At 52.2% G+C, this 286,953-nt stretch overlaps 1 protein-coding gene and 2 long non-coding RNA genes across 23 annotated transcripts; 2 read left to right on the forward strand and 1 right to left on the reverse strand.

The window, feature by feature from the left end:
• Positions 1 to 14,988: 14,988 nt before the first annotated feature.
• Positions 14,989 to 199,081, reverse strand: Dab2ip (DAB2 interacting protein). Of its 21 annotated transcripts, none has more exons than XM_076568785.1 (17): positions 198,947 to 199,081; positions 104,157 to 104,260; positions 87,087 to 87,229; positions 39,783 to 39,936; positions 38,674 to 38,772; positions 37,370 to 37,924; positions 34,572 to 34,716; positions 34,335 to 34,479; positions 31,555 to 31,791; positions 29,833 to 30,034; positions 27,931 to 28,109; positions 25,334 to 26,156; positions 24,547 to 24,699; positions 22,705 to 22,898; positions 18,357 to 18,444; positions 17,796 to 17,866; positions 14,989 to 16,844 (listed from the first exon to the last, which is right to left on the reverse strand). In XM_076568785.1, the coding sequence occupies exons 1-17, from the start codon at positions 198,984 to 198,986 to the stop codon at positions 16,835 to 16,837; spliced, it is 3,342 nt and encodes a 1,113-aa protein (XP_076424900.1). In that variant the 5' UTR covers positions 198,987 to 199,081; the 3' UTR covers positions 14,989 to 16,834. The 21 variants fall into 21 exon arrangements, with proteins under 21 accessions (XP_076424900.1, XP_076424896.1, XP_015844235.1 ...); XM_076568781.1 differs by lacking the exon at positions 198,947 to 199,081 and adding an exon at positions 124,559 to 124,777 and having other exon boundaries at positions 37,370 to 37,939; XM_015988749.3 differs by lacking the exon at positions 198,947 to 199,081 and adding an exon at positions 124,559 to 124,776 and having other exon boundaries at positions 25,334 to 26,222; positions 37,370 to 37,939.
• LOC143272812 (uncharacterized) lies at positions 82,646 to 90,813 on the forward strand. Its single transcript, XR_013050388.1, has 3 exons — positions 82,646 to 86,480; positions 88,692 to 89,177; positions 89,334 to 90,813. It is a non-coding gene; the product is annotated as an uncharacterized LOC143272812 (long non-coding RNA).
• LOC107399758 (uncharacterized) lies at positions 173,466 to 178,503 on the forward strand. Its single transcript, XR_001576485.3, has 2 exons — positions 173,466 to 173,996; positions 178,172 to 178,503. It is a non-coding gene; the product is annotated as an uncharacterized LOC107399758 (long non-coding RNA).
• Positions 199,082 to 286,953: the final 87,872 nt, after the last annotated feature.

Here is a 286,953-nt window from a genome sequence, read left to right on the forward strand (position 1 = left end):
TTCCGCCTAGCCAGTTCCGGGTCAAAATAGCCATTTCTGGGCCAAGGCATCTCGAGTGACCAGGACCGCGTGGCTTTGCATGGTTGCGTAAGAGCACGCAACGCAACCATGTGATCTACGCGCATGCATGGAGTAGCCACATGACCTTTGTACGCATGCGCCACCCAGCCTTTATAAGCCGGTGCCATATTCCCAGCTTCCTCCTTCTCCTCCTCCTCCTCCTCCTCCTCCTCCTTCTTCTCCACAGGCCTGAGCACTCGTCTGTCTCTCTCATCTTAACAAAACTCTCATTAGTGGATTCTGTTATGTTTTGTGACATTTCCTCGCAGGGGAAGAACGCGCTAAATAACTAACACAGATAGCTCGTTCCTAACTGGAACGTGCCTGGCTGTGGAGGTGGGAAGGCCAGAGAGGGAAAGTAAGTCTGTCCTGACAAGCAGATTCATCTGGCTGCCACAGTCGCCAGCTATCATGGCGTTACCCCTGGTTTACAGCTGAGCAAATGGAGTCACAGACACTGTCGCCTACCACTGGCCGTGTGGCCCCCGGAGAGGCTTAGATTCCAGCAGGTGACAGTTGACAGAAGGAAGGAAACCACTGCTCTTGTTAGCGCAGGTCCGCGAGTTTCTTGACTCCAAGCGCTGAAGTGTAAGCACAGGGCATGAAGCCCCGAGCGTGGGCCTGAGCCTGCCCCTGGCCCTGCAAACCACAGGCGGCACCCGCACAGTGCAGGCCGCCAGCTGCCACTCTTGCTCATTTCTTGCTCTGCGTTCACACACTGCCTGTAAAGTGGAGCCAGAGCTGAGGGGAAGGATGAAAGTCCCGTGAAGACAGAGGCTTGGGGCCTACAAACTGCTCAGTGGGTTTAAGGCTCGCCACTGAAGCCTGCCGACCCGAGTTCTAGCCCTGGATGATAGTCAAGTGTCACTGGTTACCGGAGGAAGAGTCTCAGGCCACGGCAGAACCCAATGTTAGTTTCCAGAGCTTTATTAGGGAAAGGCAGGGGAAGAAAGAGGGGAACCAGGCCTGGTAGGGGAGGGAAGTGGGGGTGGGTGGGTGGGGAGCAGAGCAGAGGAAGAACACAGAGAGAGAAAACAGAGCGGGTGGGGGGGTGGGGGGGTGGGGGGGTGGGGGGGTGGGATCTGCGTCCGCGTCCACTGATGACATAAGACGCCAGACCCAGAGGAGTGAGAGCAGGATCCTAACACTGGACCCACATAGTGAAAGGGAAACTGATTCCTAGGTGTTGTCCTCTGCGCTGCACACATGAACACGTGTGTTCATATGCATACATATACACTGTGAGTAAGGAATTCCTTGGAAGAAGAGGCCATAAGTGCAGGAACAAAGGGTTTCCAGGTTACCCAGAAAATATTCACCCACATTCTATATTCTTTACTTGATAAAATATGTGTGTTGTGTATTTTACAATGCTCTCCTTAAAAATTATAGTTAAAAGTTTTGATTCGCTCCATATCTGGAAAACTCACTTCCATGGAAAGGCAAACCTCAAAACCCTGCTTAAAATGAGCCCTCGGTGCGTGGAAAACAAGAAACGAAACTGCCTGGGCTTTTGTTTTTGGTTGCTACAATTTTAAAAATGTAATAAATATATCTGCGTCCATGTATGCATATAACACCCATGTATATACATCTATAAACTGCATTTGTGGCCTCAAAAATATATAACCTAGTTTTCTATTGCTGTGATAAAACATAACTAAAAGCAACTCGGGGAGAAAGGGGTTATTTGGTTCATGCTTCCATCACTGAGGGAGGTCAGGGCAAGAACCCAGCAGGAATCTGGGGACAGGAGCTGAAGCGGAGGCCATGGAGGGGTGCTTGCTGCTGGCTCCCATGGCTGCTGGCTCCCATGGCTGCTGGCTCCCATGGCTTGCTCTGCCTGCTTTCTTGTAGAACCCGGGACCACCAGGCCAGGGATGGCCCCTCCCACATCTGTCATTAACCAAGAAAAAGCTCCACAGGCCGATCTCCTCCCACGTGACTCTAGCTTGTGTCAAGGTGACAAAACAAAACCCGGACAACCCAGCGCAAAGGCAGACGTGACAGGGATGGCCCCATCCTCCCCTCTACCATTGGTGGGGTTCTGCGTCTTTTAGGCAGTTCATGCACACTCAAGAACTCTTAGGTGTGTGCGCATATGTGTGTGCATATACACGTATGTGTGTTTATCTGTATATGTATGTGTGCACATGTGTGCCTCTGTACACATCAACTTGCACTCTGCTTTCTTTCTTTCTTTCTTTTTTTTTTTTGTTTTTTTTTTTGTTTTTTTTTTTTTTTTTTTCGAGACAGGGATTCTCTGTGTAGTTTTGGTGCCTGTCCTGGATCTCACTCTGTAGCTCCACCTGGCTCTGCCTCCCAAGTGCTGGGATAAAAGGCGCGCGCCACGACTGTGCGCCAGGGCTGTGGTGGTGCACGCTGGAAGGGTCTGTTGAAGGAGTGGAGGCAGGAGGAGCACTCTGCTTTTTTTTAACCTAGTGCTGTTTTTTGAGACAGACATGACTCTGTATCATACACGCAGGGAAGTGAGTCTTAGCTTTGTAGTGATGTGGTGTGATCCATTACACAATGTATTGTGATCACATACGCTGTCACTTTCTTCATTGACCTTTTTTTTTTTTTTTTTTTTGCTGTTTTGAAACAGGGTTTCTCTGTGTAGCCCTAGTTGTCCTGGAACTCCCTCTGTATCCAAGGCTGGCCACAAACTCACAGGGATCTGCCTGCCTCTGCCTCCAGAGTGCTGGGATTAAAGGCGTGTGCCACCACTGCCTAGGGCTTCATTTTTCCTTAATCAATACATCCACATTGCTGCCAGCTCTGCGACTATGAAGTGTCACAGGAACAGCTGTCACACACACATCCTGACTCTATGTACAAGGATCATGTGTCCAGGTCAAAGGGCACATGCATTTTAAAACTGCACCGGTGTGGTTCAGTTATCTTCAAAGGGGTTGGGCAGTTTTTCGGCACCTGTGTGAAGGGCCAGCCTGGCGTCACCCCAGCCCCATGCAGCTCTAAAGAACGTGCTCTCAGGATGCAGTCGTTGGCCCGTGGGTGGGTGGGAAACAGCATCGTCTCATTACAGATTTAATTTTCACTTGGAGACTTGGCTGTGCGTGGAAGGCTGTCAGCAGCACTTCGTGTCCTGTCATCCCCGCTCCTCCCTCGGCTTGTCTGTCCACCGTTCTCCCTCTTGGTTTGTAACGCCTTTGATGACCTGGCCTATGCTCCCAGGTCTGCAAACTCCATCTTCTATAGGAGCCATTTCCCAAGTTAGAGGACCCTCCCTGCCTCAGCCCATTCTTCAAGGCATCCCTTCTATTACTCCCGGGAAGATACGCAGTGACTTCTGCTTCCGTGACTCAGGTCCGTCCGTTTCTGAACCCTTCACATGGGCTAAGCTTGCTCCCGTCTGAGCCACACAGCCACCCCCACACGAAGTCACAGCACACAGAAGAACGGAAGAGCCGCCCCCTCCTGGAAGCCTTGGGCAGCCTTGCTGAGCACCCACAACCCTACCCACCCCACACCTCTGCCACTCTACCAACCCCCTTGCTGTTCATCCCTCCAGTGCTGGGTCCAAAGGCTTCCCTCAGCCCTCAGTGCCCTTCTCTGCCACGGGCTCTGCAAGACTGACCCCACTTTCTGGGGCAGATCCTCCTGTCCTGCCGCTCCTGAGCCTCGGGCAGTGCCGTCACTTACTCAGGGGGATTCTCTTTGTCTTCCACTCCCAGGGATGGTCTGCAACCCAAGACCCCACTCTACCCCAGCAAAAAGAGGTGCCAGGAAACGCATGGAGAGTGAGGGAAGGAAAGAAAGATGAGTGAGGGAGAGGAACAAACCTACCCTCCAGTACAGAACTCAGCGGACCCGGGGACAAAGGTGAAGGTCCGGGAGCCCCTCTAAGACTCAAGCTTGCCCAATTGCTCACAAGGCTATCCTTTCCTGTAAACATCCATTAACACTTGGAAAAATGCATATTTTAAAAACTGCAGCAGTTGGGTGGCGGTGGCGCACGCCTTTAATCCCAGCACTCAGGAGGCAGAGCCAGGCGTATCTCTGTGAGTTCAAGGCCAGCCTGGTCTACAGAGCAAGATCCAGGACAGGCACCAAAACTACACAGAGAAACCCTGTCTCAAAAAAACCAAAAAAAGAAAGAGAGAGAGGGAGGGAGGGAGGGAGGGAGGGAGGGAGGGAGGGAGGAAGGAAGGAAGGAAGGAAGGAAGGAAGGAAGGAAGGAAGGAAGGAAGGAAGGAAGGAAGAGAAATGCAGCAGATGTGTCCTTCCCAGGCAGCCTGGCCTGCCCTGCTAGGCTTCATGGAAGCCTCTGACTCTGAGAAGCTTCTGCGTCCCTTTTCCTAGCCCTAGGGCATTGTAGGGGGAGGCTAGTGGGTACAAAGGGTGTTGGGCCTCCCAGGGCCACACATAGATGATATAGATATGCATCCTATAGAAGAGACATAGGATGCAGGCAGACCCTAGAGCATTTCCTTCTTCCCACCCTGGACCCACCTCCTTGAGGGAAGAATGCCACTGAGTTCTCCTTGCGCGCCTGGCTGTCCCCATCCAGCTTTCAACCTCTCTTCTTTCCCCAGTAGCTCAGGGAACTCTTCCAGCTTCACTATGTTCTGTGGCTTCTCTGCCCTCTGAGGAACAGGACCAAATCTCCTCCCCCCCCCCCCCCCCGCCCGCCCCAGTCTCATCCCTAGCTGGGCTACGTCTCTGTCCAGGCTTCTGCGGCAATTCCCCACCCCTGACTCGCCACCCAGACCTCTGGCTGCCACCATTTGCTCTGCCTGTTGGCTTGGGGCTCAGCCCCCTACCTTCCTTCTCATAGAATAAACACCGAGGGTGTGCCATATCGGCCCAGCCAGGGTGGCTCCTGCGTGCCTGAGACCGCAGATCTAAGGGCACTCTGGCTGAAGGTCAGGCAGGCAGGAGTCAAGAGAGAGCTCCAGGAGAAAGACCAGGCTTCCCGGGCCCGGGGGGAGGTCCCCTCAGCACTGCATCACCAAGACTATCAGGTGTGATTTCAGACACACTCATAACTGGGGCTCAACAAAGTGAGCACAGGGCGGGACGGAGGATAGGGACCATTTCCACCAGGCCATCATCGGGGAGGAAAACAGACACATTTTCCAGAGTTTTGTTTGGAGGCACGTGCATGCGTGTGTGCGTGTGTGCGTGCGTGCGTGTGTACATGTGTGTGCGTGTGCGCGTGCATGTGTGTGTGTGTGTGTGTGTGTGTGTGTGTGTGTGTGTGTGTGTCAGGTTTTGTTGTCTTTTCTGCTATTACTGGGGATTGAACCTAGGACCTTAAGCATGCTAGCTAAGTACTCTACCAGTGAGCTGCATGCCTAGCCTTACTCTGAGTTTTTAGAGACCAAATGGACAGAGTCGCCAAGGCAGTAGCCTGACTCCCCTAGGAACCAACGCCCCATGAACGCAGAGCCTGCTCTGCCCTGTTGGAAGCTGCCGGCCGCACCCAGAACATGTCTCCAGGAGCACACAGGTGGGTGTGAATGCCGGGTGAGAGGGACCCACGGCAGAGTGGGTGGTTTAACAGCACACTTGTGCTGGGAACAGGGTAGACAGCAGGTGACCATGTGGCACAGTGACACCCCCACAGCAGGGCCAGGAGCAAGAGCAGAGGCTTCTGCCCGAACCCTGAGGCCTCAGGAAGTGCTTGTCTCCTCCCACCTGGCTCCCCACACACCCACCAGCAGGGATGTACACTGTCTCAGTAAATAGACCTATGCTAGTTTTCAGCCCTCCCTCGCATCTTCGGGAAGGCTGGGTCACGTGGTGTCCAGCAGCAGCCCATTAGTCCACAGGCTGAAGCATAACACATTGAATTCTACAGCCTGAGAGTCCCCAAGGCCGCCATGCTGCTCTGAAATCGGCGCTGATTTATTGGAATGCAATCACACAGTTACTTCCTGTAATGGACACATGGCCCCTCCTCTCATCAGGAAAGCTCTTCCAAACCTGCAAGGAAAACAGAAGTTCAAGGAGCTCGAACCGGGTCCCTACTGCAGCTCCAGAGGAAGAGAGGGTGACAAGGGAGATGGAAGGGCACCCTTGTCCCCCTGTCCCTGTCCTTGGGTCCCCTTGGCTTCTGCCCCACCCCACCCCACACACACTGATGCTGCTGTGGCAGAACCCATAGCTGGGCCGGCCAAAGCCTTGGCCGATGAAGCCCATGCTATGTGAACCTAGCTCTGCTAAGCCTCCTGCCCCACAGGTCCAGCCTCTGTCTTCAGCTCACACACATCTGTGGCATTTCCTCACACCGACACAGGACACCCACACACACAATGATCTGTATCCACAGATACCCACTCACATGCCAAAGTGTAGGCTACACCGACCCACTCGGATCCACTACACATCGATCACGGTTAGTCCTGTTTATCTCTTCATGTTCAGATACCAAAGTCCAAGGATGCTCAAGTCACTGATGGTGCATGTGTAGTCTGGGTACCACCTCCTGCATGCTTCAAACCCCTGCTACACTATTTACAGTGCCTAGTCACAAAATGTTTAGGGAATTAAAAAAATAAACAAATACATGTGGTCAATACAATTGCATTCCCCCAAACATGTCCAATGTTTGACAGCTGAATCTATAAATGCAGAGTCAGAGAATTTGGAGTACCAATTTGATATTCAGTACTCAAGTGCCTATGTTCTGTGTGTTTGTGCTCAAGTTCTCTCTCTCTCTCTCTCTCTCTCTCTCTCTCTCTCTCTCTCTCTCTCTCTTCCTCTCTCTCTTTCTTTCTCTCTCCCTCTACAAACACACACACACACACACACACACACACACACACACACACACACACACATCTATATACATGGTTCTATATGTACATTGAATTTTCAAGCAATAGGTCAATTTTTGTCATTAATTTCTAATTTTGTTGCCCTGTCCATTAAGAGATATATCCTTGGGGCTGGAGAAATGTTAGAGCATTTACGAGTGGTTGCTGCTGTTCCAGAGGATCAGAGTTCTGTTCCAGCACCCACATCAGGCAGCTCACATCCACTTCTAACTCCAGCTTCAAGGGATCTGCTGCCCTCTTCTGGCCTGGAAGGATACCTCACACACACACACACACACACACACACACACACACACACACACACACACACACACACTAATAATAATAAAAACACATCTTTAAAAATATGGCCCTTCCTTTACCGAATTCCCTATGAGACAAGCCTCACTTTAGGTGTAAATACACATAGAAAGCTGGAAAAACCTGGAACTCAACAAGCTGAGATGGACAACCTGACATGATGCTGCTACACAGTGAATCCCAGGCCCTAAGTGTGTCGAAACATCTCATGTTTTTCTCTTCTTAGGTTGACTTCCTTTTTGTTTCTATAACTCAATCAGGGACGAACAAAAACAAAAGCAACTTAACTGGTATTTTCATTTGCTTTTCTTGAATTATTAGTGTTGATGAGCAGTTGTTTGTTTACTTTGAAACAAGATACCCTATAGCCCAGGCTTTCTCCCAACTCTCTATGTAGCTGGGGATGGCCCTGACCTCCTTGACTCTCCCCCTTCTGTCTCCCGAGTGCCAGGGTCGCAGGTGAGAGCCGCACTCGAGGCTCGCACTCATTTGTTGACTCCTTGTGCTTCTTTTCCAACTCGGCATCTCGCTCTTTCCCCTGCGTTTCTCTGGGATAACTGGTGCCCTAGTTTTCCAGCCCTTCAGGTAGAGATGGATCCCTTTGCACGTGCATTTCCACCATCAACAAAGGTGAGTGGTGTTGCTAAGGAGGGCAGGGCATCTAGTGATGGAATGCCAGTCAAGGCCCAGAGAGGCTTCCACACTCCTGCGCACACCGCCTCTCCAGTACAAAACTCACCATGGCTCTGTGGGGGCCAAGGACCGAGAGGGGATGTCCCTGAGACATTTCATCTTTCGTGTGTGTGTGTGTGTGTGTGTGTGTGTGTGTGTGTGTGTGTACATTCAGATCCATTAAACTCTAAACAGAAGAGCCAATTCACAATTTCTAGCACATGCCTGTGCAAGGATGTATATTCCTGATCTTGGCCAGTTAATACCATTCCCCAACATTTCTGAGAGAAATGACAAATGCCAGAGCCAGGACAGAGACGGTACAAGGGAAGGAAGCTGGATGTCCTGTTAGACCAGACAGTGAGGACAAGTTCAGAAACTGGGGTGTGTCAGTAGGGTAGACACGACCTTGAAGGGCCCAGAGGCCACAGCCAGAACTGCTGGGTGACTTTGTCACAACAAAACCAAGGAATGAATTCCATCCCCTTAACAACGGGAATGCATCAGCTCCACACGGTAATGGGAGGCCTCTGCTGCCATCCGTCATGAGACACATCAGACAAGCACACAGTTCTGCTTCTACTTTCTTATTGATGCTGTTTAACAGGGGGCAAGGGGTGCAGTTGATTGTATCTCTCCTAAACGCCATCGTCACAAAAGACCAGGAAAACCTATGGAAAGTTCCAGACTAAAGGGTGCCAAAGAGCCATGACAACTGAACACAACCCCTGACCCTAGACTGAGGCACTGGGCGAACAGGGTTGGCTGAGAAAACTAGAAAGCGAACGTGAGAGCGGGTTCCCCTGATGACGGTGGCACCCAACTATGATGGGCAGAGACTGCCTGAAGCTAGGAAGGGCTAGGGGAAGGAGCCATGATATGCAACTTGACTTCAAGGAAGTGTGTGTGTGTGTGTGTGTGTGTGTGTGTGTGTGTGTGTGTGTGTAAGAGAGAGACAGAGAAAGGGAGAGGCAGAAAGACAGAGAAACTACAGTGATAAAGCAAATAGGGTTAAATGTTCATGGCCCTTGGAGTGCAAGGCCACGGGTGTTCCTTGTACTGTAGATTTAAACAACTCAGCTCTAAGTGTGAAATGCTTACCAAAGCAAAAGTTTAAAGAAAAACAAAATCAGAATTCAAGGCTTGAAATTTTAAACTATATGCAAGTATAATCATATATATAATTATATATGTAAATAAATATAAGTAACATATAAATATAAGGAAGATGATATTTGTCAAGGACGGTGTCCACAATCTACTGCCGAGTGGCAGAAGCAGACCTGTTAGTTGGATACTGAAAGCGGATCTTGCGAACATCGATTACTCAGGAGGACGTGAGGCAGGTGATCTTGAATGTGGCACTCGCCTGGCAACATTTCAATTGTTTTTGTTGTTGTTGTTGATTGGTTGTTGGTTTTTTTGGTATTGTTTGGTTTGGTTTTGTTTGAGACGGGGTATGGTCATGTTAACCTTAGTTGACCTGGGATACCCTATGTACACTATGTAGACCAGGCTAGCCTCAAACTTGCAGAGATCCTTTTGTCTCCATCTCGAAAGTGCTGGGATTACAGCCATGCCCAAACATGCTCTGCAAAATAAACCAACAAGAAAAAAACACCAACAAAATAGGGCTGGGGCTAGGGAGCAGGAGAGTGTTCAGCGGTTAGGACGGGGGCCACTCTCGCAGCACCCACAGCTGCTCAGGCAGCTCACAGCAGCTGTAACTCCAGCCCCAGAGGGCCCGGTGCCATGTTCTGAACTCTGCAAGAGCAACTCTGCTCATATGCACAAAACACAGACAAATACATACACACAGAGATACACATACAGACACACACAGACACACAGATACACACACAGACACACAGATACACACACAGACACACAGATATACACACAGACAAATACATACACACATAGATACACATACAGACACACAGACACACACACACACACACACACACACAGACACACAGATACACACACAGACACACATGCACAAAACACAGACACGCATACACACACAAACACATACATACACACATATAAACACACACATACACATGCAGACACCCATATACATGCACACATATACACATAATTTAAAATTTAATACAAACCCCAAACTATTGATTAGGGGCTAGAGAGGTGGCTCAGCAGTTAAGAGTATTGACTGCTCTTTCAGAGAACCTGGGTTTGATTTCCAGCACCTACATGGCAACTTACAGCCATGTGTAACTCCAGTTCTAGGGGAACTACACTGTCCTCTGACTTTTGTGGGCACCAGCCACACATGTGGTACACACATGTACATGCAGGCACTCACCCACACTCATATTTTACTTTTTAAAATAAAAATGAAAGCATCTTTTAAAAATTGATTAGTATGTAGTGCAATTCTATCCTTGTCTTTACAATACTAGCCTGTGCCAAGCGGAGCAGTGCATACCTGTAATTCTAGCACTTGGGAGGTACGGCAGAGGAGTCTCAAGTCTGAGGTCAGACTTGGCTGCATACATAGTGATACTTTACCTCAAATGATAAAATAGAAATTAGGTTGTATGGGCAAGAGCAAAGTCTATCTTGATAGCTATAAACAATAGGTATGTCTACACTGAGAGGGATTTTTAGGTAGTGGACTTTAAACATTGCCTCTTCCTGTTTAGTCATTATTATTTGACTTTTAAATTTTATTTATTTATTTTAGGTTTTTCAAGACAGGGTTTCTGTGTGTAGCCCTGGCTGTCCTGGAACTTGCTCTGTAGACCAGGCTGGCCTCAAACTCAGTGACTTGCCTGCCTCTGCTTCCCGAGTGCTGAGACTAAAGGCATGCACCACCACCACTCAGCTATTTTTTAGTTTTTAATTATGTGTAGAAGTACCTGCATGTGGGTATGTGCATGTGAGTGCAGTGCCCGTAGAGGCCGAAAGAGGGCACCAGAGTCCCTGGAGCTGGAGTCACAGGGTTCTGAGACACCTGGTGTGCATGCTGGAAACGGAATCAAGACCTCTGCAAGAGCAGTATGTGCTTTGACCACTCCAGCCCTCTCCTGCGGTTTTGTGTTCATTTGTTTTTCCAAGGCGGGGTTTCTGTGTAGCCCTGGCTGATCTGGAACTCACTCTGTAGACCAGCCTGGCCTCAAACTCACAGAGATCCACCTGCCTCAGGCTCCCGAGTGCTGGAATTAAAGGCGTGCACCACCACTGTCCAGCTTGTTTTTGTTTTTAAAGCTGGTTTTAGGAAAATATATGAGACTTCAACATCTTTGGTTATGAGTCTCCTGGACCCATCACTCGCTTGGCCTTGAATTTCTTTAGGTCATAAAATGATGGTAACACTGTGATCTTCCTACATATTGTGATAAACGGTATCTGCTGCAGTGCCCTGGAAACAGACTGATTTTGCATCTATCTGTACATTTTCTTCCTTGTAATTTCCAGTTGCCTGCATGCACAGCTCTTTGAATTCTCCTTTGAATTGGCTGTGACAACTGACTGGTTTCCTCATTAATTAGTGAATTTAAAAAATGCTAAACATATGTTCATCTTATATTTGTGTGTAAGTCTTGGTTGTCAAAAAAGGCTTTCACACGATTTGCTACTTTCTGTCATTAAAGATAAAAGCTGTAAATATTTTGTAAGGAATGTTTCTGAGACTGAGGCCTTCTCCCTCCAGTGTGGGGTCTCCTGACCCACACACTCCAGTGTGCATAAACTTTTACACAGCAATCAAGTGTGGATGGACACCCCCAAGTGTAACTCTGCAGGGACCCCACCCTAGCCCTCAGAGCCTCAGTGCCAACTCTGGCACAAAGGACCCATTGTTCTCAGAAAAGCCGGTGGCTTCTGACTGGACCTTCCGAAGGACTTTCTTCTGAATTTTTCAAAAACATTCAGAAATAACTGTGAACCAGGAGTCACGAAGCCAGCAGTCAATTGTAAACATATATGTGGAACACATGACCATCTTCATATGAATTCACTAAACAGTATAGCTCTAACAGGTAATAAGATCAGGACCTCAGTGAGCTGCGGACACAGACAGGTGATCCACCCTGGCCACAGGTCTGGTAAGGACTCAGTCCAGACGGTGTGCAACCTTCACTGAGCTGTCTGGATTTGAGGTGTCCAGTATACCATCAATAACACCTCCCTTTCCTCCTGATGGACCCTGGTGGCTGCTTGAAAAAGCAGCTTCTATCTTGTATATTTATTTTGTATTCAGCCACTTTCTTAAGCAAAGACCTTTTTTATGATGGGAAATTCTAAGAAAAATCCCATTTTGTCTTGTTTTCTTGCCTGTCTCCCCCAAGAAGCATAAGGAACCTTTTCTCTGTCATTTTGCATCAGCATGGAAGTTTCCCCCCACGCACCTCACTTCCTACCCCATTTAGGTGGCCACTTGTAACAGTCTTATCACGATACTGCCATGGTACTGCCCACTGGCTTTGAGACTTTTCAGTGTTGGGAAATGAACCAGGATGTTGTGCATGCAAGGCCAGCACTCTACCACTGAGCCCCAGGAATTAATTGGGTTTTCATCATAAATGCAAAAACATGTTAAGAGAGAGAGGGGAAAAAAAAAAAACTTAGCACGCTTTAATGCTAGCACTTATGAAGCAGGCAGATAGATCTCTGTGAGTTTGAGACCAGCCTGGTCTACAAAGCAGATACCAGGACTGTTACACAGAGAAACCCTGTCTCAAAAGGACAAACAAAAAAGAAAACCAACCCAACCAACTAAACAAAAAGTTTTAATTGTGTGTGTGTGTGTGTGTGTGTGTGTGTGTGTGTGTGTTCACGTGTGTGTGAGGTGCCTGCAGAACCCAGTAGAGGGTGTTGGATCCTCTGGAGCTGGAGTTACAGGTGTTTAAGAGCTGCCTGGTGAGGTGCTGAGAACCAAATTCCGGTCCTCTGGAAGAGCAGCCATCAACTGCGCACCTCCCAAGACTTCCGGACAGATGCTGTCATCCCTGTTCACAGTGACAAAACTAAGAATGAAGGACTGTCCCATAATGCTAAGGTCGTGTTACTGATCAATAGCCATTAAGACTAGAAGCCCACAAATTCTTCAAACTCAAGCGCTTACCTAGCCATTACCATCTCCCAGTCCAGATGTTTTTGTGAACATGGTTTAAAAGCTAACCCGGAATCCTCCTGGACGTATAATTTTGTTATCAGCGTTTACACTTAATACATTATTTACATCTTTCAATGTCGTTTATTATTCTTCTACAAATTTAATGGCTGCATAGCGTTTCATTATATGGGTATGTTTTATTTATTTTTAAATGTCTCCATATCAAAATGAGAAATAAAACTGGCTGTAAAAAATCAAACACACAAAGGAATGTAAAGTGGAACGTTCACGTTCCCCTTCCCCTCCCCAGAGTGAACTGCCACTAACAGTGGGATGTGTTTGCCTGTGGTGGAATTTATTGGCTTTGCTTTAGAAGAATGAGGGCACACTGATTGACTGCTTGCTTTTCACTCAGAATGGATCATGACCATCATTCTAAATCTGTACATCTCCATTAAAGCCCAAGAATCAAGAATTCACATTTAAAAGAAATCAAGCTTAGCACTTGGCTTGAATAAACGGTAGGAGAGTCAGAACATTTAGGGGATTGGAAAAGAAAGGCGTCAAGGTCAAGAATTCCATTTCAGACCTATCAAGTCTGATGCCAAGTGGGCGCACGGCCTCAGTGAAAGTCAAGTATGGAGGCTGTGAACTGGATATAAATATGAAGTCACCTACACGGAGGGATGGTGTCACAAGCCCCTGCTGCCTCCGGAAAGGACGTATGTCCATCTGTACATTCCAGTCCCGACTCTCTTCTGTTGTCTTCCAACACTGGGTCCAAGCGTCACGTGCCATGATTCCTGATTCAGTCGCTCATTACCTGACAGATGGCAAGCCTTCTTCAGCTGCCTCAGGGTCCTTGGAGCATGTACACAAGCACAGGCACCTTCTAGAACGGTGGCGCTGTGACTCAGTCTTTCCACTGGGGAAGCACCTCTCTGAAATGAGGGCAGGGCTACGGGCAGAGGGAAGAGGACAGGCTTACTTCCCCTCACCTGCTTTTCAGCCCTGTGGCTGATCTCCCGAGTCCAGAGTTCACAGGGCTCAATTTCTCCAGAGAATGAAGCCCAGTCCCGCCAGGAGACGGGGTGCAGTACTTTCATGGCTGGGGTGGGGGTGTGGGGCAGGACTCGTTCCTGCTTCCAGCTGTGTGCCCTGGCTGTGGACAGCCTAGCATATATGTCTGGGGGGCAGGGGGTCCCACCTAAGCCTCCAGGAAGGGTCTGGGGCAAAGAGCCCTCTCACCAGCTTCCAGGCGACAGTTAACCAGTTCTCTTATTGCCTTGGACCTCCTCCCACATTAATCTTATTAAAAACCCTGGAGGAGCATCTGTTTATTTACTTGGTTTTCATAGCATTTCTCATGGTAGCCTGGGCAGGTATTTTCTTTATACCTCAGTAGCCAGCTTTAGGTAATTTTCAAATTTTAATCCAACAAAAACAGGAGTGTTCTCACGAGAGTGAAAGCTTGATGTGTCCCTGCTTATTAGAAGTTCTTAAGACCCTCCAAATTTGTTTTAGGGATTTGGGGGTGTTTTTCTGAGGGTCTGTACTGGGCTTGTGTGTACCCCTATATAACTGGACTGCCCATGTGCTCCACCAAAAGATGGGGTCCCAAATGCTGACAGATGCCGGGCGAACACCCAGGGATGCAAGAACTCAGGCAGCAGGTACACCTGCGGCAGCTTCCGGCAGCTTCCTTTCCAGCTCGGGAGTTCCGAGCCTGAGGAGTCTGAGTCGGCCTTCCCAGGCACCCGGCGCCTGGGGACAGCCGGTCTTCACCCGCTGGTAACCTCCCTGCTGTCTCCTCTCCTCAGGCTGCAGTGGATCGGCAGGGCTTGACCCTGAGCCTCTGCAGCGGGAGCCTCGGCAGCTACTTGTGGCCCCCAGGCGCATGGGGGTCAGGGGGCCTTAAATGCTGCTCCACTCCCCAGCACAGGCTTTCAGCAGAGAAGGGGGGTGATCCTAGGTCACGCAGTTAGGGGTCATGGCTGGTAGCCCAAGATTCAGAGTTACCCACAGGAAACAACCCACAACACAGCCGAATAGAGAGCCGAGTCAGGCTTAAAATAGCTAAATAAATCTTTAATATTTCTAATTGCAAATGTACAGAAATTGCACAGCCACACGTTGTCTTTGAACACCAACAAGTTCTCTGTACATTATTACATGGTTAAAAGTCATGGCTGGCGGGAAGGGCTCCAGCCGACTCTGACGTTTGCATTTTCCTTTTCACATACTTACAAAAGAGGGGAGGTGGGCACAGTGGGGACGGGGTGGCCTTGTGGCTGAATATATAGAAAAGAGGGGCTGGTTCCCTGGACAGTCTGGCTCCCAGACGTACGGGTATGAGGGAGTGGTGTCCCTCAGACAGGTGCTGGGGTACATGGGGAGCTCTGGCCCTGGTCCCCACCCCCACTCCTGGGTAGTCAGAGGTCTTCGCTCCAAGGAAGTTTGGCAGTTTCCTTAATCCTGAACATATAAGTTGAACAAAAAGATCAGTTGCCTGTGTTGGCGGGGGAGGGGCAGGTCTCTCCAGCAGAGCCTGGGTGTCAGTGGCCAGGGTCTCCCAGAGCAGGGACCACCCTTCCCTCGGGGCTTCTGGCAACTCCAGCCCTTGCTGTAGGCAGAGCTCAGCCCCAAGGCTGTGGGCAGGAGGATGCTTTACTGGCCCCATTGGGGCATGTGCCCCATCAACCTCCCACCCCGACAGCATGCTGCAAAGCCAACAAATCAATGCCCCAGGCAGGAAAAGGACAGACACCTAGACTGCAAAGCTCAGGGTCACTGTCCTGCCCAGCACCGTTCTCTAGGCTACAGTATCAACCGTGAGAGCAGCATTCCGGCCAGCCCTCGCAGCACCAGGACTAAAGGACTATGTACATCCCTTGGGTGAAATAGTTCCATTACAGTCAAACACCAAGAACATTTACAAAAATTGTCGACTTGCAATTAAGATTAAAAATCTGTGGAGTCTGTACACTTTTACAGTTTTTGCACTAGGTAAATAAGGCTCTCGGCGTGAGAGCTAACACGCCCGCCAGAGAGGCCATTGCATCTGGCCCTGCGCCCTCCTGTCCAGGCCTGGGGACCTCCCTATATTGCTAAGTGGCGATCAGACAGAGGTCACTTTACAAGGCATGGGCGAGAGTATGGGGTAGGAGGAAAGCAGGGCTCCCTGGGCAGTGGAAGGGCAAGACCCAGGCCAGGCCCTGCTAAGGGGCCACCCTGGCTGAAATGCACAGGCGCAGGGGTGTGGACAGAAATGGGGCAGGAAGGGCAGTGGCAGGCCTGCAGCCCCGCCTCCCTCCTTCCTGAGGTCTGACCCTTGATAGCCAAGCCCTCTCTCCCAGCATCTGTCTGCAGCCTAACTGGGTTGTGCGTCACATCTACCCTTGCCTGTCCACGGAGTGAGGATGAGGTACAGTGGCTGGGCCATACCTCTAGGACTTCCACCCTTCCTAATGGGTCTCTAGGAGCACAAGTACAGCTTGCCCAGGCCCATTCTGCTGTGTGGGCAAAAGCCCTAGCTCCTGCCCTAGGTGACTCAGAATCAGGGCTTGGAATCTAGGGTGTGGGAACAGATGGGGGCCCAAGAGACCCAAGCTCCTGCCCATCTCTGTCCCACGAGGGGGGAGGGGCAGATACGCTACAGAGCAGCCTAGAGCTGGGGAAAGGCAGCCCCAGCTGTGGGCTGTGCCCCTCCCTGCCTGCAGTGCCTGGGTCCTTGGCTGGGGTGGGGGATGAGGAGAGGCGGACTGCACACACGGACGGGGCCTGGTGCAGGCTGCTGCTGTCTTGGAGAGGGAGCAAGTCTAACATCCTCCAGGGCCGCTATTTCCCATGCAGTGCGCACGCTCAATTTAAAAGGCCCCTGTGTTCCAGCAAGCGAGCAAGCGGGCTTTTGTTTCTAATGCATACTGTGAAAGGAAAAAAAATCACCGTTATCCACCTTCTCAGGGCCTGCAGGCACCAGATTCTTCTGTTACACCGTCAGAGAAAAGAGATCACCTTTGCAGGGGGAGACCCTGCCGGCCACTCACTCCCCACAGGCCACTGTGCGGGAGGCACTGGGACCCGGAGAGGGCAGCTGCCATGCACGGTGCCACCTGGCCACCTCTGCCCAGCTCTCTAGCTTCTGGGACTCCCAAGAGCATGAGCCAGGCCCACATGTGAAGTGCGGGCCGCTGTGGATCCTCCCACAGGTAGGTGGGGAAAAAGTGCACCGCTCACTGTCTGCTGGCATTGCAGCCAAGGAAGGGAAGGAGGTGGAGGGTGTCGAGACTGGGGCGCGCACAGGAGCAAGGTGACTCCACTTCTGTGCGGCCAGCAAGGTCCCTGATGCATGCAATGGCAGTGGCTCAGGGCACAGAGGAGCGGGGGCCACAGAACCCTACTGTGTCCACCAGCCGACCATGCCACCGGGTCCCAGGGGGCAAGGAGAGCCCCCAGGATTGGCCCCAGACCTTACCCTCCCTGGCAAAGGGTGAGGGGCACATGCACTCGGCTGGTCAAGGAGAAGGTGCCACACCAAATTCCACAACCATCAGACACATCTGGCAGGCCCCCTTCAGGCTGTCCCGCTTCCCTGCGTGCAGCCTCTGCGGCCTCCACCCAGAGCCGCTGTGCAGCTGGGCGGAGACGGCCTGTGCCGCAGACTCACTCCATCAGTCTTGTGCTCCCTCCACGGCAGGGAGTGTGCAGCGGGGGAGCCTCCTGACAGACCGACCGAGACCCTGCCCCGGCCACCACAGTCCCCCTCTCCTCAGGCAGGTTAACAATTGCTGCTGTTTCTGAACTCGCCGTTCTCAGTAATCTGCAATTTGGTGGGGTTGGTGGGGGAGACGCCGTTACGGGCTTGCATGCTGTACCTCTCTTTCAGCTGCGTGAGGGCGCTCATGAGACGGGCGTTGGCAGCATCCAGCGAGGCGATGCGCTTTTCCTGTGGGCAAGGAGGACATTAGCAGGGCAGAGGACCATGCGAGGCAGGAGAAACAGGAAGACTTGGTTGGAAGTCAAGGATGGGAAAGGCCTCTGGCTGTGGAGTATCGGGCTCTAATGGGGAAGGATCTGTGCCATCACAGACGGACGGACGGACGGACGGACGGAGACTGCCGTCATCTGCCTCTTAACTTACAGTTAGCACTGAGTCACGGGGGCTCCTAGGCAGGAGCCCATGCTTCCAGGCATTCGAGACACCCAGAGCCCCTAATTCCTAGGCTGTGCAGTCTACAGTCTAACCAAACCTGCCAGTTCTTGGGGCATTTGGAAGAAAGGGAGGGACAGCCTTGAGTGAAGGACTGACCTGGGGGCCAGAGCCCCTCTACTAGTCTGCTTTCACCTCCCCACTCCCAAGAAGCCCCGCCAGTCAGTATCCTCAGGGGCTTTGCAATCCCCCGGGTCCCCTCAAGCTCTCGAGCACTGTGGCCGACCTGGGCATCGATGATCTTCTGTTTGGAGTCTACAGCCGCTTGCATCTCGGCATGATCCTTCTTCAGCTCCTCCTCCACAGACATCAACCTGTGACAGAGACAGGGCTAGTCAGGTGCACCTGAAGGACGGAATGAGCAGTGGCCTCAACGCTCCGCAGCAGTGACGTGGCTGGGCTGCTCCGTTTTGACATCAACTCCCGCCTCCAGCTCTGGGACGGGCTATCCCTGTCCCAATGCACTTCCAGGATATAAAGATCGCATGTCACAGGCTCTGTGGCAGGGAACACAAAGAAGGCCCTGGAAGGCTCTAGACCAAGCTCCTCTGTCCCATTTACTGAGGAGGTGTGGGCCTTGTGAAGGCACAGGGTGGCACCCAGGTTAGGGAAGCTCCCCTTTTTCCCTTTAGGAGCTCAGACCACCAGGACCACCACACCAGGCCTGTAACTGCAGACGGTAGGGCTGCGATCGTGGGGCAGCTTACACCAGGGATGCTGGCAGTGCCCTGGGGTCAGGGTGATGAGGGAATTCAGCAGGGTGAGGGAGAGGATCTATAGGACAGAGATGAACCCAACTAATGCCCACCTAGTCTCTGGAGAATTCTAATCCCACCCTGTGAGCAGGTGAGCAAACAGTCGCAGGGCGGGGCTGTGAGAGGCGCACCCCTGGGAACAGGGTGAGATGAGCGACCTCGGGCAGCATGAACTCTGGGAAGGCACCCGATACACGAACGACGGCCAAACGAGGCCAAGTCTGAAGGTCCCACCCAAGCAAAGCTCCCCATCATTTTTGGATGCAGCTAACTGCGGACAGTACCCCACACATGTAATTACACAAACACACAACCCCTATTACTGATCTCTGTAAAATTCACAATGCCTGGCATCCCACTGAAGCTGCCAAGGACACAGAGATGTAAGAAAATAAAACCTATAACCCAGAGGGAAATCAGTGAGAAGAAATTCAGACGGCAGAACTGGTAGGTAATGCCATTAAAACAGCCACTATGTAGACATTCCACATGCCCAGAGAAGAGACTTAAACCACAACCAAGCTCTAGAGATGAGAACTCCATACCTGAAGCAGGAAGGACAGCAGGTGCTGAGGGAGCACTGGTACACCATTTCAGGGCACAGAAAGCATCTCCTGCAAGCCAGGCCTATGGCCCAGGCCTGTACTCCCAGATACCTGGGAGGGGGAGCGCAGCAAGTTCAAGACCTGCCTGGGCTGCAGCGCAAGTTCAAGGGCCCAGGAAATTTCCTTGAGCTTATCTTAAGGAAAAAGGCTGGAGTGTAACTCTGTGGCAGAGAAACGTCTAGCTTGAACAAGGCCCTGGGTTCAGTCCCCACCCAGTAATAGAAATGCATATAAAACAAAACTCAGGGAACAATGGAAAAAGAAAACTGTGGGGGCTGTATAGATGGTTCAGTGGTTATGAACACTTGTTGCTCTTGCAGAGGACCTGAATCAGTTCCCAGCACCCACATGGCAGCTCACAAGCACCTTAACTCCAGGTCATGAGATCCAACACCTTCATCTGACTTCCTTGGGCATCAGACATAGAAATCAGGCAAATCACCCATATGTATAAAATAAAGTAAAGGGGGTGGGTGGGGACTTAGCTCAGTGGTAGAGCTCTTGCCTAGCAAGCGCAAGGCCCTGGGTTCGGTCCTCAGCTCTGGGAGAGAGAGGAGGACAAGTATCTATGACAAGGGCCGGTGGCAGGAGTCACAGAGAAAGAAATAGGAAGCAGGGCCATACCCCACAGATCTAAAAACAACCACCCCAAGAAACACAAAGAAAACCATACTAGGCATGGTAGAGTCAAGACTGCAAAATCAAGTTGTTGACAACATTTAATGACAAAGCATTGGGAGGGTCAGGTGGCTCAAGGGCACTGCCACACAAGCTTAATGACTGAGCTAAATCTCCAGAACCCACAGTGAAGAGAAGCCTTCTGGATGCTGTCCTCTGACCCCCACCCACCCATACAGACACACCCACACCCCCATCCACTTACACCCACACCATACACACCTATACACACACCCAAACACACATACCTACACACCCACACCGTAAACACCTACACACACACACAACCCCCTACACACACCTATATAAACACACCCACACCATAAAGACCTACATACACAACCCCCTACACACACCTACATAAACACACCCACACTGTAAACACCTACATATACACAGTGGCAAAACTGGACACACACATACATGCCCCAATAGTAAATACATTTTTAAAATTTGTGGTGTTAAGGCTCTCCCTGAGGGCCTGTGCATGCCAGGCAAGCATTCTAACAATGAGCACAGCTCTAGCCCAAGAGCGAGAACTTACAAACAGCTAGAGAAAAAGCAGAAAAACATAGAAAAACAAAGACAGGACAATGTTCCCCTCCTATAAGCCTTCATATCACATAGCTCTGCAGTTAATCATGTGGGCTGCAAAGCCTGGCACACTTAGTATCTGCCCTTTGAGGAAAACTTGTCAACGAATATCCAAAGCATCAGGGAGATACAGAATGGAAACCAACCAGGGAGGTGCTATGGTTCAAAAGATACAGTCCAAGGAAGACAAGAAGAAAGAAAGAAATGCTAATGTTACAAACAGGAAACCAGCCAGCGGTAACAGGCTTAAAAATAATTACATTGATAATTACATTAAAAGTAAATGGCTTAAACACTCCAATTAAAAGGAAGAAACTGCTAGATAATAAAAAGAGCCAACAATAAGGAACCTATACAATAAACTCTGTGCACCAAGATTGGTGTTGAGGCTGGAAGTCTGTGTCCACACCCAAATGTGTACACTGAAACTTAACTCCCACCATGTCACAAGCTGCCCTCCGGAAGTGATTGGGTCGTGAGACATTTTTGCCCTCATGAGCAGGGTTAGTGCCCTTACCAAAGAAGCTGGAGGGAGCTTGCCTCTAAGGACACAGCACCAAGCATCGTCTATAAAGGAGAGCTACACTAAATCTGCTGACACCTTGATCTTGGACACGGCAACCTTCAGAACTGTGAGCAGGGCATTCCTCTTGTGTATAATCACCCAGTGGAGGTATTCTGTCATAGAAGTGTAAATGGACAGAACGATGATTTGAAAATATATAGGACAGAAAACGATATACCATGCTAACACCAGTCAAAGAAAGTTGTTACTGTGGCTACATTAGAAATATGATGGAAAAAGATTATAATTAGAAAGGTCAGTTTGGCCGGGCGGTGGTGGTAATGCACACCTTTAATCCCAGCACTTGGGAGGCAGAGGCAGGTGGATGTCTGGGAGTTCAAGGCCAGCCTGGTCTACAGAGCTAGGTCTAGGACAGCCAAGGCTACACAGAGAAACTGTCTCAACAAAACAAAACAAAACAAAAACAAAAACAAAATACCCAGTTGGTTTGTTAGTGGTACATAATAATTCTAAAAGAACACTCACCCAAGAGTAGAAAGTCAAAAACAAACAGAAAAAAACAAACAGAAGAATCATGATCAGACAGCTCAATACTGCTTTCTCAGAAACTGACTTAGAACACAAGCAAGGAGGCAGAGGACCAGCAAGGCCGTACCAGACCCAGCCGTCCTGGTAGCGTTTGCATTCACAGTCCCAGGGAAGGAGATGGCTAGGCACCAGGGAAGCCAGGGCAGAGAGGGCTGTGAAGTGGTTAGCAGGTGTGCAGCCACCTCGGTTCCGCTCTGCTCATCATCTGTGATGGACAGAAGCACAGGACAAACACTAGGAAGGCAGGCCAGGGGATCCAGGGCGGGGGTCACACTGGACAACAGAAGGCTACGGGCCGTTCCCTGCCCACCTTACCTGCTCAGTCCAGGGCCTCAGCAGATGATCAGGCTCTAAGCCCACACTCTTACACCTGCTGTCACTGGGAGGGAGGACACTCTAGGACTGGGACTCTGCAGTGTCTGCACTGCCTGTGTGCAGACACCAAAGCTGGCACCTGCACCCTGTCCCTGGGCAGAGACAGGGAGGAGAACTAGCTACCAGAACCAGTTAACCTCAGAAAGTCTTCAGACAAGCCAGGCACTAGAGACCCAGTAGACTCCAAGCTGGCACAGCCACCTCCTCTCTCTTCCCCACCCAAACTGCTCCCGACCCACAGGGGCTCCTGACCCACAGGGGCACCCGACACACTCCCAGATGTGCTGCCCCCCTCCCCCCGCACTGACTTCAATAGCTTCTTTGGAGTCTTGCTTAGCATCTCAAACCCAGCTTTCAAATTCCCCCTAGAGCTTGGCAGTATGACCCAGCTTCTTTGTCCTGTGCTCCCACCCGGCCCTCAGATGCCTCTGCGGACCAGTGGGAGGCCCTCACCTGCTGATGATGCCCTTCATCTGGATGTCCTTGTCCTCCTGCTGCCGCCGGAGCCGCTCCTCCCCCTCTTCCAGCCGTGCCTGGTACTCCAGAACCAACTTCTGCGTCGTCTCCTCCTGGCACTTGAACAGGGTCTCGTATTCCTCCAGCTTCTTGGTGGAGATCCGAAGCTTGTCTTGCAACACTGCCAGGTCCTGCCAGGAGGGCAGCAAGCCACGGGCCAGCACCCAGGACAGAGACACAGCCTCATCAGCCTGAGCACGGTGCAGGGTAGGGAGGGGTCTAGCAGGGAATAGCCAGCCCAGCAACTGTGGTGAGACTCCAGCCCGTGGCTGCCCAAGGTCTGTCCAACCTGTGCAGTCAGGAGCAGGTGAAGAGTCAACCCAAGTCGCAAAGGGTGAAGGTTTACTCTGAACTTTCTTTTTTAATTTTAGATTTTTTTAAATGCACGAGTGTTTTGCCTGTATGTAGGTATATGCACCACCTGTATGCCTGAGGGGTTTAGAAGAGGGTGTTAGATCTCCTGGAACTGGAATTCCAGATGGCTGTTAGCCACCACGTGGGTGCTGGGAACTGAGCTGCTCAGCTGTCTCTCCAGTCCTGTAACCTTTTACAGGAAGCCCTGAGACACAGGAAGGACCCCTGACAGCACCCTGAGAGGTAGGCAGCAACACAGGAGGGGCAGGGGGGCTCAGGCAGGTCCCATGAGAAGCAACTACTCAACAAATGAGACCCCAGCCTCCCGGCCTCTACCTGACCAGACCACCCCAGGAGTGGGACGGCAGTGCAGACAGGAGAGAACGGGAGAGGGAGGGAAGCAAGGTATACTGGGATCTCCAGATGTGACTCAGCCTCTGGGGAGAAGGCAGGAAGCAGGGAGCATGCAGGGAGGCTAGGCCTCCTTGCTCTCCTAACCATGGCTCTGGGAGCACCATGTCCCATGTCCCCAGGTTCCTTTCACATACTGGGGGAAAGCAGGTGGATGCAGTGAACCAAGGGGGTGGTGGCAGGTAGCAAATGCAGCATGAAGATGGACCCCCTTGAAGTAGGGGAGGAGGCACATTGCCACCCTGAACAAGGGGCCCCTGCGCATGAGGCTCAACAGGCTGTCTAGGACTCCAGGGCCGAGGGTACTCGATACCAAGAGAACGGCAAGGGAAGGATCTGCCTGTGGGGTCTTTCCCTGGCTCCTCCATCTCCCTGGAGTCCAGTATCCAGGGAAAGGTAAGGCCCACCCATGGATCCAGGGCAGCTGCCAGGATTACTAAAGACTTGGGAGGGCAGTCAAAGCACGCTATTGCCCCAGAAACACTAGATATACAGTGGGGTGAGATCTGGAACTTCTAGAACTTACTTTTTCCCTGGGTAAAAGGGCAGAGCCACTGGCAATGTAGCCTCAGCCCTTATCTTGGAAACTGCTATTCCCTCCTAAGCCCTAGGCAGGCCTAACCCAGGGGAAGGAGCCCGTGTGGCTCTCGTAGCCGGCAAGGGACTCCTGCCTCGGCTCCTCACTCCCGAAGCTCTCCAGAGTCTCCAGCAGCCCCTCTGGCATCTTGTTTTCAAGCCTCAGCTCCGTAAATGCCCAGCAGCAAGGGGCCTTCTTCAAGTTCTGACCCCTGTGTCCCAAGACTGTACCCAAGTCCTCTCCAGGTAGCTGATGTGCAGCCTGCAATGGGAACCTTGGGCCCGAGCTAAGTCCTTGCTGCTATCTTCCGAGTTCTATGACTCAGTCTCCACACGGGCAGGGACAGGAACAAGCAGTGCCACCCCACTAAGGCTCTCTGGAGACCCCCCTCCCCGCCCCGGTGGAGGTAGCCCGCCCCGCACGCAGCCCAGCTTTACCTTCTCGGCTTGGCTGAGCTCCTCCTTACTCCTTAGCCTATCCCTGGGGGGGGGATCTGGGCCCAGGCCCTCGTCTTCTAACAACTGCGCGTTCATGGTCAATAGCCAAGCGGCTGTGCGGTCCAGGGCATTGGGGCTCACGGGAGAAGGGCCCTACAATGAAACACAGCTGTGAGGGGCTGTGGGGAGGCAGAGGGCGGGCAGGACGGTCACTAGGGAGCCACAGGGGGAAGGGAGAGGACCTCAGCTGCCTGTTTCCTCAAGGACATCACCTTCTAGACAGCAGGCAGAGCCAGCAGAGCCCTGGTGGGCTCAGAGCACTGGATCCCGCTCCCGCCAGGGGCTGTGGCAGCCTGGCTGAGGGGTGGTCAACCTACTGCCACCAACCTGTCTTGCTGAAGCCCCTGGGTGGAAGGGACGGGCCACCCTCCTGACAGTTACAGCCAGGGGTAGCTTCAGCCTGTGGGTGCTACAGGAAGTGGGGCCAGAGCAGGACGGGTGGGCCTGGGGTCTGGGCGGGAGCCTGACTAAGCATGGAGAGAACAGAAACCCTCCTCATGTCCTGACGCAGCCTATCTCTGGGGAACCGGTCAAGGAGCCTGGCATTCCTTAAAGCCCTGTAGGTCCCGACTGCCAGAAAAAGGAGAGCATACGGTGGGCCAAGTGGATGCGGCGGGACCCAGCCCCTCAGCATGGGATGACAGCTGGGTGCAAGGGAGGTGAAATGACGGAGGAGGAGCGTGACATGGGTGTGCCCCCGACCGAAGACGCTGCCCGCAGTGCTGACCTGCTTGTGCACGGCGCGGGGCTTCAGCTCGGGGCTGTCTCCCTTGGAGGAGGAGGACTGCTGCCGCAGCCGGGGGCCAGGGCCGGCCCAGTCAGGCGACGCTGACGCCAGGGTTCCACTTGAGGGTCGCGGGTACTGTAGGGTGCTCAGCAAGGTAGGAGGTGTTCTGCCCCGGGGGGCGGGAGGTGGTGGTGGTGGCGGCGGCGGCGGCTGGTCAATCCTTCGCTGGGGACCAGCACTGTTTTGCCTTGGCACTGTGGGCTGCCCCCCCTTCTCAGTCAGTGACATCTGCCGCCGCGCCAGCTCACCAGGCCGCCGCGCCAGCTCCTCCGCAGTAGTGCCGAAACTTCCCAGCTTGGAAGCCGCAGCCAGCTCCTCGCTGTTGCTGTGAGAACTCAGGGAGCTGTGGCCCTCAGAGCCCGAGTCACCAAGGCCGCGGGGCGACAGCGGCAGGCCAGCCGCCATCTGGTATACAGGATTCTGGAAGGACAGTGGGGCCAACAACTGGGGCCGGCCTGGCGCACCCTCCGAGGTGCCCGGAGTGGTCGGTGTTGGCACTGCCCGCCGCACTGTGGCCAGCCCTGCCAGGCTCACCGGGGCTGCCCGGGCTGGCCACCCAGCTACCAGCTGAGTTGCAGGCACCTGCCCGTCAGCAGGTAGGGCGTCAGGGCCCACTGGGGAACCTGCCTCCCCATCCAGTGTGCGGGCGTCCTGGAGGTCTACCATGGACAGGCTCTTGCTGCCGTTGGCCATCTGTAGGTCAGGCTCATTGGCTTCTGAGTAGCTCGAGCTACGGGCAGGTGAGGGCTGGACCCCGGAGGACCTTGTGACAAAAAACAAGTCCTTGTTTTCGGGGGTTGGAGACGGTAACCGGGTGAAATCTATCAGACTGCAGGGAGACAAGCACACACAGGGAAAGAAGGGGAAGAGAACCATGAGTCCAGCCTCGTGTGTCCAAACCAACAGCATCACCACTTGTTGGGCCTGGCAGCTTGAGCCAGGGCTGTGGACACAGCTGGATGGCAGGAGGGTCACTGGTGAGGTGGCTGTTCTGACGGAACTTCTCTTCAGGGACCAGCCCTGCTGGTTTTAGGCCAGGCAGTTGGGCAGGATTCGCCCTGTAGGTGCATCTTGGGACGATGGCTGCCGGGGTCTGCAAGTGCCCCATAGTTGTGAACCTGAGCCCAAAGCTTGGAGGCTCTCTGCTATCCCTGGGTTCTGATTGTAAGCACCATTTTCAAAGTTATTGGGGCTCCTTCTGCCTCCTCTCCTGTTCCTAGTCAGCCTGTAACTCTAGTGGGGCCTGGTGAACCTACCCTGCCCCACCTCCTGATGCCACTCTCTTTGAGTGGCAGGCGGGGGCTGCCATTCCTGGCAAACCCAGGGTATCTGAAGAGCTGTCAAGGGCACGAGGCAAGCAGGCAGGTCTGAATCGGCGCTGCAGACTCCAGCCTCCCTCAGTCTACAAGGCCTTGACTGTTTCCTCACTCCAGCCCTGTCTGCAGCTTGACCTTGGACCTTGCCCAGACACCAAGCACAGCTGTAGGGATCAGGTGGGCCGTGGAAGAGTGTGCAAAGCAAGCAGGCTCTGAGTGGGTGAGCAGCAGCAGGGACGTGGGAACCTGGGGTGGCCACATCAGCAGGACTGTGTAACAGTCGTGGACCAAGCAGAGAAAACAAGCCTGGGCAGCATGTGCATGCCGAGGGCAGGTCTCCTTGGCACCAGTGTGTCGGGCTGCTGCCACCTGAACTCCAGTCCAGCCTGCAGACTTTTCCCCACTTGGCAGGTTAGGAGCAGAGCCTGAGGTCACACTCCTCCCCAAGCCACACCCACCAGGCCTGGCTCTCAGTCTCCACTTGCTTCAGAGCTGAGCTGCGACTACCCCAGAATGAGTCTCCTGCTCTGCACTCCAGCCTTCCTCATGAGCTGCTCCCATGCCTTGGCAGGCAGTGGGGCACACAGTCTGACCAATTCTACACACTTCTTAACAAAACACCCCCTTTCTCCTCTTTGAGGTTCGGAGTAACTGTATCCAGGGCTCAGTGCTCAGTGAAGCTGGGACTAGGAACCTCAAGGCCAATTTTCTAAAGCCCCAGAGATACAATAATGGATGTTTATTTATTTAGAGACATGGTCTCTACACAGTTCTGGCTGTCCCAGAACTCATTCTGTAGCCCAGGCTGGCCTCAAACTCATAGTGATCCACCTGCCTCTGCCTGCCGAGTGCTGGGATTAAAGGTGTGCACCACCACACCCAGCAAGGGGTATTTTTAATAAGCACAGGTCCTGTGGAAACATCTCAGGGAATCGGAGTCAATAGCCTTAAACATGGGCTTTCTTGGCTCCCTACTTGTGATCAACCTTGAACCCAAGACTGTTTCCCAGAAGCAGAAATGCATCTTTCCCACAAAGCATAAACACTCTACTAGTACCACCCACCTCCCCTGAGAAGCCTGACCCCCCCCCCCCCCCACTGGGTGGGTAGGCTAGTTGTAAGTGTTCATGTGGGCGTCATTTCTTTCTGCTGACATGCAGCTGGCCTGTGCCTAGTCTGCATGCACACCCCACCCCACCCAGCACACCTGGCAGCTCTTACCCAGAGAGGTCATTCTCAATCACCATCTTCTGCAGCCCAGCTGAGATGCTGCTGCTGCCAGAGCCTGGCGTGGAGGCCAGGTCACTGGTGCCAGGGAGCTGCCCACTGCCCGGAGTGCTCAGTGCTGTGTGGACATCCCTCAGGATCCGAGGCAGGGGTCCCAGTTTGGACACAATGCTCTGCGAAAAGGGGAAAAGGCAGCTGTCACCTACTGGATCCACAGAAATGCAGAGCCCTGCTCCCCACCAATCAGACCCAGCACATCTATCTGGGAAGGTGCTACAAATCTGCCTTGTTAGAGCTCCCCAATACTGGCTTGGCATTTTTCACTCTCTACCTCCCTACCCAAGAGGCATCTGTGGTAGCCTCTTTATCAGGAGGTGGACTTGACCCCCCTACATCTGAGCCTGGAGATAGACGCCAGACACAGAGGGTGCTGGCCTAAGACAGGACAGTGCCTGGGCCCTTTGGATCCTCCCTGTCGCAGCACAGATGTGGTGCAGAGGACCCTGGCTGGGCTGAAAGGAGTGGAAAGGCACACATGTAAGAACTGGCAATCCGCCGGGCGGTGGTGGCGCACGCCTTTAATCCCAGCACTCGGGAGGCAGAGCCAGGTGGATCTCTGTGAGTTCGAGGCCAACCTGGACTACCAAGTGAGCTCCAGGAAAGGCGCAAAGCTACACAGAGAAACCCTGTCTCGAAAAACCAAAAAAAAAAAAAAAAAAAAAAAAAAAAAAAAAAAAAAAAAAAAAAAGAACTGGCAATCCCTGCGGCAGAGTGAGTTCGGGAGGCAACAGGCCCATTTCACGTTCTTGTCACACTCTATCACTTCTGGACAACACTGCTCATTTTCTGTACTTCCTGCCCGGCTGTGAGGCCCACAGGACAGTGACTGGCACACTGCCTCAGGACTAGGAGGAGGGAGGAAGCCATGAGCAAAACTCCTTCCCCGCAATTTCAACAGCAAGGGTGCCGGTGAGAGCTGGGAGGGGCTGGAGCCATCAGTGCGGACTGGCGAGGTTAACAGTGTTCTCACTACAGGCTACTCTGCTGCACGAAAGGCCAGACAGAGCTGGTGCTGGACAATGCCGTGTAGGAAGACACCCACAGAGTGCACGAGGGTACAGTGGCCATGCACAGTTAAGTTCTCACTTGAAAACAATCTGCAGAACAGAGATCCCTATGTGCTCGTGCCGAGTGTAAAACCGTGTCTACAAGGAAGCATGGCAAAGCACACTGAGGAATCCCCTCTAGGGATGGGACAAGAGGCAGGGGACTTCCAGCCTGGCGTCAGCAACCATTACTTCTGTAAAGTGATCCCTAGAGTTCTGGAAAGCATGGTCAGTTAAAAAGTGGACCCTGGCAGGCTCACTGCTGGCTGCAGCCACTGGGGGGATCAGCGAAACTCCCAAGCTAGAGAAGGGCTGCTTGGGCCAAGTGACGGAAGCAATGTCAGGTACGCAGACATTCATCTTGTCTGCTGACAGTCGATGGCAATTCTAAAATGCCTTTTTCCCCCCTTCATTTCTTTTTTCCTGAATTAGGGACCAAACTCAGGGCCTTGTGCATGCTAGATCAGCGCACTACCACTGAGCAACAAGCCTTTGCTCTATAGGGGTTCCCAAATTCCAATCTAACACATGAAGGGACAGGATCCTTGGAGTGTCTTTTCCTGCTCAGTGGCTACAAAACTAAGAGCAAGGGCATTTTCAGTAAAGCAACCACGTCAGGCCCATTTCTCACACCCCCAGGTAAGGGGTGAGCATTCATATGTGGTACTGGCCACCAGAGCTGAGGAGTTAACGTGGCACTCATCCACAGAGATCCCTGCGACAGAGGATCTGCTGTCATGCAGTGACCATCCGACCCGGAGCCGCACCGTCTAGCCCAGGCAACAGGCACCTGCTCAAGCTGGCTGACGGCCTCCCAGAGCAGGGAGTGCAGGCTGGACAGCTCCCGGCCCAGGTCTATGTAGCCCTCGAAGCCCGCGGTGTTGGAGAGGGTCTCCGGGTTGGAGATCTCCAGCAGGAAGCGCTGCATGTTGGTCCACTCGTGCTCCAGGAACTGGTTCATGAACGACATGTACTCCTCCTTGCTGCCAAACCTGGGTGCAGAGGGCAGTCAAGGTGAGTGTCCCCTATGTGAGTCAGGCCCCACCTCCCTCCCTCCCTCCCTCCCTCCCCACCACGGCTGCTGCCATTCAAGACCAGGGCCCTCTTCCCAAGGCCAAGACCACTCTACCCTTTTCAGGAACTCAAGTCACTAGAATGCTCCATGTTCTCCCTACATACTGCCCCTTATGGGCCCCTGCCTCAAGAAAAGATTGAAAAGATTGAAAAGCCTGGTACATAGGTAATTCTCAGATCTACCCTGGGCCTAGGTCTCTACTGAGCTTTCAGAGTTGTCAGGGGTACCCGAAGTCCAGTGCTCTCCTCCCGAGTTCCCTATCTCAAGTGAAAACACCGTCATCCACCGGACAACAAGCCAGAGGCGTGGCAGTTATCAGCTCCTCCTCTTCTTCATCCCCAAACGACAAGGCCTGCTGACTTGATCTTCTAGTCCCCTAATGTTGTCCCTAGCACTGCCTCCTCTTCCCAGTGCCTGTCATTTCCGCCTCAAGCACGGGTCTAGTTTCCCTTGGCTTCCGTCTCTCCTTAGCACTCACTGCCCGCTCAGTGCAGATCCTTTCCAGAATCCACATAGTGCAGGCTATGCTGGGTGGTGCCTCCCTGCACATGTGGCCGTGGGTCCCTGCAGCCCTCCTGGATCGTTTCCTGTCTCTCCTGGCTCTGTCTTGATGCTCGAGATTGCTCTGGGGCCGGGCCCTGACCACCACAGCAGTCCCCATTCTTCTATCTACTGCACGCACGTCTCCCTAGCTGACGTGCCACGCTCTTGAGGCATGGGGCCAGGGCGGACTCATCTCTGTACAGTCAGGGCCCAGCACAGAGAGCCCTGGAAAAAGGTTCAGTCTCCAACTGGGAATCAGTAACAAGATCAGCCAGTCTGCGACACTCCTCCTTACACTCTCTAAAACGGCGGCCATGGGGGCTGGAGAGGGCTCTGCAGAGGACCCAGGCTCAATTCCCAGCACCCACATGTGGTTCATAATCATCCCTAATTCAGTTCCAGGGACCCGATGCCCTTTCTGACCTCTGCAGAACCAAGTATTTGGTATACAGCGGTATACAGACATACAGACAGGCAAAACGCTCACACATAAAATAAAAAAATAAATCTAATTAAAAAAAAATGCAGCCCCAAACACCAGAAGTGCTTTAGGCAATCATCCTGGTAGCATTAACCCAAGTGTCCAGCTACTCAGGATATCAGCCATTCATTGCAAAGTGGAACTTGGGCTTAAAAGAAACAGGCGAATCCTCATGGCATGTTATGATAATATGTTAATTCAAAAAAGCAGAAGGAGAAAATAACTTGTCTTCCCACCTTTGAAATCCAAGGAAGCATACCAAAATGGCATGTGCTTTCTTTGGGAGGATGGGCGTGGAGGAGGTTTATTCTGGAGTAAGGGGCGGTGGGGGGACTGAGAGGGTCGAAAGCAAGGCCTGCTGTACTCGCTCGCCTAGGTCAGGGACAGACATCCCATAGGACCATGGCACTCACTTGGCGAAGTTGGCCAGGTTCTGCGTGACTTTGGCGATGAGCGTGAGGGTCCGCGCGGTGCGGTCGTCGGGGTACTCCTGGAGCAGGTTGAAGAGCGAGGGAGACATGATAGCAGGGCAGAGGAAGCGCAGGAAGAGGGAGGCACTGATGAGCCGCTCACTGATGTCTGGCCGGCCACGGCTGCTACACTCCTGCCGCCAGGAGGCGAATACCTCTTTAAGCTCCCGTGGGAAGACACTGAGTAGGGACAGACAAAGGTGGGCCTGGGGGTCAGGCAGGGGCCCAGGGCCAGATCTGGTTCTGAGTCACATGGAACCCTGAGTTCCAATCCATCTCCACGCTGGCGTGGCAGGAGCTCAGGGCCATCTCCTAGGCAGATGTCGCTGGGCAGGGAGGCTGCTCACCAGGCAGAGGACAACTCCACAGAGGCTGGGCTCTCGGGGAAGGTCCAAGAGGGCCAAGTGCTGAGGCTGGCGGAACTGGCTCTGTGCCAGGCTCATCTTTCCCAGGGGAAACACATTTTCCCACCCCAGCAGCAGGCTTCTGATCTGAAGGCCTGAGGAAAGCCACAGGCCAGCGAGACTGCTTTTCCTTTGGCTCCCATTTCTGGCTACCAAGACTGATTCCCTCTGCCCGAATGATGTCATAGGGATCCAGGTTTCCCAGAGCTCATGATGACTGAGAGGGGGTACCCTCAGCTGGTGAGGGCACAGCCTGTCAAGGTCTAGAGAGGAGAGAAATAAACCTCCCCTGGGTAACAGTAAGAAGACACAAAAACAGGATTCTTGGCTCCACTGAGTAACCCGACCCGCCTGTCTTTAGGTGGCTTTCCTTCCTTTTCACCCGGGGACCCCCGCGCCCCTGGACCTAATCTACTGCTGGCTCTGTCCTGAGCCCAGAACTAGGTTCCCGACCAAGACCCCGGGTTTTCCTGGGTTTCGCTTTTGGGTCCTTTGAGAGGAGGCCTAGCCAGGCTCTCAGAGCCATTTTTAGACTTATCGGCCTGTCATGGTCTCCATCCGCATTGCCTTTCAAGCCTACAGTAGCCCCGTAGGGCACATGGCAACGAATGAGGCTGAACTGGCAAGGCTGCCTAGGGAAGCGGGCAGAGGCCTGGTGCTTGAGCCAGGGGGCGTCTACGGACAGACTTGTCCAGGAGAGAAGCCTCTGCTGGGTGCCAGGAGAAAGAAATGGAAACTCCTAGTCACACAATGTCTTCCCTGTGGGACGGAGGACAGAGGCTGAGAACCCAGCTCAGCAAGGAGACGGCAGTGTATTCTGAGGGTGCTCAAGGCTCTCCAGCTGTCTCCTTACTATAGTGATATTTTATTTGTACTGAAATGTGATTCGTATGGTAATAAATAAAGTTGCCCGGGGGTCAGAGCTATTAGCAAGCCATAGCGAAAGCTGGGCAGTGGTGGTGCACGCCTTTAATCCCAGCACTTGGTAGGCAGAGATAGGCAGATCTCTGTGTGTTCAAGGATACAGCCAGCATTGGAGACACACGCCTTTAATCTCAATACCAACCATAGAAGACCTGGAGCTCTGTACAGACAGGCAGTGACTAGGAGGTCATGTGGTTGGGTTTACAACCAATGAGAAGGCAGAACAGAAACACTATAAAAAGACAGACATGGGAAGTAGGTCTCTTTTGGAGAGGTACAGCGAAAGTGAAGGGTAAGGTTTTTAGCTCTTAGCTATTGCTCTGACCTCTTGGCCTTCATCTCTGTATTGGCTGTGTTTCTTACTGAGTAAGACGGTTACTTCTACACCTTACCCCATGAAAGCATCTTGGGCAGCACAGGCTGAGGGACCTGGGCAAATGAGTACCCACCTCAGGATTGGCCACCAACCCCTGCCCAAGGCCACTGCCCACCCAGCAGGCCTGCCTCTGCCTGGCCTTTGGGAATAGCAAACACCTCTGAGCTGGTGGGCCCGAGTGCTCCTGGCTGCAAGGCACAGAAGATTAAGTGACATGAATGGTGGTGGTGGTGGTGGTGGGGGGGGCGCAGGTCTAAAGCCTTAGGGAAGGATGTAGAGTCAACCGTGAAGGCGCAAGGGGAGCACCAAACAAATGGAGGAGGTATGGCTTCCGAGTGGCTTGGCCAGGGTGAACATCAGGCTGGCCTGAGGTGCTAGCTTCTCCAGTGTGAAAACAAACCCAACGCTGCTCAGGCTGGCAGCGAGGCCCAGAGAGTCCCACATACTCTAACCACAGCAAGGCTTAGCACCAGGCCAACCAGTCTTCTCCCATGCACCTCAGGAGTGAGCAGGTGCCCAGGAAACTGAAGTCTCCCAGGCATGGCATGAAGTTTTCCAGGGATGAATCCCAGCCCCAACCATGGCCCCAGTGTGAGTAGCCCACTCCTACCGAAAAGCCATCCCTTTATCTCTGTTCCCTGGCCTGAGCTGGAGGCCTAGCTGGTGCTTAGGCATTCACACATACCCCTGCTCAACGGGTTCAAGTGTGCTAACTCCAGGCACAGACAGGTGAGGAGCCTAGGGCGCAGCTGCCGGGACACCAGGGCTCTATCTCCACGTGCACCAGTGCACTGACTACATAGTGCTCACCATAGCTGCAGACAGACTGACATTTCCAGGTTCCTTCCAACAGACACACCTCTCTTACAGATATTCTAGAATGCTTTCCTATACTTAAGAACTCAAAACCTGGCAATCAGCGGAGTCAGATTTTGGCCCGGGGGGTGTGGGGGGAGAACCTGACAGAAAAGAGGACGGCCCGGATGAAAGGGTGGGAGGCCTCGGTAGGCCGCACTGACCAGTAGGAGTTGATGATCTTGCAGAAGGCCAGCTCACAGCACATCTTGAGGTTGCCCTGGTGCTCGGGGAGGTCAGCGGCCGAGCACTTGCTTGGATCCACTTCACAATTTTCATCCGACTCGTACAGAGCTTTGATGAACTCACCTGTGGTTGGGTGAGCACGGAGAAGGCAGTGAGGGTCTGATGAGCACTGCCCAGCCCCCGCTACCTGCTGGCCCAGTAATGTCCCCAACTACCTAGTGCGTCCTGCAGGTACTTCTGGCCCACAAGTTTGAGGTATTCCTCGATGGCCTTCGTGGCCAATGTGTTCTCCCGGAAGATGAGGTGCTCATTGTCCCCACAGCGGTCCACCTCTGACATCATCAGGTCTGTTAGAAAGTCCTAGGGAGACAGAAGGGGAGTAGAGTGGAACCTGAGCTGATGTGACAGCAGAACCATCACTGTCCTTGGCTGTGGACACCCCAGAGTGACTTTGGAGGCAGCCTGCTCATCGGGACACTGTGGGAAGACACAGCGGAGGGGCTCAGCCACGCCTTTCGCTCTGACTATGGCACCTGACTGGCTGGCTGTTCCTTGCCTCTCAAGCCCAAAGTCCACCTGAGACCTAGGGTAAGAAAAAGAGGCAGAGCAGGAGACTCAGTGGCAGCAATCAGGGAGGGGCCAGTGCAGAGCCGAAAGACACCCAGCACCAGCACGGGCGGAGGTGCGCACACCTTCAATCCCAGCGCTCGGAAGGCAGAGGCTGGTGGATCTGAGTTCAAGGCCAGCCTGGGCTACACAGTGAGTTCCAGGACAGCCAGGAATACACAGAGAAACCATCTCAGAAAAGCAAAAAAAAAAAAAAAAAAGACCTTGATTCATGAGGCCTGATTGGCCAAGAAAAGGAAGGGCTGAGAGACAGGCAGGTCTGAGGGGAAGCTACGGTTGGCCTCTCTGGAATCACATCCTAGAAACACAATGAGCAGAAGGGTAAGGAGCCATCACCCCTAAGCTCCACCACGGCTCCTATTCAAAGCCACCACCATCTTCCTGGCCTTGTGCAGCAGGCTAGACCTCAGCACTGGGATGAGACATGACTCCTAAGAGGTGGGCGGCTGGGAGAGGAAGAGCAAGGCACAGAGCAGAAAACAACTCGCCCAAGGCCACACGGCCATCTGTGGTCAGGTGCTGCCTCCAAGGCCCCGTCACCCTCCACGGTCACACAGAGTTCATTGCGGGGAGGGCTCCTAGGATGAGAACTTGAAAAGCTTAGACAAACAGGACTGAACAGAGGGTAGGAGGGGTCAGGACACAGGTCTGGGACCCTCAAAGTCCAGCTGCCACCTCAGGAAGGCAGACTGCCTACCCCCTCATTACACAAGCAGCCGTAACATGTTCCACCTGGCTCCAGAATGCTCTGCCAGTTCTAATCACCCCAGAGACGACAACCGGAGACATCAGTTACTTCCTGGCCCTCCAGCCTTGGGATGCCTCTTGGCTGCTTCAGACAGCATCGGCTTCCCAAGGCACAGCAACCTTGGGACTAGAACTAGAAGACAGCAGCAAGGAAGGACTAAGCCCCTCCCTCGCCCTCTAGGGTCTGTGATGGATGTAATTCTCAGTCCCCGGCCTCTCCTGCCCACTACCCACCCGCAAATCAAAGCAGTACCGCCTGGGCTGGAGGTGGCTCAGCAGTGAAGAGCACCGGTGCCCTTCAGGACCCAGCTCGGATTGCCAGCACCTACGTGGTAGCTCACAACCACCTGTGACTCCAGTCCCAGGGAGCCAAGGTTTTTCCTGACCTCTATGGGAAGCAGCATGTATGTGGTGCACAGATATAAATGCAGGCAAAGCACCGTACACATAGAATAAATAAAAATTTAAAAACCAAACAACAATAAAAAACATGCAGTACTTCAAGAGTTGGCCTAGCTGGCAGCCTACCCAGCCAGCCAGCCAGCCTGAAGGCAGCACATGGTGAGGAGGGTCCTGGCAACATGGTGGTCTCTCTCCCTTCCTGTCCTGCACAATACCAGTCAGTCCAGCAGGCAGTGGAAGATGCAGAGGACAAGGTGCTTCCAACCATAGCCTCCCCCTGCCAGGGCCTCTAGAAAGAGCTAAGAGTTGACCAAAGGCCTATGGAGTCTTAAACCACTGAGCTCTGCCCACTGACACCCAAGCCGGGTTCCCTTCTTGGCTCAGGGCTCGGGGTGTTGCCTCAGGGTGACCCTCATTCCTCCCTGGCCAGTTGCTTGAAGTCTACTACAATACAGACAGCCAGTACAGCTCAGGTGTTCTCCCACTTTCTGTGGGCGGCAAACCCCAGAACAGAACAAATGGTCATTGGAGAGACCTCACGGGGTAGGGGTGGAGGGCATGTGCTATTGGGCTAGGCAGGAAAGAGATGGTGTGTCTTCCAGAGACATTCTGTTCTCTAAACCAGGCGTGGCTGGAGCTGAGGTGTGTCCTTTCTGGGCCCCTGTCAGGAATAGCCGGCTTTGGAAGGTGGTGGCAGAGGCAGGAGCTGAGCCCCTCCAGATGTAAAGCAGAGCCTATCTGCATGGCTCTCTGATCCCTATTTCTGCAAGGCACCAGGGCCTTGGCTGGCTGTCTACACTCAGCATGCATGTGTGTGCCCCCATGCGCCTGTAGGTAAAAGCAATGCATGAAGGCGTGGGTAGAGGCCGGAGCTGTGAAGGGGGCATATCTGTTGTGTGTGTCTGTCAACTCATGCCGCTGGGTTTGTGATTTCGGGCTCAAGTGCTGGGAGTGCCCAGGCACACACCTGCTTGAGCACAGCAGGGGGGATCCACTCTGCAGTCCCGGCCACTCACTGTACCATGTCTTTGGGGCCCAGCCCTGCTACTGGTGGAGTACAAAGTTCTCCCTGACTCATGGCACAGTGCTCAATTTTAGGGAGCCCATCTGACTGCAATGGGAATCCCCAAGTCCTCCAAAATGAAGCAGATTACGTAACAGACCCAGAAGGGGCGGACAGCCCAGTGTCCTGAGTCAGTGTCGTGTGTAGTCTTCCTGCACACGGGGGCACACTCACCTTGACCTTTCCCGTGCTCTGCAGGATGTGCACCAGAGCCGACGCCATCTCCTCCTTGGTCTTGGCACTGAGGATGGGCTCGAGGGCTGCACACAGCCCCAGATAGTGGTTAGTGATGTGCTCGGCAAATTCTTTGTACATCTCCATGGGCAAGATGGTGATGGTCTGGTAGCGTGCCTTGATTCGGATCATGGGCCCAGGGCCTTTGCCACCCTTGGGATTGGGTGTCACCACTGGGTACCACTTCTCCACGAACTGCCGCCCAGCCACAGAGGCAGCAGGCAGGCTCACCAGGCCCAGGTAGCTGTTGCGTTCTTTCTTCTTCTTCTTGTCAGTCTCCCGGTACAGGTGGACAGTGACTGTGCGCAGGGGCGGCAGGTTGTGGAACTCAAAGTGCTCGCCCCAGAAGACATTGTCCGTCTTGAGCTTGCCCGTGGTACGGGCGTACAGTACATCATCCAGGCAGAGCTCACACAGATATTTCTTCTTGGCCGGCAGATCCTTGGCCTCAATCACCCAGAGCTTCAAGATGTGCTCCACACGCCGGCTGTTGTCCTGCAGAAGAGGGGTCTGGGGTGGTCAATTGTAGCTGTTACCTACCTACTTAGCCAGCCCAGAGTCCTCCGAGATCTGGGAGGGACTGAGCGGCGAGGTGCACTGGTAGTGCCGGGGAGATGTCACGGATACGGCGTCATCTAGTCTGCACTGTTGGTCACTAGCTAGTTTACCAACCTTAGGTACCTACTTTCACCTGGGCCCAGGCTTGTTCTAGAAAACTACTGAAACAGCGCTGCCTCAGAGTGAGACTGAGGAGTGGGCACAATGCCTAGCCCCGTACAGGGGCTTCTCAGTCTTTTGGTCCCTAAAGCAACTTAAGAGGTGACTGCTGCTAAGACCTCTTTCTTTAGTGATGTCATGGTAGTCAGGCTTCAATTTAGACCCAAGTCACCTGGGAAGACAGTCAGGGCCCCAACCAGAGAAAGAGTCCCGGACAGTAGAAGATAAGAGGATACACCAAGGGGCACCCACCTGGAGAAGGGTGTGGATGTCTAAGCTAGAACAGAACAGATGAGCCACACAGCTGGCTAGGAGGAAGTGGACTTCCCAATGGGGAAATGCAGCTGTGTGCCACGCTGCTCGGTGTGCAGTGTTGGAAGAAGCACCTATCAGCGGGCATAGCTCAGCAACGCCCATTACTGCCAGGCTCACTCGCTCCTGCCCTTACTCAGGAGTCATGCCTCTGCACCCTCAGTCTGGGTTTCACCTCATCTTTCAGGATCCAGCAAGAGCAGGTATCGGCCTACCTTGTTGGGGTGCACTGCTCGCCGCAGGTTCTCCATCCACTTGTCTCGTTCAGCCGCTGACCGGCAGGAAAAGCACTTGCTTCCCGACGAGGTGGTCACCTGTTGAGGCAAACAGGATGTTGGGGGAAGGGATCACAACCAGGCTGTACACTAGGGAAAGCCGGAGGCCACCAAGACTGCATAGCAGCCACAGGATGGGAGGCAAGGAGGAGCGGCCTGACATCTCTGAACCACACGTGGCACCCTGGACCCAGATAAGCCCCAGCAAGTCAAGAAAGTAGTCAAGCTTTTGACAGAGGCTTTTTGGCCCATTTCCTCATCCCTGCCCACCTCACTCCTGTCCAATAGGAAAGCAGCTTCCTCACTGTGCCCTCTCTCCCTTAAGAGGGAGACAGAACGGGGTACCCTGCTGGAGTCACCGCATAGTCTCCCTAAAAGCAGACCACAGGTCCCAGGAGAAAAGCAAGGGTAGGCTTAGTCCTAAACCAAACCCTTCTGGGGGTGGGGAGAGGTTTCCTTTTGCCCATCAGTAGGGACAATGACAATCACAGAAATGTAGCCGTGTGCTAGTCCAGAGGAAAGAGCTGAGCTTCTCGGAGGGCCAGGCCCGAGACCTTCACTGCTGGCATCAATTCTGTTCACCTCCTAGCTGTAAACTAGTATTTTCCCAAGGTGAGGGAAGAATTTGGCCTCACTGACCTGCTGCTCTCAGCATAACGCAGCCCCACTGAACAAGCCAGACCCACACCCAGGCACTAGAGGGTACGACCCTTCTGTAACAGCCTCTGCCGAGACCAACGGGACAGGCCCTACCCATCTCGGCCGATCCCAGATCTGGACACCTCAGTCCAGATCTAGTCTGACTTGGCCTGGAGTCTTAACCCCGACTAATACAGGGGCACAGAGGATCCACACTAGGCCCCACTGTCTTGTCAGTACGAGGCTCACTTCTCTACCAGAGGGGTCCCCCAAAGCATGATTATTGGTGATGAGGACTGGGTACAAACCTTCCTAGAAATAGAGGAATAAGACCATTCTAGACCGCTCCCAAGAACCTGTGCCCTGACAGGGCAAGAGCACACATGGAGGAGAGCTGTGGAGACACCCACCTCAAAGCAGTAGTCCTGACCTAGGATGCTGCTATGAACAGGTTTGATGATCACCTCCTCCTCCATGCTGAGGTCCAGCGCCTCCACTGCACTGCTGGGGCTGAGCAGGGACTCGTGTGAGCGAGACTCCTTCAGCCTTGGCATCAGATGGGACCTGGGGAGGGGAGCCATAGGAACGTCACATGTGGCTGATAATATCTGCATCCCTTGTCCACTTGTCTTGCCTCTGTCTCCACTGCTCCGCAGAAGACCCCCACCCCCGCACCCCTAGTCTTGTAACAGACAGGTTTGGAGGGCGGCCACAGCCCCTCCCCACCACACTGCAGCCTGGGTAAGGCACTCCTTTGTAGGAGAGCATGCTGCTGAGGATGCTGTGTCCACTTGGGTTTGGGGCAGGGTCTGGCCTGACTCTGCAGTGGCCCCACAAACCTGCAAGAAAGAGCGGTGACCCTGTAGTCTTCCGAGGCCTTTCCTATCTTCCCTGCCCTCTGTCCTGGTCATTTGTCAAGAATGTCACTGCCAGCAAAGCCCTTTCTCATGCACTGTTCCATCCTGCCATACCTCCCGGAGCCTCTGGGTAGCAGGAACTCAGTTTTCTACACAGCACCCAGAAACTCTGGCACTAGCTTGGGGTTCCTATACCATGGGTTTTGGTCATTGAGAAACCCAACTCAGGCCTTGACACAAGACACCAAGTAAAGACAGGCCCAGGCTGGTCCGACAGGCTCGGCACTGGGAATGCTGCACGCCTCTTAATGCAGCCCCAGATACAGAAGCCATCTCCATTTCTCCAGCCCTGCATGAAGAGCCACCCAGGCCACCCCAGGAGACCCACTCGACCTCTCTAACCCAGTACAAAGGTGATCTCTGAGAGCTCCAAGGGGGTGGCAGAACCAGAGGGAGCGAGGCAGGCTCAAACTGGCCAGGAACCCATCCATGCTCCTTCCTTCAGCATTCCCCTTGCCGTGTGGAGCGTGGCCTAGGCCCGCTGGCTGCACAGCAGCGGGTCCCCCTGGATCAGCCTGCCGTGCCCTACCCCCAGGACCAGAGGCTGCTGGTCTCCTGCAGCCCACTAGCACATGCCTGAGAGGCAACTGGGGCTCAGGAGGTCAAGATGGTCATTTGTTCCTGTCCTGGACCTAACAGGTCCATCTTGTCACCCTCTTGGGATGCCCATATCACAAAGGCGAACCATGTGATTCTAGCTGTTTAGACAGGCTTTTCTCTAAGCCTGAACCCTGGTTCACCCCACCCCACGGCAGCTCTAAGCTGAGCGCCTAACTCACAAACCACCTGTCTTCATAACTCCTAACTCAACGGAAGTTACCTCCTGCCTCAGGTGCCAGGGAAGTCACTTGGCCTAAGGAGAGCTAACCCCACCACCCCTTTGATCTGACAGCCAGGTCCTAAAACAGCAAGGCAGAACCAGGGTGCTTTCTGACCCAGCTGGGAGCCAGAATGGTGAGGAGCCCAGTCAGGAAAAGGGAGGAGCTGGAGAGCTGGGGTCACCCTCTGGTGGCTGGAAATAGAAGAGGCACAATTTATCACCCAGGGCCTGCTCAAATGAACCTAGAGCTGGAGGAGCCCAACAGGCCAGACCCCAAACAATCAGGGCTGGAACCAGTGGCTGTAAAACCTCTACCTCCCTCTCTTCTGCCCAGGCTGTCCCAGACATGTTCCAGCTGGCCCGAGCCTCCCTGGGAAGATTCCTGGGGAAAGAGCTAGAGGGAAGCTCTGAGTCCTTAAGGCATGTAGACTGGCCCGGCCAGCTGGTAGCTGCGGAGCAGTGCTGGATTGCCTGTCTCCCCAAAGACTGCTCCACGAGGGAGACATGGAGCAGAGGGTGCATCTCCAAGGTCTCCCTGGCTAGCTGCTCCAGGTAGCAGGGCCCTGGTTGGTGGTGGCAAGACTCGAAGGATTATGCATCTGTACTTCCTTCCCCCTGAGCTGGGAGTCAGCCTGCCACCCCTCTGCCCTCCAGGTTCCCTACACACACCAATCTCAGCCTTCCCCCATGCAGGCCTAGAGGGAGCTGGTCTGGTGCAACCCACTAGGGCATGCCTGTGGTGACAGTTGGTAAGAATAGAATTTAGTAGGGAAATGGTTGTTTGGTCATGTCCTAGATCCAGCAGGACCATTTCACAGCTTAAGAAGCACCTCTCTAGGAAGACAGGCCCGTCTTGTGTCTACAGCACCTCTAGACACTCTACCCAAGGACCACCTGCCCCATCGGTCCACGGCAGGTCTCTGCCCCACCATGCCTTCCAGTCAACACAAGTTGGTCACTTCTTCCTCACTTCCACCCTCTGACAGGGCAAAATGATCAAGAAGCCTGAGACAGGGAAGGAGATGAGCACCCCAGATTACCCTGGTTCCAAGGGGGCAGTGAGTGGGCACAGCTTCAGGAGAAAGGAGGTAAGCGACGCCCCGCCTGGGGCCGTTCTACCCCAGGTGAGAGGCGATCTTAAATAGGACCCCACTAGCACAGGCTGCACCCCCAGCCGGTTCAGCGGCACACAACCCTACCAAGAGCTTCATCTACTCATCTACTTGACAGAAGGGGAAGGTAGGCTCATGAAGTCCTTTGATCTGCCAGGGGCTTCTGGCTGGGAGATCTGCCCAGTCCTGCCCTCAGCTGCCACGTGCAGTCAGTTTCGAGGGCTGATGTGTACAAAGAGCCTCTGCCACCCCCCAGCCCCGCTGACCAAGGCTGGGCGAAGCAGGGGGAGCAGCCAAAGGCATGGCCATCTAGCTCCTTTCCTGACCTCTCAGTCCTTTTGGCAAAGTAACACTAAAGGAGGCAAAATGCCTCCCGCCAGGACCTCCACCTAGGGATCAACTCCACAGCCCAGATCTGAACATCTCCCAACAACCTTACAGGAATACTGTGTAACTCTACACTGTACTCAAAAAAGCTGGGTTATATGTCTGTAACAGGCCCAGGTTTCAAGTCACATGTCTACCCTCACCAGACAACAGCCAATATCCCTGAGAGAGGATTAACATTGGGCTACCAGCCACATTACATATATCACCTCATACAATCTTCAAAAGCCCCCTAGACAGTGTTGACCTCAGCCCACAAAACTGAGGCCCAGATTCCCATCCTTCAAGTATTGCTTGGGTCCATTTCCTTATCTGAGAAAGGAGGGATTCTTGCTCCAAGTGGGGAACAAGACTGGGCATACCCTGAGAAAGAGCTGTAAGAACAAGGATGAAGATGGGCGCTCATTTCCTAGCCTTTGAGCTGTGGTGGAGGATGAGGGTGTCCCCTGAAGACCATGAGATTCAGGTTCCATCCTTGGTTCCACACTCTGAGCTGCTGGCTGGAGTCCCTCTGCTCTGTGACCTGCTTGCTGGGCTGCCCCACCCCAGGGATTCCCTGTCTCCTCAGCAGGCCTCCAGCATTTGACTACTCTGCCTTGGTTCTACCAAATTCAACATCCAGCATCAAGCCCTTTCATCCAAGGTTTTTCCAGATCTCCTGAGTAAGCAGGGACATTAGCTGGTCACATCGTTGTCCCTTTGCCAGGCAGGGACACTACTCCTTGTGAGTAGGCTAGACTGTCTTAGCTCCAGTGTTCAGAGCCTCAAAGTTCTTGGGCCAAAGCCCCCAAAGATCCTAGCAGCCAAGTTCAACCACATCTGGTGGAGGTCAGGTCAGCGAGGACAAGGACAGACCTCGTGAGTCCAGACACTGTTGAAGGGGCCGTCCCCAGGAGTGACAAAGATGGTCCAGAAGTGGGTGACTAAGGCTGACTCCTGAGAGCTGTGCCCTGAAGCCACCCCCACACCAATCATCTTTATCAGAGGGGACCTACGAGGCTCCTTTTCTCTTCAGAAGTGTTTCAGTCCATCTCCCTGGTCCTTTGGAGACCTTTTCAAACACAGTAAGTTCTCGAGCGCCACAGTGGCTCCCCAGGAACCAGAGGGAGGTCCTTTCACCATACACTCCACGAATGGAGTCCACACTTTCTGGGAAGTAGTTCCCAGTTACTCACTGGCTAGCCGGACCTTAGGCTAGTACGACCTACACCGAATTCCTCAGCTAAGAGCTGGTCTGACCAGGGCCTGTCAGCCTGCAGGAAGAAGGGAATGACTCAGTGTCCATCCCCACTTCGAACACAGCAGCACTCCGGGGAAGCAGCCCTTCTACATAGTATGGCTCACCCCATTTCCTCCTCAGAGCCCCTGTGTGAATCAAGCCCGGAGGACCCAAGGTAGTGGCCAAATATTCATCAAAAATCACTTTGGCCAATGGCCAAGACACCTGCTACTACCCTTCCTTCATTTCTAACAGAATCGTATCACCCCAAAGCCCAGCCCTAGCTGTCCCTGGCCCTCCAAGCAAACGCGCTGCACCCCAGGCCACACTGCCTGCCTCCTCGAGTTCTCATGAGCCCCGTCGGGACTGAGGCACAGCACCCTCTGCAAGAGAAATGACTTGCCTCAGATGTGGTGATCTGCAAGTGACTGCAGGCGACCCCACGACAGCTCAGGAGCCCAAGGCTGATCTACTAATGCTGCCCCAGCCTCAGCCTGGCCTTTCCATCACCCCACAGAAGCCACCGGGCACTAGGGAGAGCAAGGGCTGACTGCCATTTGTGACCCCCTCATTCCAGGGCCCAGGAAATGTAGGCATGGGCACGGGGGGACCACTGCTGGAGGCAGAGCGGGTCCCAACAGCAGCTTATTGTGAGGCCCAGATGCAGGAACAAGGGGACATTGTCCAGCTCCTGGGGCACAGCCTTATCCGATAGCCTCCCTATCGGCCCACAAGCTGTTTTCCAATTCTGCTCTTTTTCTCTAAAAAGGTTAAAGACACAGAAGTTAGGCAAATTCCCCACTATTTCGATGAGGGAGGGACCCAAAACGAAAAACAAAACTTGAAATAGTTGAAAAGCTCACTTGACCGGGAGTGGGCTCGCAGCTAAGGGTGGGTGAGTTTACAGTGGGACTGTTGAGTAAGGGGCTCAAAGTCACCCCCAAACCTCAAAGGGACAGAGGAAGCTGCTGGGTGTGGCCAGGCCAGGGCCGGGACCAGGAGTTCAGTTCAGGCCGCTGTCTCCAAAGGGGACAGTGAAAGGACGGGAGCCGTGCAGGGACCTTCGGAGACACCCGACGGCTGGAGATGCCACTGAGGTTAAGAACACTGGCTCTGCCGGGCGCACGCCTTTTATCCCAGCACTCAGGAGGCAGAGGCAGGAGTGTTGCTTGAATTCAAGGTCTACAGAGTGAGTTCAAGGACAGCAGGGCTACACAGAGAAACCCTGTCTCAGAAGAAAAAAAAGAAGTGGTTAAGAACACTGGCTGCTCCTCCAGAGGATCTGGGCTCAATTCGCAGCACTGACATGTCAGCTCATAACCATCTGTCATTACAGTTTCAGGAGGATCCAGTTTCCTCTCCTGACCACTGCAGGTACCAGGCACACACGTGGTGTCCAGATATACATACACATAAACACCCAAACGCACAAAGTAGGGGGTACCTGCGCCACTGGGTAACAAGGTACACAGGTGGAGAGCGGGCCCTGCAGTAGACACACGTGAGGGAATACCTCAGCAAGGCCAGCGGGCAGCAAGACGGGGAGTCAGCACCAGTGCTGGCCGCCGCGGCACGCAGACCTACAGCGACAATCGCAGCTCTAAGTGCCTGGGTCAGCCAAGTCTCTAGACCTGTTTCCAGCTGCCGGGGGAGGCATGGGCACCATGCCCACGGGGGTCATAAAGTCAGAGACACTGCAAGAGGGTGTGCTCATGAGGCCAGTGCCAGCAACTGCCATCGGCCACTGTGACCATCCCGTCTCTCTATCCACCGCTTAACCATGCAGGTTCAAGAGACAATTCTAGGCTACCCTTTTGGCATTTCCCAAGCTGCTCTCTGTTCATATTCCCTAACCATTCAACGTCTTTACTCCTTCCTCCATCTGCAGGATAGGACCAATCATCTTAGTTGACCAAACACCTAGGATCCTCCATTTTTTTTAAAAGCTGTGAATTCCCTTTAGTTAATTTAAAGGGAAAGAAGGTATGTGTGGGATTCTACACCAGGCCTGGGACAGGTAAAAAATAGGAACCAAGTGCAGCGGGCGGGCCTGTCTACCTGTGCAGCGGGCGGGCCTCTCTCCTTGTGCAGCGGGCGGGCCTGTGTACCTGTGCAGTGGGCGGGCCTCTCTCCCTGTGCAGCGGGCGGGCCTGTGTACCTGTGCAGTGGGCGGGCCTCTCTCCCTGTGCAGCGGGCGGGCCTGTCTACCTGTGCAGCGGGCGGGCCTGTGTACCTGTGCAGTGGGCGGGCCTCTCTCCCTGTGCAGCGGGCGGGCCTGTCTACCTGTGCAGCGGGCGGGCCTGTCTACCTGTGCAGCGGGCGGGCCTCTCTACCTGTGCAGTGGGCGGGCCTGTCTACCTGTGCAGTGGGCGGGCCTCTCTCCCTGTGCAGCGGGCGGGCCTGTGTACCTGTGCAGCGGGCCTGTCTACCTGTGCAGCGGGCGGGCCTGTGTACCTGTGCAGCGGGCCTGTGTACCTGTGCAGCGGGCGGGCCTCTCTACCTGTGCAGCGGGCGGGCCTGTGTACCTGTGCAGCGGGCCTGTGTACCTGTGCAGCGGGCGGGCCTCTCTACCTGTGCAGTGGGCGGGCCTGTCTACCTGTGCAGCGGGCGGGCCTCTCTACCTGTGCAGCGGGCGGGCCTGTGTACCTGTGCAGCGGGCCTGTGTACCTGTGCAGCGGGCGGGCCTCTCTACCTGTGCAGTGGGCAGGCCTCTCTACCTGTGCAGCGGGCGGGCCTCTCTACCTGTGCAGCGGGCGGGCCCAGGCAGCAGTCCTGGAACTCTGTCACAATGTGGACTGCTTCTGGATACAGTCCTGGAGCATGTCAGGACAAGGGCACAACCTCCTGGGAGTCAAGTGCTGGACATAAGCTGGGCTGTGCCTTATTGGGAACATCTCTCCTCAGCCCTGTCAGGCCTGAGAACCAGCAGCTGAGGCCTGTACTCACTCCTGGCCCAGCTGGAATCCAGACTGGGTTAGGAGAAAACAGCCTGGTGGCCCCCAGGACCCTGGGAAGACAAACACCATCCTAAAAAGGGAGAGAGCTTGGCCAGTCAGCCTGGGAAGCTTCTCGGGAAGAAAGCCTGGAGGAATTCATTCCTCTCAGGCCTGGGTTCCCTCAGTCCAGGACTTGAAGTAGGTCCCAGCAGAGTCACTATGAACCTGGATGACACTTTCCTTCACATACATACTGAGCCCTGGCCTGTTGCCTTCCCACTACCCGTGGGATCCCCACACCACAGGACTGAGACTGTGAAAAGAATGCTACCAAAACAGGAGAACTCATAACCGGCTAGAGAGCAGCCTGCGGCCTGGCACCAGTGCTCTCCACAGGCTCCTGACTTTCGGCTGACCCACCTACCAGGTGTTCTTACCCTAGGACACACAGCACCTCACAGCCCTCTCCCAACGGCCACACGCAGGTGGTAGCCAAAGCAGACAGGGCTTCAAATGAGCCAAGGTCAGTGGTGACTGCCACACATCAAGCCTCAGAGAGAGGGCATGGCTTCACAAGATCAACAGCCGAGAAACCGGCGGCCTGGTCACCCTGTCAGCCTAGTGCCTCATCAAGGCTCTGTGCTCTTGTCTCACACAGGGTGAAGAACCTCCCACTCCAGCTCCACCCTAAGTGACCCTGGGCCAACCCCCTATTCCCTTTGAACCCTAGACACGTTCCTTCTCTTCCCTGGGCCGTTTCCTCACGTGCTGAGCTACCCGGAAGCCTTCCATAACTCGCAAAGATAAACTCAAGAGACGTCACTGCCTAGGGCTACGGCACACCAGCGACGTAGGACAGTGACCCTCGCTGCTGCCTGGGCCTCAGCCTCGGCTGCCTCACTCCTGCACAGAGGGAAGCTTTCCGGACACCAACAGACCCATGCTACCCTTCCCAGGACTAGGCACAGCCACCGCAGCCCGCAGCCCTCTGGGACCACATTCGCCTATCACAGCTTACTTCCCCGAGTGTGGAGGGGGCAAAAACCAAGACCTTTCAATCTAGGCCTCCGTCATCCTGCAGCCTGAATAATTTTGGGTTTTTAATCAATGGCTGTCAGACTTGTCAAATTACTTTGGGGACCACAAAGCAGTTTTTAAACATTCATAAACCCCAGCAGAACAGCAAAGTGCCCTGAATTTTAAAAGAGAACCTAAGAACACTCAGTGGACAGGATGAGATTTCAGTAATTCCAAAGAAAAGGCTGAGGCCCAATGGCCGCTACTACTGAAGCTCTCAGCCCTCCCTGGTTCCCACGAGAAAACTCCAGGCTTGGTCTGCCACTCCGAAAGATCAGGGAACGAGACCTTTCCAAGTTTTCACCCTGCCTCCATCTCCCCAGGGAAGTGTCTTCATCTGTATCCCCAGGCAGAGTCCAATATCCCTGCAAGACACTTAGGGCTCTGACTCCAACCCCCTCAGCAGCACCTCTGCTTGTCGCCTGGCTCCATCTTCTCCATGCACTCTCTGGAGAAGTTTCAAAGCCTTACTTAGCCAAGGTGTTCTCTCCCCTGTAAGTGAGCTCAATGGATCCCAGCCAAGGACACATCCGGGTGTCCCTTTGATCTGACACTTTGGTTTTTGCCCCATCCACACTCGGGGAAGTGTGGGGGCTCCTGAATGCCCCCCAACTACTTCCAAGAACATCCTCCATGGCCTTTGAAATAAGAATGCTCGTAGAGAATGATTGTGAAATAAAATAAATGATGAGCTAAGAAAGAAGCAAGTATTCCCATTCCACAGGGAGCAGCTTGCCTTGCCTAACTTAATCCCCAGTCCTCCGCCTCCAGGAAGCCTTCCCTCCCTTAGGATGGAATGTGTGGACACAGGCAGCATCTTCTGCCTCATCTTCTCCAAGACCCAGGTACCATGCCATGTGACTGGCTGTTTCCATTAGGATAACAGTTCACCTGAGGACTGCCTCCTACTCCAACTCCTTGGGCCACACTTCTGATAACTGGTTAAATGTACCCATCACATATAAATCAGTGTGGCACATGTAATCTTGGGAGGCAGAGGCAGGTGGACCAGGAGCCCAAGGCCAGCCCCCACTACACAGAAAGTTCAACAACAGAAACCTTCAAGCAAAACTCTGTGACCTGGGCCAAACTAATAAGTCAAGAGTTGGTATTTGAGCCCTACTACTGTGGAACAAGTCACCCAAGAGTGTGCTCTTGGTCTACAGCACTGTGGTCAGCTCTGGGAGCCTCTACGCCCTGCCTTACTCTAGGCCTTCTGGCCCCTTCTCCAGTACTTTTCTGATACTCCTGGCTTCTCCCTGGCCTGATGGTGTGTCCAAGATGCCTCTCATTTGGTTCAGATCCTTCCTCCCGTTCCTACAGCAAGGCTCCTAAAACGCTTCTCTGCCACATGATCCCAGACAACCTCACGGGCTCTGCTCTCCACCCAGAAGCAGGCTCAAAAAGGCAGGTCATCTTGGGCAGACATCTCAAAGGCTCCCATTCAAGAGGGACACATCTGGAAATAAGCATGTACACTGAGGCTCCACCCCTGGGGATGGCAGGCTTTGTGGCTACACAAGGTCCATGCCAGCACCCCCAGGAGGTGACAAAAGCAGTAGACACAAAGGGCCAGCTCTGTCGCCTGCCAAACAGGCTGTCCTGTAGCTACACTACACTGGCACCCACCCACTGGGCAGGGAATATAATAGTTGAATGCCCCCCTTATACCATCCTCAAGGCTGCAGACCCCCAGTGGGCAACAGAGCCACTGTGCCTCAAGCTGCAGCAGGAGCATCCAGGAGTATTCATGGGAAGCAAATCAGCAAGAGGACAGCTCCGGGCAAGCCAAGCTCCCACACTACACGCAAGACTAGGACCTCGGAGGTGGGGGGACAGCAAAGAAAAGCAGGGGTGCTCTCGAGTCCCCCCACAGCCATCTGCTGCTAGGCCACCCACCTAGCAAGTGCACCAAGGCACTGGCTTCACATTCCCTTTGGTTCTTCTGCACTTCACTACAGTTAAGGACACTGAGGCTTAGGGGTGGCCCCCACAGCCCCTCTTTCCCACACTAGCCAACTCTAGGATACACCAGCATGGTCTGTCATTGGCCATGTGGTCCAAGGCACCCCAGCAGTTCAGAACAATGCACTTAGAGTAGGTGGGTGCTGGCCCTGCTCAACCCTTCTAGTAACCACTATATGGGGCGGGGGGGCAGCCAACCTTTGCTCAAGGTGAGCAACTCCTGATAGGCAGGCTCATTTCCTGGCTGAGCCTGGCCCAATGGTCACTTGCCCAGCATGGTGGCACACACCTATAATCCCTGCACCCAGGAGGCTGAATTAAGTTTCAGGCCAGCCTAGGCTATAGGCTACACAGCAAGAGGCTTTTGCAAGGGGAAAAAAAAAAAAAAAAGCTCACCATCTCCATAGGTCTCCCCAGCTTGCACTGGAAACTAGCTCTGCCCAATGTCACAAGTCACAGGCACCAGGGCCTGTGAGGAGGCTTGGGCATATGGTTCCAAACCAAACTCTTCTCTGCCCGTTTGTTGAGGCCTCAGGTTTTCCCCAAACCTATAGAAACTGGGTGGTGAAATGTAGCAACTTTCAAGTAACTATAGGAACTATGGGTGGCGAGAACTGCACTGGGCCCTGCCTGTCACCAGGTGACCCTGTCTGGAAGGGCACCGGTATGGTAATGAGTGAGGCTCACACCAGACAAGAAGACTCCCAGGGAAGACCATCATATCAACGACATCTGGTTTCTGACAAGCTCTCCAGCTACACCCAGCACACGCAGGACCAAACACAGCCCAGGAGCCAAGGCAGAGGGAGGTGAGGACAGCAAGGCCGTTGAGGGGAGATGGGAAGGCCCAAGCCTGAGAGCGCATAGCTCCACCCTGCCCAGCTGGACAACCAGAGCAAAGGCCAGGCTCCTCGGAGATCAGACTGCTCCCGGCACTTCCTGGCATTCCCTGTTTACAGTACCACGGGCCTGCAGAAAGCAGCCCTGTCACACTGCCACCAGGTCCCCTGGCTTGGAACTAAAAGCAGCAGCAGCAGCAGCAGCAGCAGCAGCAGCAGCAGCAGCAGCAGCAGCAGCGCACTCTTGCTGGCTTCCCACCTGAGGCAGACCCATCCCAACTGCTTCCAAGTCCTCGGCCAGCAGTGACTGTCTGGGTAGAGCCACCATCACTGGAAACTGAGTCCCTCTCAGGCTGGGCACCTGTGACAATCACTCCGTCTAGCATGGGCAGCAGCCCCGGCCCACCCAGGCCTCCCCGGCTGCCTTTTGCCCAACCTCTACCAAGCCTACTCACCATGCTTTGAACACAGCTACCAGTTTTACCAAGTTGGGGACAGAGGCCAGGCCAGTTACCTAGCCACTTCACTGGCTAGTCCCCACCAGCCTCAGTCAGGCCAGCCCTGTGCCTGCTTCTAGACACAGCACTCCAGTCCTATCCACTGGGACCAATCATGGCTAGTTAAACAAAAGCCATGTTCCAACTCTCTGTAATTCTCTTAAAGGGCCAGCATCACAATCAGGTCTTCTGCGGGAACTTAAAGGTACAGATCCCCTTTTCTGTACAGGAAGTAGGAAAAGTGAAATAATAGCCCATGAGTCACCATCAGATTAGCAGTCTTAGGCTTCTAAGGGAGACTTCAGGCAAAATTTTTAAGAGTTAAATCTAAACTTCACTAGAAGGTCCCAAAGCATTTGAAACAGAAACAGTAAGACTAATTCTTGAGTACAGACTATAAACGGAAGGGAACACTGCCAACTCTGAAAAATCCCTCCTTCCAGACACAAGGCTCAGCACTCCTGGCACGGTCTGCTTTACTCCCTCGGCTCCCCAGACAGGCGGTACCGTCTTTCCACCTTCCAGATGAACAGAGGTCAAGAGAGGATCTCTCCAGGACTCAACCCCCAGGTCAGTGTTCGCCCCTGCTGCTGATCCCTCCCAAGTGACCAGCTTTCCCCTCCCAACCTTAGGTCTCACAAGATCCACATGCTTTGTGCCCATCTCTCCTAAATCATTTGTCTGCAGTGCCCAGCCACTGGGCTCCCAGGCTGATCCCCACAGCCCCGTGAGGCCTCTCTTCTGCTGCCACCTCTATTTTACATATGGCAAGAGTCAACCAGAGACAGACGCCGGAGGAGGAGTCACGGAAGGGAAGAGGATGGTCTGCAGGCTCTGAAGATGGACGGACACCCACACAGACCCCCAGTTTCCCCATCAACAGGTGGTGTGGATGGAGGCAACAGGTGACCCAATGTCCTTTTTAGCCCAAGACTCAGAAGACGGAGTCTGTCTGCAGGGATGGGAGGGGTAAGGGCCACAGAATGGGGGTCCCCCCTCAAGCTTGGGCAAGGGAAGAGGGGGACAGACGCCTGACTGCCTGGACCCTGGACCCTGAGAAAGCCGCCAAGGAGGGCGAGCCATTCTGGCTGAGAGTGGTCGGTTAATGGGGGCTGCAGGCTCCCTGATCAGGAAGCCTCAGGCCCAACACTTGAGGGCTAAGCCCCAAGGATGAGATGCTTCCCTGTTTCCACCGAGCCTGGAAATCAAGTCAGTCTGAGGATCTACAGCTGTCTGCACTCAAACCTGAGCCGTACCACTCACTACCCTGTCTCAAGCCTCCCTCAGTTTCCTCCTCTGTAAAATGGGCTATTTCAAAATAACATTCACTTCCCAGGATTGAGAGCAAGCCTGGCTCCACTGAGCACTTCGCAGAGGCTGGTCTCCAGTGTGGCTGAAGGAGTTGGCATGCTGGGAGGCACACATCAGGGACAAGCTTCCAGGGCAGTGAAGTGGGTATGCCATTTTTTCTCTGGGAAGGAATTTTCAGGGATCCCTAGGGAGATGATTGACTTTCCCTTAAGACAATGAAGCCTGAGAAAGGATGAGAACTAGCAAAACCCTTTGAAACAGCACGCAGCCTGCTTTGGTGTCCAGCCCCAGCTGAGGCACAATGAGGAGGTAGAGGGCAAGAAGGAAGGGGCCCTAAGCCTGGGGGTGTTGTTAGGAGGCACCCTAAGGCTTCATCTCCCACGGCAGAGCCTGTCTCACACCTTACCTTTGGGTCTCAGCCCCACCCCCCACTTCCAGGTGTCTCCCCAGCTTCTGAGATCAACTAGCTTGTGTACAGAAAGTGCTGCTTTTGCCACATGAGTCACCTACAGCTGCTGCACACAGAGCCTCCCCAACAGCCAGAGGTCCCACAACACAAACACTCTAAGACCCGCTAAATTGAGGCCTATAGTTCCTTGAACCTGACGCATCTGTTTTGTGTGTTGGGTAGCACTCGAGTATTAATAAGTCCAGGGCAGCAGGAAAGCCTCCAGTCCTGGCACAGTCCACGGCTGATTCCTGAGATGCAGCAGGAGACCCAGTGCTCAGCTGGCTGGCGGGGGCTTTGCAGACCTCAGCTACAATTGTGGCCATGTTTCCCAGCAACTGCAAGGCCTCACTTCCCAGAGCCTCAGTTTCCTGGCGTATACAATTAAGCACTACACCCCTACCTGAAGACAGCATAGGTAAAAACAACGGTTAACCAGATTCAGAAGAGGCATTCAACCAAGTAATGGGACCTCGAGGACTCACACACTAGTTATCCACAGGCCCAGAGCACACACCAGGGCTCTGCTGTCCACTAGACTGCAAGCTGTCCATTACCCTGCACAACAAATCAAAACATTCTGATGCTCCCCAGAGCCAGCAAGGTCTTGGGACAGAGGTAAAGGGGCTAAGTCTGTTAAGACCTCAAAATCTGCCTGGATATTCTGAGAAAGACCCCTGGAGAGGCCACAGACCCAGCAGGCCCAGATGTAGGGCCTGGGATGCAGAGAAAAGTATGGAAGTAAAGAATGGGGTGGGGGTGGGGTGGGAGCCGGGTCAGCAGGCACCCAGGGCAGCAATGAGGGGAGGGCCCAGAAAGCTGCTGACACTGGGGGATGTCAGAGCCACTGAGTAGGGCTAGGTCACCTGAAGCATCCTGGTGAGCCGGACAGCTTCTGTCCCTGCTTCCTCCTTCTAGTCAACACACCGGTTCTGATCACCAGAGGCCTTTGGGTTGCCACAGGCAACACCACCTGAGACCCAGGCCCTTATCCACACCAGGGCCCCCTCATCCTTCATAGGTCTCTTTGTCTTAACTCTCCTCCAGGCTCCACAGGGCTCTTCCTTGTGGTGACATCATCCACACCCCCAAGTGTGCTCACAACTCCAACTCTGTACCGCGTCCTCCCTAGGAGCTCCAGACTCCTATCTCAAGTGGGAGTCATATCCCCACCCCTCTCCATGCTCCAGAGAACGAACCTCAGGCCTAAAAGGCCTCCTTTCCCCAATTCGGTCTCTCCCACGGGAGCCCAAAGGGCCAGCAGCCCCCCCTGCACTAGACTCCCTCGCTCCACTAGAAGTCGAAGGACCCTTTAGGAAGGCAAAACTCTTAAAACCTTCCCGTGGGTGCTGGATTGACGGCTCAGTGGTTAAGAGCACTGGCTGCTCTTGCAGAGGACCCCGGTTCATTTCCCAGCATCCACATGGTGGCTCACAACCGTCTGGAACTCCCAATTCCAAGGGACCTGATGCCCTCTGACCTCAGTGGGCACCATGCACCTGGTGCATACATTAGGGCAAAACACTCACACACGTTACATAAAGTTAAAGAAAACAACAGCAGAGACCTCCTGATGACTCCTGGTGACTCTGCAGCAGGAACTCCAGGTGAACTCTGAACTCCTCCCCAAGTAGGAGGGGGTTCAAGTCTGTTCTACAAACCCTTCACTCTTTACTAGTATCTGCCTGTGCTGACCTTATCCCTGATGTTCTTGGGTCCCCACCTGCCTTGGGGACACACTACCTGAGATAAGAGTTCTTATTCTACCCCACTTTCAAAATAGATGGTTTCTGTCCTCTCTTGGACTCCATCTTCCTTCATGGACTCCTTCCTTACTCCACGTCAGGTCCTTCCCTGCCTCCACCACTCCTCAGCAAATACCTGGCTTGTTTCCTTCAGAGAGCACCTTGCTCATTCAGCCAACAGGTATTTACTAGGTGCAAACTATGCGCCGGGTCCTGTTTGAGACACTGGGATACAGGTGCTGAACAAAGCCAGTCCCAGCCTTGTAGGCGGGGGTCGCTTACTTATTTTTACCTATGTCTTACCATGAAGGGACGCTGTGTGTGGCCGGGCTAGGGCTGTTGCATGTGTCCTAAGAGTGTTTGATATGATGTCAACTCTATTTATGAACCAGCGCCTGCAAATCAAGGACCAGAGTAGCCAAGGAACCAAACTCAGAAAGACATGAAATCCAGAGCCCGCCCGTGCCCTTAGGTGAAAAGGAAGGGTTTCAGAGCTGCAAGGGCCTGGTGGTTCCGTCCTTGGGGACTGAAGGGTGCACATGAAGCAGTTCCATTTTACTGCTGGAGAACAAACAGAAAAAGCCTTTACCCTTCAATCTTGAGGTTCTGATGTACTCTGCTCAAGCAGGAAAAGAAGAGTGGCCCTTAGTGTCTGGATCTACACGAGGTCCAAAGTAACTCTGCTCCTAGGGTTGTAACCGCAGGAGGTCACCTCCCCAAACTGCAGCTTCTCTGGGCCCGGATCAAGAGCCAGGGCATGGGGCACCCAACTTGCAGGTGTCCCCAGCTTCACCTGCTGGTTTCCTGGTCCTTGTTCCCCAAGGAAAGGCCTGGCTCCTATGGCATGGGAGCAATCTACCCAGCAGCCCCAAGCCCACCCCTATTCTCCCTTCTCTGTGTTGAGAACAGAGATGCGGCGAGATCTGGTTAGGTCTGGTTAGGTCTGAGCTCACCACTGCAGTGTCGGTATGGGGCAGTCCTAGGAGGGACAGACACACCTCCAAGGAGATCAAGGCTCTCAGCCTCCAGCCCTGCCCCAGCCCCCACACCTGGCTGAGCGCACAGGAGAGGGAACAGGAACCAGTGCCCTCTTCCTGCTTCCCTGCACATCCAGGCACAGGCACAGACCTGGACAATGGTTGGAGTGTAGGCCCCTCTGCTGACCTGGGCACCTGAGGCCCCGAAGCCAGATGAGGCTTCCGTGGATGGCCGGACCTCCAGAGAGTAGCACCTCCAGTGCGGCCCAGGATCTTGCCAAGGTTGTCACTCAGGAGTCCAAGGCCACAGAGGCCCATTCCCAAGGGTTGTGCAGACCTAGGTGGCCAGGGTGGACATGTAAGAGGTGAACCCAAAGGGCTCCCCCTCACCACAGAGCACACACCAAGTCCATGTCCTCTACGCTGAAACTCCTCAAATGTCTTAAACACAGAGAAAACAACATCTAGAGATTTCCGGGTTCCCCAGAGAACAAGAGGAAAATTACAGCCTTCCAGACAGGTAACCAGGAGGCCTCCAGGTCCAAGAAGTCAGAAGGGCTCTTGAAAATAAACAGCTTCTCCCAGCCGGCGGCGGCGGCAGCAATCTCCCAGGGTCTCTGGTGGAAGCAGGACTAACAGGAGCAACTCCAGGAAGCCAAGAGCCTGGGCCCAGAGATCCTCCCAAGCACCTCCCCTGGAGTGCTGGCTCTGCCCTCTGGAATCCCGCCCCTGAACCTCCGCTAGCCAATGCCCAGCAGCCCCAGTTAGATGCATTCTTGTCTCAGATCAAAAGATCAGTCTTGGGAGGGCCCTTCCCACTCTCCACCCCCACATCCATTATCACCCAGCTCCGTTTTCTTCATAGCAGGGATCTGAGGTCATCCTGCTTTTTTCTGCTGTAGTCTCCCCTCCCTCAAGAACCTTACCGGTCCAGCCCAATAAGCCCAGAACACCTTGAGCTGTGGTGTCTGCCAAAAAGTAAGTATGTAAGAACTTGATAGGCGTTTGGAATCTCTGGACGTATTTTCCTAGCTGGTCTGAGACAGGCCAGCCAGAGCTACACTAAGGAGGAGTTAGAGCACCAGATTTGAGGGAATCCCTGAACCTCTCCACCCTCTCTCCACCCCAGCAGTCCAGACCTCCGTCGGCTTCCTTGCTCCCGGGCACTCTCCTGACCCCGCCCCTCCCACTCTCCCAGGCCTGCTACCTTCTGTTGCGTGGCTTGAGACATGTGGCTGCCCTCCAGTGTAGGCTGGAGCCGGAAGATGAAGGAGTGGGGATGAGGACAATCGGGAGGGAAGGGGGGCTAGGACCTCGGGCTCGCTCCTATGTGCCCTTGCAACCTCCCTCCAGCCCCTCCAACTAGGCTGAGCTCTACAAGCACTCTGTGGACTGACCTGGGCACTCCCTGCAGGAGAGAGGTGAGACAGAGACCCCCACTTGAGGGACCATCATCTAGCTCACACTCACACAGCCAGAAGAGCCGGGGCGAACACCCCTCCTTCTTGGCGGCACTACCACTTCCAATCAGACATTTAAAAAAAACAACACAGAGAGAGGTCTGGAGAAGGGCACGGGTTTGTGGACCAGTCACTGGGATAGAGATAGGGAAGGAAGCTCAGCTCGGCTCCTGCGGTGGGTATGACAGAAGCCTTCCAGCTGAGAAGGTCCTGGGTCCCAGACAGCAGTCTGGGACTTTGGGATGGTTTCTCTACTGCGCCAACAGGGCAAGGAGCTGGTTAGCTGTGAGTGGTGCCCAGACGTCTAGGAGCCCGAGCGGCACCATTTAGAGATCCATCCTCAGGTCACACCACATGCTGCAGCCCTCACCCGAACGCACTGCTGTAACACTGGACCGCTGTAGCTCTGGGACGGCACCCCGGTCAACCACACATTTCTGCTTGGCTCACCCTTTCCCACACCACAAAGGTAAGCCACAGCACCAGGCTCCACTTACGAAGCTTCGAGCACCAAGGGGTCAATGCCCCTTCCCCTAGAGCCACCAGGCAAGAAAGCTGATCTAGAGTTTCCTTGTCTTCAAGGGCTTCAAGTCCCCAAAGGAAACAGAGACAGAAAGTGGCTGGTAGGGGAGGCCCCCGTCCGAGGCCCTACTTCTGTTCATGGCAACTGGAGTCTGCCCTAGACTGTGTCTAGCACCTACTGTGTGCAGGATCTGCCGGCGCAAATGTAGGCTGGTGAACAGGATGTACTACTGGCCCAGGTGACTCCAATCTTACTTCATCTTGCTGGGCCAACACCACCTCATCTGGCCACATATGCACCTGCCCATCCCTCAGGGTCCATGGCCTGGCAGGCTCCTAGTCAGCCATGGTCTTCCTTTGGAGGCCAGGTTTACCCTTTCAGTTTCTAAGTCTTAGTAACATTTTCTAGCAGGAAGAGGAGACAACATATTTAGAGTATGGGACCAGCAAAGGCCCCCTGGCTCCACAATGGCCAAGCCAACAGGAAATAAGCAAACAGAGCCTGTCTTCTAAGCACCAGGTGCTGGCTCCAAGCCAGACCTACCCGGGTTTCATGATTATGCACGCAATAAAAAGCAGGACGCCACTCCCCACACTAAGTCAGATCCACAGAGTTACTTGCAGAAATGACCCAACTACGTCTGAAAGCAGATGTGTCTCATTCAAATACTCCTTCCAACTGGAAGCCCTCCTGGGTTTCTTCCAGGCAGGAAGCCATTCCCTACCAGTGAACCGGCGTTTTCATTCTTTCTGAGACAAGACATCAATCTGCAGCCCAAGTTGGCCTCAGATTCAATCCTCCTGCCCCAGCCTCTGTAGAAATCATAAACATGTGCCACCACGCTCAGCTTTTACCTACTTCTACTATCGTGTAGCAAGCAAGGCCTTAGAGCAGGACTTTTTGCTCTGTGTGACAGCAGTCACAGAAGGGGTCACAGCTGGCACAGCTGGCACAAGCAGAGGCTGGACTGTATCCTAACTTGGGCTCCTTCACTCATCAGCTGCCTGGTCTTGGAGAAGTGTATCTTCTACACCCTCCAGCGCCAGCTGGAGGTGCACACAGTCGAAAACCAACAGGTCTGAGGGCAAGCCCCCCTGAATAGGCCCTATCCAGCCTCAGCACACTCCCCTTCACAGCCAATGCTAGCAACCTGCAGACCCTTCCTCACGGCCACATCCCGTCTGCCTGTTCCACCTTTTAAAGCCCAGCTCGGCTTCTCCATTTAAGGGAAGTCTTCCACACCCCCATCTGCCATGGGCCTGCATGCTCCTTCTGGATCTGCAGGTCCTTCTTGGGGTCTGCTCATCTCTGGTTCAAGGCTAAGGACTCCACAATGCACGAAGAGCATACACACCCTATAGGCCAGTCTTCTCACCAGAACTCAAGGCCCCGGCTTCCTCTTTCCCATCTGAAGTTGTCATTACCAACCAGGCAAGGCTCTCTGTGGACTCTGGAAACCTCCCCTGAAAGAGCTTCCCTTCTGGGTGTGACAGGAGTGAGCCCCGACTGTAAAGACACTTGGAGGCCTTGTCTGCACATCCCTGGCCCATCTTTGCTGTCACCGAGGGTGCTACGGAGGGAGCGAGGAGAGGGACCCTCCACTGGCAGGGGGCCCGGGCGCCTGCAGCACACCTGCCCTGACTCTCCAATGGGCCACACAGCCAACAGCACTCCCCTGCCAGACTCTACCCCTAAACTGATCTTGTCAAGAACTGAACTCTTGACACCACCAGCAAAATACATAAACCCTCCCTCTACTTCTGCCATGCATTCGGTCACAGCAACAGCCAAAGTAATTACCATAGTCACACATTCCTCTCTCCTTTCCGGAGGCTGCTCTCTAAGGATAACACACACACACACACACACACACACACACACACACACACACACACACACACCAGGAGGTGCTGCTATAGCCCGGGGGACCACCTCAGGATGAATCTGCAAGTCATTCAGGGCAGCCCCAGTGAGGGGCGGCTGCAGAGGGAGGATCAGCCAGCTCTTCAAGGGCAAGGGCCTCTTAAGACCCTTGCTATCTACACTTGGCTGATGGCAGGAAGGGAGCCCGATGTCAGACTGAGGGCCAACTCCAGGAAGCAGCTTCAGCACACCCCAGCTGTTAATTGATGTGAGCACATCCATGCATGTATGGCTTTATCAGCACCAACAAAAAACACGTGTCCTGGTGCCTACTCTGTGCCAAGTCAAGAGTGAGGTATCTTATATACATTATCTCCTTAAACCTTCGGGGGATCTAAGCCTGGGCCCCCATACAACTTCTGCCCAAGGTGAAGCTGAAGCAGAGGGTAAGGGGTGCTCCCCGAGGTCACATAAAACAGTCACTGGTAGGAAGCTGGAGTTCATTGCTCCAGGGCCTACTGTCTCTACCTGTGGAACCCCCGCCCCCCACGTGAACTGTGTGGGTGCTTAAGGAAAGCTGTCAGTCCACAGCCCCGAATTCCCTTCGGAGAATTCTCCGCCTGCTCAGTAGCCCCATCTCCTCCAGATAAGCCCAGGAAGCTCCCAGCCTCTGGCCACCTCTGCCTTCCACCAGCCTGGATGCACCACCCTCATCGGCCAGGGCCAGGCCCCCAAGCAGGGCTTTTTGTGGCGATCACTGTGGCTGGCAGAGAAACCTGGAACCTTTTCCCCCACCGAGATGTTAACACATGTTGGCTCCCCAAATGTAATGTTTCCATTAAAGCGGTCCGTGGGAGTAAATTCCCACCCATGTGACACCTCCTCTGAAACAGTAAATTTACTTGAACAAGCAATGAGACATGGTCAGCATTTCCTTTCTCGGCTGTCAGACTGCCAAGTGCTGGGCAGCAATTCATGGTGTGCCAAGGATTGGATGTTATCAGGAGGCAAAGGACAGGGTGACCATAACCTAGCCCTAGGGCCTGTGCTAGCTCTACCCGGTGCTCAATGCTCCCCATCCTTAACTTGTCCAGAGATAGAGCCACTCACTGGGCTCTAACTAGTGCTCACTTGTACCCCCAAGTCAGCTGTTACCTAGTCCCCAAGTCCTGTCCCTGACCGTAAGGCACAAGTGTCACCTTGTGTCTACACTGGGCTACATGTCAATGTTCAAACATGCTTCTTGAAATTCAACCCCTACACTGTGCCCTTTCCCCCAACCCTGGGGCCATCAGTAACAATGCCATGGAGTGACCTGGGGGATCCTGCCACTCCCTCATGTCCAGTGGCTGCCATCAGAAGTCAATCAACCAGCCGGGTGGTAGTGACGCACGCCTTTAATCCCAGCACTCAAGAGGCAGAGCCAGACAGATCTCTGTGAGTTCAAGGCCAGCCTGGTCTCCAGAGTGAGATCCAGGACAGGCACCAAAACTACACAGAGAAACCCTGTCTTGAAAAAACAACAACAACCAGGAGGAGGAGGAGGAGGAGGAAGAGGAGGAAGAGGAGGAGGAGGAGGAGGAGGAGGAGGAGGAGGAGGAGGAGGAGGAGGAGGAGGAGAACAACAACAACAACTACTACTACTACTGGTCAGTCAGAGCTGAGGCCAGACTCACATACAAACCACTGCTGTCCTTGCTGCTGCATGTGGCCAGAGAGCTGGTCTACAGCAAGGTGGCGTTCACAGTCCCTCCCAGGACTCCCCATAGCCCTGTCCTCAGACAGCCTGGGCCCGGCCTTCCTCCCAGTGTGTTCTGAGTCTGTGCTACGGGCATCCTGCACAGTGCTGCTGTGAGCTGCCACTGACCACTTTACCAAGACACACATCAGAGAGGGATCCCCACCCCTAGTTCACAGTCCCATTAGACAGCCTGTCCAGGCTACCTAGTCAGGTCCCATGCATGGGCAAGACACCTGTCCCTGCCCTTAGGAAGCTGTCGGCTTAGTGGGGAGGGAAAGCAGACACGACAGGCTAAGGGCCACTTCACTGTCCAGTGTGGGGCCTGACACTCCATGGGAACACTGCAGCTCTGGGAGCCGAGAATGGGAATGGCCCAGATCACCCCTTTCTGAGCCCTACAACACCCTCCAAACTCTGCCTGGCACACAGGACACCTCTCATTGCAAGCCAGTTAGCCCAGGGCTGGCCACTCACATGCCACATCCTGTTTACACCAGGACAGCCTAGCCCTGTGAGGTAGGTGCCTTGAATAATGCCGTGCTTACAGGTACAGAGTGGGGCATTCTTATTTCCCCAATCCACAGAGCTTGTAGGGCCTGCTGTGCCTAACTCCCAGCAAGAACTAAGCCTTAGTTCCCCGCCTGCACTACTGTCCTGGAAACTCAGCAGCGCTGGCCTGGTGCTGAAGACCTGAAGCCTATGTCCTGGAGGTGGAGGTCATGTGGTTTGGGAGCCTGAAAGACACTGGTTCAGTGGTTTCACACATCACTCTTCTCTGCTAGAGCCAAGCCTGCTGAGGATGGCCAGACACAGAATTCTAACTGGGGAGCTTGGCGGCAGTGAGCCAGCAGCAGACTCGGTAGTGATGGCTTGCAGAGGAAACAGCTGAGCACAGCAAAGAGAGCACTGACCCAATTCAGCTCCATTCTGTCTTCAAGAAAATGATTGAGTTCAAAAGAAGAGGTTTCCCATGTCCCCAATGGCTTTGGAGGGATGCAAAGGGGAAGGGGGACCAAAAATGCCCCCTGGGCCCACTGTTGGTTATCTTTGAGTCATTAGGCCAGGCAAAGGCTTCTTACTTTCCGTGGTGGCCAGAGGGGTTGGACACCATTGAGAACCACACGGCTGGTTGGCGGGTGGTCCTGTTGGTCCCCTCATCTCTGCAGTGGGATCCTACAACCCCACCCCTTCCAGTGGCAGCAGAGATCTGGAAAGGCATGCAGGGTAAGAGGTCAGATGAACAGGAATGCAGGCCCAAAGCTGTCTGGACTCCCATGACATGTAAACTGGTAACCAACCGGGAAACTGGAACACCATTCCACCCCATTGTGTGAGACCCCGCCTGTCTGTGGGCTACAGCTGGCGTGAGCCACCGTGGGCCACCGTGGGCCACCTCTAGTTTAGTGACAAGTTAATTTAGGCTGGGACAGTGTTCTCCCCCTGCTTACTGTTTTAGTTTTTCTTTGGCTCCTGAGGGGCTGACTCTTTCCCTTCACCCCACCACCAGACTGCAGGAAAAAGGGGGTCTGCCTGGCCTGGTTTACTTTAGAAGGTATGGGGCCTACTTCCCTCCTTGGGCAAATGTTTTATTCCTTTTTAGCAAAATGGGGGCTTCTGAGAGGGCCAAGAAAGAGAACTGGCTTAGAGATGAAAGCATTACCAAGTGCCCCCAGGAGCATCCAGGGCAGGGGGAGCCCACCTGTGAGGCTCTTGACTGTACTGAGCCCAGGGAAGAAGTCACCTAGGCTCCTCAGCTTCAGTCTTATGCCCGGTACACAGGAGATTAGGATCTGTGGGACTCAGTGTTGAGCAGATTAAATGAGATGCTGCCGCCAAGCACTTGGGAGGATGTCTGGCACATAACAAGGGATCAAAAACCAATAGGTATTATTATTCCTGTTGTGTTATCTTTAGTGAGAAGCATGCCAGAGAATTCCGAGTGGGTGACTACAAACGTGTTAGCAGCCGAGGCCACCTATAATTAGCAGTCATTACATATGCAAATGTCTGCTCAGCAGCTAGAGCCAGTGTTGTTTGAAGTATGTTTAAATAACCCTTACCCCCCCCCCTGCCCACTGCCCACCCTCCTCGAATCTTGCTTACACTATTAATTTCATTAACAAACATTTACTTCGTAAGGGCAGATATCTGAATCACAGGCTTTAAGGACGGGGACGTGGCTAAGGGACAGGACACTTTAAAGCTTTGCACTGGTGCTACAAAGGTTTTAAAGCTTGAGCCTCCCCCCACCCTCACTGTAGTCATTTGGGGTCTGGTTCTGGGTCCTGCAGCTACTGAAGTCCAGGCTGTCACTCAGTATCTTCCACAGCCTAGATGGAGTCTTGGCTGGTACAATTCCCAGTCACTGCTCTGACAGAGTGCGCACAGTAGGCCCACAGGAAGTACTAGATGGCTAAACTTGCTACCGCTCCTCAGGTCAACAGGGCCAGAAAGCAGAGTGGTGGGAGGTAGCTTTCTTGTAAGTCCCAGAGCCAAGTCAGCAGGGCCACCGACTGTCTCCCAACCAGGCTCATTAGGAGACTATGAACGGTGCCAGGCCCAATCTTTCCATGGACGCTTTTCAATGGCTGTGTCGAGAATCATGGGAGATGAAGTCATCACTCCCAGAAATAGACAGATTAAGAAGATGTGAGGGTAGTGCAAACAGCAAGGATGGGCGGGCGGACAAATGGACGTGAGCGTGCACTCGTGTATACACACACACACACACACACACTCCCCCCACCCTCTATTTTCTCTCTCTCTATTTCTCACCCTGGGAAGCCTGGCCAGGCCTGAGCTCCTCTGGGAAACAGGAAATATGCCAGGAGCCAGAGCTAGCACAAGGAGCCTGAAGGTGGGTAGGCGATACAGCTACAGCTGTTTGGTATTTTCTTCCTTCCTTTCTTTCAGAATAGCTGGCCCCTAGGGGGCAATTTCAGGGACTGCTCTGCTGGGTTCTCAAGCCTGAGCATCTATAAAGTCCCTAACATTCAACCAATTGGCACACTCACACCCAGGTGGTTTCCTTATCACCTCCTCCTTGGCCTCATCTGTAGTTCCCCAGGTGAAACCCCACCTACCTCTCGCTCCTGGGCCGCTCACATTCCTATCTATCCAAGAGGCAGGAATGACCAGCTGGCGGTTAGGGGCAGGAGGGGCTTCTAGTGGCTAAGGAAGACCTTTAAAGCATGTCCTCTTGCAGCTATATGACCCTGGGCCAGGGCCAGTGACTCCACTTCTCTGAGATTAGTTTCTTGGTCTGTAAAATGCAGATAGCAATGCGTCTATCTCACGGGGTGAAATGAAATGAATTGTGTGTTCATTCGCTGACACTACACCAGCCCCTACTCTACCCTAGGTTCTGGAGACACATGAAGGAGCAGGAGATGAAGTCTACTCTCAAGGTCCTGACCAAATGTGGGTCAGGTACAAACACACACGGCAGAAGATGGGGGACTCAAATCTAGGTTCAAGCAGGCGGAGTCCAGGATTAACCCATGACTGAGACGAACAAGCAGGACCAAGAGGACACTGTTGGCGGCAGAACAGATATGGGGCTGCACTGCAGGGCAGGGACCAGGGACCACGGCGGCGGCGGCGGCGGCGGCGGCGGCGGCGGCGGGGGTGGGGGGGGGGGCATGTAATCCCAGCACCTGGAGACAGAAACAGGAGGATGGACAGCTTGCAGCCTCTTGGGATATATTAAAGAGACCTTATTTAAAAAATAAGCCACAACAACAAAAATAATCAAACAAAACCACCAATTGTTCCGGCACTGGCAAGACTAGATAGAGCAGAAGGGGAAATAGGGAGATCAGCCTAGGGTCAGCTACAGGCACAAGGTGACTCTTCTATAAATATTTCTTCTTATTGTCCCCATCACTCACTACCACCCACATCCTCATCACCCCTAATACACACACACACACACACACACACACACACACACACACACACACACACACACACACACACACACACACACCAGAGCTGTTGGGCTGATCCTCAAGAGAGCCCCAGGAATGGGCTGGCCTCACTCTTGCTTTTCAGATGACAAAGAACTTGATCTCTGTGGCCCAGGCCAGCACTCTACCCACACTGGCTGTCTGACCCAACCAGACATGACAGTAACCCTCCCTACCCAGAGCCAGCGCTCCATCTCCTACCCAGCTACACAAGTTTCAGAGCTCTGCCCAGACACTCCTGGGAACCCCAGCTTGTGACTCTCTTCCTCCATGGCCCACCTAAAAACCCAGGCCACACTCCTGCCTGGCCTGGCCTCCCTTTGGAGCACCGAAGAGCTAGATAAAAGCTGTGGTGAGGACAAGCTTCCCAGGAACAGCAGCAGGTACCTCTCCCACACCAACACAGGCAGGGACCACAGCTGATTTTCTGTCCCTGTCCCCAAGGTCTAGTACAGGTGAACAAAAACAGAAATAACTCATCCCAAGGATCCCTCAAGGGAGTTCTGTCTGCACCAGAAAATGAGACAGGTAACCTGCCTGTCTTGGAGTTTGTTGAAGCTTCAGGGAAGCCATGTTCCAGATCCCTGTCTCCACCCCTCTATGGACTCCAATCCTTCAGAAGCTGCGGGCTGTGGGTGAGGGCAGGCGTGCTCATGGGAAGGCACTGCCTGCCTTCCAACCAAGCGAGCTGAGGAGGAAGGCACTGGTCCAGGCACAGGGACAGTTCTCTATGAGCCCCCCAAATTTTCTGCAGAGGAAGATTCCTGGTGGTTTTGGTGGAGGGAGAGTTCTGAGGTAGCAGTGCTTGGAGCCTGTGCTCAGCGCTTCTGATTTTAGTTATCTCTGCACTGAAAAAAGACTTAAGCGAAGATAAAGAGAATGGGAGGGTAGCGATGGGGACTCTGATGAAGAGCTGGCTAATGTGGCTCCCATCACCCCTAAGTTCCTAAAGTCCCGAGTGCTGCTTGACCTCAGACCAGCACCCAGAACACAGAGAGGAGCCCCACCTCAGATACAGGCATTTGGGGGTGGCAGACTCTTCAAGGCCACACAGGGTGGGGGTGGGGTGGAGGTGCTCTCCATTGTCCTCCTGCTCTTGTAGACACTGAGGCTGGAAACCTTCGGGCGTCAGGCTGCTCCACAATCCATGATGAGGGTCAGCTGCCTCTGGCTCTGCCGCTTTACATACAATACGGGGATAATTAAGGTTTAAGCCTGAGGACAATGAAGGGACCAGACACCAGGTGATCTTCTATAAAGCCAGTCAGTGGGGAAAGAAGAAAAGGAAAGTTATGCCTGCAGGCCTGGACAGGCCTAGAGGTGACCAAGGTTCTGAGGAGCGGGAGCCTGCAATGGAAGGGTGGGAAGGACAGGGCACAAGGTCTCTGTGAAGGCCCTCCTCAGCAGCACAGGAAGGAACTGCCCTGTTGGCAGAAGAGCAAATGCTAACAGCAGCAAGGTCACATGCATGGACAGTGCCATCCCACCGCTGCCCAAGAGCAGGACGCAGGTGTCAATGGGTGTCTCTTCAGCCACTTTTCTTTCCTGGGCTCCGTCCGGCCTGGCCCAAAGGGCAAAGCTGGGGAAGCACCCATGGAGGAGGGGACACCCGTGGAGCAGGGGACACCCGTGGAGCAGGGGACACCCGTGGAGCAGGGGACACAGCTGGCCTTCTCAGGGCAGCTTGGGCTAGCCTCCAGCTGATGTGCCAGCCCAAGGCAGCATTGCACACCACTGGGACCAAGCCAGCCCACGGCCAGGCAGGCACTGTCCACTCAATAGATGGACGTGGGTCCCACTGTTTCTACCCTGTCCCTCTGCAGAAAGGCCTGGCCTAAATGCCTTCTAGCCACCTGGACTTTGGCCACCCTTACCATAAAGGACTCTAACCAGAGTGCAGGCTGTATTTGGTCAACACTCATGTTTTGTTTAGCCACACAGTGTATGACATTTTTAAGTCTTGAATCAATTGCCAGCATTTAAAGATGCGAAAATTTAAATGTCACAAAAAATAACTCTAGGGCTTTCTCTTCCAAACCCAAACTTCTGCCACCAAAGCCCAGCAGCTGTCCCTGACCCCAGAAGGACATAGCCCTACAGACTGTTACAGCTGTCGTCATAGCTGCGAAGTGTCTCAGCTAGGGTTCCTGAGTCACATGGGCAAGGCAGGGCCCACAACACATCAGACCTCTCCTAGGGTCACACCAGCTCCTGGCACACAACTGAGACTTGCCAACGTGTGTGGGTAGAGAAAAAAAGGGAAAAAAAGCAGATAAATCAGATAAATGCTGGGCCTTACCATGCCCAGGACTTCCTGACTGCCACAGCTTCTTTGAAAAGCCCTGCCCCCTGCGTGTACAGCTGACCGGCTCGGGCCCCGCCCACAGGCGGGTATCCTACCGCAGACCGTGGGGCACCTCTGGCATCACCGTATGCATGGGCTTTGTTTAAAGGTCAGGCCTTGTAGTATCCAGGCAAAGGAGGCCAGCGCTCCTGGCATCTCTGCACCTTCGGGCCAGCCCAGACAGATCCCCAGGACGTCTGTCAAACTGAAAAGGAGAAATCCAACAGCAAGAACTCACAAAGTCAAGGCTTCTTCTTCGGATGCTGCCTGCGGGAGGCCTGGCCCTCTCTGAAGCTGGTAACCAATTCTCCCTCTTTCTTTCCAGTAAATGAAACTCCACAGGGCTTCCAAGGTCAAAGCTGTATTGGCGGCAGGAAGGGTTCTCTTTGTTCTTCTACCTCAGACTTTCCCCAAACACAGACAATTGTCCCCAACAACCAGTTCCTACTGGGTGGAGACAAGGACCAGGCAGGTGCTTCCTGTGGCCCCCAGGAGTCCTGCTCCCCTGGATACGGTTCTCTGTGGGCCTGGCTTCCTGAAGCTCTACCTCAGCATGAAGTAGGGAAGAAAGGGCTCCCAATCCCCAGAGTGCACCCACAGCCCTGGGAGGGGGTCAAGGCTCAGGATGGGCTTGGTCCCTTGTTAGTGGCTAAGGATGTTACCTCAGGCTACTCTCCTCTCTGTTTCAGTCTCCTCCCTTGAAAAATAAGGAAATAAATACCCAACTGGAGAGATTCAACCTCCTAACGAGACCCAGAGGAGCTGTGGGGATCATAAAGTGCCATGCCAAAGTTAATTATTCCAGCACCTGGCATGGTGCATGACATGCAGTAGGTGCTCAATGAATGTTTATTCGGCTTGTGCTGTGCCAGGCTTCATACTGGGTGCCAGAAGTGGAGAGGAGGTCTAGGCTGTCTATGGGAGGTCTGCCCTTCAAGGGCTAGAGAGACAATGGTCATGTATGTCTTGCATGTAGAACTGCAAGGAGCCCCATGTGGGACCTAGAAAGGGGTCCTGGGCTCCTTGAGGTAGGAATAAGAGAACTGGGTCTTATAACCTCCACCTCTGTCCTGTAGCCTAATTCAAAAGTGGCCAGGAACCTGTAAACACCACAGTACTGTGCAGGCCACCCTTTCACGGACACTTACATGTGGTTAGAGAACAGACTACCTTATCCAGCCGAAAGGACATGGCAGCCAGTCCCGAACAGGCTGCGGCCACCAGCAGTTTTAATTTTGTGCGGCTGGCAGGCCACCCTGGCTTTTCTGTACTAGCCTCAAGACCTTGGACAAGTCAACAAGCTCCTCTACACCCTTTTCCCAGCACCTCTTAGACTTCTGATACCAAAAACAAAGCACCCGGCCAAAAGGGGGCCAGTCTGGGGCCCACCCTCCACCTCGGTCTCAGCCTTCTCCTCTCCTGCCTGCTGCTCCTGCCCTTTAGAGCTGGCTCCCACTCTCCCCTCCCACAGCCTGTCCAAGAAGAAAGGCCCCGTCCTCTGAAGCCTGTCCTCAGCGGGCTCCCTCTAACTCGGGGCCCTGCTCCTTGTTTTGCCACCTGAGGAAGCGACTCCTTTTGAATCTCAATTCCACCCGATTCCCCGAGAGCAGACCCAGCTGTTCCCCTAACCCTAGACAGCAGTAGGAAGAAGCAGGCCAGAGTGTCCGGCCCCTTGTCTACTTGGGGACATTCCTTCCTCACCTGGCCCTGACGCCCTCTGCAAGGGGCTAATCTCTACAGCCCTGTATGCAGATCGAGACAGAGTGCTCTTTGTTAGGAACGGGGAGGAGAGGAGCTAGACTCCCGGTGTCCCGAGGAAGCCCTTCTACTGTTGAGGGGTAGATCCAACAGGGACCCAAGCGAACAGCTCGAGAGGCTGGCAAGGGGCACCAGGGAAGCAAGCCCTAAGCAGGGGTTGGGGCTCGAAGGATGGGTAGAGCAGAAGGCATCTGGACGGGGGAATGGAAGGCAGGCACAGCATGACGGCGCCTTACCGGCTTCAAGCACCTGCTCCGCGCCAAGCACTTGGCTGTAAATTTCATCTATTCCTTGAGACTCCCAAGAGACGGGGACTGCCATTATCTTCCTCTTACAGGTAAGTAGGCAGAGCTAGGTTTGACAAAGACCCTGACCTGGGGCACCTGCATGAGTAAACAAGGGAGCCCAGAGCACAAGGGGATTGGGGGCAGCTAGCGCAAGAAGAGTCTGGAGGCTCCGAGGCTTGTTAAGCCCTTGAAGTCAGCTCTGCTGTCCCTGCAGACCCACCCTAGCATATACAGATGAAACCCCAGGGAGCACCTGGCGGGAGCAGGAGGATTGCCAGTCTAAGGACCTCGGTCCCCCAACCTTCTTTCACCATTTGCCTGAAGCCTGAAGGAGGCTGCTGCTGAGGAGCCGGAGAAGGCAGCCAGTCAGGAGGCATGCTCAGCGGCCACAGCACAGGCTGCTGAGGCGCTGTTGCCAGGGCAGCTGAAGAGTCTGCCTTCCCAGGCAGAGCGCTTTAGCACATGCTCTCTCTGGGCTGCCAGCACAATGGCCAGCAGCAGCTACCTCAGCCATGGGCTTCAAGCTTCTGCCCCAGAGAAACAGGGCTCACGGGCAAGACATCTACCATCTGGGATGGCTTGTCCTCTGCCAGGGTCAGGGGAAGTGGAGCTGAGGAGAGAATGAGGGGAAAAGAGGCCCCCCAACTGAGCTCCTACCAGGCCAGATCAGACTGGCCCTGGGATGGTTATGGTCCAGACTACTGCTAAGGGCTATCTATGCAGTCCAACCTGACACAGACTCAGGAATTCCAAGTGCTGTAAGAAACGTGAACTTGGACTGAATCCACCCAAGGGCAGAGTCACAAACCCCCTCAAAATCAGGAATCCATGTGCTGAGGTGGCAACCAGAGGTCTAGAGTAGTTTTCTCTAAAGCTGTCCTAGAAAAGACGCGGTGTTCCTGAGAGCACACCGAGAAGCCTCACACTGACCACACAGGCGCCACCAACCTGTCTGAACCTGCCCCAAGACCCAGGAAAGTCAGCAGACTAACGCTGCCCATGGCGCTCAGGTCCTGGGTTCTACTTGGACTAAGGTCACTTAAGGAGGCCCCTTGACCCTTGAGCCAGTAAGGAAGCTGCTGGTCCCTGCTATGAACACACTGAGGCATGCTAGGAATGAGCTGAGACTCAGTGCTTCTCAGCGGACAGGAGCACACGCAGGAGACAGTCTGCAGGACTGCTTGCTCTCTCTGTGTGTCCCCACAGCAGTCTGCCTGAGCCACTACAATACTTATCCTGGGACTCGCTGGGTGGAGAGGAGTCCAAGCTCCATGCTCACTGCAAATCTTCAGACTAGAAATTCAGCCACTTTGACTTAGGAGTAAGAGACTGCAGCTCAGGTGGGCACCCTGAGACCGGGCTCTGAGGACAGCCCACTATCCCCCTGGCCTTAAGCGGGTACCTACACATACTAGCACAGTGGGTGGGATACCTAGCTGGGAGAGAAATACAGAAGAAAGGATCTCAAATCCTCTCATGGTCCAAGGAGAAGCAACACATACGTGCGTGGTAGGGGAAGCTTAAGGAGGTGCCTTCCACTTCACACCTCCCTGGTTTCCAGCAGGCCCAAGCCTGTCTATGCAAAGTCCGAGGATGCCTATGAAGAGACCCAGGCTTGGTACCCAGAGTCAGGGCTGCTGTGTGATCCTAAAATATCTCACTGAAGAGCCCAAGCTGGCTGTACAGGTTGGTTGGCTCTGTCACTTGACACAAACAAGGGGGAACCTCACTGAAGAAGAGGCCTCCATGTCTGCTCTGTGGCAGCAGCACCCCTGGGCAGGTGTGGTCTTTGGCCATCTAAACACAAGCTGAGTGAACCAGGGAGCAAGCCAGTCAGCACCACTCTCCATGGCCTCTGCAGTCCGCGCTTCAGTGCTTGCCAGGACTTCCCTCACGATGGACTCTAAGTGGTAAAGCGGAATAACCCCCCTCCCAAAGCTGCTTTTGGTTTGCTCATGGTCTTGATCAGCACAGGGAGAGCAAGACCAGAAGGGAGCCCGGCAAGCCTCCTGCCGGAGGGAGGCTGGGGTACTGGGCAGGGCTGGCAGTCCCACAGCAAAATGCCTTGCTGTTTACTTGAAGAACTAAGCAAAAGTTTTTTTGGGAAATGGAATGAGTGTGGGACAAAGAGCACCGGCTGGCTCTTTAACCAACCAACATAAACACTTAGCCTCTAGCCATGGAGCGCTGCAGTTTACATTTGGCAAGGGGCAGGAACAGCCAATCAGAGCTGAGTTTGGGCTGAAACCTGGCTTCCAGCCAACAACAGTAGCAAACATGCCCAGCAAGTTCCTGACACTCTGAGGGTCCACAGCCCATCTGGACCTGTCCTTCAGCATCTTTAGGGACACCCTGAGGTCTGGCTCCGGGTGCAAGCAGGGCCTGCACACCCAGTCCCAGGTTACCCTGTACCTAGGAAGACGAGCATACAGCCCCATCTGCAACACCATCACTCTCTGTCCTCCAGAAACCTGGCTGGGGGAGGAAGAATGTAGGCCTACTACTTGGGATCTCTGGACTACCCAGAACTTGAGGGAGCTACACACTCCAGAGCAGACTACAGACTCGAGGACCTAGCCCTCGAAGGCTGGGTTTCTTTGCACAGCTCCTCTGGCACAAAGATGCTCAGCTACCTCCAGAAAGCAGGGCAGCATGGCCTCCGATGCCCTCCAGGCCTCTTTCTTAGTGCTCACAGTGAAGGTCAATTCTCCCCACCTGCTGCTGCCACTTCTGAAACCCTGGGGAGTCCAGAAACCTCCCAGTGTGCTCAGCTAAGCACACCTCCACCAACACCTCTGTAGACAGCAGAAGGCCCCAGTCATCACAGGTGAGCTGGGATACTAGTAAGGAAAAACCAACGGGCCTCACGGAGGGGAGACGGCTGTTATTTACAAAGCCGACTCCAGAGTCATTAATATACTCAGCATTTAGAACATCGCAAAACCATCAGGCTGCCATTAAGAGGAGAAAAAGTCTGGTTTGGGGTACTAAGGCCAACACTTTGCTGGCGTCCTATAGACCCCTAGTTCAACAGTCTCAGGCAGCTGCCAGTCCTTCTGTGGGAATGAAGTCCTTGACACTAGTCACAGGTGCCAGCTTCCAAGTGCCTTTGGACTTGGGGTTCTATAGGCCCAGGTTTGACCCAGTTATGACCTTAGGCAAGTACTTAGCTGTCTTCAGCCTTGCTTGGTCTCCACACTTGTAAGAATTATATTTCCTAGGACTGTCTGAGATTTAGGGTCACATATTCTTCCATCCCCCAGCAGCCAGACCATGGAATGTGCGTAAGCTCTTCTACCTGCCCAAAGCTCACTGCTCCTACCCTACTCCCACTGGATCAAATTCCACATCTGGACTCACTGCCATGGGCAGTGCAATTATAATTTGCCTGTGGGACAATTTTATCCCAGCCCTGAGGGGAGAGGCTCAGTACCCACCACTTCTTCCAGTTTGCCTGGTGCCTGACAAGTGGCAGGGTCTACCTGAACAGTGCCCCTTCCCTCCAGCCCAGGCCATCGAAGCTCCTTTGTAGTGCGGGCTAACTTGGCATTTACTAACTCCTGGTTCCAGTCCCAGTGGCACCCCACTAAACGGGCATCTTAGACCTGTCGGTACCTCCAGCACCTCACCACCCAATAGCTGTCTGTCTCCCCACTGCTTGGGACTTGCATGACTCTCCAGATTTCTCATAGTAACACCTTCTCAGAGTTTCGGAAGCAAACCAAAGTCATTTGCCAACTATTTTCTCCCATTAATCTCACAATGCATTTGCTATTTTCCTTCCATAATGACTCATTTAGCAACAACAGAGCAATTAGGCAGACCACAGAATATTGATTTTCTAAGTGGAAGAATGTCAGCACAAACGTCATTTCCTGCTTGTCTTGGGCCATCTCTTGCTACATGATGGGGTGAACTATGGGAACGCTGATGGGATCCCGGGGCCTCAGATAGAAGCTCCAATGTGTGATACTATGATAAAACGATCAGATGATAAAATGACCACACAATCAATCTCAGTAGAACTCAAGACCCCGGGGGACCTGTCTCATCACCCAAGACGATAGCGTCTGGCCCAGGCCCAGGTCCATGTGCCACAGAGCAGAACTGCATTCATCAGTGTGCCTGTTTTCAGTGCGGTGAGGATGGAAATTCCATCCCGTTTGAGATATATGAAACAGCTGGGTCCAAATCCTGAGTCATACCCATGTCCATCACACCTGAATCACAGCCCAGTACAATGCTCATGCCTATCAAGAGCGTGTCCACTTCAGGCTGCCCTTCCAACCTCTAGGCTCAGAAAGGACTGAAGGAAGACAAGCCAGCTAGACAATCTTCTTCTCCCTCCCTCCCACCACCACAACCCAAGACGAACACCTTATAGTTAGTTCTAGAACACTCCAAATCACTTTCCAAAACACAGGGCAAGAGGAGAAAAAGGCAGCCTATCAGGGGCAGCCCAATGAGCGGGGCATCTGGCAGTCTTGTGCCCACACTGACACAAGGTGCCAAAGCCAAACTCACAGTGGGAAAACTATTAAACAAGGATTCTGCTAATCTCTCACCCCACACACTCCAAGGAGGTGGAGAAGACAGCTGGAGAAGCAACAGGTCCCCACAGCCCCACCCTAGCCAACAGACTAACTTTGATCCAGGGAGCAAACGGTTCTTGGTAGCTGCAGGGCAACAGCCCGAGGCCCAGCTGATGAGTGTAAATTTAAAATGCAAACTCTGTGCCTTTTGGTGTGATTATTACTCTCTGAGCCTCTCTAGCTCATCTGTAAAATGGGATGATGATTCCTGTCCTGCCAAAATTCTATCTGGTATGAAAGCAAAGTGATAAATAATTTAGTAAGCCACATACTCTCATACCCATCCCACCCCACCCCACCAAACACACACACACAAGCGCGTGCACACTCAGCAGAGAAGTCGGGGCATTCAGCTCCAGCAGGACAGCATGGCCTGCCCCCATGAACAGGACACCCCATTCTAGGGATGTGCCGACAGACACTGTGCAGTCAGTGTGGGCAGGAGGTAACCCCAACTCCCTTTTGTAGTTTCAGATACATTAGCATTTCAAGTTGAGGAATCATGCATGAAGAAATCTACTTCCTCCAGCTCACTGAATGCTGCCCACCTACCTGTATGTACAATGGGATTCCCTCAGCCCTAACAGACTGTAACACCTGTAAAAAGTTCTGAGAAACACTTCCATAGGAGCTCTGGACAGAGCGGGAGATAGGGGAATGTATCCCAGCTTGGAGAAATAGGACTTTCCCAATTTCCAGCAGCATATCGAGGCAGATCTGTGCCTCATATCGAGGCAGATCTGTGCCTCAATTTCCATTTCTAGTATGAGAAGAAGCAAGAGACCACATACCAGAAAGAACATTCATCTCAACAAGAGGCAATTAAAGAAGGACTAGAAATCTCAAATGGAATTTCCTCCAGGCTACCAATAACCTTCTGAGGTCCAGAAACTGGGAGACTGGAATTCCGGAAGAGGATCCAGGCAGATATGCCTACCTTACCCTCTCCTGCTCCAAAATGCACTTCTAGCTACAGGTAAGCACCACGCCCTTGTGGCTTCCAAAAAACGGGGCAAGGTCCCAATAACAGCTGGACACACATTTGAGAAGACTGTATAGGAACAGAGAAATCAGAGAGAACACAGACACATAACCCATGTGTACTAGAGATCCCATTTATGGATCCCAGAAGGGACATGGCCAGCACAAGGGCCACATAGGTACAATAATAGCAACTCCCGCCAGGCGGTAGTGGCACACGCCTTTAATCCCAGCACTGGGGAAGCAGAAGGAGGCGGATCTCTGTGAGTTCGAGGCCAGCCTGGGCTACAGAGTGAGTTCCAGGACAGGCTCCAAAGCTACACCGAGAAACCCTGTCTCGGAAAAAAAATAAAATAAAAAAACAATAGCAACTCCCCCAAAACAACTCAGTGCCCCCACTTTTCTCTTAGATAGAGGGCTCCTTGAAAGGTCAAGGACTCCAGGAACCACTGGCTCCTCCGGAAGAGCTCCTGCAAACCCATTCATGGCAGACCCATCCATAATGGCACAGACTTTGCTCCCAGCAAGGACAGTGCTTTATTAATTATTCAGAGGACAGTACAATTATGCAAATCTGTGGACAGCCTCTGCCCAACTACTGCCTTCTGCAGAGAGCGCCTGAGGGGGATGGGGAGACCCAGAGCCAGGGCTGCTGTGTACAGGGGACCCACTCATCCTACTAAAGGGACAACAACTCCCAATATCCTGGCTAAGGTTAGTACTGGTAAAACCACTAATCCAGTGAGGGTGTGGACAAGACAGACAGACTGACGGACGGGGACACACACACACACACACACACACACACACACACACACACACACACACACACAGGAGAATTGGAAGCGACTCTGAAGATCAGCTCTGGGTACCTACCTCATAGTAACTTTTCCCCAAACATCATCACCCTCCCCCTGCAGCCAGCACGGCCACTGTGCAGGGCTCACCCCTGCAGGCCCTGAAAGCAGGGAATGCACCTAAAGTCCTGGCTTAAAAACACGCTTCTGAGGAGAGGGAACACCTCAAGCTAAGGTTTACCAAATGGTGCTCCGCAGAACATTCCTGCAGCCGTCCACAGCTGCTCCTGGGGCAGGCGTAGGGGCAGGAAACCCTGGAGTAAACAAAGCAGGCTGGAGTCTTTCCTACAGGACCTCTCAAAGGCTCTAACCTGGGGCAAGGAAGCAAACAGCCCCTGTGGAAGACAACATAAGCCCCACATCCAGAAACCTCTGAAACCACTTCTGAGGTCATCCTCCACCACCAGATGGCTTTAGGCTAGGAAATCCCTCATCCCTAACCCATTACCACCAGCAAAAACAGTGTTCTGTGGAACTTAGTCTGGGCGTGTGGCAGGCAGGAGAGCAGGACCGTCCCCCAGTCTGAAGAGACAGTAAATGTTCCCTGCTGCGCTGCCGCCAGCACAGGCTCTGAAATACTGTGGAGCAGGTTTTCGTGACCCTTCTCCTCAGCACCAAAGTTGCACATCGGGAACCCTGGGGCAAAGATGAGACCACCTCATGTACCCTGGATTGTGCCCACGGCCTACAGCCCACTAGTCAGCCCTCAGTACTACACCCCTCCACAGACCCAGGGGACCTGGGCAACAGGTTAACCACCCACCATCACCATGTTACCTTCCAAGGCAGTGACCAAAGTCACATCCACAATCTAATCTGGGGAGTGGGGAGCTGCGAAAGCCAACACCTTCCTGCCCTCTTCCCCATCACCCTAACACAGACCCAAACACAGCTGCTGCTCATCAGTACTAAGCCAAGAACTAGAAAGTTACTCAGCACGAGAGAGGAACCACAAACTGAAACTGCCCGAGACTTCACCACTACACCAGCCTCTTGCAGAGTTCCTGGTGGCCTAGAGACAGTCCCCAAAACTCTCCTGGCAGCCACCATGTTCTCATGCAGGAGACAGTGAAATACTCTGGAGAAACCCAAGTGTAATCCCAACTCTGCTAATCACTGGCAAGTGACTTCCCTTGGAAAACCTCAATTTATGTATCTGTAAACTAGGGAAAGGCAGCACTGCCCAGTGGTTAGAGCCTAGGCCCTAGAGATGGGGGCTGGGCTGCTGGGTTTGGAACCGAGCTCTGGCAACCAGAGTACACGAGGCTTGGCTTGTCATGAGCTGAGGAAGGGCCTGGCCTGGAAGATGGCTCACCACGTGACCAGACCACTAGAGGACCCTGACTCTGTATCCAAAGAAAGTCTGTCTCTAAGTCCACTCTGAGGCTAACCCTGGAGAAGAGACTCTACTGTCTGAGGCCAATTTCGTCACTCAGCAGACAGGAAGGGTAAAGCAGGAGTAGGCCATCAGCAATGGTGTGTGCTCACCACCCAATGCCTGCACATGCGCCTCAAATGTGGTAAGCAGTCATTACTAGTGTTAGCCGAACATGCAACATGAACATGTGAGACACATGAAAGACAGGTGACAGGGCTTCACAGCCAGGGCCACACTGGGACTCCGTTTTCCCCTCTGTAAAGTGGGGATGGTAACAGCACCTGTGAGCGTGAAACACGGAAAGGCACGACACAGCCCATTTTCAGTGGCCACTCAAAGGTGGTGGGTGGTGCCATCCCAGCACCGAGAGAGAAGCCAGCCATGGAGACAGCGAGATGAAAGACATCTGCATCCCACCCAGCTCCAACAGTCCAGGAAGTTCCAGGGCTTCACGACCTGAATGCAATGAACCAACCCAGCAAAGACGCACAAACCTGCAGTGTGCATTCCCTTTGGAATCCTGGGCCTGCTTTACTAACGCAGGGAATTTGAGGGGAACAGCAGGCGGCACTAGGCCTCAGACAGGTTCCAGGACACGACTCCTCAGTATGTGGTAGTGTGGCAACTATAGGGGATAGGGCCTGGAATGGGAAGCCAGGCGTTCAAATTCCAAGACCTTACCTCACAAGCCAGGCCCCTAACTCCTCTCCTTCCCCCACCACCCGGTAGGTGACCTGGGCCGATCTCTCTCCCTCAAGACAGGCCTCTCTAGGCTGTGCTGAGGGCTCTGTCCAGAGGGCAGGCCTCCCCTCCAGCCCTGAAACACTGGCTTGTCCTGCCCAGGGGTTTTGCCTTCATGGAACTGGGCCTGAATTATATGGCCTGAGCTTATCCATCCCGGTGAGTGAGGTCACTGCTCTGCATCTCAGCTTCACACCGAGAACCAGGGGTCAGAGTACGGAACGGGCCGTGGGGGCCGGTCTGGGCTCTATTCTGTACACCTGGGATGGAGACGAGTGCGACTCCAGCTTTGCTGTCCCTCTCCGAGCTCACTCACCTGCTGACCACGGTCTCAATGCCTGAGCTCATCCAAGCACCTCCAGGAAGCCCAGAGCACTGGCACAATGAGACGCTTTCCACGGTGGGAGCAGGACAGGCAATACCAGGCTGAGAAATCCCCACAGCTGAAGAGCAAGCGCCTTCTTGACCAAGGGGAGCATGCTGCCTCGTGGAGATACTTCAGTGAGTGCTGGTCTTTTTCTCTGACCCTGAACTTATTTCTAACGAGAGGGTTCCTGGTTTGGGATGTTCTTTGAAAAGGTATTACAACCAACCTTAAAGCAAATGGCAGGCCCAGATAAAGGTGGACTCTTAACTCTGGCCAGGGAATGAAGTACCTGAGCAGAGAGCTCTCCCAGGAGTGACAAGGGGCCACTCACACACTGAGCTTCTGTTTCTCCATCTGTGAAATGGGAACCCCGCCCCCACTGTGAGGATCAAGAACACAGCACAGGACATGCTTGGACAAGCTGCCCGCACACAGCTGCAACAGTCTTCGCCCCTCTACACAGGTTCTCAACTTTGGGCACCAGTTTTCAGACTTGGAGCAGACACAAGTTACCCAAGCAAAGAGTGTAATCCAGCAGGTCTAGAGTGGAGACCAAGAACCTGTATTTTACCAGGTGCCATCCCAGTACCTAAACATCTACCCTGAACATCTGTGACAAACTCCACCCAGCCACTTCTGCGACTGAGTCTCCTAGCTGAGTCTGGGGTAGGGACTGAAAAGGAGGCACACATGGGAACAGAACAGTGGGTGGGGCCAGGAACAATCCATTATAAATCTCCTCCCCAACCAGAAACAGTAATTGTTGAGGCTTGGCCATTCCTCACATGCTAACAATCTGCAGCTGTAATACAAGGCTCTGATTACGAACGTCAAAAAGACAGAGCATGAAATTAACTTCCCCTTAGTCAGTGGGCACAGGGAGACGCTACACTAACTCGCTGCCCTCAGCATGAGAACTCCCCACAATGTCGCATCTTATTAGGGTGTGTGCTACCCTGGTGCCCTCCTTCTCTGTGCCCAGTGCTCTTTTCCAGTCCAGCCAGGCTGATGTACAATCAAGCAGGACCCTGCTTGTTCAAGGAAGGTCAAAACAGTGGGCAGGAGGTTAGCAGAGAATGGGATTTGCCAGGGCAGCTGAGAGAAGGCTGAAGAGCCCCAGCAGGAGCTTCCCACCGGAAAAGGAGGTGGAAGGCCGCTGCACTGGCAGGCAGCAGACACAGGGAGATGTTCCAGGAGATGGGAAAGCTGGACTCAGAGCATGCCTATGACTCTTGCAGCCCCTGCTCCAGCCTGGCCAGAAACACCAACGTCCCCATGAGTGCCCGCAGAAGGTGGGTGACACAAGCCTGCCAGGTTACCTTTTGGAGGATGCCCCAAGCAGCAGGGCCGTAGGGCTGCCCACTACCCCATCTCTCTTAGGAAACTTAAGGACATGGAAAGTTCTTTACAGCACTAAACACGTCTGTGCAGCACACAGCACTGTTGTTGCTTCTGACCAGCCACTGCAGAAGCTGCCAGGAGTCAGAGGCATGCAGGCCTCCTGAGCAGGCAAAAGCATTCTTGACATGTTGCCAGGATTAGGCTTAACCTCCAGCTTTGGGGGTCCAGGAGTACCCAGGAAGGGTGTCAGGTTGGACACTCTCTTCCTCCCTCTCCTGGGATTATACCCACTACTTGCCTAGCATAGACAGGACCTGGAGCGCATAAGTGATGGCTTTCACAAGTACTTACATCCCAAGTTCCCCAAAAAAGTCTATGTGTGCATGCAGAATAGCACACGGGGTGAATAGCCATGTGTCTATGGCGCTCATTCTCTAATTCAGGAGGGAAGGAGAAAGCAGGCACAGCAGGCCTGGAGGGGGAGCTTCCATGTCGACTGCATTAGTCACCTCTGAGCCTTCTTAAGAAACACAGACTCATGATGAGAAGGGGCTGGCAGGGGGTGTGGCTTGCCGACAGTACTCAAAGACCAGATGACGGCACGAGAGTGAGTACAGTCTCACCTTACTCATGGACCTTTGCACGAGAGTGAGTACAGTCTCACCTTCCTCATGGACCTTTGCACGAGAGTGAGTACAGTCTCACCTTCCTCATGGACCTTTGCACGAGAGTGAGTACAGTCTCACCTTCCTCATGGACCAGACGCCACACAAGCACTGGAGGGGTCTGAGGGCAAGGAGCTGAGCCCTTGGTGGAGCGTGGCCATGGCAGTTATCTAGGCTCTGCTTGGGCTAAGGGACAGTACCCCTTGCATGGAGTGAGTAGGAAATGGGCCAGTTTCATGGAACAAAGAGCAGGCCTTAGGCATGTCACCTGGAGCTCTGAGGATAGGCAGCTTTGGTTCAATCCAGACCTGCTGCCCACATCCACTCACAAAGCTCCAACAGGATGGGATGCTTATTCACGGTCTTCCTTCCAGACAGACAGACTCATGGACAGCAGAAATGTACAACCATCAGAGCTTCTCTGGGAAGGGGCGCTTTGTCCTTCAGTCTCAGGACTGCCAAACACAGGCTGTTCCCCTGGAAGGCAACAGCCAGTCAGGGAGGTCCGTGGTTTGCCTTCTCGCCTTCTCAGTCTCTCTATGATCTCCAGTTTGCTTCTGTGGTCTTCAGAAATAGCCGTTAATTAGAGCTCAGTAATTAACTTTCTGGTTCAAATAATATTTTGCAAAGGAATTCCATTAAAGAGTCTATTTGCATATCCTCTGATATGGGACCTGGAAATAGGCAAGGCTACTTGGGGAGAGCAGTCCCACGGTACCCCGAGGCTGGCTGTCACTAGGACCTGGGTCTACTTAGCATGTGAGGTTGAGAGGGGAGTCCAAGGGCTGCTGCTGGGTAAGTTATCCCAGAAGTGAGGCAGCTTGTTCACAAACGCATGTCCACATGCCCAGACAGAACTGCGGATGGGGACAGGAATACACAAATGGACACAGACCCCACACATATATACAGAAAACACAGAACATGCACCTGGACAACTCAGAGTATACATAAACACAAAAGGCGACACACACATGAAGAAGATACACAATAATACAGCAGTCAGTACTTACTGAGTACTTAGTTTGAATCATTTGCCTATATTTGACCTACAGTAATTTTAAAACTTCATATGGTCTAATCCAACAGGATGCCAAACTGGTCTGTTGCAAATGTTTTATATACACACTTATTCAAAATACACAGACATATAGAAAAATACTTAACATGTCACGCACATACAACTTTCCAAGGACAGATGCACAATTGCAAAATATATAAAAAGCATGCAAATGTATGTGTGCTTGTCCAAAGGTAGGCTTACCTAGCCTCTGAAACTTCAGCTGGGCAGCTTGGGGCTGATCACTAGCTAATTTCCACCATTCCTTACAATTTTATCCAGCTCAGATATCTGTAAGGTCCACAAGGGAGCTGCAGATATAAAAGGCAGGCAATAAAAATGAGGAAGCAAAAATAAATCGGCTGCTCCATGCATCCAGGTTGCGTCTGTGGCCTCCCTCTCCTCTGGAGCTGAAGCTCTAGCTGGGCTTGCCCATGCTCGAGCCTCAAGTGAAGTGCTGAGTAGGGAGGCAGTCTGACTACAAAAGGCTTGGCTGTTATGTGGCCTCAGTTTCCCTGGACCTTTCAGCCCTTCTCTGCCTGCCTACCCTGTGAAGGACAGATGCCCTCTCCAAGTACCATGTGAATATAAGCTTCCTTGTAATGATTATTGTTCAAGAATTCAATCTGAGTCCCATCTGGAGGGAGGGAGAGGAGAGAGGGGAAGAGATGAGAGAGAGACGTAAGCCTTCCTCCACAGGAATTAGTGAATGTCTCCTTAGAGCTCATGTAACATGTAGGGCCCCACACACAGGCTTCCTGGTGCTGAGGAGGACAAGCCAGGGCAACCCCAAGTCTGCCAAGGGCTCTGTCGGGAAATTCAGAACACCAGAACACGAGAGGTGCGTCTGGAGGAACAGCGGCACCGCGGCCGCGTCACTCAGGCCAGCGGTCCGTACTCAACCACTAACAAGCAGAGTAATGCAAACAAAGAAATGCCATTTTTCTGTCTTTCCAAGAGGAAAGAGACCGTCTCAATGATGACAGACAGCTCATCTCTTAGAGATGTGAAGACAAATCAACAGGTCGTCATTCTCAAAACTCGCTGGCAGAGAATAAACCATTATAGGTTTTTGATAAGCTTTTTTTTTTGGTCAAAAACTTCAAACTTCATATTCTTTGACTTAGTAATTCTATTTCTAAGACATTGTCCTATGAGAAAATAAGAAATGTAGACAAAAAAAAAAATGAATGTGCAAAGATTTAAATTAATAAAGAAAAAGTAAAGCTAAATGCTAAATGATTTAAAATAAGGATGGCTCAGAAGGAGCTGGAACAATGGACATTTAAAATAGATTTGTAAACCACACAGGAAAGCGCTGCACTCCAGGTATGGACGGGAAGAGGGCCTTTTCCCAGGTCTCTCGCTCTGCTTTGTTCAAGGTTAACAACGACCTCCATCAGGACTCAATTCTCCTTACATCTGTGATCTCTCTAAAATTATGGAACGATACCACATGACTGGTTGTTGGTCCCAGCCTAGAGATGAGAAAGCTGAGGCCTACCACACAAAATGGCTTCCTCCTACTGATACTAATACTTCAAATCCTACAGTTAGGCTAAGTTCTTTCACATATTATGCTTCACTTAATCAAATTTTAGAAGCATTTAAGAAGTGTATGAGACCCAGTATTAAATGCTAAGGAAACAGCATGGAATAAGATCAAATACTTGTGATTAAATACTAAAATATCAATACCAGCATCTCCATCATAATTTACATTGTGCCCACTTTATAGATGTATAAGCTGAGGCTCTCAAAACCTAAGTGACTTGCTCGAGGAATGGCTTCAAAACCAAAGCTCACATTAGACCTAGCAACTGTCTGAACTGCATCTTGCAGTCACTATACTTCACAGACCAGTCCCAAGGGGAAGCGAGCAAGGGCCCAATGTCCCAATCCCTGTGCAGAGCTGGGCAGGAGACAGCACACAACGGTCCACTTCCTGTTCTTCACCCAGCTTCCTGTCTCTTCCTCTAAGGATTACTTCAGTCCTGGAGACAGAACTCCTATCTGTCTACTGGGGCCCAGGTTCTTGTAACAACTCCACCCCCAACTTCTCAGTCCTGGAGACAGAACCCATATCTGCCTACTCCCGGCCAGATGAGGGTCTCTGTAACAACCCCACCTCCAACTTCCAATTATCTCCCCTCCCTGGTTCTACACACCTGAGTAACTCTCAGACATGGAAACAGAGTTCCACACATTCCCTGGAAGGAAGAGTGCAGCCTAACTGCACACACCAACCTTGCCTAGCTGCACCTGACTGCCTGCATTTCCAAGCTGAGTGTCACACCAGGCCAACTGGTAAGAACAGGAGGGTACTGCCACTTCCAGAGTACACACAGAGTCAGAGGGGACACTCTCTCCCAGAATGTAGAGGGCCAGAGTCGCCTAGAAATGGTATCAGGAGAAATAAAGAGAAGGATGTCAGCTGACTGACCTCCTAGCTCGGTGTCTTGGTTCTGGGAAGGCTTATCCACCATATCCTTTAATGCCTTTACCAACATTAAAACCCCTGCAAATGAATCGGCAACACTTCCAGCCTGCACAAGGAAAGTGCTTCAGCCAGCGCCGGCTCACCTGGAGAGCGCTGGCCTGCACCTATTTCTGCTATCCAGGAGAAATGACTGCCTGCCCCGATGCTTACCGCCACAGCCTCCAAAGGAGAAAGCAAAGCAGTGTCTAAGAGGCCCAGAGATCCGAAACCAGTTGGGAACCTCCCCTGAAGCCATTTTCAGCAGAATAAGTACAAGGCTCAAACCTGTTCTGTAGCCCTTGAGCCTCCAAGTCCCCTCTGCTGGCCTGACCCCAGCCTCACACGAGAACAGCAGCAGCCCACACCTAGGGCAGACTTCCTCCTCAAGAATCCCAAAGATTCCAGCACAGAACCACCTGGTTTTCCAGTCTCTGGATGGAGAATTCCAGAACACAAAAAGGATCTCCCCAACACAGCGGTCTGCAGAGCACACAGACAGCACGCAACAACGCCTCTTTAGCAGCCTTACAAACCAGACGATTCACCCACACTTAGACTCAAGAGACTGACCCAGATAGCCCTGAACTGTTCATCTACATGGGAGGGCCTCTGGGATCAGGGCTCTCACACACCACCCTGGAAGCCTCTACTTCCCTTCCCGGGAGTCCCGGTCCCCCACCCACTCACTGCTTGGTGTCTCTGCATTTACCCCAGCCCCGGAGAAAGGCAGGGCAGTCAGTGGGGTGCCACAGAGAGGGGATGCAGTCTCTCCATTCCACCCCACTTGGGCAGCACAACACCCACAGAATGAAGAGGTACCTCTCCACTGACCCAGGTCTGACCATGAAATGAGAGGGTGGGAGTGGATTCACCACAGTTAGTTATTCACTGACCAAGATGACTCCAGGACTGCCCCAGAGAAACATCTGCCAATTCACCCAACACCAGCCAGCAGACCTATTCCTGAACAAAGCAACAAACTGAGACCCCAGCCCTGGCAAAGCCCATTTCAGCTTCTAGACTGAATAGGATTCCAAACCCAGTTCCTCTGACTGTTCCTGGGAAACCTGGGTTCCTTTCCGGTATCAGTCATGCCACTAGGCCAGATTTTGTTTATAGAAATTAAGAAGACAATTCCACGCCGCTGCCAGTGACATTCAGCTCCTCCTGCTGCGGTTCACATTTCCAGAAATGGACTTGTAGTTTCGCTCTCAAATCTGACTCTGCCTACCCTCTCCCGCTGCATAGAACAAGGCTAACCTGAGACCAGGCTGAACAGGATGTATCTCAGGTCATCTTAGCCGAGCCTGGACCTCTGGCTACGGTTGCCAGCCAAGCGCTTGCTGGCCTTTTGGTGCCGGCTTCCCAGGGTGGGAGGTAAACACCACATGCATGCTTCCTGCTCTCAAGAGGGCAGACACACTGAGACCCGCGCTGCCTGCTGTCTCTCCTGCTCCCGGACAACCACCACAACCAGGTACGTACACAAGCCCTCGCACGTGAGAACAGAGGGTCCGGACCCCTGCCAGGGAAAGCGCAGAGAAGGGCATGTTCTTGGGGGAGGCGGCCAGAGGTGGGGGCCGTAGGAGAGGTGGAGGCCTGGGTGTCCTGCCGCCCAGACAGACAATAATAACAAAGATGGGAATGGAGATTTTCAAAGACGCAGTGGCTGCACCCAGCACTGAGCTCTGACCTGGCTGCATCTTCCTGCCAGGGAACGCCTGGTCCCCTGGGGCACCATAGCCATCAGTGAAAGGCCGGGGGTCCTGCCTCGGGCTGGGCTTGGCAGCTGGGGCAGGAAGCCAGGTGCGGACAGTGGCGGGGATGCACTGGAGAGCCGCTCTGGGCTGAGGGGACAAGGAAGGTCTAGCGGTTCTAACTGGGATGTGGGAGGGGTACTCTGAGCAAGACACTAGCTGTCGCTAATCGCCACTCCACCTTGGGCAGGAGTTAGGATAACTTGGGCTCCTTTGCTTTCCAAGGAGGAAAGGAGAGACATTATCATTCTACCTGTGCCTTCCACACAAAAAGTGCCAACTCGCCAATGGTAAAACAGACACAGACCCAGGAAGGAAGATGCCAGTAGCCTAAGACATTGGGGCTGAATACTGAAAAGGCTTCTTAGAGCCTATGGCTCCTTCACCTCCACGACACGTTCTAACTGGCACAGGAATCCATCACTGTGCCTGTGCCTAAGTGGAAAGGTGCCTGTGGCTGACACGACTCGGGGAGGAGAATCCCGAGGCTGTGCCCGCCCAGTGCCCCCGCACGGACAGGATGGCTTGCCCTTGCGAGCTGAAGCCTGCACATTGCCAGTGACTCCAAAGCAGGCTCAACAACCTCCTCCTCCTCGCTCCTCTGCCCCACAAGCCACCTCCCCCTGGAATTTCCACACCTGCTCCCGGCTTACCCAGAAGGAAGCAGGGAATAGGAGACACCCCTGGGAGCGGGAGGTAAAGGAGGGGAGCAGCTGCCCAGACTGGAGGGGGGAAGGCCCATCTTCCCAGGTCTCAGGTTATGCCCATCAACCCAGCGCCTGGGCACTGCCCGCTCTGCTCGCCCCAGCCCCCAGCGGAGCACGTGCCCTACTTAGCGCAGATGTGCCCCCTAAGCAGCCCAGCCCCCTGCTCCTCCCCTCCAGATGTTCACCCTTTTCCGCGCCACAAGCGCTGCCTGGTCTGGGCAAGACCCAGGCGAAAACGCCTTTTGTATCGGACACCGAGGGACTCGGCAGGCCGGGGGATGGGTCCCGAGGGTGGAGGCGCCACTTCCGTCCCTACCTCCAGGCACCGCACGGCCCGGGAAACAATGCCCACCTCGGCCAGATGAAGCAGGACCCCTCAAGCCCGAGAGGGCACTTGCCGCCCGGCCTCACCCCGGACCTCCAGCAGCCGGTGGGGGCAGCAAAGGGTAGAGCCCCGGTCCCATGGCCCGACGGGGACCCCGTTCCCGGAGTTCCCGGAGGCCGGCGAGGCGTCCCTCCCTCGGGAGCATGCTCTGCCCGGCTCTGGCTTTGTCCCCGCGCCCTCGGGGCACAGCCGGGGCGACGGCGGGCTCACCTCTCATTGTCCGCGGTGGCGGCGGCGGCGGCGGCTGCGCTCCGGAACCCCGGCAGGATGTGGCGGAAGCTGTGGTTGCGGTCCAGCTTGGGCTGGCTCTTGGTGCGCTTGATGGAGCCCTTGAGGCGGCGGCTGAGGAAGCCCTGCGCGCGGGGCGACAAGAGGGGGAAGGGGAGGCGGGGTTAGCGCGGCGGCGGCGGGCCGGGACCCGCACCCTCGCGGCCCACGGCGGGCCGGGCTCGGCCCCAGCAGCTCGCGGCCCGCGCCGCCGCTCGCCCGCCCGCCCGCCGACCGAGCGCCGACGGCCCGGCCCGCGCAGCGCGGCCCAGCCCACCCCGCGCCGCCCGCCGGCCGGCCCAGCCCGCCACGTCGCCCCCGCCCCTAAGCCGCCGTTGCCATGGCGACGCTGAGCCGAGCGCCTCCGACCGCGGCCGAGGATGCCCGAGCCCCCCACCCCCACCCCCTGGTGCCGAGAGGGCGGGGACCTGGGGGTCTCGCGCCACCAGCTGCCCCTCATCTCCCAGCCCTCCTTCACAACCAGACCACACCCCCAGCCTCCCAGGGGGATCCCACACACCCCGCCCCGTCCGGGACTAGCAGGAGCGCAGCACAGATGAAGGAAGCTGGGAGAGCAGGCCCTCCAGCCGGCCGTGGCTTAGGAGCAGCACTCGGGCCATCTAGACCCCTAAGGTCGGCAGTCAGTGGCTGGATGTCAGGATGGAGGCTGAAACCCCTGGACCCCAGCAAGGCCAATCTCCATGGGTACATTATCCCCCAGTGCACCCCTTAGGGAGGAGCCCGAGGTGGTGAAGGGACGCTAGACTGAAACCACCTTCCCCAACTCGGGGTACCCCACCCCACCCCAGAGCTTCTGGACTAGTGAAGAAGCAGGAGAGGCGGCAGGCATCAGTCAGTATATGCAGGTTGGACCAGAGCTCCGTTGACAGATGATGATGAGATGTGGAGCTCAAGGGGCCACAGCTGAGTCTTACTGAGGGAGGGAGCTGGCTAGTTTTAGGTCAACTCGACACAGGCTAGAGTCATTTCAGAGGAGGGAACCTCAACTGAGAAAATGCCTCCATAAGATGTAGTTGTAGGGCATTTTTCTTATTTAGTGACTGATGTGGAAGGGCCCAGCCTACTGTGGGTGGTGCCGTCCTGGACTGATGGTCCTGGGTTCTGTAAGAAAGCAGGCTGAGTTAAGCCGTGGGGAACAGGCCAGTGAGCAGCACCCTCCATGGCCTCTGCGTCTGCTCCTGCCTCCAGGATCCTGCCCTGTTTGAGTTCCTGTCCTGACCTCCTTCGTGGATGGACTAAGATATGAAAGCATAAACCGAATGAACCCTTTCCTCCCCAAGTTCCTTTGGTCATGGTTTTTCATCATGGCATTAAAAACTGTAAGACATTGGGCTTGGAACCTGCAAGCCCCTTGAGGGAAAAGAGCTGAGAACTGGAACTCCCTGAGGAGGGCTGTCTGGAGGGGTGCTGGGCCCCACCCACCCAGCCTGGATTCTGGGTGATCTAAGGACAGACGTGAAGGGGTGTTAACTGCGTTGATGTCAGTGCTGTCACTGTGATCTGAACGTCACATTTCATCCATCACAGGAGAACCGGTGTGTCTGACAGCCCTCTGACTTCAGAGGGTCAGGTGGACATCTGCTGCAGCCCCCAGACATGACAGGCTCAAAAATGGGCTGAATAAATCCTCTCGTGTCACCAGCATACACAGAAAACACCAGAAAAACACTGTCTGCAGGTGAAGAAGCCTTGCTCAGAGATGAGGTGTCTTGCCCAAGGACACCCCGCTCCGGGGGCTAATGGCAGAATGTTCCCACAGGACACCCCTCTCTTGCTGTCCCTCACTTTGCCCTTTTCCCTCTTCATCTTCTTTCTCCTCAACCTCTCCTATTCATAGCAGCCCTCTTCTGTTGGCATCTGCCAGCATTCCATGTCCTCCTAGGTCGACTAAAATACCACCTCACCCAAAGCTTTCCTAGGTAGTGATGTCCAAATACACTGGACCCTGCAGCCTACCAGACCTGCCCAGGTGTTCCAATACACTGCAGCTCAGCAGCTACTCTTGGCTTACAGGTAAGCTGGAGGGAGACATGTCCTCCAGAGACAATCCACAGGCAAGGCATTGCACACCAGGAGGCTCCAAGTCCCTGGGGGACCCGCACCTCATGCAAACGGGCTCTCCCATCCTCAGCCCCGCCAGGCTGACCTGTGCGGCTTCTTCCCTCACAGGCACTAAGTTGAGGAGTCTCCCCAGCACACTTGGACTTGTTCTTGGTTTTCATTTTCTGCACTGATGAAGATTTCACAGTTGTTACACTCTTGGGGTTCAAAGAACCACAAAGCCCATCTTACAGTTTATGGAGCCCACTCTCTAATAATATTGTCAGTTTGGTCCCATGTCTGAGTTTAAAAAAATAAAAGCAGTCTCCCCTCTACGAGAGTGGGTTGGGCGCTTACAACTTTCCCACTTCTCACAAGGCTCAAATACCAGTTGTCGGCAATGCTACCAACTACCTCTCCAAGCCAGCAATGACCTGGGGACCAGTACTCCAGAGCCTGCTACACGAGACACTGGGAACACAGCAGCCACATAACGTGAGCACTGCCTGCACTTCCAAGAGGCCCAGGAGCTCAGATCACACAGGGCTCTTCAGGGACCCCTTGAGGACTCCTGTTAACCCCCACTCTTCCACAATCTGCTCTACAGACCCAGGTCTCAGTTCTGAAGCTCCACATATAACATATCCTCATCCTGGAAGGAGACCCATAGCTGACAAGCTGTTACTGAGGGTGATGAAGGTCCAAGAGGTGAAGGGGCTTCCCCAAGATCATGCAGCAAGGGTCATCAAAGGCCCCAAGCTGCATTCCTTCAGTCTGCCCAGATTCACAGGGCTGGAGGGTCAGTGGTTCAGCCCCTGCCCCGGATGAAAGGAGACAAGCCTTTTCCTTTATCCCTTCATGGGATCAGCTGGAGCCAGAACACATGAAGAGTGGCTGGTTGGTCTTCAAGCCAGAAGGTCATGCTAGGCCAAGTCCAAGGGCTGGGAGATAGCTCAGTGGTAGAGTGCTTGCTTGGCATGCATCAGGTGCAGTTTGGAGCCAGCACTGAGGAAAAAACGAAGACCCAAGCCAACCCTTAACTGACCTGATGGAGCACACCTTTCATCCGGGCACTCCAGAGGCAGAGGCAGGCAGAGATCTTTGTAAGTTCCGGGCAAGCCAGGCCTATGTAGTGAGACCTTGCCTCAAAAAACAAGCAAATGGTTCTTTCTTTCAGTAAAACAGAGAACAGAATGTCTGTCACCCACTTTGGGGATGTGTCGGGCATATTGACAGCCCGTGGCTAAGGACAGAGAGGTCCAGGTAGGCACATAAGCCTCACACTCAGATAGAGCAGGCCCCGGCTTGTCTCTGAGAGTTGGGGGGCAAGGCCTGTCACCTCACTGTGAAATGAGTTGGGGAGGATTAAACAGGACACATAAAGCTGACTAGAGTTTAGGTTTGGGGTGCAGAAAGGAATGTCCAACAAAAGCCAAGTTTATTCTCACAAGGAACCCACTCAAATACAAAGGTTTTATAAAAACCTGTCCTTTGTAATAGCATATGCCAGGGCTAGCTCATCTGTGAGGGCCAGGCATGCTTTCAATAATCACTCCATAATCACTCCTTTGCCTGTCCCCACAGTCATCCCCCCACAATCGCCCCACAGTCACCCCCCCAAAGTCTGCTTTGCCACATGTCCTTTAAGAGACTATCTCCCCCACACACACACAGGATCTGGCCTTGCCAATCAACCCCTAGAGCACTCGAACTTTGCATGGTGCATGGGTTCAAATCTCTTTGTTCATTTGTTTTTGGGGAAGAGTCTCAGCATACAGCTCAGGCTGGCCCCAAACTCATGATCTTCCTACCTCAGCCTCCTGAGTGCTAGGATTATAGGGGTAGCACCATCAATCACACTTGGCTTCCTAGGATCAAACCTTATTTTGGGGGCAAGAGGCTGGCCTCAAAACTCCTAATCCTTCTGTCTCCTTCCATGTACTGAGATTGCAGCATGCAACACCATGTCTGGTCTGGGTTCAAATGCTAATTCAGGTAAATCCTAATTCAGGTAACCTCCATAAAAATTACCAGCCCTTTCTGAACCTCACTATCCAATCTGTAAAACAGGCTAACGATGGACCTATTCTATGGGATTACAGGAAGGATTATGGTCAGATGCTACCAGCAAATCAGCAAGTATTTAAGCAACCACAGGAAGTAGCTTTGCTGTCACCGTTACTAAGGTTCTTTCTGTCCCAAGGTGTGGGTGACCGACAGAGGTGGGAGGAGTCTGCAGGCTGCCCAGCAGTGGGGATAGAAACGTGAATGAGGCTGCTTGCGAAATGACCCTGCAGCGCAGAGTGAGATCCAGTTTAGAAGTTTCGAACTCTTTTAACTAGTGCTGTCTTCTAAAGCAACCTCAGAGACTCCCCATGTGCACAGGGTGGGGCCATCGGGCTGCTCAGGTGAGGCCTCAGCTTTCATCCAGGGAGCTGAAGTGTAAAACGCAGCAGGCAGCCTGCAGTCCACGGGGACAGAGCCTGCTCCACCCCTGTGGGGCCCTGGCCTCCATTAACACAGATGGCAGCTGCGCCAGTGTACTGGGCTCAACTAAGGCCAGGACTTTCATGCAAGGCTGTGTTGCCAGCCCCTGCCTCTGCACCCTCTGTGGATGCCCCACCCAAAAGAACACAGCCACTCACAGCTGATCCCCACCCTATCACTGGCCAAGCCCAGGACAGACCGGAGTGGAGAACACAGGTGTCTTTGGCTGGAAGGACACATCATCAGACACACCACACACACACCCCCAGTTGCATCGCTTTCTCCTAACATCTGGCCCACCCCTGCTCTTCTCTGGGAGGCTCTCCAGCCGCGCTCAGACCCTTTCAGAATTCCAGACACATGATTTCTTCATTCACCCATTTCAATCAATTCCAAGTGATGACGATGATGATAAATGATGGGTTATCGAGCAAGCTCCAGTTTTACCAAGTTGCTGTGTCCATGAAAACTCAGAGCACATCTCTCAGCAGGGAGGGAGTCAGCACAGGAGGCTCAGGGCCTCTGCTAAGAGTCCTTGGGAGAAAACAGGCTTCAGTATCAGAATGTTAGGTTTTCAGAATGGGAAGTGGAGGCTAGGAGAGATTAAGACACATGCTCAGAGTGGCTAGGTTGTTATATGGCAGAGCTTGGACTCTACCCAGGAGAGTTCTAGAATGTGGGAGGAGCAGAGTGGGGACCTCCTTCCTCATATGTGAAACTGACAGCTCAGAGCATCCTCTGCACACAGGACTTCAGGTGAAGACCTGAAGGCTCAGGAGAGTCTTAACCTGTCCTCGAGTGCACTGTACTCTGGAGGGTGTACACACCACACCACCCTGGAAGCCCCTTGTCACCAAGGGCCTCCAACCTGCCATGTTTCTCCTACAGTGTGAAGTACTGAGCCCAGACCCAGTAGATAGCAAGTACTCAGTCAGGGCATGCTCCTTTCCTACCCTCAGCATCTAGCCAGTCATTCCTTCCACCCAGCCCAGCCGTCACCTCCTCCCCTTCCTGAAAACTGACCCTGGGCCACTGCAGATGTGTGAACAGTCTGGCATACCTCTGTCTCCCTTTATCTGTCCAACCCGCGGCTCTAAGACAGTGCTCACAACGCAGGCAGCTCAGAGCATCCTCTGCACACAGGACTTCAGGTGAAGACCTGAAGGCTCAGGAGAGTCTTAACCTGTCCTCACGTGCACTGTACTCTGGAGGGTGTACATACCACACCACCCTGGAAGCCCCTTGTCACCAAGGGCCTCCAACCTGCCATGTTTCTCCTAGCCAGTCATTCCTTCCACTCAGCCCAGCCGTCATCTCCTCCCCTTCCTGAAAACCAACCCTGGGCCACTGCAGATGTGTGAACAGTCTGGCATACCTCTGTCTCCCTTTATCTGTCCAACCCGCGGCTCTAAGACAGTGCTCACAACGCAGGCAGAATGCCATGGATCTATGCTGGGCAGTACCCAGCTCTACCCATGCCAGATTTAAAAGTCCAAACCCAAACAGGGAAGCTTCAGGAAGAGAGGCTGTTTTCACAGATGTCTCCTTCAATACCATTCTAGGGCTCTGTCCAAACGCCAAGAACACGTCTAAATAAGCAAAACAGGAAAGGCAGGGGAAGATCCCAGCCAGATATTGCCACCTCTTGGCCCCAGGAGAGGAGAGATAGATGCTGGGCACACAGCAGACTGGGGCAGGAGCTGCAGTAGCCAGAGACCGATTTCCTAGGTGGATGGGTGAAAGCCATGGGCCCCACACGGTACAAGCGAGACACCCGAGGCCCAGAGGGTAGCCAGACTTGTCTAGAATAACCAAGCACAACACCTAGGTGTCCTCCGTTCCTTATAGCTCCAGCACCATGCTTCCAGACTCTCCAGGTAGGTGTGTTCCTTTCTCCAGGCCTCCTCAGTCTCCCGTGGGAAACACAAGGAGCTGGGGTGAGTGAGCACTCTCCAGTGCTGGCACCTGTCAAGTCTATGAAGTTAAGATCAGTGACCAGCCGGGTGGCCTGGCTCTCCCAGACTCGGCACTTAGTCCCGAAGAATGCTCTGGCTCTGCATGTCCTTCAGACGTGCCATTCCTCCGTCCTCCTCCGCCATCAAAGGTGACTGAAGCCGGGAATGGCTCACTAATGAAATGACAGGGTGGTGACAGGTGGAAGAGAGGAGGAATTTTAAGCTGGGATCAAAAGCTGGTGCCTTTCTGATGGCCGCCCACTGGTGGGCATCTTATGCCCACAGATCACCCTCTGACCCATGCCAGTGCTCCCTTAAACATGAAGGACCTTCAAAGTCCACTTGTCAACGGAACACATGGTCCACACAAAGGGAGGACAGGACCTCAGGTCATGAGGTCCCGGAAAGAGGCTGGGACAGTCAAGAATACACTCTGGCCGGGCAGTGGTGGTGCACGCCTTTAATCCCAGCACTCGGGAGGCAGAGCCAGGTGGATCTCACTGAGTTCGAGGCCAGCCTGGGCTACAAAGCAAGTTCCAGGACAGACAGGGCTGTTACACAGAGAAATCCTGTCTTGAAAAACCAAAATAAACTAACTAACTAACTAACTAACTAACTAACTAACTAACTAACTAACTAACTCTTGTCTCAAAATACTGAGCAGCCAAGAATGTGGGCACACTTGTAATCTCAGCACCGAGGAGGCAAGAGGCAGGAGGATCGTGAGTTGGAGGCCAACCTGGGCTACAGAATGAGACCCTGTCTCAAACAAATATCCTGGCCAGAAAACTGCACATCAACACAGTCTCACATGGAGAACACACAAGGCTGAAACAGTACTCGAGCTCAAGGACAGGCATGCCAGCAATGCCCACAGCAAAGGCGAGCAGAACATACACGCCTCTTCACACCACCATACCCACAGAGGCACACACAAGACAGAGACGAGCTCATAGACACACATGCTCAGCTGTTAACAGGCGGCCACAAATGACACTGTCACAAATGCCGGTCACACCAGGGAAAGAAGAGAAAGTGACCCTGAAGACCAAGCTTAATCCCACCACCACCATTTCCTCCGGCCCGTGTAGGAGGCTTCATTTTGGGCGTGTTTCTGAGCATACCCTGTTTACTCATTACACACCCCAAAAGCTCATCTTTACAGACCCTCGATGTGTGGCTCTCAGCTTTGGAAAAAGCAAAAAACTCCTGCCCCAAACATGTCTTTCTGTCCTAAAATTTAACACACTCAGAAGTCCCCACCTGGCACAACCCAAGACCCGCCAGGACAAATCTGAGCTCTGCCTTCCATCTCCCTGAAGAAGCCGGACAGTGAAGACAATATGCGTCAGGAGCCATGCTGCCTAAGCCAGTGGCTGGACGCCCTCGGCCGCTTCCCTGCTGTGAAGGGGAAACAGCTACGGAAATACAGTGTTTGTGAGGACGAGGTGCGTGCAGTGTGGGAAGAGCCCTGGCCCCCATCCTCACCATCACCTCCACTTTCCCTGCCAGCAAAGACTCGGAAAGGGCCATCTGAAATGGAAGTCCCCTTCTCCTGGAGGACCCAGACCCTCCTTTAGACCCCTCCTCCCAGGCTAGCCTCCCCATGCCCTCAGTCTTGGTCAGGTTCCTCTGTGGACATTTCCAATACATATGAATGTGTTTAATACCTCCCAGCCATACTGGGCCGTAAAACCCCAGAGCAGGAGCCGCAAGCCTGGCAGGTATTCACTAAATATTTCCTGAGTGGATTTATATCTACGATGCAAAAAAAGACTTCTTCAAGAATCCCGCTTAGGAGTAATCCTGGTGGGCTTACCAGAGGAGGCAGCTTTTTAGAAACACTGACGATGGGCCAGCAGGTAGGTCTACCGAGAGATGCAGGGCAGGGCAGCCACAGAGGGCAATGAAGGCAGACTCTGTGCTCAGGACACAGTGAGTGTGACCACTTCTGGCGACCCCTGCCATGCTGCAGGTCCCCCTGGCCTCCAACTTCCACCACCACCCCAGCCTGGGCTCATGGCACATGAGAAACCCCAAGAGCCTGGAGAAGGCAGGAGAAGAGGGCGGAGGGACCCAGGAGGGAAGGCTACACGACCATGGCCCTCTAACACTTCCCCTAGGCCTGCGCAGACATCCACGGGCGGGAATCAGACGTGCATTCCTCAGGTCTCAACCACAGCTGTGACAGCGGGGAGCGGCAGGGAGTGACTGACCACCCTGTAAAGCCCCAGGCCGTGGACACTGCCTTTAGCACAAACTGGCTCAGAAGCCTGAAGGCCACCACGTTCTAGGCCAGCGGCTCTCAACTCTCCTAATGCTGAGACCCTTTAACAGTTCTTCGTGTCGTGGTGACCCCAGCCATAAAACTGTTTCGTTGCTGCTTCATAACTGTGATTTTGTTATGAATCAAAATGTAAATATCTGTGTTTTCCGATGATCTTAGGCAAGAGGTGTGGGGTGGGGGTGGGGAGACGGGATTGTTAGACTCCCAAAGGGGTCACAACCCACTGGTTGAGAACCATTGTTCTAGGCTGGCCTTAGGCGAGCACAGGAGGGCTTCGGAAGCCCATTCCACTAGGGCGCCTTCTCTGCATTTGGCCTCTCACCTTTGTCCCCGGCCTCAGGGCTGAGATCTCATGACCTGGTAGGTCCTAGTGAGTCACACCTTCCTCATCCTGTGTGAGCAAATGCTCTGGCGGAGGATGCCCAACAGAGTGGCCACGGGCCCATTCTCAGCCTCCCTGTCCACCACACAACAGGGGTTGATCCAACACAGGCACTCACGGAGCTTCCACCAGGCCCTGTCTGTACTAGAGCTTTTCATGACTCCTTTGGTCCTCACAACCCATTATGCAGATGAAAAATCAGAGGCTCAGAAAGGGCAAGAATTTTGCCCAGGGCCACACAGCAGGGAGCAGCAGGGCTGAGTTCAGTCTGGGTAGACCACTCCACAACCAGCCGTGAGGCCCTGAACAAGCACCTTTAACCATTCTGTAACTCAGCTTCCTCATTCCTACAATGAAAAGGTCGGTCTAGAGACTAGCTGATCTCTAAACCCTTTGTTTCTTGGGCATGTTCCCCCACCACAACAGGAATTCATCTGCCGTGACAACAAATGAAAGAGACCTTTTGGGAGCAGTGGCTACCCCAAAGGATGGATGCTAGGTCAGATGGTGCAGCCTCCCAGACACCCTACATTTCTGCCTAGCCCTGGAGCAAGGAGGGAAAAGTGCTAACCAATGGGAACCAGAGAACCCAGGGGGCCTCTGACTTGCACATCAAGAAAGCCAAACTGAGAGGGGCGGGGGTGGGGGGGGAGCACCCCCAAACTCTTGAGCAGCGGGATTGTTAAATGCCTTTTCACTAGAAAAACAGTCACAGCTGGGCCACTGTCCTTGGGTAATCCGGCAGGTGCAGGTTGCGCTGACCTGGGAGTCCTGGCCTCAGAGGAACTGTGAGCAGAGTCTATATCCAGGCAAGGGCTGATGTTCTGCTGGGTTCTGGGGAACTGGGTGACCAGTCAACCTTCCCTCTTGGAGCAAGGAGCCACAGCAGCCTCAGACAGAGGGGGACTCTCAGATTTGAGGAGGTGGCTGCTCCCCACTTCTCCCCCATCTAATTAATTTGCTCCCTGCTGCCCCCCACCCCTGGCCGTTCCACCAGCCCCTAGCAGGTGCCCACAGCAGGCACTATGGATTCCAAGGAATCAGAAGCCAGTCCTGTCCTTGAGAAGGTCACTGTCAGCTGGTGGAAGAGGCACGTGGTGGATCATTAGTGATGAGCGAGCGAGCGGAGGAAGAGAAGGCAGACATCCTGAAGCTGGGGAGACGTCTGCCCAGGAAGGCCTGCCCAGGGAGGAAAGGGGGGCAGGAGGCAACAAGAACTTCTCAAAGCAGGGGATGGAGGGTGGAAGACCAGCCTGCCCCAAGGTGGAGGCTGGCACAGGCCTGTGGGGCTCTGGATGGCCGGATGCCAGGCCGGAGAAATGGATCTACCCACCTTTACGAGGCACCAGGGGTGGGACACGACAGTCACGGTTCCTCTAAGATGTTCTTCAGGCAACCCCACAGGCAACTAACCATCAGCATGTGTAGACGTGTGTGGAAACAGATGCCAGTAGGAGCCACCTCTACAGAGAGCCTCCTGGCTCCAGAAACAATTCCTACCCAGAACTCACATGGAATTATGTGTGTAATCCAACCCCACTGGCACAGGATCACTTTGTATTCACAGCAGGAAATAGTGAGGAAATGGGGCTGGGGGTGTGGCTCAGCTGGTATAATGCTCGCCCAGCATACACAAAGTCTTGAGTTTGATCCCCAGCACCGTCTAAACCAGGCATAAGAATGTATGCCTGTCCTCTTAGCACCCAAGAGGTGGAAGAGGAAGATCAACAGTCCAAGGCCTGTCTTAAAAAAAGAGATGGGGTAGGGACTAGGGAGACGCCTTGATAGTACAGTGTATGCCACACAAGAATGAGGGCCTGAGTTCAATCCCAGACGTCAAGGAGGAAAAGAAAAAAGAGAAGAAAAGGGAAAAAAAAAAAGCCAGGCTCAGTGACACATGCTGGGAGAGCAGAGTGCCCAGGGCTCCCTGGCCAGTGAGTGGACACACCAGTGAACTCCAGGCTAACCAGAGACCTGTCTCAGAGAGCAGAGGTGAGGGGAGAGGAAGAGAAGCCGAGGAAAGCTCCCAGCGCCAACTTCTGGCCTCTACACACACATGTGCACACAAGCAGGGCACCCATATGCACATGTGCACCTCCGTGAGAACACACAAACAACACACACATGTGCACACAAGCAGGGCACCCATATGCACATGTTCACCTCCGTGAGAACACACAAACACAACACACACATGTGCACACAAGCAGGGCACCCATATGCACATGTGCACCTCCGTGAGAACACACAAACAACACACACATGTGCACACAAGCAGGGCACCCATATGCACATGTGCACCTCCGTGAGAACACACAAACAACACACAGAGAAAGAACGTGGGAAATGAAGGCATCTGAGCTGTGCCTCCATCCAGGCTCCTCAAAGGGCCTCAGGGCTAAAAGGTGGGGTACAAGACATAGACTCTCCCCTGGCTGGAGAAGTGTCTGTCCTACATAGACACCTGCTGGCCCATGTGCTGAGCAGGAGAAAGCGGGGGAGGGGAGCCTGGATTCAAATGTCAGCTCTGACTCTCCCTGACTCTGTGATCCCCAAACAACGCTCCGCCCCTCTGTGAGTCCGAGTCCTCATCCACAAGGACAATGATGACACTGGCCAGCACACATTGGCCACAGGAGGCCAGCAAGGTCCATGAGCCTTCCGCATGCAGGTGCACAGGACGGGCAGCTGGGGGGGGGGGGGGCTTTCCCAACACTCAGTGTAGTCATCTTGGAAAGTGAAGTGTGTGTGCCCTGGAGTTTAAGGAGGAAATGAACACTATCTGCAGAGGGCCCAGCAAGGTCTGCCCCAGGGGCCTGCCAAAAACAGGCTTCGTGATCCTGTACCAAATAGCCCATAGAGTCAGCCATGCTGAGCTTGAGACCCAGTCAGGGGACTTGATCTCGCTGGAATGCCCTTCTACTCCATCCCAAAGTAGTGGAGTCACTAAGGGGACCCAAGGAGCCTATAAACAGTTCAGAATGACAGGGTCCAAGTGTTTAGGAGACCCAGCCTGGTGACAGTGCCCTAACCCTTCCTGAAAGCTCACACACTAACCTCTTCCCCTGAGCCTCCCCTGATGCAAGCCTGTCATGGCCCCAAACCTTGGCCCCCCAATGACCCCAAAGGACAGCTGTCTGAACAATCCAGGCCAAACCAGCTCAGTCATCCATGCGTCCACTTGCTGCCCTCTGCTGCCCCCAACTGGTGGGAAAATGCCCTGCAGACTGGCCAGCTCTGGCCAGCTCTGGCCCCTTAGAACACTAGTCCTGCTTCCCCAAGTGTTCTCTGCTTCACCTCTCTCAACCTCCTGGTTCCAGTGGGCCTCAGAGCATCCCTCAGGAGGGATGCTGCTTTGGGACAGTGTTAAGTAGAGAAATAGGCCCTCTACCTGGGGCTCTGGGGAAGTGTGGAAAGGGTGTGGCCTGAAATAGCAAGCTGCAGGGGTGGACACTGGCTGAATGCCTACCTGCATGGTCCAGAGCCCTCACAGCTCCCTGTCTGCAGATGAGGGAAGAGGTCTGGGGATGAGCAGCTTGCCCACAGAGGGGAGCAGCGGCCAAGATCTGGTCCCTCCCCGTGGTCTGTTGGGAGCTATCAGCAGTATATCCCCAGAGCACACGTGAAGAGAGAAGAGCGTCTCATGGCACTCTGCCTACCTGCCAGTCACTGAACCCAGCCTCCCACCCCGGGCAAGAAGACGTGTAAGGAGCCTGTGACACAGCCCAGGAGTCAGCCGTTGACACCTTATAAATTACCAGAGAGGGCCTGGCTGAGAACAGACACACTCTAGAAGGTTCTAGAGCTGAAGAGAAGGGATGGGAGCTTTCCCTAGTCCTTCCCAGGACTGAGCAGGCAGACCCCCACAAGGACATCTAAGCTCAGGGGACCAAGGGTCAGGTGAGAATAGCAGATGTCCCTTCCCCCATCCTGCACCCCCCTCTGGCCTGGTCTCTGTCTCCTGATGAACACCTGGTTCTCAGCCTGAGCACAAACCCCGACAGTCTCATTCGCCTCATGGGCCTGGGCCGCCCGCTTGTTCAGACAGGAGGAGTTCCCCAACCTGAGCAGCTCCTTCTCTAACAAGAGCCCCCTGCAGAGGCACCCTCCGAATGTCTGTTCTGGGAAAAAAGATGGTGCATGCAAGGAGAAGTCACGCAGGAGCTGGGTGAGGACTGAGCAGCTGGAAACCTCACATGGGTACCTCAGAGGCCTCCACCCTTAGCCATCACCCCGGCAGCCCCTGCATCCTGCTGGAGACAGTACAAAGGCTTTAGGGCCCCCATTAGAGCCCCTCACTTTTCCTGACTGGCTGTTGTCTTCATGCTCCCCACTCCGAAGAGGACCACTGGTTTATTCTTGTCTGGTTAGACCTTCCTCTAACAGAACTATTATCTCTTTTCCCGAAAAACTACAAGTCCCTTAAAACCCAGTTTAAAGGTCCTCACTCTAAGAATTCTCCTATCTCCCCGAGTTCCCACAGCACCCCGGGCACACCTGTCACGGAATCAGAAGCACAGAGTTTATGTGCCACCAGCACCAGAAGTGAACCACGGGAAAGGACAGAAGAGCTGCTTCCGGAAGCACCGCGACCCACCCAGTTCATCTGCAGCTCCTGCAGCCCCCAGCCTTCCCCTCTCAGACACTTCTCCATCTCACAAAAAACAGCCGTGAGACCCAATTTCAGCCAAACCTTCAAACATCTCTACTCTCAACTTCCCGAGGAGGGATCAACTGGCCTCAGGTTTCCCAGAGCCACCTCCCACCGCACCCCTGCTCAGCTCCTCCAGGTCAACAGCCTAGGGCAGAGGAAGGGCGCAGCCCACATCTAGGGACGGCAGGGGCTAAGGGGCCTTCCCAGGAACCAGACTGTCAGCACTCCCCTGTCCCCCACCAACCTGATTCCCGGGAACACACAAGGGGACAGGGGCCCAGGAGGGGTTGGCCCAACACCTGCAGATCCAGAACCCTGCTTCCTGCATGTTCTTTCCTGCCTCTGTCTCCCACTTCCCAAAACCTGGGTCAGAAAAGACGCACCTGGGTGTGAAACCCAGACACCTACAAGGAGGAAGAGGAGGCCACCGTGGTCACCTGCTCTCAGCCCCTTCCAATCCGCTCTTCCCCCACAGAGCTGGGCACACCAATCTGAAGACGCACAGCGCTGACTGCCACCTGACAGCAGAAGCTGCACACGAGTTGGAAGGACACCCCCCCCCTCGCCGCCCCCGACTCGCCCATTACAAAGCTGGCATCAGGCCTTAAAGCCACATCAGAAGTGGCCAACCTCAAGAGCCACTTTGTTTCACAGCAAGAAAAAAAAACGGGACTCCCAAGTCCTGCAATGAAGAGGCTTCGATAGGCTAGCACCAAGCCGCCCATGCCCTGGGAAACAGGGCCAGCCTCTCACAGAGAAGGGCTGAGAGCCAGCCCTGGAAGGGAGCAGACACCCACTCAGCTGGGTGGGACCTCTGTCGGATCCAGTCCTCTCCCACAGGGCACTTTCTGTGAGAGATGGTGACATCCTGTCACCGGGGCTTGCAATGGCAGCAACAGTGGCATCTCATTACAGCCTGTGGTATCTCCCCTGCCTCCCCCAGGCAAAACCATGTTCCCCAGGCTCCCTCAGGGTCGCTGCAAACTGAGGATGCAAATGGGGGAGAGTAAGTGCTCAGGAATGGGGGTGAGGAAGCCCTCCCCCACGATACCCCAAACGCCATGCCTTCTGTCCTCTAGCCCAGCCCGCCCCAGCCCTGCACTAATCTGGAGCCCGAAAGAGAAACTCGGTTGGGACTGTAGATCTAACGGATGGACACGACTGGCCACAGCGTATCTCACCAGCTAAGCACCTGCCACAGGGCAGGGTTGTCATCCTCACTTTACTGGCAGAGGTTCTGAGGGGCTGGGTGGCTAACTAGGTCACATCACAGCTCAGAGAAGTGCTAGGATTTGAACCCAGATCTCCATACCCAAACACTTCAGTTCCCCCAGCTCCACTCACACCCCTGTCCTTCAAGGCTACACAGAGACAAAGGACCAAAGTGCCTAAGGACAAGAAAGTGGCATGGCCACCAGCACCATCAGCGTCTGCCTGTAACTCGGGGGCTGTGTGACAGACTCTGAACCTTGGGTTCCTCCTGTGTGAAATGGGAGCACGGAGTGACTCCTCACAGGGTGGCCAGGAGGCGGGTGGACAAACGGCTCATGAACTTCCCCCCCGCACCGTGCAGACCCCACCCGAGCGAGTGCAGCAGCCGGAGTGGGTTCTGAGAACTGGAATTCATAGACTGGCACTGACTCCCCCTCTCAGGTGGCTTCTGACCCAGGCAAGGGTGAAGACACAACAGAAAAACGCAGGTCTCAGTGGGCAATCACCAAGCCATGGACTACAGCAGCGTGGAGGTGTGATGGTGTGCACATGGAGTCACAAACAGACGACCTGGCAGGCCAGACGATGCCCATGACATTCCTGCTTCCAGTCCTGGGAAGTCAAAATCAAGTCCTGGGGCCGAGACACCTGGGTTTCACTCATCAGCCCAGGCTTGAGTCATTGCCTTACCCCACTGGGCCTCAGTTCCCTCCTCGGTAATGGAGAATCAGTATAGAGCTGCCTGGAGGGTTACCGGTCAGGGGTGCACACAGTGGGCACAGTGCCTGGGCACGGTATGCATGGTGCCGCCACACAGTAGACACCGCATCAGTAGCAGGACCACAGTGATACCAATCACTGTTCCAGGTCCCGAAAGGTTCACCCCGCCTGCTGTGGCTCTCATGTCTGGGGAGGGGGGCATCTAGTTCCTGCTCCAGTGGCGCCCCCAGAAACCATGTGTTACATCTAGGGGTGTGACCCTAGGCCCTCAACATGGACTCTTCCTCCCTGCCAGAGGATGACCTTAGCCGTGACTCTGAACCACCTCTTAGTAAAAGGAAGAAAAGAAAAGGACTGCATGGGAGTGCGAGACATTGTCACTGAGCTCCATTTCTGTGAAGTCATTTAGGATTTTTGGTGTGTATATACGCGTGAAAACCCATGTATCCATATGTGTGCATGCTGGTGCATGTACACAAGAGTATGCACTTGTGTAGAGGTCACAGAAAAATTCTTCAGAGTCTCATATACCTTTTTTGAGACAGTCACTGACCTGGAACTCGCCAGGTAGGCTAGGCTGCCCTGCCAGTGAGCCCAGGGACCTGCCTGTACCTGCCTTCCATCCCTCTGATGACACATTCCTGTGCACACACAGCACCTGGGACTTTTTTTAAACATGGGATCTAGGAATTGAACTCAGGATCCTATGTTTTCAAGGGAAGCACTGTATTGACTGATCTGTCTCTCCCACCATCATTTAGGTCTGCACAAAAGAAGAAAATACACAAGCTGGCTATCTAAACTGAACAGCTACAGTACACATGCTGTGTTTGGTCAATTTTAAGGCATTCTCAGCTGGAGAATAGAGAATTCTTTTCTTTCCTGTCAAGACAGAATCAAATTATGACACTCCCTGACTGTTCTAGGAAAGATACCAAAACACAGATGTATGTCTTAAGGGCGGACGGCAGTGTGTGCCCATGTCAAGGGCCCTAATCCAGTCCAGCCTGTTCTCCCAGCCCTGGTGGCCACCTAGGCTCTGTCCTCCACCTGCCCCCTCCCTCAAAGATTGGGACCCCATGTGGCCCCCAGAGAGCAGGGAGCCGCCAGGGGATTGGATACCTAGAGCAAGGGAGGCTGGAGGCTCTCCCAGTCCATGAGGCTCCAGGAAGGGGGGTGCGGGGTCGCAGAGTAGCCCCGCAGGGCCAGGTGGTGATGGTGGTGGCAGTGGCCGTGGTGACGCAGAGATAGTTACCGTGACCCGGAACGGGGTTGCAGCCGAGGGCTCCATGCTGGGGCTTTTCTCTGACAGGCTGCCGGGAAGGCTGCGCCGGGAGCCCGGCCTTTCTTGGGGTGACTCTGTGGAAGAAGGAGAGGGGTGGTTAAGATTCAAAAGTTCTCAGATGCCAAGGCTTCTGCCAACTCCCACATACTAAGACAGCACAAAAGACAGACTGTAGCCATTGTGGGAAAATGTAGTGGCATGCCCCCCCACCCCCATTAAAGACAGGACTAGTACATACCAGGCAATTAATTACACCCCTACAAGTATACCCAAGAGGACCAGAAAACAGATTTAAATACTTGTATGGAATATTGACACCAGCGGTATTCACAACAGGCACACGGCAGATACAGTGCATTGCCCATGCACAGATGATCAGATGAACACGGTGAAACACAGTTTACATGATGTGAATGAACCCCGAAAACATCGGGCCAAGTGACGTAAGCCAGAAACCAAAGGGCAAAGACTCTTCTAGTCCAACAATGGGGGGTACCTACAGTAGTCAAACTTATAGCCAGAAAGTAGGTCAAAGGTTAGCCAGGACTGTTGGAAGGGGTGGGGCTATGGCTGGATGGTGCAGGGTTTCTGTGTAGGAAGATAAAAAGGTTTTGCACATGGAAAGTTGTACAACTGCACATTTGTACACTTAGCAATGGTTAAAATGCAGCTGGGGAGATGCTCAGTTTGGTAAAGTGCTTGATGCACAAGCATGAGGGCCTGAGTTCGGATCCCCAGTGCCCACGCAATGTCAGGTGTGCTTGTGATCCTGGTGCTGAGGACAGTGACGGAAGCTTGCTGGCCAGGCAGTCCAGCTGTGAGCGAGCTCCAAGTTCAGGGAGAGCCCTGGCCTCCACAAAGTAAGGCGGGGAGTGAACAAGAGGACACCAACACACACACACACACACACACACACACACACACACACACACACACACACACACACACGACAGACAGACAGAGAGACAGGGAGATCCTGATCCTTCTGCCTTCATCTCCCAAGCGCTGGATTTCTACAATTTTTAAATGATTTATTTATTGTTGTCATGGGTGTGGGTGCTTTGCCTACATTATATGTGTGTGCACCACACGTATGCCTGGTACCCATGGAGGCCAGGAGAGGCAACGGATCCCCAGATGTTAAAGACAGTTAGTTGTGAGTTACCATGTGAGTACTGGTCCTCTGAAAGAGCAGCAGATGCTCTTCTTAATCACTGAGCCATCTCTCCAGCCCCTCACAATTGTTTTTGTTGTTGCTGTTTTGGTTTGGCTTTTGTTTATTTTTAATATTTGGAGACAGGGTTTCTCTGTAGAACAGCTCTGGCTGTCCTGGAACTTGCTCTGTAGACCAGGCTGGCCTTGAACTCAGAGATCCACCTGCCTTTGTTTCCCTAGTGCTGGGATTAAAGGTGTGCTGTGATGATGTTTTTTATGTGCTCTAACAAATAAAGCTTGCCTAAAGATCAGAGAGGAAAGCCAGGCATTAGTTAGCCATGGAGACCAGGCAGTGGTGGCACACACCTTTAATGGCACACACGCCTCTCTCCTCAGTTTTAAGCAGTCATGTAACCTGCCGAGAGGCCATACCCCAAGGCTGGTACTCCAAAGCTGTTGGCGGAATGAATACCCACAGCATGCACAGACCTATTCAAGACCCGAGCCAACCTAATCCAACTGCTTCTTGACTGGTCCCTCAGGCCATAGTTGCTGCCTGTTTGCCCCCTCTGGTGTGGCCCACCACAGAGGACTCCTCCAGCTTCATCCACCAGCCTGACTATCCAGACAGCCCCGAAGGAGGTCCTCGTGACACCTCTGCCTGTCCTCTCGGCTCCTGACTCTATCTCTTGCTGAGAAGGTCATTGCACTATAGGGGTGTGGGGGGGGATGGGGGGTGTGGGGGTGTGGGGGGGGTGTCGACTCCTGACACTCACACTGCATCCCCACATCTCCTGCACTCACACAGAGCCTGGTATGTGTGGCACTTAGGAAAACCTGTTGACTCAAAAGGAAGAAGAGGACAGTGTGAAGGTCTCCCTGGCACATGGGGACACAGGGACATGGGATAAGAGACCACCCTGGCAAATGTGTGCACACATTCACATTCACACAGAGCCTCCCACAAGTCTACCCCAGGGGCACAGCAAGGGGGATGTGTGCAGACACAGGATAGAGAAGACAGGAGCTCCTAGGAGCAGGTCCGCCAAAGGCAGGGCGTCTACAACACCCAAGCCACACCTCCTACCTTCTTCTCTCCTGACTGAAAAAGTGTTCCCAAAAGTATAAAAGGACAGCACTCAGCCTCTCGCTCAACTACAAGTCTCTAATTCTGAGCCCTGGCCAAGGAGCAAGCAGGCCATGCCCTGGGTCACCTCTGCCAGGGTGGCTCCTCCAGTCAGGTGGCAGCCATCTCCATGTTTCCTTGCTGTGTTTCTCTACCTAAAACTCACCCCCATCCCCCGCTAGTAAGTCAAGAGACGCCCACTCTTTCTGGAGGTTTCCCTAGGAAATCTCTTCCTACGCTCCCCATCTGCCTTTAAGAATCTAGGCCTGGCTCCTGCTCACTCTGTGACAGAACACACCTTCTCTACCCGGATGGGACATGTCACCGCCACTTGGCAGATGTCCTATGAGCTCTGTGATGGTGTATCCTACTCTCACCTGAGTCCTGTGGGAGGCACTGAAATGGGAGGCCAGGCAGCCAATGAAGGCCTCCTTTCAGCAGGGTGGAGTCTGAGCCTCGGGTCCCAGCAAATGAAGGGCAGGTACAAGTGAGTACCAGGGTGTATGGGCTGAGTCCACGGCTCCAGAAGTGCTGAGCCACTGGGCCCCGGGACAGACAAAGGACTGGACATACACATAGCCCTCAGAGCTCAGTTCAGAGTGCAAAGTTCAGCTAAGGCAGACTCCTGGGATCAACCACCTTTGCAGGGACAGAGAACAGGGTCATGAGAGGAGCTGACAATCCTGGAGTGGTCAAGCTCCAGCTAGCTGTCTTCTGCTATACTCGGTTCCCTAAAGGTGACATATACTTTACCCTGGTTCCTAAGGTGCCACTTGGTGGTACCACTGGGTGCTGCCCAAGACAAAAAGCTCTGCCATGCCTGCCATGAGGCAGAGATGCCAACCCCCAACACACTTCACCCATGCTGTCCCCTCATGATAGCCAACATGGCCTCCCGTGGGATGCAGTCAAGTGCTAAGGGGTTCCTCTGTTGGGGTTACCTCATCAGTTCAGACCCAGCTCATACCCACTCTCCCTTACTGTGTCTTGCAGACCTACTACTTCCCTGTCTCTCACACTCTCCATCACTGAGTCTTGCAGACCTACTAAGTATTTCCCTGTCTCTCTCAGTGGGAGAAAATGAGCATCTCTGTTCTGTTCCTACTACGTTGAGCCAGGCACCCGGCAGTGCTGGGTCCTGGTTTGACCATGTTCCTTCCTCCACCGACTCAGCTAACCCATCAGGGCACCCACTACAGCCATGGACTCAGCTGGCAAAGCCAGTCTCCTCCAGAGCTCTTAGGATCCCTATGGAAAAAGGTACTGAAGTCTCCAGGGTATCAGGGAAACGTTCAGAATGACTGGCCTCCAAAGATGTACGTGTTCACATGTGGGAAACACACAGAAGAGTGTAAGTGCATGTATACACACACATACAGGTACACATACACACACGCCTGGTAACAGCTTTACCTCCCTTTCCAGGACACCTGCCCACCTGGTAGGGCATGGATGCTGGGAAGGGCTGCCCCCTCACCCAGCCCTGAGACTGCTGCTCTCTCCAGGACCCACCCATCACCTTGCCTCTTGCCCTCAGGGTCTGATCCAGGAGCTTCTCAGAGACTGTTTGGTCCAACCTCTCATTTTACCCCAAGTGGTATCCCCGGGGAGCCTGCAGGCAGCCAGACACTGAGCTGAGCATACAGGAGACAGCAGGCTTCTGTGGCCGAGGCCCTGACCAGCATCCCCCGGCCTCTGGTGGTGAGCGCTGCCACTCAGCAATCTTCCTAAGCTCCTTTCTCCCTGGCACCCGCATGGAAAAATCGCAATAGCAAAGACAGACTCTTTCAGGTGCTGCACATGTACTGGGCTTTAAAATGAAAAAGGGTAGGGTCTTTCCACCTCCTTGGGGACCCAGCTTTTGACCAGCTTGTGTACAGTACTGCTTACAACACCGCCCCACTGAGAACATGTACTCTGGGCACTTCCAGATACAACCCCCGGTGACAGCTTGGACAGCCATGGTGTGCACCCATTTCCAGATAAGGAAACCAAGGTGCCAAGACACAAAGGTGACTACGAGTCCCTCAAACAATGCCCACCCCCAAAGATCTCACTTAGGACCTCAGGGAACCTGAGAAAACAGTATATAGGGAGAGGTCTCCATTTGGAGTCTGTGCTGTGTGACTCCAAACCAATGCCTTCCCGTCTCTGGGCTCTTGGTTAAACATCCATTCAGTGAATTGAGAGTAAAAGCAGAGAGTACTCTCCCAGTCCCCCCCCCCCCCCCCCCCCGCGCGCCCAGCAAATAACCATTATTTATACCAGAAAACAAGCAGGGAGCTGACAGCCCTGCCGTGCCCCCAACCTAACAGCCTCTGCCTCTGGGGATCTCAGCACAGAGCATTAGCTCCAGGGCCTCTGCCTCTGGCCTCAGACTTAGCACCAAGGCTGTTTCTCAGGCTTGGGACACAGGAGCCGGTGAGAGCATGATCCTAGACAGGGCAAGTGAGTCCACTAAGAACACACAGCTAAAGGAACATTTCTAAAAACTGTTCATGAGAAGGGAGACCCAGCCACCCTGGAGTCCCTCAGACCTTCCTGGAGGACAGCCCAGAAGTCCTTCATCTCAGACTTGATATGACCTCTACATAACCTCCCAGGCTACAGAACCGAGCCTCGGAATTGGCTGACCCTGAGTCCTTTTTTTCCACTGACAGGTAGAAAAAGTCCCCATTTAAGCAGTGAGCCCAGGCTATAAGCAGTGAGCCCAGGCTACCGACTACTCTTGGAAGCCACTGCCAGAGTCAGGCATCTTAACCTTCAAGTGTTTGCAAAAACTAAATAAAATAAAATCGGTTTCATTCAAATGCTGCTGGCTTGGTTGCCATGGATACCACCTAATCATGAAGGATGACTGTTAGTTGTTCCCATGGAAACACAGTGGCTGGAGGAACATCCTGTAATTTCAGCTGTCGGGTTGCACTGCCCAGATCTTAATGGTTGGAGGCAGGTGAGTGGCAACTATGAACATGGATGTTGGGAGACACAGCGCAGCAGAGGTGTAGAAAGGCTGGGTGCTGGGGAAGAGGACAGGGTCCTCACAGTGAGAAAACATCAATCAGAACTACCAGACACCACTTCACACTTTTCAGATAGGATTTGGCCCAGTCCAAAATTGAAAAGAAACTAATTACAAGAAATTAATAAGAAACCAGTCCTGAAATTAAAATGAGCAGTAACTCCCACTGCTGGTGGAGCCAGGATACTATTCATTCATCTCTGCTGGTGGCATGAAAAGGCTCTGGGAACAATCAGACAATAGACAGTTCACACACACACACACACACACACACACACACACACACACACCTGTCCCTCCTACAGACTCAGTCCAGACCACTAGCTGTGTAGTCTAGGCTGTCTGTGTGGTTTGTCCCATGTATAGGGTGGCTGCAGAGATGTTTGCAGCCTCAATGTCCAGCAGCAGAAAATGGATGAGTGCATCCTGGAGCAGTCACCCAGTGGAATACTATACAGCACACAAGAGGACACAGCTTAGGAGGACTCTCCATGGAGCACAAAGGCATGTCATAAAATCTAAATTTATGGAGATGAACACAAATAAAACAGCAACAGGGTGTTGTGTGAGAAGAACAGTTGCTAAAGGAGAGAGACCATGGCCCTCTTGTGTTTGTAAGACTCTTCACAGCAACCTTACAATAGCCCCAACTACACACAACCAAGCACCTTCAACAGGAGAGTGGTTGTGCAAACTACAACATCTAAAGAATAATGACCCCCAAAGAAACCTGCACCCAATTCCTGGAGCCTGTGAACAAGCCACACTGACAGGACAGACAGGGACTCTGCAGATGTGTGCCTGAGGGGAAAGATTTGGAGGCAGGAGGCTACCCTTGGGGCCAATCCCGCCTCAGGAGCCCTTAAATGTGGCAAGGGTGGTCGAGGTTGGAGACACAGCCATGGCAGTCCTCCGCTGCAGGCTTTGCTGCAGAGGAACATGGGTGCCACCGTCTCGAGACTGGAGTGCACCCAGCTGACAGCCAGCAAGGGATGGAGCCTCGCCTTGCTTCAACCCTCGCCAGGGAGCGACGTTCTGCACAAGGCGTGGTGACGACGTGGGGTTTGTTTCTGAGACAGGACCTTGCTGTGTGGTCTAGGCTGGCCTCGAACCCCTGCTCCCCGAGCCTCCACCTCTACAGCGCAGGGACACAGGTTAAGGTGAGCTTCTCTCCAGTCTCCAGAAGGGAAGCCTACTCACTACACTTTGGGTCTGGCAAGGCCAGTGCTGGAATCCCATCTACTGAACTGTAGGATGGCACTTGGGCTGTGTACACCGATAGATTTAATATGTGCAGCAGAAATAGAATATTAGGGCTGCAGGGGTCCTGGGGTTCCCTGGTAGAACACTTCCCAGCAGGTGCGGCCTGGGATTTCACCTGAGGGCAGGAAGGGAAGCAGGGAGCCAGGGCAAGCTGAAACTGGGAGAGGAACTGTATGCCCTGTAGGGTACTAGCCAGCTATGAAAAAGAACGCGCTACAGATCCGCCCGACGTGGTGGCTCTCAAGGGTACCCTGCTGATGATAAAAGCCAGCATCAACAACTTCCTCAGCACTGACACCGTTCCAGGGGGCAGAGCAATGGCTGGGGATGCAGCTCCATCGGGAGGCCACTGGCCTAGCATGCAGGAAGCCCTAGGTTCAACCCCCGGCACCCCATGAACTGGGCATGGAGACGCACACCTGTAATCCTAGCAATTGAAAAGCAGAGGCAGGAGGACCACACATTACTCTCCTGAACATAAGTAACCTCTCTTGGTGGCAACCTTAGTCAGGGTGACCCCAGGACAACAATAAAGTGACACCAAACAAGGCTGTTTCCTCTCTAAGCAGTGCACAAAGACAAGGTCACGGCCACCCACAAGACACCAAGCCTCCTCTCAGCAAAAACAAACAAACAAACAAACAAACTCCCCTCTTCTCAGAGCCCTTACTTCATCATCAGTAACAAGTTAGCAGCTTGTGAATCGCCTCTCCAAGAGACAAGAACACCAGGGTGGGGTGAGGCAGGATCTCAAGTTCAAGGCTCGCCTGAGCTACACAGGCTTGTTTCAAATAGCCAAAAAGGAAAGAAAGAAAAGAAAGAAGAAACGAAAAAGGATGCCATGCCTGACACAGCCTTGCCTTCCTCTACCTTGTGACAAGTCAATCAGTCACCAGCCCCACCCCCAGACCTGCCCAGGCCACCAGCCCAGGCCCTAAAGAAGGTTCTTCCTGACTCTTGTGTCCAGGTGTGCCTCATCACCTTGAGTCAGAACTGTAGCTTGGTTTCTAGAATGTTCCCGGTGGTCCCTCGCTGTAGAGCATGGCGATGCAAGCCGCCAAGGGGAAGTCCTTCACCCCGGGCTCGCTCATCTCTACTGTTTGAACAACTGCCTGCAACCTGTAATCACTTCAAAATAGAAGTTAAGGCCTGCAGTGGCCCCTTCAGGCTAAAGTGCATTTGCTGTCCACACGACTAAAGCAAAGACATTCTCCTTCCTGGGCATATGTGCGCACAGGGGCACAGAGGAACGGCACAGAGCTTCTCTTTGGAGAACTAGAGGACCTAAGAGTGGAGACAGGTGACGCCTTCCACTCAGTAAACTAAAACCCACGGGTGACAGGGTAGCTCAATACATCTATCATGCTGTTCTCTGATGGTATCTGTGAAAATACCGCAACCTGGCAGCCTCCTGCCTCAGACAATACTTTCTTCCAGTTGACCTTTGACCTCCCATCTACGGCCAGGTGTTACCTGGAGGTTACAAACCTTTCCCCTCCTCTGTACTGGCTCCCCAAAAGCCACATCTTGACCCCTGCAACCTGTGAAACTGTTTCTTCATGTGGCAAAAATGGACTCCAGATACGATTAAGGGCCTTGAATGAGAAGGAAGACCACAGGGCGAGCACACTGTAATAACAAAGACTTAAATTTTTATTTATTTTATTTCTCTGCTTATTGAGACAGGATCTTGCCATTTGGCTCAGGCTGACCTTGAACTTATTGGTCCTGCCATCTCAGTATTCCAAGATTACAGATATGTGTCACCATGCCCAGCCCCAAAAGAGACAGTAAGAGTGTGACCGTGAAGAGAAGGCAAAAAGACAACTCCTCAGGGAAGCACCAGTGGGGGGAGTGAGGTAATGAGCCAAGAACTGCAGGCAGCTTCTGGAAGATAAACAAGGAAGGAGGAAATACATCTGCCCTGGGCCACAAGGGTCACAGCCTCAAGACCCTTGGACTTGGGCCCACTGAAGCAGACTGCAGACTCCTGACCTCCAGATCTCAAAGATTATACACGTGTGTCTGTGCACCTCCTATATACAGTGCTCTCAAAGTCCAGAGGAAAGTTACAGATGGCTGTGAGCCACCACATGGGTGCTGGGAACCGAACCCAGGTCCTCTGGAAGATCAGCCAGTGCTCTTAGCCACTGAGCCATCTCTCCAGACCAGCACCTTGCATATTTTATCCTTAGAATAGAAACTAATTACATCAACAAAACTTTAGGGCACAAAGTCCTAATTAAAGCGTGCCAAAGGGAGGTGGCAACACTAAATTCACTTCCTTTCCACTTCAGTCATTAGAAACTATTTCCCCCCCACCCCATCACACCTCCGTACTTAATGTTCCTTAATACTTTGCACTTTTGTTTAAAAATCATGTCATCAAGTGAGATCATTACGACTGTGTGATACAGCACGCTTGCCTCTTGCAGCAAGCTAAGACAGGCATAAAGTTAAGTGTGCATTTATTAATTTTTAGAAGGTTTTACTTTTAATTATGTGTATGTGGGTGTCAGTGAGTACATGTGAGTTTGGGTGCCCACGCAAGTCAAAAGTGTCAGATCCCCTGGGGCAATTGTGGGTGCTGGGATTTGAACTCAGGTCCTCTACAAAAGCAGCAAGTACTCTTACAGGCTGAGGCATCTCTCTAGCCCCTACAGGTCTCTCTCTCTATATATATACATGTTCACATTTTCTTTACCTTTCTGTGCTGTGCAACCTGGAATTCTATTTTAATTATCTCTAAATTTCTTGTTTGTCTTGTTTGCTTTTGAGACGGGGCCTCATGAAGCCCAGGCTAGCCCCATTCTTGCCAAGGATATCCTTAAACTCCTGATCCTCCTGCTTCACCTCTCAAGAGCTAGGCACCGGCCACCACACCTGGCTCAAACTCCTGATTTAATGACGTCATCCTATCACAGAGCTGCATTCTAATTCCTTGCATAACTCTGAACCTAAGGAGCAACTGACTCATAGACTGTATATCAGATCCTCTAAGGGACAAGAGGTTAGGCTGGAAAAATAGTAAAGCAGCTTTGTTCAAGAACAGATCATCCTAAAATCTGTTCTTGGTACTGGATAGAAAGGGAATCAGTGGGAATGTGAAGCTCAAGCCGCCTGCTAGGATAGGCCATCTCTGTCTCGGAGGCAAGTGTCTGGTGCTTTATCAGCATCCATGAAACTCCACCAGGCTAACAAGTATAGTGAACTATTAGTCCTTCCCTGATGACCAATGCATGTGTATGTGTGCGCACGTGCACATGCACACACACAAATACTATTTTAATTACACACGTGAAAGATTAATAACGAAAATGCATTGCTGAAAGGTATTATCTTTAGTGTAAAGAAATGAATAGCCAATACCACGTTGCAAGACTCAATGATGTTCAGGTGACATTTGGCCCGAAGTGACCTACAGATTCAATGCAATCTGAGTCAAAATCCCAGGAAACTTTTCAGAGACTCTAACAAGCAGAATCTTAAGTTCAGACAACAAAGCAAAGGACTTAGAATGGCAAATCAGGCTTGAGAACACAGGAAAGGGCGAGGGGACTTCCGCTGCTAATGGGTTTCAAGACATACTTTAGCGTCTGGAAGTACAGCTAATGTAAACACGCCTGCAGAATTAGCATAGGGATAAGATGTATAGATCAATGGATCGGGATGGAGTCCAGAAATAGATCGTGTACATTTCATCAACTGGCCACTGAAGGAAGTGCCAAGGAAAGGCAAGCTTTCTCAACAAGCAGTGCTTGAACACTGGCTGTCTGTAATAAGGACAGACCCCAGGAAGTAGTGAGATACACCCAGAGATGCGAAGCCCGCACAGGGCCAGCTCTGACTTCAACAAAAAGAAACTGGGTTTGATCATGACCATGCAGCGAGGGGCAGAGGCAGGATATAAACCTAAGGGATCCGAGGGGAGACGAGGGAGGGGTTGTGTGGGGGTTGTGTGCGGTCCCTCCAGACTCAGAGAGTCCTCCCTGCCTGGGTCCCTCCCAAACTTCCCAGCCGTTCCAGTTCTAGCTGGGAGATATGAGTTTAGTCACGTTCGAATGACATCTGGTTCATGATACTGACCGGGTTTGGGGAAGGAAGGAGCCATGGGGACTGAACTGCCCCTCCCGGGCTCATGCTCTGAACACCTAGTCCCCAGTGTGTGGCACTATTTTGAAGACTTGAAGAGATGGGGTCAGGCTGGGGAAAGCAGGTCAGCTCGGGGTGGGTCTTTGAAGGTTAGCCGGCCCCTTTTAGTTCAAGCCCGTTTTCTCTGCTCCCTGGTCTTCTAGGGTGTGAACAGCTTCCACAGGTCCTACTAACGCAAGCCAATTACCATGTCTTCCTGGGTGTGTGTGTGTGTGTGTGTGTGTGTGTGTGTGTGTGTGTGTGCACATATGCATCTGACACACTGAAAGCCTTCTGAGACCATGAACCAAAATAAGGCTTTTTTCCCTTTATGCTGTTTCTATTGGATATTTTGGTCACAGCAACATAAAAGTAATTAATTTGAGGCCATTAACTGTGGTATGTCAGTGTCTCTCAAATAGACAGAAATGGAATTCAAGCTGTTTCCAAGTTCAAAATGTGGTTCAGAGTGAGTGGGTGCTGCCCACTGCTGTGGGATCTGCTAGGAGGAGACATGGGGAGGACTCTATGTGCAGGGCACCCACCACGGCCCTGAAGACCCTGACACCCAGCACCAGGACAGAGGTGGCAGCACAGTGGGAGAAGGCACATGGGCAGCTAGCTCCTGGAAACCGAGGAGACTCGGCCTCACGGCCCATCCAAGGGTCCTGTACAGTGTCCAGGACAGGGGAGGGGCTCATTTCATTCCGTGACCTCTGGCCGGCCCCACTCCAGACCCTACAAAAGTGCCACCAATGTAGACAGCACAGACACTGCTTTGCGGTCCTCCACTCAAGATAGTAAGCAACCTTGCCTTTGACACCACATGCTTCCTAGGCCTCATCCTGAAAGGCACCATGTTCCAAAGGGCTCCCCAGTCTAGACTCGGGGTGCCCTGGCTACTCTCCCAGATTAACTAGCTCAGAGATTTCTCACTCCCCGAGTCTTACTTCTCCTCTCAAGACCTCTGGACATTTCAGTCTGTAGGTTACCCTCGCCATTTTCTTCCCACAGGTTTTCCCAGTGTCTCTTCTTTGCAGCCTCGGGGCCCATTCCAGGCTTCCGGAGAAAGCAACATGTCATCCCTCTGCCTTACTGGAATTTGGGGAGCAAAGGGGTTCCCTGGAGAGGTGTGCTCCTCTCCGTTGTGTGGCGCTCCTCCATAGCCACTGTAAACCACGACGTTCCGTTAGGGTCCTGACGCATTTACAGCAGCAGCAGCATTAAGAGCACGGTGCAGGGCGTGCAGGGCGCACACACGCAGGCCACCGCCGCCGCGGAGAGCAGACAGATGCGGCTGTGTCTCGGGTCAGTCAGAAAACCTTTCCATAAAGTGCTAACAAATATTTTAGACGTGCAAGGAATCAGCGGCAGGCAAGTGGGTTTTTGAGAGTTCAAGGCCAGCCTGTTCTTCATAGCAGAATTCAGAGTCTAAATTCAGAATTTAGACTGTGCCTCAACAGAGGGAGGGAGGGAGGGAGGGAGGGAGGGAGGGAGGGAGGGAGGGAGGGAGGGAGGGAGGTGTGACCGTTACTGGTGTCTGTCTCCTGAGGACCATCAGTTACACAGGAGTCTGCTGAGAAGATTCCAAGGAGGGGCCAGCCCTTCTCCTGTAGCCATGGAGCATTCCAGACTGAAGAAAAGGTCCCTCTCTTTGCAGGGAGCATTGGGTTCTTTAAGAGTCAGGGTCCCAGAAGAGCTGAGAGCCCACTGTTGGACAGAGATGGGGCTCCCCGCATACATTAAACCCACCACTCTCAGGTCCAACTATGGCTCTGGATTCCAGATGGAATAGACAGCGCAGTGGTCTGTGGAAACCCACGGTCCTCCCGAGCCCATTCCCACCAAGCTTCTCCCACAGTGCCAGGTCTGATGCCCCTTCCTCAAACAACTGGGCTCCTGCGGCCTCTAGGACCGTTCTGCTGTCAGCACCCCTGCACCCCTGCACCCCTGCATCCCTGCCAGCATTGGCAGCCAGCAGCCACCCTTCCACTCCTCACTGCGCCCTGCCTCACCACCTCCCAGCCCTCTCACCCTGAGAGTGAGCCCGGGCTTTCCCAAGTGCCAGGCTCCCAACCTTAGGAATTCCAGGGACCAGTTCAAATCTCAGACATAAAAACTGTAGGGCTTAAAAGAGGCTGGGTGGCAGGCTCTGACTTCCGGCCCCGCCAAATCAAGTGCTGAAACCAGTGACCACCACCTCCTACTTCCTAAAAGCAAAGTTCGGAACACAGAGTCCAGGGGCTGGAGAGGTGCTTGGTGGTTTACAGCACTTGTTGCTCTTGCAGGAAACCCAAGTTCGATTCTCGCCACCGACATGGTGGCTCACAACCTTCTGCAACTCCAGTTCCAAGGGATCTGATGCCCTCTTCTGGCCTCCTCAGACACCAGGCATGCATGCAGTGCGAGAAACGGACGTGACGTGGTGGTGGCCTTGTTACAGTGGCCTTGCTGTGCACAGGCCAGAGCCCAGCGTTATCCTCATAGTGAGTGGTGTGCGGCCTCTCCTCTGCCCTCATCCTCTCTCCCATTCCACCTTCATAGCCAACAGCACCCTAGAAACTCCCCAGGAGTGAGTGACCTGCCAGCGTCTAAGGTCCCCCCCCCCGCCCCCCCCCCACACTTCCTTGAGGCCTGAGGTTGCCCCACTCCAGAGCCTGGTAGAGTCCTCACTCCCTCTCCACCAGTCCCCACCCCGGTGTGGAGTCTCTCAAGCCAGATGCCTAGCTGCCAGGGGCACATGTGATCACTGATGCCCACCCCCACCCTGCTCCTTGCAAGTCTAGCTGTGGCTCTCAAGCCACCTCCCCCATCACAGCCCTGGTGGGGTGGAGAGGTTTCCCATGCACTTGGCCAGTCCGAGCCTTGGTTTCCAGCTGCAGAGTCTGTTGGCCCCAGGACTGAACACAGAAGAATGCCTGTCACAGCGCACATGCTCAAGGAATAGAGGCTGTCCCCAGTATTATCACTGTGGCTCCCTGTGCTGCTGGGGGCGGGGAGCGCACTCTTGACTCACCATCCAAGGCCCTGCCAACCTTTCTAGCCAAACCATCTGCTGACCTGGTTACACAGCCCTCCCTCAACTCCTTCATCACCAAGGCAGCCCTGCCCACAGTGTGTACACAGTAGGTGGCTAACTGAGTCACTAGGGCTACTATATCACCAAGGCAGCCCTGCCCACAGTGTGTACACAGTAGGTGGCTGAGTGCCGCTTACCTGTGTAGCAGTCTCTGGTGGGAGGAGACACCGAGGAACCACAGATGATCCCAGTCCCCACAGACATCACACCGCACTTCTATATCAACACGACAGACTTAGGATTTAGACAAATGGGCACTAATGACAATACACACTCTCAAGTTTGTAACACATCCTACATGGCGTCGTAGCTATGTCAAGCTGCTTTAGAGCCCAAAGATAACCTGTCTGAAATGACACTTCTCATCCATCCTGGAACCTAACCTTGGTTGCACTCCTGACTCAAGCCCAGTGTCCCCAGAACCGAAGCACTAATAAATAGAAAATCATTTGCCTCTAATCCAGACTGTCAATTTATTTAATCTGTAAACCACCATCCCCATGCCAAGCAAGACTCTGGGAAGGAGCACTAACGGCCTGCCGGCATCCCAGGTCTCATGCTCTCCTCTCCTTCTCTCTGCTGCCTCCTCGGCACAGGGAAGGGGCACAGAGCTCGATCCCATCTGCCTGCCTGTACTCTGCTTTTCCATTTCACAGGAGTGTCAAGGCATCACCTCCAAGGGCCACAGAAAAAGAAACCACACAGCTCGGTGCTGACAGCCCTCGCCTGTCTGTCAGAACAGGGAATAAAAGCTAACAAGACCTCCAAAGGCAAAATCCCCAAACCTCCATTCGGTACCCAGCAGCTGTCAAAGAGAACACAGAAGACGGGGGACCCCCCCACACCCCATGAAAAACACAGCTGCTGCAGGTGTGAGCCCCACAGACAAAGCAGGTCCCAGGGTGTTACAGGCATCCTGAGTACCCTGCAACCTGCAGGGGTCGTCTAGACGGGGGAGGAGCCAGGTCGTCTGTTCTGAGCACCAAGCCTCCTTCCTCCATTATTATTATTTAGAGGGCTGTTGAGCTTCTCTTGCTTCCTTATTTATGCAATCAGGAAATCACTGCACAGACCTACTTCCAAACTCAAGGCCACGTGGGCCAATTCAGATGGATAATTAAATATTGAACAAACGTTGAAATGCCGCTACTGGATGAGAATAGCTAAAAATAACCAGCCACCACTCCTAGAGCCAGTACCTGACACTCGGGCATCAGGCGGCTCCTTCTCAACCCCCCTCCCCACGACTGCCAGACACATTCCCAGGAATGGCAAAGTGGGGTGGGGGCTGACTCCCTAAACACCTCCTGAACAGAAAACAAAACTCCAGCTCCCGGCAGGCTCTGAATGTTCCTGACCAGGAAATGCTCTCCCTTCCTGACATTTAAGCAAGTGGCCCTAGAGGAAGTTCCTGGAGAAGAGGCAGTCTCTGCTTTTCTCTTAAAAACAGTCAAAAGGCTTCGGGTCATTTCTAAAGCAAAACAAGCATGTGGCCCAGGATGTGAGCGAGTCTGCGGCGAGACACACAGGGGCTCCGTCCCCATGAGCTAATCTAGAAAAGGCAACAGACATACCAACGTGTCAATAAGATGCAAAGAGACTGAGAACCCAGTTCCAAACGCAGCTATCATCAGCCATGGCGGTGACCTTAGAGGCCTCGGCTTCATGAACCTCAGTTTCCCTATTGGGAATGCAGTTGCAAGAGACTGAGCAAAGTCTCCTGGCACCCGGTCGTGCTGTGGGCCTCGGTGGGTGCAGAACTGAAGCAGTGAGAAACTAGGTGCCCAGGAATCAAGCTCTGCCCTGACCCATGAGGTCAGCCAGTGCTCAGGGTCACACCAGCCAAGGAGAGGCAGGGCCTGCAGAGTGACTCTAGGCCGGCTTAACAGTGGCCCCAATGCTAGCTTCAGGCATTATTTCACCAGGCTCAGTCTCCCTACCTGGGATGGAAATAATAATGCCCTGCACCTTTATGAAGGGTTGGGAAGTTACAAGGTGGGAGATAAGCAAGGGAGGCCCTCGGCATGGCCCACATTCCGTCAGTGAAAGAGCCTATCTAATTATTAAAGGTGATGAAGACAGCCGGGACATCGAAGGCCACGGGGCTGACATTCCAGCAGATTAACTGGCGCCTCTGGCCTCCCTCAAGGACCTAAAGCTCTGTCTAGGGAGTGGGCCTCGGGCTGCCGGGCTGCCTGCCTGCGGCTGGGAACTCACCATCCAATGTGCGCTGAACCATCCCACTAAGAAACTTAGAGGGTAGACCAGGCTGACGTCCTGAGACATGTGATCTGCCAGTAAAGCGGCATGTTTGGCAGAATGTGAACGGCAACAGGGGAGAGCAGGCAAAGGTGAGGCAGGAGGCCGAGGTGGGGGCGGCCGAGGTGGGTGTAACCTGTGTGTGAAGAGAAGCCAACGGGAAGGAATGAGGAAGACTCCAGATTGAGCCAGTGGGCTCTGCATTCCAGGAGACATGCCAAAAGGCCCTGGGGCAACAGTCTGGACCTACGAGCTGGACAAGCCTGGGAACACTAGTGAGGTTGGGAGCTAGATGTATCTTGTGGCCCCCAAGTACTCAAATATGCTCCCCAGAGACCAATGACATGCTCTGTCTCTTCTTGGGGGAACCTCTGAAATCCAATTTGTCTTTCTCCCCGCTTCCTCTCTCTGTTCCTGTGGAGATACAGAGCCTATGTGGGGTTCGGCCCCAACTTCTCTTCACCCTCACATATCCTGGGGTCTGGTGGGCTCACTCCCCTTATGAGGTAATAATATGAGTCAAAATTGTTCCCATTTGCTTTGCTTCCATCTGCTGAGTGCCCGATCTGTTCCGGCAGTGAACTCGGAATGTTTAACCTTAACATCAGAACCTTAACATTTAATACGCATAGCAGTGCTGTGGATGTATACTGGTATCTTCATTTTACAGATGAAGAAACCAGAGGCCAGAGACTGAGAGCCTTGCCCAAGGCCACACCACTCAGATGCTGGAGCCCAGCTCTGCCCAACCCCAGATTCTGGTCTCTGCCTTACTAACCCGTGGCCCACGCAGCTGGAGGCCAGGCCTTGACTTTAAGAAGGCCGTCTCCTTTTCCTATCCCACTTACACGGTTAGCAGCATCCCTGGGAGTCTGCGGCTGCTTTCTCCCACAGTCCTCCAGCCCTCCTTGTGGGAGAGGATGGGTCCTTCCCTCACTATTGCTCCCACGAGAGGCCAATGTGACAGACACAGGCACAACCATGCTGCCATCTGGAGTGCTGGTGAGCCGGAATCACACACCCATGGGCAAAGGTGTGCACCCATCCAGACTCCAAGGGCAGATGACCCAGAGGCCATGCTCTGAGCTGGTAGTGGAGGAAGCCACACTCTAGAGGTCATCCCCAGCCCTTCATTTTGCAGAGTGTATTGGGGGTTCTTGGGAGCCCCCTCCTGGTACTCCACAGACTCTAGCAGTTCCTGCAGGGAAAGAGGCCCAGGTAGGATTGGGCCACAAGGCAGCAAGACAGGGAAACAGACAGACAGAGGGCTGGGGAAAACACAGCCATGCCAGAAGCAAGTGCTGCCCCAACCCCAGCCCCCAGCAGGACCTCGCATGGGACTGACTCAGACACAGAAGACCCCAGACCTCCCTGGCATTACTGTGAGCACCCAGAGAGGTGTCCAAGCTCATGGGGCAACAGAATAGGATCAGCTCCTCCTGACAGAAGGGTTGACTGAGAGCCTGGAATGGACCCGATGTCAGCAACCAAAAGCAGAGCTAGGAATAGAGCCCTCTCACTAACCGTGGCCCTGGCCCTAGAAAAGGCCTGTGTTCTACGGTACCCGATAAGCTGGTCTCTCCTGCCAATAGGGCCGGTGAGTCTAGGAGCAAGTACAACTCATCTCCACATGCCCTGGGCCCAGGCTAAAGCCGGCAGCTAGCAGGTTCTGGAAACGTACTGAATGATAGGCTAGGGCTTGTATCAAGGATGGGGAGTGCTGTATTTCTCTTAGGAAGTCGTTCTTAACCTGAGACCAGAAATGGAAGCAAAGCACCTTAACTGGTGACATCCTTCTGGAGACAAGGCTCCCCGAAACCAGAAGAAAGGCCCGGCCTTCAAGTGGCCAGGGTCACACAGCACAGTATGAAATGCCTAGATGAGGCCATCACACAAATCTCCTGCTTCCTCCCAACTGAAAGGCCCACCTGCCCGATCTTCAGATGCGGAACCTGAAGGCAAGGAGAGAAGAGCCTTGTTTAGACCCAGTGTGCAACCCTGGGACCCTGGAGACATCGGCTTTCCCTCACAGCTTTGTCAAGAACAGCACGCTGCTCTCGGCGGGCAGTGAGGCCCTCCGCAGAAGGTGGTGGCCTAGCCAACACCCGTGCCTGGCCATCTGTGGGTCCCTGCTACCAGCCCCCAGCACTTTCACGCACTTTTCTATTTCTGAACACAGAGCTATGCTCCTTTCCCTCCCTGCTAGGAGCTGAGGTCAGAAGTGAGGCTGGGGGAAGGTGGATCAAGGGGCTGCCACCACCCCTTTGGGTAATGCTACCATTAGAGGACCAACCCTAACCACGACACCAAGGTCAGAAGGGAGCAATTCAAGATCTTAGTGTGGCTTCCCAATAGGAAGCCCACAAAAGGGAGTGTGGCCAGAGCAGGAAGATGGGCAAGGAGCCCCTGGCCACCCTGCACCCCAACCTGCAACTCTGATCACACACACAACTGGTCACTACCGAAGGCTGTCCTCTGTCCCCCATGCAAGATGAACTCACTCTACCCCAAGGGCTTTTTCCTTTTCTTTCTCTGTGCACACTCACAGGCACTTTACACCTGGAAAAGGACCACGGTTCACACCTAACTATGGTCTGAGCTGCAGGCACAGGCTTCTAGCTTCCCAGACAGGACCCTGCTGCCACTGCCACTGTCCCTGAGATTCAGAGAGGCAGCTGACAGAAAGACGGTTTTTTTGAAGCAGGACTTGGACCTACGGCTGACTCAGTCACTCCTGGTAAAGCAAAGGAAATCCCACCCAGCTTAGACACAGTCTCAATGTCAACGCCTCTCTGAAGCCTTCCTGAATTTCTCCAACTAGAATTTCCATCAGGGCTGCTCTCTCCACCACCAGCAAGCAGAGAGTTCCTTCCAAGCTAGCACACAAAGCTGAGCCCAGCTGGGAGCCAAGGCTCAGACAACAGTTTGATCCATTCAACATTGATCATCCCTGGCCTCATTAACTGGACAGAAGGCAGAGTTCCCATCCTCTGAGAGCCTCCACAGTGGGTACAGAAGAGAGCATGGTCATGGGGGGCATTTGAGGGATAGGGCAGGAACAGGAGAGGCTCTGAGGGGAGCCGCATACAACTGGACACTCATCCCACACCCATTCTCACAGCCGGAACCTGTCGAAATGACGCCTTCTCCCACAGCTGAGCAAAAACGAAGGCTCAGGAAATGCGGTGATTTGGACCCATTCACAAAGCTTGAACCCAGGTCTCTGGCTTCCTGGGCCAGCCCTAGACTTGGGGCTGGAACTAGGCAGAGGCCACTTCAGCAGAAGCAAAGGGTGGGGGTATCACAAACTTTGGGACACCCTCAGACCAAGTCCCAGCACAAACCTGTGAGCAGAACAGCTTCAACGTGAACTCTGTGCACAGGAACTCAGTACTTCCTAAACACACCCTGCACACTGCTACTTGGCTCTCCTGTGGGAAAACTCTTCCCCATTCCTGGGGGGAAGTAAACTAGTGCAGACTGCCTGCCTGCTTCACCAGCCCTCACCCTAACAAGGGCCAACTCATACAGCAACACCTCTCCACACCTGCCAGATTCTGCCTATGGTGAAGGGGGGCCTGGGCCAGGGCCAGGCTTCCCATGCCCCAGATAACCTCATGATGCAAAGCAACCCAGCTTCTTCTGTATCGTGGACACCTTCAGTGGGTCTAAGCCTCGGAGGCATCCGGCCTTCCTAGAGCCCAGGGGAGAGCCTCTGTGTGGAAGACCCTGACCCTTACCACTTACTAGACCAGCACAAGGCAGCCTGAAAACTTTCAGCATTTTTGGCTGAAGATCTTATTACTGGAAGGAGGAAAGGCTGTGCGTGCCTCCCCGACTCCACCCCACGCCCATCTTGAAAGAGGTATCCGTCCAAGGGCCACTCAGAGGGGCCCCAGGTCCCTATAAACATGGCTCCCTCCAGGAAGTCTACCCAACTGTCCATCCTAACGGTGAGGGGACAATACCGGACTGAAGGAGGCCAAGCTTGAGTTCCAGACAGTGGAAACAAGCCAAGATCCACTTCGACTACTTTACGGCCTGGGCGCTGGGTAAACTGATGCACAGTGGGATGGGACACGGATCTGAGCGGTGCGGGGGCACTGGATATCAGGGCCCCTACTCCTTGCTCCTGGTACATGGGAGACACTAGAGACCCAGGCTCCCCAAGAAGAAGGACCAACAGAAGCTGGGGCAATGGGGATGGGACAGTCACGGTATCTCCAGATGAGGGGCCCTCACCCACAGACACAGGCGCATCACCGGCCCCCTGGTGCCCCAGGACATTCTCTGGTGATACGGTGGTAGCGAGGGACTGGGGTCGGGGTGTCGCCTACCCCTGGCGGGCCGGGTCCGGCTGCGGGAGCGGCTCCTCTGTCGCTGCAGCCGGGGCCGCCGCAGCAGCCGGTAGTAGTAGGACGGCCTCCCGGTGCTCTTCCTGGCGTTGCCACCCGCGGACATGCTGCCGCCCGCCGGGCACCGGGCCAGGCCTGGGCGCTCACACGGGCCCCATCGGCCGCTCCGGACCGCCCGGCGGGCGCCCTGCACTCTCCTGCGCTCCCGTGCAGCAGCCGCCGAGGCCAAGGCTGCCCTACAAAGTAGCTCCAACTCCTCCTCCGCCGCCTCCCCGCCCCGCCTTGAGCAGCCGGCCCCTCCGCAGGGGCCCGGGACCGGGAGGCCGGGCTGGCACCCGCCCGGAAAGTCAGTGCGGGTGAAATCCTGGCCTGGAGTCGTCGGGGCGACGCGGCCCGGGAGTGTCCCTGTCCTGCCCGAGGGACCCCAGGAGCATCATATCCCGACGCCCGCGCCTCAGACTCCACATTGCACCCAGGGCTCCCGGAGCACACTATGCCACAGCGGTGTGCATATCTGCACGCACCCTAAGGCTAGGCACGTGCAATTAGGGTCTGAGGGAGGGGGTCCCTGATTACTGGATGGAAACATGACCAGAAGTGAGCGGCCGCACACAGCTCTGCAGGCACCCCTCAGTCGGGTCGGAAGTCCTCCCTGACTCTGCCTAAGATACTTGGCTATTCTTTACATTTAGAAGGCAGTCTCGTCTGATAGAAAATACTGCTTTCATATCACTAGGATTACTTTGTGTAATTCAAGCACACATAAAGAATATAAGGCACACCTATGTAATCGAAGGGCTTTGCCAAGCCATTTTGCCCCATCCCCACACCAAACAAATCACCAGGGTGCCTGAATTTTTCCTCCCCTCCAACATTAGTAGCACTAGCGAGGCTGAAGGCAGGAAGATCCCTACCTCACAGTGGAGAGGAGAAACTGAGGCTTGCAAAGGGGATGAATCAGCTGCCTCGATCTACTCGCATAAGCCTTCTCCAAGTCCTTCTGCAGCTCCAGAAACTTCCGACGGCTCCCCAGAGCATAAGAGCTACAAACCCAAGCATCTCTTTGGTATTTGAAGCGCCAGAAATCGGGCACAAATCAAACCCCCTGCAGCCTCACCCATCCCTGCCTGGACCCTGTCCCCTGCCAGCTCGCAGCCCTTGCTCTGTTTGTGGCCAGTAATCTACCCGCTCCTTTCCCGTCCTCTTAGGTCTGCATCCTCTACAGGGAGTTCCTGACCCTCCTGGTCCTAGGTGACTTCCCTTTCTCTCTCTTAGTCCCCATAGCAACATTGTCATTTTAAGTTATTAAAACCACACCATCTACCAGACTTCCATCCCTTCAAGTACAGAAGGGGAAACTGAGGACCTAAAAGATGCGCACATGCCTGCATGTGTTGACTTGTGTGTGTGTGTGTGTGTGTGTGTGTGTGTGTGTGTGTGTGTGTGTGTGTAACTTGCCTCAATCACAGAGAAAGTGTAATGGCACATGGTCTTGGCCAGAGGCTGCTGCATGAACTCTCTAGGGAAGTGGAGTGGATTGGTCACAGGTGGTGCTTGGGGCAGTCTGGAGCTGGGTAGGGCAGCCTAGGCAGGAATCCAGGCCAGGTTTTTCTCCTCACAAGGGAAGCCCCCTTCCCGGCTCCTCAGTCAGGGAGGGAAGGCCTCCAGGTCGGGGGTGAGGGGGGTGCTGGATCACAGCTGGAAGCCAGGCGCCATCCTGGGACCTGGGATGGGGGAGGGGAGGGGAGGGCAGTTCTCCAAACCCAGCGGTAGAGAGTCCCCGGTCCAGTCCTGTCCCTCTTCCCAGAACACCAGCCAGCCCCACAGGACTGGAAGTGTTGTCATCTGGGAGACAGGGACCCGGATACCACTACAGTTACCTGCACCCTGTCACTGGACTCCAGGCCTGTTGTGGGCTGAGCTCACCTCCGGAGCACCTCCCACAAAGGTGGCTCAGCGCGTCCCCGCTACACCTCAGCATTTCTGGGGGTGACTGCTCTCCACCGCCAAGCTAGCCCAGTTAGAAGCTGGAGGTCCCCACCTGCAAAGTTTCAGGGTCAGAGCAGAGTTCACCTGACCCATTTTGCTTCCCTTTGGGCCTGCTTGGCTGGGTTCCCTGTGGACTAGGTGAACGCTAACGGGTGGAGAGCAGCCTCTGGCCTGGCCCCCAGCAGGCAGGCAGCAGGGATGTGTTTGGTGGCCTTGGGGCAGCAGGACTAAAGTTTAGGACCCCATCTGTACACAGCAGGATTCCAAAGGTCTGGCCTGGTTTCTACCTCAGGCTCTCAATTCCTCTGGGCATTAGTTTCCGGCCTACAATGGGACACAATTAAGCGCCTACAGGCTCCCAGAGAGTCAGCTGGTGCACAATGAGCTCCTGGCCTTGGCAAAGTAGTAGTCATTACCAACCAGCCCAGCCCAGCATTTCTACAGGCCCATGGTGGGTGCTGAGGAGGAATGGCGGTCCCCGCAGGAGCTCGGAGACAGGGAAAGGCCTGGCTCCCCGCCCCCCCTCCTGAGAGGCCCCCCCTCCTGCTCTCAATCGAGAACCTGGAGGCAAACAAAAGCAGCTTCCTGCACCCCAGCAGGGCATTTGGAACCAATCCTCCCCCAGAGCCTCTGCCCCCTCCGCCTGTGAGCAGGACCCCTGTGGCCTCCACTCCTGTGAAGGAGAGCAGCCCCAGGCAGAGCCCAGTTTTGGCAGGGGCACCTGGAAAATGCCCTCCTCCTCACTAGGGCTGTTTCCCAAACCGAGGACTCCAATCACCAACTACCAACAGGGAAGCCTCAGTGATTGCCTCAGACAGACAGGCTTCCCAGGCCCCGATCCAGGAGCTTGGGTGCCTACAGGAAACGTCTGGATTTGTACTGTCACCCTGGCCCACTTCCAGAGGGACACCTGAGTGAGGAGGTAACACACATCTCTCCATCGACTGGGTGGGGGTTCAAGACCGTAGTCTCCAATCCCCCAGCTGATGAAGCAGGCATTTCCTAGCATCATGTAAGGTGTTTGATCCAGTGGATGTGAATGGAGCCTAGAAATAGAAACAGGACTCCCCAAATCAGATCTCAGCTAGGCCCCATCACCGTCTTCACCGTCCCTCAGAAGACCCAGCAGACGGCTCAGGGCTTGAAGACCTCAGTTCGATCTCTGAAAGCCTGTGGAGGAAGGGAGGACCACCTCCAGCAAGCTGCTCTCCACTCCCCTCCAGCAGGCATGCGTGGGTCCATACACAATAAAGAAATGTAAAACGAGGGAGAAGAGGAGGGAGAAAAAGAATACCAAGCAAAAGTAAATGGGTGCCCCATCTCGTTCCTTTTGGACACCAGAGCTACCTACTCTGTCCTGAGAGAGTTTTGGGGCCTACCTCTCCCTATTGTCGGGGTTGAGGGACAGCCTTATCTACCTCATCAGACACCACCACTTAACTGCATTTTCAGGGGCTCCCTCTCACACACACATTCTTAGTGGTGCCAAGCTGCCCTGTACCTTTAATGGGGAGGGATCTTCTAGCTAAGGCAGGAGCATCCATTTCTTTCACTCCACACATTCGCCTCATCCCAGACACTCCAGCAGCTCCTCTACTCCTCCTCCTAGCCACTAACTCTTCTGACTCTAACAGTTCTTTCCCCTTGCCAGCCTCTCAGGTAGACCCAGAAGTCTGGGATACCCAGAACCCTTCTATCGCTAGGCACCATCAGCCTGTTATTATCCAGTTACAGAACCCTACCAGATACATCACCCAAGCTCAGTACCCTCTCTCACTCCAGAGCCTAAGAGGACTTAAGCCTATCATTTCTGACCTCCTCAGGAAAAAGCTGCTCCACCTAACCTCTTCACCTTTTAACACCCCTATACTTGCAGTTAAAAAGTCTAATGGAACCTACTGCCTGGTTCAAGACCTCCGGCTCATTAACTCTGCAGTGGTCCCCCTCCATCCTGTAGTGCCTAACCCTTATACTCTCCTGTCCACTATCCCTTCAGGAATCTCTCTCTTCTCAGTTCTAGATCTCAAAGACACCTTCTTTTCTATTCCTCTCAGTCCTCAGTCTCAAAATATCTTTGTTTTCACCTGGACTGACCCTGACACTCACCTGTCCACACAGCTGACCTGAACTGTTCTGCCACAGGGATTCAGAGACAGTCCACACCTATTTGGTCAGGCTCTGGCCTCTGACCTGCTTTCTCTGTCTCTCCCTGGCTCTAAACTAATACAATATGTAGATGATATTTTACTCTGTAGCCCGTCCTTACAGGTTAGCCAAACTAACACCTCTGCTCTCCTAAATTTCTTATCCAACCGGGGTTACAGGGTATCTCCTTCTAAAGTTCAGCTGTCCACTCCCCAGGTCATCTATTTGGGTCTAACTATTACTCCAACTCACAAGGCTATTACTGTAGACAGAAAGCGTCTAATCCAGTCCCTCACAGTCCCTTCTACTAAACAGGAGATTCTGTCTTTCCTAGGAATAGCTGGCTTCCTACGGTCTTGGGTTCCATCTTTTTTCTCTCCTTGCTCGCCCCTTATATGAGGCAGCTCAGGGCTCGCCACATGAGCCCCTCCTCCATCCTGTCACTAAACCTTTCCAAAAGCTCTAACAGGCTCTTCTTCAAGCCCCAGCATTTCATCTTCCAGACTTAACCCGTCCCTTCTCCCTCTATGTAGCAGAGAAGGAGGGATTTGCTCTGGGAACTCTAGGGCATCAGCTGGGACCCTCCTTTGCACCTGTAGCCTATCTGTCAAAGAAGCTAGACCTTACCAGTCAGGGCTGGTCACCTTGCATCTGTGCCTTAGCAGCTGCAGAGCTCCTTATTCGGGAATCAAAGAAGCTAAGCTTTGGGTCACCCGTTATTGTCTTTTCTCATCATAATCTGTCCCATCTCTTAGCTTATAAAGGCTTACAAACTTTACCTCCTTCCCGGGTTCTTTCTCTCCAGGTGGCATTACTAGAGGATGCCACACTTACTTTCCGGACTTGTCCACCTCTTAATATTTCAAGCCTCCTCCCTCAACCTAATGCTAACTATTCTCCTTCTCATTCCTGCCCTGAAACCTTAGAGGAATTGTTACCTCACCCTTCACACATACAGGAGGGCACATTGCCTGAGGCTACTTATACCTGGTACACAGATGGCAGCTCCTTTTTATATGAAGAGACCCGTAAGGCGGGCTATGCCATAGTGTCAGATACTGAGATAATAGAGGCACAGGCATTACCCGCACACACCACTAACCAACAGGCCGAGCTGATAGCTCTCACCCATGCCTTCCAATTGGCACAGGGACAATCTCTAAATGTTTACACAGACTCCAAATATGCTTTTCATATCCTCCTGTCCTATGCTGCTATTTGGAGGGAGCATGGCCTTCAGCGCCGCCAAATAACTAACACCAAGTCCGTCACAAAGCAGCCATCTCTCTGCCTCCAAAGGCATCTGCCCCATTGCTAAAATGGCCGCCACTAGGCTCTTAGAAAGATCTTCAATGCCAGAAAGCCAACAGCAAATTGCGCTCCACCCACAAGGAAGGAAGGGCTGAGCGGCTTCGGAGCTGGGCTAAAAGGCCAAGTACACTGTGCACCAGGCCAGGGCCAGGGCCCAAGAGGAACCAGCCCAGACAGTCCTGAATCTTACTAGGGCATTAAGTTTGAAGGCCCTCTGGGCTGGGTGGTGGTGGTGGTGGTGGCAGCACACCTTTAATCCCAGCACTAGGGACGCAGAGGCAGGCGGATCTCTGTGAGTTCAGGGACAGCCAGGTCGACAGAGTGAGTTCCAGGTCATCCAGGACCACACAAAGAAACGCTATCTTGAAAAGAAAAAATGTGAAGGCCGGAAGGGGTAGGGGAGCATGTGACCCAAATTGCCCTCAAAAAGCTTACCGATGCCAAGGGAATGAGGACAGTCACTCCGTGCTGCAGCTGAGCACATGGCAGAAGGACCTGGCTTTCACCCAGAGCACTGTGCAAGGAAGGAGACACTGCCACCAAGAACGAGGTGCTGGGGCTGGGAGGCTAAACACGACCACGGAGCACAGGCTCTGGTCCAGGGCCCGGGTTAGATTCCCAGCACCCACAAGATGGCGCATACAACCATCTATAACTCCAGTTCAAGGGATCTAAGGCCTCCTCAGGCACCAGGCCTGCTGTGGTGCAGACATTTATGCAGGCGCCACACCCATACAGGGAGAGGGAATCAGGAACTGCAGGGTCACAGCCTGACCTAGGGCCTGTGGGAAGATGGAGCTTGGGTTTCGTGCTAATTGTAGGAGCTGGCCCACCCTAGCATACATCCATGGCAGATCCTGCCCTCAGCATCCCACACACGCTCAATCATATCATTTCCCAGTGACCCTAGCAGACAGGTGGCTGTTTTTCCAAAACAATATTGGAGACAAGAGAGTAAGTTCCTTAAGATCACAGGGCTTCCAGTAGGACCTGAACCCAGGGGTCTGGATGTTGCAAAGGTCTTAATGGTGTGAGGACAGGGCAGCAACCTGGGACTTACCTTCAGAGCTAGCATTGTCCAGGGACAGGGGAAGACAGGGAAGGGGGAAGTTAGTTTCTAGCAGTGCCTACCCCAGGCCCACACAATGGTGTCTGGAGAGCTCAGACCTGTCAGGCTTCCTGTCTGGACCTGCGTAGGCAGCACTGACCGGAAGTCCCTACACAGGCAGTTCTGCACACATCTGCCTCCTCAGCCAGGCTCCACCTCTAATTCCTCTACACAGGCAGCTCTGCACACATCTGCCTCCTCAGCCAGGCTCCACCTCTAATTCCTCAGAGCCTGAGCACTCACAGTTAAGGTCACAGCCACCCCCTCAGGATGCTGTCTGTCTAAAAGGCAATGACAGCTTCCTGCATCCACTGTTTATCAGGAATGAAGCGGGACCAGGAGCAAGAACTGCACTGGAGATGAGAGGGGAGGGGAGCCTGGTTCCATCCCCAAAGTGGAAGGGCATAGATCAACCCCCAAAGGAGGTCCTGCTTGAGCATCCTAAGCCAGACAGGCATCCACTGCACCCCCCCAAACTTCCCTCCCAAAAGCCACCCACAAATTTAGTGACGTCCTTAAAAAAAAAAAAAAAAAAAAAAAATGGCTGATGCGGAGCAGGTAAGACCCCAGGCTAGAAGAACAGGGACCAGTCAGGTGTGGACTTTTGAGCTCACACAGACAGCTTACCTCAGGGACTATGAGCACCTTCCAAACAATCCACCCACACTGACAGGATGGGGTCCTGGGACAGGGCTGGGGCTAACCAGAGCACACTGACAGGCCTCTGTCACTATCTGTGAGCCTCTGGAAATGAGAGCTGAGCCCACGCACCTGAGGGTTATGGGTATCTAAAAACACTGTCCTGGCTCTAAGCCACACCCTAAGCTCCTGCTCCCCATCCTGCCTACTCTCTAGAGACCTGGAGAGGGAACACTCTCCTATTGCTGTCAACAGCCCACTGTAAGCCTATCCTGGGGTGCAGAGGACAGCTGGGGTGACGGGGGTGGGGCTCCCAAAGGAAGGCTCTTTCTAACCTGCAGACACTCAAATCCAGCACCCAACCAACCCCGGTCACCGAGGGGGGTGCCCACCCTCAGCCCTCCCACCCAGCAGTGGGCCTGTCTGAGTGGAGGAAATGACCCCTTCCACACTGGGGAGGACTCAGGCTGGCCTTCCCCAGGGGACCCCCGCAGCTACCCAGGCTGCTTCCTTCTCTGGCAGAACCAGGATGCCCAGTGTGATGCCCCCCAGGTGCCAGGCCCCCACTTCAGAAGCGGCCCGAGAGGCTGCGCTTCACTGTCTACCTGCAGCACACTGGCCCTCACTGTTCTCCAGCCCTGGAGGCCTGCGCTCCCTGTCAGCCCAGATGGCCAGGCCTGAAGCTACACTCTCCCGCTTCCTCCCCCTGCCCTGACCCAAAAAGCCTGCTCAGCTCCAGGTAGGCCCCAACCCAGCCCTCATGCCCTCTTCTCAGCCCCACAAAGGGCCGGGTCTCAGGTCTCCATGCAGGCTGGTCTACTACACCCACCAGGCCACCAGAGGAGGTGCCATATGGTCTCAGTGTGGGGTCAGAGCACCTCCTCCTTTCTCAGGCACGCCAGCCTGATCATCTACAAACCCTGGTAAGGCTGGCACCAGCCTAGGTTCCAAGGGGAGGGGCCTCACTGCCTCTCTGCAGAGCCCAGGGAAGAGGACAGCTGAACCAGCCCTGTAGCTGATGCCCAGGTAGCACAGGCAGGAGCTGCAAGGGTTAAGGGCTAGGCTTCCGAGTAAGGAGTCAGCTCTGAGGGTGGCACGTCACCTTTCTGGGCCTCCCAGGAGAGCCACAGAGAACAGAGGATTGCAGCCTCAGGTGGGTTCCTTGAGAGGAGATCCCAGGCCCAGAGCAGACCCAAGTTTGGGAGAGGTGGTAGCAACCCTGGAAATAAGTAGAGGAACCCACCTGATCCACAGTCAGCAGGGAGAGAACTGAGATGGAGAGAAATACTGGAGGACTGAGGGGAGGAGGGGGCACAGGCGCTGAGCTAGAAGGCTACATAGGAGGGACAGGAGAGAGAGCAGGGTGCACTCTGAGAGAGGAAAACCGTGTAAGGAAAGGGACAGATGTCGGAGACAGTGTGCAGAGCTGAGGCTGGAGCAAAGGGTGAGCTGGGCGCTTGGGGGCAGGCCTGGGTGTGCGAAGGAGGAGGAGGCTCCCCTGGGGCCGGCTTGAGGCTTAGTTCTGTCAGATGGCTGGGCTACTTTGAATAAATTATAGTCCTCTCTGGTCCTCTCACTGCAACTAGGAAAGGGCTGGCCCTTATACTGTGAGCCTGCGGGTGCAGGGCTGGGCTGGGATGCCCGTTCAGGAGTACACTCCAGGGTCCCAGCATCACTAAATCTAAATTTGGGGTGAGAGGAGAGAGGGTGATAGGTCCAAGAATTCCTTGTTTTCCCTTGGGTGGAGAAGGGCTGGACCTAGGTGTTGCAGATGCTGTACCTAAGAGCTCTATGCATGAGCAAGAACTCCAGCCCATTATTTACTTTTTTCCCCTAAAATTCCAGGCAGTCTGGCTATGCAGCACAAGGCAGCCTCAAACTCACAATCCTCCTGCCTCAGCTCACTGCATACTTAAGATCGTAGGCAAAGCATGCACCCAGCCATGACTTGTAAGCACTGGCCAGCCCAACACAGTCCACCCCAGGCCTTTGCGTGTGCTGCCTCTACCAACTCATTAACAAGATGAAGCATCTCTGGCCGCTGCACTCTGGCTCTGACACCACACATTCAGAGGCCTTCCCTGATGTCCTAGCCCAGGTCAGTTTGCTCCAGTCTCCCTGGGACATGCTTCTGCCCTGATTTATTTTCTTCAACTTTCCGGACCTCCCGAAACCCTCTTATCTGGGTGTTTCCTAATTGTTTCCCTCCAAACCTCAATAACGGTTGTGGCCTTGGTAATCCTACTCACAGCCAGGTCCCAGTGCAGACAGTGCTCAGTGTCTGGTGAACGTGGTAAGGGGAGGGAGCTGGGCTCAAAGATGCCAAAGGACAGTTGCAGCCCAGTGGCAAGTGACTTCGCCTCTCTTCTCAAGACCTGGGCTTTCTTCCAGGTGACTGTGGCTGGCCTGCTGGAGGGCTTATGTTCCCAATGCAGCATGGGGCTGTACAGGCCAGGGAACATTCCTGACTCTTTGCAAGACTGATTGAAAGTCAGCCCTTAGTGAGTGAGTGAATGAATGAATGAATGAATGAATGAATGCCTTTCCTTTACCATTGCCTTTGATCGAGTCTCTGGGTCACGGCTCCTGCCTCCTGGCTGGCCTGGGCACACTTTCAGGCTCTTGAACAATAAGCGGCTGTGCTCAGTCCCACAAGGGACGAAATGGGAGCCACTGAAGGTGCCGAAGCCAGGGCAAGCTTCGCGGGAGCCTGGGGACCCCGGCCCCAGAGCTGGCATCCTAAGGCCATGTAGGAGTTAAACGCAGCCTCTGCCTCCTTCACCCCTCAAGTCCCCTTGAGAGTGAGAACAATGAAGCCCTGCCCCCGCCCTGGGAACAGCATTTTGCCTGGAAATTCTACCAGGGGCAAGAGGAAGGGCTGGCCCTGCTGTTCCAGTGCCTGCTCCAACAGGAAGGAGCGCACAGTCTGGGGCCAAGGAAAACACGCTCAAGGTCACCCTGGAAACCAGCAAGTCCGTGGCCGAGCCTTGTGCATCCCCAGAGGAATCTCTTCTGGTGATTAGTGAAGAGAGAATGGTTCAGGGGCATGAGAGGAAGGAAAACCTGCCCAGCCTCTTCTGCCAAACCTCCTGGACAAGGAACTCACTGCCTTACAGGACCAGTCCCGGCCCTTCTCCCAGAGTGTGTTCCACACCTAGAAACTGAAAAATGTTTTGGGGGCCTCCCCACCCTCCAACCAGAACGCAGGCCTGGGAACCACCTAAGGTCCTCCCTCTTCCTAGCAAGAGGCTATTGTTGCAAGCTCCACAAGGGGCAGCCAGTGGTATGCTCCTACCCCACCTCAGGTCCCTCTTGACTACAATGCTGAGGCAGGGGCTAACCTCTGGCTGGCCCTAAGAGCCCAGAAGACATAGGCAAGAGCCCTGGCATGGACTCAGTCCCACTGAGTCTCTTCGCACCCCGCAACAGGGACATCCTGGGGCACAGAGGCCTCAGCCCCTAAACACCTTGGCCCCTCTTCCCTACAGTCCTTGCCCCGGGAAGATGGAAGGTAATGCCAGAACTTTCTGGACCTGCTCCCTCCGACCTTAGCTTAGCGAGCCCCCTCGTTGAGTCCATTTACATTGGTTTCTATGCATACACATCTCCCCTGTGCTCCCGACCTACAGCTCTTCCAAGGTCCAGATAGGCCAGAAACTTCTTAGCAGCCAGGACCATGGCCAGTACACCCCCTTACCAGGTGAGGCACCCTGATAAAATCTTCGTCTTGTACCTCAGTCCTGGGGCTTTAAGATGGCTTGGGGTAAGTGTTAGAAACAGCAGGTGCCCAGCTCACCTTAAAGTCTGGGTTAGCCAGCTTGGAGACGGGACTCCCTCTGTGGAATGAGGACTTCCTGAAGCTCGCAGAGACCCTGCCTCACCACCCAAGCACCAAGAGTACAGACATAAGGTCCCGTGCTGGGCTGGGCTAGACGCTCCAACAGCAGGAGATGGGCCCATGGATAATGCTGAAGGTCATGCCTGTTGCCCTCTTGGGCTCTGTGTGGAGCTCCCAACAGAAATGATTCTACAGCCTGTTCTCCACCTCAGCACCTGTGTGCCTCACAAGGCAAGGTTTCTAAACCTCACAGCAGAGCAGGGCCACGTGAGGCCTAGAACACAGTTTTCAGAGTCCCCCCTGATGCCCCAGGCTCCCCACAAGTGGTTTGGAGTGAGGGCCCAGCAGGTCACTCATGGAGGCTGGGAAGCTCCATGACTGGCCCCTTTGTCCTGGACTCTGGGTTCCCTGACTTGACCAGGTCCTGGGCTGATATCCCCTTACACTGATAGACACGGTGTCCCCTTACAAGCCTGGGGGGCAGCACTGCCAAGCTCTGCTGTGACCCTGGTCACCCTCCTCCTGTGCTGAACGCAGCTGGACAAGGGAGGTCAGACCTGCCAGAGGCTAAGGCCCAGAGGGGATGCCATGAGCAGGGTCACATGGTCCCACTTACGAACCCAATACAGTACTCAGTCTTTGCCAGGCAGTGTTCATGCACTGAGCCCTTACAAAGCCCTGGGGGTGGGCACGAGGACTCTCAGTCATAGGCACAGTGTTGGTGAGTGACAGAGACTTGGTCTCTACAACCTGCCCCCTGCTAGAGCTCCATGCTGTCCCAGTAACGTTTATTATTTGTTCCCAGGTGGCTAAGCTGCTGACTGACTACCAAGGGCAGAGACTGCGTGCAAATCCAGCATCTTTCAGCCACAAGGCTGAGGGCACCCAGAGCTGGTCCTAGCCAGTGGCCAATGGACATCACCAGTCTCCACTTCTCACCTCTCCCAGCTCTCTACACTTCCCTGGCCCAGTCCTCATCAGCCAGCGTCTCCTGAAGTCTCCTGTGACCCAGGACACAAGCAAGGCTCCTAGATTCGACTCCTGCAACCAACCCCCAGTGCCCGGCTGTGTCTACAGGCCTCTCTCCATCTTCACAGACATCACCCAGGGCCATGCAGCCACCGTGTCTAGCTCGGAGAGTCCCATAGCCCTCAGCTGTTCCCCTACATCCTCTCTTGCATCTAGAGTCTATTCTGCATTCAGCAAGCAGAATGGGCAAGTGCAGGATACTCGTGCCAGCCTCCCAGGCCTGCTGGGCCCCTTTTCTGACACACCTCTGTCAAGCGACCTGACTGACCCCCACTCACCCTTCTTTTCCACAAAGGCCACTCCTCCCTTTGCGAGCTCCCTACGCCATCCTCCCCCCAGGGCGCACTCCTTTCCTCAGTGCTTCGTGCACTGAGACTCACCCAACACCTGTCTCTGCTAGCACAGCGAGCTCTCCCTGAGGGTCAGGTTCCTGTCTGCCTGCTCCATCCTGGCAACCTCAGCTCCCAGTGTTGAGAGTCACATGGCCAATGTCAATTGGGCGGTGGGTGGGCCATCTCTTTCAAGTATACAGAAAAGCACTGGGTACATGTGTGCCCACATGTATGTGTACTTTGGAGGCCCTCAGACATCAGACCTCCATCCCTGGGCATCATGACCCTCCCAAGCTCTCAGCAAAGCCAGGCCAGAGGCCCTGCACCTCCACCACAGCTCAGAAATTATTCATCTCCCCCTCTCATTCCATGATTCATAACCCATCAATACACTTCCCCATTATCTTTCACAAGAGTGCCGCCTTTCTGCCATTTAATAATGCATCTGGCTCACTGCTTGTCTCCCAGGAGAAATCGAAAGCTTGGCTCCCATTCTACACAGGCCATGTGTCATTCAGGGGCACATTTCAGACCCGAACCTTGAACCTCACATTGAGCTCTGCGGGCAGGGCCCCACTGCTCTGGCCTCTCCCTTGCCTTCACCTACTGATAAGTCCTGGTGCCCATGGGTCTTTCAAGGCTTGTTCTGAGGCAGTGGAGTTACACTCTGGCCCTTCTTGCACCCAGCCCCACATAAGTCAAGGGAGTGTGCCAGGTTCAGATGCAACTTACAGTCACAGGGCTGTCTCCTTTCATCTTCACACAATCCTTCAGAAGCCAAAGGGGTTGTGACCGTTCCACAGACAGGGAAATGGGGCCTTGGTGAGAGGCAGCTTCCCTAAGGCTGTACTGCAAGGGGAAGGTGGCTTCCAGGAAATGGGGGTTGGGGCCTTACTGAAGGAGGGAAGAGAGGGTGGAAGTCGCAGGGAGCACAGGATTCCACACTGAGCTATGCAGGCAGAGAGAGCCCAGAGAATTAGGGGCTGGCAGCCTGAGAGATGCAAGCTCACCTCTTGTGTTCTGTGGGGTAAGTCCCCGTCCCCTGACTCACTGGCTGGACTCACAGTTCTGTTCCACAGACAGGCTTCCTCCCAGGACTGTCACATGACTGGATGAGGCAACATGTGGGAAGCCGCCTTGTAAACTGTCCAGGCCCAGGGCACATCTTTCTGCATGTCAGAACGTGGACTCAAGACATCATTATGCAAAGACCTGCAAGGAAGCCCTGACTGCTCCAGGTGACGTAAGGCCCAAAAGCTCAGACCCAGGCGCAAGATGAGACCCCTCCTCAGACCACAAGCAGCCTCCCACCTGACACCAGCCCCCCCTGCCAGCCACCAGGGCTGGTCCCCTCCCCCTCCTGCTCTGCAAAGTTTCTGCTTCTACTTTATAGTTTCCGTGGCAACCACCTTTCATTTTTATTGTTTTCGTCTCCTCTGTCACTTTGGCATCTTAGGATCCAGGGAGAAGGAGGGTGAGCGGGGCAGGAGGTCTGGCCAAGAGAAAGAGCACACAGCACGATGCAGGGCTGGGATGACCTCTGACCTGAGGGCAGTCCCTAAGAGGATTCTCAAAGCAGCTAACTGTCCTCACTTCACTCTCACATCTCTAGGGCTGTCAGGAGCCAGCACACAGTAGGTCCTCAGAAGGACCTTGGTCCCAAGCCTGAGGATTCCCGTCCTTTTTCAGTCAACACTAGCTGAAGTGAGTTTAGGGGGCTGAGGAACCTGGCGTATGTATTCTCTGTACTGTGTGGACTCTGGTGTTATTTTTAGTCCCTGAGTCAGGGCCATCCAGGAACAGCCCAGAGGCCTCCTTGACCCACACTCCCACAGTGGCTCTCTTTCTCCACCTGCTGACCTCTTGAGGCATTGATGTCAGCCTGCAGACAGTTCAAGAGCAAGGCCCAGCCTGTCTCCAGCCCTGCAGACAAGCCACCAGCCCTAACCCCCTCCCACTCACAGGCCCCTGAATACACTGATGCACACCCACACAGGTTTACACATGGATACACACACGTGCACCCTGGCATTCAAACTCAAATTCATACACATATATAGGCATCCAGGACCCCAGTATGTGTGCTCTCTGGAGAGGCAAGGCACTCTGGCACTCTAAGGCTCCCATGAGCAAGAGCAGAGAATAGCCCAGCCATGGGGTAAGCATGCTGACAGAAACAGTGCCCTCCTCGCCTGGCCAGAGCATGGGGATGTCCTTGGCCTTCTCAGGCTGTCACCGTCTATTCCTTCCTCTTGGGTCTCCCATGCCCCACATCCGCCAGAGCAGGGCCCCCCTTCTTCCCTGTGGAGCTGATGATGCATCCCACCCTCCCCGCCAGCCCAGCCCTGCACATCCCTCAATGGCTTACCTGCCCAGGGCCAGTGTCTCAGTGTGAGGTTCCTATGCCGAGGCTATCTCACCCCGCCCCAGGTCTACCATGTCAGGTGTTAGTGGGCCCAGAGAAGGGGTAAAACCCCAAACATGAGACCTAACAAAGTCAAGTCAGGCCCAGCCTGGCCAGTCACTGCCTCCACCCCACACTTCTGCCCCTACCTCCTCTTCTCATAGCTCAATGGTTCAGGATTCCCACAAATGCCATTGGGAAGCTGAGCTTTTAGCACCTACCCTGAGGTGTATGGGGGCAACTCCCAGGAACTGGTACTTGAAAACCCAAGCAAGTTCTTCTATGGTCTAGGAAGGGACACTGTGTGTGCACAAGGGGGTTCCAATACAGTCCCTGTCCCTAGAGAGCTGACAGTTTAATAACACATGTGGGCTCCTCCAGGGGCACGCAGGCAGGGGCTGAGGCCAAGGAAACGGAAGAGAAGAAGCAAGCATCGATGACCAACTGACATCCAGGGGTAATCCAGGGAGGCTTCCCAGAGGAGATAGTATCTGTGCCACCTGACTGGGATTCCCATAGGCAGTGGGTGTGGGGTATAAGGTGAGCCTAATGTGATTTCTTTTCTTTTTTCCTTTTTTTTTTTTTTTTTTTTTTGGACAGGGTTTCATGTAGCCCAAGCTAGCGTCAAAGTCACTATGTAGCTGAGGAGAACCTTGAACCTCTGACCTTCCGACCTCTCTCTCTTTTTTTTTCTTTCCAACCTCTAATTCTTGAGTCCTGTGATCACAGGTATACGACACTAAGCCTGATTTTATGCAGTGCTGTGGAGGGAACTTGGAGTCCCACACATGCTAGGCAATCACTCTAGCAACTGAACCACATCCCCAAGCTAGGACTGAGGCTGAGGTCAGCTGAAGCCTGCCGTTAACAACTCCCTTCCAGACTGTGTAGCATGAATCTTAAAGGGTCTTATTAATAAAAACAAACCTGGAGCCAGGTATTGGGGTCAATGCTGGAAGATCAGAGAAACAGAACAAGGCACAGCTTCCTCACCTCGCCAATTCCTCAGCTGATTCTGTTTCCTCAGACTGGAAGCCTCTGTATCCTCATTTGAATGGATCTCAGCTGAACTGTGCTGCTCAAAGCCTAAAAGCTTAACCAGCTCTAGTTCCTCGTCCTCACACCTTAAATACCTTTCTGCTTCTGCCATCACTTCCTGGGATTAAAGGCTCTTGTTAGCATGCTTGACTGTTTCCAGTGTGGCCTTGAACTCACAGAGATCCCAGTGGATCTCTGCCTCTGGAATGCTAGGATTAAAGGCGTGTGCTACCACTACATAACCTCTATGTTTAATATTACGGCTGTTCTGTTCTCTGACCCCAGATAAGTTTTTTGGGTCAATATTTTGGGGAACACAATATCACCACAAGACTGTAGAGAGGGTTTGGGCCTAAGCATGCTAGCCTGGTCTCATTCGCTGGGTCACTTAGGCACAGGGGTGCTAACTCTTCCTGAATGAGGCCCTTCCAGGCCAGGTCCTGAGGCCTCCTCTGTCACGGGCCCAGTGATGCCACAGTGGGGTAGAGCCTGACAGGTCTTGAATTCCTACAGGAAAGAGTGTCTTTGAGTTACCTGTACAACCTACTCCAATGTTTCACACCACCCTGCCATCAGCCAGGAAGTTCTTGCCCCTATCTAACCTACATCTCTCTTGCTGAAATGTACACCCACCTTGCTGTGGAGACAGGAATAACAAAGGACAGAAGCTGAAATGCCTCACTGGTCGGTTGGAGAGCGGAGAAGGGGGCGGGGTTCGGGAGTCAATGGGCAGAGACAACCCCTGGCACTGAGGAGAATGGACAAGGCCCTCTTTGTGTGCATGATTAATTTATAGGCCTGGGGAGGGCCTCAGGACTGTCCTGCACGGCCTCCGAGGCTTCCCTGACCCAATTTAGAAGCTGTGTTTATTGTGTTGTTCATGTCAGACCTTCCTGGCGAGGTCTCTATTCCCAACGTGCTCATGAATTTTCCGGGGGTTTAATCGTGCACAATCTGAGAACGATTTATTAAGAAGATTAAAACCCCCAAATATGCTTCTGCATGGTCTACGAAACGTGGCAAATTGATCGTCCGCCACGGGCCGACTTCCTCCGGCAGAAAGATTCCTCGGCAGAGCTGTGGGAACTCCACAGCCAGGGAGGAGGGAGAGGTGTGGGGTGTGGGCCCCCAGGCAGAGTCTAGGGCAACAGTGTGGGGAGGGCACATTAGCGACAGCAGGCTGAGAGCGCAGTCCACTTGGTATCGCGACTGCTCGCCTGGCATGCTCCAGACACTGGTCCCGTCCTCAGCACCAAATAAACCAAGAGTCATCTTCAGCCACACGAAGTTTGAGGCCAGCCCGGGCTTCATGAGACCCTCGCTCAAAAAACAAAACAAAAAAAGAGCTCCAGAACCCTAGAGTGTGAGCAGTGCCCAGAGCCAGGCCCTGGATTCAAAGATCTCACAGTCACTGTGCCCGAAGTGTTCCTGCTCCATGCAGCTTCCTGGGCCACTCACCCTGCTACCAGAGTGGAGCCTTTAATGTCCCGTTCTGAACCCTTCTTCCCCACCCCGACCCTCCAGGACTAGGTTCCCACCCCTCCTGGGATGTGGACCAGGGCAGGCCTCACTGGAGCAAAGCTGAGCAGACACAAGGAGACGTGAGGTCCCAGCCCAGTCCTGGGAGCCTTGGGGAAGAGGGCTCCTGGGGATCTGAGTTGACTTCAGACGTCAACTGCACAGGCCCCAGCCTCAGTGCCCATCTGAACTCTCAGGCCTGTCCTTGCCTCTCCCCTCTCCTGACCTGCCTCCCATTTAGGAAGCCACCAGGAACACGGGCTGCTTATCACAGACAATGAATGTAGCTGAGTTGTGGGGAACCTGCGCCTCCTCTGAGCCAGGCCCTGGGCTGAGCCCTGGTGCCTGTCTCCGCTCACATGCACAGCACTGCGTGCCACGTGCTCCTTCCACCCAGACTTGGCTACACCTCCCTTGCATAACTGATGTACACAGGCCAGGAAACAGAGAATGGCAGAGCTGGGGTTCAAATCCAGAGTCTACCCCAGCACCTAAGTCTGAGCCTCTGGACCTCCCACTTCAGCCCTTAGATGGGATGCCTCTGTCTCCATGACAACTCTTGGTGGGCTCAGATCCACTCTCCTAATTCCTCAGCCAGCCTCAGTCTCTCCTGTTGTTTTTCAACACCAACCAGCAGGTCTGACCTCCCAGAAGCCAGTCCCCAGATTGCCAGCCTGGGCCCACAGGGGCCACTCCCCTCTGTGCTGTCTCTGTGGTCTTCTCTGTTAAACATGCCTATTTCCCTGTGTTTCTTATTTCCAAATTCTCCGGATCCAGATCTAATGCCATCTCCACAAAGCCTTCCCAGGATAGCAAACCAAGTTACTGCAGGACAGGGGCTCTCCCTGGTCTCACCGTCCTCACTGCAGCCTCATGCTCCACCCCACCCCCACCCCATCAGCTCCTTAAAGACAAGGTTGTCACTGTTGGGGGCAGGGAGCAAGCTTACTTGCCCGCTGTGGTCTACCTGACAAATGAGACTGTTGGTCCCTGACAGTAAGGGTGACCAGAGCAGCCTGTGCCAGCCTGTGGATACACTTCCCTGGTCACAGTGAGAATCCTTGTCTTTATTCCTGCTGTGGACCACTTCAGCCCTGATAAAGCCTGCGGACTTCTTTATAGAGAAACCTATTTAAAATGCACAAGATAGGATCTCTGTGGGTTGGAGGTCAGCTGCACCTACAAAGTGAGTTCCAGGACAACCAGGACTGTTTCACAGAGAAAGAAACCCCGTCTAGAAAATCCAAAAAAAAAATAAAAAAATAAAAAAATAAATGCAAGATGAAATATGGGGACTGTGGGCTTGGTTCTGTGGGTATAAATATCAAGACCCCCAGAAGCCATGTCAAAGCAGGATGCAGCAATGTGAGCACCCCCTTCCGGGATCCCACCACCTCCACAAAGGGTTGGGAGAAGAAATGGAGAATGCCCAGAACTCTCCAGCCTCCGAGTCTGCAGCCAAGAGACCCTGAAATGTGCTTATCAAGTTAGTCAAGAAGGAAAGGTGAGAACCCATGCCCACAGGTATCCTCTGATCCCCACACAGGCTGGGGCACATAGGCACCCATACCACCCCCACATGAACAAACACAAAAAAGCACACACACACACACACACACACACACACAAATACATTCATGCTGGACTAGAAAGGAAAACAATGGCACTAAACCGTGCTTATCAAGTACTTTCTAGAACACTGTAGTGATGTGTGCCCTTTTTTATTTGTGACTGAAATCCCGAGGTCTAGAGCTAATAACGACTGTCATTTTGAGGTGTGGTAAGCAAAACCAGTATTATTTCAAGTTATCCACGACTACCCTATGACACAGAAGTGGTGATTTCCATAAAATCACTGTATGGAGAATGCTAGGGCGGCTTATCGCCTACAACGGTAATTGAAGGGATTGCCATGTATAATTGTAATTAGAGGTTGGGGGGATGAAGGCGGGGTAGGAATTCTTTTTCCTGCTCCAGGGCTTAGCGCTCTGGAGTTCATGTAGACTCCCTGGGACCCAGGACTCCGGGTGACAGCCCTGAGGTGGCATGTGGAGTGGGTGGACTGCCCTGGGCCAGATTGTGGCTGTGTGGACCGGAAGCGTCCGTCTCCACACTGCAGTCCGGCACCAGCCCCCAAGTCTGTGCTCATGGTATGGCTGCTCCAGCGGCTGCCAAAGCCCTCAGTGACTCTGCCTGGACATCCCCTGCCACTCCTCAGGGAACTTGCTTTATGTCCCGAAAGAACAAGGCTGACAGAGGATGAATTGCCAAGGAAGACTGGAGCGGGCTCCGGCTGTCTGCATGGCGCCCGCCCGCCCGGCCGTCCCCGTCCCCACTGCTGTCTGTTCTGTGGAGAGAGGAACGCACCATCAATCACCAGGGAGAAAGGGCGCCATGAAGACATGCCCAAGCGCCGCACAGAGAGCACGTCCCGTGCCCCCCCCCCCCAGGCTCTCCAGAGTCCTCTTTGATGACAGTAGGGTCACCTTCCAATGGGGGAGGCGGGGCTTGCCCATGTCTCTCAGGAGATGCTCTACAGGCAGCCTTCTCCAAGGAGGGGGCTACAGTCCCTTCCCCTTCACTGGACACACCTTGAGCCTGTTCTGAACCCTATGAGCTGCACTAGGGATGCATCCCTAGCTCCACCCACACCCCACAGCCCACTCAGTCATCACTTCAGGCCCAGGTAATCATGTTGCCTTCAGAACACCTCCACAAAAGCTGCCTAATGTAAATCTGTCTCAAGCAACCCTCCTCCAGGCCTAAGCGGGAGGCTACAATTGTCACATTTTTCAGATCCAGGAGGACTGGAGTCAGGGTCGAGGCCGTTTGTCTGACTTCAACCACAGGCAGCAGAGTGTCCAAAGAAAGCACCCGTCCCTCTACACAGCCCCACCAAGGGTCTCTCTCCTTGGAACCTAGAGACCTGGGTCTTCATCTCTCTGCTTCCCACCTGCCCCAGTCCTGCCTGCTCCAGAAAGGCCTCCCTGCCCTGCCCTTCATCCTCATAACTCGACCTCCCAAAGCTTCCTAACCCTCAGCAGAAGACGGGACAATCACCAGCTCTCTGTGAATCTTCACCTCATCATCTTACCCACGGCCAGATCCAGGCACCCTACAGGTGCTTTTTCAAGCCTAAAGGATGTCCCTGCTGGCAGGTGAATGGGTGGCTCCGCAGATGGATGCACTCCACCTCACATTGGGTCTGATCATCCTTGGGCAGGAGTATCTGTCTTGAACAGGTAGGGGTCCACCTGGACCAGACCACCCTGATGCCCAAGTGGGCCCAGGAATGGCATTGTAGATGCCGCCAGCACCAGGAACATCTCTAATCCAAAGTCTTAAGGCAGCTGGAGCTCCCCTGCCACGAAGGTCTCAAGAAGAGCACAGAAGGGACAAGCTAGAGGCCAGGAAGGTAGCTCAGTGGGTAAAGGCACCTGGTGCCAACCAGGCCTGACAACCTGAGTTTGAGCCCCAGAACCCCCATGACCCTTGGAACCTACATGGTAGAAGGAAAGAACCAACTCCTATAAGTTGTTCTCTGATCTCCACATGTGTGCCATGGCATGCACACATGTGTGTGCACACACAAAATAAAATTTAAAAAAAATTAATGGGTGGAGGTGTGCTGTGGATATCGCTCTGTATAAATAAAACCCTGATTGGCCAGTAACCAGACAGGAAGCATAGGTGGGACTAACAGAGAGGAGAGAAGAAAAGGAGAGGAAGGCAGAGGGGAGGAGACACCACCTGCCGTCCGGGAGCATCATGTAGAGGCAACAGGTAAAGCCACAAAACACGTGGCAACATATAGATGAACAGAAATGGGCTGAGTATAAGAGTAAGGGCTAGACAATGGTGGGCCTGAGCTAACGGCCGAGCAGTTTAAATAATGTAAGAGTCCGTGTGTTTGTTTTATAAGTGGGCTCCGGGACTGGCGAGGCTTGGCGGGAGCTGGAGAGAAATTCTCCAGCTACAGGGGTGGGCTCAAGTCCAAGCTGCAAGACCCACTGATTAATCAGGGCCATTCCCCATGACTTCCCCACATGACCACTCTCCCAGAAATGTGCTTCCTCCAGACAGTGGGACACTGGTACTGAGTCTGATGAGACCCAGAAAGAAGATCCCTGAAACACGAGGACGCTCAGGACCCCTCATCAACCTCAGGTAGAGGCCACAGACACAGGCAGTGAGAGTGAGTTTCATGTTCTCTCTGGAAGAGAGTTGGAGACCGGAAGAGATCTCCAAAATGTCTTCCTGAGTAAAAGGTGCAATTTGTATGAAGTTAAAATGATTATCCAATAGAACCTTTAAGAGTCATAGGTATCTTACGGCTTTGATGTATCTGTGAACTTAAGACTGCATGAAGAAAAGCACTCTCCAAGGCCCCTGCCATGGATGCATTCCACTTCCAGGCCCCACCACCCGAGTCCTCTCCAGGCCTGGATAAGCCGCGCTCGCTCGAGAGTGCAGCCCAACATCTCTTACCCAGAACCCACAGGAGGAGAATCGTTTCAGCCTCAATAGAAGCAAATAGGCAAAACATTAAAACCACAGACGAAGGTCAAGTAAAATCCATAAAATGTGTTTCTTGAAGAGGTGGACACTTGGTTCAGGCCTGTGACCCCAACCCTCACAAGGCTGGGGTAGGAGGATCATTATTAATTATTAGTTCAAGGTCTGGGCGACACAGTGAGACCCTGTCTCAAAAACATCAAAGGAGAGATAAGAAACAAGTCAATTAGAAGTTCATAAATCCTCATGCTATCCCTCAGGTAAATTCTCACAACCATGTGTGGATGTGTAAGGATGCCTGTGTGCTCCTGTGTGTGGTGGCAGGGGATAAGAGTGACTAGTATCCAGGTCACTAATATTAGGGTCACTCCTAAGGATGCATGGAGTCCATACACAGCAAGGCAAAATGCACACTGGATTTCAGGACATGTGCCATGATCGCCTGGCAGGACAGATCTCAGGATAGAATTAAACAAGAGACAGACTTGGTTTCCAGTTCACAATGTTTATTTTTTCCAGCTGTGAGGGTTAAGTGCGGGACTCTGTGCCTGTTAGACAGGAGTCCCACCAGTGCCTGCACCCCAGCCCAGCCTGCAATGTTCGCCTTGGTTTTAAATAAATAAGTCGTGGAATATGCTATTTTTATATACCAGAAACCAGACTATGTTGGGGATGCTGAGGGTGGGTGAGGCGATGCACGGGAAGGGGCAGCAAAGAACTCTCTTCATATTCTTTGCTCGTTTTTCTTGGGGACCTAAAACTGCTATAAAAAGTAAAATTTAAGCTACACAGAGAAACCCTGTCTCGGGGAAAAAAAAAAAAGTAAAATCTACTAAAAGAAAAACAACTGAAAATCTTTAGAAATTAAAAACACAAGACAACATCGTCCCCAAAATCAGCGCTGCTGGGTTGAGTCTCCAGGGGCGGGATTCTTTGGCAAGCCCCAAATTCCAGCCTGATTCAAGCTTGGAGAGGAACAGGAAATTGGAACCTTATCCCAAAGCTGGGTCTCCCTGGAAAGCTGTGTTTGGGGTATTTCCGGTTTTGTCCAACCAGAATGTCTCACACCTTCATATGAAGCTGTTCCAGTGTTGTTCAGAAGCCCTCTCTCCTGAAGCACAGCCTGTCTGAGGAGACTGTGTCCGGTTTATGGATCTCTGCAGCCTATGGAACCAGCCAGCGCCTGGCACAAGGTAGGAGCTCATTAAACATGTACAGAGCCAAGGGGTGCCCTTCAGTTCATAGTAGTATTTCTCAGAGCCCCTGAAGCCCTGTCTAGACATCTCGCTGGGGCCACTCATCTGGCCTTGAATTATAATTCCCCATGCCCATGTTCACAGCTCCCGAGCCTACACCCTGATAGGAGCTACCAGTCTCAGCCCACTTGGCTCAGAAACAGAGATAAACCAGGAAGGGAAGACCAGAACTATAAGCATCACACACACACACACACACACACACACACACACACACACACACACACACACATACACTCACACACGCACACGCACACGCACACGCACATACACTCACACGCACACGCACACGCACACAGCCACTACAGCCCCCAATGGCCGTCAGACTGGCCAGGCATCCCATTTAAGAGAAGCCGCCAGATTTGAACATCAAGGCCTTCTTAGCGCTGTCATGTAGATAAGTCATTCTCATTTAGGACTAACCGTCGGGGTCAGACAGTGGTGACAGGTGTAGTAATCCAGCACTTGGGAGGGTGTAGAGGATTTTGAGCTGGAGGCAAGCCTGGACCATACAACAAAAACCCTGCCTCGAAAATGAATAAAGACTGGAGAACTGACTCAGTGGTTAAGAGCACTGGCCGCCTTAGAAGACCTAAGTTCAATCCCCGCACCCCGTGGCAGCCCACAGCATCTGTCAAGTCCAGCTCCAGAGGAGCTGGCGCCCTCTTCCGGCCTCTGTGGGCACCGGGTGCACCCGTGCTGTGCGGACACACATGCAGGTAAAATGCCCATATACATAAAATTATTATTTTTTTTTTTTCTAGACAGGGTTTCTCTGTAGGCCTGGCTGTCCTGGATCTCACTCTGTAGAACTGCCTCTGCCTCCCGAGTGCTGAGATTAAAGGAGTGTGCCGCCACCGCCTGGCTTTTTTTTTTTCTCTTCTTTTAATAAATAAAAATAAACAGAGCTGGGTTTGTGGCTCAGTGATAGAAACACTTGCCCAGCATGGGTGAAGCCTTGGGTTCCATTCCCAAACGGATGAGCAGAGAACAAACACCCACTATATAGGCCCCATCACACGGGCTACAGGCCCCATCACACAGGTCTACAGGCCCCATCACACGGGTCTACAGGCCCCATCACACAGGTCTACAGGCCTCATCACACGGGTCTACAGGCCCCATCACACGGGTCTACAGGCCTCATCACACGGGTCTACAGGCCCCATCACACGGGTCTACAGGCCCCATCACACGGGTCTACAGGCCCCATCACACGGGTCTACAGGCCTCATCACACGGGTCTACAGGCCTCATCACACGGGTCTACAGGCCCCATCACACGGGTCTACAGGCCCCATCACACGGGTCTACAGGCCCCATCACACGGGTCTACAGGCCCCATCACACGGGTCTACAGGCCCCCTCACACGGGTCTACAGGCCCCCTCACACGGGTCTACAGGCCCCATCACACGGGTCTACAGGCCCCATCACACAGGTCTACAGGCCCCATCACACAGGTCTACAGGTCCCATCACACAGGTCTACAGGCCCCATCACACAGGTCTACAGGCCCCATCACACAGGTCTACAGGCCCCATCATACAGGTCTACAGGCCCCATCACACAGGTCTACAGGTCCCATCACACAGGTCTACAGGCCTCATCACACAGGTCTACAGGCCCCCTCACACGGGCTACAGGCCTCATCACACAGGTCTACAGGCCCCATCACACAGGTCTACAGGTCCCATCACACAGGTCTACAGGCCTCATCACACGGGCTACAGGCCTCATCACACAGGTCTACAGGCCCCATCACACGGTCTACAGGCCCCATCACACAGGTCTACAGGCCCCATCACACAGGTCTACAGGCCCCCTCACACAGGTCTACAGGCCCCCTCACACAGGTCTACAGGCCCCATCACACAGGTCTACAGGCCCCATCACACAGGTCTACAGGCCCCATCACACAGGTCTACAGGCCCCATCACACAGGTCTACAGGTCCCATCACACAGGTCTACAGGCCTCATCACACAGGTCTACAGGCCCCCTCACACGGGCTACAGGCCTCATCACACAGGTCTACAGGCCCCATCACACAGGTCTACAGGTCCCATCACACAGGTCTACAGGCCTCATCACACAGGTCTACAGGCCCCCTCACACGGGCTACAGGCCTCATCACACAGGTCTACAGGCCCCATCACACAGGTCTACAGGTCCCATCACACAGGTCTACAGGCCTCATCACACGGGCTACAGGCCTCATCACACAGGTCTACAGGCCCCATCACACAGGTCTACAGGCCCCATCACACAGGTCTACAGGCCCCATCACACAGGTCTACAGGCCTCATCACACAGGTCTACAGGCCCCATCACACAGGTCTACAGGCCCCATCACACAGGTCTACAGGCCTCATCACACAGGCTACAGGCCTCATCACACAGGCTACAGGCCTGATTTAGCCCAGACCCTGGCTGAGGTAGTCTATGGGATGATAGCTCAGAATCCTGAGCAGACACCATTTAATTGGGGTGTGTGAGGGGAGGGAGGTGCCTCTGGCTTGACAATCATGAGTTGGCCTTGGGCATGCCCAGCCATTACCATCTGCAAAATAGGGCTGAGAACTGCTAGCCACCCACCTAGCAAGGACCACACAAAGCTCAAGTTAAACAGACAGGATCCGGGCAGGAAAGCATTACCCTAACACCAATACCTTTTGTGAGACAGTCTCCTTGTGTAGGCCTGGCTGGTCTGGAACTTGCTATGTAGACCAAGCTGACCTTAAACTGGGATTAAAGGCATGTGTCACTTAAAACAGCCTTGACCTTGAACATTCCACCCTCCCAAGATAGACACCGGTGCCTGGGGCAGGGTGGTCAGACCCTCGGATGCTCCACACTCTCCTGGTTTGGAGACTCCAGGTCCTGTGTCCTGGGAACCCCCTCCCTCCTGGCCTGGTCCCCCTAGCCAAGGGGCTGGCCTTTCTGAAGGTGAACTCACCTGACAGATGTTTACTGAGACTCGTGGACAGGTAGGAAGTCAGGCAGAGAGGGGCCCTCAAGAGCTTTCCTCCCAGTGGGAATACATAAACAAGCCATGAGGAATCAGAACAGCTGAGGTGCACTGAAGGGTCCTGGGTGTGCCTGGAACTCTGAGCTACTCTGTGGCTGTGGTGGGGAGGCTGGTTCAATCTAGCCCGACTCTGCCTCTCTATTCCTTTCCTTAAGGAGAGGACAATGTTTTAAAGTAATAAATGGTTTTCTTACCATCCTGTGTTCACACAGATGAAACTCATTTTGGACTTCAATCAGGAAAAGTAACTAAACCTGAAGTATATTTGAGAGAGAAATGGCATGCATGAAATAGTGTGCTGGAGATATATATATATATATATATATATATATATATATATATATATATATATATATATATTTGCATGGGGATTTGGTTAGTGTTTTGTAAATAAAGAAAAAATCCCTAGGCAAATATAAATATAGACATTTTTATGTTTGTGTGTGTTTATGTGTGCAAGTTACAAGGGAAAATCAAAGTTTCATGTAGAGACTAAATGCAGAAGGGTCACTATCTTTTTATTTATTTTATTTGTTTTCTGTTTGTTTGTTTGTTTGTTTGTTTGTTTTTCAAACAGGGTCTCTGAAGCCTGGGCTTGCCTGTAACTCCCCATGTAGCTTAGGCTGGCCTGAAACTCCCCATGTAGCTTAGGCTGGCCTCCAACTAATGATTCTCCTGCTTTAGCCTCCCAAATATTAGGGTTACAGGAGTATACCTGTACCTGGTTGGTGTGATTCTTATTGACACATGGTCAGGGTGCCTCCCCAAAAAGACATTCAAGATGCCAACTGCTATCGGACATGATGTGGCAGACAGGGGTCCAGGAAAAGGGGTAAGGAAGGGAGACAAGGTTGAGGACCCCATCACCCTGCTTAATAAGAGTTAACTCCCAAGCCCTGCCGAAGCAGGGTTGTTCTCACCCCGAGAAAACCCCTAAAAATCAAAGCCGTGGAAGTCAGTGGCCCCGGGAAGCATTTTCCTTGTCCACTCCCCCTTCACAACCCATGGGACTGTCACCTCTTCTCCGGGGTCAAGTGACCATTTGGTGTCCCTCCTGGGGTTTGGGGTTGGGAAGCAGTGATGTTTAAAGCCCTAACAACTGGCATCTGTTAATTCCTACTTGTCTGCTTCTGTTTTGCTTTCATTCACATTGCTTCATATGCCCAGAAAATCTCACCTCCCAGCAGAGGGGTAAGCTGGGGTAGATGTTAATATTCTCACCGCCCCTTGGAGACCAACGTTAGTATGCTGACCTGCCCCTTGGTGCCACCCTGTGTCCTGAGTAAAAGCCTCGTTTTGGAGAAAGGCCCCTCTTCTTTTCCTCCCACGAGGTGTGCACCCTCGACTCCTCTCTCTTCTCTCCATCTCTCTATTATAATAAGCCATTTCCTCATGAATGCAGCGCCTGGGTTGTGCATCTGCCTGGCATGCCAGCATGTTTCCCTGCACACGGGATACCCTCAGGGTCCCCTGTGCAATATATTATAACATTGGAGCAGAGGTCCTCCTGGCGCATTTCTCCTGCCCGCCAGCGCCGGCAGTCTGAGACATACTAGGAGCCCTGGAACCTTCAACACTCACTTCATCCAACCCCGGCATAATCCGCAAGCCCCCCCGCCCCCCAGCCCTTCGGTAAGCCTCCCTTTTGGCCATTTTCCCACAATTGTGGATTCGCTCGTCTCTCAATTGTGGTGCCGGTACCACGTGTCTTTCTTTGGGCTTTAAGTCCTTCAGCCGCTGTCCGCAACAGCATATGGAGACGGCCTGTGCCCACTCAATTCCACGGCCCACAGCCTTTGTTACGACGGTCCACTGGCTGTCTTGTGCCTTTCGTTGGCCCTCACTGACCCTCCGGGACGCTGGAGGCCAGTCTGCTGGGCGTTATACCTCACGGTGGGAAATGAGCCTCGGTTTGGCTCCCCTGCTGCAGCTGCTCGCACCCTGCCGCAGCCCAGGGCTCCCTCTCTCCCGAGCAGCTGCACTGCTACTCTGTTTCCTGATCCCCTTTACAGCACAGCCTCTGAGTTCCAATGCATTAACCGGAAGTTTCCCAAAAAACTTTTCTCTGTCTTTCTTTCACAAAGTCTATTTCCTATGTGCGAATGGAAATGTATGATTAATATGGCCATCTATATTTCCTTCTGATTGACTTCTAAATACTTTGATTTATCTGTTCCTTATCTGCTCAGTTTATTTTGGGGAAAAAATGACATGAACATGTGGTCAGGTGCCATATTTGATGGGGCAATCATGCGATCAAGGCGCCATCTTAAATAAGGTCAAAACAGACAGGTCATATGACCTCACCACCATCTTGACTAAGGGCAGCAAAAGGTCACTTCCTAACTCAGTTGTGGACAGGGGCATCACACTCCTATGCTGGAATAATGTAGCAATAATAATGCTTAAGAGATTTTAAATCTTTTTTAAATGCCATGTACTTAATTTTTGATATTGCAAGAAGACATTTGAGATATCTTGAACCTTTCCTTGGGAGCAGTTTTTAGGTCTCTTGATAAATGATTCAGGATATAAATACCAGTTATACATACTTTTTAACACAAATCTGTAATTCTGCTAGGACTCAAGGGTATGAGTCCACTTCTGCTGTTTTGCAGATACCCATTGTCTGCTCTTCTATGATAAGGAGTTCAATACTGATTGATAATACTAAGTTATCTAAAACTTTTATCTCCTTTTATAAAGTAAAAATTCATATAAGCCTCAGAGGTCAAAAGAAACCATTGGATCCTCTTCACAGAGGTCAAAGGAGCTCCAGATAAATGAGTTTCCTCACACGTCTATTCCTGAGGATGGTATTTCTCTCCTTCCTGGTCTCCCTTTCCCAATCACTAAGATTATGGGCCAAGAGGTTCCAAATAAATTCATAAAATTGTAACTCTTGTTTATAAAATTTTAACTCTTTTTTTTTTTTTTTTTTTTTTTTTTTTTTTTTTTTTTTTTTTTTGGTTTTTTGAGACAGGATTTCTCTGTGTAGCTTTGCACCTTTCCTGGATCTTACTCTGTAAACCAGGCTGGCCTTGAACTCACAGAGATCTGCCTGGCTCTGCCTCCCAAGTGCTGGGATTAAAGGCATGCACCACCATTGCCCAGCAAAATTTTAACTCTTATCTCTCATCTGTGTCTGTTTCAGTGGGCTTCCATCTGGCTGACTGACCTATCCAGGCATTGGCTACTGATTTCAACCTGTGAGACATGGACCTGATGAAGGCCAACGTAGATCAGTCTAGCCAAACAATTATTCCCTTTCTCTATGGCTAGGTCAGATGACCACATGCCTGGGTCCTGACCACCTGTGCCCCATTTCAGCTTGAAGCAGCTTTGGAGAATATGTCATCCTGTGCTCCCTGTTCCCAGGACAGGCTGGAGGGCTAGGTTAAGGATGGAAGCCCTGGCATAGAATCCACTAAGAGGGTCTTTTTCCTTTTCTCAGAGTTGGGCTGCACCTGACTCACAAGCTCCCTTTCTCCTGTTCCCCCTGTTTCTTCTTTGCCCTCTCAGGAGACAGCTTAAGAAATACTTATTTCTATATAAGTCATTCAAGATTCTAGCCTGGCTGTACTCAGGGATCAGAACTACAGCTACAGGGCATTAGAAATGGTGGTGGATTCAGATATCACTGCCAACGGCTTAGAGAATGTCTCTCCTTGCTCAGGATCTATTTAGGCCTAAAAATGTAGGCCTCCCTGTCCTTGCTGACTTCACTGGGCTGTGACCAACTGGGAAACTTGTATATTCAGATTTAATTTATATACATGCTCTCAAAGTTATATATATGCTCTCAAAGTTACATATATACATTTAATAGATTTTGTTCCCCAAGTCCTCAAATACCTGCAGAGATCTGAGAATGTGGCATTTAATATAAAAGCTTTTTGACAGAGAGACAGGTCAGCTCCTTGCAGCATCCTGTATCCCCTCTAAGAAGACGGATGGCCACAAAAGAACTTCCACCCAGAAGCTCATGGCAAGGCTGGCCATGCAGCGAGAAGCTGACATGCTGCCCTGACTGTGAATACGAGAAACAACGGGGGTCGATTGTCCTCTCTGCCAAGACAGGTAAGATGACCTCCCCAAATTTCTACTCCACAGGAAAAAAATCTGTCAGATCTTCTGGGCTTGTCAGCTGAACAAGTGCTGCCTTTGGGACTTCTGTCCCTCAGCAACCACAGACAGACTTGGGATTGCTGCCTAGGTAGCTGGAAAGCTGTCTCACTTCTTCTTAAATTTATCCTTCTCAGCTCTGACAATGTCTGATGACTAGGGTATCAGTTTAACAGCCCCAAATCCTAAGATTATATATATATACTCTCAAATTACAGACAGGTATGCCTCATTCACAGACTTCATGGTACAGGATAGACTGATTTCAGATATAACTCCAGAGTTACAAAGTTTTAATTCTGATAAATACGGCTTTGATAAACTGATAGAACATTGACTACAAAGAGGTCTTAAGAGTCCTTAAATAGATTTTTAACCCTTTTGCTATGATAAAAATCTATTCCAGCTGTCTTACAAATACCTACAGGTTCCTGGGGAAAGTTCTGCTACTGTATCAAGAATCTGGTCTGATGAAAACCAGCAATCTCCAGAGCCCGTTTTGACCTCACCCATTTTTGAGCATATTTTGCAGTTTCACGCCTCCTGCCTGGGCCAAGGGGTTCCCCAGACATGCCAGCCCTGCACCAGCTGGCATCAGCTCCAAGGACGCCAACTGGGATGGATGCATGCCACCTCCAGAGAAATGGCAGATGTGGTGGCTCCTGCACTCCTAAAGAACATGTCATCCCTCAATTCACTGCTGGTACCTCCTCTCCACTCAGGCGGGCACCTGCCCAGCATCTGGAACCTGGCTTTCCAAGATGTCCCAGTAAAGGGCATGTTCGCTCTCATGTCTCACTCATTCACCAGGGCGCTCCTCTGTTCCATTCTTTCTGGCACTTGTCACTCTTCCCATGGCTAGCCCAGCTCATAAGGCCAATGGTAACAATCTATTTTTTCTCCTAGCAACCTCAAGGAACAGATATCTCCACACCTAAGAGAGTTCCACACCTGAGAGATCCACACCTGAGAGAGAGCTCCACACCTGAGAGAGAGATCCACACCTGAGAGAGAGCTCCACACCTGAGAGAGATCCACACCTGAGAGAGAGAAAGCTCCACACCTGAGAGAGCTCCACACCTGAGAGAGATCCACACCTGAGAGAGAGAGAGCTCCACACCTGAGAGAGAGATCCACACCTGAGAGAGAGCTCCACACCTGAGAGAGAGCTCCACACCTGAGAGAGAGAGATCCACACCTGAGAGAGATCCACACCTGAGAGAGAGCTCCACACCTGAGAGAGATCCACACCTGAGAGATCCACACCTGAGAGAGAGATCCACACCTGAGAGATCCACACCTGAGAGAGAGAGATCCACACCTGAGAGAGAGAGATCCACACCTGAGAGAGAGAGATCCACACCTGAGAGAGATCCACACCTGAGAGAGATCCACACCTGAGAGATCCACACCTGAGAGAGATCCACACCTGAGAGAGATCCACACCTGAGAGATCCACACCTGAGAGAGATCCACACCTGAGAGATCCACACCTGAGAGAGAGCTCCACACCTGAGAGAGAGGGAGATCCACACCTGAGAGAGAGAGAGAGAGCTCCACACCTGAGAGAGAGATCCACACCTGAGAGAGAGATCCACACCTGAGAGAGAGCCCCACAATGACAGCCAAGTGTGCTTCTTCACTCCCGCCTCCCACCATGCGTGACGCCTGGCTTCCCCCTCCTCACTTTGCCCCCTGTCAGCTTGAAGCAGTGTCGGGAATTCAGCATCCTTGTTCCCCCACTCGCCATCCATAACTCACCTTTCTATAATAATCAAAACAGAAGAACATTAGTATTCTGACCTGCCCCTTGGCACCACCCTGCATCCTGACATAAAAGCCTCATTGGGGACAAGGCCCCTCCCCTCCCTCCCTCTCTTCTGCTTTTCCTCCCACGAGGTGTGCACTCCTGGACCCCCCCCCCCTTCTCTCCCTCTTTCCTGTCTTCTCTTCATCTCTCTATTACAATAAACCATTTCTGCATGGTTGCAGCGCCTGGGTATAAATGTCCACCAGCCACCCCGCCGCCATGCCTGCATGGTGTGCGTCGCCTGCCAGCCTGCCGCTGCATCTGCCCCACATGCCAGCATGTTTCCCTGCACATTTGGGATACCCTGGGGTCCCCCATGCAAATTCATAACAGTGGAGGCCCCGACTGTAAGCAGAAGGGACACTGAGCACAGGGCCCAGACCATCTGACAATGCCCACACGGCTTTCCTTCCTCATGTGAGCCTGGAAATGCAGAGCTCAGCCTTGTGGAAGGTGGTAGGACCCAATAACCATTTGCTTCAAGCCGCCGCCGCCGCCGCCGCCGCCGCCGCCACCACCACCACCGCCATTGTGGAGGTACCTACCCTGTGCCTAGGAGGTGGCCCTCCTCATCAGGCCAGGCACAATGCAGGCTCAGCTTAATCAGTCAGACTATAAACCATACAGAGTCCATAAGGAAAGTTCTCACAGAAGGAAGCCGAAGGGTGAGTAAGAAATGTGAACAACCGTGCTCTTCTGGCTGTGGGCAGGAGCTGGATCGAGAGGACCTGTGCTTCCGCTGGCCCCGCTGGCTTTGGGAAGGCAGGAGGTAGATAGCTTTGCAGGCAAGAGAACTCTGAAAACAGGGGGGCACTGAGCCTCAGTGTCCAGGGACTGCAGGAAGGAGCTGAGGAACGGGGTCTCCTAGTGGAACCAGACCACCTAAACATTAGCTGAGTGGCAGAAACCACCACCAGTGAACACAGGTGCCCCCAAGATCTTTGAGCAGTCGAATGACCACCAAAACTTGCCAAGTTCCCTTGGAGCTATTGAGGGGGACGGGGAGCTAGCCACTTGAGAGGAGGCTAAGGCTGGGTCACTCCCCGGTGGGCAGTGAGGTCAGGACAGGGGTGCCGGAGATGGCGCCCAGTGGAAACTAGCTGTGTGCAGTGACAGGAAGGACGGGACAGGAAGATGGGAAACTCCCTGGCTGGGGCCGAGCAGTGAGCGACACTCCACCTGCAGGAGAGGAAGTGGTCTGCAGGGGGAAGCTACAGACTTCTGAGGGCGCTGTGAGGCGGCATCACTTCTTACCATCTGGACTTCAGAGGGTGGCTGGGTCAGTAGAAGGAATTTAGAAGCAAGAGTAGGAGAAGTCTGGATTCAGGGACTCTGGCACCCTGGGCATGAACAGACTTTCCAGGCCAGGGCTGGAAGAGAAGAAGAGGGCACCAGAGGAGGACCCTCGGTGTCAGGATATAGAGCCGAGAGGCATGTGAGAGCCGAGGGAGCCGTGGCTGGGGAAGCACGCAGTCATCTGTAGGTGGTCCCAGCCGGCAGGGGTTGCCTGACCGAGAATGACACCACAATGTTAGTTCCCGTGTCGCATGCTCCTTTGGAACCAAAGGCCTGATGCGTGTTAGCCAGCTACAGATGCCTCCAGGAAGCCAAGGGGCTGCTACTGCAGATGGGACGTCAACAGAGAACATCATACTCAGCTGAGCCCACCTGCCTTTAACCACCTTAGAAAGGGGCTGGGGGAGGAGGGCGGCCAGGGCTTGCAGCCTGGTCTGTGGGTAAAGGTCTCCTGTGTGCTGATGTATTGTGTAACCTAATAAAATCTGACTGAAGATCAGAGGCCAAAAACCAAGCCACCAGATTAAACACAGAGGTCAGGCAGTGGTGGCACACACCTTTAATCCTAGCACCGAGGAAGCAGAGATCTGTCTGGATCTCTGTGAGTTCAAAGTCACCTGGACTACATGAGACTGACTCAGTCTAGGAGAGGAACAGAGCCAGGCAGTGGTGGCCACACCTTTAACCCCGGTCCTTGGGAGTCACACACCTTTAACCCCAGCAAGAAAGGTATAAGGCGCGAGGAGACAGGAACTGGAGGCCTTTGGGGTGAGGAGTCATAGGGGTAAGAGGTGGCTTTGTCTCTCTGATCTTCAGGCATATTTTATGAGGGTACACAATGTATCACCACACTCCTAGGAGCCAGAGGTGACCAGGCCAAGACACAGCCAGGCCTCCAGCTGGGCAGGGTAAGAGGAAGGGGAGTCTGGCCTGGGACCCAGCCACTTCCTCTAGCCGCTGGACTAGGCAGAGTAGGAGCCTCCCATCTGAGCGGAAGGGTCTGGAAGGCTGGGGGAGGGGTATAGGGGGAGGGGGAAGGACCTTTAGTTTTTATTCAAAACAATGACCACCAAAAGGATTTGATGCCTACAGTTTCTGACTGTTGCTAAATTTAGCACACAGGGTGGGGGCAGGCACAGTGATACACAGCCCTGCCTACTCTGATTCCAAATCCTGGTCTCTGTTTAACTCCTATTTACACCCTGCACACAATGAGGGCCTACCTTCTAGGGGCCTTGTCATGGGAGAAAATCAAACTACTTCCAACCCACAGTGGTTTAGAAGTCAATAAGATAACCACTCATTATCCCATTATCACACCTAAGCCAGAAGGGGCTGAGTTTAAGTCAAAGGATCCAATCACTAATAAAGGGATTTCAAAGACCAAAGGTGATCTACCAGAGTTCATAAAGTCATGATCAGGACCATGCCACAGTCTACCCAAGTGTAAAGGTGGCTCAATTCTCAGCAAACCTTTCCTAAGAAGAAAAAAAATCCTAAACTCTGCCTCAGTTTCCAATATCTCCTCTCTCAAAAAGTTGGCCTTGCCTGGCAGTGGTGGCGCACACCTTTAATCCCAGTTCTCAGGAGGCAGAGGCAGGAGGATCTCTGTGAGTTTGAGTCCAGCCTGGTCTACAAAACAAGTTCCAGCACAGGACTCTGTTACACAGAGAAACCCTGTCTTGAAAAACAAAAACAAACAAACAAAAGCTTGGCCTTGTGTAATCCAGTAGGAAAGTCTGTAGATGTGAACCACAGCAGTCAGTACCCAGCAGATAGATAGCAGACTATGCCATCCCAGACAATGTCTCAAGCTTGTCACAGTCAGAGGGCTCAAAGGTATCCTCGGTGTCCTCAGAATGCCACCTCCTCTGAGAGTCTCCCTCCACCAGCCCCTTACAGACCACTTCTTTCTATCAGAAGACAGAGCCCACTGTATGGCCCTGAGGGAGTAAAGCTCACCATACAAACTGAGCTGGCCTTCAACCTGCAGTGATCCTCCTGCCTCTGCCTCCCAAGAGCTGGGATTACAGGTGTGCACTATCATGACCAGCAGGCTGTTTCCTGGATCTAGAGGATGGTACAGTCTGGCTTCTGGGCTTCCAAGCACCAGTGTTGAGGCACAAAGAATCTTGCAACATTATTTAGTTCTGACTCAAATGTTTCCAGGCCTTAAGAGCACTTCCCCACCCCACCCCTGCGCTGGAGGTGGAACTCAGGGCCTGTGGCATGCTGTCAGTAAACACGCTTCCCCACCGCGCGACATTCCCCAGCCTGCTTAAAAGCCCATGTACCACAGCACAGTTTCCCACAGCCCATGCCCCACCTCCTGCCGCTCTACACCAGCTAGGACTCCAGCAATGCCACCCTCCCCTGCTGAGCCGAGACACACCTGCGAATCATTCTATGCAAGAGAGGTTGTTTCCTTTAATTTATAGATACGGGGGAGCATTTCAGCTGACGGTGTCCACGGTGTCAATTCCCAATGTGGGGGGAGGGGTGTTTCTACATATACCCATTGAATCTAATCACTAATTTTAAAATTTACTTATTTTTAAGGTTGTTTGTTTTGTTTTTGTTTTTTATCTTATGAGTGTTTTGCCTACAGGTATGTGTGTGCGCTGTGTGCGCGCCTGGTGCCTTCAGACGTCAGAAGAGGGCATCCGATCCCCTGGAACTGGAGTCACTGACGGTTGTAAAGCAGTATGTGGGTGCTGGGCAATGAACCCGGGTCCTCTGCAAGAGCAGCAAGTGCTCCTAACCCCTGAGCCACGGCTCCAGCCCAGATCTAATCACCATTCGGAAACTGCTCTCTTGTTCTTGCCTATTTGCTCCCTTTATTTGGGGGCAGGAACATCACCTACCCTATGACACACACCCCCTCCGCTCCCGGGTCAGTGGAGAAATAAAGTTGGGAGAAGAGGGAAGCAAAGCGAGAGTGGCAGGCAGACAGACAGACAGACAGACAAGAGTCTGGCAAGCTGATCGGAGGGTGCTTTGGCCTCTGGTGGTAGAAGCCCTGGAGAACCCCCTGTAAGCACTGAGTTGGGCCCTTGAGTTGAGTGGTGTCTCAGGGCCACAAAGGCCCCCGAGTTCCCAGGAGTCTCTGTAATTTCAGGAATCCCTGTCCAGGAGCTGGATAGACACATATTCGGTGACCAGGCATGGTGCCAACTCCAGTGGAGAGCCAAATGGAGCCAGAGAAGCTGCCCCTCCCCAAGCATGCACTCAAGATTCCAGGAGACCTACATCAGGAAACCCAGAGGCCTCTCCTGCTCCTCAAAAATTACCCTGGGCCTCCATTTCCTTGTCTGTAAAGTAGGGGTGCCAGGCTGCACATAGTGGTTCATGCCTTTAGTCCCAGCACTCTGGGAATCCAAGGCCAAGCTGGTCTATAGAGTGAGTTAGTGCGTTCCAAACAGCCAGGGCTCTGCAGAGAGACCTTGTCACCAAAAAAAAAAAAAAAAAAAAAAAAGGCACCAACAGCCTGTGATGTCCAGGCCAAAGCCCATGAAGGGAGTCACAGTCTCCAAGCCACACAAGGGAAGATGCTCTCTGTGAGAGGAACAGAACCTCCTGGGCCTGGAGGGTCCTGTCCGTCAGTGAGGAAGGGGAGAGAAGGAAGAAAGAGCCACAGGACCCCCTTCATGGGACCATGAGGGCGGGGTGAAGAGGTCACACCCCAAGCTCTTCACAGTAGTGCGAAGGCGGGGCTATTCGCTAGGGACAGACTGTAGAGGAAGTCCACTCTCCAGCAGAGCTCCCCACTGAGGGCCAGGCTTCAAGCCCGGCCCATTCCCTGTGGTGCCAGGGGTAATGGTCTGTCCTCCCCTCCCAAGGAACTGCCATGCCTCCAGCCCTGAGTCCAAGGCAGCATGTGGGTCTGCCCAGAAACGGAGGTCAAGTTCCCTTCAAACAGTTGCTTTCCTCAGAGCTCTCCCAGGTCCTTCTGCCTCCTGGGGGACAGATGGAAAGGGCCGAGACTGAGGTCAGGCCAGAACCAATGCCCAGCAGGGCCCTCCCTGAAGAGCATGGGAGTTGTTGACAAGCTGCCTTTCCCATCCTTTCCCTGAGCTGACCTGACCCGGGTCCAGACCAGAGAGTGCGGTGCGGCCCACGGACCTTCAGGGTAAGAGGGGGAATTCCAGGTCTAAAACATGCATCATCCACAGTCTCCATTCTGGCCCTCTGTCAGCAGCTGCCAGCAATAACGCCTCGACCAAGAAAGGCCTTGGCCGGTAATCCCTGCCTCTGCGCCAGCATGCTCTCCTAAGACAATGTTCAGTAGCTCTGAATTACCCAAATCAATTACTCCAAGGAAGAACTCAGGCAGACAGGCACTAGAATAAAAATGGCAGGTAATTCCCACTGGCAGGTAATTGGTCCCTTGAGAATTTCAAATAATAAAAGCAGAATTGAAAAGAAAGCATTTTCCCCTAGAAAGGCAGGGAGAGAACGTGCATGGATAGACAGAGGACTCCCCCCTGCCCCAGGCGCCTCCTACAGGGGAACCCCCATAAGCCACGAGGACCCAAGAGGTTGGGGTGGGGTGAGGTAGGGCCCGTTCCAGATGTCTGGGCCTGAGGGGACACTTGAGTCTCATGTCTTGGGCTCCTGTTCGGTTATGGATCAAATACAGTTGTGTATTCCAGGTGACCTGACCTCTCATTCAGGACAGAAGCTCTTCAGAGTAGGATCCCGACTGCCACACCTTGCCCTTCCCGCCCCTGACTATGGTACCCCCAGAGAGGAGCACCCATGGCCTCAGGTAGTGATGGAGGAACCGGTCCCCTGTGTGTCTGCAGCCAGTGATTACACCCTCCGGGCCCTGTTTCCTTAACTGTAATGTGGGGAGATGCCGTCCAACTGTTTCATAAACAGAAGTGGCCACTTCAAGAGTTTCAGAGCTTGCCTGCTGGCATTCCAGGAGAAAGAGACCTCTAGTCGGGATTTGGAGATTTCTGGAATACACAAAAGTCAGCCACAGTAGGATTTCTCAGAGCTTTTAAATCACTAATGTAGATTGGCACTCTACAACGGACCATGACGAGCGTGGCCTTTTCCTTACCAGGCAACCATTCACAACACAGACCAGGCTGACGGTGGTGTCAGGCACTGGGTACAAGGACAGAACAGGGCATTAAAAGGGGGTTGGAAGGTCACAGGAAGCTTTCACAAAGGGCACATGTTCCCTAAGTTCCTAAAGAAAGAGGAAGGGATCTGTGGGCAGACACAGGTGGCCTGAAGAGAGGCCAGTACTGGGACAGCCTGGTCCCATCGGGACTCAACTGCTAAGGAGGAGCAAAGTTAAATGGGAGAAAATCGCGGGGTAAAGAAAATGGTGGAAACTTCTCAAAGTGCCTGGCTGAAAAATAATGTCTCTCTTAGCACTCGCCAGGCATTGTGGGAAACAGTGCTCAAGTTCTCCCCTGGCCTCTGCTCTTTCTCCAAGTGAGGTGAGTGCTACAATTCAACAGGGCAGAGACTCGAGGATTCCAGTACAATTCAGACCAGTGTGCTTAACCACTGCACTTCCCCACCTACAGCCAGGATGCAGAGTGAGGGCTGGTGCCACCAGCGCCCTCAGTGTGGAAAGGAGTCACTGCCCCCTTGCCATGTGAAGCCTCCTTGATTTTTTTATTTATATCCCCACTGAACAGCACTTTCCAGACATCTGCATAGGTCATTCATTTCAAGTGTTTAAAAGGATATCATCCATCCACGAGCGAGCTCAGGGTTCCCAAATGGGAAGCTGGTACTGAAAGAGATACGTGGCTGAACCATCTGCACCCTCAACAAGGGCTGACTTGGGCTTCCTGCATGACTGCGGTGAGTCACAGGGCCTGGGCACAGACCTGGGGAAGGGGGAACTACTGTCATCCCAAACATGACCCCAACAGTCACTTCCATCAGAAGGAAGAAGTCACCAGACCCTTCCTGTCCCCCTACTGGAAAGGAAGCAAAATTATGTGCTTTAATTCAATTAGGTAATTAACTAGACAATGTGAAGAGAAATTCCAGTGAGGATATAAATACTCTAAATCACTGCCGTGGGTGAAGCAGATGTCAACAACAAACAGGAACTCCAACTCCAAGAGGCGGGAGGGGGTGCTGAGGTGTGTCCCCTCCAAAGTGGTTTATAATTACCAGGGCCAGCCCTGATAAGCACCTTGCAAGCCTTACCTCACCTAAGTATCAAAACAACTCTGATGAAAGTGGGGTCATTGGATGGAAACTGAGGCGAAGGGACAGAACCGACCTGCCTGTGGGATTCCAAGTCCCCACCTTCCTCCTGCAGGCCTAAGATAAAATGGGCTCTCTGCCTGTCTGGGGTCCTCAAGGGTCCCTTTTGTCAGGCTAGGCCTGGAGCTCTCTACATCCCAGCAGTAAAGGCTGCTGGGTGGCTGAGTGCAGGCCAGCTGGGGAAAAGCAATCTGGACAAGCCTGCTTGCTGCAGTTTGGGGGCCAGTCCTGGATGGCTTAAGGCTACATCCTCCGGGAAGGCCCCGGCCTCCCTGCCCCACTGTCCACACCGACAGTATGGCCCACTAAAGGCCCCTCTCTCTAAGGGGGAGAAGGGGGGGAAGAGCCAACCTCAGACTACTTTAGGCCCGCCCACCTCTCCCCTACAGCCGGGGGCTTCCACCCCCATTTAGACCCCCACATACCCTGGCCTTCTCCACCTGGTGCTGTCACAGCAGCTGGAGACAAAGGTAGACACAGACCCAGAACTTCAAGCACCTTAAGAATCTTCGATACTCCCGTCTCTACTTGCCAAACTCACTCCCTTGAAACCCACATTCGGAAACCATTTTGCTTGGCTGACTTAACCCTACCCTCACCCACAACCCCATCCTTCCAACCAACCCATGTGACTTTACAAGAAAAATAAGATTATATGAAAAATAGAATCTTTCAAATCCAGGTGGTCCTACCCAGAACTTTGCTGGGGCAGAAAGTGCTGGAAAGAGGCATTGTCCAGAGTGCCCTCCAACCTCTAAGTAGTCTTCTTAAATAAAGTCCCTGGGGAAGAAGAGCAGTGACCGGCAGGGGCCCTGGTGTCTGTCACATGTTCACTGTGCCTGTGGACTGTGCTCTCTCCATGTCTACTTTGAACCTAACAATCACCCCCACAAACAGGCACTATTGACTTTTGAGAGCTTACAAAGACAAAGACCTACGTACGGCATCCCAGTCTCAAGGCCAGGAGCAAAGCCCAGATCACCATCCACTCCCACTCCCGGGTGGGGCTTGAGAATACTTCCCAGACTGCTGTGTGGGGACATGGCAGTGAGCTCTGTCCCTACCCCCACTCCAAGGGCCATCACAGATCCCGTTCCAAACCAACACCTTACCAATCAGTCCATGGAAAATGCAATACCATCCCAAGTGCTGGCTACAGAGATGGGTAAGGAACTGACACTAACTCCCCCCAAAGACAGCAAGCTACAGGGTTGGAAAAAGAGGAGACCTTCCTGCTTACCCTTCCCTGCCTATTAACCTCACTTCTACTTCCACATCCCCTCACGAGGCTGCCACACAGCTTCTGGATGAGCAATGCGCAGCTGTATGCTGTAAGCTGTGGCAATACAAAGACCTGTATTCAAATCATGCCCTGGCCCTTCTCCACCTGGTGACCTTGAACCAGCCCCAAAGATCCCAGAGCCTGTGTTGAGACTCAGTGAGCTGATGCTCAAGAAGCCCTACTGCCTGGCTTTAGGAAGTGCTCAGAAAGTGCAAGCTGCTGGTATTTGTATTACAGCCCTGAGAGAACATGTGCCTTGCCTGGGCTCACACAGCCAGCAGGAGGCACAGCGAGTGTTGACATCAGGTCAGACCTAATCCCTTTCTTGACATGGACCCTCTCTACAGGGAAGCCATGAGAAGGCACAGCCCAAATATTCACTATGCCCCAGTGGATTCCCCAGACCTACAGGTCACAGGCCAGGTACAAAGTCCCAACCAACAGGTTTGTTTTTACACACACACACACACACACACACACACACACACACACACACACACACACCAGCAATGGCTCACAGTGAAAGTTCCCAAACCTTGGCATCCTCCCCATCCAGAGGTGAGTGGTGAGCTCATGCCTGTGACTAAGCCACACAGACGCCAGGAGCCCTCTCTGGGAACCCAAAGACTTGGCTTCTAGCCCCAGGAGGAGTCACGGCTGCAAAACCAGGGTTCTTCCAGAGGTGGGGATCCCCTGCTCCTGTTGCTGAGATTAAGATGGCTTCGCCTTACAGCCAGGGGCCAGCAGGAGCCTGGAGGTCAGGGTTTGAACCCCAGTTCAGACATGAACACAGAGAAGTTTAGGGCAGCCTGACCTCTAACCATGGTTCTAAGGAGAAGTAGGACAGCTGATTTCTGGCGGTCAGGAGTTCACTAGACCCTGCGTGGTCACCGCCCTGTTCACCTGCAGCCACACTGAGTTGGGAACAAGCAGAGCTCGTGCGGGCCCTGAGAAGGGGAAGAAAGAGCAGTGTTGAGGGAGGGGACCGGGCAGGCAGCCTGGAGAAGCAGGCCTGGAAGTGAAGGAAAACAAGCCGGGCTGGGAGGCTGGAAGCTTGGAAACAGAGTGTAAGGTATTACAGCGCCCTGCAGAGGTTCCCGAGTCAGCCAGCAGAAAAGAACCCCACCCCTGCTCACTTCCCTTCTCCCACCTCAGGAATCGGACAGATGGACAACCTGGACCACCTCGTGTAAAAACCAGAGAGAGCTGAGAACTCATGTACAGGCTTTCCCCAAAGCTGGCTCTTCCCCGACAGCAGAAAACGGATCTCCTGATGCAAGGTGGGGTAGGAAGTGAGCAGACTTGAAAACGGTTTCACGGAAGTGCCCACGCTGAAGACCGCACTTCTAGCACAGGTCACCACAGTGCTCTGTGCTCCTCAAAGGCTCCTCCCTCCCGTAATATCATGTTCACAATCCCTTTGGGTCTGTTTGAGTGCTGAGGACTGAAGCCAGGGCCTTGTATAAGCTAGCCACTGAGAATGTCCCCACCCGCCCCCTTTTCCTTGTCTTGGTTTGGTGTGGTTTTTGAAACAGGCTCTCATCTCACTCAGGCTGGCCTAGAACTCAGATGTTGACCAGGCCTTCCTCAGGCTCCTGAGTTTTGAGATTACAGCCGTGAACTGCAGCCCTGGCCCACAATCGTCATCGGAGGCGCTCACGTGCTTTTCCGCTGCAGGCTCATCGCCACCTTCCCCTCCCTGATCTAGCCGGTCACAGCTTTCTGTCCCCCGTCCCCCCCCCCCCCCCGCTGCCCCCAGCCTTGGCCCCTGGAGCCCTGAGTCGTCACTGGCCTTCTTGCCACCTTGGGTATTTGGCCGAAAACTCTGCGAACACTCTCAAGTGAGCCCACCAGTCTGCAGTCTGCCGAGGACAGACTCGGATCCTGCCATTAACTTCTGGAAGCAGTGTATGTGGCCAGCAAGAAACCGGGTGCACCCCTCTGTGTACTCATGAAAGCCGGCAGCCCAGCCTCCACCCACTTCAACAGCAGCAGCAAAGCCACTCAAGGGAGATAATGGAGCCAGAGGGCTCTGCAGAGTCTCAAGTGTGACACGAACCCAAGGGATTACGAGGTCTATTTTTAACTCCCCACATCCTGACCGAAAAACAAATCCCTCACACACCCCGCCAATTCCTATCGGGGTGACAGGGCCTTTTAAGAATGCTCTCCTCCTGGAAGTAGCGCCAGCCAGTGTTGACGACTGATGGCGGTCCCTCTGCCGGGAAAGGCCCCGAGGTCTCTGCTCCAGCCGCTGCCAGCTTCCACTATGTCTGGCTGGGTCCTCACGGTTCCCAGCAAATAGCCATTTCCTCGTGGACTCAGTTGTCATGTATTTTCCATGACAGTCGTATTTCCATCACAGCAAATGCTGAGAAGGCTACATTCGCTCCTTTCCTTATTTCGTTATCCCGTGCCCCTCCTGGCCCTTCCCCAGTAAGTGGAGTCCTGCTCTGGGACCACGACGTGGGCCACCCCGAGGCACCTGTACTACCGGGATTGGCCTCTGTGGGGGCAAAGATAGGCAAACTGGTAAGGCAGCTTGAAAAGAACATTCACTAGCCAAGACGAGGGGCTTTGTGGCTTCAGGGGTTCCAGTTTGTACAAGAGAGTTATGGAACACTACCTATTCCTCCAGGATCCCCAAAACAGTGTTCAATGGGAGCCAGCCCTCACGACCTACAAGAAGATGGGAGCTTCCTCCCTGGGGACATGGGTCTCCTACTGTCACCAGCCCCATCTGTGTGAGTGCTAGTTACTGAGAATGGATCCGGGGCTTCATGCATGCCAGGCAAGCACTACCTCACAGCCACAATCCCAGCCCTCACCTCACTCTGCAGTGGCCAGTCTCTCAGGCCTCCCTCAGCTTGCATTCACTGTCCTGAGGAAAACAGCCTGGAAAATGGCCCAGCAGGGATGTCCCAAAGGACAGGCCCTGGCTGTGCTCCTGGAGCACCGCAAACAGTGTCCCCTGGTGAGGTAGTGTCCCCTGGTGAGGTGCACCGAGAACCAGGAGGGAAGCAAGAATATGGGAGGAGGGTGGGGTGGGGTGCAAGGGTCGCCTTTCTGCCTCAGGGAGCCAAGTGTCCCCTTTCCCAGAGCCTTGGTTTCGTTAGCAGAAAGTCTCCAGGAGGCTGAGGGAGGCCTGGGTTAAGCCGGTCTCCCTGGATGAACGGACTTCACAAGCCGGGAGGCGTAGACAAACGCTGTGTGTTTACCCTACATCTGCCGGTGGTTTTGTTTCCTCTTCTTGGCCTCCAGGGCTCCACAGCCCTCTTCCAACCAAGAGACAAACCCTTCCCAGGGTTGCTGTGCAATCCTAGAAAGTCATGTGACCCTCCAGTGTCCCTAGGACATCTGTGAGCCCAGAACAACCCCCCAAACCTCAGCAGACCCTTCATCATCCCCACATGTTCTCCTGAGTCTAAAGGTGGTCTGGACTGTTCTCATTTGAGACACGAGCTCAGCCTGCAGGAAGGTTGACAAGATGGCTCTCCTACACCTGTTTCTAGACCTGTCCACCTTAGATGCCATAAGGCCAGAAAAGAATTTTTTGAAAAGCAGTTTAAGACTGGGGTGAGAGGGGTGGGTAGTGGCTTAGTGCAGAGCACGTGTCTACCATATACAAAGTTCTAAACTCTATTTCCAGTACCACACACACGCACACAGAGGTAACAGATCTAGAACCAGCTTAGAAGACACAGCCATCTGTCCATGAATCCAAAGCATCTGTTTGTCCTTCAACAATGGTCAGCCCAGCCCAAGTGCAGACACAGAGGCTGCCTGGCTCTGCTAGAATGCAGGAAGCAAGGAAAACGTTCTGGGCCTGGAGCATCAGCAGGGCACTGCTAATCTGGGTGAGTGGTCACCAGGCATACATAGGAAGGCCCTTGCTGGGCTCCCTCATCCTGCGGGCACTCGAATGAGAAGTCCCGGGTCTGACAACCCCTGGAAGGTGAAGGCTTGCCTTGGGAGATGGACCTGTCTGCACATTAACAGGAGCTGCAAGCCAAGGGTAGGATGTGGCTCAGCTGGTAGTGTTTGCCTCACATGCATGAAGCCCTGGGTTTCATCCCCAGCACTTTTAAGCCAGGCATGATAGCACACGCCTGGAATCCCAGCACTTGGGAAGTGGAGGCCGGAGAATCAGGAGTTTAAGCCTCCGCTACACAGAGGGTCTACAGCCAGCCTGGGATACAGAAGCTAGCCAGTACCAAGCAGGAGCGGCTCACACTTAGGAGATAACCTGCTGGACAGTCAGACAGTGACAGAGAGGGAGTGACCTTCCAAAGCCTCAGGAACAGGCCGCGATGCTGGAAGCCTAAAGAGCAGAAGGAAATGAGCAGGAAGGAACATCAAAGCCATGCACCGTAGGCCCGGGTTAGGTCCTGATGCTGTGGTGCAGGCACTACAGCAAGATTCACGGAGAGCCGGGGAGCTGACGCTAACAAGGCTGCTCCAAGAAGCCTGGCTGCGGGGCACCCCAGGCACAAGGTACAGGCACGGTCCGAGGGGCCTGGCAGGGTGGCTTGCTCCTAGAAGAGGTCAGAGCACTGCGCAAGGGCACAAGCTGAGAGGCGAAAGCAGGGAAGGCGGAAGGGAGAGCAAGCGAGGTGGTAACTTGAGAGGGAGAGCGAGGTGCGGCACACTCACACCTGGGTCTCTTAGCCCACGCTACTCCAGTGTGAGGAGAATCCAGCTGGGCTGGTCCCAGAGCCCCAAGCTCCCTTTGGCTCCAACTCAGGAACCCCAGGACTTCCACCGTCACGGTCTTGCAGTGCTCTGTGTGCAAAAAAAGTCTGTTGCATTCTGACATCAGCAGCTTCATCTGGGCCCTGACCCCTTCGGTACTCGTCCTCGGAGATGCTAGGGGAGATCAGGGCTGGAAAAGAGTTCAGCCATTTAGCTGAACAGCCCCGGCCCCTCTTCCCCTCACATCTGAGGAGCCTAAAGATATGAAGGACCTCCCAGGACCACCTGCCTAAGAGCCCAGGCCCTCCATCATCTGGACAAGACCTCTGACATCAAGCCACCACTGAGTGAGCAGGAAAACCATGAAAAGGCATAGTGTAAAGAGAGCCTGTGTTTATCATCAAGGGACACGAGTTCAAGTCCTGGCACTACCACTTTCTACTTACTCTTCCCATATAAACACATTTGGGCTTTGGATGTTCACTTCCTTTTCCTGGACTCCAGGGACCTCATCCATAAGACGAGTATTAATAACCCTGAGCCTTCAGAGGGATCAAAGGGTTAAAAGGCAGAGCAGGGCACTGCCTGCCACAGAGCGGAGGGCGGAAACGTGCCGCTGGATAGCTCCGTGTGAGCATGCTCTTCCTTCCATAGCCAGCCCAGCCCTCAGAAGACACAAGCCCCAGAGATGTCCTCCAGGGAGGATTGATTTAACAAGGAACAGACCTACCCCATGCCCTCCTCAGAGGCTCAGGCAGAGCCTACTAGCTGGGAAGGTCCAAGGCACCCACCCTGGAATGAGGAGAAAGGGGGAGATCACACTCACTTCTCCAGTGTTCCCAGCTCTGTACCTTAACAACTGAACCCAGGGGTCTCAGCATGGTGTGCCAACCCTTCCAGAATGCTGAGGTCAAAGGTCTGCCCTAGTGCATGACACTTGGAAAGCTTCCCTGTACTCCTCTGCCCCTCTGGCCTGCCTCCTATCCCCCGATTTCCACCACCACCCACATCCTCGGAGTACCTAAGGGTGATGGTTCTTAAGCTACGCCGTGCAAAGGGCCTGGACAGTTGTGGAAGAGAAGGTCTCTAGGTCAGGAGGAAAGATGAGGGATTTGCATTTCAACAGGTACCCCGTGTGGGCACTCAAACAGGTCAAAGGTAACCATCAGAAGCACGGACTCTATGTTGCTGGGTTTGGGGTACAGCCCAGCCCCCATCACTGAGTGAATGACCCTCGGTGAGTCCCTTCCTCACGACAGACCCAGACTCAGCCTCGCACGGTTATCTTAAGAATGCAGTGACATTTGTGTTATGTCCCCAACACAGGGTGTGGTACATAATAAACAATAATAGTGCTCTAGCCACTGCCAAACTCAGCCCTCTGCCCTGAGTGCCTAAGGGAAGGCACCGAAAGCCAGGGCCAGGGGACCACGGTGGATACTTGAACCCCTGAAGGGTTGTGCGAACGTTCAGTGGGTAGAAGTAACAGGGACACAGATTTCCATTCTGAACAGCAAGAATGTTTCAGCTGACTGGAGATGCCCAGCCACAAAGCCAGCACCTCCAGAGTTCCCTGTCCCTGGAGGACCTGAGCAAAGGGGGTACCAGGTGTGGATGCAGCCCAGAGAAGGGGCACTGGAGGGCAGGGCCCGGAGTACCCCAGCGAAGGCTGGGGTCAGCTTCTGTACCCTGACCCCTCCCTCTTGCATGCTAGTTGGTCCTTCGCCGTCTCTCAGTGTTTACAGCGGTCACCTCCACTTTGAGAGGCCTAACTTTCTGACACATCCTCAGCAGAGAAGGGACGGTGGCACCATTTGCAATCTGGGACCACGGTCGCCTGCCCTTGCGTGTGCACATTTCTCAAAGGCCTGGGGTTCGCTTGTTCCTGAGATGAGGGAACCTGAAGCAAATGGGTCCTTCAGACACCAAGCTCTTCAAGTTCCAGGAGGCCAGCTTCTCTGACCCTGTGAGCCCACGAGATCTTTTTGACAGACGGACCCTTTAAGCACAGGGAGGTTAGGGAGTCTGCCCAAGGACACACAGTGAGCTGAGATTTGAACCACGTTCTCTAGATTCTAGAGCTGGGTATTGGGTCTGGTTAATTCTGGGCACACAGTCTTTAGGTCAAGAAAATAGAATGGAGTTAACACTGAGGAGGAATAATGTTTCTTATGACTCTCAGTGGTGACCCACTGACAGTTAAAACCAAGGCACACTTCCCTCCCGAGACTTCAGCTGCTGAAGGAGGTGGGATAAAGCCAGACACAAGCATCACACAAAGCTCTGAAGGACCAAACCCAGAAAAGCTTGCAATCCTCACCAGACTGAAACCTGGGGACGTGGTGGCTTGGGTCTCTCTCCCCATGCTATGTGCAGTTCAAGGTGTGTTCTGTTAGTGGAGGGTGGGGTTGGGAGCAGGCCAAGGAAAGAAAAAGACTCTGTGCCCACCGGCGTCCTTAGTAACAGCACCAGCTAGCAATGAACACAAACTCTCCAAACTTGGTGGGGCACATGGGAGGGACAGTGTGTGTGTGACGGGGTCTGAAGTTTGAAGGTCAGTGGAAGCTTCTGGAATTGGTAGACTGGAGAACCCTGTACCCCAACTCTTGTAGACCGCAGACCCCAACTGAAGGGCCTTCTTGTTGCCACCTGCGCTCTCCTTTCCAGAGGAAAGCATCAGCCCTGCGCCCCGCTGTGGTCAGGGATAGAGGCAGAAAACAGCAAAGTTTAAAGGGTCCAACAAGACTCAGAGGTCCCGCAGGAGAGCAGAAATGAGACGTAAATAAAGCGAAGCTGAGGCGCACTCCTCAGTCCTGTAGCCCTATAGAGGAATCAAGGGCCCAGGGTCCTCAAGGAGTCCCCGCTCGGATCCCTGCAGGTGTTACGGACCCCTCAACTTGACCCACGCTCTACAGCCTTTAATTACCTCTATGTGCTGGCCTGGCCGCTGGGCACTGCCATCCCAAGGGCAGCGGAGTCGGAGCAGCCCAGGGCCAGGGTCTCGTAGTCACCAAGACTCCGGGGCGCAGGGTTCTGGGCTGCCAGTTCGGCGGCCGGAAAGTTTCCGTGGGGCCGGCTGGGCCGAGCGGAGCGGGCCGGGCTGGAGCGAGGTCCGGCCGGCTCCGCGCCTCCCGCGGCGCCGCGGCTCTCTGCTCCCGGGCCACCCGGCCTGCCCTTCCCTGCCAATCGCAGGCCGGGCAGCCGCAGCTCCGCCCGCCCACGGGCCCCAGCGGGGGCGGACCGGGAGGGGCGGGGGCGCACCTGTTTGGTCAATCGACCCCACATCTCCACCACCCGCCGGGCCGGACTGGGCAGGGCCGCCGGCGCTCGCTCCCGCCCGGGCTTGGCCGGGGTCCAGGCTGGGCCACACGCCTCTCCTCCGGCCCTGCTCCCCGCGGTCCAGCTCACGCACGGCCTCAGCCCGCCCTTTTAGGTCCCTTCCCGCCTCCTTAGCTGTAGACCAGGGACAGAGAGATGACAAAGGTTCACTTTCCTTACTCCTCTGTCATCCTCTAACTACCTCCTCCTGCAAGCATCGTCCCCCGCGCGCTGACCCCCTAAACTTTCACATTCGTCCAGCACCAGTCTCCAACTTCGGGCTTGGAGTTCTCAGGTACCAGAACCCGAGAAAGGGACGGCGGTTATGTTATCTCTGGGAAGGCATTGCAGCACGCCCATCCACACGAAAACTCCGCAGCACCCCCAAAGCGGCGGGCTCCATGTCCCCGAACTTCCTTGGCCTACCATCGCCATCGCCCCATTTTCCGCGATAGAAACACTGAGACCAGAGGGGGCGAAACGCTTTTCCGATCTGATGACAGGTGAGTTGACAGAGTTTGCCTGGCTCCTGTCCCCGAAACCGGAGGACGCCTGGGTCCGCCCCGCCTGGCCCCGGGGGACCGCGAGTGGCCTGGAGGAGAGGAGGCGGAGGCCCGCGGTGGCGCGCGCCCGGCCTTACCTCGGCTGCAGAGCGTGTCCCCGCAGAGCGCGCCCGCGGGAGGCCCCAGCAGCGGCAGGGAGGCCCAGGCGAGCGCTCGGGAGGCCGAGCGCCCAGCGCCCATCCCGGCCGGACTCGGCCCTGCCACCCTCCGCGGCACCTGTGGCGCCAGCGCTGCGCACGCGGCCTGGGCCTCGGGGGGTCGAGCCCTGCCGGACCGGGGCTCCCCCGGGGCTCTTCGCGCCGTCCCGGCTCGGACTCCCACGGAGGTGGCGCGGACCCGGGCGGGAGCAGGCCGCCCTGGGCAGGGCTCTATTTTTAGCGGGAGCTGCTCTCCTAGTCGGACAGACAGAACCAGTTAATTCGGCCGTTGGGGAAGGGCCTGTCCGGGGAGCTCCCCGGAAAGGCAGCCGTGGCTCTGCTGAAAGCTGATCCTGCGCATTCCTGCCTCTCGAGGCGGGAGGGCGGGAGGACGCCTGTAATTCCAGGGGGAAGCCTGAGTCCTCTGAAGCTGTGCCTTGGGCCCAAGTGCACGCCCCGAGAGGGCTCTTGAAACTGACCTGGAACCTGGCCAGGCTCCTTTCATGCTCATATGCCTCAGATGATGGGGCATAGCATGTCTACCTTACTGAGAGTCCTCACTTCTTGTCGGGAAGATGTGGAGTCTGAGCCCCAACAAAGGACGCTGCCATCACTCTGAAGCTTCTTGGCCAATGTCAGGTACGGGGCAGTGATGTGCCCTGGATGGACTAGGCAGCTTTGAAAGCTGGAGGACACCTAAGCCTGACACTTTTCAATGGTGTGGCCTTGGCAAGCCATCTCACTTCTGGATCTATCTCTTCTTCTTGCAAAAGGGAGTTAGAGCCCCAAGACAATATTCGAGAAACCCCGTGTAAAAGCAAGACCACTACATACATGTTCTTCCAGGAAGATGCAAAGACTCAGACAGGGATTTGCGCTCAGGAAGCTCTGGGAGGAATCTAAAGAGGCACACGTGGTGTTAGCGTAAGGGTAAATAAATGGGCTGGATGATTAGAATAGAGGCTGTAAAAATAGACTCCCACATGTATGGAAACTTAATATTTGGCAGAAGTGGTGCTTAGGGGCGGTAGAGAGGGAGACCTCTATAAATGGTGCTGGAGCAATTGGATGTCCATACTAGAAAAAAATGGAGTTTCTCCCTCACACCATCCATAAGTTCAGGTGTACTAAAGAATTAATATAAAAATTAACTGGGCATGGTGGCTCACGTCTAAGCCCAGCACTTGGGAGGCTGAGGCAGGAGGACTGTAGTGAGTTTAAGGCCAGCCTGGGTTACACAGTTCCAGGCCATGAGCCTGAGCTAACAGTGAGACTCTGAGTCAAAACAAGCAGACAAACCTGTCAGAGGGCAGGATTTCTTGAAGGCCCACAGAACATCAAGGGAAAGGTGGATGCATTTAATTAAAATAAAATACCCGTGTTTATCAAAAGAAGATAAATGAAGTCAAATGCACATATACAGAGGCCTCCCACACACCAGTGTTCAGAAGAGCTGGTAGAGAGCTGGCCTGGCACTCAGGAAGCCTTGGTCTGATCCCCAGCACACATAAACCAGGCATGGTGGCAAAAACCTGTAATCCCAGCTAAATGGGACGTGGAGGCAGGAGGATCAGAAGTTCAAGGACATCCTTGATGGACTACAAAGAGAACTCAAAGCATGTATGACCAGACAATTGGCAGAAGAGAAGAACATGACCAATAAATAAATCCAAAGAGCGCCTTACTATAACCAGGGAAATACAAAATCAAGTCCCAGTAAAGTGTCACATTGCTCCTGTCAGGTTGGTCCCCAAAGTGGACAGAGGCATAGGGAGTGTGGAGAACACTCATGCCACTCTGGAAAACAGCTGGGAGGCACTGAAAAGCACCCAGCTATCCAGCCATCCTTTGGGGACACACCTAGTCAATGTCTTCTCTGCAGCAAGGCTGCCTATGGCCATATGGAGAAGAACATAGACGTACTGTGGCGTGATCTGAGAAATTCTCTACTGCAGGGAAGAGGACTAGCTAGAGGGAGTCTGCGAATCTCCCGGAAAGGGAGACAGCGAATTCAGAGGAACAAAGTGCATAATACCATTCATTTGGACTCTTTAAACACGAAAAACCAAATACCCATATATCTCACAGGTATGCACAGATGTAAAAGCAGAGAGCATGCAGTCTTGATAAATGCACCTTTCAGCCAAGTGTTTATCCCAGGGAGACAGAGGGTGATGCAGAAGCAGAGGGCATTAGGAAGAGGCTCCCCCATTTGGTAAGGTTTTATTTTTGACTGGAGTGGTGCATAAGTCTCTCTCTGTGTCTCTGTCTCTGCCTCTCTTGTGTGTGTGTGTGTGTGTGTGTGTGTGTGTGTGTGTGTGTGTGTGTGTGTGTGTATATGTGTGTGTGTGTGTGTGTGTGTGTGTGTGTGTGTGTGTGTGTGTGTGATGTTTTGGGGAATTGAACCCAGGGCCTTTCGAATGCTAGACAAGCACTGAGCTCTCCTCTAGCTCCCAAACTCTTTTTTTAAGACGCAAAGGAAGCCTGATGGGAATGCCTTTAAAAGCCAGTGTGCTCCAGAGGATGCCTTCCCCCTTTTATTTTTTATTTTATTTATTTTTTTTTGGTTTTTCGAGACAGGGTTTCTCTGTGTAGTTTTGCGCCTTTCCTGGAGCTCACTTGGTAGCCCAGGCTGGCCTTGAACTCACAGCGATTCGCCTGGCTCTGCCTCCCGAGTGCTGGGATTAAAGGCGTGCGCCACCACCGCCCGGCATCCTTCCCCCTTTTAATGACGTCATCATGTCTAGGTGCTGATGCAGGAACACTGCCTGACTTGTGGTGAAGCACTCAGAAAACCTAAAGAACACTAATAGCTTCCTAGTCCAACTCCCCTGCAGCCCAGCCTAGATGCAGCCTGCTGGACTCACCCACGTTGGCCCACCCTCAAGCTAGGCCTCCAGGCCCTCAGCTTCCCACTGCTTGTGTGCGTTTGCACAGGCAGTGTGTTCTCCTAGCACACTGCTCTGTCTCTGCTTCAGTGCTTGTATGCTACAATCCTGCCGTGGGAGACCCTGAGTGTGTGTGGGGAGGGTGCGGGTTCATATCTATTCTTGAGACATCTGTTCCTGTCCCTCACCGTCTGTATTATCACAAGATGGACAGTGACATATAGTTTGAGATTGTCTCCTGAAGCAGACTGGTTTTTTGTTTTGTTTTGTTTTTGACAAGATCTTGCTACTTGGGTCATTCTTATTTCAAAGTTGCAATCCTCCTGCCTCAGTCTCCTTAGTACAAAGATTATAGATGAATACCACCACACCTACTCACATCACCTTTCTGGGCCAACACTGCAGGCCCACTCTCTGCCCAGGGAATCAGTTAGAAAGATTTATGAATATAAGAGCTGAATGACTCCAAATACTCAGAAACCACGGGGAGCCATGCCAGACTCTCAGAAGGAAGACACCCCACCACCCGGTGGACTGCTTGGTCTTCAGGAATGTCCTGGAGAGTAGCATGAACTTTGAGGTCAGAGAGAGCTGCATTCACATCTAGGCTGAACCACTTACTAGCTGTGTGTTCTAAGGTACCATTTCACTCATCAGAGTCGCACTGTCAAGGTCTGCACAACCAGGGTGTGGCAAAGATCGTCACAGGGAGAGATCAGGATGAGTCTATGAGATCACAGGAGCCAAATGCGTGGCCCTGTTCTTAGGTCAAGCAATTATGTGAATATTGGCTAAGAGGAAGACGTTTGCAGAGGAGGGTGGAAGCAGAAGGCTGGGTAAGCAACAACAAGGGCGTGAACCAGTCCTGAACAGAAGGACCCGGAGGCGGGCTCGGGAGCCGAGTGTCAAGAGCATGCTCTAGCATCCTTGCTTCATTTCTCATGCCAGCATGCTCCTTCCCAGGTGCTGAGCTGCACAGCATGCCAACTCTGCAGACCCTCTTTATCTCCCCATGGCCACCCTGTTCTCCTCCAATCTGTTCTCACATGCATCCCAGGATCTCAATCTGGACCTGTCTTTTCCTTGCCAGCTTCCATCTGTAGGGGCGACAGAGCCTGCGGCACCTTCCCCGGGGGACATGTCTGAGATGATTTACCAGATGCATCATCTGCACTTGGATATGCAAAATCTACATATGTCCTCTTGTCAGCAGCTTCCGCCGAGGCAGCATGCAGGATTGGGACTTGCTTATGGTCCAGACTCTAGAAGATGAATCAGCCGGGTTACATGTTCTCCATGCAAACAAAAGCATAAAGTTGAGAGGGCTGGTTGGTTCCAGGAAAAGAACAGCCCTGTGCACTTCAAGCATTCTGATGAGAGATTTTCTAAACTAATAAACCAGTCTCTTTGATTTAAATCCCATCACCCAGGTGACATAAACATTAGTCACCGATGGTCCTTTGTCTCATGCAAATGGGCTGTGTGAGGTAGCAATCCCACCCAATTTATAGTCTGCCATCTTCTTTTTGGGGCAGGGTCTCGTGTAGCCCAGTCTAGCCTCAAACTTGCTGTACAACTAAGGATAACCCTGAGTTTATGATCCTCCTCCCTGCACCTCTTTCCGAGGCTGGGATTATAAGTGTGCACTGCCCTGCTTGCTTTTCTGTCTGTTTTGTGTGTGTGCGCGACATTGTGGGACATGCTGAGGATCAACCCAGGGCTTTGTGTATGTTACGCCAGCATTCTCCCAACAGAGCCACATCCCCAGCCCCTATCATCTTTCTTAATGGCGGTCTAGAAGACCATCCATGACCTCCCTTTTGGCAACACTGAAGGATGCTCCTGTGCCTTCATCTCCCCTAACCTCTGGCAGTATGTGGTTCTATGGACAATTCTGCTCCTTCTGTTTCACCACATTCTCCCAGTTTCTCTCCTAGTTTTTCTGGGTTGCTTCATCGCACTCCTGGGCCAGTTGGAAGATAAGACTCTCGGAATCTGATTGCCCTTAATGTTCTTCAAGTGTAGGAGCCCAGGGCTTTGCTTGCTGTCCTTCCTTACACCAGTGGCTCTCGTGTGCATCTCCAGCCCAGCAGGCACGGTGGTCCTTGGCCCAGGCTTCTCTGAGCATCAGGCTACTTCTCTGCCTCTGTGGCTTTCTCCCTGCGGATCCCACCCATTGGTACCTCTTGAAAGACTGGCAGATCACAGATCCAATCACATCCTTCCCACCTCTGCTGAAAAGCTTGCAGAGGCTTTGTGTCCTATTTGTGTGGCTGATAAAAACCTACCAGGGAGTTCACTGGTTCTGAGCAGAAGCACACACCTCGGGGCTAGCCAGGGAGCTGGAGGATCAAAGCCTCCGCCTGGTTCTGTGCCGCTGTCCTTGCCCTCTTCGCTGTCAGCCACTCCAGCTAATGCCAGCGTTCTCAAATACACAACACTCCTTCCTCAGACCCGGCCTCTTCTGTCCTTTCCCCTCCCAGGGGCCATTTAATGTCACTTCCCAAGAGCAGCCTCCCCTCGTGTTCACTAGACACTTGACCTCGGGGTTTTCCTTCACGGTGCTGATGGCAGTTGGTGACTGCACCTTCACTGTGTGGTCACCAGGTATTGGGGGTCCCTGAGTTCAGGGGCCACCCCTGGTGTTCATCATTGCATCACCTCTCCTCCTCAGCAAGGGCCCTAGCCAGTAGCATGTGCTCAGTAAATGTTTGCTGAAGGATGAATCCAGATCTGCTTGCATACCTCCACCGATAGGCTCTCATCATAGGACACTGTTAGTTACCAAACAGTTCTTCATTTCTCTCTATGGAGGCAGACAAACAAGCTTGAATCCCTTGACAGGTGATGTGTGTTCTCACATGTCATTCTCACAACTAGCTCTGAAGAAGTTCTAGATTGTACTCTATATTTCTTTTTGACACAGAAGGAAATGGAAGCTCAGAGAGTGTGTGCAAGTTGCACAAGATCACACAGCACAGAAATAGCTGAGCAATATTCAAAGCCATGCCTATGCTGTTCTAAATCTGAGTCTTTGTACCACTGTGCCACGTCGCCCTCTTTCTGCACACTGTGTTACAATATAAAATAACCAATAGCAGGCTCATCTGGAGGGAGCCAGACCCTTCCTTGATAGTGGAAATGAGATGCAAAAGCTGGGAGCTGTGGCTTGGCACCGACTGTTTGCCAAAGCACAAAGCCATGGGCTCCATGCCCAGCATCATATAAAGTGGGCATGGTAGTGCACACCTGTAATCCCAGCACTCGGGAGGTGGAGGCAGGAAAATCAGGAGATCACGGTCATCCTGAATCACAGGGAATGCCAGGAGAGCCTGGGATACATGAGCCTGTCTTGACAATAGACAACCACAAACCCAGGGACCGAAGCATCCTGGGATGCACACCCAGGCTCACAGGACTCCCAGAGCAAGAGCGACAGGCAGGATAGGAAGAGAAGCAGAGGGGAGGAGGGCCTTGAGAAATGCACACTGGTGTGAGCTGCTGGACACGGAGGAGGGATGGAGGCTGGGCCCGCTTGGAGAGCCGCAGCCTGTGGGACTGTAGCCAGGCTCCAGAGCTCTGGCTCTGCCTCTGCAGCTTCCCCCTGTTGTCTATGGACTCTGAGTTGATGGTATGGGACCCCTCTGGGCAGATTCTGAGCTGAGGCTTGGGGACAAAGGTGAACAGGCCAGTGAGCTGCTCCTAAGTGCTAGGGAAAGTAGCAGGCCATGGTGTCAGCAGAGCCCCTAGGGAACCTCCCCATGGCCCCTAAGTGAGTCCCTCCTGTTAGGTACTGAGCATAAGCTAGTGACTATCAAGACAGAGGAGGAGGCTGTGGGGCCTAGTGTTAGCCTGAGTAGGAGAATGGTGTCCAAGGAGGTGACCTCTTAAAGCAGGAAGAAGATACAACCAGGCAATGAAGAGACAGCTGTGCAAAGGCATGCTACAGCCTGGTGTTCTCAGGAACAACAGTTAGCACTGAGCAGGCAGCATGGGGGAGGCTGGCTTCCTAGGGCCCCGAAGGCCACACCCAGAAGCTTGGACTTTGAAGGGAGGGCATTGGTTGGGACGATCCTGGGCAAGGGACATGTGTAATCGGGAGGAGGAAGGCAGACTTAAAGAGAGAGACAAGAGACTATCCTGGGGATAGGCCAGGAAGGGAACAGGAAGTAAGGACAGACAGACAGCCCAGGAGGGTTCAGCCAGACATGAAATGTCTGATGCGGATGGCTACTGAAGGGAAAAGTTCATGGGAGGGTTTGTCCTAAGCCCTCTTCTGAGGCTGGGGAAATGGCCCGATGGTAAACTGCTTTGTGTGCAAGCTGAAGACTAAATTTGAGTCTGGACCCACAAAAAGGCCAAGTACAGCTAGTGCTGAAGCCCTGCTCCGAGGGGGTAGAGAGAAATGGATCCCTGGAACTCAACTCACTGGCCATTCAGTATTGCCAGTTGGTGAGTTTCAGGTTCAGTGATTGACCCTGCCTCAAGAAATACAGTGAGGCTGGAGAGATGGCTCGGTAGTTAAGAGCACTGACACTCTTCCAGAGGACCCGGGTTCAATCCCCAGCTCCCATACACATGGTGGCTCACAATGATCTGGAACTCCAGTCCCAGGGAATCTGACGCCCTCTTCTGGCCTCCTGGGATACTAGGCATGCACATGGTGCACAGACATACATGCAGACAAGACCCTCATACACATAAAGTAAACAGAAATTTAAGTAGAAATAAATAAAATAAAAAAGGAAGAAAAGATGATAGCAGAGGAGAGAGTGAGTTAACCTGAGACAGAAGCAGAAACTGGAGGCAATGTCAGAAAGAGATAGGCCGGGAATCAGAGGGGGCCATGGCCATGGCTTTTCTTCTACTCCAAGAAGAAAGTAGGGTTGGCTCCTTAGGAGAAGGGCAGGTAGTAAAACAACAACCTAAGAAAATAATTATTGCTGGGCAGTGTTGGTACTCACCATCAATCCCAGCACTTGGGAGGCAGAGGCAGGCAGACCTCTGTAAGTTCAAGGCCAGCATGTTCTACAGAGCTAGTTCCAGGACAGCCAAGGCTACACAATAAATAAGTAAACCAACTAATAAATAAATAATAACATAAAATGTGCATGGTACTTTCACTGGCCAGTTTTTATGTCAACTTACCACAAGCTGAAGTCATCTGAGAGGAGGGAACCTCAATTAAGAAAATACCTCTAGGGGCTGGAGAGATGGCTCAGCAGTTAAGAGCATTGGCTGTCCTTCCAGAGAATCTGGGTTCAATTCCCAGCACCTACTTGGCAGCTCACAACTGTCTGTAACTCCAGTTCCCTGGGATCTGACACTGTTATACCAATGCACATAAAATAAAGTTAAATGAATTATAAAAAAGAAAATGTCTCTATAAGATGGGCTGTAAGCAAGCCCGGAGCATTTCCCTAATTACTGGTTGATGGCGGAATGCTGCGGGCCATAGAAATATGAAGTAGGAATTCGGCTGACTATGGCAAAAGCTAATACCTGGAAGAAGCCAAGGGTCTTTCCAGAGGATAAAGCCAAGACTTAAGGAGTCTTGGTGATATTGGCTTTTGAATATGAGCCGCTTCCTGATGTGAATTTCTCGTGTGCTATTGTAGTTTTTCCATTCCTAGACCAGTGTGTTTGATCATTCATTGGGTTCTATTTCTCTATACTTTTGAGGTATTTGGATACTTCTCCCAACTGTGACACAGGCAAGACTTCCTTTTTCCAGGCTTTTGTTTCCTGTTGTTAGCATTAGACTCAGATATCTGCCTTCTGTAATTATCTCCATTAGCAAGTATCCAGGGCCAGGGCCTTCTCCAGACAAAAGCACTTTATCTGGGATACCTCTTAGCATCCAAGGACAAAATGCAGATAGACAAGCACTCCAGACAACCTGCTAGTCTCCCAAGTTAAGGTGAATATTCATACAGAGACAACAGGCAAGGCTAGGCAGATGTTAGGTACAAACCTTAGCTTCTTGAACAAATTAGACTTAAGCCTTTCTTCCATAGCCCAAGTGGTATCTCTAGGCTTTCCCTTTAACAATTAACTCAGAACAAAAGGGCTTACACATACCAGGTGCATCCAGCTATGACACAGGCTTCCCAGTTACCGAGAGACTTGCCCGGCCTGAGCAGAAAGTGGCGGAGCCAGAGAATTGCTGATTGTATGTGTATTTAAACTGGACAAGAGACAGAGACAGAGACAGAGAGGAGAGCAAAGATGGAAGGAACTTAGAACAGTGAGAGGACAGGGGAGGAGCTAAGGATGAGAACAGAATTAAAGCTCTGTAGAGAGATTTTGACTTAGAAGAATAAAGTGAATGGACTAAAGAGTTTCATATAGGTAATTAATCCACTGCTGGTAGTGTCTCTTCTGGAAGTCTAGGAGAAGACTATAGAAGAGCTAGACCCCAATAGTCTTCGTTAGGGGAGGGCCCAGTCCATGATGGGTGGGGCCCTCCCTGGGCTGGTGATCCTGGGTTCTATAAGAAAGCAAGCTGAGCAAGCCATGGGGAATAGGCCAGTAAGCAGCACCCCTCCATGGCCTCTGCATCAGCTCCTGCCTCCAGGATCCTGCCCTGTTTGAGTTCCCGTTCCAACTTCCTTCAGTGATGGACAGCGATGTGAAAGTGAGCCACATAAGCCCTTTCCTCTCTAGTTGCTTTGGCCACAGTGTTTTGTCACAGCAGTAGTAACCCTGACTAGGACAGTACTGCTTCCTCCTTGTAAGGTTCATCTAGAAAGCATGAGACTCACTCCTGAGTGTTGGTAGTCTCCCAGCCAGTGGCCAGAGCTCTGCCTAGAGCCTAGAGCACTACACCTGCATGCTTGAATTAGCTAAAAGGCCCTGAGCCTTTGCTGTGTGCTTGCTTCTCAGAGGGCCGAGACCCCACACTGTGTGCACGGATCTGAAGAGACGAGAATGCAGCCACTACTAGTCCAGCTGCTGTAACGGGGCTTCTCCCCCTCTTGACAAAGGGTCCCCTTGGAATCAGACATGGCAGCCAGCCTCTGCTGCTGGAAGTATCCACCGCTCACATTTCTGCTTCAAGCCCTCCCAATCCCAGACCAGAAAGGTGATTTTTTAAGACCCATTAGCATAATTGCCTGCCTGCAACGCTGTAGAGAAGCGATTAGATGAGCCTGCAAGTCTTGCAGTTTTGGGGAGTAAGTCACCTGAAGTTCAGCCGCCATCAGGATTCATGGCTGCCTTCTGTAATCGTGGGGAATTATGTGGTAATAGCAGAGGTACCGTGGTCTAATTTAGTTTTAATGCCAGGAGGTACCCTCCTAGAATCATCAGCTTCAGGGCAATTCTAACTTCCAGGTTGGTTACGCTTTCTGGAGAGAAGATTGGATTCAAGGAACCTAAATTCCCTCTTTATCACCCAGAGTCATCTAGGGGCAGAATGGATCCTACCTCCATGTGTTGAAAGAAAAATACTAAAAGCGGCAGGGCCACAGGAAGCCAGGGTGGACACTAAGTGGGAGCACTGCGTGGAGTTTGAGCCATCAGGTATTTTCTGGGAGAGTCCTGATCTCCCTCCCATTCATTTATTACCTTGTTTTCCAGCAGGCCCAGACGCTGCTGTTATTGGGGGAAAACTGATGATAAGCATGGATTTGAGCCAATCGTAGCTGTTTTAACACTTACTAACACGTTGCCTTCTGTGGAGGAGGCGCCTGCTGCCGCGGTACCTGGGTACAGATGGGGTCCCTGAGGCCAGGAGGATAAGGCATTTACTTCAGGTCACACACTGAGTAGGCTATTCAGCTGGGAGCAGAATAATAATCCTGAGGCAGGCATGGTGGCACAGGCAGAGGAAGACAGATCTCTGAGTTCAAGGCCAGCCTGCCTTGCATTGTGTTTCAGGCCAGTCAGGGCTTCAGAGAGAGACTCATCTCGTTAAAAAATAAAATAAAAGGCTCTTGAGGAAGCATTCAGTCCCTTTTTACAATTACTCAGAAGTGGGGTTACTACCTTTTGGGGGGAAGGAAGAAGATGTCTCAGAGGACGTGGATCTGGCCAAAGTGGATGTAGTGAGGAGATGGAAGAGTCAGGAATAGAACCAAGATTCTAACTCTAAACCCAGTGCAGCCTTGTCCACAGAAACTCGTCAAGCACGTGGATAGCTCGGGCCGAGGGTACATGGCGTTCAACGAGGCATGCCAAGCCACCCAGCTCTGTTCTTGGCTTCCAGCTTCTGAGCATGCCTGCTCCCCATCCCCCACTCCTCAGTCGGAAGCCAAGTGTCTCCTCTTGTCATCCCATGTTTGTTAGAGATGCTCACTTGTCCACGCCTGTGCTTCCGGCAGAGGGTGGCCTGGTTCCACAGGAAGGGTCACCATTCTCCCTGAGGACTGAGGCCACACCCAGGCCTCTCTAGGCTTTGCCTTCCCATCTCTACAAGAACAGAGGGGTAAGGCTCTTTTTATGGACTTCTGGCCTGGAACTCAACAGTCCTCTTGACCTTCCAGTACAGGGATTTCCATTTCCAGGTTTTAAAACCAGCTCTTTAAGCCAACAAGCTGCAGGACTCTTGTTTCACCTCATTTGTGGGGAGGAGGCGGAGGGAGGTTTGTTGTTGTGAGTTTGTCTCTTTCTGAGACAGTCTTTCTCAGTCATTGTTCTATTGCTGTAGAAAGACACCATGACCAAGGCGACGCTTATAAAGACAGCCTTTAGCTGGGGGCTTGCTTACAGTTTCAGAGGGTTAGTCCATGATCACCATGGTGCGGGCCAGGGCACTGGAGCAGGAGCTGAGAGCTACATCCTGATCTGCAGGCAGAGACAGAGGGGAGGCAGGAGCAGACAGACTGGGCCTGGTGTGGGCTTTTGAGACCCTCCCCCAAGGCCACACCTCCCCCAAGGCCACACCTCCACCAAGGCCACACCTTTTAATCCTTCTAATCCCTTCATACAGTTCCACTCCCTGGTGACTAAGCATTCAAATATATGAGCCTGTGGGGACCATGCTTATTCAAACCACCGCAGAGTATTATGCAACCCAAGCTGGCATCAGACTATGTAAACAAGGGAAACCTTGGACTCTTGGTCCTCCAGCCTCCACTTATCAAGTGCTGGGATTGTAGGCTCAAGCCACCATGCCCGGTTCAGAACTCCCATTTCAAATGAAAACAAAGAAACCAAAGGAAGGTGATCTGATGGAAGCTGGGTTAATGAAAGGGGCCACGCCAGCTCACAGCCCTGCGTGTCTCCTCAGACATGGAGTCTGTTGGGTCCTGGGGTTCCCCAAATCTAGGACCTGGGTCTAGTGAGGGCTGATGTTACATGCAGTCCTGTGTGGGCTGAGATGTGCCTACCTGGGTCCTACCCCATCTCTGAACACCTGTCTATCTATCCTTGTGGCCGCCTAAGGGTCAAATCCTAGAGGATCCTCAACAAAAGCAGCTGGACCCATGCTGCTGCCTCTGGGGTGTGAGCTGTCTGGCAATGTCTGTCCCCAAGCTTCAGGCTGAGGTGCAGTCTACCCTGAACACGCCCTGATGGCCAGAAGGAAAGACGGCTGTGCCCTGACTCTGGTGGCCCATTTTCTCTCTGTCATTTTAATCCTCCTTATCGTCTCTCGCCTTCCTCTAACCAGTGACCCTGGTTACCACTTTCTGTTGCAGGCCCAAGACTGCAGAAGAATGAAACAATCACCGCTTGCCTTCCAGCAGGCCTCCCCTCCTCCCAGACAGCTGCCTCCTGAAGTGACAGGCTCCATCCACACCCCTGCTACTGCCACGAGGCTGAAAGGGCTTCCTAGAGAATATGGGCACCAAAGGGACATGAGCACATGAGTAGGAGCTGGTGAGTTTGGGCAAGGCAGGTGAAGAGGCCCAGAACTGACAGCAGGGAATATGGAGGAGCTGTTTAAGGAGCTATCAGCCACTCAGTCTGGCCGAAGCCTGGCCTGGACCTGGTGACCCTTGCAGGTAGGGGAAGTTAGCTTCCCAGGGTTGTCAAGATCTAAAGATCAATCTTGAGGGCTATAGGGAGCCAATGAAGGTCTCAAGTCGGGAAGATGATGGACAAGACCTGGATTTGTACACGGGGGTGGGGGTGGGTGGGTGGGGTGAGCTTCCTAACCCCATCTATCCTTCCAGCCCCCCCCCCACACTCACAGACCAGACAGCATGTGCACATAGGGTTGGAGGTTTCATGCAGCCTCCTGTCCATCCCGCTCTACCTGGAATGTGCCCCCCCCCTGACCTCTCACCCCTCACCTTGGGGCAGGAGTTCAGCACCCTGCCTCCATTGGGTAGAGCTGTGGTTTGAGACTCAGGCTGTGAAGAGGACGGCTCCTACTGCCCTCTAGACCCTTATCTTGCTTCTGCTCCCCACAGCCTTTCCGTTCCTCAGCCCCACAGGCCCCTTGGCCCTGGCTAATGGTCCTTTCTCCAAATACAGGCTCTTTTGTTCACCAGGCAGCTAGCTTGGCCCTCAGCCCCAGCTTGATCTTAATGAGCCCAAGGTCAGCTGAAGGATGAGGCGGTCCCGTCAACAGGGAGAGGCTTAGACTGTTCCTGGCTACAGTGTGCTACCCCGTCCGTCCGTCCTTCCCTGCTCAACTGCCCTTCCGTAGCGCTTTCTGCTCCAGGACAGATGATGGTGCGCTAGCATGTGATTGCTCTCTCTCCTCTCTCTCCCCTTCTCCCTCCCTCTCCCTCTTCTTCTACCTGTCCTGTAATGCATGACCCTCTTTCTCTGCTCTGCAGCCTCCTGGGTGTTGGAAAACTGATTGGCACCATGATACCCAGTGACAGGGGTACTTAACTTGGCCATGTCTAGGGCCATCTTTGTCCCAGCTGAACTATACAAAGTAGAGTCTATAATCCACAGGACAGCACCACCCTACCCCAACAGTGACCATGAATAGCAGTTGAAGGCTGAAGTCTCCTGCTCCAGGCTGCAGGCCTTCCCCACCAGGGCCTCCTCCAGCCTCTTCCGCTGTTAGACTCAAGTTCCTTCCGGCCACCAAGGAGGGCCTCACTTCTGTCAGATGAGGCTAGGTCCTGTCTCTGGAGGCTCCAAATGCTGTTTAATATCTCTCCATGTGTTGGATTGTCAAAAGGGTCCGAATGGACCCTTTATAGTGCCAAGTACTTTTCACCAAGTCATCAGTCACTCATCTTTCACCCAACAAACACTCAAGGGGAAGCTTGAAAGTCAAGGCTCCAAGGTGTGTGCACAGCAGGACAAGACCATTGGTGTGACAGGACCGCCTTGGAACCCTGAGCAGACCGTGTGAGGGAGACAGGGCTGAGGAATGTGGGATCACAGTAGAAAGATCCTCTGTCTAGGGCAGGACCTGGGGCAGAAGGGGTCCCAGAGGAGGCTGCAGAAGCACAAGAAGGGGAGGCTGTAGGGAGGGAGGTGAGAAAGGGCTCAGGGAAGTCATCCTCCAAGTTGGGGACCAGGGTGCTTGGCTGAGGGAGGAGTCTGGAGAAAAGACAGGAGGTAGGGACATCGTGACGCCAACAACCACAGGTACCAACAGGGACTGCCCAGGTGGCCTGGGCTCCCTCCGGACTTCTCACCAGGGCCAGCACTTCCCTCTAGTCAACCACATGCCACCCTGGGGGTGACGGGGGCTGTCATCCCATCTCACAGGCAGCAAAGTCAGACTCAGGAAAGTCCCTCTACGTTCCCAGTGCCACCCACCTGAGAAGTGGCAGAGAGCTGGTGCAAGTTCCCTGAGACTACCGGGGCTTCCAGCCCAAGGGACCCAGAAGATGATGGGGACTCGGGAGCTACAGTCCAGGCTCAGGATTGGCATTAGTCAATGCCCTTTGAGGGACAGAGTGGTGTCAAGGACCCTGTGGGAAAGCAGAGACCAGAGCAGGGAGACTGAGGGGACTGGACAAGGGAGGCAGCTGGAAAGGATGGGGAGACTTCAGAGGGGAGACTGCCAGGGGGTCCCCAGGCAGAGGGTGCAAACCCATAAAGCAGGACTGGCCTCCACCAGGAATGGGCCTGGGAGCAGGAGTATGCCCCACTGTGCTACTGATGCTTCACATAGTAGGCCCTCAGCCAGGGGATGAGGCCTGTGTACTGCTGTGGGAGGTAGAGACAGACGAGAGACACAGAGAGGAAGAAAGAGATGCATATACCAAGGGACACAGAGATAGCAAGAGAGACAGAGACAGACCAAGAAGGCGCGCGTGCCTTCTGCAGCATCTGAAAGAAGAACCCACAAAGTCGACGGCTACCCACTGCCCTCCAGAGCTGGCAGAAGCAAGCCTTAGGATGGGTGGGATGGGTATCTCTCAGCAGGGCACATGCCAGTTCCTGCCATGGAGCTCACCCTGCCCCTCCCTCAAGGACAGGCCTCACTGGGAGGGAAAGAACCCTTCTGCCCCCTCCCCAGGTGCCAAAGCCCATAGAGCAGACTTAATGTGGCCCTGAGCCACCTGGGCTTCAGGGCCAGACCCAAAGCCTTCTCCCTCTGAAGACTGCCCCTCTCCCCTCTTCCCCTCTTCCCCTCTTCCCCTCTTCCCCTCTTCCCCTCTTCCCCTCTTCCCCTCTTCCCCTCTTCCCCTCTTCCCCTCTTCCCCTCCCTGCTCCCTGCCTCTCTCCCTTCTCTACTTCCTTCTGCCAGCACTAATGGGGTTAATGGAACCTTCCACTTCATATCCAGTATCCCGCCAATAGCGAAGGGCAACAAGAGACCCCCTCAGGGGGTGAGAACTGCACAGAACTGGGGTGCTCTGAAGACGCGCACCTCAGCCTTTCAGCAGCCACTGCACCTTGGGCTGGTCATTCTGGACACAGAATAAGCCAAAAGACCCTTCCACTCCTTCACAGGCTCACATAAGGGTTTCTGCAGCCACAGCGTCCCTTTGCTGGGACACCGTCCCTCTCCTACAGGCTCCCCACACACTCTCATCTGTCTGCACATGGAGGCGCTGGAGAAATGTAGGTCACTGGCAGGAAGTCTGGCTTGTGGTGATCCAGCCGGCCTGCACAGCCATCAGATTGGATGGGCATCTGCATCCCTCCGCTCCTGCCCTGCTCCCCTGGGTCAGTGCAACCCAGGCCACCCTGCTGCTCAAGGGAGGGCAAGGCAGGCCTCCTTGTCACTGGCCTCTTTTTGGTAAGATCTCCCTCGACTGGACAAGGTGGTATCTTCAAAAGATGAAGAGATATGCTATCTGCCTCGAAGCGTTTGCGGGCACAGCACATGGAATATCCCAGGATGAGAGAAAAGTCCTAACCATGGCTGGTCAGGCCGGCTTCCCAGGGGAAGGGTGTGAAACATGAGAACCCATCCCTCCATGCTGAAACTGGGGGCTTGTCTGGAAGAGTTATCAGATTGTTCCATAAAAAGCTACCACATGGCTCTGTGGACACAGACATCATCACCCCTTCCACTCAGAATCATCTGTGTCCCCCTTCTCAGTGTGAACCCCACGTCCCCTGCCAAGAGGTTGGGGCTCTTGCGCCTCTTTCTTACTCCACCCCCTCAGCCTTGAAGCTCTTAGTCTGGCTGGCCAGGCAGCTCACAGCCCAGATGTGGAACAAGGCAGAGTGGCAGGGGGCTCATCAGCATTAGGGGAGAGGCAGGAAGCCCAGGGCACCCAAACAGCATGGTCAGAAGCCTTCCTGGAGGAAGTGACCTGAGCGGTGCCCTTAGCATGGGTAGGACAGACCCGGGTCAAGGTGAGTGGGGAGAGCTGAGATACAAGACCACCCAGAACAAAGGCGAGCGGGACTCGTGCGGTTATTACGGTGGCAGTAGAGAGGAAGAATGTGGCACTGAGGCCAAGGCCAAGTGTCATCTAAGGGTCCACCTTGACATGGAGCCCAGTGACATGGAGGAGCCCAAAGAGGAGATGAGGTGTCCAAGGCTGAAGTGAGGTGGAGCTAAAGATGGCACAGGGCAGTGGTGGCGCACGTCTTTAATCCCAGCACACAGGAGGCAGAGGCAGGCGGATCTCTGTGTTTAAAGCCAGCCTGGTGTACAGAGTGAGTTCCAGGACAGCCAGGGCTACGCAGAGAAACCCTGTCTTGAAAACAACAACAAAGATGGAGAGGCAGGGTCTCCAGACCTTTATGAGGCAGGCTTCAGTGGACCTGTTTCTTCCTTCCCTGGCTTCTGTCTTCCCATCATGCAAAGGGTACCAGACAAGAAGATCATAGTTGATCTTTCTGTGGGTTTCTACATGCCTTGGACCATTTACTGCTTGCTTTAGACTCACAGGGCTTGCAAAGGTGACTTCTTGAGAGCCATCTCAAAGATCAGGGCACAGCTGTGGCCTCAGAAGGTCTAGGGTAAGCTGACCCACAGTTTATCCAGGACGCAGAAGCAACGGGGCTGGACAGTGGAAAAAGCCTGGGCACAGAGCCTAGGGAGGCCTGTTAAAGGAGGCTTGGTGGGAAGGACCTGCTCACCTCAGAACATCCAGGTCTGAAGCAGTGGTCATGCAACCTGGGTGGGAATCAGGACCTGTCTTTTGCAGGGCAGGGCTAAATGTGGGCAAGTGCTTCTGTTTTGTCCCCTGCAAAATGGGAATGGGGCCTGTGCCAGGAAGAGCGTCAGGGACAGGAGGGCTTAGGAGAACTGAGTCAGGCTCCAGACTAGTTAACAAGATCTGTCGTTCTGTACAAGCCTGGTGAGGCAGCCATTGGGAATGGACGAAGAGAAGAAACAAGTTCTCCTGCTCAGTATTCACAAGGGGAGGAGCCTGCCAGTCCCCGCCTCCCCCACGCCCCACCCACCCCGCCCTCACCTACCCTGCCCACCCTTGAGGAGCTCACCGACAGTAACAGCAGAGGGAGAGGTGGGAGGGGAAGAGGGGACTTCCAGAAGCCATGCGTTCCATGGATGTGACATGTCTCGGCCCTAAGACAGTGGTGCTCCACCCGAGGGTCGCGACCCCCTGGGGTTTGATAGACCCTTTCACAGAGGTCACCTAAGACCATCGGAAAACACAAGTATTTTCGTTACGATTCCTAATAGTGGCAAAATTAGTTATGAAGTAGCAACGAAAATAATTTTATGGTTGGGGTCACCACAACATGAGGAACTGTATCAAAGGGTCGCAGCACTGGGAAGGATGAGAACCACGGCTCTAAGCACACGTGAGTGGGAATACTCCCTCCCTCCTTGATCTCCCTCCCAGAGTGCCTTTCTCCAGGGGACACCAGCTGCTGCCCTCTGCAAGGGCTTTGTCCTGGCCCTGCCCTGGCCAGCTCAGCACAGCCCCCTCCTTCCCCGAGTCCTCAGCCTTCCTGCTCAGCTGACTGCATATGCCTGGGTGTATCAGCATCATACGCCTGGGTGTATCAGCATCATACGCCTGGGTGGGTGTATCAGCAACGCAAGGCCGTCTCTCTGCTGCTTTCTTCCTTATTGCTCTTTCTTCCTGATGGCACCTCAGTGGATAACAAGTGTAGGAGTAACAGAGGTGGCATCACTGTCTCCTGCCTTGCTGGAAGGCCAGAGCAAGGCTGGCCCAAGGCTTCCCGGGCAAGGGAGAGGATAAAGTGGACCAGAGCCTGGGAGATCCAGGGATGATGGGCACCTGAGGGCAGGCATCTGTATCAGCTTCCCTTCTGCTGCTGCGATGGAGTGCCTGGCAAAAGCAACCAGGGGCTTGTTTTAGCTGGCAATCCCCGTTACAGCCTATGGTTCTGGAGAGGTCTAGCAGGCTCACAATACTGGGTTACAGTCTATGTATGGTTCTGGAGAGGTCCAGCAGGCTCACAATACTGGGTTACAGTCTGTGGTTCTGGAGAGGTCCAGCAGGCTCACAATCCCTGTTATAGTCTATGGTTCTGGAGAGGTCAACTATCAGGAACTGGTTGTAGTTAGTCCCAGCTACCATCAAGAGCAAGATGTACGCATACTCATGTTTAATTTGCTTTCCCCCTTTTGAAGCCCAGGGAATGGTGCCACCCACTTTGAGGCTGGTTATGCCCTCATCAATTACATAATCAAGACAGTCTCCCCACAGACCAACTTGTCTAGACAATCCCTCCTTGAGACTCTCTTCCCCAGAAATTCTACAGGTTGACAAAACCAGCTCTCACAGTGTCTAGGAGTCCTGGGTTTGAGTTACAAGCACAGTCTGTAGCTGTGTATCTGGGGCCCTCAGAGCCTGATGATTTCCCTGAGTGCAGGCAGGGGTTCCACATTGCTCGATGCGAAGTCTAGGGCTCCGTCCATGAGTGTTCAGCACATAGCCTGGTGCTTAGGAGGTGCTAGGGAAGGGACCAGCTCTGCCTACCGTACCTCACTAGTAAAGAGCAGCCAGAGTGATAACGATAGGGCCGCCCCACACCCCCACACCCCTGCCCCCAAGCCTGCTTAGGGACAGAGCCTAGACATGGAAGAAGCTGGGGCCAGCCTGGTGGCTCAGGGGATAAAGGCACTTGCAGTTTAATCCTGACAACCTGAGTTTGATTTCTGGAACCCACATAAGGATAGAAGGAGAAAACTGATTTCACAGAAGTCGTCCTGTGTGCACCGTGGCGCGCGCGCGCACACACACACACACACACTGGAAGGAGCCCATTGTGCATTCCCTTCCCTGTTTCTGGTAGACCAGGCTGGTTGTTGCTTCACCACAGAGAGGAAACTGAGGAACTGAGGATTGAGGATTCCCAGGTCTTGGCCCAGGGCCTGCTGAGTTTCAGAATTGGGAGGAGGCCTTCGAGGCAGGGCAGGCTGGCTTACAGCCTCCTAGGCCTGAGCTCACAGATGCAGCCCCAGAGAAGGGCCTTATAGGCTCAGTTTCAGTTACCATCACTAGCTTTGTGTCTTTGGGCAAGTTGCTCAGCCTCTCTGAGCTGCAGTCTTTCAGTCTCTAGCATGAGGGTTGGTAGAAGGAGAAAAGAGGTGATGAATGGGAGGTGGGTTGCCCGGGCACATCCGTGATCATTACCATTAGCCTCACTTCTGGATAGCTGAGGCAAAGTCCTGGACGACATCTGTGGCCTCCCCAGCTCGGGGGAAGGGCCAGGGCATTATGACATCAGGCTTGTGACAGCTTTGAGCCCAAAATAGCTCTCTCTCTGGACTAGCCTCATCCTGTCACAGCTGCGCAGCCTTTTGCTGTCCCCCGTTGAGCTGACACCGGTTCTTGCCATGTCACATAGTCACGCTCAGTCCTGAGCTGGCTCAGCAAACAGTCCTCCGAAGGGGAGCTTTTCCACAGCAAATGGAAAAGCTCACGGGTGGCAGCTTGGGCCCAGGGACCGCTCTCAGAGAGTACTGCAAGAGAAAGGTCCCAGACTCCACACCCCAGCAGCCTGGGCTTGGCCGCCACTCTTACCATGCACTCTCAATCCCCTCAGTTCCCTCTTCTAGAAAACAGGCTAGCAGCATCTGCAGGCCGGTTATGAGGATTTAAGTGGACCATGTAGAGCAGAAACACTTCCTGGCGCCTGACCCAGAGCAAATACTCCAAAAATAGTGCCATTAGCTGATGCTGGTGGCGCAGGTCTGCAGGTCCAGTTGCCCAGGAAGCAGAGGCAGGAGGATTGCAAGTTTGAGTCCTGCCTGAGCTACTGAATGAGTTTAATGCTAGCCTAGATAACTAAATTATGGAGACACTGTTTCAAAATGAAAAACAAAAAGAAGTTGTGGCATGGTGGTGGTGGCGCCTTTAATCCCAGCACTAGGGAGGCAGAGGCAGGTGGATCTCTGCGAGTTCAAGGTTGGCCTGGTCTATAAAGCTTAGTTCCAAGATTATGTAGTAAGACCCTTTCTCAAAATAAAAAACGGGCGTGGCTATGGCTGTAGGTCAGTGGTAGATCCCTTGTCCGGCACGATTGAGGTCCTGGGCTCAATCTCCAGTACTGGGGGGAATATGTTGTGGTTGCTTCACTTGTAATGCTCAGAATACAGCAGAAGCATGGCTGCCTCCTTGCCACAGAGTCCCAATGCCCTGGGTGAATGCAATTGCTGATACTCAGGGGAAAAGGGTTCTAAGCCTCTGTCCCACCCCAAGGAGTCACAGAGCAGTCAGTGCCTCCCCGGATTCAGCCCAGTAAGCACTCACCTCCAGAAGTCATAGACACGCCCCACCCCCAGGGACCCTTTGCAACAGCTTTCATACTGTAGGCAAGCTGGCAGCAACAGACGGGGTAGGGCTGGCTTTGCCCATGTGTCTGCAGAGGAAACCGAGGCTGAGCCAGCAGCAGGGATGGCTCCAGGCCACCCAGCCACCCAGAGTGCTTAGGGCTGATTTGGGTCTGGAATCTTAGATGGTTAGAACTGGAATGTTCTACCATGGAGACCAACATCACAAGATCCACAAGTGACAGTTACCCACACAGCAGGCCAGAGAAGGAGGTCTGCGGACAGCAGAGCTAATTATCAAGGGGTCCAGCTGCTACTATTCATTCATTCGTCTATCCAATGACATGCAGATGCATCCTCGGGCCAGGTGCTGCCAATGAGGTTACAACACAATGCAAGCAAGACAGGCCCTGCCCTCCATGTCTTATGGTCTTCGATAGGAATAGTGACCAGAGCCCTGAAGGGACACTGAGAGCCAAGAGCTCCCTGCCTCTGATTAGCTGTAAGACCCTGCCCTTCAGTCTGCCCCTACTCCTTATTAATTCATATGGTATTACATACATACACTCGCTCTGTAGACCAGGCTGGCCTCGAACTCATGGAGATCCACCTGCCTCTGTCTCTGCCTCCTGAGTGCTGGGACTGAAGGTGTGCACCACCACCGCCTTTCCGAGCCTCTGTGGCTACCTTTTGCACATAAGTGCAACAGCTATGGCACTACCCAGTGGCCAAGTCCCTGAGCACCTGTGAATGGAAGCCAAGCTCAGTATGTCCACCGCTGGGGGCAGGGTGTCTTGCACAGCTTGAAGAAGGAGGAATGCCCAGAATTCCACCCAGCTTGGAGCCATCCAGCTTTGTTCCCATCAGGTTCCCAGGACCCTTCAAGGAGTACAGGTTGCAAGTAGAGAAACTTCCAGAGCGTCTCTGGGCCCCAGGCCTCTCCACTCCTGTTCTGTCTGCCCGGAATGCCTTTCTTGGCCTCTTTGCCTGGATGAACTGCATTCATTCAGCAACTTGCTCACTCAACAGTATATTTGGGTACGCCCTAATGCCAAGCGGAGAGATGTGCTTGGGGATTCGGAGAGCTTAGAGATTAAAGGGAGCTGTGCCGTTAATCCCATAGAGTGAAATCCACAGACCAGAACAGACTGGACGAAAGACACTAAGACAGTGAGGTCCAATTCACTGGACTCAGGGAACATGTTCTAGAGAAAGAAGACTTCTCAGAAAAGATAACTTTTCAGCAACCAGGACAAGAAACAGGAGTTAGATCGGTGAAGAAAAAGGGGAAGAATGTCCCCAGACAGGAAACTGCAGGTGCAAAGGCCCTGGGGTGGGTCAGGACGGCGTGGCTGGTGCAGAGAGAAAGGAGTGTGGTCAGGTGGTTCAGACCTGGAAGGAAGCCATGTGGACAATAGGGAGAGAAGGGCCAAGGAATGGGAGGAAGCCACACATGTGGCCGCCCCAGAAGCCAGGAGGGAATGTTTCAAGAAGGGAGTCATGGAGGGTCTGAGTGACCTGCCCACTCTTCCATGGCAAAGTCTTCATCTCCAGTGTGGCTGTACATGGTGATGGGGCCTCACAGGAAGAAACCAAGGCTAGACGAGGTGGCTCCCTAATCCAGCAAAGCCAAAGCACTTGTCTTTTCTCTCCACGTGCACAGACTGAGGCAAGACCACATGAAGACTCCACAGAAGGGACCCAGCCACAAGCCGGGAGCAGAGACCTCAGCAGAAACCAGGTCACCCGGAAATGGGCTTACCCTGACAGAAGCTAGCAATGTTGTGAAGTCACCTCTTCCGGAAAGCCCTCCTAGACACAATCTCTGGGCTCCTTCCTCACTCACTTCCTCACTAACCTGGGAACTTCATACAGGCAGAGACAAAATTTGGCTTCTTGGCCCCAAGAGCCCCAAGAGTAGTGGTTGAGCAAACAAATGGGCGACTGCAGAGCGAGGGCTGGAGAGGAGGCTTTGTTTCTTGCCCTGGCCCAGGATGGGTCTCAGCTGTAGACCTCTGAGGCTGGCTTGGTGGGAGGCCAGACCCTGCTTAGCTCTCCTGGGACCATCCCAGACAGAGTGCATGTCCAAGGGTTTCTCCTCTGCCCTTCTGGCCTTCCTGGAGCCTCCTCTGTCCCTGTGTCTCGTTCCCAGATCCCAGACACATGCACCCTGCCCTAGCAGAATCCAGAAGATCAACAGGCTAAAACAAGGGACAGGTTGCACAACATGGAAGCTGCCTCAGTTTCCAGCCTCATCCTGCCCAGAGGCTGCTGTTGGCAAACCCAGGGGACTGAGAGGGAAGTTGTGGGTTCCTGAGATGTCCCTGGATGGAGAGGAGCTCCCAAGCCACCAGAGCTTTGCTTGGCCACATTGGTTCCAGCCACCACTCCCCATCCCATAATTCCCCAGGTTGGGCTGGGTTTGTGCCTCCCTTGGGCAATGCGAAGGAGTCTTTATAACTCATGCCCCATTTGAGACAGACAGTTCTGGAAGCAGCAAGACTATCTCACAGCCCAGACTGTGTCCCCAGGCTCCCCATCAGGAATACATCCCCCTAAAGCAGGTCTTGGGATCATGGACGGCTTCCCATTCCAGACGAAAACCTCTTCCAAAACAGAAGCTGTGTTCCCCTTCCCTCCCCCACTCTGGGAACTGATTGTTACTTGAAGTGACCCACAGGTCACTCAGGATGCAGTGTTCTGCCGCCTGACTGTCTAAAGATGCCAGGTCTGTGTAGGGCCTGGCCCAGCTCCCCTGAGGGCTGCAGCGTGAAGCATGGCAAAATCCTTCCTTCCCTGGACAGAGCTGGCCTGCTGCAGGAGGAAGGGAATTTGGCCTTGACTCTGGGCCAGGCAGCCAGGCCTGGCTGGAGCAAGGGAGTCTGGAGGGAGAAGAGCTGTCTTTCTTTAGTGGAGTGTGTGATCCCCAAAGGACCACAGCCCCCAAAAAGATCCACATAAGCAATTAGCCATAGAAGGCCTCCCCATCTGAGGCTAACGGCTGTCCCCCCAGCAAACCCCCCAACCTGCCCCCCAGCCCCTTTCCCTCAGTACACTCCTGCCCTCCTGCTTCCCGCTGTTGCTGGGAGACTGCCACTGTGTGCCAGCATCCGGGCCAAATGAGCAGCAGCCTGGACCACCAGCCAGGTAGTAAGCTTGGCTACCTGAGTCCCGGGGGTCCCGAGCCTGCTGAAACCTCCCTGGAGGTTCGTTCTTGGTTGCCTGATCCCAGCCCAGCTCTGCCTGGGCTGTGACCCGAGCAACTTTTCTTCAGCTCTGCTCAGGGCTCCCAGGGGCCCTGGGGAGCGGAGCAAGGCAGCTCCCTTGCCAGAGCAGCCTGGGGCCTTATGTACCAGGGAGCAGAGCTGGGAGTTTTCAGCTCAGCCCCGGCCTTTAATTACAAGGTACATTCAGTTGCCTGCTCATTTCTGTTTCTCTACAGACCTCACTAATTGAATCTGCCACAGCAGCAGGCAGACCTGGGGGACCACGAGTGAGACCGAGGAGCAGGGGCTGTAAACTTACTTTCCTTCTTGGCCAAGAGCAAAGTTCAAGCAGTCAAGAAACTCTATCCTGTTACCGGACCACGCCAATGCCTCCTCTAAGGGGACCCTTCACCCCCGTGACCCATGACCCAGGGCACCCGTGCCTGCCCCGATTCCAGAGGCCAGACGGCACCCAGACGCCTGCCTCCCCCCCCCCGACACCCCGACACCCCCCCACCCCTTCAACTCTAATTCTCAAAGCGAAGCGAAGTCTGCTGCAGCAGTGGACTAAAATCCCAAACTCTGCCACTTAGCTGCTTAGCTGGCTCGGCTCACCTACCGTAGGAGTCGCCTGGGTCCAGGAGGGAGTCGGGCTCCATGGTGTGTGGGCCCCTGGGCCGCGGCCCCACCTGATTTATGAACCGAGGCCGTCTCCATGAGCGTCTGAGCTTCTCCTTTTGTATTCCATCTGGCGGCTTCTCCAACTAGATGACTGGGTATCCCTGCAAGCAGGCCCCTTTCCAGCCCTCGCCTTCATACAGCACATTTAAAGTAGCAGTAACCTCTTTTCCCTCCCCCCGCAGCCTGCCTGGAAACATTAGAAGGGACCGAGGCGGCGAGATGTCTAAAATAGGAAGACGCTGGGGACGGCTGGCCTGGCTGCCCGCGATGCTGGCTGCGGGGATCTGGTCCGGCCGTGCAGATGGAAAAGCCAGGAGGTAAGGCAGACACAGGACTTAACATCTGGAAGCCGGCTCTGGGGCCCCGGGGGCCTGTGCCGATGGGTGGGGAGGCTGGCCTACTCGTGGGAGGGGATAGGGGTGTCTGCTGTTCACCACCTAGCGCCCCAAAGCCCAGGGGCTTCTCCCAGGCCTTGCAGGAACCTCCCACTCAAATCTGTTCTCAGACATTTCCTGCAGTGTGGGATGCAGAAATTGACTCATCCATCCATTCAGTCACTAAATATTTTTTGAAAATCCAGTCCTTGCCAGACACTGTACTGTGCTGGGTCTGCAGCAGAGAGCAGGATGCAGTGTCCGGCCCACTGCAGGGGCACCAGCTACTGCAATGGAGTGTGCAGGACAGGAGCTCCTCGGGAGCACAGAGAATGGTCTCGGGCTCCCTGAAGAAAAAGGCACCTCGGCCAGGGCCTAAAGGCTGCATAGGAGTTAGTCAGGTAAAGAAGGATCAAAGGCCTGCTCAGTGGACGTTTGTCGGATCTGCCCCAGAGGCTGGAATTGAGAGAGAGTTGAGAGAGAGCTGGAGAGGGAGGGCAGAGAGGGTCGAGTTGGGAATCTGGTTGGTGACTTGATCCCAGTTGCCTTGGTGGGGGGTGGGGGTTGTGTGTCTATAGCTTCAACAAGAGCTGCTGTAGTCACATGGGGACAAGTTGTCAAGCCCCGCCCCCACCACCACCACCATAGAATCATTTGCAGAGTTTACCCACGCTAGCCCCTGTGAGCCTCCCAAGGGTTACTTCTCATAGAAACCCATTTCATAGACAAGTACAATGCAGCTTAGAGATGTGTCCAAGCCACAGCTTGTGAGTGCCACCTGGGCAGGTCTGTGCCAGAGAGGCCACAGCCTTGGTGCCAGAGAGGGAAGACAAACATACTGTCATTAGCTCAGCATCACCCTGGTCCAAGCCAGTGCAGGCTCATAGGGCTCACAGCACCATGGGCTCACAGCACCATGGGCTCACAGCACCATGGGCTCACAGCACCATGGGCTCACAGCACCATGGGCTCACAGCACCATGGACTCACTCACAGCACCATGGGCTCACAGTACCACGGACTCGCTCACAGCACCATGGGCTCACAGCACCATGGACTCACTCACAGCACCATGGGCTCACAGCACCATGGGCTCACAGCACCATGGACTCACAGCACCATGGGCTCACAGCACCATGGACTCACTCACAGCACCATGGGCTCACAGTACCACGGACTCGCTCACAGCACCATGGGCTCACAGCACCATGGGCTCACAGCACCATGGGCTCACAGCACCATGGGCTCACAGCACCATGGGCTCACAGCAGGAAAAACTTCATCTGGGCCCAGCAGGAGAAATGGGACCAAGGTCTGGATGGGATGAACCGGGGGTGGGGGGTGGGGGGGAGGGCAGAGGGAGGTGTGTCCAGGCTGATTTGGAGACAGGAGCAGAGGAGACCTGGGCTGACGAGGGAAGGTCTGTGGGGAGCAGACCATCGTGTGGCTAGAGGAGGTTAGGACGATAAGAGCACAGGGACAGAGCTGGGACCAGAGGGACGGCTGGAGTGTGAGCTTGCTCCAAGGGCCACAGGAAGCTGGAAGCATCTGTTCAGAGGTTGACCTCCTTTCCAGGGGATGCCTGGGTGATCCTTTGAGCAGCCCTTTCCCAACCTCCCCCACATGCAGCACTTCCTGCCGAAGAAAAGAAGCCATCTGCCCCTCTGCATTGCTGAATGCTAGGAGCCGAGCCTCGGTGACCTGCTTTTTTTGGAGGAATGGCTGTGGAGTTACGGCAGAGGGATTAGGAGGAGGGAGGTGAGGGACAGGCAGGCATCTACAGGAGTCAGATGAAGGTTTTCTTGCTAGCAGTCCGTGGTGCTGGTCTGCACTGAGTGGGCTGGGACCAAGCAATGCTGACCAACGGCAGCATCTCTCCTGGATCCATCCCAGCTCTCAGCCTGGCTGCTCCCAGAGAGCCAACAGCTGCTGACGTGGTCAGCCTGGCCACAAGGAGGTTCCCCTGTTTCTTCACCCCTCCTCCCTACCTTGGATGACAGGATTCCAGCTCCCAGCCTCCTGCTGCCTTAATTACAGGAAGGCCAGGCCCTACCCAGGCCTGCTGTGGGCACCAGGCTTCACTAAGGGTGCCTGGGGAGGGCTGGGGAGGGGTGGAGGAGGCCTAAGTATAGGGACCATATTCCTTGAACCAATAGGTGAAGTCCCTAGGGTCCTGGGGTGTTGGGGACCTGGGGGCTTTGGGGTGCATTTGCAGATAGGGAGCCAGAGCCTCTTCCTGCACAGCACAGTGTGAACATAGCATGCAGGATGGGCGGAGGCTGGGTGTGCTATAGCACACCTGTGAGTCCAAGCACTGGGGAGGCTGTGGTAGGAGGAGAGTGAGTTCAAGACCAGCTGTAACTACATAGTAAGACCTTAAGGACTGGGGCAGGCTGGCAAGATGGCTTCATGGGTAAAAGCACTTGCCACCCAAACCTGACACCCTGATTTTGATCTGTGGGATTCACAGCAGAAAGAGAGAAACTGTAAATGGAAGCAGACTTTCTCTGTCCTGACTGCCCGGCCCAAACAAACATATAAAAGCTTATATTAATTACAAAATGCTCAGCCAATAGCTCAGGCTTATTATTAACTAGCTCTTACTTTTAAATTAACTCATTTCTATTCATCTATGTATTACCACATGACCTGTGGCTTTACCGGTCCTCTGACATCTTGATTCTTGGGTGGCTCACTTGAGTCTCCCTCAGCTCCACCTTTCTTCATCCCAGTCATCCATTTGGTTGTCCTGCCTAACTTTATCCTGTTTTCTATAGGCCAAACAGCTTTATTATTAACCAATGAGTGTAATACATATTCACAGTGAACAGAAGGATCATCCCACAGCACCTCCCCCTTTCTGTCTAATCAAAAAGGAAGGTTTTAACTTTAACATAGTAAAATTACATATAACAAACAGTTATCAAGCAATAATTATAGTCACAATATCTAGTCTATTTTTATTTGACAAAATCAGAGAAAACATTCAATAATCTAGCCTATCTTGGTGAGTCTAAAGTTTCATATCTAATTTACCTTTTATCATAACTAAGGAAAACTATAATTATAACTATCTATCTTCAACTCCATCAAAGCTCTGAGAAGAAAATAATATTACCTAAGTAAGCAGTAAGCACAGGCAAGTGACTTCCAAAAATTATGAGAAATGACAGAAGCAGCTGGCTGCTTGAGCAGTCATCCAAGTTTCCTCTGTACTGTTGGGGCATGGCATTCACTTCTGGCCTATAGACCTAGCATATCTGGCAGACTTTCCTGTGAAGCAGGGAATTTTGAAAGATTGTCCTACCTTGTTTTGGCAAAGTTTTGTAGTTGCCTTTTTTGTGTCCTGCTGGTCCAGCTTGGATATAACTGTCAGCATTGAGGCAAGGGCAGGTTCCTAGCCCACATAGCTAGCTTTTGCCATATAGAAAGCAAGCAAACTCATTATGGGGTTTCTTACATGCCCATCATCTTTTCTGGACTACATTGGTGCTGCCAGGAGCAGACATGTCTCACTGTCATGAAAAGTCTAAATTATTAAAACATTTAAAATTCTGTAGGTCTTTGAAGTATTTGAAGAGTACCTATCTATATGAAATATATCTTTGTATACCTAGAAAACCTAATTAACATGACTATAAGTTTCACTATTATAGATGACTACTAATCTGTATTTCTTAATCACACATTACAATTTTAAATGAGTTGCATAAACATAATATCTTAAACAAGAATAGAAATATAGATATAACAAAATTAACTTTAAATTTGTATCAATAAACCAATATCCATATCAATGTAAAATATTTTGAAATTAACAGTTGCTTTTGGGATTAAAGTAGACTTATAATTTATCCTTTTTTCCATCATAATAATCTACCTTTTTTCTCATATTTCTATATCATATCCCCCTTTCTTTTTTTAGAAAGAGGTTGACTACGACCAATAACAATTTTTAACCAACCCCCTTTAAATAAAAACAAACATTTATAATCAATATTTGGGGAATGTAGGAGTAATTTTCTAGACTACTTCCTGCTTATTGGTGGGCACTGATAATCTTTGAGGGACCCTGAGAAAATCAGGATAACTGTTAAGTCTTGGCTGGAGCATTCTGTGAGGCTGGATCATCTCAGTCAGCAGCCTTGAAGCTGTTTTGGATGCTGGATCACCTGGGCCATTTTTATTGGTATGTCGTCTCCTTGTTCTGAAAATATATAACTTTCAAAGGTAACATATATATTTGTATTAATACTAATATAAATTGTGCATTGTACACAAGCCAAAGATAATTTTTTGTTTCATGTTTGGGCATGTAAAATATACATAATGTGTCTTGTAGTTACTTTAGGTTTATTTTACCACCTCTGTAGTCAGGATTTCAGGAGGTCTTCCTCAATCAAACCTGATTTTCCTTAACCCAGAATGAATCAATAGCATCTCATTTTCTGTGGAAACAAAAGGACATCCTCTCCCCCAAAGTAACATATCTTTTGATTTAAATTTTGAAGACAAGATCATTTTAAAAATATGTAGGTTAGTTTAATTTAGTAGCTTTCACAATGAAATATCTCTCAGCAATTATCATTTGCCCATTAACAGTTAAAAAATCCAAAGACAACACAATAAAATATAGAAGCCAGGCTCTCTTTGTATTTCCCATCTTTATGTAGCTTATCATATTTTTTATTACTCTATTCCCTTTTTAAGAACTTTACTATTATTTTAAATCATTTTTTTTAATCCATGATTGTTTCCACCCTTTCTCTTCTCTCTCCCAAGCCTACACATATTTTTCAAACACATTGTGACCCATTTAGAAGCCTTTTTCTGTGAATCTGTCCTTACTGTGTATCTTTAAATCTTTTTGTCTGTATGAGCAAAAAGTCTAGATCTGTGGTGTAGTGTACGGCTGAGAGACATCTCTATGTTCTGCAGCCTGTGTGAGACTTCAGGAATCTGCCATTCTGCAGCTCAGCCTGCATGCTGCAGCCAGGGGCCACCTGTCTATACTGTGGCCTGTATGAGGGAACTGAACAATGAAAATGCTGTTGGCTCCATTTTTGTGTGTCTAGAACCCTTTTTTAAAAAGCTTTCTCAGGCTTTATGTGGATGGATATGCCCCACATTGGGCTGCCATATGTAAATGGAGGTGGAGCTTTTCTGTCCCAACAGCCCAGTCCCAAATAAACATACAAAAGCTTATATTAATTACAAATGTTTAGCCAGTAGCTCAGGCTTATTATTAACTAGCTCTTACTTTTAAAATAACCCATTTCTGTTCATCTATGTATTGCCATGTGGCCCATGACTTTACCAGTCCTCTGGCGTCTTGCTTCTTGGGCGGCTCACTTGCATCTCTTTCGACTCCGCCCCTCTTCATCCAGGTCCTCATTGATTGTCCCACCTAACTTTACCCTGCCTTGCTATTGCCAAACAGCTTTATTATTAACCAACGACAGCAATATGTATTCACTGCATACGGAAAGATCATCCCACAGCAAGAAACAACTCCTGAAATTTGACTTCCACAAGCACACAGGCCACGAGAGCACACACACATCAATAGTAATAAATAAAAATAGCAATGTTTGGTTACTTTGCATAAGGCTCTGGGTTGGATCCTCAGCAGCAGCACTTAAACCAGGCCTGATGGTTACATGCCTACAATTACAGTACTTGGGAGGTAGAGGCAGGAAGGTCAGAAGTTCAAGGTCATCCTCAGCTACAGAATGAGTCGAGGCTAAGTTGGGCTATGTGAGCCCTTATTTTAAAAACAAAAGGGGGTGGGGGTGGTATTGTGATTGGCTCATAACTGGACTATGCCATTAACTAGATGGATTATTTCGGCTAAACCATTCACCCTTCAGGGCTACTGTTAGCCTGGGAGGACAAGACCAGACCTGACCTGTCTCAGAACTCAGGAAAGGTGTGGCTCACCCTAGCCCCAGCTCTGGCCCTCTCCACAGGGGGGTAGAGCAGTGGAGAGAATAGGGGCCTGTTCTGCTACCGAGGACCCTGAAGGGCTTGACCAAACCTTTTGCAAGGAGGTCCAGAGAGGAAAGTGAGTCTTGGGAGGGAGACCTGGCCTTCGGTGCTAGTTGTGCGTCCATCTTGGGGTGCCACCTTCCCTGGCCCCTCTTTCTTTTCCAGCCAAGGAACAAGGCTTGATTCTCTGACACTTTCTCCGTCCATCAGTGGGCATATTTACAGACACAGCCAGAGCTCTTACCCTCTGGGGCTCCCTCGTGGTAAGTGTGTGTCGCCACCACACACTCCCTTCCTTTTCCTTGGTGCTACTGGACACCTCAGTGCTACTGGGCCAGTCTCCTGTTGCACCCTTTGGCTGTGACTGTTGAGTCAATCCCTTACCCATGGACACCTAGCTTACTGCTGGTTGCCACGCAAACAAGCAACCCTGCAACTTTTCTTTTAAAGACAGGGTCTCATGTAGCCCCAGACTGGCAAAGAATTCATTTGTGTACCCAAGGAAGGCCTTGAACTTCTCATCTTGTGGCTTCTGCCCCTCAAGTACTGGACTCATGGGCATGTGGCACTGTGCCTGGTTTTGTTTCAGTGCCAGGATTTCATGCATTCTAGGTGAGCTCTCTGCCAACTGAGCTACACCCCAACCCTGCAGTGAATGTCTTGATGTACCCCATGCACATCTGTCTAGTGACTTCTGTAGGACAAAACTGTAAATACACAGTTGGTGGGCAGAAAGGCCTTACCTTTTACAAGGCAGCAAAAGCCTGCAAGCTCTACCAAAAGTCAACCAGCCCGGGCCTCGGCCCAGCCCTGGTGCAGGGTCCCCTCCTCCTGTGGATTTGGAATCCAGCTGAGAAGAAGCACACACTTCCATCAGAGACAGATGCTACTGAGGAAGCAAATAGGGGCCCAGAGGAATATTTCTGAGCAGTGATGTGTTGGCCTGACTGTACAAAGTCCAAGGGGCCATCTTGTAGGAATGGGCAGAGTCAGTGCAAAGGCTGATGGGTAGGAGGTTTGGGATGATGGCCAGTGTGCCTAGGGTGAGTGGAGGAGAGCAAGAGCAGCTCAAGAGCAAGGTCAGAGGCAGCTCTGTGGAGAACTCTATGAACTGGGGAGTAGGGGCCCCGATGAGGGAGTGATCCCAGAAGCTCAGTGGCTGGGAGTGATCTCAGAGAGGCATGATAAAGACCCTGGGAACTCCAGCAGGGGATGGAAGGGTGGGGGGGAAGTGCACAGATTCAAGACCCCTGTGAGGATCTTGGGTGCAGTTACATGGTCAGCAGAGAAGGGGAAAGTCCAGGATGACTTGCAGGCGTTTGAGGAGGCAGTTGGTCTCCTCTGAGGAGGGCAGCAGAAGGAGGGCTGCTGTCGTGTGTGACATCTGAGGAATGCAGACAGACAGACAGACACACACCCCGTTAGGCCAGCCTGCTGCTTGCCTTGTGCCAGCCTCCAGGACCTACTGCTCTCTGCACAGAAAGGAGTCAAGTGGGGGCTGTGGGCGCAGCTTAGATGGTAGGGCGCTCACCTTGCATGCAGGAAGTCCCGGGTCCCATCCCCCGCGCTGCATTAAATGGAGCATGGCAATCCCAGCACTTGGAGATGGAGACAGAGGAGCAGATGTTCAAAGCGATGCACTGGAGGCCAGGCTGGGCTCCAGAGACCCTGTCAGAAGAAAAACAGGAAGGGTGAGAGGGAAGTGGTAAGGAAAGGAAAAAGAAAACAGAAAAAGTAAATAAAAGGAGTGGGCAGACATGGATAGGAGGAGCGAAGAGGGTGCCCTGCGAGGGCTTGGAGGAGAACGGGCAGGTGCCTGGTCGGGAGCTTGATCGTTACTGGTCTCTAGAAAGGTCACACCAACAGGCCAGTGCTGTGGGATGTTCTGTATGGCAAATATGTTAATAAATAAAACACTGATTGGCCAGTGGCCACGCAGGAAGTATAGGCAGGACAAGGAGAGAGGAGAATGCTGGGAAGTGGAAGGTGGAGTGAGGGAGACACTGCCAGCCGCCGCCATGACAAGCAGCATGTGAAGATGCTGGTAAGCCACGAGCCACATGGCAAGGTATAGATGTATAGAAATGGGTTAATTTAAGATGTAAGAACTAGATAGCCAGAAGCCTGAGCCATTAGGCCAAACAATTTAAATAATATAAGTGTCTGTGTGTTTATTTTATAAGTGGGCTTTCGGACTGCTGGGGCTCAGCAGGACCCGGAGAGAATTCTCCAGCTACAGGCCAGCTTGAAGATACAGCCAGCTCTGTCAAGTCCTAGGCTTGGCCAAGCAGGAGATCATCTGGATCTAAGGAAGACTCGACGATCAGAGATCTGAGAGCCAGAAGAGGGTAAGTGCAGGGCAAAGTAGGAACATGAGGGCTAGTGATCAGTTCAGCAGATTCGAGAAAGCATCTGCCAAGAGGGGGCTGGCCACATAGAGTGTGAGGGATGAAGAAGAGTTCACAGAACTGGAGGAGGTAGACATGGGATTCTATCGCATGCACAGAGATAGGGTGCTACATGAGTCCTAAATGGTCTTATAATAAAAACCCAGAGCCAGATATTGGAGTGAAAGCTGAAAGATCAGAGAAGCAGAGCAAGCCACAGCCACCACCTCTTAGCTCATGAACTCCTCAGCCTGACAAGAGAGTGTCTCCTCCTGCCTTATATTCCTTTCTCTGCCCAGCCATATCACTTCCTGTTTCAACCTTCCTAATGCTGGGATTAAAGGTGTGTGTCACCACTGCCTGACTCTGTTTCTTTTTTAGACTGGATTAATCTTATGTAGCCCAGTGTGGCCTTGAACTCACAGAAATCCAGATGGATCTCTGCCTCCCGAGTGCTGGGATTAAAGGCGTGTGCCACCACTGCCTGACCTCTGTGGCTAACTTTGTGGCTGGCTCTGTCCTCTGATCTCCAGACAAGCTTTATTTCCTAGATTACAAACAATGTATCACCACAATAGGATGTGCTCCAAGCCTTCAGGTTGTTTTCATGCCCCAGATTTTCTGGTTGAATTTACCTATCTAAGATCAAATGGAGACCAGGAGGAGCCCCTGCTCCCCTGAGCTAAGGGTGTGGGGTCTGGCCAGGCTGGCTGCTCTCTCTTGACATGGCCTGAGTACAGACTTCAGAGCTTAAGACCAGGTCTAATCTACCTACCTTGATCCAAAGCCCACTGTGTACCTGCTGGGTGACCCTCAGCACACAGGCTCCCTTCTTAGTGCCTCAGTTTCCTCATCCAGAGCTCTGGAGGGTGAGGGCAGGCCCTGGAGGGATGCTGGGGGATTCCGGAGTTGGGCAGGAAGGACACAGACAGGAACCTGGTCCAGAGTATGTAGTGTAGCACCCTGATCTCTCAAGCCCATAGCATAACCCCCAGGAGCCTGTGTGAGCTGCCCAGCATGGCTCCATCCCCACATCCTCTTCTTGTCTTCCCCTTCCCTCTCCCTCCATGTCTTCCCGCCTCTATCTTAGTCACTGTCCTATTGCTATGAAGAGACATCGCAACCAAGGCAACCCTTATAAAAGGAAGTATTTAATTGGGGGCTTGCTTACAGCTTCAGAGGGCTAGTCTGTCATCATAGCAGAGAGCATGGCAGGCAGGCATGAGGCTCAGAGCTACATCCTGAGTCACTGGAAAACAAGCAAGGAGAGAGAGAGAGAGAGAGAGAGAGAGAGAGAGAGAGAGAGAGAGAGAGAGAGAGAGAGAGAGAGAGGCATAGGCTTTTGAAACCTCAAAACCCACTCCCAGTGACGCACCCCCTCCAACAAGGCCACACCTCCTAATGCTTCCTAAACAGTTCAACTAGGGGCTGAACATGCAAATGTATGAGCCTGTGGGGTCCATTCTCATTCAAACCACCACACCCTCCTACCCAGCCACACTTGGGTTTTATTTTGTTTTAGAAGAGGGTGTTGCTATATGGCCAGGCTGGAACTCAACATCCTCCACCTCAGCTTCTGGAGTGCAGGGATCATGTGTACCACCATGGAATTTGCCTCTCACCCCAAGGCTGCTGCAGTGCCTCTGTGGGAGGAGAATCTCCCAACTCTACCCAGTCCTGGCTCTGACCACAGGCTGCTGGTTACTTTCAAGGACCCCCCATTCACCCTGCCCTCTGCAGTGATTTCCTCTGCACACCTCTGAGTAGTGCATACTCTCCCAGTCCTGGGCAGGGAGATGGCTCAGCTGGTGACGTTCTGGTCGTGCAAGCATAAGGACAGGAACGTGGCTCCCTAGAACCAGGTAGGCATGTGGCTGCCTGCAATCCCAGGGCCCAGAGACCGAGACAGGGGTCCTCGAAGGAGCTAGCTCACTCGAGCGTAAAACTGCAAGCTCCAGGTTAGTAAGAAACTCTGCCTCCTTAGGGAAAGGTGGAGAGAGTGATGGAGGAAGACAAGCAATGTCAGCCCCAGATTCTCTCATGAATATGTAGACATGTGTGCGCACACACCACACACACATGCACATGACATGCCAAACAAATTTTTCTCAAAGAAAGAAATCGGTCATTTGGGGTGATGCCGAAGAGGATGAGTCACTGTCCTTCCCAAACAGCTGACTCCAGGGCCATCTCTCAGCCACAGAGCCCTGTGAATGCTCATTAGACAACCCCAAGTCTTTCCAAAAAAAGCCAGCTAGAAAGAAATGACTGGAGTTGGGTTTTAGAGGATTTTCCAGGATAAGGGGGTCAGAATGGTGGTTTGGGGTCCTCAAAGTTCCCCCAAATCACAGTGAACCAGGAGGCGTGCCTTGAGGTCCCAGATCTGGCTGGACGTGTGCCATAATCAGTGACAGCCCCACAGTGGGCCGGCAGTGACTGGGTCAGCTCAGGGATGGCGTGCAACCATGGTGGTCCTTTTCCTCTTCCGTCAAGCATCAAGGGTTTGGCCTTGGTCACCACCCAAAGGAGCCATAGGTGTCCCAGGTGAGCAGCCACTGGAGACCCCATCTAGGACATGTTCCTACATGATAGCAATCTCCATGACACCCTGCTCACACTCTGCCGGATTGCCTCCTAGAATAAGAACTTCCCTCTCTTCCGGGCTATGCTGGGGAGTCACACCATGCCTGTTTCCACTACTGCTGCTCAGCTGGTCTTCAGTATCACCTCCCTGGCCAGGCAGAATAAATGTGCCTGGGGAAATCCCTAAATTACCAGATTTCCTGACCTGCACTCAAATCTGTGCAGTCCACCTGACCTCCCCACACCAGGCTTCTTGGCTAGTGTTCAGGCGAGTCAGGAAAAACCACGAGAAGCCTGAAGTGTTTACAGATGTACGCCAACAGAAGTCTGTGCAGTTCCGCAGACCCCATCCGAGGACTATGCCAAAGGCTGCAGACTTGGGAATGAGTCAGCCAGTGTGCCAGCCATGGGGATCTCCAGCCATGGGAGGGGGACCCTCAGAGCATCACCACATGGGGAGGCTGCCGCTGGTGCCAGAGGGCTTGAATGCTCTTTTACTGTGGGCCTGTGGAGGGCTGGACACACAAGAACGAAGTCCAGAGCGCCAGATCACACAGCTTATCCATCCCAGGGCAGGCAAGTTCTATGCTGGAGGAGCCACACAATAATATTACAGGCTTTGTGGGTCGGCTCAGTTCTGCCATTGTAATTGGAGAGCAGCTATGGGCAACTCCCAAATGAGTGGGTGTGACTGTGGACCAATAAAACATTACTCTTGGGGCTAGAGAGATGGCTCAGCAGTTAAGAGCATTTGATCTGAAATCACGGGGGGGGGGGGGGGGGGGGGTGAGTTCAGATGCCAGCACCCATCTAACAAACAGGACATCCCCACAAACGCCTATAACTCCAGCTCTGAGTGGGGAGGAAAGAGAGTTGCTGGAGCTTGCTGGCTTCCAACTTAGCTAGGTAAGTGTGAGCCCCGGGTTCTGGGGAGACCCTGCCTCAGAGGAAAAGGAAGACGTACAACATCCTCTTTCATTTCTGTGCCTGTGTGCAGGTGTGCAGACACACAGACACACACAGATAAGCAAACCACTACTGTACGCAGGTGTGCAGACACACAGACACACACAGATAAGCAAACCACTACTGTGTGCAGGTGTGCAGACACACAGACACACAGATAAACAGACCACTACTGTGTGCAGGTGTGCAGACACACAGACACACAGATAAACAAACCACTACTGTACGCAGGTGTGCAGACACACAGACACACACAGATAAACAAACCACTACTGTGTGCAGGTGTGCAGACACACAGACACACACAGATAAACAGACCACTACTGTGTGCAGGTGTGCAGACACACAGACACACAGATAAACAGACCACTACTGTACGCAGGTGTGCAGACACACAGACACACACAGATAAACAAACCACTACTGTGTGCAGGTGTGCAGACACACAGACACACACAGATAAACAAACCACTACTGTACGCAGGTGTGCAGACACACAGACACACACAGATAAGCAAACCACTACTTTGAGACCAAGGTGGTTTCTTATTTCCCGCTCCTCTCTGCTTCTCCGTGTAGCCCTGGCTATCCCGGAACTCACTCTGTAGACCAGGCTGGCCTCAAACTCACAGAATCCGTCTGACTCTATCTTTCTCTTCAGCCACACCTGTGTCTGTGTGGGGAATGCTGGGAAACCGTTAGCCTTGGGTAGAAAAGGTCGTTGAATGCCAGAGCAAGGCTTTCAGGTTGGTGGGGCTGGAGGTTGACATCTGGTGGTGTTCACTGCCCTGGCTGGTCAATCAGCCACTATCCATTCAACTTGCCCTCCTGTGGATCAAACCACTGCCCACCATGAAGCTCAGAAGCCGTGTGTGGAGAGCCAACGCTGGCATATCCACAGGAACAATTTTTTAAAAAACATTATGGTGGCTCATGCTTATAATCCTAGAACTAGGGAATCTGAGGTGGGAACATTGCTGAGTTTGGGGACAGCCTGAGCTACATAGTGAGTTCCACAGTGAGGGCTAAAGATGGAAACTTAAAAAAAAGTTTCTAATTATGCATGGCTATGAGCTTATTAGGTCAATAGACAGAAGAATCAACAACATAGTTTTTTGTTTTGTTTTGTTTATTTTGTTATGTTTTGTTCTGTTCTGCTTGAGATGGGTTTTCTCTGTGTAGTCCTGGCTCTCCTGGAATTTACTGTGTGGACCAGGCTGGCCTTGAACTCACAGAGATCTACCTGGCTCTGCCTCTTGAGTTTTGATGTACCATCAAACTGGGCAGCATGAGTTTTATTTCAAGGCCCGCTTCTGACTCTGGGGTGATCACAATTAGGGGTGGCTAAGTGTGATTCCAGCGCGTTTCCAGGGCACACAGCTGTAGATCCACAGGCATCCTCCCATCCAAGGCTCCATCGTTCCCAGGCTTGTGGCCAGTCCTCCACTTCTTTGTGATGAGGTTTCAGCAACTGCATCTTCCTCTTCGATCTTTACCTCCCTGCTGTCCCATACCTGGCCGGTCCCTGTTTGATGACGACATGCGATGCTGTGGAGACGCACCCTGCTCCACACCCCAAACTAGGCGTTCTGCTGGGGAATCTTGGAAGCAGAGCTGCTCCGCTAAGGCGCCTGAGAGCTTGAAGTGTGGATCAACGTGGCACCCTGGACTCATTCCCTGCATTGTTGGGAAGAGGGAGAGCAATCCTCCAGGGCCTAGGGGGTGGGGAATCCTACCAGAACAGACAGAATCTGGGACCTCTCTCTCAGGCAATCCTGAACGGCTCAGGAAGCAGGTATCTCCAGGGTGGAGAGCCCTGCCTACTCCTGCAGACTCGGGCCAAACACCTGTCCAAGTGGCAGCCCTTGGAGACAGTGTTCTGGCCCATTTATCCAACCTTTCATCCATGCAGCTAACTAATATTTACTGAGCATTTCTTATGACTTGAGTCTTAGGCTATGGTGGTGAGCATAGGCATGCCCCTGCTCTCTGGGTCTTCACTGTCTGGTGAAGATGGACTTGGTTATCCATTAACTTGGCAACTGTTTATTGAGAGTCTGCCACATGTCCAATATTGTTCTAGGCACTGAGACTCCAACACAAGAGAAAAGAAAATCCCTGCCCTCCCAGACTTGGAGTCTGGTAGAGGAGACAGATAATGAACACATAGACAAGGGTAATGTGTCAGAGGTGATGAGTGAGCCAGGGAGGAGATGGAAAGTGCTGGGGAGTGGCTTTGGAGAAATTAATCCAGGGAGACCTCATTGAACAGAGATCTCAGTGGAAGAGCAAGGTTGCTGTGTAGTCATGGGGAAGACAGAAGCCAAGTGTTCAAAGCTCCTGAGGTGGTCGATGAAACAGCAGAGACCCAGCTCCTGAGGATCTAGGAGTCCAGGAGGGGCTCGGGCGTATTCTAGGTGGGAATGCAGCCCAGAGAAGGTCTAGAACAGAGGAGGACCATGACCTCACTTACAGGTTGGCTTCTCCATTGGGAATAGACTTCATGGGGACAGAGCTGATGTAGGGAGACTGGAATGGGAGAATTGAATTTGACCCAACAAGAAATCTAAGACAAGGTAGTCCCCAAGGGGATGTGAGAAGGTGTGGGACTCTTCTGTTCTACAGGTAGTCATGGGCTTTCCTGATGGGTTGGCTGTGAGATAAGAGGAAGGGAAATGGACACAAGATCCCTGGTTCCCAGGGCGGAGGGTGTGGTCTATGGGTGATGGACACTGGAGTGGCTGAGCTACAAGTTTGTTTTGAACTCTGAGGGTTGGATATGATAGAGAGCCTGGTAGCCAGTGTAAGCCGAGCCTGAGGTTGGGGGGCAGGTTCAAGCCCTTCAGGGGCAGATAGGATTGAAAGGTGTATGCCTGGAGGCAGCACCAGAAGACCGAGCAAATGGAAAAATCTAAGGATGCCAGTTGTGCCTTAGAGGGTGGGAGTGAGGAAAAGATGCCCAAGGAGGGGAGCCAGCATGTGACAGGAGACAGCTCAGGAGCAGGGGACCCTCAAAGCCTGGGGATTTAGTAAGGGTGGTGCACTGGGGGAGAGCGTATGCAAGAGGCCACAGAGTAGGGGCCAAATGCTGTTTACAACAAAAAACAGGTCACCAGAGAAGGCCACACGGTGGCAGCTGAACAGAGACAAAGAAGTTCAGCCGATTGTGGGAATCCCAAAGAGTGACACTAAACCAGGGGTGGCTTCCTGGAAGAAAGGAGACACAAGCAGAAGGAGTTCATACACATCCCCTAGGATTGCCCAGGCTGAGGGGACAACGTGACACAGGGCAGGAAGAAGAGCCGTCTTCCTGAAAAGGAGCAGCGGGGAATGAAGTCGTCCTCACAGGATCCTAGGAGTCAGTCAAGCCCTGGATGGTGGATGGGTAAAGCGGTCTGCCCTGAGATACACTGAGAAGAAGCAGGTAGAGAAAAGATATAAAATCAGGTGACAAAATGCAGGAACATTTTCTAGAAGCCGCCCATCATCTGTGAGTCTTAAGGTCTAGATACTGGGGTCTGGGAGACAGTGGCATGTGCTGAAAAGAGGCCAGGCTGATGGGCACACATCTGATGTGTTGACTTCGGCTGGTCCAGCTGGAGCTGTATCCCAGCTATCCTGGTGTGTGTCTGTAGGCAGCAGGGCCCCTGGAGGTCCAGACTGGGCAATTGTCTTCTGTTCTAGCCTACCGTCTCCACTCTACCCCAGCAGGGCCCCTGGCAGTGCGTTCATCGTGTCTCTGTGTTCCTTTGTCCAGGCGGTGACTGCTCTCCAGCCTTCGTACTCAGGGACATGTGAGTGCCTGCCGGGTGCCCCAGGTCCTGGCACAGGGGAAGGTGATGATCCAGGCAGACAGGCTCTGGGTTCTCATGGGGCCCTGCCCAACATATGGCCAGAATCAAGTGTAATGTTGGGAAGGGAGGGAGCTGGGGAGAATTCCAGAAGGATGCAGTATTTAAGCCACAGGGAGTGGAAGAGCATTTGCAAGATTGGGAGCAGCTTACAAAACCTCAGAAAGAAGGACCTTGACCGGCAGAAGGGAAGGAAGGGGTCCAGGGGGACAGAGGATGGGGTGTTGAAAGCAGAAAACTGCCAGAGAGGACAAGCGGTGGTGGTACAGAGTCCCTGAAGCCGGCTTAGCAACATGACCTTCTTCTAAGGATGATGGGGAGCTATGGAAGGTTCCTAGCAGACACCCACTCGCTCAGAGACCGAGGTCAAAGTACCCAGTCTCTGTGCAGAAGGAGCCAGGATCAACTGCCTCACCACAGACCCCCTTCTCTGTCAGCTCCCATGACAGGTGGGATGGGTTGTGGGAGGCCAGCTCCCACCTTTTGAAGGGTTCTTATGAGGGAGGGATAAGAAAATACTAGATAGAAAGAGAGACCTAGTCGACAAGAAGAAAGACAGAAACAGGATAGCTTCAGGAGGGCCTGGATCACTACCCAACAGCCTCTTCCATTTATTCAGAAGGGCTTTTTATAACATGCCAAGGGGCGGGGCAAAAGACCTCCCCCTTGCAAGATCAAAGCACACCACACAGCCAGTGTAGACCTTTCCAAACACCTGGTAACCACGCCCGTGGTCAAATCATGCCCTCATGCAGCGCTGCTGGGTAAAGCAAGCTCAGATTCTCTCACCCTGAGTAAGTTCTCACTAGGAAACCTCAGTGGGTCTCCACAATGGGCCACTATGGCTTGGGCTTCTCCAGGACCTAGAATTCAGTACCTCTGAAGTGGACCCTGACAGCCATACCGGCGTGATCCAGGACTCAGGCTTGTCCCTGGGAGATGTGAAGCCATTTGACTCACAGCAGCAGGAGCCATCCACAGGGATGGCTGACTTATGGAGAGTCTGTGTTCTGATGCCACCTAGTGAGGCTGTGGGCGGGATGCTGAAGAAATCAATCTATTCACCGACACCCAATCCCTTCCCTCCAAGGTCCAGGGGCTGGAAGCAGCCGGCAGCCTAGCAGTGCCACCGTGTGGGCGAGGTGGGCCATCACAACAGGAAGTGGAACGTTCCATTCAGCCCAGCATACCTTTCTGTTTGGTACAGTGATTGAACCCAAGTACAGTTTGGCGATATCCCCAGCCTCTTTTTACTTTACTTTTTGTTTTCTTTAAAAAAAAAAATTTTTTTTTTTGAGACAAGGTTTCGTTAAGTTGCCCAGGCTAGACTTGAACTCACACTGTAGCACAGGCAGGGTGAACTTGAAATCTTCCTGCTTAGGCCACCTGAGTAGCTGGAGTTACAAGCCTGTGCCGCCGGGGGCAGCTAAGGTCATTTCATTATATACAGACTTTCATAATGCAATTTTAATTCACTTCTTCAAGACGAAAACATCATTGGGGGTTGGGGATTTAGCTCAGTAGTAGAGCACTTGCCTAGCAAGCGCAAGGCACTGGGTTTGGTCCTCAGCTCTGGAAAAAAAAGAAAACATCATTGGTCTGTAGGTGACTGGCAATTATTAAGTAATACATATCTAATGAAAATATGTCAACGATATGGATTCTGTAGGAGACAAAAACGGAGGGTGGTTTTTCTTTTTTCTTTTTCAGAATTATCACCTCTTATCCTGCCAAGTTAAACATGGATTGCACTTTGTCAAATAGGCTTCCGAGCTTTTTTCTACTGAAAATGGTGTGTGTGTGTGTGTGTGTGTGTGTGTGTGTGTGTGTGTGTGTGTGTGTGTTGTATACACAAATGAGACCATATTATGCATGCATCATTCTGAAATTTGTTTTGCCTTTTAAATCTGTCTTTGCTAACCAGGGAAGAGAGACTGAAGAATATTTGGCATATTAAAGTCTGTGAATCATGTTGAAGAGAATGTTGTGTGCTTGCTGCCCAATATAAGTAAACTTTAAAAATTTGCATGTGGGGGCTGGAGAAATGGCTTAGAGGTTAAGAGTACTGACTGCTCTTCCAGAGGTCCTGAGTTCAATTCCCAGCAACCACATGGTGGCTCACAACCACGTGTAATAAGGTCTGGTGCCCTCTTCTGGTCATACATGCTGTATACATAATAAATAAATAAATAAATCTTTAAAAAAATTTGCATGTGGGCTAGGTGGTGGTGGTGGCGGCGGCGGCGGCGGCGGCGGCGGCAGCGGCAGCAGCGGCGGCGGCAGCGGCAGCAGCGGCGCATGCCTTTAATCCCAGCACTCGGGATGCAGAGGCAGTCAAATCTCTGAGTTCAAGGCCAGCCTGGTCTACAGAGTTCCAGGATGGCCAGGGCTACATGGAGAAACCCTGTCTCAAAGAAAATAAACATGCATGTGTTTGAATATGTGGTATGAATGCAGGTGTGTGTGTGTGTGTGTGTGTGTGTGTGTGTGTGTGTGTGTGTGTGTGTGATTGTGTGTGTGTGTGTGTGTGTGTGATTGTGTGTGTGTGTGTGTGTGTGATTGTGTGTGTGTGTGTTCCTGTTTGTGAGAGTGCACATTTGTTGGCATGCATGTGGAGACCTGAGACTGGCATGGGGAGCCTTCCATCATCGATCTCTCTCCACCTTATTCACTGAGGCAGGGTGTCTCAGCTGAACCCAGAGCTTGGCCATACGGCTGGTTTGCCTCAGCGGTTTGACCCAGCAGGCCCTGTGCCCAGCTTCAGAGCCTGGGATTAGAGGCTGCCTGCCTGGCCCACATGGCGTCTACATGTTCTGTGGACCCCAGCAACACTGTCACACTAACACAACAGGTGCGTTATCCACCGACCCCTCTCCACGCCCCAGGACCGAAGCAACCTTCATTAGCAGCTTTTGTTGTTATCTTTGATGCCTATGTTTTATGTTTTAAAAGTCAAAATGTATTGTACACCCATAAACATCCTTTTAAAACTTCATTGGGTTGGTTTGGAATTTATATTGATCATATCACTGTTTTATTAATTTGTTAGTTCTCTTTCTTTTAGTGGCTGTTCTAAAAACAGCCCAGCGCAGCCCAGCTTGACTTGTTCAAGTCTAAGGCAAATGGATACGGTCACCCTGATCACTGGTGCAAGAGTGCAGGACCTCAGGCCACTGGCACCCCATTTAACCTCCTGACTTAGGTGCTGGGGTGTCACCTCGTGCCGCCTGGCATTCGAGTCCTTTCCAGATGTCAAACTCCACATGCCATTGTTAGTATTGTTGTTTTATACAGACAAATTTGTTGAAATTAACCAGTGATTTTCTTCTCTGGCCTTTGTTCCTTCCATATCTTTGGTCGTGATCCTAGCCCCTAACGGCTGAGCTATCCCTCCAGCCCAGTTCCTTCCATATCTATGTATTTCCGTCTGGCGCTCTTTCTCGCAGCCCTTGAATCCCCTCACTGAGGGTGGCGGTGTGCTGATGACACAGGAGTTTGTTTTTTATTTCTCGAAAGGTCTGCATTTCACCTTCACTTTTCATTGTATGTATGTGTGCATGTGTGTAGTGTATGTGAGTGCTGTCTCTGCGTGTGTTCACATGATGATGAGCATGTAGAAGTCAGAGATCATTGTCAGACGACTTCCATCATTCTTCTCCATCCTATTGTTTGAGACAGGGTTTCTTGGTGAGCCAGCGCTCACCACTTGGCTACACTGATTGGCCTGGGAGCTCTGGGCATCCACCTGTCTCTGCTGCAGACACTCATGACCACACACATTTCTACATGTGTGCTGGGGATCTGAACTCAGGTCCTCATCCTTGTGGGGCGGGCCCTTTCCCAGCTGAGCCAGCGCCACCTTCACTCAGCACTTCTTTCCACTAGCTGCGTCATCCCGGGTGTGAGACGGGGCAAGAGAGAGAGAAAGTGGCAGGGACTGCATGGGACGGAGAACAAGCAGCGTGATGCAGGAGACAAAGGCGAGCAAGAGAATCAAGAGAACTAAAAGAAGACATAAACACACCACCATTCTTCCACTGTCTGAAGATGCACATAAAAAAGTAATAAAACCTCATCTATCCTCAAGGACATGAGTGTGTCATGTGTAAGTCAGGGTTCTTTAGAGGAACAGAACAATGAGGTGAATATATATTACAACGTACTACAGAATTTATTAAGTCAGTTGCATTAAAATGGCAACAATGGCTGAATCAAAGCTGAGAACCTGAGACCCCATAGTGGCTCAGTCCCTGAGTCCGGTGCCTCAGTGGTTGGAGTAATCCCCTGCTGCTGTCCTCACCGGGGACCCCAACAGTACAGCAGCTGCTCACTCCACAAGGCCAAGTACCTTGGAGCCCCAGTTGGGCACCAAAAACCTGGAAGGTTCTTGGAGAGCCGCTGGTCCTTAGTCAATGATGAGAGCCTGTAAACACTGGCTTGGAATCAGTGAAGGAAGTGGGGGCGGGGCAAACTGACTCTGCCAGAGGGAACAGAGGGCTGACACCCTTCCTCCCCCTCACTGGACCAGAAGACGCCACCCGCAGAAGAGGCAGGTCTTCCAGCATTGACTAAGGCAATAGAAGGGCTTGTCAGCTGAGGCTTTGGGTTCTACCCTGTGGAAGGCTGCCATTAAAGCCAACCACAGGGCTGGAGAGAGGGCTCAGCATTATGAGCTTGTGTTGCTCTTCCAGAGGACCTGGGTTCAATTCCCAGCACCCACATGGCAGCTCACAGCCATCTGTAACTCCAGTTTCAGAGGATCCAACACCTTTTTCTGGCCTCTACAGGCACCAGACACACACGTGGTGCACATACACACATGCAGGCAAAACACCAGACACATAAAATAAAACAAATACATCTTAAAACAAATGAAGCAGCCACGCCATCGTTCTTATTCCTGCACTCTGTCCGGTCTCTGTGTTGACAGGGTGGTTAAGATGGCATCTGCATGACTTGTCCGTTGTAAAACTGTTTTTTCTTTAATTAATAAGCATTTCATGAGTGAGGTGTTTTAAAATGTGTGAATGGGGAATTCAAGCATGCATGTGGGTATGTGTGTGTGGTGTACATGTTGTACATGTTGTGTGTGTGATGCACATAATTCCTCTGTCTGTACCTCCTGAGTGCTGGGATTATAAGCATGTAACACGATGATTAGGTCAAAACTCAGTTCTTCTTCCTCCACATTCTGAGGGTCAGGAATTGGGAGCAACTTCACTAGGGGACTCTGGCTTCGGATCCCTGTGTCTTGTGCGTTTGCATCATGTGTCTGCCAGACTATGGTCTTTTGTTGTTGTTAATGACATTTATTTGTGTGTGTATGTACATGTGTGCATGTGTGTATACCTGTGTGTATGTGTGTGGACATGTGTGTATATGTCTTGTGTGTGTATGTGTGTGTGCACATGCATGCGCGCGTGCGAGCATGTGTGTGTGTGTGTGTGTGTGTGTGTGTGTGTGTGTGTGTGTGTGTGTGTGTTGGGGGCATGCATGCAGCACAGAGCATGTGAAGGTCAGAGGACAACATGTGGGAGTTGGTTCTAGGGATTGGGGATTGGGGTTCTAGGGATTGGGGATTGGGGTTCTAGGGATTGGGGATTGGGGTTCTAGGGATTGGAGATTGGGGTTCTAGGGATTGGGGATTGGGGTTCTAGGGAGGCGGGCTCTAGGGATTAAACTCAGGCTGTCAGGATTGCCGGCAAGCACCCACTGAACCGTGGAGGGCCCCGGTTATTTGGATGAAGGCTTGTCAGGCTGGAGGGCTTGTTTCTGAGACAGCTCACCCACCCACAACCCTTCTCTGGTTTCAAATAGACCAGCAGACAAAAACTAGCGAAACCTTGCAGCTGCTGAGGTTGCTGGAAGAAAAACCCGCTGATGTCCACATGTGCTCCAAACAGAAAATGGAGGTGACCATGTCGTTTATGTTGTCGCCTTGGGAGTTACGCGGTGGACTGGGGCGTGGCTCAGTTGGCAGAGTGCTTGGCTATCATGTAAGAAGTCCTGATTGCCATACCCATCTGGGCATGGACCAGGTAATCCCATCACTGAGAGAGAGGCAGGAGGGTTAAGCGTTCAAGGTCATCCTCAGTCACATAGAGAGTTAGAGGCTGGGTTTCAGGAGACACCGTCTTAAAAAAAAGCCCCGTAGTTCCAGCATACTCTCTTGGTCACCCAGATTAACCCTGGCACTCTGGGACATGAGTACCAGGAGGCAAGGATTGAGGGAAGCCATCTCAGAGGAGACCTAACTCACTATCCAACCGTCCACTGATGCCTCCCCCGACCCTTGAACGAGGCTATTCCCCTCCAAGGATGCTCCCATCATTCTGCTAGGGCTCTAATGTCCCGTGAGTATTATTATTATTTTAATCATTAGCCAGGATGACGTGTCATTTCATCTGTCCCATCAGAAACCTTCCCACAAGAGCTAGGAGGGACGAGGAAGAGTGAACCTTACCTCCTGGGAGGGTGGCACTTCCCATAGCTGGGAGAGGAGGAGGAAGAAGCGGAGTACTCCTCGCCGCTCTTTGCCATAGTGAGTGCTTACTGCTAAGTCCTCTTTCCTCTCTCCGCACTGCCCCTGCAGGAGGGGTAGAGACCCGCCCCTGCTACTCTGTGGCCCCCACAGTCACATCCCAAGTGAAGGTTTCATGCCAGAGGCCCTGCTTCAGTCTGAGACCTGGTTCTGGAGGAGGAACCTTCTTATTTGGTCTCAGTCTAGTGCCTGCAAGGGTGAGAAAGAGAGGTGCCTCGGGTGAGTTGAGGTAACGTGGCGTGACCATCCCAGGGTGCGAGGTGGCAGGACTGGAATCTTGAACACTCCTAGTTAGAGTCCAGGGTCCTGGGGTGTGTGTGTATGTGTATGTGTGTACACGTGGGTGTGCAAGGGTGGGCCCTGGGACACATGAGTGGAGACAGGATGTTCTAGTTCACTTTCTATTGCTGTGATAAAACACCACCGCAAAGCAGCTTGGGGAGGAAGGGTTTATTTCATTTTACAGCTTACAGTCCATCATGAAGGGAAGTCAAGGCAGGAACTGGGGCAGAGGCCATGGAGAAACACAGCTTTCTGACTTGCTCCCCACAGCTTGCTCAGCCTGCTTCTTTACACAGCCTAGGACCACCTGCCCAGGGGTGGCACCGTCGACCCTGCGGACTGGGCTCTCCCACAGACCAATCTGATGGAGGTGTGTTCTCAGCTGAGGTTCCCTCTTCCCAGACGACTCTAGCTTGAGTCAAGTTGACAAACATCTAACCAGTATCCGGGGGCCCTAATCTATCTCCACGTCTGATCTGACCGTCAGGGGAAGTCCCTTATCTGGGTTCCCTCTTTTTTGGGAAAGCTGTCCATGTGACCTAGGGAATTCAGATCCTGTGGCTTGGGGTGTCTCCTCCCTGGCTCTGGGTTCTCAGAGCCCTCTCTTAATGTGTTCAGTTGCCTCCTTGTTCTAAGTGTGCCTCTGGGCTTCATTGTGGGGACTGGACCTCGCTCTGCCTGGGCCTTGCCTGGGACTGGGCTCATGGCAGGTGCTCAGAAGAGTTGAAGGGATAGAAAAAAAGGTGAATGCCTTGGGGTGGAGGGCAGGCCAGGGGGTCTGGGACCTTGGCACTTTGTAGACCACCCTAACATGCTCCAACCAGCAAGAACTCAGTCTCAGAGTCAGACCCCATGGATGTGTGTCTGTCTCTAGATCTCAGATGCCTGGAAGAGGCTAATTCCTGACTTACCCCTAACACTGTTGGGGGACAACATGGGTCAAGGGTGGAGAAGCAGATGTATGGATAAGACACTTTCTGGGGCTCAGGTCTCTGGTTCTGGAGGTCCAGAGTTGGGGCTGGGGTAGACCATAAAATTTGGAGAACATGGAGCCTTGGCCTTTGAGTAGAAGACAGCAGTAGGTTGCCATGGAAACCATTACAGTCATATGGAAAGACAAGGAGGTCCTTGAGTAAGAATTCCCTTCGCATCAGGCACAGTGGTGAGAGCCTATAATCTCGGCCCTCGGGAAGCTGAGGCAGGAGGACAGCTGTGAGTTTCGGACCTGTTTGGCCATTTCAGGTGCCACTTCCTGTCCACATGTGTCCCTCGGAGGGGCATGCGTGTGTTTGTTGCTGTGCCTGTGGAACACATCTGTGTGTGCAGTCCTTGTCCCATGTTAATGCTTCAGCTCTACGGCCCAGCCCTCTCTTCTCTGGGTCTTGCTTACCTCCCCTCACCTGGGAAGGCCTTGTCTTTATCTACCTCCCTTCTGCCTGGCACAGCTGCACACTCACCAGGCAGAGGTAGCGGAGTCCGTCCCCTGGTGGGGATGGGGGATGTCTTCCCTGACCTGTGTGTCCTCGAGCCCAGCTGGAGGACCCAGGCCATCCCCAGCACAGAGGCCCAGGAGCCCGTGATAACGAAGTGGGTGAGTGCACACAGGAGGCCACTCTGCAGCAGCATGTAGTTGGTGGTTTTGTGTTTTGACACAGGGCCTGACTATGTAGTCCAGGCTGACCTGGAACTCACCATAATCTGGCTTCCTCCCGAGCCCTGTGATTACAGGTGCCTGTGCAAGCAGAGGGGGTCAGGGCACATCTGTGGCCAGGGCTGGACGGTCCCCTGGATAATTCCCAGAACCAGCGACAAGGACGCCACACGGGAGCCTATCAGAAGTCCTAGGCCAGACTCAGAGCCTGATCAAAACCTGCTTTCAAAGATTCCTAGGCGACTCACATGCATGAAATTCTCAAAAAATTAAAATATTACATTTTTAAAATAAAATAAATCATGCTAATAATTTAAAAGAGAGAGAGAGAGCTTGAGAAGCTTGCTCTAGCGCTCCCCTCCCCAGCAAATCTGGGGACCAGGACCGGGCTCCCCACCCTTGTACCTTCCAGCAGATCCTTGGGAGGTCTTTGCAAGGCCCGCGCGCGCCCCCTGGTGGGGCAGGAGGAGACTCCGGTCCGAGGACTGACAGGTAAGAAAGAGGCTTGGACCCGGTTTAAAGAGAAGGAAGGAGCGCAGAGTGCAGAGAACCGCGGGGAGCCTGCCAGCCAGGGTTGAGAGAGAACCTTGAACAGGCACTGCCGAGGTGAGGCTTGTCTGACCTACTATAGGCGAGACAGGGCCTCCGAGCACCTTCTCCGAGCCTCCTGGCTGATCCCTGCTCCACTGGGGTGGGAGAGCTCCATGACATGGCAGGAAGCCCCTAATGAAGAGACCAAGGTCATAGCTGCAGAATTGGGCGACAGAGATGCCCATGTCCTCCCACCTAGCCCGGGGCCCAGCTGAGCAGCTCTGAAAGGTGATTTTCCCTCCCACAGTGCAGAAAAGGTTCTATGCTGCCCACTCCCTGCAAGAAGCCAAGAGGCCCAGAGGCTTGGTATGTGGAAACGCCCAAACAGCTAGAACTGAACGGTCCCTTCGAGGTCTGAAGAAGGCTGTGACCCAGCTGGTCAATAAAGCGCTGGCAGGGTTCCATGTACCCAGCTCCGAATTAGGCTTGTCTGTTCCGGCCAGGCCTGATGCTCAGGCCCGTAATCCCGGCCCTTGGGAGCAAGGCAGGAAGACTGAGTTCCGGGCTAGCCTGGTCACATACTGAGGCTTTATTCAAGATAGGAAACAAACAAAAGTTGTGCTTAATGAGGACAGTTCTGTGCCTACAAATGTGGGAGCTCTAGGACCTCACATGAGTGAATTCCTGCAGTCTGTCTGCCTCATTCCCAAGGTCCACCCACACTGCAGTAACATCAGAATGGTGTTTCTTTTTCTAAGGCTGAATAATATTCCAGTGAGTGTGCGTGTGTGCGTGTGCGTGTGTGTGTGTGTGTGTGTGTGTGTGTGTGTGTGTGTGTGTGTGTGTGCCTGGTAGGTGAAGAAAAGCATGCTTTCTATTTATTTTTTTAGTACTAGGGGAGTAAACCCAGGGCTGTACTAGACAAGTGCTGTGCTGTGAGACACATCCCTCCCCTTGGTTGTGAGTGCGTGTGCGTGTGCGTGCGTGCGTGCGTGCGTGCGTGTGTGTGTGTTCACCTGCATGTACACACATGAAGGCCAGAGGGCAAGGTTCCTTCCTCTACTGCTCTGCACCTAATTTTTTATGTTTGGTGTATATGGAGGGTGGGTGGAGGTGTGTATGAATGCATGTGCATGCGTGTGCACGTGTGCACATGCATGTGGAGGATCAAGGTTGACATCAGAAGTCTTCCTCAGCTGGTTGTGGTGGCGCACACCGGTAGGATTTGCTGAAGAAGGCAGAAGCAGGAGGATCACGAGTTCGAGGCCAGCCTGGGCTACACATTTGGGTTGGGGATTTAGCTCAGTGGCAAGCGCAAGGCCCTGGGTTCAGTCCTCAGCTCTGGAAAAAAAAAAAGTCTTCCTCAGTTACTCACCACTTTATCCACTGAGGCAGGGTCTCTCAGTTGAACCCAGAGCAGCTGATAAAGCAAGTCTGGCTAAGCAGTTTGCTCTAGGGATCCTGTCTCCACCTGAGTGCTGGAATTACAGACAGGTTGTCACACCCCCAGCACTTTCTAGGGTTCTGGAAATCCTAACGCCAGTCCTTACGCTGAGCCATCTCCCCAGCTTGTCACCTTAGTTTTTGCGACAAGGTCTCTACTGACCTGTAGAATCCCATCGCAGCTAGACTGACTGACAAAAGAGTCCTGGGGATACACCTGTCTCTACACTGTGTGGTGGTTTGAATGAGAAAGACCCCATAGACTCATATATTTGAGTATGTGGTCCCCAGTTAGTAGAACTATTTGGGAAGGATTAGGAGGTGTGGCCTTGGAGGAGGTGTGTCACTGGGGGTGGGCTTTGAAGTTTCAAAAGACTCATTAGATTCCAATTCTCTCTCTCTCTCTCTCTCTCTCTCTCTCTCTCTCTCTCTCTCTCTCTCTCTCTGATGAAGATGTAAGCTCTCAGCTGCCCCAGCCAACACCATGCTGTCTGTAACCATGGGCTCTAACACTCTGGAACGAACGGAAAGTCCATTTGAATGTGTTTCTCTATAAATTGCCTTGGTCATGGCGCTTTATCACAGCAATAGAAAAGTAGCTAAGACACCCCCAACACGAGTTGCCAATGTGCGCCCCCATGTGGGATCCAAACCCTGTACCTCATGCTTGCTGTCTTAGTGTGAAGACACCAAGACCACAGCAATTCTAATAAAGGACAGCATTTAACTGAGGCTTAGTCCATCATAGCAGGGAGGAAACCCCAAAGTCTACCCACAGTGACACACATCCTCCAACAAGCCCATGACCAAACATTCAAATCTATCAGCCTGTGGGGGCCGTCCCCATCCAAACCACCACACTTGTACAGCCAGTGTGTTATCAACCGCTCCTAGCTTGTTTTCTGCTGCTGTGTGGTGACCAAAAGCAACCTGGGGAAGAGAGGGTTTATCTGGATTATTCTTCCATGTCACAGTCATCATCGAGGGAAGCCAGGACCGGAACTGGGGCAGGAACCTGGAGGCGAGGATTGAAGTAGACAGATAGAGGAGTACTGTTTACTGCTTCCTCTTCCTGGCTTACTTAGCTTGCTTTCTTAGACGGCGCACCTGCCCAGGAGAGGACCCCGCACACTGGGCTGTGGACCTTCCACATCAATCAGTCATCAAGACATGCCACGGGCCAAACTGAGGAGACAATTCCTCAAAGGAGTTGTCTCCCCAGCGCGTCTAGGTTTGTGTGGTGGACGCTGAAGCTGACGCTTAAGGGGCAGACTCCCCACCCCCTTCTTTGTTTTTCCTTTTGTTGTTGTTTTGTTTTATTCTGATTTTCAGACAGAATCCTGCTATGCAGTTCTGGTTGGTGGAGACCAGGCTGGCCTAGAACTCATCTGCCCCTGCTCTAAGCCCTGGGACTAGAGGCATGCCCCACCATGCCTGGCCTTTCTCACTGTGACCCTGACTCATGGTCCTCCTGCCTCAGTTTCCTAAGTGCTGGGATTGCAGGTATGTGCCTCATACCTGCCTTGAAAGATAGAGTTCCCTTCTAACTTTTTAAGTTCTTAACTAGGAAGACAGAGTAACAAGAGAGACATGCACATTTGTTTATATAAATTGTATATACGTGTTGGGGCGTGGGGAGGTAGGAGATGAGCTGAAGAGCAGGCATGCATTGTCTGCTGAGTCTGGGGAAAGGTGGGGAGTCTAAGAGAGGGGTAGGTGAATAGCCCAGTGTCACCGTGGGGAGATGTCAACAGTCTTGTCCATTCAGGCTCTTCTCAGTGTCCTTCTGTCTTCCAAGGGAGAAGGCTCCTTTCCAACAGAGGCAGGGAAGGCTCCTTTCACAGGAAACTTCTTTTTTGGTGGTGGTGGTGGTGGGGGGTTGTGGTTTTTTGTTTGTTTGTTTTTTGTTTTTGTTTTTATTTATTTGTTAAATTTAATTTTACATATCAGCCATGGATTCCCTTGTTCTTCCCCTCCCACCTCCCTGTTTTTGTTTTTTTAAAGGTTTATTTATGTATTATGTATACAATGTTCTGTCTGCGTGTATCCCTACCCAGCAGAAGAGGGCACCAGATCTCATTACAGATGGTTGTGAGCCACCTTGTGGGTGCTGGGGATTGAACTCAGGTCCTCTGGAAGGACAATTAGTGCTCTTCACCTCTGAGCCATCTCTCCAGCCCCTCACAGGAAACTTCTGTGAACTGCTTCAGGAGAACAGTCTTTCCTCCACAGGCCATTTCTCGGCAGCTTTCAGCTTAGAGTCATGGGGCCGTATTTGTGGGCAGCATGCTCTGAACCCCTTCAGTGTCCGACACTGTCTCCCCATTCCCCTGTGACGGCCGCTGGATTCACTTCTCTGGGCTGCTGGGAAGAGGGGAGGCACAGGCACCTGCACTGTCAGCCAATTGAGAACGCATGTAGGGTGGGCTTGCGGGGTCCCGGGGGTCCTGGTTGACTTCTTGAGCCACTGCCCAGTTGTTTTCCACTGTGATCTGTGCTCGCCACTCTCAGGACCTCATCTGGGGAAGCGGGCAGCTTATGCCTCCCTGGGGGGTGGTCCTTGTTGGTTAAACAGCGCGCTGCTCGAGCGGAGGAGAGTGCTGATCGGAAGAATCACAAGCCATGGTTACCTTTTTAGAGCTTTATTGGGAGAGAGGGGGGAGAGAGAGGGAGAGAGAGGACAGACGGAAGGGAGGAGCAGAAAGGAAAGAGAGGGGCACACAGAGGGCCCGCCCGCTTTTGAGGCTGGGACGCCGGCACAGGCTGATGATGTAATTAAGGACCAAATCCTTACAGTCCTGCCATTGGCTCTGCTGCACAGGGCAACGGAGATTCAGAAGGATGAAGTCACAGGCCCCACAGCCCTTAGCTAATGAGCATAGAGCTGATTCCAATTCACAGGGACTGGACTGTCCGCTCAGTGGGTAAGGGTGATTACCACCAAACCTGATGACCTGAGTTCCATCCCCAGGACTCACATGACGGAAGGAAAAAACTGACCTGTGTAAGCTTTTCTGTGACCGCATATGTGATGGGGGACACATGTGCACCCACACATACATACATGAAAATTAAATATTTAGTTTTGTTTTTTTAAGAAGAGATGGCTCAGTGGTTAAGAGCACTGGCTGTTCTTCCAGAGGTCCCAGGTTTCAATTCTCAGCACCCACATTGTCTTTGTTAGGGTTACTACTGTGATGAAACACCATGACCAAAGCAACCTGAGGAAGAAGGCGTCTATTTGGCTCACACTTCCACACTGTAATCCATCACTGAAGGAGGTCAGGACAAGAACTCAAACAGGACAGGAACCTGGAGGAGGAGCTGATGCAGAGGCCATGGAGGGTGCTGCTTCCTGGATTGTTCCTCGTGCCTTGCTCAACCTGTGTTCTTTTAGATTCCAGGACCAGCAGCCCAGAGATGGCACCACCCACAATGGACTGGTGGGCCTTTCTCCATCAATCACTAATTCCTCCCTCCCACCTTTCACCAAGACAAGGTTTCTCTGTGTAGCCCTGGCTGTCCTGGAACTCACTCTGTAGACCAGGCTGGCCTTGAACTCAGAGATCCACCTGCCTCTGCCTCCTAGGTGCTGGGATTAAAGGCGTGCACCACCACCTCCCAGCTGTAGGGCATATCTTTCTTTCTTCCTTCCCTTTTTTTTTTTTTTTTGTTTGTTTGTTAGTTTGTTTTGCAAGACAGGGTTTCTCTGTTTAGTACTTGCTGTTCTGGAACTCACTCTGTAGACCAGGCTGGCCTCGAACTCTGAGATCTACCTGCCTCTGCCTCCTGAGTGCTGAAATTAAAGGTGTGCACCACCACTGCCCAGCAGCATTTCTTAATTAGTGATTGATGGAATCTGGGTGGTGCATTCCTTTAATCCCAGCACCTGGGAGGCAGAGGCAGGTGGATCTCTGAGTTCAAGGCCAGCCTAGTCTACAGAGCGGCTACACAGAGAAACCCTGTCTCGATAAAAACAAAAACAAACAAACAAAAGAAATGCTATACAGCTGGGTCTTAGTGAGGCATTTTCTCATTTGAGGCTCCCTGCTTTCAGATGACTCCAGCCTGAGTCAAGTTGACCCAAAACCAGCCAGCACCTCGTGGTTTCTCACAACCATCTATAATTCCAGTTCTAGGGGACTCAATGCTCTCTTCTATCCTTGCGCATCAGGCATGCACATGGTACAAAAATACACATGTGCAAAACTCCCATACACATGAAACAAAATAATTTTTAAAAAATGAAAAGGAGGGAACCAGAAGCTACAGATCACATGTACGTATTTCCTGTTTCTCTCCATGTGATGGATGCCCTGTGCCACACCAGGGCTCTTCCAGCAAGATGGCCAGGGGGTTGTGTTAGAGCTGTTCTCACGTGTCATGCTAGGGTCAATGCTGAGGTGGCTGCATAGTGAGACCAGGTCAAACCAAGCCCACACCAAGGTTAGCATCCAGACACTGCTGCTTGTACGGGCAGTGGAGCTTGGGCAAACGACTTAACCTCCCTGAGTCTGTTTCCTCGCCGGCACAATGGGAAGAGTGAAATTTGCCTTAGAGAAGGGTCACCAGGAGTCAGTGGCAAGGGCACAGCTGAGGTCAATGCTGTTGTCACAGCACTACTGCTACTGTTAGGGTGACAGGAACAAGCCGTGTGTCAACTTAGAGTCTCGCTTCCCTTCTGTGCATGTTGGAAAGTTAGGGTCAGTTTGCATGTGGCTGAGGACGGCAGCCAGCCTAGAAGATGCCCTGCCCGTGTGGGCTGGTGAGACCCGGGGAATGCAAGGGTAGAATGCAGCTCTCAGGCTGGCCCCTGTCCAATCCCCTGCCCCAACATTTCCCTGACTGCATGAAGGGTTTCTAACCTCTGAGAAAGGAAGCCCTGCTTCTCCTGTGCCTGCTCAGCTCTCCCTTTTACCAGGGCTCAGACTCATCACCCAGGAGCTGAGCATATTCTAATCCTCCATCTCCCTCCAAGGGGCCATCTCCAACTCACCATTTACCCAAAGAACCTTGCAAAATTCGCCTCTGGATCTGGTGAGCAGCTGGCTGCTGGCATTTTCTCTCAGCGCAGAAGGGCAGTTGACCTACATCCATGGTGGTGCCAGGAGTTTCCACGAAGCTAGAGATCGCTTGTTCCACTGAACTGCTGATGTCCACAGTCAGTTCATGTTCACTGAGCCATTGAGTGTTGTTCTAATGCCTGCCACTTAGAGCAGTAATAACCACTGGCAACAGATGTGGAATAAGCTCAGAGGGTGTACTAGTTGGGGTCTTCTGGGGTCACAGAACTTATGGAATGAATCTCTGTCTCTCTGTCTCTGTCTCTGTCTCTGTCTCTGTCTCTGTGCGTGTGTGTGTGTGTGTGTGTGTGTGTGTGTGTGTGTGAATTTATTGAAATAACTTATATGCTTCAGTCCAACAATGACTATCTGTTAATGGAAGTTTAAGAATCCAGTAGTTGCTCAGTCCCACGAGGCTGGGTGTCTGAGCTGGTCTTTGTACATGCTGGAATCCAGGAGAAGCAGGCTCCAATACCAGTGAAGAAATGGATGTGCTGACAAGGTGAGGGCAGGCAGGCGGAGAATGAACAGAATCTTCCTTCTCCCATTGTCCTTCCAGCAGGAGGTATGGCCCAGAATAAAGGTGTGCCTTCAGCTCAGGATCTGGATCACAAGAGTGCCCTCCATTTGTGGACTGTCGTTCATTCCAGATAGAGTCAAGTTGACAACTCTATCTACAGATGAAGTTTTTCCTCATCCAATCTCCTGGGAGCCCCTGTTCAGATCAGGCTCTGTGTTAGGTGCTGGAGCTGCAGAGAACAAGACAATGGTTGGATATCTGTGTGAGGCTAATCATAGGAGTAAATATGTGGACAGAGAGTGCAATCAACTCATTGTTGCTGGGAACTAGAAAACAATGGCCTTTATCCATCAGCCCATCCATTACCCTCCCATCATCCATTGTCATCCGTCATCATCTGTCCATCGACCATTCATCCATTGGTCCATCCGTAGGTCCAGCTCTGTACACTCTTGTTGCTTATCCCTGTACTCTACTACTAATTGCAGTAGTGACTGACAGAGTCAGTCCAGTCTAAAGCCTATGACATTACTAATCATTTATTTATGGGAAGCATGAAATGCCCAGAGTCGGGCAGTTCCCAGAATTAGGACACAGCAATAGTTCTGGATGTATCTTACCTTGACAGCTCAGCGCCCACCCTCCCTCGCTTGGGACAATTCTATCCTGAGTTTACTCTGGGAGGGAATTTGCCCCAGGCTGTGTGTTTCATAGCAAGTAAACTCCATCTCCTCTGGCAGGGTTGGAGTTAGGTGGGGTGGGGGTGTAGAAAATATGCCTGATTGGGGCTACACCCACCAGGGTTTTTCACGATTTTGTCTGAGGAGTGTCTTTCTTTTTCTGTTGGCATGATAAAATACCCTGACAAGGGGCTGGCGAGATGGCTCAGTGGTTAAGAGCACTGGCTGCTCTTCCAGAGGACCTAGGGTTAGAGTCCCAGCACCCACTCTAGTGGTCCTTCCTTGTGTGACAGTCAGGACAGTACAGAACTTCCTCCGTTCTGTACTTTTGCTGAGGCCATTTCTGGTTAGCAAATATTTGATCTCCTTGATGGAGAATCCCATGGAAAATTACCCAGCTCTGTTCTAGGACCCTGAGGTCACAATGTCCTAGTTAATTTATCTCAGCTTCTGTTAAACTGCCTGCTTGTGTGGATCTCCCTCCAGCCAACCACTTGCCAGCCTCTGTAAACTGCTTGCTTCTGTGAAGCCCCTGCAGCTGCCAAGCAAATGTTGTGCTGTGGACATTGTGGGTACACTCAGGACCCCAAACCTGAGTGTAATCCCAGGCGGCTGGAATGAAGATTTTCAGTTGGCTATAAACTGTGTCTGAATAGCCACCTCTGGTGGGCTCCCCAAAACACTTGGGTATCGAGGACTGTGGGGGTCCAGCCCCTCGATAGTCCCCTCCCAGGGTCCGGGAAGAATCTACAACCAGCTGATAATTAATCTTTGATGAAAAGAAATGAATCTATGTACACGAAACTCCTTAGTCCATATACTTTATTATTCTGTGACAGTTATAAGCTTATATTCTGCTCTCATATTTAGGTCATCTTTAGCCTGATTTCTCTCTACACTTGTCTGCGATCCCCTCTAGGTTCTATTTTAATTCCTTCATCTAGTTCTGCCCCTTCTAGGTTCTCATCCATCTTATTCCTTCCCATATCATTTCCTCTCCCATCTCCTTCTCTCTCATCTGGCTCTTCCTCATCTTCCATCTCGTTCCTCTAGTACTCTCCTGTAGCCCTTCAATCTACTTCTTCCCCATCTCAGTTTGTTCCTCTCAAGTTCTTACCCATCTAGTTCTTCCATTCTCTTTTCTTTTCTCTGTCCCGTGTCCTGGAAGTCCTGGTATATATACACTTACAAGCAGTATTCCCTTAGCAGTGCAAAACCAGGCTTCCAGGGTCAAATGGAGGGGTGATAAGAATCACATAGGGAGGCAATAACCGTTAATTACCATTTGCAACCCCAAAAGGAAGTGACCAATGGGGAAATGGATTAACTAAAGGCTAAATTCAGGTAATATCTAAGAAGAGGGCTCTTATGTGCTCAACTATAATCTTAGAAAGTGTTAAGAATCTATAAGTTGCTAGGTCAATGGGAGAAAATAAAATTGTCTTTTTTTTTTTTTCCCTGTGGCTCCTATCTGTCCAAGCTATCTGCCATTTTTCTGCAGGGTGGGGGAAAGTGTGCTCAGTTGCTAGGCAACCTGTGTACCACTAGATGCCTCTGGTGATAGTTAAAGGGAGGTCTGGAACTGGAGGTAAGGTTTGGGAAAAGAGGAAGTAAGGCTTAATTGGCACATCCGCCAGGTCTTCACAAACAGGTAGCCCAGATGCTTAAGTCTGTTCTTAGAGAGTACAGAGGTATCTCTGATAAAGTACTTTCCTCCATCTGGGGATGGACCTGGCCGGATGCTGCCAATGATGATAATTACAGGGAGGCTTGAACTGGGGTTCTGGCTGAGCATAGCTGTCAGCACAGAAGGTTATCTAAATATTCCTAGAAGTGGTTAGGTAAGGAGTTAGCTGTCTATAAAGTTGGTAAGGCTGTAAGAAAGGAGGGTCCAAGCTGAATTGTGTAAAGCTATTACTTAACATCCACCTGACCTAGGTGGTGTCTCCTTATGGAATTTATCTTAAATCAGGAGACTTGCATGTGGACTGTTATTACTGCTAGTCTTTGAAAGTGGCTAAGGGAGATATCTGATTCCAGAGAAAGCCTTTCCTGAGGCTGTTCTCCAAATACCTGGAATGTGTATGTCCAGAGAGTGATCAGTCCACACTGTTAGCCTTTCTTAGGGAAAAGTCAATTGGGAAAACTATGAAGGCACACATGATTTTCATAACAGAATACAGCTGATATATAACAAGCCAAGTAACACCAAAAACTCCTTGGGATTTGGCTTCCTCTGGAGGAATTCCCTGATTCCTCCAGGTAGTGGCTTTGCCATAACCAGCTGAGTTCTTATGATATTCCTGCGGCCGGCAGCACTTGGGCAGTGTCCTGGAGTTTCTGCCTGCTAGAGGTTTGTCCTGTGTTAGGGGATGCCCCCCCACCCACAGGCAGGCTCACTCCAAGTCAGCTTATCACCTCATCTCCTCCTAGATATTACCTGAGTCCTCTTACCTCTTCCACCAAAGCCGCACTGGTTCTAGCTCAGCCCTTCTCCTGGATGCTTATCTCCAGCCCCTCCCACATCCCACATCAGCCCCAGCAGGCACTTCCAGTGCACCATCAGGACCAGGCCACTCCCTTCTCATACACAACGCAGATGGGTCCAGGTCCTACACGGAATCCTGTGGAAGGGGAACTCTGTAATCAAAGAGATCCCAACACTGCTGCACACTTGTCCTCTCTGATAAGTTTTAAGCCTCCTGAAGGCCTGTCCACTGTCGCAACAAACCGAGTTAGGGAAAAAAAAAAAAAAAAGCCCAGGTTTGATGGATAAAGTGCTCCTGGGCGATTCCCCAGCCCATAGAGAGGAGACCGGGAAGGGAGACCAGAAGAACCACAAAAGAATCTGTTTTCAGGGATGCCACTTATATACTCTGTGGGGGTGATCTTGAGCCTCTCTGGGGGAGGAGCTGTGTTTGGAGGACTTTGCAGGGGCGGGTTTGGGGAAAGAGATGGTGAGGGAAGTTGAGGTGGATCTTCCACCAGACTTCTTGCGAACATTCCAGACTCTGTGGGTATAGGGATGCCAGGGTGCCAGGGGTTGAGGTGGAGCTCCCACCCAAACACTCTTCTTGGAGAGATGCGGTGCAATTAACAAATCCAAGGTTCTGAGAAGTCCTTCAGAGAAGACATTCACGTGACTAGGCTTCCCTCAGCATTTCCCACCCTGTGTGGCCACAGATCATAATGTTCAGCTTGTGATCGGAGGCACATGACAGGTAAGCAGGCAACTCCTTCGTGAGCCCTGGAGGCCTTTGGTGGGGCAGCCCACATCCCTCTATTGCCCTCTCCCCCTCTCTAGCCATACAATCTAGAAACTTCCTTCAGGCCTTTGTGTGGGTGTGGGGGGGTTAGAAACACCTTTATTGGGGAAGAACTGACTCAGAAAAGCCTGCCGTGCTTTTGATGAGTTGGCACACAGGGACACACACCTCCGGAACTGTCCCGCCAGCCACGCTGACATGTGCATCACTGTCAAAGGTTCCCTTGTGTCTTCGCCTTAGTTTCCATTTTTGTGGTCAGAACCTTAGCGTGAGACATAGCCTGAGATGTCACTGTGTTGCTAAGTACAGGTGTCACCCTGTACTCTGGCTCGGTAGGGCCCTTCCAGCTGGCAAAACTGACACCCAGGAGTCGCTGCCCACCTCCCCACACCTCTCTTCCAGTCCCCACAACCACCTATTTCCTGCTCCCATGAGCTCCACTCCTCCAGACCCGCCGTGACTGTGATGATGACTGGCAGCTCTTAGTGTTTCTAAGTCATGGAATCGCACGTCAGCCCCTCCCCATTCACATGTCCCAGGGCGTTGGTGGTTAGTGTCTGGGATGGTAGGTGGGCCAGGAGCTTTTCCATATGGCTGTTGAAGCTTCCTCACACATGGCTGTATGCTCACATCTGTGTGTGTTGTATGTGCATGTATATGTGCGTGCACGCGTGTGTGCATGCGTGCGTATATGTGTGTGTGTGCTGGCATGTGCCATGGTGTGCAGGTCTGAGGATGAACCTGGTGTCCTTTTCACTTTTTCCTCCCCACTGTGAACCCCAGACTAGCCGGCCCATGGACTTCCTGGGATTCTTCCATCTCCATCTCCAGCCTCACTGTAGCAGTGCTGGAGCTACAGACACAGGCCAGCACGCCCAGTTTATCTGGGTTCTGGGGATCTGAACTCAGGTCCTTGCGTGTGCACGCCAAGCCCTCTGTCTGCTGAGCCATCTCCCCGGTTGGTTTCACGTTTCAGTTGCAAGGCTCTAAAAGGTGGAAGGTTCATGTCCTTGGTCAGACTCTAGTGAAAGAACCAAGAGTGGGCCGTGCTCATCATCACCCGCAGGTCGCAGTCTCCCACTGTGGTGGCATGGTCAGTGTTCACTGCTGTGGGCATTGGGGCAGGTCAGGGCCTTCTGCCCCATGGGCTTCTTGGGGATAGTTTTTTCAAGATTACTTATTTATTTATTTGTTTGTTTTTGGTTTTTGTTTGCTTGTGCGTTTTGTTTTGTTTTGTTTTGTTTTGTTTTGTTTTGTTTTGTTTTATTTTGAGACAGGGTTTCTCTGTGTAGCTTTGTGCCTCTCCTGGAACTCACTCTGTAGCCCAGGCTGGCTTCAAACTCACAGAGATCCTCCTGGCTCTGCATCCCGAGTGCTGAGATTAAAGGCATATGCCACCACCGCCCGGCTCAAGAATTATTTTTATTTTAAATTGCATCTGTGTGTGGGAATGTGCATGTGAGTGCAGGTCCCAGTGGAGATTAGGGGGTGTCTGGATCTGGAATTGCAGACTGTTGGGAGCTGTCCGAAGTGGGTGCTGGGAACTGAACTCAGGTCCTCTGCAAGAACAGCGGTCTTAACTGCTTAGTGCTCTCTCCAGTCGTCTCTTGAGAGAGGACGCTGCCCTCAGCGGCTCGTCTCACGCTGTGGCCACTTGAGGCTGATTCTTGTCTGTCAGCATCCTGTCTTTCAAGGTTTGCTGACTCTCTTTCCTGTTGGTGTCCTCCCTCCCACCCCCTTGGTCACACGGGCTAGTTTACATCCTTCCTCATCCTTTCCCCCGGGTCCCAGAAGACAGGCAGAGTTAGACAAACGCCAGCCCGCGACCAACCGAGTGTCTACTTCCACTCTGCCTTCAGCTCTTGCCCTGCGCTCCACTGCAGCCGCGCTTGTCTGGTCTCCAGCGGCCACAGCCAGAGGACTATATTTTATCAGTGGGCATCCCTCTGTTTGGGTTTGGTTTTTTGAGAGCTCAAACTCATGGTAGGCCCCCTAGCACTCCTTCCCAGTGCTGCGAGCGGTCCCTGGGGCTTGGTGTGGGCTAAGCAAGCGTCCTAGCCCTGAACCGCGTCCACGCACGGTGTTCCTAGATGCTTTGGTTGTTTCCACTCTCAAATCCATTCTGACCCTCCCCCTTCGCTTCCCCCAAGTTTTCCTGCATCTCCACCTTTGCTGGTTTTGCTTCTCTCCTGCTTTCTCTAGACTGTGCCTGTCCCCTGGGTCCCCAGCTTTGTCCCTTCTCTCATTCCACACACCGTCTCATCCATTCCCATGGTTTCAGTCTTCCTCGCTAATCCAATCTTCTCCAAACACCACCGTCCAGCGCTGGCCAGGAGCCTGCGCTCTAGACCCAGATTCCAGCTGTCTCCAACCTCATCCCTGCGACCATGCTTAGCCGCTCTGACAGGCTCCACATGGTGGTGATATATTGTGTACCCTAACAAACTTTGCCTGAAGATCAGAGGACAGAACAAGCCACTAGAGGCAGACAGTGGGGGCACACACTTTTAATCCCAATGCTTGGGAAGCACACAGGCCTTTAATCCCAGTACTAATAAGGAAGTGATCTGGTGCGGAGAAAGGTCTATAATGTGTGAGGAGACAGGAACGGAAGACTTTTTGGCAGACGCGTCCCTTTCGGCTGAGGCTTTTCAGCTAGAAAACCTTTTCTGGCTGAGGAGTTGGTGAGACCATTCAGAAATTCGTGTTATACCACGTCCCCCTCTCTCTCCTTCCTAGCTCAGGAGAGGTCATTGCCATCTGTCTAGCTGCCCAGAAATCAGGATGTCACCCTTGCTGTCCCATTTTCTCAATTTCCACACGCAGTGACTCAGCAAAGCCGTTGACTTGACCTCTTTTGATAAACCTCCATCTGCCCACACATGTCCTTACAGCTCTGGCCTCAGTCTCCCAGGGACACCTGCCTCGAGCCATATCACCGTCCTCTTCTGTCCATATGCAAATCCGGTGACATATTTTCTACCTAACAGCCTCTGGTGGCTCCCACTGGAGGCTGCCCCCAGTGGCCATATTTACTAACCAAAACTACAGGATGTCCAGTCAGGCTGAACAATGGCTGTTGTCTGTTTTTGTAGTATGAGAATGTCAAATGCATCAGGACCTTTCAGTCCTTGATTGCATTCCATACCCCAGTCTTCCTGTCTGTCTCTCTTTTTTCTTTCTTTCAATATTTAGTTTATTTTTTAATTTTAATTGTGTGTACATGTATATAGAAAGGCTTGTGCATGTAAGTGCAGGGCCTGCAGAGGCCGGAAGAGGTTGTCAGATCCTCTGGAACTCGATTTATAGGTGGTTGTAAGCGGCCCAACGTGGGTCCTGGGACTAGAATTCCCGTTCTCTACAAAACAGCAAGGACTCCACCACTGGCCTTCTCTGCGGCCTTCCTTTTCTTCCTTGACAGTCTCGTGTAGCCCAGGTTAACCTTGAACTCATTCTGTAGCCAAGGATGACCTAAGGCTTTTGGCCTTCCAGCCCCCTCCCAAGGGCTGGCGTCACAGGTGCACACCACTGTGCTTAGTTTTCCTGGGTCGAAGCCAGGGCTTCGCAAATGCTAGGCAAGTACCCTACCAACTGAGTCATGCCCCAAGTACCCTGCCAACTGAGTCATGCCCCAAGTACCCTACCAACTGAGTCATGCCCCAAGTACCCTACCGACTAAGTGATGCCCCAAGTACCCTACCAACTGAGTCATGCCCCAAGTGCCCTACCAACTGAGTCATGCCCCAGCCTCCAACCTTGACACTTATTACACTATATTTTGGGTCACAAATTTGGGGCAGATTGAACTGCTTGAAAGTGCCCCCAGGGCCAGACATTTGCTCATTGTTACCTTCCTCTTACCTACTGTCTGATCCACTGAGGAGGCCAGCCCCCTCCTGCTCACCTCTAAGCACTTGGAACACTGTAGTCCCCTCCTCCAAGAAGCTCCCCTGCTTTCCTGGGTGATGAGAAGCCCCGTAAGCCTGCCCAGCAGCGCCTCACCCTTCGGATCATCACGGCCCCTTCATTCTTGTCTCTCTCCTGCAGACTACACTTCGTCATCACTCCTGCCACTCCTGCACATCCCTCACCCCATCCACGCCCCAACCTACAGCTAGTCTGGCCTGCCTGGCTATGCCACAGCTGGATGCTCCCAGGAGTTTTGCTGGGGGCAGGGGAGGCATAGAGCTTTGGCTGGCTCCCAGCTCTCTTGTTCTCCTGGCCTGGGTCCCAGCTGGAGGCTCACCCTCCTTCCCTGCCCGAGTTCCCATGAAAAGCGGCCTCCATCCCAGCCCCCTCCCCAGGACCAGGTTATAAATGCTGAGACAATGGAGGCTTGAGGCCAACTTTCCAGTTGGCCTGCTGCCAAGTCAGCATCCACAGCATCTGCCTGTGCATCTGGGGACAGGCAGCAGCAGCTGAGGCTGTGAAGAGCATGGCTTGGCCACACTGCGTTAACTTGGGCCTTGATGTTGCTGAAAAGGAAGGAGTCTGGACTAAAGTCAGGATGTAAGTTTGAACCCCAGCCCTGCACCTTCCTATTGGGGCAGATGTGCATCATTCCTCTGAACCTCAGCTTTCTTGTCTGTAAATGAGAGTCGTGGCGCTTGTCTTCAGAGCAGGCCACCAGTGGGCACGTCTCACACTTAGCAGGACACAACAGCCATCTTCCGCCTTCTGTGACTCCTGATAGCAGGCCTCAGGGACCAAAGACCTCCTTTTAAGTTCTCCCAGACTCATTTAATTTAAAAAATATTTTCTTGTTACTTGAGTGGATTAATGTTATGCTTTGTATAGTTCTATTAATAAATTGCTTTTGGGGGGTGGGAGGAAGGAGGACAGGGGAATCTGTGGCTGACATGTAAAATTAAATTAATTATAAAATAAAAACATTAAAAAAATAAAATAAAATAAAGTGTTGAACATCATATTGCAATAGATACTAAAAAAATAAAAAAGTTCTCCCAGACTCACCAGCTAGATCCTACACTCTACACCCAACATGGCCTCACAGCATCTGGTGGTAAAAATGACCTCTAACCTAACTGCTAGTGAACACATGGCTGTCGATCAAGCTAAGAGGGAGGAATGAATGAATGGACATGACCACGAGCAGTGGTCTGGGCTGCAATTGGAAAGCTTGGAGCCTTTTGCTCTTCAAGGCTGTACCCCGAACATTTTCCTTCTGCCCCCCCCCAACCCCTGTGGCTGCTGCAGGGGAGTCTCGGCTGACCCTGGCCGACCTCCTTGTGGCCTGCCTCAACCTCCTCACTACCAATAGTGTTACAGTGATCATCTGTTTGCGCTCTCAATGTTCTTCTAGACTACAGATGCCTCACAGCAGGGGCATGTGTGCAGTCACCTCAGGTTCTGTTGGGGGTGAGTAGGACCTCTGCAGAAACTCAAGCCCGCAGGGGCAGAAGACTCACGTGTATGATGGTGTAGTGTGTGTCTATAACCAAAGCCCCTCTCCTGTTTTCTTTCAGACATTCTGGATTACCCATGATGCTTGAGACGTGCAAATGGTGTGTGAATAGCTGTTACACAGTATTGTTCAGGGAATCACGATGAGCGGGGATCTGATGCCCTCTTCTGGCCTCTGCAGGATCAGGCACACAGGTGGTGCACATATATACATGCAGCTAAAGTACTCACATACATAAAAATAAAAGTACCTTTTAAAAAAGTTCAACAAATAAAGCTTGAGTGTCACCTGCCAGTGTGACTCTCTTTCATTGTGACTCTCTATGTGACTCTGTCGGTGTGACTCTGTCAGTGTGACTCTCTGTCAGTGTGACTCTGTCAGTGTGACTCTCTGTCAGTGTGACTCTCTGTCAGTGTGACTCTGTCGGTGTGACTCTCTGTCAGTCTGACTCTCTGTCAGTGTGACTCTGTCGGTGTGACTCTCTGTCATTGTGACTGTCAGTGTGACTCTGTCAGTTCTCCGTCAGTGTGACTCTCTGTCATTGTGACTCTCTATGTGACTCTCTGTCATTCTGACTCTGTCAGTGTGACTCTCTGTCATTGTGACTCTCTATGTGACTCTGTCAGTGTGACTCTGTCAGTTCTTTGTCGGTGTGACTCTCTGTCAGTTCTCTGTTGGTATGACTCTCTGTCAGTGTGACTCTCTGTCAGTTCTCTGTCAGTGTGACTCTCTGTCATTGTGACTCTCTATGTGACTGTCAGTGTGACTCTGTCAGTTCTCAACAGTGTGACTCTCTGTCAGTTCTCTGTTGGTGTGACTCTCTGTCAGTGTGACTCTCTGTCAGTTCTCTGTTGGTATGACTCTCTGCCAGTGTGACTCTCTGTCAGTTCTCTGTCGGTGTGACTCTCTCGCCCTGAACCTAAACAATGCCCTCATAAAATCATCTTAGGAGTGCACCTTTTTTTTTTCTGTGTAGCTTTGGAGCCTGTCCTGGATCTCACTCTGTAGCCCAGGCTGGCCTTGAACTTACAGAGATTCACCTGACTCTGCCTCCCGAGTACTGGGATTAAAGGCATGCCCCACGACCGCCTGTCAGGAGTGCACTTTTTACTTAATTTTAAACTTAAATTTGAACACACATGAATACTCATGAATGTAAATACCCACATATGTACAAATACTCATACTCAATACATTCTCACACTCAACCACATTTAAGCACATGTTCACGCAAACACACATACTCATTCATACTACATTCATGCCTCTTAGATACATGTACTCACACACGTATCAAATGCTGACTCATTCTCATATTCACACTCTCATATTCACAGATTCATACACATAGTTACACTCATTTACAGACACACTTGTAACTCTGCACTCACATACCCATTCTCTCAAAATGCACACACACATATAGCCACACGTCACACACATACACATATAAGTACCCACATCCTCACATTTGGAGGCACATATACATGCAAATTCACACCCAATAGACACACCTACTCATACACAGATACACACACAAAATCACACTAATTCACTCATTTTCACACACACACACACACACACACACTCATACACTCTCAAATACTCACGGTCACACCAACACACACAGAAACCCACTCACATATTCTCTCACACACAGAAACAGTCGAACAACCACAGAGACACCTACACACACAAACGCTGAACCATACATTATTCACATTCTCTCACACATAGGCACACTCATACACTCCACACCATTCCCCAGATGCTCACACTCAGACATCCTCACACATTTTCACTGCACACACGTGCAGATAGCTCTACTTGCTTTCACACTGACACACAATCCACACACTAACACATCTAATACAGTTACACTCATACTCAATCACATTCACAAACACAGGGGCACACACACAGACACATAAATACACTCAAACACCCACACAATCATACTCACACCCACACTACCACACACAGCACACATAGGCACTCACACACATGCATATACACCCTTCCAATGTCACGCCAACATTATGTTAAGAGCTTGGAAGCCACCACTACCATTCTGGTTTGTTTTGTTTTTTTCTTTTGGTTTTTCGAGACAGGGTTATGCTGTGTAGCCCTGGCTGTCCTGGAACTCTCTCTGTAGACCAGGCTGGCCTTGAACTCAGAGATTTGTCTGCCTCTGCTTCGGGAATGCTGGGATTAAAGGTGTGGAACACTACCACCCAGCTTGCTACCATTCTTAAACTAAGAAAAAAGTAAGCATGGTTACCTCTAATCCCCGCCCTCGAAAGCTTGAGGCAGGAGGATTGTCATGAGTTCAAGGCTAACCTGGGCTACATAGTGAGTTCCAGTGGAAGAGGAAGCCGGAAATGGGGGGAGAGAGAGAGAGGAAGAAGCTGAAAATTAACAATGAGTTTCAGATCCGCTGAGAATGGAGGTCAAATGCAAACACCAGTCCAAAGGCTGGGAGTGGGGGAGGAGAGAGTCTCAGCCAACCAGCCGCTGAGCCCGTAACTAGTTGGAAGGCTTCCTGCATACAGCTGGAGGCCCGCTGGGGACTAGGTGGAGAGCCCACCCCTGGGGGCCCTGCATTGTAGACTTTGTCTGCAAGATTCTGTGGTGGTGAAGATGCTGGAGGGGAAGGGCTGTAACCACTCCGAGGCCATGGAGTCCGGCAGGAAACTGCTTTGCCCTAGGCTTATCTGATCAGGGAAAGGGCAGCAGAGGACCCCACCCTCCTCACACCTTCCTGTCTCCAGGAAGGGAAAAAGGGACAATTAGAAAAACTAAGAAATTCTTTTAAAGCGCGCCTCTCAGGAACTCTACCTGGTAAATAGGCTGAACTGGACCAAAGGGCATCATCATAAGTGCATAGAAAAACTAGGGAAAATGTCACACCGGAGCTGGGGAGATGGCTCAGTCAGAAAGGGACTTTCCACCCGAGCACGAAGACCCACCTTTAAAACTAGGCACATGGAGAAGGTCTGTAATTAGACTTCAGTGCTGGGGTTGAGGGCAGTGATAGGACGGAGAATCTCGGGCCCAGTTGGTGAGCTCCAGGTCAGGCAAGAAACTGTCTCAAAAAACAAACAAATAAAAAATAAAGTGGGGAGTAACTGAAGACGCTGGATGTACACACACACACACACACACACACACACACACACACACACGCGAACACGAACACGCACACGCACCGCACACGCACACACACACCTACACACACAAGAGAGGGCTTGAATAAATAAAAAATTTTAAGTAAAGAGGAGGTTGGAGATACAGCTCAGCAGCTAAGAGCACTCGGCTCTCTTGCAGAGGACCTGGGTTCGGTTCCCTGCCGATAACTCTGGTTCCCGCATTTCTGGTGCCCTTTTCAGATGTCTCCCTGCTCCTCCTCTCTGTCTTCTTACCTACCCACTGTAGATAAGAGCAGTCGGTGAACAGTCACAGTCACCTTTTGTACCCATGGTTCCAGGGCTTCCCAGGATGCCAACATCTACAGTGCTCTAGTCCCTTAGATACGATGGCAAAATACCATATAAGTTGGGCATCCTTGCCCTAACTTAAATCAGAGTTTAAAGCTTGGCAGTGGTGGTGAACACCTTTAATCCCAGCACTCTGGAGGCAGAGGCAGGTGGATCTCTGTGAGTTCAAGGCCAGTCGGGTCTACAGAGTGAGTTCCAGGACAGCCAGGGCTGGTACAGAGAAACCTTGTCTCAAAAAACAAAAAACAAAACAAAACTCATAATTTAAGTTTACTTTCAATTCCTAATACAAGAAAAAGTTCAAGAAACTAAATGTTACACTGTTGTCTAGGAAATCCTGGTAAGAAAACATTGGTCATATTGGACAGAGAGGGCCGTCACCGGCATGTTGGCCACAATGGGATTTGGGTGTTTACAATCATTTGATCTGAGGTTGAGTCCAAGGATGGAGATGCCATGGACTCAGAGGTCGTAGAGATGGAGCACGCTGCACTGTTGAGCATCCTCACTTACTCTTCACTCAGATCACACGTGGCAGCAATTGCTGTCCTTTTCCGCATTGGGATTTGAGCTCGGGGCAATTCAGTGACATGTCTCAAGGTGCCTAGTCCTAAATCACGGCATCAAGGCTTGAGCCCGTGCCTGTGGGTGGCCAGCATCCATGTGTAACAGACTTCGTCAAAATTTCTCCAGGACTCTGTGGCCTGTTCCTGCAAGCCTGATTCTTACTGGGTTGTAGACCAAATCTCCCACACCCAGCATTTCCCACGCTTGGTGGCTATAAATAGCTGTTCTGTGCTGGAATAAGTCAAGTCTCTTTCCCTCAGGATTCCAGAATACGCCCCATAGAGGGCCTGCAGGACAGAGCTGCCTGAGCTGAACGTGTGTAAGCTCATAGCCATTTTATTTTTCTTGTAACACTTGAGAACATCCCAGGCATTCATGTGGGAAAGCTGTGCCTTAACTAATGTCACCCCCTTGGGTTTTCATGGACAGTATGATCCAAGAGGTCCTTCTTGGGGGACACTGCTAACTTTCCAAAGAGACTTGCAGCTTGGAAAGCATCCACAGAAAGAAACAGGCCTTGGAAGAGCTGGCAAGAGACAGGTCAGCAGCCCAGCCAGCCCTGTGAGCTGCACTTCAAATGCAGCCAGCAGCTCTCTCCCCTGCTCCCGAGGACAGCTCTAGCAGCGAAATGATGCTCTTTCCATTTTCACATGGCTGGAGGTGTTACACATGGCTCTCTGCTGCCAGCCATTACAAAGGCTGTCACGGGCAAGGTGTCATGGGAAATAAGGAGAGGCCTCAGGTGAGCAGGCTCTCCTGGCGCAGTTTCCCGTTTTCTCAACTTGTTTGTTTTGAGACAAGGTCTCACCACAGAGCTCTGACTAGCCTTGAACTTAGGATCATCCTCCTGTTTCTGCCTCCCAAATGCTGGGACTACAGGTATGAACCACCGTGCCTGACCATTCTAGACTGTGTTTACATTTTTACTTGTTTTGTGCATGTGCGTGGCATGTGCATGGCATGGCACATGTGTGGAGGTCAGAGGACAGCTCGTGAGAGCTGTTTCCTTTTTTACCACATGAGTCCTGCAGATTTAACTCAGGACGTGAGGCTTATAGGCCCAGTCTTTACCCACTAAACCATCTTGTCTGCCTCCAACATTGTGTCTTAATGACAGCTCGGGTACAGGAAGGTAAAATAAAAATCACTGTGTCATCAGATAGTCTCAAAGACTTCTTGGTTGGGTTGGGAGTGTAGCTCAGTCAGGAGACTGCTTGGCACGCCTGAAGCCCCGGGTTCAACGGCCACACACACACACACACACACACACACACACACACACACACACACACACTGCCCTGTCTGCCTGCACCGCTTGCTCCCGGAGCTGCTGGGCTCCACCACAGGCACCAGTGGAGTCTCATTCTGAGTCTGGGTATGCCGCACCATCCCTTGGGGGCCGATTATGCCCGCTTCAGAAGGAGTTATGAGGCTTCACTTGGTAAGGAATGCAAAGCGCTTAGCCCACACTGAGCACACAGCAGCTCCTGGCCCTCCCTCTGTAGTAAGTGACTTCCAGCTGTGCCACTTAGCTGGCTGGGTGTCTCTGCACAACCTCTTGACCCTGAACTTCAGTTTTTAATCCCTAAAGTAAGAATAATCAAATGCATTTCTTCCAGTCATCAGGACGCTGAATGAGATAATGCGTGAAAATGCTCTCTGGATGCTGCAAAATGCTGTGTAGTTACAGTCACCATGGCAACAGCAAGGGTTTTGTGAGATGGAAAGTTGAAGCACTGAGCAGCAATAGCACGTTCTAAGTCCCCCAGGAATTGCGTGCTTGGCAGTAGTTCCCATGGATGGACAGACAACTGTTCATCCTGCAAGGATCTGTGGCTAGCAGGGGGCACTGGTCAAGACTAGAAAGTGTGTGACTTTGTACCTTAATTAGGAGCTAACCTAGTCTCTGGCAGAAGACAGCAGCCTCCTGGGGCAGAGATGACAGAGGTGATTGCCCATGGATGTGTTCGTATTGCCTCCTCTGCCCCCAAGACTCACCCCCTTAGTGTGTTGCCAGATTCAGAAAACAAAAGCATGGAACTTCCGGTTGGAATTTGAATTTCTGTTTTTTAAATGGATATGTATTTTTGTATGTCTTAAACATTTGACAATACATTCATATTCTAAAAAGTATCTATTTCCCCTCAAATTCAAACATTATTCGGTGCCTTGTGTTTTACCAGACACCTGTGCAGAGGGGTGACACATAGATCCAGCCACATGATTGCACATGGGGTAGATTGCATTACAAGAATCCTTGAACACGACCCAAAATATTTTTTAAAGATGTATTTATTTTATGTGTGTGACTATTTTGTCTGCATGTATGTGTGTGTGCCTGGTGGCCTTGGGGACCAAAAGAGGGCATAGGATTCTCTGGAGTTGAGGATGGCTGTAAGCTACCATGTGGGTGCTGGGAACTGAACCCAGGTCCCTGGCAAGAGCAAGAAGTGCTGTTAACTGCTGAGCTATCTCTCTAGTCCCTGGCCTTTAACTCTTGATCCTCCTACCTCCAACTCCCAAGTTCTGGGGCTGCAGGGGTGCACCACTATGCCAGCTGCTGGCTGGTCTTACAGTGTTGGACTTGGGTCCTTTCACTTCAGTCTCCCAGATGCTGGGGTCACTGGTGTGTCCTCACTTTGGGTAGAACACAAATCTTTTATCATGGGCAGTAAGCATGCTTGTCCTTACTTCAGAGGGAGCGGTTGGCCCTTGCTCCCAAAGTCACTTGTGGGTCAAGGTCCTTAAAGAGATGGGTGGTAACAGTGGCAGCCAGCACAGCTCTGCTTGTAAAACTCGGGAGAGCAGCTTCGCATGCAGGTGTGGGGATGGGAGGACCACGCTGGCTTCTTCTCACTGTAGTGTGTCCTGAGCTAGATGCCTGTTGGGACTGATGCATTCTTTCTGTCACTGGCCCCCTGCCCTGTCGGCCGGCCTGCTTCGCAGGGCATAGGTGAGGCTGTCTGATAGAACACATGTAAACTTGCCAAACAGAGACGGATGGGCAGTGTTTGTCAGAACCCCCTGATGGGAGCCAGGCTGAGTAGTGGGGAGACCCCAGTTCCTAGGCCCCATAGAGCTCATTGTTTGATTGAGTTGTCAAGGGAACTGGACACCTGTAATCCCAGCACTTGAGGTGAAGACTGGCAGACCAAGCGGAGTTCAAGGTCATCCTCAGCTACATAGGGAGTTCATGGCCATCCTGGGCTACAGGAGACCTTAACCTCCTCACCCCAAATCTGATGGTTACTTTTTGTAAAAGAACAAAAACAAATAAATTTCTTGGACTGTGAAGCCACTGCCAAGGTCTCTGGCCCTGATGGGGTCTCTGTCCTGGAGTCCTCAGAGGCAGAGGACTCCACATCTCTGCTCTGGACTTGCTGTGGGTGTCTCCCTTTTCTGCACTTGGACTTTGTCCTCACTGGCTGCAGAGGCTCCCCTTACCTCCTCTGGGGAACACAATTTTCCTTGGATAATTTTAACTCAAATTCTGCCCACCCCTGGAATCTTTCTCAGAATGGCAGTTCTTTCTGGCACATTCCAGTGTAGATCTCAGCCTCTTTCCTGAGAACAGAGAACAAACTGTTCTGGCTAGGAAGGACACAGAGAGACCCAAGCCTGGGCACTGGGGTCCTCCTACCTCAGGTTTCAGGCACACTCTGGTGCTGTAAGGCTGTGCCCGGTGGGCGGCAGCCTCCTCAGCTGTCAAGTGGGATCCTAATGAGTGAGACCAAAAGCTGAGGCCTGACACTCACTTTTACAGCAGCTGCTGTAATTCCATCCCTCAGTAATGGGCAAATAAATAATGCGGCTGGGATGCAAACCACCCCGAGCTGTGGCCTGGAGAACAGTTTGTTTTCCAAGAGAGGTTTGGGGGTGGGGCATGAACCAAAGGGGGTGGCTTTCCACTCCAGGCTCCCTGACAGCCTCCCTTGCTCTGCTTCTTAGCTCCAACTATGGAGACAGACAGAATCTGGACTTCACATTCTCTGGAAACGCTGGAGATAAGATTGGTCAAGATCTCTGAGCTCAGCCCTCAGAACCTTCACAGAATCCTGCAGTTCACTTCCTCCTGCTCTTGTCTGGGCTCTCCCTACCCCCCTGTTCGCCTTGTGTCTGAGCCAAGACATATGTTTTGAGGCCTGAGCCTGCTTCGGGGTCTCGGGTTTGTTCCCAGGGGGCTAAGGTGCCGCCGAAGCGGGCAGTGAAAGGCCACTGGGCTCGGGCTGGCGGACATCATCTGCCCCTAGTTCCCAGGCACTAGTGGGTCTCTGTTCTAAGTTCTGGCGACACATCTGGACTTCTTCACTCCTCCCTTCCCGTGTAAGGCTTCAGGTTAATGAGCGCCAGCTGTACAGGAAGTCCTGGACTGAGAGGCACCAGCACCCTGGAGGGAGACCACAGCTCTTCCGACCTTCAGCTCACGCTTTGCAGCCTTCTCCTCACCCACAAGCAGGCGCCGCTCACCAGTTTCTATCTACCGCAGCTGTCTTAGGGCAAGCTGCTTCTGGTCAGGGGTGAGGGGACTCTCCCCAAGTAGGAATTGGGGTGACAGTTTCCAGTCCACTTTGCCAAGCTCTGGGGCGCCAGCTTTGCAGGGCACACTCCATCCACGGGGTGTCTGAGGTGGTGAGGAACCAACGTTCCCATCTCCCAGGCCTCCAGGAGCTCCCAGAGGCAGGATGTGCACCTGGAAGCACTCCGGGAGGGGTCTGCCCCTCTCGGCAGGGAGAGCTTCAGAACCGGAAGGCTCTACTTCACAGCTCCACCCCTCAAGGGGGCAAGGTCTCCAGTGTCTTCCGGAGCTAACCTCCCCCACCCCGCTTCTCGCCTGATCAGATGTCAGCTTTCCATAGTTCTGCTTAGCTCAATGAAGGAAAAGGAAAAAAAAAATGCAAAAGCCACGTTGAATACTCTAAGGACCTCTCTCCAGCTAGTAACACATCCACAGCCCCGAGGGCCCCCAGCTCCACAGAAGGTCCAGTCATGAGCTGATGAACCAAGTTTAGCATTCTCATCAGAATGGCCCTTGCTCTCCGGTGCTTGTAAAATTTCATACATGACTCCCACATCAGATGCCCAATAGACCATACTTCCACTTCCCACCCTGATTCAAAGTCTCCAGAAGTTCCAAGCCTTCCCCTGAGCTAACTGTTTCTGCCAGGGGCAGTTTTTTGACACGAGGCTCAGAATGCAATAGCTTGCTGCCATGAAGGCTTTTCATTTGTTAATTTTCCCAGGTTGAGTGTGGGGGGTGGCTCTCAGGCTGTTGGTAGCTCTGCCATTGTGAGCATATGATTCTCAAAACCGTTCGCTCTGCCATTGTGAGCATATGACTCTCAAAACCGTTCCAGGCACTGGCGGGGGCTGGGACCATGGGGCCAGAGGTTTCCTGGGCCAGACCCAAGAGAAGGGCAGTGGGCACACCAAAGCGGGCTGTACTGCCTCCTGCAAAGGATGCTGGGCGGGGGCAGGCAGCAGACTTTGGGCCCAAGGAGAGGGTACATTTCTGTGTGTGTGTCTGTGGTATCAGCTCTCTTAAATCCCTGGTTTTCTTTTCCTGATATGGGGCTGGGGTATTTTTTAGATATATTACCGGAAATGTCAGTTAGGCAGATTGTAGCAAAGTGGGGAAATCTCCATTGCAGGTTTAAGGTATCTGATGGCATTCTTGTTTAGGGACTGGGGGAAACGACTGGTCTATTCACATGTACCCAAAGGTTTCGTGTGTCAGACACAAGGATGTTAATTAAGTCTGATGCAGAAGGCAGTAGTGAATGGCTAGCTATTTGGGAGAGAAGGAGCTCAAGGAAATTTGGTTCTGAGACTGCAATACACAGGCTCTCCACAATCAAAGTTCCGACTAGTCACCTGAACAAAAGATATGGCTCTCTCTCTCTCTCTCTCTCTCTCTCTCTCTCTCTCTCTCTCTCTCTCTCTCTGTGTGTGTGTGTGTGTGTGTGTGTGTGATGGTTTCATGTAGTCTGGCTTGACCTTGAAGCACATATCCTCCTGTCTCTACCTCCCAAGTGCCAGGCTTACAGACATGCGGTGCCCTGTCCAGTTTCAGGTGTGGCTTCTCCTGAGAACTTCAGCTCACTCTTCAGTTGTTCCCATAGCTTGCCTCAGTAGCATCCATTGGTCTTACCTCTCTGATTCAGAGCTCAATCCTTCTTGCTGGCTCTCCTGCCAGCCTCAGCCGCTCCCCACCCTCCCACTCGTACCCAGGAGTCCACCCCTCGCATAGTACTCCCTCCACTCCTGCACAGACGGCCAGCCTGAGGCCCCTTGCCAAGGAACCTGCCAGCTGTGGATCATGTGTAAAGACAGATCTAGGCTTTTGCAACAAGAGGCAGGCTCCACAGATCGCTTGCTCGGCCTTTTGTTCACATTCTCAGTCGCTCCATGGGGACTCATTGGGATCTCACTTTACCCAGCAAGATACCAACACCAAAGGCGAGAAGTCCAGCTGGTGAGATGCCTGATCTCGAGGACATTGGCTTGGCCCCAGCACACGCCACCTTGCTGTGGCCAGGGAAGGGCATCTGCACAGTACCTTGAAAGCTACTGCATGCTTCTTGAGTTTCATGTCCTTTTCACCCTGGGCATCTTCCTCCCTGTCTCACAACATATGTATCAGAGGACAAGAGTTCCCTGAAGTGGGTCCTGTGCTTGGCATGCAAGACTGCAGCCTGTCCAGAGCCTGGAGACCTGAGTTCTAGCCACCGTCTTCTCCATCACTGTGACCTTGGTCAAAGCCCTCCCCAAGGCTGACCAGGCATGGCTGGATTGGGCTTTCCTCACATTGCTAACCTTTAGGAGACTGAGATTCTCCTTCTTCGGATCAGCTTGGGTATCTAGAGCATCTCAATAGGGCACCACCCAGGGAAGTCCATCATCCAGCCCTAGAATATTCTCAGCTTTGAGCCCTGATGCCAGGCTCACAGTGGACCTCACAGGAAGGGAGACTTGTTTCCTGCCACCCCACACCCCAGAGCCTCCGGTGCAGTCATTAGCTGACTGTGGCTGTCCAAATGGTTTTCTAAACAGTAGAGGGCTCGGTCCTAAGAAGGGACTGACTGGAGAACAGCAAGGCCAATTACAAAACTCTGTCCTCATGCACAATTTCAATGCTTCAAGATTTGTGGGCCTTGGACCCCACCCTGGCTTCTAGCCCTCTCCTGCCTCCAGACCCACAGAGGGCTTTCTCCTGTAGTGACTGATGCATTCCAGTTTTCCATTTTAAAGATGAAGATTCAGAGACACACCCCTGTATCCCAGCATCCCAAAGACAGAGGCGGGAGGAACATGAATTCAAAGCTAACCTGATCTGAAGCAAGCCAAGACACAGGAGACTCTGTTTCAAAGCAAACAAAACAAAAGGAACTATTTAAAATAAGAACAGGGCCTGTGGAAGCGGTTCGCAACTGTGAGCGCTTGCTGCAGAGAGCTGGAGTTCAGAGCTGAGTGCCCACGCAGGCGGATCACGGCCATCTCTGGCCCCAGCTCCAGGGGATCCAGAGCTCCCTCTGCTCCCTCAGCTGCACACACACATATGTTCATAGTACATGGATACACAAACATGTCTTAGAAAAAAACCAAAAAACTGAAGACTCCTCCTTCTGAAAGGACCCTCCATCCTGGGCAGTCTAATAGCTGGTCACCTTGGTCACCACACTTTATATTTCCTATTTAAGAACTGGCTGGTGGTTAGGCTGGTGAGATGGTCAGCAGGTGAAGGCACTTGCCACCAAGCCTGACAACCTGAGTTCAATTCCTGGGACCCACATTGGAAAGAGAATGGCTCCCCCAAGTTGTCGTCTGATCCCCACATGCCATGAGAGGTGTGCACCCACACAATAACTGCATAAGTAAATGTAATAAAAAAAAAAGAATTGCTTGATGGACATGTTGGGAAGTAACTGGGGGAAGTGAGAGGGGAATGTCTGGGTGGTTATGATCAAAATACATTTTATATGTGTATAAAATTGTCAAAGAATGATAGAAAGAATTGCTAGGTAGTTACGAATTTGGGCTCTGGATCCACCGGTGTAGATTCCACCTCTGGGTACCTCAGCTGCACAGTGTTGTGAGAACTTCCGCCTCCAGCAGCTGGAGCTTCTTTATCTGCAGAATCAAGAACAGACCATTTGCCTCGAAGGGTTAGGGTACAGGGCACCAGCTGTGACAGGGTGGTGTCCAGGAGTCCCGGCCCTCACTTCTGGGAACGGAGGACAGAGGTCAGACGGCTTCCTAGAATACAGCGCACTGTGATATGAGGCTGCAGGTGCTGAGTGACCGTCCTGGGAGTCCAGGGCGTGAGGAGCCAGCTGAGTGGGCTGGGGGAAACGCAGAGGAGTGCCCTTCAGGAGGAAGTGTGGGACGGTTTGGGGAAGTGTGTCTGATCAAATTTAAGTGAGCTCGGTGCGCTTCCCTGGACTCTCCTTTGGGTTAGGGTTGACCTTAAGGGAAATCTGCACAAGACAGGGAAAGCAGAAGCGAATGGCCATAATTCATCATCAGAAAACCAGAACAGAGAGACACTGAGGCAGCTGACGTGGGTCCACCTGGTCACGTTATGGGGTGACGTGAAGGCTGTGTCTGTTCTTTCCACCCCTGCAGCCTCTTCACCTCCTGAGACGGTTTCCTTGGCAGCTTTCCCAGGATCTCCTGGAATGGGAGTCAGGCTGGGACGTAATGTGAGGTGCTGGGTACAGTGTGGGCTGCAGCTTGCCCTGTTCCCCACCTGTGTGCATCTCCTTCCCAGCTCTCTGTCGCACTGGCCGCGGAGCAGGGTACTGCAGAACAGCTGGGCAAGCTCCCACCCCACCTAAGGTCAGCTTGTTACAATCCATCTCATTCTCTACAGGCCAAATGACTCCGCCTCTCTCAATGCATCCTGGCTTATACACTTGACAAGGCTGGGCAGTTGGCACACACTATCAATAAGGACAGAGAGACGGGCCAGGCCTGGGCCGAGAACATCACCCAGGGGACTCTCATGTATCCTGCAGAGAAGGGAGAGTTATTGAAGGTTATACAGCAATGGCATGACGAGGCCCCGATGACGACCCTTTCTCTCTATCATCCCCAACTCCCATCACTGCGTGTTTAGTATGAGCCAAATGATAGGAGAGATGCAGGGGGCCTCAGACACCTACCCTGACCCGAAGGGCCTCGTAGGAATTGAGCTTTTACACAAAGGACTCCAGGGCAAGGAGAGGTCATTGTTCTATAACAGTTTCCTGAGATTGAAACATTCCATTCTGCAGGGAAGCTCTTTAAACAGAAAGGTAACAACTCAAAATAGTTGCAGGAAGTCCCTGAAACTGACCAGATTCATTAGCGGTGGGGGGCGGGGGGCAGAGTAAACAATGAAAGCTGAGAGTCCTCTCAGACAGATGGAAGCTGAGCTTCAAAGATGACGGAGACCAGCCCTGCAGCCTGTAAGAAGCAGAAACCAGCTGAGCTGCCTAGAAGAGGTGTAGACCAGAGTCACTTGGAAAGGACTCCAGGTCCCCAGCATTCTGCACTGTCACTCATGCTGGGGTGGGCTTTAAACAGCTGTCTGTGAGTCATTTCTGCTCCTGTAATTAACCCCTCGCCCATATTTCTGTAAGTGACCCCAGTCAACACCTATTGGTTCACCAAGCTGGACTTCGGCAGTATCTGTACTTTGGTCTATTTTGGGATCTGTATCTGGGGTGAGTAGACATGTGTGTTGTGTCTCCCCAAGAAAAGTTTTGTCACACAACAGTCATGACCACAGGAGAGGGGGCAACCTAGCACATGCCCTCAGCTGGACAGCAGCATTCTGCACGCCCTCTCTCGAGGCTGAGCACACAAAGCAGCTGCAACACTAACTTGAAAATGTCCAAATCTCTTCAGATGAGGGAAAAGCTCTTGGGGCCTATAAGGAACCAACAGAGATTTCAAATGCCGCCTTTTCATCTGTTGCCTTCACGTACATAAAAATGGTAGGCCAGATGAGGCGGCTGCTTAAAGTGCTTGCCGAGTGAGCCTGACCACGGTTCGAACTCAGTCTCTGGGACTCGTGTAAACGTGGACAGAGGGAACTGACGAAGTTGTCCTCTGACCTCTACCTGTGCACTGTAGTGTGAGCTCCCTCTACCATCATGCACACACACGGGCACGCGCACGACATATATATATATATATATATATATATATATATATATATATATATATATATATATATATAACAGGAGAATCTGATTATCATCGGGAGGTGGGGGCCCAGAAGCCATCACCCTCACATCCTGAAGTCCTGTATTTAGTTATCTTGAGCATGTTCAGTCAATGCTGTCCTCCAAGTCCTGCCTCTGGTTTCGGTACCCACTGCCTTACCTAGGGCTGTGGGGTAACCTGCTGGAGACTGTTATCTACAGTCAAAGTGCCATGTGGCATACCTGCCCTGTGGCAGATGGGAACAGGCAGAACAGCTGTCGAGGCTCTCGGGTTTCCTCCAAAGAGACGGGGATCCCTCCTGGTGGAGCAGAGCAGCCACTGGGCTGGGCAGTGTTCAGGGTAACCAGCTGCTCCTGGCATCTGCCCTCATCCTAGTGGTCCTGGTGGGAACTGGGGCACATATCGGGACACTAGCTCCTGCTGGGCCAGGCGGCAGAGGGGAGCCCAGGAGGAGGAGTTTCTTCTGTGGCAGTCTGTGATGGCTCAGTGCAGGCTGACAGAGAAACAGGGTAAACTTGGTGGCAGAGGCTCGGGGAGGCTCGGGGACCGCTGTGCCCCCGAGTGAAGCTGGCATCGGTATCAGTCACGGCCTTCCTGACTGTGGAGTAGAGCAGCAGCCAGGACTGAGCCACGAGTGACTTGTATAATGTGCCTCAGGGCTGGAGAACCTGTGGGGTGGGCGGGAGCCTCCGAGGAGAGTTGAGGGCTGGAGTCCCTGTGTGTGGGGGGGTGGGAGCCTCCGAGGAGAGCTGAGGGCTGGAGAACCTGTGGGGGGTAGGGTGGGGGGGAGCCTCCGAGGAGAGTTGAGGGCTGGAGTCCCTGTGGGGTGGGTGGGAGCCTCCGAGGAGAGCTGAGGGCTGGAGAACCTGTGGGGGGTAGGGTGGGGGGGAGCCTCCGAGGAGAGTTGAGGGCTGGCTGCCGGCTGACAGTTTTCCATATCCACGGTGGGGAAAGCAGTTATCCCAATCAAGGCCGAGCTGCTATGATTCAGCGATCACATAGGGTGGGAGAGCTGGATGTCTTATCCCTGGGGTGGGGTGTAGAAATGTAGGCTCTGAGAAGGCAGACAGGGAGAGGAGGCAACTTCAGGATAAATAGGGAGGGTGCAGGCTGGGGTAGAGCCATGGCCAACTTCTGTATGGCTGTTACCATTCACAAGGAAAGGAGGGGAGGCATTCGGGGGCCAGGAAGACAGTTCATGGAAGAACAATCCGAGGGTTTATGTCCTTCAGGAAATACTGAGGACCTGGTCTCCCTCACAGGACCCCTCCCAGAGGAGGGATGCTTACCTGGTGGGATTGCTGTGAGACTAGAGAACTCATTCTGGCATCCATGGGTTTAGCTCCAGACACAAGGAAGGACTTACTGAAGACTGCCCTCCCTCATTTGCATACGAAGGAAAAAAAAAACCCTCAAATGACTACATTGCAATTTATGTACCTAGTTCCGGTTCACACTGTGGCTACGGCAGCAATGAAAATAAAGAACTGAAACCAGAAGCAAGAGTGTGGTTGAAAGTTCAGAAGGCATCCAACCACGATGCCATGTGTGTGCCAGTTTCAAGATAAAAACAAGACAAGCCAGGCGGTGGTGGCGCACACCTTTAATCCCAGCACTCGGGAGGCAGAGCCAGGCGGATCTCTGTGAGTTCAAGGCCAGCCTGGTCTATAGAGCGAGATCCAGGACAGGCACCAAAACTACACAGAGAAACCCTGTCTCAAAAAACAAAAACAAACAAACAAATAAAAAACAAAACAAAAAAACAAGACGAAACAATAGTGGTTGGAGGTGTCTGTCTGTGGCACAGCTGTCCAGAAAGCCAGGGTCTCCGAAACATGGCTAGTGGGAGTGATGTGGGAGCAGGGGACGAGGAACTCCCAAGCGCTGTGCAGAAGTGGTTACTCACATCAAGACTTCAGTCTAGCGGTGCGTGTGTGGGCATCTGTTTCGTGACAATACCTTGTGACTTCATACGTGTGACACATGTCTTCTCACCCCAGGTCTTTCCATTATTGCCCCATTTCCCAGGGAACTCAGCTACTGCCCCAGCTTTCTGCCCCTGGAAACTGAGGTCTTTAACGATTGTGGTTTTAAGCCACTTAGCTTTGAGGAATCTGTGATATGGTCACAGAAAGCTGACACCATCGCTTTGGTGTTCTTCATGCTGACGTGGGAGTCACCAGGAGAGGTCACATCCCTCCCAAGGCTTCCGTCCTCTGCTTTGCTTGTGGCCAGTAGGTCTGTTCTCTAGATACCTGTTGTCCCAGTTCCTGTTCTGATAAACACCGTGACCAAAGAGAGGAGAGGGTTTGTTTGGCTTGTATGTTCCAATCACAGTTGATCACTGAAAAGAAGCAGGGCAGGAACCCAAGGCAGGAACCTGGAAACAGGACTGATGCGGAGGCCGTGGAGGAACACTGTTTACTGGCTTGCTTCCCATGACCTGTTCAGCCTGCTTTCTTACCTGTCCAGGGGTGGCCCCACCCACAGTGAGATGGACCTGCCCACACCAGCCTTGCCTGATGGGGGCATTTTCTCAATCGAGGTATCCTTTTAAGAAAACTCTGGCTTGTGTCAAGTTGACAAAAAACTAACCAGCCCACCTGTTCTGTGTTCTGGGCTCCCCCAGTGCAGAGACAGACCCTGCCTATCACATTGGACCCCTTGTCTTCTCGGTGTTAGCCTAGGACTCAGGGGCATCCCACTTTTGTGGAGGGGGAAGATCCAGGGTGCTAATTCTGAAAGCCTCTGCAGGTTTGTGGGGTAACCCTGATAGGCACTGGCTTGTCCCCTGCCTCTGGATGGCAGATTGTTAGGATGCTAGTGCAGTTGCTACGGAGAACAGCAGATGTCTAAATCACTCTGCCCTGCTCCACTGTACTCTTGGGCCAGCGGCTTCCAATGTCATCATGGGAAACAAGGGTTGTCAAGGGAAACCCAGAGAGGCAGCCCGTCTGGGGTTGGGGGAGGTGAAATGCCTGACCCCAGCCTCCACGATGGCCTCTCAGGACGTCAGAGCTTAGCCTCTTCTTAACTCCCTGGACACCTCCTCTGAATCCCACTTCTGCTGTGCCTGGAGGAATACGGAGAAATGAATCTGGATTTGGGGTTCAAATCCAGTTCTGCTGTTCAGTGCTATGAGATGCTGGGAAGAGTCTGTTCAGCATCTGAGCTTCCTTTTCCTCGTCTGCAAGGGGAACGGAGCACCTCTGTTTTAAGATGTTGAAAATCTTGTTTTCTGCCAGATGTGGTGCACACCTTTAATCCCAGGGTTTGGGGGGCAGAGGCAGGAGATCTCTGTGAGTTCAAAGCCAGCCTGGTCTACAGAGCGAGATACAGGACAGCCAGGACTACACAGAAACCCTGTCTCAAAACAAGGAAAAAGTCTTGATTTCTCGAAATGGCCAGATGCCTGACAGGAGCGACCTAAGGTAAGAAAGACTTGTTTGGCTCATGATGGAAGTTTCAGTCCATAGTGGTGAGGAAGACAGAGTTTAACGTCTCTGTTCCTGGTGATGGTGACGGCAGTGTGTGAGTGTGTGTGTGTGTGTGTGTGTGTAGTGTGTATGTGGTATTTTGTGTGCATGTGGTGTGTGTGTATGTATGTGGTATATGTAGTGTGTTCATATGTATGTGTATGTTGTATTGTTGTGCCCAGATCGTGACCCCCAGAGAGACCACCAAAGACGAGCATGCCGGAATGCAAAAGCAAGGTTTAATTCTGGATATCCAAAAGCAATACAAGCCTAGGCAGGGACTTCGTCCAATACATCCAACGCAGTGGAGGCTGGAGGAAGCGCCCACCTGTCTGCAAGCTCAGTTTTTAAAGGGAAAAGTCACAAGGTTACATCATTTAGGGGTGCTAGTACAGGTACAATTCTGATTGGCTCGCTTCTAGGGACTTCTAGAAATTACTTCTAAGGGAGTGGTTGCCCGCCACCATTTCTCATTGGCTGCCCTCAGGTGGAGGCATTTCTGTGATCAGTTACCCTGGAAACCAGGGAGAGGACATTCCATAGTCTGGCAGGCATTACCTCGTGACTATCTTGTGGCTCTGTACTTTTACACTTCCTGGTTTCTGGAATCTGAACTGACTGGTCTCAGTAACTTCTGGCCTGTTCCAGTAACTTATGGCCTGTAGCTAAAAGGAGCAGTCTTAGGCCTTTAGTTTTGGGGTGAGAGCATTTTGGTCTTATTTTGGTTCCACATTATGTCTGTGGTGTATATGTGATATGTATATATGGTGTGTGTATATGTGGTCTCTGTGTGTATATGCTGTGTGTGTGGTGTGTATGGTGTGTGTGTGTATGTGGTATATCTGGTGTGCGTGTATGTATGTGGGGTGTGTGTGGTGGGCTGTTTGGGTCATGGCAGACCAAGAAGCAGAGAGCAAGCATTAGAGAGAGGGCACACCCTCCAAGGCCCACCCAGTGAGCTGCTGCCAGTCAAGCCTGGCCTCTTCCAAAACAACAGCGTCAGCAGCTAGGGACTGAGAATCCCTGCAGAACATTTTCATTCAGTCATACCAGTTGAGGGTGCTTAAAATTAGGGGGGGCGGGGCGGTTGGCAAGCTGACTCAGAAGGGGAAAATGCTTATAGCCAAACCTGATGGCTTGAGTTCCAGCCCAGAGAGAACAGACTCTTAAAAGCCGTTCTGTGACCTCCACGCGTACACATGGTAAATGAATAAGTACTAATTCTAAGAGTCGTTAGAGGATAAAATATGTGCGACACAAAACTGCTTTAAGCATCCAGTCCCACACATTCGGTCTGCTTGTCACCACGGTCCATTCTCCAAACATCGGCACCGGCTCACTTTTCCCTCTACCCCTGCATCTGCCCGACCTCTCTTCCTGTTGTTCCTAAGCACCTCAAGTGAGGTGACTCGTAAGCTGTCCATCCCGCCCCACCCTGGGGCGTGACCTGCTTCCGGAGGTCTTGAAGAGTGTGTGAGTGACCATCGCAGCCAGGGTCAGCATGCGGTAGGTGCTCAGAGACATGTGAGGGTGACGAACTGTCCGACAGCCCATCTGTCCTCTCCATCTCCAGGCTTGGAGGCAGGAGGACGGCAGGAAAAGGAAGGTGGCTGTCCTCTACACAGGGGAATGCAGACCCCAGGAAGGAAGCGGCTGCCCGCATCCTGTGTCTGCTTGGGGATCAGGTGGGGCCAGGCCATCGGGTCAGCAAGTAGACCATGTGGTTCGTGAGGAATCCCCATGGCCTCCTGTGCAGCCACCGTCCCTGCCCTGTGTCTGCCATACGGGTGTTGTTATTCTGAGTCGTGGCGACTTTTGTATCCAGACTTGTTCCCTGCTTGCTGCTTCTCTTCCCCATTAACCCATTAGTGCCCGGCTCAGTTGTTGCTGTGTGTATCCCTAGGATCCTCAGCGCATTCACCGTGCCTTCCAGCAGTGGTTGGTATGACAGTGCCCTGGGACAGGACACCATGAGTCCTGTAAGCGTCTGTGTCCATCTCAAGTTCCCTAGGGGTATCCTTATAACCAGAGTTTCTGTTCCCATTGCCTGTCTCCACCTGGCTAGGAGTCCATTCTTACAGCATAGCGGGCTGTCTGGAGCAGCCCAGTGGTCCTCAGAAACAATACACATGGCTGTTCATTTCCTATTGCGCTGTAGCCATCACCAAATAGGGAGCGCTTAAAACACTCTTTTGTTACCTTAGGGTTCTTCAGTCTGCCAAGCTGTCACAGGGCTGTGTCCTTTTCAGTTCTAGGGGCCAGTGTATTTCTCTGCCTTTTCTGGCTTCTAGAAGCTTCCAGCGTCCCTGGCCTGTGGCCTCCTTTCATCCTGGGGTCCAGGAATCATTGGTTGAGCCTGGCTTTGCATGATGCCAACCCTGGCTTCCTTCTCCAGCGGACCTTCTGCTTCCGTCTGCGTCCTCAGCTTTACCCTGAGTCCTGGTGGGTGAGGCTGCTCGGGTGGACCCACAGCAGGGGCCACGACGCACCGAAGACGACTCAGGGCTTAGAGGAAGCTCTTCTCTGGGGTCTATGAAGTCCAGACCAGGGTACCCATGGGGTGCGTCCTGGCGAGGATACTCCTCCAAACAAACTACCTTCTCCCTTTACCTCCTCCCTCTCAGAAGGGCTGTGGTCCTACTTACATTACACCTCAGCCACCTTTGGCTGAGATCTAGAGTATGAGGGGCCACCATGTCCTGATTACTTTCCCAAGTCCTTGCAGCCTAAGAGCGTCGATCACGTGGGGACTTAAGGTTTTAACCTTATATACTGTAGAAAGACTCTTCAGTCCATTTCACCCACGTAACCCCAGACGTTGGAAGCTTTGTTTTATTTCGTGTTTGTTATTCTGATGGTGGGGCTAGAACCCTGGGGCTAGAACCCCGGGGCTAGAACCCCAGGCCTTGTACACACTGGGGCAGGAAGGGCTCTGCTGCAGAGCTCTGCCCCAGCCCTCAAGTTTCCTTTTAAAGTTACTTAAGTAGCAACCTTAGCCCCACACAGGGCCTCAGTTCCTCCTTGGCATGTAACATAAAACTGTCTTGGGACTGGGGGTTAAGATGTGGATATCTGCCGGGCAGTGGTGGCGCTCGCCTTTAATCCCAGCACTCGGGAGGCAGAGGCAGGCGGATCTCTGTGAGTTCGAGGCCAGCTTGGTCTACAAAGTGAGATCCAGGAAAGGCGCAAAGCTACACAGAGAAACCCTGTCTCGAAAAACAAAAACAAGGAACAAAACAAAACAAAACAAAAAAGTGGCTATCTGCTGGGTGTGGTGGCACACACCTTTAATCCTAGCACTCGGGAGGCAGAGGAAGGTAGATGTCTGTGAGTTGGAAGCCAGCCAGCCTGATCTACAGAGTTCCAGGACAGCTAGGGCTGTTATACAGAGAAACCCTGTCTCTAAAAACAAAACAAAACAACACAACACACACAAACACGCACGCACGCACGCACGCACGCACGCACGCACACGGCATGGACATCTTTAGGTGTCAACCCACTGCTCCAGTACAGAATCCTGGGCTTCTTTGAAGACATAAGGCTCATCAATTTCTGTGGTCCAGTCTGCATTTTACAAGCTCCTCTGATAATTCTGAAGATTAGTTTTGGAGCCAAAATCCTAAGCAGTCTCTCTATGTACATGAGTTCACATGTGTTTGCCACACAGTCTGAGTGTGAATTTGTTCAGTGTCTCTGTGTGTGTGCACAAGCACATATATAGAGTGTTGGAACTGGGTCTTAGGATCTGCTGTGTTAACAGGCCTTAGTCATCAGACAAAATCTCATTATCCAGCAGGTTTGGCTGCAAGGCATTCTGGGAGTTCACCCCCTGTTTCCCCCACCCCCCCCCCCCGCCAGCCCCAGACAGGAAGTGGGGAGAAGGCAAGGCAGGTAGAGCTGAGGTAAGCATTCCCTGGTCTGCTCCCCACAGACCCATTTGCCTTTAAGAGCCTCCTTCCCGCGCAGGCCCTGCAGCTGTGTCCTCTTCCTCCTCCCGCTGCCTCCCACCCCACCCCTCCCCCTGAACAGACCGCACTCCCCAAGTGTGAGCGCCTGTGCGGATGGCAGGTGGGGCTGGAGAGGCAGCAAGGGTGCCCAAGAGAAGATCCTGTTAGAAATGTACTTTCTGTCCCCTGGCTCCCCCGCCACCTTCCTGTGTTTTAGTTACTTCTTTTTTTAAAGTTTGCTTTGTGTGTATGCATACTTTGCCTGCACACATGTCTGTGCACCACTGTGTCCTTGATACTCCAGAGAAGTTGCTGGATCCCCCAGAACTGATAACTGTGAGCCGCCATGTGGTTGCTGGGAGTTGAACCCGGGTCCTCTGGAAGAGCAGCCAGTGCTCTTAACCACCAAGCTATCTCTCCAGCTCTTAGCTAGCTGTCTAGAAGGGAAGATTTTGTTGTGGTGGGGAGGGGCAGGAGCACAAGGTCACGAGGTCACGAGATTAGAAGAATGCTAGCACTCCCCTAACTTTCTCCTTTGTATTCAGCCGGGACTTCCAGCCAATAGGGTGGTGCTATTCACATTCAGGGTGGCTCTTTCCTCTTTTTGTAAACCTCTCTGGACACGCCCAGAGGTGTGTTTCCATGTTGATTCCAAACTGAGTCAAGTTGACAATCAAGATTAACCATGAGGGAGGTGGGAAATGGCTCAGCATGGGAGGGCATGGCGACTGCCACCAAGCCCGAGGGACTGAGTGAAGTCCTGGAACTCACAGGTAGGAGGAGAGAACTGCCTCCTGCAAGCTGTTCTCAGACGTCCACAGGTGTGCGCCAGGGTGCACCTCTCGGGGACACACATGCACAGATGAATTCATTATTGAATTAAGTTTTGAAAGAATTAGCCATCACACACTGTGCCTGAGACCCTGGGCATTGCACTTTGCAGAATCAGCAACACCCGTGGGTGTCTCTCTGAGTCACCTGGCATGCCTGGTGAGCAAGCCCAAGAATGCTGGGAGCCAGGGAATGCACAGCCAGGCGGGATGTCACTCCATCATGGACGGTGTCGAGCTTCCCACCTGGGTCCTCTCTCTCCCCGATCCACCCTTCTCCACTCTGCCTGCCACAGACCTTTGTTCGTGCTGCCCCTGCTCTCTTCTGCGCTCCCCTCTCATCCGTCTGTGACATTTTCCTTATCCTTCGAAAATCAACTGAGTCATCAGGTCCCCAGCAAGGGCCCGTCCTCTCAAACGCTCCAGCTTTTCCTCACTCGCCTGCCCCTCAGGCTCCCACGCCTGCCTCTCAACACTGCTCAGAGTTGCATTTTGACATCTCCAAGGCTGGTTCTTGGTGTTTGTCTTTCCCATCCCTCTTCCTCTCCCTGGATTCACAGCGCCTGGAACACAGTGAGTAATTAAAGAATATTTACTTTTAAAAACTTTGAAAAAGCTGTCCCACACCTTTAATCCCAGCACTTAGAAGGCAGAGGCAGGAGGGTCTCTGTGAGTTGCAGGCCAGTCAGGGCTGCAGAGCGAGATCCTGTCTCAAAATGAAACAAAAAAACTTTAAAAAAAAATACATTAATGTGCGTGTGCACGTGTGTGTGTGTGTGTGTGTGTGTGTGTGTGTGTGTGTGTGTGTACATGTGTACTTGAACATATAGGCATGCATGTGCCATGGTATGCAATGTGGAGGTCAGAGGACAACTTGGAAGCCTCAGTTTCTCCTTCTACAGTTGTGGTTGGCAAGCTTGGTGTTTGGTTCTCTTATTTGGTGAGCCATTTTGCCGGCACAGAAGTATTGTTGAATTGGGAATGGTGGCACATGCCTGTAATCTAGGAGACTGAGTACAAGGCTAGCCTGGCTCTATATCAAGGCCCTAGCTCAAAAAAGGAGGGTAGAGTAGAGTGGATTTAGCCAGAAAGCTGTGACTGTAGCAACCAGTGCTCACGGAGGCTGGCAACAAGTGTACCGGTCGCCATGGAGATCCACTTGGACAGGCCCCAGCAGCATCTAGTGGGAGCACGCAAGAGCTAAGCTGTGGCTTGCCCAGCTCGGAGCCAGAGGTTTCCACCTTGATGGAAGAGTCATCCAGTGGCTGCCCAAAGCCTCCTTGGAGGGCGGAAGCACATCTCAACCTGGGTGGTTTGCCTCGGGGTCTCTCGCCCATCGCATTCCTCCAAGCTCACGGGGCTCAGAAGTATCCTCACCCTGCCATGCAGCAAGAGACCTGGGCTGTGGGACTGAACAGCCATCAAGAAGGGAAGACGACGACGACGACGACGACGACGACGGGGAACTTCACCTTAGCACAGTGTCGGTCTTTATTTTGGGGAAAAACCTTGAGAGGGAATCTGTAAGAATCAGGGCCCGCCCAGTTACAGGTGGGACAGTTATAGGGCAGAAAGCAGGCCAGGGAGGGGTGCACATTTTCCTTTTTGGCCTGACATTGGACTTGCTAGGAGTGACAAAGAAGGGTGAGTAGTGAGTAAAGGAATAGCCAATGATTGACAGACATTTCCTATGGCCAGCATCATCGGGTTCTGCGGTGGACCAGTGGAAGTCCAGGATGGCTAATCCACATGGTCTGGAGGAATTGTCACCATTTAACCAAGATGGAAGAACTTTTCAAAGTGGTGGCAGAGACAGAACCGAGAACCATCCGTGGAACTGTGTCTCCCTGCTGCCCCAAGACTCCCAACAGCATCAGGGATGCTGACAAGCTTCAGCTAGACGCCTGTGGATATGCACCTCTGGGTCCCAGAAAGGCAACAGAAACAGCTGGATGGATGAAGAAGCTGCTAGGCTGCTGGGAGAGATTTCCCAACTCAGCAGGAAAAACAAATCCAGAGCCTGCTTGCTGCTTGTTCCCTGTACATCGAGTTCCCCAGACTGCACCCCCTACACACAAAGCATGGATGCATGCATGCACACAAACATGCATCCAGACATGAGCTGAGGTATACTCTAGAAGGCAGACTTGTAACTACATGCAACACCCTGGCCTGAACACCAGCCTGCAGACACACCCCCCCCCCCCCCCCCGAAACCTGTCCTCACCCATCAAATGTGTCAGCTCAGCCACTGATGCTCATGCATGGAACACACAACATATGCCCGCCTACACTACCCCATTACAAGGCACCAGTGAAAGAGGGTCAGAAAAGGGTGGAATTTGTACCCAGCCCAGATCTAGAGTCCAGCGTGCAGCACTCACATACTCCTGGAGGGATAGAAACCACAGCAGGAGCGCTAGCACACTCCTGTGATCCCAGCATTCAGGAAGCAGAGACAGGAGGATCACCAGTTAGAGGCAGAGCTGAGGCTACATAGCAAGACTAAATCTCCAAGATCTTCCCGAAATAACTAGGGTTCAGGGAACAGCCCAGTTCTGTCTTAGACAATGGACAGCAGGGAAAGACTTACCCTACTGTAACATTCAAGATGAAGGTTATCCCACATCTTCCTGTGTGAGAAACTCAAGGCCAGATTCCTGGGTATGAGGCATTGGCCGTTGACAATCAGAGATGCTGTGCGTCTACCCATTGTACCTTCCCAGTGTCTGGTTCCCAGAAGTCCTGAGGGTCCACCTTAGAGTTCACTCCTCAGTGTCCTGGTCACAGTCACAGGTGTCCTGTACTTCCAGGCGACTTCCGTGTCTCCTGCCAGTTCCTCTTCTGGCTATCTACACATTCTAAATACTTTTTTTGTGGCTGTGATAAAACACTGGCCAGAAGCAACTTCGGGAGGAAAGGGTTCACTTCACCTTGCAAGTTACAGTCCATCAGGAAGGGAAGTCAAGGCAGGAACTCAAGACTGGAGCTTGAAGCAAAAACCAAACCAACACAGATGAGTGCTGCTTACTGGCTTACGTCCTCTGGCTTCCGCTGTTACTTTTCTAACAACCAGGCTCACTTACCAGGAATGACGCACCCAAAGTAGACTGGGCCCTCCTACATCGTTTAGCAATTAAGAAAATGCTGCACAGCCGAGCGGTGGTGGCGCACACCTTTAATCCCAGCACTCGGGAGGCAGAGGCAGGCAGTTCGAGGCCAGCCTGGTCTACAGAGTGAGTTCCAGGACAGGCAGGGCTGCATGGGGAAACCCTGTCTGGAAAACCAACAATGAAGTGCTGTGCAGACCAGCCACGGGCCACTCCATGAAGACAATCCCTCCGTTGAAGGTTCCGCTTCTCAGGTCACTTTAGTTTGTGTGGAACTGACAAAAACTGACCAGTACAGCAAATAAGGCCACCTAGCCTTTTTTTTTTTAAAGACAAGGTTTTATGTAGCCCAGGCTGTTCTTGAACTCACTATGTAGCCAAGGCTGGCCTTGATATCCTAACCCTTGTATCTCCACCTCCCTACTGGGATTAGTGGTTGTGTCAAGACACCCAGCAGGCGCTGAGCCTCTGCCTGGTGCCACCTGTTCAAAGCTCCCAGCTAGAGAAGATGGAGCAGAGCAGGAGGTGGCCCTCTTAGAATCAGGGACTCTCTTCGTGTGGTTTCTACCCACAATTCTCAACTCCTTCCGGCTGTGATTTATGCCTCCAGGAGTGAGATGGGGCCCAAGGGTGCTCCGTGGGGAGAAAGAGCAAAGCTTGCAGACCACACAAACCTGTCTCAGGGGAGACTTAGAGACCCAGCTCACTGCGACTTTGTAGGGACCTCCTGATGAATCTACAGACTGGGCTTTTGGCGTGTGACAGCCCACAGGCTGAAGGCCAGACCGAATACTGACCAAGACGTTTTATTTGTTTTCAATTTAAAAAAATGTTTTTGATGAATACATATGGCCCTTGGCGGTACATGCCTGCACTCCCAGCTCGCATGTGGAGACCAGAGGACAACTTTGAGGAATTGGTTCTTTCTTCCACCCTGGGTTCTGGGAATGGAGTTCAGGTTATCAGGTTTGGCAAGAAGCACCTTTTGTCCAGTAAGTCATCTTGGTGCCCTGCCTTCGTCTTCTTTTGGCAGTGCTGGGAATGGAACCCAGGATCTCGCTCTATCTGCAAGCACTCTATCTCTGATATCTTTTCTTAGTCTGTGGCTGGCTGTGTGACTGGCCCCTAGCATCCTCCTCTCCTGCTTTTCTCACTCCTCCTTCTCTCCTTCTGTTTCTCCTCTCTGCCCACCAGCCCCACCTACTTCTCTCTCCTGCCTTGCTATTGGCTGTTCAACTCTTTATTAGACCATCAGGTGTTTTAGACAAGCACAGTAACACAGCTTCACAGAGTTAAACAAATGCAACATAAAAGAATGCAACACATCTTTGCATCATTAAACAAATGTTCAACAATATAAACAAATGTAACACATCCTAAATTAATATTCCGTAACAGTAATTAATAGTAAAAGTAAAATGCTTGAAGTAGAACTTGGCTGGTAAAAAGATTATTGCTTTAACATTTTTAAGTTAAATTTTAATTTATCTATTTTGCACGCATGTACTTGTGTGTGAGTGTGCTTGCCATGGTGTGAGTGGAGATTAGAGGAAGCTTTCAGGATTTGGTTTTCTCTTTCTGCGAAGTAGTTTCTGAGAGCCAAGTTCAGGCCAGCGGGGATGGTGACAAATGCCTTTAACTGCTGAGACAACTCACCTGCCTAATGACTTTCTCTTTTTTCAGACAGGGCCTTACTATGTGGCCCAAGCTAGTCTGGAATTCAGTATATGACCAGGCTGGCCTTGAACTTGTGATCTTTAATGATTGGAGTATATGTTTATGCCACCAAGCCTAGAGAAAACACTATTTTGACCCTTCCATGGCACCAGGCCTATAGTCAACACCACAGGAGCCTTTCCATACTTGTAGTGCTCAGCATGACCCACAGCTCCCAGACAGCACCCAACCAGCAGTGTTCCCAGCTGTCAAGGAACATTTTCTGATGAAACACTGCCCTGGGGACTAGTGATCTGACCACTCAGAACTTGGACCTGAGTTTGATCCCCAGAACTCAATGTAAAGGAGAAACAGCTGACTCTGCAAAATTGTCATCTGACTTCTAAATGTGCCCTCCCAGCCTCATACACACACACACACACACACACACACACACACACACACACACACACACACACACGTTATGGAACATTTTAACCAGGCAAAGATGTGTTGCATTTGTTCATGTGCGGAATTTTACTTTGTAGCTGTATAAAGGTGTGTTACATTGTTTCTGCTGCATTAGTTATGTAAAGATGTGTTGCTGTTTCACCTTGCCTGCCTAAGGCACCTGATTGGTCTAATAAAGAGCTGACCGGCCCCTAGCTAGGCAGGAGAGGGACAGGTGGGGCTGGTGGGCAGAGAGAATAAGTAGGAGATGGAATCTAGAGAAAAAGGAGGAGGAAAGAATGAGAGAGAAAGAGAGGGAGATACCTGGGGCCAACCCGGCAGCCGCCAGCCAGCCAGAGACAGCAGGAAAGTAAGATAGAGACAGAAAGAAAAGAAGGTTAAAAAACAAGCAAACCCCAAAGCAGAACATAGGTAAAGAGAAAAGATTAAAATAAGAGCTAAGATAAGGCCAAGCATTCATAACTAATATTGTCTCTGTGACATGATTTTGGGAGCTGGTTGGTGGCCTAAAAGAAAAAGCCTGGTACACACACTAATTTTGATTTTTTTTTTTTTTTTTTTTTTTTTTTTTTTCAAGACAGGGTTTCTCTGTGTAGCTTTGCACCTTTCCTGGAACTCACTTGGTAGCCCAGGCTGGCCTCGAACTCACAGAGATTCACCTGGCTCTGCCTCCCGATGCTGTGATTAAAGGAGTGCGCCACCACCACCCGGCTCACACTAATTTTTAAAAGATTAAAAAAAAAAACTTTCCTGAGGATAGGGATGAAGCCCAATTGTGGGATGCTTGTCCAACATGTGCTGTGCCCTGGGTTAGATCCCTACTCGTATACAAATCAGGCATGGTATAAAACACTAACATCCCAATGTTTAGGAGTAGGATCAGCAAATTGAAGGTTAGCCCAGGCTACACAGTTAGTTTGGAGTCAGCCTGGGCTATAGAAGACCCTATCTCAAAAACACAAACAAAACCAGAAATGGCCCTGGAATAAGACAGCTGTGTAGAGAACAAGGCCCATGGCCACCTGGGGCCAGAACAATCCCCTTGATCTCTTGACCATCTTGATGGTGGGGCCTGTTAATCCCACCGGTTGAGAATACCACCACCACAGTTTAGAGCTGAATTTGAAGCAAGCTTTAATTAAATACTGGCCAGGTGGATGGGCTCTGGCCAGGTCCATACCCAGGTTCCTGGGAAATGGCCCAGAATCAAGTATGGCAAGGGCTTAAAAAGGAAAATCCATAATTCATTGCATTTCCCATGAGGGGCAGCCAGGGGCAGGCATACCTCCTGACGTATTTCCTGCCTGTGAACCTCCCGTAGGCCAGCAAGGCGGCGCAGATGGCGAAGGTGATGGCCACCACGCCCGAGCTTCATCCCTGGAATCCACGTGGTGGAAGAAGAGAACCAACTTCTGAAAACTGTCCATGGACTTCCGTAAGCACATTGTGCCCTGCCCCAAATAAATAAATAAGCCAATCCCAGGATTTGAGGGAGCAGGGTATGCTCCCCTGAATATGACCTAGGAGATCTGAGTCTTCACCCACCCTAACTGTGTTCATCTCTGAGGACGGTGCTTGAAGCCTTTCGGCAGGTGAGTTAGCCTGGACTGGTTAGATTGAGGAAGATGACGGCCATCAAACACTCTCTAATTTATAATTCCGTCTGCGTGTAAAATGGTGTAACCCTTGGGGCCATGTCAGTTGACAATTGCCTTGACAACAACTGGAAAAAGAAGCATAAAAGGTCAAAAAGAGGCGGTGCCCAGATTCCCAGAAAAGTTCTGCCCGTTTCTAGAAAACACACAAGCGCTCCACCCTCTTTATCAGCCTCACCCTGGCCTTTTCTTTTACCCCACAACTGCAGCCTTTAAGCTCTTGGGCTGAGAAGTGGTTTCCACATTTGTTGCCTCCTTTCTCCTATTCTTGGCCAAGAATAAAAAGTCCCCTTCACTGCTTGATTGGCACGTGGTCCTGTTTTTCCCCTCACAATTCTGAGAGGGACAAAGAACCCAGTTAGGGGCAGGGTAGTAGGCCCAGGAGACGCAAACACCGCCTGCTTGCTGTGGCAGGAGAAGCCATCCTCCCTGGGTCTTGGGGCTCGTGCAGACCTAGGCAAAGGCATCCCTGGAGCTGGAGGCTGTACAGCTTGGGGGTACACTTTTCTGAGTCCTCACTTCTGCTGTGTGAATGGAAAAGAGTTACATCCACTTTGCAGGGATGTGTCCTGAGGTCTAGGGTGCATGTGGAGCGTGTGAGCTTGCTCTCCACTTTGCAGGGATGTGTCCTGAGGTCTAGGGTGCATGGGGAGCGTGTGAGCTTGCTCTCAGTGTGAGCAACCCAACGCTGCTCTACCAGAACCTCACCGTGACCATTTGCCTGCATCTGTTGCCTACACCTCACAGAAATTCTGCCCTGCTCTAACCCTGTTTATCTTGGAACACAGGATGACTGAAGACTTGAAGTTCCTCTTCGATGCACGAGCCCAGACCTGTTGGATGGATGATGGCTGTTGAAGTGAAACCTCCAAACTTTGTTACGATCCCATCCATTTGCTTGATGGCACTCCTCTCAGCTCCATATCAGTTGACAGTTGCCGTGACAACCAGGAAGAACCATCAAAGTTGTTGTCATTGCAAACCACAGCTCTTGCTCCGGAGAGAACAGGAAACGGTTTATTAGGGACCAGATATGACTGACCATGGCCCCAGAACGCAGGCTCAGGTTACCCCAAACAACATTGTCCACATAGGAGTAGTTATCAGAACTTTTGTAGTCACAGAAGGAAACAAAATGCAGATCAATTCATTTACTAAGTACACTGTTGGGGACATTAGCTGAGCAGCTCACAGCCGTGTGGGAGACATTACTATAGGTTCCAGAGGCTGGCTGGCGACATTCTTAGCTCTGGGCTTGGCAGAGTCCAGTAATTGCTAGGAATGCATTCCAAAAATGTCACTGGAATGTCAAAGGATGTTGCTGGCAGACTGCGATGGACTGGTGACAGCCCAGGATAACTTGATCTTTCTATCTGCCGCATTTCAGCTCTCAGTAGCTGTGGGACTTCTAGTCACCCACTTGGCTGGATACCCTGCACAGACGCGGGCAGTTTGGGCTCTTCAGGGGTCTTCAGTATGCAGAACCAGAAGAGGCTGTCTGGAATTCTGGGGGAATCCCTGCTGTTTTCTCCAGAGCCTCCTCTTCCTCTAGTTATCCTTTAGAAAGAGTCTCACTGTGCAGCCCAGGCTGGCTTCAAACTCGCACTAACCCTCCCATGGCCGGCATTACAGATGGGAGCAGCCACACCCAGCTCTGTTTTCTCGTTTCTTTTACAGTGTCTTTAACCACCCAAGCCCTGAAGATTGAGATATTGGTTAGTGATTCTCTCCCACTCTGGTCTTGGCCCTTTGCCGGTGCAGCCTTGTGACTGGTTACACAAACTTGATAACTGATGAGTCTAGAGTGAATAGGAATTGACAATGACTATGAGGAAGAGGAAGGACCCAAGTTCAACCCCCAGCACCACACACACCAGTCATGGTGACACAGACCTGTAATGCCAAAGCTGGGAGTATCAGACAGGAGTATCAGAAGTTCAAGGACATCACCAATTATAGAGTGAGACCCTGGTGGTAGGCATTTGACAAACAAGAAAGAGGAGTTCATGTATCCCAGGCTGGCCTTGAACTTGCTATGTAGCCAAGGTGACCTTGAATTCCTGTTCCTCCTGCCTCTGTCTCTCTGAGAGCTAGAAATCTGCTGTTTTTACTTCTAATGTAAATCCCATATCACTAGCATCTACACCATGTGGATGGGACCCCTCATCAGTGACTGAAGACCTTATCCTCTTACACATCTATATTTATTTATTTATTTATTTATTTATTTATTTATTTATTTATTTTTGGTTTTTTGAGACAGGGTTTCTCTGTGCAGTTTTGGTGCCTGTCCTGGATCTCACTCTGTAGTCCAGGCTGGCCTCAAACTCACAGAGATCTGCCTGCCTCTGCTTCCCGAGTGCTGGTATTATAGGCGTGGGCCACCACTGTCCGGCACACATCTGTCAAAAATAATGAGATGCCCAGGTGATTGGCAGTTCTAGAGCCCTAATGCAAGAATGCACACCATTTTTGTAAATTTCTCTAAGCTCTCTGAGGGACAGCGATTACAGCCACTTGGAGATAAGTAGTTAAGCAATATTTTCCACCTAAGGTTGCACAGTGTGTGCAATGGCAGGGCCATTGTATGAGACCAAGCTAATCTGAGGCTTGGACACTAGAATCTAATTTTATTGCTCAGAAGAAATTCTTTAGGCACACTAAGTCTTGTGAAGACCCAGTGCCGGTAGCCATGTTGGGAGGCAGTAGGTGATGACTGAGGTTCAGGGTGTCCACCCACCAGGAGGCAACCCCCTGGTGGATAATTCTTGGGTAGGCAAGGTTACTGACTCCCAACATGGCTACGGGGAACCTCAACTGCTCACTTTTTGTATTCATGCTTTTAAATATCATGCACTTAATTTAAGAGTTAAGGAATACACCGGGCGGTGGTGGCACACGCCTTTAATCTCAGCACTTGGGAGGCAGAGGCAGGCGGATCTCTGTGAGTTCGAGGCCAGCCTGGTCTACAGAGCGAGTTCCAGGAAAGGCACAAAGCTACACAGAGAAACCCTGTCTTGAAAAACCAAAAAAAAAAAAAAAAAAAAAAAAAAAGGTTGTTTGGATACCAGTCCCAAGTCATCAGACTGTCTATCTATCTATCTATCTATCTATCTATCTATCTATCTATCTATCTATCTATCTATCTATCTATCTATCATCTCTCCCTCCTCTCTCTCTGTGCATATTTGTATTTTTTCCACATAGCTAGGGTTTCTAGAATAATGGTAAATTCACAACATCAATTTCATCACCTTTAATTGACCAAGTATCGCTGGCTTCATAGTAAATTCTTTCATTCCAATTTGTTGTTTTGAGACCAAGTCTCACTCTGGAGGTCAAGCTGGCCTGAAACTCACACATAGCCCAGGATGGCCATGAATACAGAGCAATCCTCCTGCCTCAGCCTTTCAAGTGCTGCGATTACAGGTATGAGCCACCAGGACTGTTTTCATGGTTTGTTTAGTTTTGCTGTTGCTGTTTTTGCTTGTTTCATTTTTTTTTTTTTTTTGAGACAGGGTTTCTCTGTGTAGCCCTGGCTGTCTAAAACTCACTCTGTAGACCAGGCTGGCCTTGAACTCAGAGACCCACGTGCTTCTGCCTCCGGAGTGCTGGGATTAAAGGCATGTGCACCATCACCCAGCTTTTTATTGCAGTCTTAACTACTGGTATCAAATCTCCGGTAACACATTTCACGTCATACAATGATATATAGGTTACAGAACCCTGAGAAAGAGTTAAAAGGGCCCAAAGGCACCAAGAAAGCAAGGCAGGAGAGCTGATAGAGCTAAAGAGAGTCGCTATAACCCAGTCAGTGCTCTTCAGGCATGAGGATCTCAGATCACAGGACAGGGTGACTGTCTGGGCTCCAGGTTCACCGGATCCAAACAAATGGCAAATGTGTGAATGCTGCAGACCTAGTGACAGAGTCACGGGTTTGTCAGTTTGTCCCAGAGGATCCTGTAGTCCTGCACCGGTGGCTGATGGGTGCTGCAGTACCTCATTTTATGTGATCAAAGTGTGTTGAGTAAGTTCGTGATGTTTTGTTCCGATGTGGATTTGCTACACCTCTGTGTTCGCTGACAAGTTCATAGCTGGTAATATGTGATTTGTAGAAAAAGTTGTTCATTAGTCTGTCCTCAAGATGCCTCCTGTCTGTGCCTCCATCTGTTCTAGGCAGATAGCAGTTGTTTAGTAGCACAAAAGACATGTGGAGTCGCTCTGCCTCTGAGTCTGCACTCACAATGGAGCTCACTGATGTCATATAAAAATGGAGTCCCCTAGGGCAAGGCCAACCCGAAAGCAACTGTTCTATGCAATATGGGGTGATGGCACAGGGCAGGGATTTCCCCACCCACCTCCTGATCCCCGAGAGCGAGAGCCTGGCGGGTCACAGCAAGAGCCCTCAGCATTGTTATTTCTACAACACAGTCTGGAGGCTTTAGAGTTTAAGTAAGTAGGATCCAAATGGAAGTGCTGGTAGTCAGAACAACATTTAGTGTTTGTGTTTCTGATTTTGTTTTGCTTTGAGAATGGTCTCTGTCACGATGTAGCCCTGGCTGGCCTGGAAGTTGCGATGTAGACCAAACTGATCTTGAATTCACAGACCTCTACCTGCCTCTATCTCCTGAGTGCTGGGATTAAAGTTACACACCACCCTGCCCAGCCCAGTGTTCTTTTTTAGATGGGACCAAATTGTACTGGTCAGGTTGTAATGATCCGGTGTAGGTGAGGCCTTGGTGGGTTTTGTACCTAGGTGCCCCGCAGTGGGTGAGACACACCATGCGGCCACGGCAGACAGCGGAAAGTGTCCACATGGCAAGTTTATTTTGTGGGGGAGGGTAGAGGGAATGGAGGGAAGGGGGAAGGAGGAGACAGAAAGGTGTGTGCTACCTCTGGAGAGAGGGAGGAGGGCAGGAGGCTTTTTTTCCTCTTAAGGGGGCTTTAACTAATGAAAGATGACTTCAGGATGCCGGGCAGGTCTCCAAGGGGTGGATCAGAATACTAACACCGGTTACACCAACCAGTCTCTTTTTAAAATTGAGGCAGAGTTTCCTGTAACCTAGCCTGGCCTCAAACTCACGGGGTAGCAAAGGATGACCGTGATGAGCATCTCCTCTTCCTCCTGCTGGGATAACTGGAGTGCAGCATCATGCTGTCTAAATGAACAGCACGTTTGTTTACATACGTGTTGAGCTCCCCCTGGCTTGTTTCAATGACAGTGTCCATGTGCGTCAACCCACAGTTCTGGAATTTTCCCAGGCCAGACTTGAGGCAAGTCCTTACCAGACAATGCCTGAGCATGAGTGAGGTAAGATCTTTTCATTAATGGCAACACTGTTGACATATGTCTTAGTTGGTGTTCTTTTGCTATGAAAAGATACCATGACCACAGCAACTCATAAAAGAGAGCATTTCACTGGGGTTTGCTTACAGTTTCAGAGGTTTAGTTCATTATCATGGTGGGGAGCATGGCAGACATGGTGCTGGCAAAGACCTGAGAGCTCTACCTCTGGATCTTCAGGCAGCAGGAAGAGAGAAATTCTAGGCTTGGCATGGGCTTCTGAAACCTCAAAACCTACCCCCATTGACACACATCCCCCAACAAGGCCACACTTCCTAATCCTTTCAAATAGTGCCGCTCCCTGGTGACCAGGCATTCAAATCTATGAGCCTGTGTCGGTCATTTCTATTCAGACCACCACCATAGGTTTATGGCCATATCATGATGCAAAAATACATTGAATCCAACTTCAAAAGTCTCCATACTCTATATAACAGCCTCAACACTGTTTAAAAGTTGTGGGGTATTTACCAGAGAAGACTGCTTTGACATGGGTTTAAGCCAATAGAAAGTCTTTATTGTTTATAACATGACTATGCTGAGCGTTCGCGATTTTTTTAGGGTGAGCTTTTAAGCACAAAAAAACATGTTCTAGGTTGACATGCTTCCATTAACAAGAACAGTTAGCCAGAAGAGGAACTACAGAAGCCAAAAACCAAGGTTAGTACGTTAAAACTTTCCCAGAACTGTGGACTGTGATGTTTCATTTCATTGAGGTGTTTTTTTTTTTTTGTTTTTGTTTTTGTTTTGTTTTGTTTTGTTTTGTTTTTTGGCAGGTGGTGCTGTCTATGTGCTGAGTTTTACAGCCTGAATGGCACTTCCATCATGGAGTCAGTTGTGCTAAGGTCTTGGTGCCTACTCAGGTCTGGGGCCCTGTTACAGATGGCACATTTCTGACATATAATGGCACAGAATGTACATTACCATTCCAAAAGGGAGGAAAGGGAGCCTAGTGAGGAAATACTGGAGCAAAGCAAGGATGAAACTCTCAGCTCCTTCTCCAGCACATTGTCTGCCTGCATGCCGCCATGCTTCCTGCCATGCTGATGATGGACTAAACCTCTGAACCTGTCAGCAGGGCAAACTCCAAACTCTGCATCTCAGGTCAGATCTCCAACTCCTTTCAGCTTTGGTGACTGCAACACACTTCTCTCTCTTGGGCTGGTTCCACTCCCTGTTACCAGCTCTTCTTGGCAGGAATCCCACAGCTCTGGTAGTTTCAACATTTTGGGGTCTCTAAGGCAATCCAGGCTTCACCTTCACAGCTTCACATAATGGCCTCTTTTGGCCTCCACACAGGGACACTCCTGGCACATGCCTGGCCTCAGCAGCTTTCCATAGTCGTGGAGGGATATTCTATAACCCCTTTCTTGTATCCTTGATTCTAAAGCCAGAACCACATGGCCGAAGCTGCCAAGTTCTGCTGCTTGCTGGAGCTGGAACATGCCCCCCTCTTCAATTACATCGATTTCACCTTTTTGTTATTGATGGTTTCTTTTACTGGGTAAGCTTTTCTATAATTCCTTTTCACAAGTTGGAAGCTTAGCTGGGTGGGGTCTTGCCCAGAGGTTACCACTCTTTTTATTCCTTTTAGCACCAGGCTTTCCTTTATCTCCTTGAGCCCTGGACTTGTCTCCACTACCCTCCCTGGTGATCCTTTTCTCCTCACACTGAACATTTTGTGTCTCTCTTTTCCCACTTGCTTCTTTTCACTTTAGATCTACAAAAGGGTTACCACTAGCAACCAGGTCTCTTATTGCCAGTGACACAGTTAATACTGGGCTGTCTTGAAATCTCCTCTGCCAAGGCCATAATCCACTACTCTTCAATTTAGCCTCAGGCAAATTTTTTTGGACAAAGGCAAAAAGCAGCTACATTTTTTTTTGGCCAAAATATCGTAAGAATGGTCTCTGGGCCACTTATTAATATTTTTCCCCTCTAAAACTTCTTGATCTGCATCACCCCTGTTCAAATAGCCCTCAACACTGTCTTCCAGGCTCCTATAGTATGGCTCATTTAGCCCTGCTTAATGTGCTCAATTGCTTTCCTAATCCAAAGTCCCAAAGTCTGTATTCCTCCACCAAGCATCACAGCCAGGCTGTCACAGCAATACCCCAGTCCTGGTACCAACTTCTGTCTTAGTCAGTGTTCTGTTGCTGTGCAGAGAAACACCATGGCCATGGCAACTCTTTTTTTTTTTTTTGAGACAGGGTTTCTCTGTTGTCTTGGTGCCTGTCCTGGATCTCTCTCTGTAGACCAGGTTGGCCTTGAATTCACAGAGATCCACCTGGTTCTGCCTCCTGAGTGCTGGGATTAAAGGCATGCGCTAACACCGCCCAGCTAACCATGGCAACTCTTATAAAAGGAAGCATTTGATCAGGACCTGCTCACAGTTTTGGAGGGTTAGTCCATTATCAGCAGGACAAGGAGCATGGCAGCATGCAGGCAGACATGGTGCTGGAGAAGGAGCTGAGGGTTCTACATTTGGATTCACAGGCAACAGGAAGAGAGAGATTTTGGATTTAGCATAGGCTTTTGAAACCCCAAACAAAGCCCACGCCCACTGACACATGTCTTCCAACAAGACTATACTTCCTAGTCCTTTCAAATAATGTCACTCTCTGGTAACTGAGCATTCAAATCTATGAGCCTATGAGGGCCATTCCTACTCAAACCACCTAAAATACATCAGGTTTAAACATTCTGAGTGTATAACAATCAAAGCATTGTACCCTAGGTATGATTGTAATGCTGTATCTCAGTGTTTGACTTATAATATGGTAGCCATTCAAACTTTTCAATATTCCTGGCTTAGTTACTTTTCTATGAAGAGACACCATGACCAAGGCAGCACCCTCTTCTGGCCTCCATAGGCACTGCACGCACATGGTGCATTTGCACACACAGGCAAACATGTACATACATGAAATAAAAATAAACCGAAAACTGAAGGCTCATGATGTTATATGTTCGTGTGTACTGCTTTATTTTTTAATTACATGTTTATTAGATATCATATCTCTTTATGGGCTTCTTTTGTTTGTTTTGAGACTGGATCTCACACAGTAGTTCATGCTAGCCTTGAACTAATGGGAATCCTCCTGCCTCCACCCCTCAAGCTCTGGGGTGATAGGGTATAAGCCATCAAGCTTGGTGTGTGGCTAGTTTTTTGTCATTTTTACACAAGCTAGAGTCATTTGGAAAGAGGGAAACTCAACTGAGAAAATGCTCCTAACCAAATTGACTTGTGGGCAAGCCTTTGGGGGCAATTTCTTTCTTTCTTTCTTTCTTTCTTTCTTTCTTTCTTTCTTTCTTTCTTTCTTTCTTTCTTTCTTTCTTTCTCTTTTTTTTTTTTTTTTGGTTTTTCAAGACAGGGTTTCTCTGTGTAGCTTTGGTACCTTTCCTGGAACTCACTCTGTAGACCAGGCTGGCCCTGAACTCACAGAGATCTGCCTGCCTCTGCCTCCCGAGTGCTGGGATTAAAGGCATGCCCCACCACTGCTGCTGCCGCCGCCGCCGCCGCCGCCGCCACCACCACCACCCAGTTGGTGTAATTTCTTGATTGATGGTTGCAAGGCACTAAGCATCAATCCTCCACAGCCTCTGCATCAGTTCCTGCCTCCTGGTTCCTGCCTTGAGTTTCTGACATGACTTCTCTCAGTGATGGACTGTGATGTGGAACTGTAAGCTAAAATAAACCTTTTCCTCTCCAAGTTGCTTTTGGTCATGGTGTTTATCACAGTGATAGAAACCTTCATTAATGGCTCAGACATTACATCTCATTGTTTCTGCTTTGCTAAGGGTTAATGTGCTCTGGCAGAGGTGTGCATGTATTCTGCAGGTGGCTTGTCTGTATATGGGGAGTCATTGATCATGCCAGCATCAAACACAGGTACATGGCCAGTGGATGGTCAGTAACAACACCTCTGGGTATAATTGGTCATAGGATGTGATAGTTATGGTGCCACACAGGGTTAGGATATGAGTATGTATCAGAGGCTACCTGACAGACAGCTCCATTACATTTTGTCTGAGACTGGATATCAATGCTGACAGGAATGTCACAATTGCAGGTAAGACCACAGGTGAAAGATTAGCTTTTCTACTGGGCACAGTGATGAAAATTCTTGGTTTCTTCAGTGTTTATCTGTGAGCATGTGAACCTTTGTGCCCTCTATATAGAGGTTCACATGCTCTAACTCACAGAAATCTTCCCACTTCTGCCTTTCTGCTCAGGATTAAAGGCATGCACCACCATGCCCAGCCTATAGTTCAATTTTTTTTTTAATTAAATTTTTTTTATATGTATGTATGTTTTACCTTTGTGCCATGTATGTGCCTGTTACCAAAGGAAGCCAGAAGGGAGCTTAAGATCCCTCAGACCTGGAGTTACAGATGATTGTGAACCATCATGTGGGTGCTGGGAACTGAACCCTTAGTCCTCTGAAGAGCAGCCAGTGCTCTCAACCACACAGCTCCCCAGCCGTTCACTTCCTTTCTCTTCCCGACTTGTCCCCACTCGACGTTCATATTGCCTTCTGTTTTGTTTTGGTGAAGCGGTGAGTTTAATCAGGGTTTCTTATAGGATCACGTGTGCCTTGCCAGTGCCACACCAGGGAATAACATGTTCCTTCCTCCACTGGCACCATGAACTGCCTACAGATCCTCAGAAATGGCGGGGCCTTGTGAGCCTCTTCCCCAAAGATAATCTTTCTTTTTCTCTTTTTTCCAAATGACATGATCTCCCTCTGTAGCCCAGACAGGCTTTGAACTCACTGTGTAGCCCCAGGCCGGCTTTGAATTCATTGTGTAGCCCAGGCTGGCATGGAACTCTGGGAAGCCCTCCTGCCTAAGCCTCCTGAGTTCTGGGATTCTAGTAAGCCTCCAGGAATAGTTGTTTGTAACTGTATCATTTGGCATGTTTCTTTGTTGATTTCTTCAAGGGAAGAGAGATCTTCCCCAGAAGCCATCTCCATCTCGTGGGTTACATTCCTAGAATGGTCTGGGTGGTTTGTTTAATGTGTCCTATTAATCTACTGTGGTTAGTAATTTTCATCTTGGTAGACTCTGTATTAGACATGTCTTACTGTTAGATGTGGAAAAAAAAATTGACTCATATGTGGCCCTGATTTGGAAGAAGTCTTGTTATGAGTTGTCTTGTGTGGGCCAGACAGTTCTGACGACAATTTAAATGTTTGCAATATGTCATGCATGGCCTGACAGCTGGCTTATACATTCATGAGTGAGACTTGGATGTTCTGGTGCGGCTGTAGTCTGTTAGCAGAGTGTCCTTCTCTCCTCCTCTTCCTTGTCCTCCTCCTTTCCTTCTCCTCCCCCTCCTCTTCCCTCCTCACCCCTCCTCCTTTGAGACAAGGTCTTTTTCAGTCCAGCTGCCTCAAACTCATTAGGTAGCTAAAGGTGACCTTGATCTCCTGATTCTCCTGCCCCCACCTTCCCAGTGCTGGAATGCAGGTGTGAGCCACTTTTGGCTAATGACACTTTGCTTAATGAATATATTGTGATACCCTGAATAATGCTTTTGTTGGATTATATGCCACTATTGCTATGACTCACTTTCTGGTATTTTTAATGGCTTGATCTAGAGTCATCCGTTTTAAGTTACCTCTAAATTTTGTAGGTTCACAGTAAGGATTTGTTGCTCTCCAGAATTTGTGTGTGTGTGTGTGTGTGTGTGTGTGTGTGTGTGTGTGTGTGTGAGAGAGAGAGAGAGAGAGAGAGAGAGAGAGAGAGAGAGAGAGAGAGAGAGATGTGGATATGTGCACATATGTACTAGATCATGTGTGTGGGGCGCACTGGTGTGGGTGTATGTGAAGAGCATGATGTTGGCTCCTTCTCCACCTTGTATACTGAGGCAAGGTCTCTTGATGAACCTCCCCCTCCCCCATTGACTAGTCTAACTAGCTGGCTTGCCCTAGGGATCACTTGTCTCTGCTTCCCACAGATTGGGATGACAGATGGGCCAACATGCCCTTCCGGCTTTTTATGGGTTCTGGAGACCCAGCCTCCAACCTTCATGCATGCATGGCGATCGCTTACCACTGAGCCATCTGCCCACCCCAGTTCTTCACACTTTAGTCGTGTAGGGAGTGAGCTCTGTTTGGATGATTAATTGGGAGACTTAGTAGCTTGTGCTGTAGACTTGGGTTTTCAGCTAAAAAAGGATGTTTGGTTCATTCTGAAGATCCTTAAAACTGCAATATCTGAGCCTCCATCCCAGCGTCAAAGCACTCAGACATCTGTGGTCTTTTCTGCAAGACACAACATCGAAGAGTTTTGAGGTGCATCCCTCCTCTGTCTTCTGCTGTCTGTCCATGTGTAATCTATTGCTGTTTTTCTAGTCTTAGTTGGTCATGCCGCAAAGGACTTCTACAGGGATCATTAAAATCCCACAGGCCCTCAGGATAGGTCTCTTGGGCCCCAGCAGCATCTCATTGCATTGTTCACAGTTTTTATGTTATGTGGGGATGCAGGTCACCGAGCATGGGAAGGGGGCATTCTGTGTTATAGAACAATCCTTTTCTACACTATGAATATGTATTGCTCTCATTGGTTAATAAAATACTGACAGGTTGGTAGCTGGGCAGGAAGTTAGGCAGGAAAGCCAAACTGAGGATGATGGGAAGAAGGAGGGCAGAGTCAGGACAGACACCAGTCAGCCTCTGAGCAAGCATGTAAAAAAAAATGGTGCAACAAGCCATGAACCACGTGGCAAAGCATACATAAAAATATGAGTTAATTTAAGTGTAAAAGCTAGCTAGTACCAAGTCTGAGCTATCGGCCAAGCATCTATAATTCATGTTCAGCCTCTGAGTCGGCATTTGGGACTGGGCGGGTGGTCAGGACAGGAGACATCCGTTTACAGTTCTGAGACTCTTTCAGTGCTGCTTGTCCTTGTGACTGCCGTGATCAGTTTGTGGCACCTTTTAAACCATATTCCATGTGCCTCTTCTCTTGGCCTCCGTGTATTAATGGGTTTACATTATTAGGATCCTTTAAATCTAATTCAATGTTTTTTGGAACTATGACTGCTCTCTTCTCTTTATCCTAACTTCTTTCTCTTTGGGTGCCATGGGTGACAGAGGTCAGGACCACTTCAAAGCCTTTAATTTTTCTCAGCCTGAGCCATGTCTTTCTTCCAAGAGCTAACTTGTTTGTGGTAGTTTTTTTTCCCTAGCTGTTTCCTTTTTCATTTTTCTTTCTTTCTTACCTTCTTCTTCTTCTTCTTCTTCTTCTTCTTCTTCTTCTTCTTCTTCTTCTTCTTCTTCTTCTCCTCCTCCTCCTCCTCCTCCTCCTCCTCCTCCTCCTCCTCCTCCTCCTCCTCCTCCTCCTCCTTCTCCTTCTTCTTCTTCTTCTTCTTTGCTGTTGTTTCTGTTTTTGTTTTTCAAGACAGGGTTTCCCTGTGTAGCCCTGACTGTCCTGGAACTCACTCTGTAGACCAGGCTGGCCTTGAACTTGGAGATCTGCCTGCCTCCGCCTCCTAGTGCTGGTGCACATCACCATTGCCCACCCTAGCTGTTTTTCTTTCCTATTGAGATAACTTCTTAGCACAGCACAGTATGACTCTATCCCACCCTTCCCTCTCTGTCATGTGTGCGCGTGCAAAGTTTTGCTACATAGCCCAAACCCATCTTGAATTTACTAATTAGCCCAGGCTTGCCTTCAAGCCACAGTTATCCTCCTGCCTCAGCTGCTTGAATGCTAATTGTGGGTCTGTGCCACTAGGCCTGGTGATAGCCCACCTTACCTATGAAATCCTAGGTACATGATGAGGCTTGCTTCTCTTCCTGCTGCTTGGTGTGCTTCCTTTGCCAACCAATTCCTTCAAGCTGTGGTCCTCCTTAGTGAGGGCAGGGTGCCTTCAAGCTGCAGTCCTCCTTAGTGAGGGCAGGGTGCCTTCCCGCCTCCACCCAGCACCTGAGACAAGTGTTACCATGAACGGTGTTAGATTACACTACAGTGTCAACCAAGCATTTAGGTAACAGTTACATGCTTCGAGTCTGTTTATGTGAATCTGGTAGGGTTTCAATTTTATCTCTATCACCAAATGGTTTATTTTACTTGAAAAAACAAAATAAATCTTCATGTATTGCCAATTATTTTTGCCAGTAGTGTGTTTACTCATCAGCTTCCTTCTTGAATGAATGGAATCCTGCCAGCACCATTAACTGTTGTGAGTGAACTGTCCAGTAGCAGATAGATGTGTTTATGTCTCCCCACGATGTCAAAGTTTATCGCACATAATAAATTTACAAGCTATGTCCATTGCATTGGCTTCCATTAACCAAGTACTACGGATTTCACTTGGTATTCACAGCCACTGGCAATCGCAGGCTCTTCTGTCTCAGTTCCGTCGTTCCTATTAACTCTCGGGTCACATGTAACACTTGCACAAATGATATATGTCACAGAATGACTGAGAAAGGGCTAGGAGGCTGACGGGCTCAAGGGTGCCTTATTAAAGACAAGATCAGAGAGCTGATGAAGAAGCAGAGTCCCCATGGGTCACACTACTGACATAACAATGTGATCACAGACATGCTGTGGCACCAGCCTGCCAAAGGCCAGCACAGGTTCAAGGCAGAGGGCTGGGTCCAGGCTTCCTGGGTCCAGATGGATAACAGTAAGTCAAGTGGGTGACTCCCATACCCAGGGGGCAGAGTCATAAGGTCCTCATCTGTGAACCCCACGCTGTGTGCACCAGACAGCCTGATGATGGCTGGTAGATGGTTATCCCCAGTGTTACTTCCTGTGATGGCTAATCTTGGTTGTCAACTTAACTACTTCTGGAATCAACTAAAACCCAAGCAGCTGGGCATACCTGTGTGGGATTTTCTTCATCAAATCATTTGGAATGGGAAGACCCATCCTAAATCTTCTGGTGACGGCCCACATAAAAGGCCATGAAAGAAGGAAGTTTTTGCTTTTTGCCTGCTTGCCTTCACTCTCGATAGCAAGTTCATCTATTCTGTTGCTAATGCATTCTTTTGCTGGGGTTAGAACCTGCTCCTTCAGGATTCCAATGTAGACTGAAGACCAGCAGCTCTCTAGGAATCCCCTGGCACTCCGGCACCAGTTGAGACTTCTGAGATATCCAGTCTCAGAGACTGAACAGCTCTTTGCCTTTCTATTGGAAGATAATCATGGTTTCACTACCTGGACCACAGCCACAGCTTGTAGGTGACTCTAATGAACCTCCTTAATCCACACACACACACACACACACACACACACACACACACACACACACACACACTATTAATTCAGTTCTGTTCCTTCAGAGAACCCTGACTAATACACTTCCCTTCATTTTCTATCACTCATGTCAGGGAATCATGTCGTTCATTGATCTGTTGGTTTGGGGGAGTTTGTGGTGGGCTGTCTGGTGTCTGGTGGGTTTTGATATACCCATGTGGGCATGTATTCCTGATTTCAATTGATAAGTTCATTGGAGGCAATATTTCATTTGCTTAAATAAGTAGCTTACTCAGTACCTCATGACTGCTCTGGACGGATAATATGTGGGGACAGGACAGAGGCATGTGGGGATTGGAGGACAACTTGTTGTAGCTTGTCCCTTCCACTGTGTGGGTTCCAAAGATGAAACTCAGGTCCTTGGGTTTGGCGGCAAGCACCTTTACCTGCCGAACCATCCTACCGGCCCAGAATTGGCACAAGTAAGATGTAGACTTATTCTGCCTCAGCAGTGGCACCCCAAATGGAGCAAGCTGCTGCTGCAGAGGGCCACCCGGGACAAGGGGCAAGCTGCTGCTGCAGAGGGTCACTGGAGACAAGGAGCAAGCTGCTGCAGAAGGCTACTCAGGACAAGGGGCAAGCTGCTGCTGCAGAGGGTCACTCGGGACAAAGCCAGCCTGTAGGTGACACTGCTATGCAACACGGCGGAACTTATCGTTTACACAGCCGGATGCATCATATTGTCTCCTTCCTTTTCAGTTTCTCATTGTTCCTTCACGCCCTCCCTCCAGCCTCCTCCCCCTTATGTCTTCTGATGTCCCTCTGTCTCTCTTCCCTTCTGACGTCATTTTCTAGCGATGGTTGGTGGTTAGGTGGTTGGTGGTTAGCATCCTGGTGAACAGAACCTCCATCATGCCACCTTCCCCTCTTGGGGATGCCCTAACAAGGATGGGTTAACATGTGAGTCCCTGGGCTTTTCTGTAAACGTCTCCACCAGGACCCCTCAGCTGTGCTGTGCCCCACTGTCTCCTACAGGGACCTCGGCCACCTCTATGGTGCCATGGCTAGGTATCCCTTGCCTGGAACCCTTTTCCAATGCTCTGCTCACCCCACTTCTCCTAGCATGGGTCTCACATTTACCATGGACTTCTATGGAGTAACACCATCCCTTTTGCATCTTTATTGAAACACCTCCTGACCCACGCCGGACCTGGGAGTTTCCCCACCTGCCCTGGCTAAGGGGCATGGAAAGGCCCCAGGAACAAAATCTACCTCTGGAAACCCCAAGCCTGAAGTTTTCATGAAGTTAGATTCCCCACCTAGGTCTCACTTCTACATCTGTCTATGAGGGCAAGCCTGGCCATCTTTGGGGATCTAGGGCTTTTTGGCCCCACAGAAGTGTGGACTTTCCTTCATCCAGTATTTCTGAAAGACGCTCACAGTCAAAGTGTGTGTGTTTTTTGTTTGTTTGTTTTGTTTTTTGTTTTTTTGAGACAGGGTTTCTCTGTGTAGCTTTGTGCTTTTCCTGGAACTCACTTGGTAGCCCAGGCTGGCCTTGAACCCACAGAGATCCACCTGACTCTGCCGCTCTCAGCACTGACTGCAGTTGTCCTGGCATGATGGACTAAGTGGTTTGTAGTTTACCATCTGCCTCCTGCTGGGGTGCCACCTCCTTCCGGCTGTGACGCTGTCGGCCTGGTCTCCTCCGTGAGTGGTCCCAATAAATATTTGTTGACAGAATGAAGTGAGCACCCAGGAAAGATGCTTTGCCACGTGGATCATGGCTTGTTACCTCATTTTCTAGATGTCCTGCTTCCTTGGCTGCTGGCTGGCAACTCATCTGAATCCACCCTTCCTCATCCCATCATTCCTCAGTTTGACTTTCCTGCCTAACTTTATCCTGTTCAGCTATTGGCCGGTCAGCTTGTTTATTAAACAAAACATAGCGACATCTATTCAGTGTTCCGAAGGATTATCCCACAGCACCTGCCAAGCCTCTCTCCCTGCCTGCACATCAGGATGCAGCTCTCAGCTACTGCTTTAGTGCTTGTCTGCTGCCATGATGATACCGGACTCACCCTCCGAAATTGCAAGAAAGCCCCCAGTTAAGTGCTTTCTTTTTTCTTTTTGGTTTTTGAGCTGGGGTTTCTCTGTATAGCTCTGGCTGTCCTGGAACTCCCTTTGTAGATCAGGCTGTCCTTGAACTTACAGAGATCCACCTTCCCTCTGCCCACCCCTCCACCTCCGTGTGTGTGTGTGTGTGTGTGTGTGTGTGTGTGTGTGTGTGTGTAGTGCTGGGATTAAAGGTGCACACCACCATGCCCAGACAAATGCTTTATTTTTAAGAGTTGCCTTGATCATGGTATCTCTTCAAATGTGACTGAGACACATGTCCTGGAGTTTTTTAAAAACTCTA

This window comes from Peromyscus maniculatus, chromosome 4 (genome assembly GCF_049852395.1).
Source record: "Peromyscus maniculatus bairdii isolate BWxNUB_F1_BW_parent chromosome 4, HU_Pman_BW_mat_3.1, whole genome shotgun sequence".
NCBI classification, from domain to species: domain Eukaryota; kingdom Metazoa; phylum Chordata; class Mammalia; order Rodentia; family Cricetidae; genus Peromyscus; species Peromyscus maniculatus.

What these genes read in the sequence shown, in the direction of transcription:
- Dab2ip (XM_015988745.3), bottom strand. Translation starts at nt 124,682, where the DNA reads ATGTCCGCGGGTGGCAACGCCAGGAAGAGCACCGGGAGGCCGTCCTAC. An exon ending in GTCAGGACTACTGCTTTGAG is followed by an intron (nt 38,773 to 39,782) that starts GTGGGTGTCTCC and finishes TTGCCTCAACAG; the next exon opens with GTGACCACCTCGTCGGGAAG. An exon ending in AACCTGGCCAACTTCGCCAA is followed by an intron (nt 30,035 to 31,554) that starts GTGAGTGCCATG and finishes CTCTGCACCCAG; the next exon opens with GTTTGGCAGCAAGGAGGAGT.